At 37.4% G+C, this 288,358-nt stretch overlaps 1 protein-coding gene and 1 long non-coding RNA gene across 2 annotated transcripts; both read right to left on the bottom strand.

Annotated features, from left to right (window-relative positions):
• Positions 1 to 54,658: 54,658 nt before the first annotated feature.
• CCDC192 (coiled-coil domain containing 192) lies at positions 54,659 to 266,135 on the bottom strand (the record flags this gene model as incomplete). The annotated part of the gene is made up of 7 exons (XM_079143783.1): positions 266,120 to 266,135; positions 262,067 to 262,115; positions 239,428 to 239,535; positions 202,020 to 202,151; positions 201,158 to 201,214; positions 122,173 to 122,305; positions 54,659 to 54,945 (listed from the first exon to the last, which is right to left on the bottom strand). The coding sequence occupies exons 2-7, from the start codon at positions 262,112 to 262,114 to the stop codon at positions 54,659 to 54,661; spliced, it is 765 nt and encodes a 254-aa protein (XP_078999909.1). The 5' UTR covers position 262,115; positions 266,120 to 266,135.
• On the bottom strand, positions 71,152 to 78,131 carry LOC306663093. The gene is made up of 3 exons (XR_013764347.1): positions 78,076 to 78,131; positions 72,822 to 72,925; positions 71,152 to 71,228 (listed from the first exon to the last, which is right to left on the bottom strand). It is a non-coding gene; the product is annotated as an uncharacterized lncRNA (long non-coding RNA).
• Positions 266,136 to 288,358: the final 22,223 nt, after the last annotated feature.

Genomic DNA, 288,358 nt, shown 5'->3' with positions numbered 1-288,358 from the left:
ATTAAATCTGTGGTAGGCTTTCTGTGACAATGGACCAGAATCTACTACCTTTCAAACTTCAAAAGAAAATCAAACTTTGCCCTAAAAGTGGATATTATACTAATCACTCAAAGTCCCATAACTAAGCTTTATTATTTTCATAATAAACATTATTGAACATCAACTATATACCAGGTCATACCAACCTTGGAGAATGAACATATGAAAAGACAGTTCTTCTCTGCTGTTTTAAATAAAAAACTATTTCAACTTCTATATCTGTGGTTTCCTCATCTAATATCCTCATATTAGATGAGGTTAGAATTGAAATTGTTTGAAGTCAGAATTAAGATTGGTGAATTCCTTTGTAATTATTTTAAATTTCCTTTTATACAAACAGCATTCAAATTAAATGGTTTGGGCTAAAAATGTGCCTATATTTTATCCTCTTAAAATTGGAGAATCTGATGAATCGGAAAAATGCATAGCATTAACATCAATCACTGGTTATTGTAGCTGTACTCAGTGTAAACTCACCTAATCTTCCAGATCAGAAGACGAAATGCTCTCAATTATACTTGATGGGATCTGAAGGCTTATGTTGCGCTTCAGTTGGTTCAGAATAATTTGTGGGCAGGTACTCTGTTCACGTGGCATAATTTAATTCAACAGAGTATTAAAATATCTGGATTCATAATAAGAAGTCTTGGGAACTTTAATGAGTGGTGGAGGCCATTTTGTTTGCTTTACACAGAGGATGACCTGTTTGTAAAGCTTGCTGTGCATGGTAGATTTTTGGGTCCTCTTCCAAGATGACTCAGCTCCTGTTGACTGTTCTATGAATTGGTTGCTTGGAAAATAATGCAAATAGCAATTGCGATGATAAGTTACAAGTAGGGACAACTGGCATGCAGGATGTCTAACATTCAGAAAAGTCCTGCCTAGTAAAGTAGGCATTTAGATCAATGGGTGATGGTGTGGAGGCAGAGGTGATGGGATCATTATAGTGTGCATGAGTAGGAGTATATCATGCTCACAGGAATCAGATACCCATTCTGTTGCCTTGTGTATAGCCATGTCCACCTCCCTGGCTCTGCCAGATTTTCAGAGAGGGTAGAATAAGAGTGGTATGAATGTATCATCAATTCTGGAAAAAACATTCAAATTTCCCCAAATTCTGGAATGTACATGTAGCTAAACAATCAATTACATGTTGCCTTATGTTTTCCTTGAATTGTTTCACATATAGTCTTGGCTTTCCACACAGTGCCCAGCAGAGCACAGAAGTGTGAGGAAGTAGTGTTGGAAGTCCTCTCACTTCCCCTCTCCTGTTGTTCTCCACCAGTGCCTTCAGCCTCCAGTGGTGCTCTTTTATCCCCTTTCTCCTAGTAGGAAACTACGCTCCAGCCTACCCAGTCAGCCTTTCCAGTTAAGCAAAGGGGTCAGAATTCCAGCTCAGTACTTATCCACCATGTGACCTATGGCGAGCTCCTTATCTCCTGGTTTTTTCATCTGTATCCAACTAAAAATACAGGGTGTTGTGAGGGATTAAACAAAGTAAGCTATTAAAGTGGCTTATGGAGTACCTCCCACATGTTGACAGTGTAATAAATGCTACTCTTTTCTGCTTCTGCCTCCCCATGTCTGTCAGCCAAATTCTTACTACACTTTTTACACTCACTGGGGCCTTCGTTTGGCCAACACTCATAAACTACATCTGTAAATGAGGATTGTGTACTTTCAGAGTAGAAAAAGCTTTAGAAATGAGCTAGACTGGAATTTTTTAAGGAGTGTTCTGCATGGCTTCAGGTTCCCTGGGGTATCCTGAGGAAGGCTGCAGAGTTGCTCAATCATTGGAATGGGTAGGACTCTGACCCTTGACTTCCTTTGACCAAAGAAATGCTACTTTTATCAGTTATGTGATATTTTCATATAGTTTTATTTTGGGAACACAAAACTGTTCCATTCCCCTCTCAACTCTTAAAAAAAGAAGTTTGGAATGCAGCTCTGGCCAATACTTCATTGTATGGATAAGGAAAACAAGACCCAGGGAAGTTCGAGATGAAGGCTTGTACCCTTCACCCTGCCAAGTTGCTGGACTTTCCCCCTTCTTCTATTTTAAAATGTTCTTTTTTCATATTTTTTATTGGTGCATTATAGTTGTACATGATGGGATTTTTTGTTATATATTTATACATGCACACAATGTAACAGTATAATTTGATCAATATCACTCTCTGTCTCCCACCTGCTTGTCCTTTTCCTCTTCTCATCCCTCTTTGATTTTCATGAGATTCACCCCAACTTTCTTTTCCTTTTTCCTCTCTAGCTTCCATATATGAGAGAAAGCATATGATTCTTGTCCTTCTACATTTGGCTTATTTCACCTAACCTGATGTTCTCTAGTTTCATCCATTTTCCTACAAATGACATAATTTCATTTTTCTTTATGGTTGAATAAAACTCCGTTGTGTATATACATACCATAGTTTCTTTATCCATTCATCCATTGATGGACACTGAGGCTAGTTACACAGGTTAGTTATTGCAAATTGTGGTGCTATAAACATGAGTATATATATATATTGCTGTAGTATGATGACTTTAATTCTTTAGAATAAATACTGAGAAGCGGTATAGCTGGTCATATGTTAGTTCCCTGCCTTGTCTTTTGAGGCACCTCTATAATGATTTTCATGGTGATATACTAATTTATAATCTGACTAACAGTATAAAAGTGTTCCTTTTTCTCAACATCCTCTACAGCGTTTATTATTATTTGTAATCTTGATGACTGACATTCTGACTGGTATAAGATAAAATCTGTGTCATTTTGATTTGCATTTCCTTAATTGCTAATGGTATTGAACATGTTTTAATATATTTGTTGGACATTATATATATTAGTTGTAGGTGGACACAATACCTTTATTTTATTTTTATGTGGTGCTGAGGATCAAACCCAAGGCCTCACGCATGCTAGGCAGCACTCTCCCACTGAGCCACAACCCCAGCCCTGACCATTTGTATTTCTTCTTTTGAGAAGTGTCTGTTTAATTCATTTGCACATTTATTAGTTGAGCTATTTGATTTTTTGGTGTAAAGTTTTTTTGAGTTCTTTATATATTCTAGATATTCATCTTCTGCTAGAAAAGTAGCTAAGAAAGATTTTATCCCATTTTGTAGGTCCTTTCTTCACATTCTGAATTGTTTACTTTGCAGTACTTTTTAAGAAGCTTTTTAATTTGATGCCATCCCATTGATTGACTCTTGACATTATTTCCTGAGCTTTGGGGTTGCATTTTTGTCTTTCTTGAAGCATATCCTTTGGACTTCTTTAAAACTATCTGATTGTACTCCATGTTAGACTGTACTATTAGGAGCTTTGTTCAGTAAAGACTTATAAAGTTTAAATTTTCCCAGAAGTTTCCCAACTGCTTAGCTTTAAAGTCTTTCTAGAAGTGTTGACATAATTATTCCTAAGGTATTGGTAATTGCCAATGCATTACCTAATGTATTTAAATTTCAAAAGTAAACAAATCCTTTAAAAAATATCTTCAGACAATTACTCAAGTTATACAAAGCTCTGTGGTACTAGACTTTCAAACAGTGTAGACAAATAGAGAGTAAATCCATAAGTGCTTCTTCACATATTAACCTTACCCTGAGCAAGACCAACTTCATACATCCCTACTGAGCCACTTTAAAATTTTAACATATAGGTTTACAGTATTATTCTGTGTATCTGCAAACATTCACATACAGTCTTAGTTTGCTACATATAAATGAAACCAAATTCTTCACAGTTTTGTGATTTGACTTTTTTTCTTCAAAAAACATCACAGAGATTTTTCCAAGTAAGTACATACATATCAATGTCACTCTTTTAAAAATTCTCATCTCATTTTTACATTAGATGATTCAAATATCACTAAAAATGAGCAAATAGCTGTTTTCCTTTTCATTATTACATATACATATGTGCATATATATTATTATGTATCCTTGCATATACATATATACACATATGCACATTTGAAAGTGTAACTTTTGAATAAATACCTGGAGAATTCTATAGTCATTTAAAATCATGACAGATGTAGACAAACTGTCCTCCAATTTCTATATTAATTATATTCATACTAGTAGTCTTGAACCAATACACAATTCTTAACCTTGTATTTTTTCTTTTTTATATTTTAAATTTTGCATCTATATAATTTTTCCAATCCAAAAGATTAAAGTAATTTATTATTATTTTATTTTGTAAGTCTTTATTTATTGATTGATGGTATTGAATAATTTTACACATATTATTTCTATTTGTTTCCCTGTAAATGATCTGCTTATATTATTACACAGTTTTTCTAGTGAATTGCCTTTTTTCTTATTTATTTATAGATTCTTATTTATATGTTCTAATGAGTTATACATGACAGTAGAATGCATTTTGATGCATCACACATAAATGGAGTATAACTTTTAATTTATAGATTCTTTATGTATTTTATTTTATTTTGTTGCTGGGGATTAAGCCAGGGCCTCACATTCACTAAGCACACAATGTCCCACCAAGCTGCAGCCCCTATATATTTTAGATATTAATTTTTTATATATGCTACATATATTTAATTTTATTTAATTCTTTGTTATGTATATTACCTATATATTCTCTTCACTTGCTCTTTAACTTTTAACTTTATTGTCCTTTTGTATATAAGATATCACATAGCCACACAGCCACATTTGTCAATCTTCCTTTATGACTTCTGCGAGTCCTTCCTTCCTAACACAAATAATTCTTTCCATGTTTCTTTCTATTATTCTTGGTTAAGACACTATCCTTCTTGCTAGGACCACCACAGTAGTGTCATATCTGACCCGCCAAGTTCTACTCTTCCTTCTTCACAACTCATTCTTCATATCTCCCTCTTTTAAAAATATTTATTAGTACTTATTTGCTTAAAATTCTTTGTTTCACAGTAGAGTTAGGTTAAAATTTAAACTTCTAACTCTAGTTTACAAAGACAAATAGTCTGACCTATCTCTTAGACTGCATCTAATGTGGGTACAAACTTCAGCTACATAAGCATTTAAGTTACTCAGAAAAGCTAAATTTAGTCTTAGTGTATGACCTTTGCAGTAGTTAGTCTTCCTAAACACAAATCATTTCTTTCACTTTTTTGAATGGCTTACTTCTTTTTGCCATTCAAATCTCAAATTTAATGTTGTCAGGAAAGATTTTCCTTCAAAAGTAGCCAAAGTCACTCTAGCTCATCACAACTAATGTTGATTCTCAACACAACACACACCACTACGTGGTTTTTTTTCTTGGTTGATTGTTGGTTGAATGATTAATCTACTTCTCTGTGTGTGTTTAAAACCAGCCGTCTACTTATCCATACACACATCCACACACACACATCCACCTATTAATTCACCTACCTATGTTCTATTCATCATTCATCCATTGTCTTGAACCTTGTGACTAGTATTTCAAAAACATACTTATTGCTATTTAAGTAGGATTTGTATCAGAAATACTGTGCATTTGTACTTATGGTTTGCATTTTTCAAAGATGTTAGCAAGAGTATCTCCCATCCCACTTGCTCTTCTGAATGTAACATTGCTTTTTCTCCACTAAGAGTCTCCTTCCATTAAATCTGGGCTTGGTTTCTCACTTGCAGTCAATAATAGAATACAGAATCAGGGATGCTGTGTGACAGCTGAAAACAGTTATCAGATGTTGCGTTCTCTTAAAATATGCCCCTTCCAAATTCTCCCTCTGGGGATACTCCTCAGATGCCATGCTGTGAAGAACCTAGGCCGTACAGAGAAGCCACATGTTGGTGTTCTGGTTTATAGTCCCAGTTGAACATTCTGGTCACCTTGCAGTCATCAGATATCTTTAAGCCTCCAGATGATTCCAACCTCAATCATTTTAGTCACCCCCAGCCACTCTTCTTAACTGAAGCCTCAGACATTGAGGAGCAGAGATGCCCCACTATGTCCCTTCCAAATTACAAATGATCTAAATCCATGGGTGTTAGGTGTGGGCTTATTTGTTACACAGCAATAAGTAATCAGAACACTTGTGAATCAGCGGATAGACTAAGTAGTCAATACTTCTACTATTGGTTAGCCTTAAGACCTTCATCATATCAGTTAAGTTTTCTTGGTCTGAAGTTCTCTTATCTGTAATAGGAGGACAGTGTTATCTGACTTTCTAAAGGAAAGTGAGAAGCCGATGAGAAAGTCTGCTTCTTTGTGAAAATGAATCTGAAATAAGTATGAAGAACTATATAAACACAAAGGTAACATTTGACTCATATTATATATTTTTTTTCCTAAGACAAAATAGGCTTAATGACTACCCTGATCAGAGTTGGTTCCACACTGCAGGAAGGATGATCCTGGCCCCATGGTACATACGCTACGTCTCCAACACATGAAAAGAACTCTTTACTCTTGATAAATAACACATCATTCTTTCTGAGAAAGGCAAGATTTGTGTGGTTCCACTCAGAAATGAGGGAATACAGATATCTCAGATGGGACTGAGGTAAAACTAAAATTGCTACAAAGTATTTCACCCTTATTGAGATTTTTGTTTATAACCCAAGGTAACCACATTAAAAATAGTTGAAACTGAGTGTGGAGAGGTGCTGTATTACTCCAAGGCAAACCAAGGTGTCAGCCAAGATGGCTTAGATCTCCATTGCGAAGTGCCAAAGCCATCAACCATTAAGCCAAGTTCACTGATTTCCATGCAACCCAAGTAAATCAGAGAGAGATAAAGAAGTCTTTGACCTTAGGAAGAGTACTGGGAGAGGGGCTCTCTCTCTTTCTCAGTATTTCCACCCTATTTTTTTTTCAAATCTAAGAAAAAAAGTGTTCATACAAAAATTATAAAATTTGAAATTCCTGATTTTTGATGCCTAGTGATTGGTTGATGCAAAACCAGTCTCTGCTCAACCTCTTTTTGACTATTAATTCTGCTGTATCTAAGATAATCTGAGCATCTTTTTCAGTTATCTGTCTGTTTTTTTATTTCTTTAAGTATTTCACAACTGTAAATAGGCAAATGACCAGGATTTAATGCCTAAAGGAAGTATGATCTACTGGAAAGAATATTCACCTTTTTGTAAGACCTTGGTTCAAAGCTTATTACACACAGTTAATAACATTGACATCATCTACCTACCTAAACTTTCTGAAGCTCAGAAGTAAACAGGAATAATAATATTTACCTCCTTATGCTGCTATGAGGAGTAAATGACCTCTCATGTTTGGGCAAATCAAAGTCATGTTGACATTTTTATCCCAATACCTCTGTGTTAAGGTCCTCAAAAAACATTCATTGCTATTGAACATCCCAGCATTCCATCTTGCCCAATTTTCTCCAGATATTTGTGGAACTTCCCATGTATTTTCACATTTGCTCATGTATGTGACTCAGGCTAAATAAAATTTGGAGTAAAATGGTCCTTTTGACTTTTGCTTCTGTCCCCCTGCCTCATGGGATTCAAGCTAGAGATTAGATATAATTTCCTTTTCCTGTTTTCCTTCTCCCTTCCCATCTACCTTTCTGCTTAAGTTCATAACTTCACCACCTCTTCATAGTATGCAAATAAATTCACAAAACAGACTTGGGAATCATGATGCCTCTGGTTCCTAGGCACAGCTGGACCCTGGATTCTGATTCACAAGAATTTCTCACATTATGTGAAATAAATTTACCCTAAGAGATCTAAGTGACATATTCAAGATCACAGATCGGGATTCAAACTGAGGCTCTGTGACATCAGAGAGCCTCAATTATGACACAGTTGGAACTAAGATCTGGAGCTCGACTGCCTGGCCTCACAGCCGAAACCAGCTGCTTTCCCTTCAGTGACTTTGGACAAGTCTACTCTGGAATAAAAGAATCAAAGGCTATTTTATGACTTAGCCCGGTAGCTGTCCTCCATGATACTGACCCTCTGAAGGTTACCCTGCAACACTAGCAATGCCTTTTTTCAGGACAGGAAAGGCTACATCTTTATTTTTCATCCTTGGCAAATATGTGAATGTTTTTTGTGTTTAATTTCTAACTTGTATTGGGCAGAATTCATGGCCTACCTCATAGAATTTCAGATTCAATATCTTCCCTTTCCTTTTATATTTTGTTTAAGTCCTTGAGTATTTCCTGGGTGAATTAGCAGAGACAGCTAGGTAGTGCTGTCATATACACACCTGTACAGAAAAATCCAGTGATTTAAAAATTTTCTTTATCAAGGAACCAGCCACCTGGCATCCAGATCCATGTACAAGTGATGTAGTTAGTGTTGATGGGAGTCAGCCTAGAAAGCTTGCTAATGACTCCTATAGCAATCCCTAAGTAACCTAGAAAACTGAGAAGTTACAAATCAATTCAACATTGATTTTTAGTCAAGGAACTAATAACTGCACTTGCATGGTTGAGAGAGATGTATAGTCTGTTAAGATGGTCCTTTAGAGCCCAAGAGCAAGGGCTGCAAGTGTCCCCAAGACTCAACCAAATATTTTCTACCTCTTTCAGGGACTGACCTGCAGACTCAGAAAACTGGCTGAAGCGCTTGCCTCTGTTGTGGGGTCTCTTGAGCAGATATAGGCAAGTTATTGTTCTATTATTAAGGTTAAAGGGAATTCCTTATGCCATGAATGGAAACGTTATGTAACTGTTAAATTATAGCCAGGATTGGATTTTGTTTTTTCATGGTGCTGGGGATTGAACTTGGAGCCTTACACATGATAGGCAAGTGCTCTACCACTGAGCTATACCCCCTCAGTTCCCAGGATTTTTATTATCAGTTGTTTGCTAGAAAAACTTCTCCCAAATAATTCTTTTCCTTTCTCCCTCATTATCCTTATTTAATTTTCACTTCATTTCTATGTCTTTTTATACCTTTGGGGAAGGCATTTCAAGCTAATTGAGATGTGTATCAAAAACCATAACTGCCAGGCAAGCTTGCTACTCCTGAACTAAAGATAAATCAACAAATAAATATTTATTAAAAGCACAGGCTAAATGAAAAGATTTTTCCCTTTATTTTCAAAATTCCAGTGAGTAGATTTGAAATAAATCAATTTTTTAAAAAATCAAACTGTTCTCAGAAATTAATGAGAAAAACCTTATTATTATTATTTTTAATTCCAAGGTCTGCAAAGGAAGGGAGAAATTGGGATCACTGCATTTATTACCTGAGATGATGAGCAAATTATTAAGCTTTTTATGACTGTGGCTCATTTCTTGCCACTTTCATCCCTCTTTTCTCCCTTAACTTGAGGAAGAAGTTTAAAATTTGATTTAAAATTTGGACTGACACCTGTACTCTCCTGTGCTATCTGTATGGGATTCAATGACTGGTAGGGTCTGGAAAGTCCTTGGATTGGCTAGAAAACCATCAGCCAGTCAAGTCATTGTTCTATGTACTCCCATTAGCTTTTGAAGTTTATAAATAGGTAGATGCAGCTCCGGCTTTCAGAAAGAGAGAGAGGAAGGGGAAAAAAGTCTCTGACTTTCAAAAGGTATTGTAGAAAAACTCTCTCTCTTATGCTTGGGTTATTTTAAGTAGTTACTGTAACTCTGCACTTTGCTTTCTTCAAGGAGAACTTAATTGTCTGTAGTAGGCAAAAATAAGCTCCAGGACCATTGCACACTTTGAAATTTTCAGGGAAATAAGACTTTCAATTCAGCTTGACATTTCCATTAGAGTTCAAATAAACAATAGCAAAGTGGCTCACTTTAGAACCCTCCAGGCTCAGCTAAGTGTGATAGAAAATTACTTCTGACACTTCAGGGGATAGCTGTTCTCCATCCCTACCCCATCTCTACATACCCTAAATCCTGCTCTTGTCACCTATATTGATTTTTAGCTCAATTTGTTCCCAGAGAGAAGGGTTTTCATTTTAAAATAACATGGATAACTGACTTTTATTGAGTGCTTACTACCTGCCTGATATTAAGGTAAGCAATGTGTATTTTAAGTGACTTAATTTCTTGGCACACCCCCATGAAAGAGACACTTTTATTTCCACTTCACATAGGAAGAAAGTAGAGGTATAGTGTTTTTCGTTCTCTGAGTATATAGACTCTGTGATGGTCTGACTTGCTTCTCAAAATCTAGAAGAATGTTTGTCACATTGTAGGCGCTCAATAATTTCATGTACAGTGACCATTCACAGGTACGTATCAATGAATGAATGCACAAATGATCCTTAAATCACACAGCAAGCTGGGACCCAGACAGCTGTCTAACCCGACACCTGTGCCCCTCCTGGTTACAGTACACTAGTGATTCAGGTGATACGCTTGCACTGGTAACATTGCTCTGCTCAAAAAGGAAAGGCATGGCTACCTTCTCATTGTCATAGTCTTTGTGAAACCACTGACTACAGCAAGACAAGATTTAGGTACTCGTAGGTGGTCATTTCTACTTGTTTGGTTTAAGGTTAACCGTCTGGGGAACTAAAGGGGTAACTCTGCCATGGAATCTGACAGAACCTTAACTGCTTGACAGTTAACCTTTCTACGCTCCAGTTTCATAGTCTGTAAAGACTTTCCTTCTCCCATTGAATGTGACACAGTGTCACCCACTTTTGGATAAGCAACAAAATTCCTCTCTCATTTTGGTGCTTTCAAGTACAATATGGAAAGGAAAAACCTGAACCAAGGATGTTCACCCCAGGGCATAGACAATAAAAATGTACTCAATTTGTACTGACTGTTCCCCTCTAGGTAGAATGTTCCCTTGCAGATATTTTAGCACATGTGTTAATACTCTGAGATAATTCTGGCATTGGTTGATGTGGAAAAAAAGCCAAACTGACTAAGGGGTTGTGGATGCTGGAACCGAGCCTAATTAAATATGTTATGAAATGCTGTAGGTAGTGGGTAGATATTTCGAGGATAGGGAAGCCTGCCTTTTCAGAATTTTTATTAAAAGGAGGGATTAGAAGAATGAAGCTATACAAAGTATTCAAATTTTAAGAAAATACTGGACTTAAAAAAATTTATATAGAGAGCTAAAAAATGCTTAAATGAAAATATACCTTACTAAAAAAAGAAAAAAAGAAAAAAGAAAAAGTAGACTCCTAAATGTAATTCAAACACCTCTGAACTTTTTACTTGAATACAACATCAAATCCTTTGTTGGCCTGAAGAGGAAGGGAGACTGCTGGGGAAGAAGAAGGTAAGTGGGGAGCAGGGAGGCAGCCCCCCAAACTGGGAGCTCACCTGGAGGGTGGAGTCACCTGTGTTGACAATCCTGAGTCTGATGCTCACCCCAGCTAGACCTTGCAACAAGATTTTTTTGGGGAAAAGAGAAAGAGAGGGAAGGAGGAGGTACTGGGGATTGAAATGGAACCAACTATATTCCATTCATGTGAGATTGTGTCAAAATGAATACCACTATTATGTATAGGTATAATGCACTAATAAAAAAAGAGAGGGATATAAATATTATTTATAAATATAGCAGTAATGCTAACATTAAACACTTTAATGTTTGATTAAAATTTTAAAATAAAGATTAAAAAAGAAAAAAATTTTGAAATAAAACTATGTTAAAAACCGAACAAATAAATATAAAGAAAAGAAAAAGGGAAGGATGTGTGTTAAAGTGCATGCACCTCCACAAACAGAAGTCCCGAGTGCCTTGAGTTTAAGATCCAATGCTTATGCTACTTGTGCCTGTAGTGGGTTACTCTGAGCTACGGTGTGTTGAAGTTTTAATTCAGAAGGACACTCAGTCAGAGCTGAGCAAAGTCCCTAGTCGGGGAAACAAGCTGTACCGCATTCTGCTGTTTCCTAGACTACTGGTGACTTCATTTCTGTAAAATATCTTAGTGATTTGAACAACTGAAAGAAGGTCTTTCGTGGAATGTTTTCCCCTTGAAAGAAAGGATAATAAAAGCAGATGGAGGCGTGAGAGTTTAAAGATAAAGCAAATATGAAGTCCCATTTTTCTTCTCTTTCCTGACTCCTGCAGGGCCATGCTGGGAACCATGTGAGGAGGGCTGCTGGCCATGTTTGTATTTCATTTCCATGGCAACTTTACATAGCTCTATTTTGCCTGTCATCTTTTCTTTTGCCTTTATCTTTTTTCCTATTACTGCTGTTGTAATTTGTGTTCTGTTCAATTCTTCTCCTGTCTGCTCTCCTTCTTTCTTTTTGACTAGTATATCCCTGTGAGACTTTTTGAGGTCAATAGGTTTCCGGACACACCTCCTTCTCCATCTCTGATCTTCAGTGTTAAATGCAAGACATTTTTATTTAGGAGTTAAATTAAAAAGCTATTTCCCTGAAAACTTTTCTTAAAACTAGAATATCCTTGGAGATAATTTGAAAGAGATTGGAGCATAACGAAATGAGGGCTGAGCATCTCATCACTGGAGATCTTTGTAGAGCCATAGTTCAAGGTCAGAGGGGGGGCTGATGAAGCTCCTGAAAGCAAATGTGGTAATTGATGTTACAATCATCTGATTATGGGCAACCATATAACTTGAAGCTTGTGAACATTCTAATTTTCATGAGGATAAGAAATGCATTTTGAAATCATACCAGAAAAGCGTTCTAGGGTCCTATGGATCTCAAGTTTCTCTCTATTCTATCATATATAGGTCTAATGGTTTTGTAAGAATTCTATCAATATGCCTTAAGAAAGTGATTCTTTCCTATTAGTCATCTAGCTCTGCTCTTTTAGAAAAATTATTCTGTGGTAATACTGGTGTTATACTTAATATTGCTGAACCTGCGTATTAAATTTACTTTTACCTTTAAGTAAAAGACATATTCCACAACTCTAAATGTCTTACAGAAAATGAGAAACTGGCTGGGCATGTTGGTGTATGCCTATCATCCCAGATGTGGGGAGCTGAGGCAGGAAAATTGCAAGTTGAAGACTAACCTCAGCAACACAGCAAGACCTGGTCTCAAAATAAAAAATAAAGAGATAGGAATGTAACTCTGTGGTAGACCATTTGTGGGTTCGACCCTCCTCCCAATAAAGAAAGTGATATACCAAAAATGCAAGGAGAAAGAGTGGGAGATAGAGAGCAAGACATGTGGGACCTTTGTGAGGATCTGGATTAGTAACACATCTCCATGAAGCTTTTGTTTTGTTTTTGCAGTGCTGGGAACGGAACCTAGGTAGAGCCTGCCAGTGCTCTACCATGGACTCACATCCCCAACCCTCAGTAACGTATCTCATAAGGAGCCCCTGCCAGGGAGCTGAGAAGGTTCATTCCCAAACTTTTGATCTCTTTTATATCCTTCATGACTTCATGTCTTAACTAAAATGTGCCAATAATCCTTGAGCAAATTTCATCATCTGCTTGCAGATTCTAATTTCCCCTCAAGTTTGCAATAAACATACTAAATTATTCTGCCAAAACCCCGTCTCTTGTGAGGATAAATTAAATAAGAGAAAAGTGAAAGGGGAAAATGAACTTACTCTGGCTTTGGCTTGGTTTGAAAGTAGGCCCCCTCAATCTGATTAGCCTTCAAGTCAGTGGTTATTGCCACATTTTCTATTCTAATTTCTACTTGGCCTAGGGTGAGTGGATTGTCAATTGTACCTAATTTTAGAAACTTTTTTGAGTCTATTGTTATCTATTATTTATTATTATCCCCTAGAGTCTATTACTATCCCTTCAGCTTTGGTCATTCTTTCTTCAAATTGTTTCAGGCTATGTTGAAAGAACAAAATGTCTTTCTTCTGCTCTCATACAACCACAATAATCAAACCAGATTTCGATGACCTCCCAAAAGTATGGGGATTTCTCCCCACCAGCAAGCAAACAATCAGTTCTGCAAGGGACACTAGCTGGGTTCCCACGACCCCCTCCTTGGGTTTGATTAATTTGCTTAAGCAACTCACAGAACCCAGGAAAATACTTCTTTACATTTACTAGTTTCTTATAAAGGGTATTATAAAGAATATCAACGAAGAGGTCAAGGTATGCAGAAAGGGCACTCTTTAGGCACGCAACCTTCCAGGAACTTACATGTGTTTAACTGTTTCAAAGTCCTCCAAACTCTGTCCTTTTGAGTGTTTGTGGAGAATCCATTGCACAGGTATGCTAGAAGCATGGAAAACCATGTAGACATGTGATTGGACCAAAAGGGTATGATCTAATACTAATAGACTGAGTGGGAAAACCCAGTGAGGCCTGTCTGTTCAGATTCTTCAGCATTCATTCCTTATATGTAGAGGCCAGGACACTTTCTGAAATGGAGGTCTGACATCTAGTATCAGGTAAGGTAGACCCGAGAATTTCTTTATGGCAAACTCCAAGACAGAAAGGGGCAGGGGTGGGGAGATTAGTATTTCTATGACCTGCCTTATGGAGGGAGTTATGAACCAGAAACCATGGACAAAATCCAAAAGACACATTTATAACATCACTCATATCAATAGACAAACTCTTAATCTCCAGGGAGTCATGCTCTTGTGATCTAATCCAGGACTAAGTAAATGGAATTGCTCAATTTAATAATAGTGAAGGGAAATGTGAGGTATAAGTTACTGCCTTCAAGACCGTAAGAATCCAGTTGGGGAGGTAAGACGTGTGTATAAAAGCAGCTAAGATAGTAGGTTAAGTGTCTAATAGAACCTCTTAACAATGTGTGCTGTAAGAATTCAAAAGCAGGAAAAATCAGTGTGGGTTGGAGATCTCAGGAAAGATTTGTGAAAGGATAAATAATGGCATTAAAATGGGATTTTAAGAGGAAGGCAGAAGTAGACAGGGCAACCCAACTGGAAGGCACTTTATAAGTGAAGCACAGAGGTAGAAAGGCTCTTGGGTACATGGGAAATGCCGGATAGAAGAGAGTGGTTAGAGAGGAAGCATGGAGCTCAGAAATTGGAGACTGGAAATCTTGGGTGGGATAAATTGTGGTGGATCTTGATATTGCCAGTCTAAGGGGTATATTGTGTGGCATGTTGGAAGCTATGTTTAAGCAGGAGAGAAATGTAAGTTTACATCTGCTACTTTTTCCCACATTTTTTATAGGTACATTATGGTTGTACCTAATGATGGAATCTGTTGTTAAACCCACTTTGTGTTTGATTCTCTGTAGACAAAAGATTGCAGTTATCTTATATCTTCCCTGTATTAAAATTTTAATTTATTAAATGCTAATTATTAAATTATATCCTTATCCTGGAGCTGGATGCATCCCTAAATCCATTTCCCATTCTTTTAAGGTGACATCCACCATTCAGTACATTTTAACCACAATTCAGTCTCCAGAAGACATGCTAAGCCTTTCTTTTGCTGTTGGAGAAATTCAGATAAGAACTTCTGAATCAATGGTAGTTCTTAAACTGGCTCAACAGCTTAGGATCCTAATGCCCAATATTTTGTTTTCTTTTATTGTATTTCTTTCTTTCTTTTTTTTTTTAATATCTTTGTTTTGTTTGTTTATTTTTCTGTGTAGTACAGGAGATTGAACCCAGTGCCTCACATGTGCTAGGCAAGTCCTTTACCTCTGAGCTATAACCCCAGCCCCCCTTTATTGTATTTCTATAGAGAACACTTTTAGCTGCATGCAGTGGTGCATGTAATCCCATCATCTCTGGAGGCTGAGGGAGGAGGATCAAAGTTTGAGGCCAGGCTCAGCAATTTAGCTAGGCCTTGCCTCAAAATAAAAAGCAAAAAAGGGCTAAGGATGTAACTCAGTGTGTAACTCAGCGCCCCTGAGTTCAATCCTTAGTACCAAAACAAGTAAAACAATAACCACAAATTTTTAGATTTGACAAACTCTTGTTGGCATTTTTTTCGTGCTGTAAAATGCCTCTCAGAGAGATGATACTAGTAAAACTCAGATGGCCCTACTAAAAACTGCTCGAGTCTCAGAAAAATGGAATTGTCTGAAGGCGATTGTTCATGGAAACAGAGGAAAAGCAAAAATAACCACATACAGTCTTTGGATCTTCTCTCTTTCCAAGTGACTCGATAGTGGGAGTCACAGAGATAAGCAACCTCTTGGTCTCAGCGAGAGAAAGCTTCCCTTTTATTTTGACCAGCCCTATACAAACCAGGTCACTGCACGTTGTATTCACAGCTTTACAAAGCCCTGCTTTCATTCCAATTGGAGACTGATCTCTATTCAGGACCTTTGTTGTTCATGGCCACCGAATAAAAGAAAAGGGATCTGATGTTGGCTGGGCCAGGGTTGCAGAACTGCGAAGTGGAAGCCTCTTATTTTCAAAATGGGAGACTCTTCTGGGCCTTGCTTCTGTATCTCCAAGTCTGTACCAGCTTTAGGTCCCTGAAAATGTGTTAGTGAGGGTAGGATCCACTTGGGCAACTCGTGGGATTGAACCTTGGGTTTTAAACACTATGCTTCATAGAAGTTAATATTCCTGTGCCCTAGGCATGTAATAAAATTTGCATGTTCTTTTCCCTGCTTAAAAAAATAAAATAAAAGATATTGTTATAAAACAGGCAGTATATCTGAATTGGTCTTTTATTACAGCACAAATTGTGTAAGTGATCTCTCTCTAGAATTTTAGAGCTGACTGAGATTTTACTGATCATCTACTGCAGGCATTCCATTTATCAATGAGGAAATAAGGGTCAGGAATAGCAGCCAACAAGGTGACAAACCAGCTATCTGAGGAGGTTTTCTGGTATGCAGTGTTTTCACTATTAAAACTGAGAAAGTCACAGGCAAATGGAGATAAGATGGTCACTTGAAGAACCAACTGACTAACTCAGTTTCATAGCAGCGATTGAAATGAGGCAGACTTTCAATTCAAGGCCTTTTCCACAACAGAACACAATCAAAATATTTCCTTGTTCATAAGCCACATGTTAAGAACCTAGAATATTATAATGGTCAGTTTGACATATGCTCTAGATGTTTATGAAAGCTTTTTCTGCACTTTTGGATTTATGCCATCTTATCTCTAAAAACTCAGCATTAGTACATAAATTTTTAAATGTATTTTAAGTTGAATAAATGTGGTAGGCTATTTCTTACTTTATTGGATGAGGGGATAGAAATCAATGAAGTATACTGAGAGTAGCCAAAGAAAGCATTTGTTCTGGAAATTAGTTTAGGTCCATAGTTAATGTGTCTAAAATTCATGAGGCTTGGAATAGGGCATAGGTAATGGACAGGAATTCTGTATTAACGAAAATTGAGGGATGGGGCTCAATGGCCACGTGTGCTTATCTAGCATGTGTGAGTCACTGGGTTCAAACCCTTGTGCTGCAAAAAAAACAAAAAAACAAAAACAAAAACCAAAACAATAAACCCAAACACTGTTGTTAACAGTTCTCCCTGTTCAAATTCTGCGGCTATAGCTATAAAATAGTGATCAATTGATACTAGAAGCTTTCAAATTGCCTCGCTACTTTTCAGGCACAATTCAGGCAACTCTGGATTCTTGATGAAAAGCGTGAAATGCTTAAAAACCTAGGTTGATAAAACTTGCTGAATTTATACACTCTGATGTTTTTGCAATCTACTTTTAAAATATATTGGTGATTGATTAGATTCCACTTAATCACTCTTTTCTTATGCTATTTGCTATCTGGGGGCAAAATCATCATCATCCATGACTTAACTGTTTAGAACAGGTCCTCCAATGACCTCCCGCCTGGGACCACCCCTCCAGGTTATGCCGATGGTACTCGTTGCCAATTTGTCCTGGTACTCATTCCTGCTCCACCCTGACTTGGCTTCATAGTACTCCTGAACATGTGCCTTCAATCGAATGCTACACACTGACCCAAATTGGTACCAAAGACAAAATCTATTTTGGCACCCATAATTAATTACTGTGGGACTCAAATCATCACCAAATTCATTCATTTAATCTGGACCTCCTCAAACCGCCTATTGAAATGTTTGATAGCCCACATGCCACCTCCATCTGCGTGCCTTAAGGGTACAATTTCGACATGTCTAAGCCTGAAATCCTCATCTCTACTCTCCAAATCTGTTTCCCCCTGCTATCCTGACTCATGCTATCTAGTTAGTCACTAAAGCCTGTATTTTAGTTGTTCTAAAATCTCTGAAATCCTTCTGCCTTCTGTCCCTGCTGCCACTGCTGTAGTTGGGGTTTTGCAAGCTTGCTGGTATCTCTGACTACTTTCTCTTCTCTTCCACTCTGCTGCAAGAGGGGTTTCTCTCATAACCAATAATCTGACCATGTCATTCTTTTCCTTACAGATCCCTACTCTGGCTCCCCATGACCTTCAGAATACAGTTCCCACCACAAGGTTCAGCTTATGAGAACTTTTCATTTATCTGTGCTTATCATTCCAGAATTGCTGACTTCTTCCCCATATTTACTGAGAGTTTGGCTAACTTGTCTTTCAAAATTTCAGTGTTACACTGTTTAATAAATCTTTTTTTATACTTTCTTTAATTTTTAAATTCTTTTATTCTTAGTAAGTACCCATCAATTTCATTTGGGAACAGTAAAAATGTGAACATTTCAGAGTAATCTTAGACTACCATGTGGTATTGAAAAATTTTTTCATTATCTCTTTTTTGGACAGTGATAAATATTTAAAAAATGTTTTTCATACATGTATATAGGATAAATGTCATTCTACTGTCCTTCACCTTGCAACCCACCCCACCCCTTCCCTTACTCCCCTCTGTACAATCCAAAGTTCTTTTATTCTTCCCTCCCCACTCCCCACTATGGATCAGCATCTGCTTATCAGAGAAAACATTCGGCCTTTGGGTTTTTGGGATTGGATTATTTCACTTAGCATGATATTCTCCAGTTCCATCCATTTACCTGCATATGCCATAATTTCATCCTTTTTTAAGGATGAGTAATATTCCATTACGTGTATGTACCACAATTTCTTTATCCATTCATCTGAGAAAGGCATCTAGGTTGATTCCATAGTTTTGCTATTGTGAATTAAGCTGCTATAAACATTGATGTGACTGTGTCACTGTAGTATTCTGAATTTAAGACCTTTGGTTATAATCCAAGGAGTGGGATAGCTGGGTCAAATGGTGATTCCATTCCAAGTTTTCTGAGGAATCTCCATACTGCTTTCCAAAGTGGTTGCACCAATGTGCAGTCCCACCAACAATGTATGAGTACACCTTTTATCCCACATCTTTGCCAACACTTATTATTGCTCGTGTTCTTGATAATTGCCATTTTGACTATAGTGAGATGAAATCTTAAAGAAGTTTTTGATTTGCTTTTCTCTAATTGCAAGAGATGATGAACATTTTTTCATATGTTTGGTGATCGATTGTATTTCTTCTTTTGGGAAGTGTCTGTTAAGTTCTTTAGCCCATTTATTGATTGGGTTATTTGTTTGGTGTTAAGTTTTTTGAGTTCTTTTCTATATCCTAGAGATTAGTGCTCTGTCTGAGGTGTGTGTTGTGAAGATATTTTCCCATTCTGTAGGCTCTCTCTTCAAATTATTATTTCCTTTGCTGAAAGAAACTTTTTAGTTTGACTCCATTCCATTTATTGATTCTTAATTATGCTTTTGTACTTTAGGAGTCTTGTTAAGGAAGTCAGGTTGTAAGCCCACATGATGAAGAGCTGGGCCTACTTTTTCTTCTATTAGGCACAGGGTCTCTGTCTCAGTGCCCAAGTCCTTGATCCACTTTGAGTTGATTTTTGTGCAGGGTGAGAGACAGAGGTTTAATTTCATTTTGTTACATATGGATTTCCATTTGTTGCATAGGCTATCTTTTCTCCAATGTATATTTTTGGCACCTTTGTTTAGTATGAGATAACTATATTTATTTGACTTTGTCTCTGTGACTTCTATTTTGTACCATTGGTCTACATGTTTATTTTGGTGCCAATACCATGCCATTTTGTTATAATTGCTCTGTAGTATAGTTTAACATCTGGTACTGTGATGCTTCCTGCTTCACTCTTCTTGCTAAGGATTGCCTTGGCTATTCTGGGACTTTTATTTTTCCAAATGAATTTTATGATTGTTTTTTCTATTTCTATGAAGAACATCATTAGGATTTTAATAGGAATTGTACTGAATCTGTATAATATTTTGGTAGTATGGCCATTTTGACAATATTAATTTTGCCTATCCAGGTGCATGGGATGTCTTTCCCTCTAGATCTTCTTCAATTTCTTTCTTTAGTGTTCTGTAGTTTTCATTGTAGAGGTCTTTCACCTCTTTTCTTAGATTGATTCCCTAGTACTTTATTTTTGTTGAGGCAATTGTGAATAGGGTACTTTTCCTAATTTCTCTTGCAGTTTGAACTCATCACTTATATATAGAAATGCATTTGATTTATGGGTATTGATTTTATATCTTGCTGCTTTTTGAATTCATTTATGAGTTCTGAAAATTTTGGTGAAATTTTTTGGGTCTTCTAAATGTAGAATCATGTCATCAGTAAATACTGAAAGTTTGAGTTCTTTTCCTATTCATATCCCTTTAATTTCTTTCATCTGTCTAATTGCTCTGGCTAGAATTTCAAGGATGATGTTGAATAGAAGTGGTGAAAGAGGGCATACCTGCCTTGTTCCAGGTTTTAGGGAATGCTTTCAATTTTTCTCCATTTAGAATGTTGTTGGCCTTGTGCTTAGCATAGATAGCTTTTACAATGTTGAGGTATGTTCCTACTATCCCTAGTTTTTCTATTGTTTTGAACATAAAGAAGTACTGTATTTTGTCAAATGCTTTCTCTGTGTCTTGAGATGATCATATGATTCTTCTCTTTAAGTCTACTGATGTGATGTATTATGTTAATTGATTTCCGTATTTTGAAACAATCTTGCATTTCAGGGATGAACTCCACTTGATCATGGTGCACTATTTTTTAAATATGTTTTTGTTTGCAATTTGCCAGAATTTTGTTAAAAATTTTTGTGTCTGTGTTCATGAGAGATATTTGTCTGAAGTTTTCTTTCCTTGATGTATTTTTGTTTGGCTTTGATATCAGGGTGATACGAGCCTCATAGAATGAGTTTGGAAGGGTTCCTTCCTTTTCTATTTCATGGAATAATTTGAGGAGTGTTGGTGTTAATTCTTCTTTGAAGGTCTTGTAGAACTTGGCTGAGAATCTGTCTGTTCCTGGGCTTTTCTTGGTTGGTAGGTTTTTGATGGCATCTTCTATTTCATTGCTTGAAATTGATGTGTTTAAATTGTGTATGTCCTCCTGCATCAGTTTGGGTAGATCATATGTCTCTAGAAATTTGTCAATGTCTTCAAATTTTTCTATTTTATTTGAGTATAAATTTTCAAAATAGTTTCTAATTACCTTCTGCATTTCAGTAGTATCCATCGTGATATTTCCTTTTTCATCATGAATTTAGTAATTTGAGTTTCCTCTCTTTTTCTCTTCATTAGTGTGGCTAAGGGTTTATCGATTTTATTTATTTTTTCAAAGAACCAGCTTTTTAGTATGTCAAATTTTTTAATTGTTTCTTTTTTTTCAGTTTCATTTATTTCAGTTCTGATTTTAATTATTTCCTGTCTTCTGCTGCTTTTGGTGTTGATTTGTTCTTTTAGTAGGGTTTTGAGATGTAATGTTAGGTCATTTGTTGACTTTGTATTGTTTTAATGTATGAACTCAATGCAATGAACTTTCCTCTTAGCATTGCCTTCATAGCATCCCAGAGATTTTGATATGTTGTATCAGTGTTCTCATTTACCTCTAAGTATTTTTTTTAAATTTCCTCCTTGATTTCTTCTTTTATCCATTCGTCATTCAATACCATGGTATTTAGTCTCCAGGTGTTGGAGTAGCTTCCATTTTTTATTTTATCTTTGATTTCTAGTTTCATTCCATCATGATAGAATGCAGGATAGTATTTCTATTTTTTTATATTCTGAGAATTGCTTTGTGGCATAACATATGGTCTGTTCTAGAGAAGGATTCATGTGCTATTGAGAAGAAAGTGTATTTGCTCGATGCTGGATGAAATACTCTATATATGTCCATTAAGTCTAATCATTGATTGTATCATTTAAATCTATAGTTTCTTTGTTTAGTTTTTGTTTGGAGGATCTATCAGTGGTGAGAGAGATGTGTTAAAATCACCCAATACTATTTTGTTGTGGTCCATTTGATTCTTGAAATTGAGAAGTGTTTGTTTGATTATCGATGCTTCATTGTTTGGGGCACATTTATTTATGAATGTTATGTCTCGGTGTATGATTTCCTTAAGCAGTATAAAATACCCTTTTTGTAATCCCTTCATTCCTTTTTTATTCTATTCAAACTTTGTTTTGAAGTCCACTTTGTCTGATATGAGGATGGAAACCGCTGCTTGTTTACATAGTCCATGTGAGTGATATGTTCTTTCCCAACCTTTCACCTTCGGTCTGTGGACGTCTCTCCCTAGGAGGTGAGTCTCTTGAAGACAGCATATTGTTGGGGCTTTTAAAAAATCCAGTCTGCCAGTCTATGTCTTTTTTTTTTAATTTTTATTTTTACAGACTGCTTTTTGATTCACTGTACACAAATGGGGTATAACTTTTCATTTCTATGGCTGTACACAATGTAGATTCACATCATTCATGCAGTCATACATATACATAGGGTGATACTGTCTGTCTCAGTCTACTTTCTCTATCCTATGTCTTTTGATTGACAAGTTTAGGTCATTAACATTCAGGGTTATTATTGAGATATGATTTGTATTCTGGTCATTTTGGTTTATTTTTGGTTTTTAACTTGACTTAATTTTTCCTTTGATCGACCTTTCCTTTAGTGTAGTTCCTTTGCTGGTTTTCATTTTTTTTTTTTTTCATTTCCTCCTCATGGAATATTTTGCTGAGCATGACTGTAGTGCAGGCTTTCTAGTTGTGAATTCTTTTAGCTTTTGTTTATCATGGAAGGTTTTTATTTCATCTTCAAATCTGAAGCTTAATTTTGCTGGATATAAAATTCTCAGTTGGTATCCATTTTCTTTCAGAGTTTGATATATGTTATTCCTGAGCCTCCTGGAATGGAGGGTCTGGGTTGAGAAATTAGCTAAGGTCTGAATTGGTTTACTTGTATATATAATTCGATTTTTTTCTCTCACAGTCTTTAAAATTCTATCCTTATTTTGAATGTTAGTCATTCTCATTATAATGTGTCTTGATGTGGGTCCTGTAATTTTGTACATTTGGGGTCCTGGAAGCCTCTTGTAGTTGATTTTCCATTTCATTCTTTAGATTTGGGAAGTTTTCTGATATTACATCATTGAAAAGATTGTGCGTTCCTTTGGTTTGTATCTCCACACCTTTGTCTATTCTGATAAATCTTAAATTTGATCTGTTCATGTTATCCCATATTTCTTGGAATTTCTGTTCATGTTTTCTTACCATTCTCTCTGTGCGCTCAACTTTATTTTCAAGAGTCTATATTTTGTCTTCATTTTCTGAGGTTCTGTCTTCCAAGTGGTCTAGTCTGTTGGTGATACTTTCCATTGAATTTTTAATTTGATGTATTGTTTCCTTCATTTTGAGGATTTGTACTCCTTTTTATAATCTCTGCCTCTTTATTGAAGTGACCTTTCACTTCCTCTATTTTCTCTCCAATGAAATCCCTTATTTCAAAGATCATTCTAACTGTATTTTCTAAACTTTTCTGACATTTCTTCTACTGTATTGTCTGAGGATTTTATGTTTGAAACATCTTGGTTTGTTTGAGACACTTTGTTCCCTTTTTTTTTTTTTTCATGTTGTTTTTGTGTCTTCTCATCTAATGATACGAAGCTGAGGTGCTACAGATTCTACTCAGTAGTCTTCTGGTGTCCCTGAAGGCTTTCAGTATCTCACCCTTAAGGGCGAGACCAATATTAACAGCATGTAATGCAAACAATATGCCACCTTAAACCAAATGGCTCCTATTAAGGTGTTTACAGTTTTGTCACAATGGACAGAAATGAAGTGTTCAATTATTATCTATAATATAAACACTAAGTTTGCTAAAAGGGTTTACCATTTCAAATGATGGACAATGAAGGAACAGAAGTAGTGTCAGTTGTGATGTTTACGAAGGAGAAGGAGAGAAGATAAAGGTTAAAATTTATAGTAAGATCAAGGAAGGAATTAATAAAGGTTGACAGTTAGTATGAGAGATGTGAGAAAAAAATCCAGGGAGACAGATAGGTGAGTGAAAAAATATGTACAGATTTTTTTAAAAAGTAAAAATACAAGAATACACTACAAAACTATCATATACTATTTAGCTATCCTATTCCTCAAAAAATTGATGCATGGAAAATATTTGGATTCAAAGATAGTAGAGGTGTGGAGAGAAGGCAAAAAAAAAAAGAGGGAAAAAAAGGGGAGGAAAGTCTCAATGGAAAATTAAATGATTGCTTCCATTGGCTTTCAAATATTTTCTCAGCTTCCCATCTCTGCTCATAGGTGGAGTTGTCTGAAGTTCAATGTTAGCTCCAGTCCAATGGGTGCTGGACTGGTTCGGTGGGTGAGCCTATAGTAAGATGCCCTCAGGCCCTCTTACAGTCTTCCCAGCAGTTGTAGCTGTCCCCTTCTGTCCCTGCACACTTCAGGACTCACTGAGGTGGTGAGAGCCCAGTTTTCTCATTTCTTCAACCTCTCTTCCCCCAGGGAACTTCCCCTAGTCTGGCTTTCCACAGGCTTGCCAAACCCAGACTGGTCCATGGAAACCCAGCTGCAATCTGATGGTCCTGGGCTTCAGCTTCCCCAGATCCTATCTTGCGCAGTCCCAAGATCTCAATTCCCTTTCAACTTGCACAGAAACCATCAGGTTGTGCTCACACAAAGGAGTGACCCTAGAAAGAGGCAGTCAGATGGCAGCCACTATCACACTGAGTAGAAAGACCTCTGGTGCAACCAGACTTGCAGGTACCCTAATATATCTCCAGCTCTTGTCTGAGGCCCCAGACCAAGGTGGCCATGTCCTGAGATGGCAGCAGCTTTGGTGGCTAAGCTGAAAGCCCAGGCTGTTGTCCCCAAGTGGTGGCAGCCACATGTAACCAAACCTGTGGTGACTATGGACTTGCAGGCAACAGTGGGCAGCAGGCGATCTGCTGGTAGTCTGCAGGTGGTCTGCAGGCTAATGGCAGATGATTGAATGGGGTTAGTTGTCGGAGGACGATGGGTAAGTGAAAGGCACTTGATGGGCAGGCAAGAGGCAGGTAATGGGGCAAATGGCAGATGATAAGCGGCAGTGAGTGAACAATCCACACTCAAAAGGCAGGTGATATGCTAGTAGAAGGTGGGTGCTGGTGGTGGAGGAATAGGGTAAACAGCAGGGGATCAGTGCGCAGGGACAACTTTCTTGCAGAGAAAAGTATTTCCTCTGCTTGAATCCCAAGTTATGTAGGGTCAAGGAATGCAGCCTCCCTCTAGTCTGCCATCTTGGATAAATCAATAAATAATAAATCTAATAAATCGTTTTTAAGTTTTTAAATTTTTTTAATAAATGCTTAATTTCTTTGCCTTTATTTTATTTTATTAAGCTAAATAAAATACTTAGATAATTTATTGTAAATTTTCATATTCTTGCTAGGCAGGTGGTAGACACCTATAAAACCAGTGACTTGGGAAGGTGAGGCAGGAGGATTCCAAGTTTGAGGTCAGTCTCAGCAAGGTAGCAAGGCTGTGTCTCCAAAAAAAAAAAAAAAAAGGACTGGGGATATACCTCAGTGGTAAAGTACCCCTGGGTTCAATCCTTGATCCAGAAAAAAAAAAAAAAAATTTCTTATCAATGTTTTTAAAACTGAATTTCCTTGTTGCTTTGATCATATTCTGTAGGTCTTATTCTACTTGTAATTCATCTCTAACTTGTTTACACTTTCAGTTTTTACTTTTGATTTTACTCAAGACTTATTATACAAAGATACTTAACAATTTTCAAGTGAATAAAATAGTTTTTACCCTTCCTTTGTTATCATTTTATGTATTAGAGTTCTAAAAATGTGGCCAAAATAATCTCTGTATTTTGAATTTTTTTGAGAATATGTGTGGTCTAACATATAACCAATTCTTTATAAATATTTCATGGAGTTTAAGAATTTATATTCTCTTAGCTGTTAGGTCTACTGTTCTCTCAATATATATTAAATGAAATGTATTAATCGTGATATGTACGTAGTTTTTTAGAAAGTTTTTTTCATGGTTGATTTTCTGAGTAAGGATGCAAATATATATTGTCCCAGACATAAGTGTATGTTCTTAACTTTTTTGAGATTTTGGTGAGGTAAGTATTCTAGATTCACAATAGTTTTTCTGCAGAATTGTAACAATATCATTTCTTTGTTTGCTAACAACCATATTTGCAAATATGAAGTTCCATGTTAATCTGATTCTCTTTCCTAGTTCACCCTTTGTCTTTCTCAAGTATTTTGAGACAGCTTATAGTTTGGGTTCTGAAATTTCATGAAGATGAACCTAGAGAGTTTGGTTTTTGTGTTTGTTTCTAACTTGGGACTTTTCTTCTGGAAATCTGATAAGGACATTTTATTTTATTGTCATTTATTATTGCTTCCTCAACATCCCCTCACTTCTGTTTTTTTGGAAATGCAACTTAATGAATTTTAATTCTTCCAGATCTCTTCCTCATATTCTTTAGAATTCCCTCCACATTTTCCACCTCTCTGTCCTTCTGAACTCCAGTAGAAGAATCTCTGGGTTCTATCTTCTAACTTTTTGACTCTTTAGCTGTGTGCATTTTGCATTAACAGATGGTGATCGCCATTTTGACTTGAGAGCTCTCCCTGTTGCTTTTCCATTACAATTTGATCACAGAACTCTGTGAAGCTACTTTGAGGAAATCATGCTTATTTTTGCAGTTTATTTAATTTCTTGTGCTTATATTCTTTTGTAGCTTTAGTTGCTGTGAATCCATCATTTCCCTAGGGGTTAATTCTACTTTTTCAGTTTAGAACTATATTGTTATATTTTTGTTACTATATTTAGACATTCTGATTATCTGATCCTAGCTGTAGCTGTGAGTCATACCCCAAATGATCATCAATGCTCATGTAATACCACAACAGGTTCTGATTACAGGGGACCTGGCTCTGTGGCATGTAGGGGCACATTCTGTGGGTGCGTAGGGACTCCTGTGTACCAGTTTCCCATGCCCCAACTCCACTTTAGAGAGCTGTCCTAATGGCTTAAATCTGGAGGTTAAGCTGGAGTTTGTAGCTCTAAGCAGTAGTCGCTCCTTTCATGACAACAGGGACAGGGGTGGACACTGATGTCAATGTTTTGATATGGTGAGTTAATCACCTCATCAACTATCTTCATCCTGCTCTTTCCCCTAGTTCCCACTGTTTTTGTTTTTTGGATTATTTTGGGGCACAATTGGGAAAACAAATTCTGTTTGTCCTACTTCTTTGTGTGAGATTGTAGCTTCCTCAACTCTCTTGGGTTTTACTTTCCAAACTTCTACATGTCCTTGAGAAATATGGTCACATCGCTTTCCAAATTTACCACTCTACTAAAATTTATTTATAATACCTTATGTGCTTTTCTGATATTTTGATGAGATTTTCCCCCCCAATGTAAACCTTTGTATTCAATTAGCCAATGTGAACTAAAAAGCCACCTCTGCATTTAGGACTTTAATATGTAACCAAGACTTTTCCTTTTTACTGTTTCCTCTGTTGAAGAATGTATGTCTCAAATCAAGTCAGAAGTATTCTGAGATATGCCACAAAGTGCTCTTTCCCACTTCGTAACCACCCAGAGCTCCTGGCTAATGAACACATTAGATATCTGGTATCTCAGGGTAAGAACTTGGGGACCACCTTTATCTCACCTCTTAGGAAATATAATTACAAAAGGCCCAACTTTGAACATATTTATCAAAATCCAGTTTAGATTTATCTTGGGAAGTTTGGGGACTTTTATACACAGGGACTCCTGGTTATACAGATGCGTTTCCCTTGAATTCTCTCATGTTTGTGTAACACTTTTTCATTTAGACTTTCACACTGATATTTCATTTGAGTCTCTTGATAATTTTCTTCATAGCAGTAGAATACTATTCTCATTTGGCACATGAGGAAATGGACTCAGATTATTTGCCAAAGTATACAAATAAAATTTTGACTGGAGGTGGGGAGCACTAGTCCTCAAGCCCTGACATTCCTTCTCTGAGTACAATGCTTTACTTGTATACCTCACATGGATTTCTTTAATGACTGAGGTGAGAGGAGCGTCCTTAGACCAAAGCGGATTTAAAAATCTAGATAAGTATCTATGAAGCTAGACAAGAATTGAACTAGACTGCAAGGGTTTGATTCGATATATACTGAGAAGAATGTATCTGATTGTGACAGATTAAATTTTTATATTATTTTAAAAATAATAGAACCAATTGCTCCTTAAAGAAGCTTCTCTGAGAAAAAAACAATTCCAAAGTGTCATTGTAGGAATGACAATACTTGGAATGCAGATACTTGGTGACCTGCATTAAAGCCATACTTTCATCTAGGTTCCTTTTTTGGGGTGTATCAATTATCTTTTAATTATTTATTTAATGAATGTGCTCCCTACTCCAAGCTTAGTGACTTAATACAGTTAACATTTATTATTGCTCCCAGGTCTATCAGTCAGCTGGATAGTTCTGCTGAGCCAGCCAGGCTTAGCTGATCTCAGTTGGGCTCACTCATGTGTCTGTGGTCAGCCTGAGGATTCACTGGGAGCTGGCTGCTCTATTCATGTGTCTGGTGGTCGGCTGGCTGACTGTTGGTTGTCTGTCATCATTGAGCAGGCCAACCTAGCCTGATTCATGTGCTGGCATCAGAGTTCCAAGAGAGCAAGTGGAAGCTCTCCAGGCCAATCGAGCTCTAGGATTAGAACTGGCACAATGTCATTTCCACTGACACATTGTTGGTCAAAATAATTCAAAAAGCCCGCCCAGATACACAGAATAGAGAAGAAGTTAGTAAGTTATTTTGAAAAGGTCATGAATACAGAGAAGAGAATAACTGGCATCATTTTTGCAGAGTCTACCACACTTGGCACAAGTTGCTGTGTTGACTGCAAAAGAATCATAGATGCCTCCCAGTATGGATTGAACTATTTCTCCCCCAATTTCCTATGCTGAAGCCCTCGTCCTCTATGTGACTTTATCAGGATATAGAGTCTTAGGAGGTCTTCAATGAGGTCATAAATGTGGGGCCCTAATCTAGTTGTGACCTTATAAGATAAGAAAGAGAGAGAAATCTTTGTTTCTTTCTTTTTGAAGGCTCAGTGAGAAGGCAGCCATGAAAACCAGGAAATGGACCCTCAACAGAACTAACCCTGCTTGTTCATGACTTGGGCCTTCCATCCTCCAGAATTATGAGGAAATAATTTCTGTTGTATAAGTCAGGTAGTCCATGGTGTTTTATTATGGCAGCCCAGGCTGATAAATACACTTCCTCTTTTCTGGAGAATGGCCTAAGTGTAAGAAGACTGCCTTGCCCCAGATATTATGCCCTCAGCTTTCATGTGACAGGGAAGGAGGTGTAGCTTACAGCAAAAGGCCAGTGGATTTGACAGAACAAAAGGCCCTTAACTCAAAGGACAACTACTCTTGTCATATAGTTTAAGCTTCATGGTCTTTATGGATAGACTCAGTCAGAGACCACATCCTGTACCCCTTCCCTATCTTCCTTTCCTCTTCTTTTAACAGGTTCTTCCTGAAGATCACTCCTTCAGTAATTTACAGGCACTCAGTTCTGTTATTCAGGCCCTACTTATAGGATCTCTACCCAAACAGATGTTATAGGATGATAAGATATTAAAAGCGGACACTTGCCATTAGCACATATTTATAAGCATGGTTTCATATTTTTAGCTTAGTTGTAATCTCTGTGAAATTTCAAAATGCCATTTTACACTTTGTTAAAAATAACAATGGTTAACATTTGCTAAGTGCTTGGGAGGCTGTGCACTGAGTGTGTAGCAAATATGATCTCATTTAATCCTCGTCATGACCATCGGATAGCTGCTGTTACTATCAGTTTTTAACTCCAAGTGTTTTCTAAATCATTTTATATCTGGGATTTTGATCTACTATCCTTTGCCCTAGTAACAAAAGACTTCTGGGGGGGAGTGGTGCATAAAAATAGCCTTTGACACATGGCATTCAGGAAACACCTGAGTGTCACAGACAAGACAACTTGACCTTCCTTTGACTTGGGAGATCAGGCCTCTTTGGATGCATCATTGAACAGTCTTGATAGGGAAACCTAATGGCCAGGGGAGCAATCCTATTCAAAACACTGGCACACTTTAGGGAAGTCATCTGGTCATTGTGCTGTGCCTGTCTGTGTTTCAAAGTGCTCAGCTGAATAATGTACATGGATTCCAGGCATATTCTTCTTAGTTTTCTTAGTTTTATCCTCTCACCTTTCTATTAAATTGCGTTAATTCATATAACAAAGCTTTGAGTTTTCATTACTGCTTTTTAAATACTTCTTTCTTATTCTCTCTAATAAGTATGTGAGTGTCATAGGAAAAGGAGAAATGAGTCAATAGCAGCTGTTTAAGACAGTGAACCCCTAACTTCAGCAGCTGCAGCAGGAAATAGGAAATCTTATAGAGGGAGGGTCAAGGAACACCATCGACTCTTTGTTAGTTGCATGGGGATGCTTTGTCTTTCTCAGTTTAGGTGGAAATGGCCTCTGACTCCAAGGGAAAATCCAGAAAGGAAGACCAGATAAGACTGTGTTTGGCATGGTACTAAGCCAGAAACCAAGGCTTAGAGAAGTGAAAAGAACTATCCCTGAGGTCACACAGCCAGGAAGTAGCACAATCAGAATTTGAACATGGGTGCTCCTCTCCCTGCTGAAATAGCAGGAAATGAGAGTGGGCAACATGATGGCGGTGCTTCCTGGAGAGACTTCCATATGATGCAATTTCTTCTATAGTGAGAGCAAAGAAAATTCTGATGGGTGGCAGTTTCATGATTCCACCTACCTGAGTTAAATTCCTGCAAGTTTATTTTAAGAAGATTTTAGCTGAGTTTATAAAATGTGTTAGTTACCAGGAAGTGGAACAGGCATTCGAAGAGAGGAGGGCTTAAGAGACAGACTGAATAATGAATGTGTTTCTCTGAGTTTGGCTGATTTGAAACCTCTCCTAAGACTGATGAGTAACTGCTAAGAGTTGGAAATGTTGGAGCTTTTATAAAGGAAGTTCCTCTGAAAAGTGAATAATTAAGGCACAATTCTTTCAATGAAAGAAAAAGAGGTCTAATTTACCAGGAGATTGGATACCTTGTTCGGCAAGGGACCAGAGATTGGAGGCTGCCATTGGTCATTCTACAAATTTCCTTTGGTGGGGACTCCCTGGCATAAAGCCCATGTGTTACCCACCTGTTTGTACAACACACAGGAAGGATCCACAGGAATAGCTCAAGTTCTCAAAGACCATCTGTTTCATCTGAGAGAAACACAATCCCCATGAATACAGTTGAGTCTCAGCTTTAGTGGATTATTATGTGTCCCTGCGTTCTAAAGACAAAGCCAACTGATTTCTACATCTGCTCGAGCTGTTCTTTCCCTGCTTTAAGCAGGCAGCCAGGGAATGCAGGTTGCCTGTATGACCTAAAGTGCAGGAGGTACATTAAAGACAGAGATGAGGAAAGAAGAAGTGAGAGCGTAAGGCAAAAGGTTTGGGTGAGATGAAAAAAAAAAAGTGGGGGGTGTGTGGAGTAGGGGCCTGGTGAGTGATTCTTGGCAGGGTGCCCAGAGCAGCTATAGGAGAGGGAGAGAGCCCAGCAAGGGCATTTCCTGCTTTGGGTTAAAAAAATAAATCCCACTCTCCTCTAAGAGGTGGTCTATTCATCCTGTGCAGCATTAGGTCATTAATTTGAAAATTGCAGGTAGTAATAAAAACAGCAGTCATTTTCTTAACACCTAGATGAATGGGCCTCTCCCTGCTACACCCACTGCACACCTGGGTTATATTCTTATTATCTTATGTGTGGGAAGTTTCCCAGAAAGTTTCAGCCTGGATGAAAGTTTGAAGCTTGTTACTGCTTTTCTAAAACTTCTCCTACATTTCCTATCTACTTGTTTCTCTCAGCCCATAATCTTTGACAGAAAGTTAAATATAATTACCAAAAAGACTGGGAAGCAACCTTTTTTTGAAACTATATTTAGCCAAGTCCTTAGCTGCTATCACAGAATTCCAAAGGGACCGCATGCTTTCCTCACCTTTGATGGGTCATCAGTTCCAGACCTCCATAGGACTGGAGACGTTTCCACAACACTCCAGGCTAGTTGGCCTTCCTTGGGAAAGTAGGCGAGTCTGGTTTTCTTTTCTCACTTTAAGAGCTCAAGAAACCCTGGACTTGGTGGGATTTGCCTTGGACATCCAGGTTTGTTACTATGAACCATTTGTCATGTGAAACTTTCCTAATGCTTATACGACCTGTAATAAGACCATAGTCTTTTGAACTCCCGGCAGGTGTATGGTTTTACAACACAATATTTTAAGATAGAATTTGTCTTAATCTTCCAGTTAAGTCTCTTTATACAAACAGAGCTGCCAAGAGAACAACTGCAATTCACTTACAAGTTGTTTGTCTAGTTAACAGTAAGTACGCAAATCAGTTTCCTGTTCACACAAAGGATTTTCTTGTGTTTGAAATCTTTGACCAAGGGTACGTTGGCTTGGATTTTTATAGAGAATTTACAGTGTTGATTATCTATAGTACTCCGTGCACCAGGATGTGAGGAGACTTGGTAGGCAGCTGGTAATGGTCCCTTTCTGGAAAGAACCTTTGGATCTACATCAGGGAGGCATCACAGAGGGTTCATGTGGAAGTATATTCAGGCAGTGACAGGCATTAGGAAGTGGGAGGACAGCACAGAGGAAGGGAAAAGGAAAGCTATTGTTGTTGAGATAAAATTAAGAAGAGGGATTTTAAATGGCGGTTTCCTCCGGGTTTCTGTTCAAGGTTTTCCTCTTCACTTTCTTTTCTTCTTGTATGTGTGTATTTCTCTTACTTGAAGAAATATGAAAACATTCATGTGATTAGGTATTTTCAAAGAGATTCTTGTGCCTTAAGATCCATGTTTCGTATTGATTGACAGTTCCACTGTATGCAACATGGATGGCTGAAGGCCAACAGCCAAAGCCCTGCATGCCATGGGAGGGGTGGTGTCACCAGAGCATTGTTAGTGTGCACACTGCGTACACACTGAGATGCTTCACAGGAGTGCTGTGATTACCCTGAGTTCCAATGTACTAATTTTGATGATTTGTCCTTTTTGCCAGGCTCTTTAAGTCTTTTCTCTTCACTAAGATATGACCCTTCAGCCCAGATAAGACCAGACAGGATGAATGTAAATTGCACTTTGCCCTGGGGGAAAGAAAGATGCTATGAAAGCAGAATAACAAAAAGTAGCATGGTCTGGGCTCTTAAGTTCAAAACTGATAGCTCAGGTGGAAGACAGAAAAATTCAAAACATCCCTGTAAATATAGTTTCTCTTGTGGTCAAATCTAGGGTAATGTGAGTATGTCAGAACACTTTCTGAGTGTGCATTTTGGAAAACATGAATTTATAATCTGGTTTGTAGAAGAGAACATCAGTATTCAGGGAAATGACTCATTCCCCCTGTCATCACCAAGTGGCACCCAGCAATTGTAGAAGAAAACTGGTGGCACAGTGGATTGAAGCTGGAGAGGGCCAGAGAAAATCAGTTTGACATGCATTTGAAGCTGTGGGCAAAGGCATACCAAGTTTCCACAAGTGTCTAGAGTAAGTCGCTGATGTAAGCTGAGGACAGCCATGGACTATGTAGGTATCATGACAGGAGAAGGATTATATCATTGGCAGGGGTTGGGGCCACTGTTAGCAAATGGGTGCCAGGACGCTACGTGGGAGCTAGGCCAAGATCTGTAGCCCACTATGCACATGGAGATAAGCACCATATTTTGTCTCTGTCTAAGACCAGATAGAATGAATCACAACTGGAACAGGAAGCCAGTGTGAGTGGCACAGAAATGGACACCTGCTGCCCCACTGTTACAGGAGTGCCATCTGCTTACATCCCATGACAGCTTATTAGCATCACCAACCTCAAGATAGAGAAGGAACAATTGCCATGGGTTGAATTCCTAGCACTATCACCACCACCACCACCACACACACACACACACACACACACACACACACAAAAGAAAAAGAAAGGAAGAAAGAAAAGATAAAAAGGAGAAGGAGATGCTGAAGACGAAGGAGAAGGAGAAAGAGAAGGAGGAGGAGGAGGAAGAAGAGGAAAAGAAATAATCCTGAATGCACTGGACTGGATTGTTTATTTTTTCTGTTGAACTTTGTATTTCAGATAATTGTAGAAGATTCACTTGCAGTTTTAAGAAATAGTGCAGATATCTTGTATATTCAATCTCACCCAATGATAATAGCTTACAAAACTACAGAATAACAACCAGGATATTTTCAAGGTGCAGAACATTTCCATCACAAGGAACTTCATATTGTTCCTTCATCTCTGTGTCCCTCGTCTTCCCAGCCCTTGTACCTGACAATCAGACCTGTCTTCCATTTCCACGGTTTTGCTTCTCTGAGGAAGTTTACTTCTCACTCACCATTGAAGAATAACTTTGCTGATATAGATCCTAGGTATGCTTTCATTTGTTTGTTTGACACAGGATCTTGCTATGTTGCATGAGGTGGCTTCTAACTCCAAACCCTGCCCTAGCCCCCCAGGTAGCTGTGATTACAGATTTGGTCCTGCCCTCCACCCCCAAATCAACACTTTAGATAGTCCACTCTACTGTCTTCTTCCTTGTATTCTTTCTGGGAAGTCCAATGCAATTCTTATCCTTCCTTTTCTATAGATAAGATGTTTTTGTCTTCCAGCTTCATTCAAGAATTTCACCTTGTGTCTGTTTTATTTTTCATTTTGAGTATGATATATATATATATATATTATATATATATATATAAGCATATGAGAGATTTTTATGGATTTATTTTGGCATTATTCTACTAGGTATACTTTGAGTTTCCTGGATCTGTGAGTTGGTGCTTAATTCTGGAAAGTTGTTATTTATTACTAAATTATTTCCAAATTATTTAGCCATTCTGGTTACTTTGTCTTTACATATGTATTTTAGAATGATCTTGTCAATATATATATCAAAATCTTGCTGGGATTTTATAGGAATAGTGTTAAACATCTGAATTAACTTAGAAGAGTTGACACTCTCTTGGTGGAATCTTCTAATTCATGAGTATAAGTTTCTCCATTTATTTAGATCTTCTTTGATATCTTTTATGAGCATTTTGTAATTTTCAGCAGTCTCGTATATATTTTGTTAGATTTATACCTAAGAATAATTTTTTTAAAAGAGATGGTAATATAGTACATTTTAAAAAAATGATATTTATATTACAGATTCATTTTTACTTTATAGAAATATAATTAGCTTTTTAATTTCTATCTTGTATCCTAAGAATATGCTGAATTCACTTATTAGTCCTAGGATTTTTTTCTGGTGCATGCTGGGATTTTTTACAAATTTTCTTTCTTTTTTTTTTTTCGTTGATGCTGAATCTTTTTTTTTTATTATAAATCATAAATTTACATAGGGCAATGTTGTTTGATTCATTCTGTTATTTTTTCCCTTTCCCCCCACCCGTCCCACTCCACTTTTCCCTCCATTCTTACCACTCTCCTTATCCCTAACCCTAAACCTAACCCTAACCCTAACGCTAACCCCTCCTACCCCCCATTTTATGTCTTCATCCGCTTATCACCAAGATCATTCGTCCTTTAATTTTTTGAGATTGTCTTATCTCACTTGGCATGATATCCTCCAATTTCATCCATTTGCATGCAAATGCCATAATTTTATCATTCTTCATGGCTGAGTAATATTCCATTGTATATATATACCACTGTTTCTTTATCCATTCATCAATTGAAGGGCATCAAGGTTGGTTCCACAATCTGGCTATGGTGAATTGAGCAGCTATGAACATTGATGTGGCTGTATCTCTGTAGTATGCTGATTTTAAGTCCTTTGGGTATAGGCCAAGGAGTGGGATAGCTGGGTCAAATGGTGGTTCCATTCCAAGCTTTCTGAGGAATCTCCATTTGCTTTCCAGAGTGGCTGCACTAATTTGCATCCCCACCAGCAATGTATGAGTGTACCTTTTTCCCCACATCCTCGCCAACACCTATTGTTCCTTGTGTTCTTGATAATCGCCATTCTAATTGGGGTAAGATGAAATCTTAGGGTAGTTTTGACTTGCGTTTCTCTTATTACTAGAGATGTTGAACATTTTTTCATATATCTGTTGATTGCTTATACATCTTCTTCTGTGAAGTGTCTGTTCATTTCCTTAGCCCATTTGTTGATTGGATTATTTGTATTCTTGGTGTAGAGTTTTTTGAGTTCTTTATAGATTCTGGAAATTAGCGCTCTATCTGAAGTATGAGTGGCAAAGATATTCTCCCACTCTGTAGGCTCTCTCTTCACATTGCTGATAGTTTCCTTTGCTGAGAGAAAGCTTTTTAGTTTGAATCTATCCCAGTGGTTGATTCTTGCTTTTATTTGTTATGCTATGGGAATCCTGTTAAGGAAGTCTGAGCCTAAGCCAACAAGTTGAAGGTTTGGACCTACTTTTTCTTCTATAAGATGCAGGGTCTCTGGTCTGATTCCGAGTTCCTTGATCCATTGTGAGTTGAATTTTGTGCAGGGTGAGAGATAGGGGTTTAATTTCATTCTGTTGCATATGGTTTTCCAGTTTTCCCAGCACCATTTGTTGAAGAGGCTATCTTTTCTCCATTGCATATTTTTGGCACGTTTGTCTAGTATGAGAAAATTGTATTTATTTGGGTTTGTGTCCATGTCCTCTATTCTGTACCACTGATCTACCTTTCTATTTTGGTACCAATACCATGCCGTTTGTGTTACGATTGCTTTGTAGTAGAGTTGAAGATCTGGTATTGCGATACCCCCTGCTTCGCTCTTTCTACTGAGGATTGCTTTAGCTATTCTGAGATTCTTCTTCTTCCAGATGAATTTCATAATTCCTTGCTCTATTTCTGTAAGGTACATCAGTGGGATTTTAATTGGAATTGCATTGAATCTGTATAGCACTTTTGGTAGTATGGTCATTTTGACAATATTAATTCTGCCTATCCAAGAACATGGAAGATCTTTCCATCTTCTAAGGTTTTCTTTAATTTCTTTCTTTAGTGTTCTGTAGTTCTCATTGTAGAGGTCTTTCACCTGTTTTGTGAGATAGATTCCCAAGTATTTTATTTTTTTCGAGGCTATTGTGAATGGGGTAGTTTTCCTAACTCGTCTTTCTGAAGATTCATCACTTATGTATAAAAATGCATTGGATTTATGAGCATTGATCTTGTAACCTGCTACTTTACTGAATTCACTTATGAGTTCTAAGAGTTTTCTGGTGGAATTTCCAGGTTCCTCTAAAAATATAATCATGTCATCAGCGAACAAGGATAGTTTGAGTTCTTCTTTTCCAATTCGTATCCCTTTAATTTCTGTGGTTTGTCTAATTGGTCTGGCTAGAGTCTCAAGAATGATATTGAATAGAAGTGGTGAAAGAGGGCATCCCTGCCTTGTTCCAGTTTTTAGGGGGAATGCTTTTAGTTTTTCACCATTTAGAATGATATTAGCCATGGGCTTAGCATAAATGGCCTTTACAATGTTAAGGAATGTTCCCACTACCCCGATTTTTTCTAGTGTTTTAAACATGAAGGGATGCTGTATTTTATTGAATGCTTTTTCTGCATCTATTGAAATAATCATGTGATTCTTAACTTTTAGTCTGTTGATATGGTGAATGACATTTATTGATTTCTAGATGTTGAGCCAACCTTGCATCCCTGGGAGAAAACCCACTTGATCGTGGTGCACTATCTTTTTAATATATTTTTGTATGTGATTTGCTAAAATTTTGTTGAGAAGTTTTGCGACAATGTTCATTAAGGATATTGGTCTGAAATTTTCTTTCCTCGATGTGTCTCTGTCTGGTTTAGGTATCAGAGTGATATTGGCTTCATAGAATGAGTTTGGGAGGGTTCCCTCCTCTTCTATTTTATGGAATACTTTGAGAAGTATTGGAATGAGCTCTTCTTTAAAGGTTTTATAGAACTCGGCTGAGAACCCATCTGGTCCCGGACTTTTCTTTGTTGGTAGGCTTTTGATGACCTCTTCTATTTCATTTCTTGAAATTGATTTATTTAAGTTGTGTATGTCCTCCTCGTTCAGTTTAGGTAATTCATATATCTCTAGAAACTTGTTGATGTCTTTGAGGTTTTCTGTTTTGTTGGGGGTATAGATTTTCAAAATAGCTTCTAATTATGTTTTGTATTTCATTCATGTCTGTTGTGATATTTCCTTGTTCATTCCGAATTTTAGTAATTTGAGTTTTCTCCCTCTTTCTCTTTGTTAGTGTGGCTAAGGGTTTATCAATTTTGTTTATTTTTTCAAAGAACCAACTATTTATTTTGTTAATTTTTCCGCTTGTTCCTTTTGTTTCAATTTCATTGATTTCGGCTCTGATTTTAACTATTTCCTGTCTTCTACTACTTTTGGTGTTGGTCTGCTCTTCTTTTTCTAGGCTTTGAGCTGTAGTGTTAAGTCGTTTATTTGTTGATTTCTACTTCTTTTGTTGAATGCGCCCCATGAAATAAATCTTCCTCTAAGTACTGCTTTCATAATGTCCCAGAGGTTTTGATATGATGTGTCTTTGTTCTCGTTTACTTCTAAGAATTTTTAAATTTCCCTCCTGATGTCTTCTGTTATCCATTCATCATATAATAGTGTATTATTTAATCTCCAAGTATTGGAGAAGTTTCTGTTTTTTATTCTGTCATTTATTTCTTATTTCAATCCATTATGATCTGATAGAGTACAAGGTAGTATCTCTATCTTCTTGTATTTGCTAACAGTAGCTTTGTGGCATAAGACATGGTCTATTTTAGAGAAGGATCCATGTGCTGCTGAGAAGAAAGTGTATTCGTTCTTTGTTGGATGGTATATTCTATATAAGTCGGTTAAGTCTAAATTGTTGATTGTGTTATTGAGATCTATGGTTTCTTTATTCAATTTTTGTTTGGAAGATCTATCCAGTGGTGAGAGAGGTATGTTAAAATCGCCTAGTATTATTGTGTTGTGGTCTATATGATTTCTGGACTTGAGAAGGATTTGTTTGACGTACATGGATGAGCCAATGTTCGGGGCATAGATATTTATGATTATTATGTCTTGCTGATTTATGCTTCCCTTAAGCAGTATGTAATGTCCTTCTTTATCCCTTCTGACTAGTTTTGGCTTGAAGTCCACATTGTCTGAAATGAGGATGGATACTCCAGCTTTTTTGCTGTGTCCTTGTGCGTGGTATGTTTTTTTCCATCCTTTCACCTTTAGTCTATGGGTATCTCTTTCTATGAGATGAGTCTCTTGCAGGCAGCATATTGTTGGATTTTTCTTTTTAATCCAACCTGCCAGTCTATGACTTTTGATTGATGAGTTCAGGCCATTAACATTCAGGGTTATTATTGTGATATGATTTGTATTCCCAGTCACTTGACTCATTTTTGTTTTTTGACATGATTTGGTTTCTCCTTTATTTGGCTATTCCTTTAGGCTAGTTCCTCCCTTTGCTGATTTGCATTGTTGTTTTTCATCTCTTCCTCATGGAATATTTTTCTGAGAATGTTCTGTAATGCTGGCTTTCTTTTTGTAAATTCCTTTAGCTTTTGTTTATCATGGAAGGATCTTATTTCATCGTCAAATCTGAAAGTAAGTTTTTCTGGGTATAAGAGTCTTGATTGGCATCCATTTTCTTTCAGGGCTTGAAAAATGTTGGTCCAGGCCCTTCTAGCTTTTAGGGTCTGGATTGAAAAATCTGCTGATATTCTTATTGGTTTCCCCCTGAATGTAATTTGATTCTTTTCTCTCGCAGCCTTTAAAATTCTGTCTTTATTTTGTGTGTTAGGTATTTTCATAATAATGTGCCTTGGTGTGGGTCTGTTGTAATTTTGTATATTTGGAGTCCTATAAGCCTCTTGTACTTGGTTTTCCATTTCATTCTTCAGATTTGGGAAATTTTCTGATATTATTCCATTGAATAGATTGTTCATTCCTTTGGTTTGTTTCTCTAAGCCTTCCTCAATCCCAATAATTCTTAAATTTGGCCTTTTCATGATATCCCATACTTCTTATAGATTCTGTTCATGATTTCTTACCATCTTTTCTGTTTGGTCAACTTTGTTTTCAAGATTAAATATTTTGTCTTCAACATCTGAGGTTCTGTCTTCCAGTGTATCACCTCCCAGCTTTCAGTAGCCTGATGTCTTGGAATAACTTGATAATGCAGTACTTCCGAAGAAAACTGTCCCTAGCCCGCTACTGGTTCCAGGGCTTGGAAAGCCCTGTGTGGAAAGGCTCTCACTGGGGGGCCTGCTCCAAGAAGCTGTCCGTGTGGGAGGAGTCCACCGCTGGAGTGCCCAGGGCTGCCTGGAGAAGACTCTAGCTGCCCTGCCCTACTCTAATAAGCTGCCTGAATCTGGGCCTGCCGCCCAAGCCGAGCTTCACCGGGTGAGGGATACTCACCCCGTGGTTCTATTTTAGTCCGAGTTTCTCGATTCCTCCCCTTCTTGAATCCTGGGTTCTGGAGCGACTGGAGATGCAGTCACCCTCTAGTCCGCCATGTTGGATCACCCCGTGGAAAAAGCCTGTGGCTGGAGGGGGGCAGGGCCGCCTGGAGAGGTCTCTGGCTGCCCTGCCCTGGTCCCAGAGGCTGCTTGCTGGTCGGAGGTCTCTGCCGGCTCGGGGACTTGGGGCTGGCTTTGTGTAGAAAGGCTCTCACTGGGCAGTCTGCTCCGAGAAGCTGGCCTGGAAAGGCACTTCCCACCGGAGGGAGCCCGGCTGCTTGGGGAAGTCCCTGGCTGCCCTGTCCTGGTCTCTGAAGCATCCTGTGGGCGGGCCAGAGCTCACTGCGTGCTGGATCAGGGACTTGGAGCTGGTTGTGTGCAGAAAGGCTCTCACTGGGGAGCTTGCTCCGAGAAGCTTGAGTATCTGGCCCTGTGGGAGGAGCCCACCGCTGGAGTGCTCAGGGCTGCCTGGGGGAGACTCTAGCTGCCCTGCCCTCCTCTAATAAGCCGCCCGAATCGGGGCCTGCCACCAGGGCCGAGGTTCACCAGGTGGGGGAGACTCATCCTGTGGTTCTATTTTAGTCCGAGTCTTTCAATGCCTCCCCTTCTTGAATCCTGGGTTCTGGAGCGACTGGAGATGCAGTCACCCTCTAGTCCACCATCTTGGATCCCAAATTTTCAAATAAGGACAGTTTTATTCTTTTCCAATCTCCATGCCTTTTATTTCCTTTTCTTGCCTTAGTGCACTGGCTTTAACTTCTGACACTATATTGAGTAAGAATAATGAAACTGGGACTGGGGAGATAGCTCAGCTGGTAGAGTGCTTGCCTTGCAAGCACAGGGCCCTGAGTTTAATCCCCAGTACCGCAAAAAAAAAAAAAAAAAGAATAATGAAACTGAACAACCTTGACTTGTTCACAATGTTAGGGGGAAGGCATTCAGTCTTTTGTCACGGAGTATAATGTTACCTATAAATTTTCTTTATAGTTATTAAGAGAATAAGTTTTATTGTTGTTTGTTTGTTTGTTTTGTAGTGCTAGGGATTCAACTGAAACCTCATGAATGCTAGGCAAATGCTCTACTATTGAACTCTATCCCCAGTCTGAGAATAAGTTCTTCAGAAGAGAATAAGTTTAATTAAGTTTCCCTTTATCGCTATTTCTCTGAGAGTTTTTAATCATGAAAGGATATTGAATTTGGTCATATATTTATTCTGCATCAATTGATATGGCTGTTTGATTTTTCTTTTTTGCCTTATTAATATGGTAGATTATTTTGAATGAATTTTGATTATTGCACCAGTCTTGCATCCCTGGAATAAAAATCAGTTGGCCAAGATACATAACTAATCTTCATTATTGCTGAATAATAATGCTGATATTTTTGCTTGGGAATTTTTGAGTTCATGTGGTATATTTGCCTTCGTTTTGTCTGATTCTGATATTGGGTAGTACTTGCTTTATAAAATGAATTACAATGTATTCTCTCCTTGTAGTTAATTTCATATTTAGCCCTGTCAACTTGTCTAAACCATGGAAACGAGAGTCAAACATTATTTTAGATGCTTTCTTGGAAAGTATTTTCTAGATGAGATTAACATATAAATCAGTAGACAATGAGTAAACCAGATTTAATGATCTGCTTTCATAAATGGGCATACCTTGAAGGAGAAGAAAATTCTGTCATCAGACTCTTTTGGGATATGAACTGTAACTGCATTTCTTCCCTGGGTATCTAGCCTGCTGGCCTACTTTGCAGATTTTGGACTTGTCAGTTCACATAAACCAACTCCTTAAAATAAAATCCTTCACTCCTCTATGTAACATATGCATTTTATATGTATAGTTGGATACTTGCATGTGTGTATATATTTTTTGTTGTTCTACTTCTCCATCTTCCCTTATTGGGTAGAATATTCTAAAAATGTTGATTAAATAATCTATATGTATATACATTTTTTCCTACTTGTTCTGTTTCTCTGCAGAACTCTAACACACTCTTATGTTTTAAAAGATATATATAGAAATGGTCTTAATTCTTTTAAAAATGTTTTGTAGAATTAACTGTGAAACTCTTGAGCCTGATTTATTTTTCTGAGATTTAAAATAATTCAGTTTTTTAAAAAATTTACAGAGTTATTCAAATGATTTGTTTCATTACTGATTGAGTTGTGATAGTTTGTGGTTTTTGAAGAATTGGTCTAATTTATTTCTAAATTATTAAATTTAATTTTTTGTAGTTGTTCCCAGTATTCTCTTATTATCACTTGATATCTGTGCTTATATCCCTGATTTTTTTTTTATTTTAGTTGGTCTTTTTAGATATACATGACAGTAGAGTATATTTTAACATATTTATACAAACATGGAGTACATCTTTATACTAATTAGGATCTCAGTCTTGTGGTTGTACATGATGTGGAGATTCACTGTGGTGTATTCATATATGTGCAAGGGAAAGTTGGCTGATATTCCTAATTTGTTTCTTATACATTGTGCTGTGGCTTCTTTTATTTTTGCATGTCAGTGTTAATGAAAGTTGCCAATTATGTCCTTTATTTTTTAAAAAAATCAACTCTTTGTTTCATTTTCTCTATTGTTTTTCTGTTTTCAATTTCATTGACTTAAAAAAAATTTTTTTTTGGTACTATGGATTGAACCCAAAGTCATTTTACCACTGAGTTACATCCCCAGTCCTTTCTATTTTTTATTTTAAGATAGGGTCTCACTAAATTGCTTAGGTCCTCTCTAAATTGCATACCTCCTGCTGAGGAGGATTGGGATTATAAGCAAGTGTCTCCACACCCAGCTTCAGTTTCATTGATTTTGTTCTTATCATTATCATTTCATTCCTGCTTTCAGTTCATTTTGCTCCTCTGTTTCTAAGTTCTTCAGATGGAAATTTAATTATTGATTTGTGATTTTGGACTTTTCCTTTTATATAATGCATGTGTTTGATGCTATAGATTTCTCTCAAGTGCTCTGCCAATTTTGAGAGTTGAATTTTTATTTTCGTTCGGTTCATAGTATTTGGAAAATTCTCTTGGGACCTGTTGATTCCATTGATTACTTAGAAGTCTGGTTAATTTCTAAGTGGAATTATTTTTTTACTATTGCTACTGATTTCTATTTTGATTCCATTGTGCTCAGGGAACACTTTATATGATTTCAATTCTTTTTAAATTGTTGAGATTTGCTTTGTGGCCCAGGACATGGTCTATCTTGGTATATGTTCCAAAGGCACTTATGGAGAGGATGTGTCCTTCCTTTATTGGATGGAGAATTCTATAAACATTGATTAAATCTTATTTATTAATGGTGTTGATGAGTTCTATCCTGGCTGATTTTCTTTCTAGTTGTTCTATGAATTGTTGAGAGAGAGTTGTTGAAATCTTCATCTGTAATTGAAGACATTTCTATTTCGCCTTTCAATTTTGTCTGGTTTTGCTTTGCATATTTTGCATTTCTATTGTTTGGTGTGTGTAGTTTCAACATTGCTATGTCTTTTGGTGGATTGATTCTTTTATCATATATTATGACCTTCTCTAGCTCTGGTAATTTCCCCTACTTTGAAGTCTGCTTTATCTGATATTAATAGACATGCTTGCTTTCCTTTGATCAGTGTTTGTTAAATATTTCTTCTTACATTTTTAAATTATCAACCTGCCTATTTTGTTATATTTGAAATGAGTTCCTTTTAGGCAGCATATGTGGTAATAGTTTCATATCTATTCTATCACTTATATTTATATGTAATTACTGCTATGATGGGATTTAACTCTGTCATTTTATTTCTTAAGTTGTTTGTCCTCTCTGGGTTTCTCCCACTTCTCTGTTTTCTTTTTCTTGCCTCTATTTGGGCCTAACATTTTTATAATTCAGTTTGGGTGTATCTATATTACATTTAGTATATTTCTTTATATGACTCTTCTAGTGGTTACTCCAGGTATGATATCATATATGCCTCTGTGTGTGTGTGTGTGTGTGTATAATTTACCAAAATCTACTATTAGAAATGAGAAAGTATTGCACATTTTCAAATGTATTTTCAAATGTATTTTTAGTGATAGTTCTCCTAATCAAGTGTGAGTTATTTTCAAGGTGAAATGTATATTATTATCATTTTATCATCCAACTCACGGTGATTCTGTAGAACTCTGTTGAAGAAACAGAATGTAGAGTTTTATAAAGTGCTCTCTGACAGGGAGGAAAATTAAGTTATTTATTTTATAAAGCTCCCACTCTACTCCCTTACTCTAAGTGCTAGAACATTTGCTTGCCTAGCATGCACAAGGCCCTGGGTCTAATCCCAGCACTTTGAATAAGGAGAAGATGAAGGAGGAGGAGGAGGACGAAGAGGAGGGGGAGGGGGCAACATCTATTCTGTGAACATCTGATGTGCTTTCCTAAATTACTTCATTTTAGGGAAAATTCTAATCAATCTCATCACTGTGGGAAAAATTCCACCAAACTTATAACAAATCTATCATTAGTGCTGACTGGAAATAATACAGATGTTTGGTTCTCTCTTTTCCTTTACTTAAGTGAATGACAAAAAAAAAGTTCAGATTGGCATTCCCTGTTTAATCTTTGTCATTGTTAATTGTGCCTACTTAAGACACATCTGGAAAATACCATAATTTATTCAAACTAGAAGGCTGACTAGAGAAGTACCAAGTAGGGAGGAAAAAACTACAAATCTTGTGTCTGTTTCTTGCTTAGTAACATAATATTTCTCATTTCATCCAAAGACTTACTCCTATAGAGAGTTCACTAAAATAATAGAATGTTTGCTGGAACTTTGATTTACTATATCTTTCCCTGGATATGTGCGTGGGAGGGGGATCACAAATATTCCAGGCCTTGAGAGGTTAACACAAGTACTAATGAGAACAGATGTTTCCTGGGGTTCATTCCCTGGAAGAGATTTTCCATGTGTTTGATTTGAAATGCAAATATTTTATTTTCTGATTTTAATTACTAAAGAAAAGAAATTTAAGCAGAGACAGCTCTCTTTTTAAATCTAGTTCCTTTATTTCAGTAAGCATTGAGTTCTTCAGTTGTTACTGAAAAAGTGGCAGATGCTTTCTCAAATTATACATCACTCCAGAGGCCTATCCAGTTTCAGTGTTTGCTTAGGATTGCCAGTGTGGTCTGATGCTTGAGACAACTCCCTCCATTTCAGATGGCCCTTGCACAGCCTTAGGTTGACTCACACACATTCTGACATTTCAGGAGATAATTACTGTGTATCAAAATTGTGGAAAAAACACCAAAAAGGAAGAAAAAAATTTCTCTTTGGAATCTCAATTTATTAAGGATTGCAATGACAAGTCATTTAGAGAAGAACCTCATGAAATGGGTCCAAGTTTCTATGGTAAAATAGTAGGATTGAAAAACTCCCAGGGGATAATCAGAATTATTTACATTTTTGGCATCTTTGCTATTTTGGGGGTTAGGTGGAGAAGAATGGAACCCACAGCCCTCTTCTCCATCTGTAGACCTTACTCTAGACAACTGAAACAAAAATCCTGCTAATTCCAAATATATTTATAAAAGAAAAACCTCTCTGTCCTGGTTCTTCGTAAATCTACTATTTAACTAGTGTAAAAATTATAATAGGGCTGGGGATGTAGCTTAGCTCAGTGGCAGAATGCTTGCCTGGCATGCCAGAGGCCCTGGTTTGAATCCATAGCACCAGAAAATAACAAAGTTATAATAAACATCTCTGAAGCAATAATAAGAAACTCTATTTTTTATATACAAAACTGGTATAAATCTAGACATCTGACATGGGGACAGAGCACATAATGTGTACAATCCCATATTAAGGACTCAGTAAATATTTGTGAAGTAAATGAGGGTACCTATATTCTATCAACTTATTTTTAAAAAATAGAAAATTTCACCCAAAATGATCCTGCAACTGGATTTCTAAAGTTATCACTTTAATTCATCTTTGAAGAAGTCTTACTTCTCCAAAAGATAATCATTTAATAATGGGAATGCAAAACACCTACTTCTTAAGGATGAAGTCACCATTTATCTGAATGCACATGCACAGACCGAGATTAAGACTATAAAGCAGTGCATATTGAGAACATTTGCTCCTAAATAGGGATATTTATAGGGTTGTTGGTATGCCACAGAAAGTGTTATTTAAGCCTGAATAACTCAGGTTCTAGGACATACAGTTGGAGTCCATGAGGTCAGACCACACCCTGTGGACAGGGTGCAATTTCCTCCAGAAGGAGAATATTGTCACCATTAATCATCCTGGAATTCAACATCAACAGTTTTGGACTAGGGGAAGAGGAGACCTGCTTTTCTTTCTGGGGAAGGAACGTGGTATTTGTAGTGAAATGTCAAAGGTAGTAGCTGAGCTGGTACCTGCCACATGGAAATTTCCTGAGAACAGAGCAAGAATTTGAGATCTTAAATATAGGCCTGTGAGTAACTTGAACTAACTGTGAGTTTTTGCACCCTATCTTGATGATAAAAGCATTTAATAAAGTCTTACTAATACCATGGTGTGAGGTGGCTGTGCTTATAGGAGTTAGAAGGGAGGCTTTTGTTGAGGTCTGAACACATCAGAGTAGGAGGGTAGAGGTGTTGGGGGAGGAGGTGGGCAGTCACAACATAATAGGAGGTGACCGTCATTCTCTGAGCGCAGTGATTCAGGGTGAGAAGGATGGGCTGAGGTGTTGGCTCACCAACATGGTGGATTTGTGAAATAAAACAATATTACCTCACTGGAAGGGAAGAAAACAGAAACAGCATGGGATAAATACAAGGAGAAGAATGCATTTTATAACTTGAAAAAGCATTGTTATAGAATTATAAAAGATCTCTGAACTTAGTTTTTTGTTTTTGTTTCTTTATTTTGGTACCAGGGATTGAACTCAGGGGCATTCAACCACTGAACCACATCCCCAGCTCTATTTTGCATTTTATTTAGAGACAGGGTCTCACTCAGTTGCTTGCTTAGTGTCTCAACATTGATGAGGCTGGCTTCAAACTTGAGATCCTCCTGTCAGCCTCATGAGCCGCAGGAACTTAGTTTTTTAGTTAAAATTTGGTGAGATTTGGAGACTTCTGGGTACCTATATTTTTCTTATGATTTCATGTCAAGTATTAATCTGTATAAAAGGGTCTGTACTCAGATCATAGGGAATATCCAAGATAGAATAAGAATATCTGCTCAAGTCTTCATCTGAAACTTACTAGCTATATGACTTTCACCTCATTGCTATGGACCAGGGGTCAACAATTTTTTTTTTTTAATTTTTTTTTTATTTGTAAAGGGCCAGAGGGCTGGGAAGATAGCTCAGTTGGTAGAGTGCTCGCCTTGCAAGGACATACCCTGGGTTCAATCCCTAGCACTACCAAAAAGAAAAAAAAAAGGGCCAGATAACAAATATGTTTGACTTGTTGGCTGTAGGTTTCTGTCATAACTACTCAAATAACCATAAATAGCTCAGAGACAATACCATAAAAAATGGATATGGTTGTCTTCCATAAAACTTAGTTTATAGACAATGAATTTTGAATTTCATACAATGGTTGGGTCACAAAAATTTTTCTTTGAATTTTTTTTTTTTTTTTTTTTTTTTTTTTTTTTTGGTACAACCATTTAAAAGCACAGAAAGTATTTTAAGCTCTCAGGCCATGAAAAAATAAGTGTTAGCCAGATTGGCCTGTAACTGAAGTTTGCTGAAACTTGTTCTGGTCTCTAGTTCTAGAAGTTAGTTTTCCCACATGTAAATGGGAAGCACATAAATCATGGAATTGTAGAACAAACTGAGGCAGGATGTTTTAATTTGCTTTTTAAATTTAAAGCATTAATGATAAAAGTGCCAAATTAAGAAGACCCAGTTGCCTACATTTTTATCTCAATTGAGGACAACTTAACTGGAGCTAGAACCAACAATCTTTGCAGATGCACTTAACTGATTATTTTCGCTTCTTTTCAAAGGGAGGTCTGCAGATAAGTGAGTAGTATGTCGATGTGTTGGGTTCCTTCCGTCAGAAAATGCCAGATCTGGTAGTGTACACTACCTGTTCGCTTATGCTTGCAGTGTGAATAAAGTTTCATTTTATTATCAGAATCCCTTCTGCAGAGCACTCTTACTAAAAAAGACCTAGCAACTCTCCTGAACTAATGAGAAATATGTAGTGGACTCTTGATTAGTGACTTAGTGGGCCTGGGGATATGTATTAACATTGAACTGGCATATAATGTACTCATTTTGAAACTGTATATTTTAGACTAAGAATGGAACGCTAAAAACACTGCAATTTGTGATGATACCTACAACATAGTATACAACTGTAATTAAAGCAGGGGTTACAAAGCCATTTACCTAAAGGGTGGGGCAGGTAAGATGAATGTCTTAAGCAGTCAGAGATTAGTCAATAGGAAATGGAGGTGGGAGCTGTGCAAATTGTAGAGTGCAATTCTATCCTTCTTAAAAACATTTGCTCTAGACACAAAATAAAATGAAATACAATTAGTAAACAAAACCAAAAATACTGTTCTGACCAGATCAAACGAGTTGGTCAGTAGAATCTGGACATTTTTTTTTTTTGACCCATATTGTGGATTAAGTTTGAGAAAGAAGGTGCCGGGCATGGTGGCACATACCTATAACCCAGCGGTTCAGGGGGCCAGGTCAAGGCAGGAGGATTTCAAGTTCAAAGTCAGCCTCAGCAACTTAGGGAAGCCCTAAGCAACTTATCTAGACCAGTCTCAAAATAAAATATAAAAAGGGCTGGGAATGTGGCCAAGTGGTTAAGCACCTCTGGGTTCAATCCCCAGTGCCAGAAAAAAAAAAAAAAAAAAAAAAAAAAAAACAGAGAGAGAGAGAGAGCGAGAGAGAGAGAGAGAGAGAGAGAGAGAGAGAGAGAGAGAGAGAGAGAGAGGGAGAGAGAGAGGGAGAGAGAAAGTTACCTGTGGAAAACCATTTTCCTATAAATGGAATGGAGACTGGTTTGAGAAAAGAGACACAGACAAAGATGATCTTTGTTGTATAGCTCACATGGTGGTAAGAGATGAGCAGGGTATTTGCCTGGCAGCAGTAGGCCCTGGTTCTGGAGTTTCCTGGTTAGAAATTTGGAATTTGTTGTATAGCTGAAACCTCCTTTATGAGGATTGGATAAAATAACCAACTTGAAATTATTTTCATTAAATTGCTATGAAAATATTAGTTACATTTGTATATACATAGCTGATGCTTAGTAAATGCAGGTCCCTGACAAGACAGTGGGCATTCACTAAAGGCTATTTTTTGTTTTCTTCACCATCACCAAACCCATTTCATTTCAATAGCAGTGACGCAATAAGACACCCCTTTTTATTACGAGGCTGGAGATTATATCATCAGCCTCTTTCTTTTAATTGTAACTCATTGTTACCGATACCCGGATCACACGTGACGTGGACTAGTTCTTTTCCATTCTGTTTTCATTCATTGTCTATGATAGCAACATTCTATGAAGAAGGTGATAGCAGATAACAAATTGTATGTGAAATCTATTGTGACATTTCAGGAAAATAGATTCAAGAGTTATTAGACCAGATATTATGTGATTTTCCATCCCAGAATGGATAGATTGCATACTATTGGAATTAAGCACTAAGGGTCATTCTTTGATAAATAAACATACAAACAAAAAAAGTAAATTGGTGATATATTTTTTTTCTTCTGTGGTACTAGGGATCAAACCTTGCACATGCTGGTCCAGCACCCTGCCACTGAGCTGCATCCCCTGCCCTGCAAATATAGCTCCAACAGATGGAAATGGCCAAACAATTAAAGTCATCCTGCCACAGGTTCATGCTATTGAAAAAGTATTGAGTATCTGGCTTTGGAAATGAGTTATCTTGGATGCTGGGAATAAGAACTGTATTTATTTTGTTTTACCATAAAAATCCTGATTTCATTAGATATGGGAAACTTTATAGCCAACCCTGGATTTTGCTATAATTTTGTCCTTGTGTACTTGTTTTTTTTTTTTTTTTTGTTTTTTGTTTTTTTTTGTTTTTTAAGGTTATTTCCTGCTAGAACTTGTTTTTCCTTTCTTATGAGGAATACTGTCCTGCATCTGGGAATTCTTAAGTCTAAGACCAGGGAAAGTTATAATAATTATTATTTATTATTTATAATTTTTCTTTTCTTTTTATCTAAGTATTCTCCCTCCCTCCCTCCCTCCCTCCCTCCCTCCCTTCCTTCCTTCCTTCCTTCCTTCCTTCCTTCCTTCCTTCCTTCCTTCCTTCCTTCCTTCCTCCCTCTCTCTCTTTTTCTCTTTCTTTTGGTGCTGGGTATTGAACCCAAGGTCTCATACATGCTAAGCATGTGCTCGACCACTGAGTTACACCCCCAGCCCTATTTTTCTTCAAATTATTAGAATCAGGCTTTTTGAATTTCAAGAATGTGATTTTACAAGTCTTTTAAACTTTTTTTTCTTATATCTGTTGGAATAGTTTTGTCTTATACTTGATAATTGCCAAATAAATATTATTTCAACTTAGGTCTGCAACATTTATCAGTACTTCTCTATATGTTTAATTAAAGCAAAATTTCTTTACTTCAGCATAGTATAGAAGAAAGTGATTGGATTTTGGAGTGAGCATAGAAGATAATTATAATGTAATTAGATTTATTCTTTTGTAGAAATGCATTCAGGCAGAATGTATTATGTTGAAGTTTCTTTGCTTTTGTTTAATTGAATCCTAAAGGACTCCAATCACTTTTCTGGGCCAGTTCCTCCAGTGACTGGCTTTCTGCTCAGCTAATGTCTATTGCTGGCCCAGCATTGTGGTGCATACCTGTAATCCCAGTGGTTTGGGAGGCTGAGGCAGGAGGATCGTTGAGTTCAATGCCAGCCTCAGCAACTTAGGAGGCCCTAAGCAACTCAGTGAAACTCTGTCTCTAAATAAAATACGAAAAGGGCTGGAATGTGGCTCAGTTGATAAGCACACCTGGGTTCAATCTCTGGTACCAAAAAATAAAAAAATAAGTAAATAAATAAAGTCAATTGCTATAATTTTAGCTTGCTGCAAAAGTATTTGCAGGTACACAAACATGATGATGAAATGATTATTAAATTCGACATTTATTTAAACTGGTGAGACACATCACATATTCAACTTGAAAAAAATGGTGAAAAAGTGGAATTAAAACTGCATATATTTCTATAAGAGATTTTAGAAAATTAGAGAATGTGTTTTCATTCAATATTTCATTTCCTGGACTTCTAGTTATTTTTAAATCAGATATGTTACCTGATGATTTGTTAAATTTCCATTAAGAACCAAGGACATCAGCATGTTAATTGCCTCATGATGTTTATACAAGATATTTTAAAGGTCAGTGGATTTCTTTGTGATTCCAACTTGCTCCTAAGAAAGTGAACTTTTGGCTTACAGTGTGTACCATAAACTGATTTTTAGTTTGTCTGAACCAGGTATTTAGCACAATTTACAGCTTATTACTCAATTTCCTGGAGGAATGGCAGAACATGGAAATGAACTTTGGGAACATGCATTTACAAATATTCAACTGCAAATGTGAATTTTATTCCTTAGAACCTGATCAGAGGCCAGCATCTCCTTCTCTGGATGCTTAAAGAATTCTTGTTACCAAAATGTCACCAGCAGAGATTAGTCTGTTTGCCATTGGGCCAAATCTCTTCCCAACTTCTAATTTGGAGATAACCTAGACCTGAATCAAGATAATTTTTTTAAAGATGGCTTTACAGAGTAATGTGACCCTTGATTCTTTCTTCTTCAGTAGCTGGTCTGCCGACATGTACAGGTGACAGGTTCAATTAATTATTAATAGCAGATCTGCTTTGCCTGTTACTTTATCCCCACTGTAAAAAAAATAAGTAAATAAATAAAGTCAAAGCTTTCATGATGAGGGCTAGCCAGGGCATTGGCCAGGGAAATTATCTAGAAGTTAGTTTCTGGGTGCCTATCTGGGATGTGATGGAATTTTCTCTTTTTTGTCAACCTTCCCTTTGTACCATCCCCCAATGTCCTACAGAATTAAGACAATATTTGATAAAATAAAGAGATTGAAACTTGGTGAGCATAATAACACATCAGAATTGTGAGGTGCTGATAGTTGGTCTTAGAAATGGTCCGCTCTTAAAAAAAAAGAAAAAATTAACACTTCCTCTCAGAAATACATCATAAGGAAGTGTCAAACCTAAGTATCATTATAGTGTCAGGAGCAGTGGTCAGGACATTGACAATGAGTTAGGACATCTAGTTGGGGCCACAGGAGGTAATGAATTTTGACCAAGTAGATCATGGGGTTTAGAGAGGTAAGAAAAAAAAGGACCAGAGAGGAGGGATTTCTGAAGTGGATTGAGGAGCTGAGGTCAACTCCATGGAAAAAGTATAGAACCATTTTCTGGGATAGGTGCATATTTGTGATCAGTGAGGTGAAAATTAGTTTCATTTCTGAATCTGTAGGCATTTGCAGTTATTACAGGCAAAAGGGAGGTTCTACACAAATATGGGAAGAGTCTAGCTCAGTATGAAAATAGAAACTACTGGTAGCACCCATGTTTTGTTTTGTTTGTTTGTTGTACTGAATCTCATAGCCATCATCTAGCAATACTTCCTTTTAAAAAATCAAGTTTGTACTCTCTGCCTTGTAGTAGGTAGTCAGGATCCATAAACAGATTATGTACTAGTTAAACGGTATAGAAGACTCACCCCAGTTTGCAAAGAGCAATTCTCCTTCTGAGCACTGTCCATTAGTCTGGAAGCAAAAGTGTAATAGCTTTGTGTGAAGCCAGCCCCAACCTATGCATCTTAAAATGTAGTTCCTGGAACATGGTCACCAGAATACCACCTGTGTTTCTTAAAATGCATATCCCTGAATCCTGTGCCATAAGCAGGAGTGTACTCTGGTACTGATCATGCTTGCTTGGTAAGCATGAGGACCTCTACAAAAGCAATGCTCACTAGGTTGACCCCATGCTCACTCACTTTCTTTCTTCAATTTCCCAATTCTTATTATAATCAGCCTTACATTTAAGGAGACACTCATGTGTCTATGAACTCCTAGCTTATAAAAGTTGGGATTCTCACGTTCCTTCTATTTTTAACATCTGTGATTGTTCCTTAGAAGATAGAAGGGTTTACATTGATATTTATTTAATAGATAAATTGAAGAAGCAACAATACAGTTCTCCTCATGAGAGAGCTAGATCTGTTTGCTTGAGTAAGATTATACCAGGATGGTAAGAATTAAGTATTAAAATCTTTCTCACGGTTGGTGCCTAGCTGCTCCCTTTGGGAAGGAAATAGTTCATTTGGATGGAATGGGTGGAAAAGGACTATGATATGATCCCTTCTAGTCCATTAGTTTCAGAGTAGCTTTCCTTTGCCCATGTTCCATTTTTCCTGCCATTATTTTGTGCTGCTCACAGCTACGTGGTACAATCGTAATAGAAGAGTATATTTTGCTTTGGTCTTAATCCTTCTTCCTAAGGGAAAAATTAGTATTGTGTGTTTTTCTAGGGAGATACTGGCCCAGAACGCTTTCCCCAAAGGACTACAGCTCTGATTCATTCATTTTTTTAAACTGCTTTAATTTTATTTCATTTCTACCCTTGCTCATGTTAGTAAAATGTGTACCACAAGGAAATAAACTCCAGAGGACATAAAGGACAAATCTCATGGCTATTGACTCTGTTAGCAAAGATTCTACTCTTTAGTAGTCTAACACCCCCAGCTGAAGTTGGCCCTGCATGACAGGACAGGAAGGGTGCCACCCTTCCCTGCAGTGTAACAAACGTTTGGTAAGAAGATAATGCTAAGTTCTTTTACCATTTTTATCTAGTTTTGTTACTAGGAATGTCTAAAAGCATAGTATTCTACAGCTGTGTGGATTATGTGAGTACTACTGTCTAAAGTCTTTGATTTTCTTTTAATATAAACTTTCTAGGAAACATTCAAAACCTCGAACTTGAACTTGAGTTTGTCAGTGAGGAGACTACTTGGGTTCTGGACTTTACCTTGACACTTAATAAACTTTTATTTTTATTTATTTATTTATTTTGTTTTGTTTTGTTTTTACAAATCCTTATCAGAGACCATAGGAGGGATGCTATTATTAAAGTAAATTGGGGTTTCTTCTAAACATTCTGTTGAGTCCTCATCCTTTTGGGAAAAACGGGGCTCCCACTTGTCTTCCAGCTGCTGAATCATTTTTTCCTTCTCCTCCAACTCTTCTTCCAACTCAGTTATCTTCTCCGTCTGAAAGGAAAGCTGGGTCGACAGTTCCATAATCAGGCTAACTTTCCTATCAATCTCTTCCACAGGAGGGAGACCACCACAGAATTCTTCTGGCGAGTCGTCTTCTAAAGCAAACAAGAAAAGGAAAGTCTGAGCAGTTTTAACTGGAGCTCCCAGAACTCAAAGAGATGAAACATGAAAAAACTTCATTTCTCACGTTCTCAAAAGAGAACACAGATGTTGTGTCATCTGGTCAGAGAGATTGAGGACAGAATACAGACCCAGTGAAGGGACCAATTCTGGGTGCTCACGAAAGAACTTGGAAGCCTCTTGAGAATAAGGAGATCAGCCTTGCCAACTCTTTAAAAATTTTTATACGCATTTAATTTTCAATTAACCATGGGAATGAGCCATCCTTGAAAATCCAGTCTCCAAATAACAGACATCACGAGTTTCATGTTATCCTTTCCCTAGGAACCTTTCACAAGAGCTATAATCAAGTAGAAATATGCTTCAAATTAAAGTTTTATTTAATTGAAAACAAAAACAAAAACAAAAAAAACTTGCCATTGTTCCTTCCGGGGTAAATGATAATGAGGAAAGACTAGTCTCTCAACCCATGTCAGCTTTAGAGTTGGCAGGGGTGCAGTTTGAGATAATCCAGGAAACTCTCTTTGCATGGTATGTCCCATAGATATTTAATTCTTTCAGGTCTGAAGGCTTTTTGGCATTTAAAATTAAATTGAAAATTCCTCCTGGACATAAAATCCTCCCTGTTAACAATTTCTATCAGCTAACCCCTCAAGTAAAGATCTAATAATAATAAAGATAATAAAGATAAAGATCTGAATGAGAAGTGAGAGAGAGGCCCCAAGAAAGAGATGAAATAGTGATTCATGCAGGGAGTCCCGCAAAACAAATCTCACTAACCCTTCCCAAAAATTTGTGCCTTAAAATGAACCCCATATTATTAGACCTAATCAGTATCACCCTCTTGATCATACTTCTCTTGAATTTCCACTATCAAATTCCCCTGGGAAGAATCAGGAATAGGTCGTAAGGGATATTATGGGCTTAGGTATCATTTTAGGAATAATAGAACCCTAGCATACGAATGGACCTGACATAAGACCTTGACATTTGATTGCTATAATTGAAGGTCTAATATTTACTCCAGCCTATTGAAAACAATCCCCAAAGCTGCACCTGGGAGAAACATTACTGTCAGTCCCAAATACAGAAGCCTGCTACTGTCAAATAGCCATGCACCTGCTCAAAATGGGGCAGCTTTGCTGGGTGATGTATGCTTCTCATCTAATAAAACTAATGAGCTGTCATCACTTTCTCAGGGATTCACTGAAAGAAGTTTAAACACTATATGACACAGTCTGCAGAATCCTTTTGGTTGCCCAAAAGTGGTAAGAGGTGAGATCAGGCCATTCTCTGCTCTTAGAAATTATTAGCAATTTCTAAATTTTAAGATGACTTGACAGAAATTTTTGCTCTGAGTATTTGAAATTATAATACTAATATTGAAGGAGATAGTGATTTGAATAACTTTCTTAAAGAGCAATGAAAAGTAAAATGTCAAAGGAGTGTTTCGTTCCTTGCCTCTGCAATAGGCATGTGCTTTCCAGGCTGGGAGAAGGAATCTACATGGTGGAGGACTTTCCTCATCTGCTGAAATGCCAGGGTCTCACCTTTTCTTTCATTTTGGCCAGAGTTGTGCTGTCAGTACAGTAGCCACATTAAGTCACTGAATGCGACTAGTCTGAGTAAAGATGTACTGTAAATGCAAAATTCATGTTTGATTTGGAAGATCTAGTTTGAAAGAAAAACACTGAGAATTGTCTTATTAGATTTTTTGTATTGTTTGTGTATTAAAATGATAATGTTTTAGCCTGGTGCGGTGGCACATGCCTGTAATCCCAGTGGCTTGGGAGGCTGAGACCAGAGGATCGCAAGTTCAAAGTCAGTCTCAGCAACTTAGTGAGGCACTTAGAAACTCAGTGAACCCCGTCTCTAATAAAATATAAAAAAGGGCTGAGTTGTGGCTCAGTAATGAGCACCCCTGGGTTCAATCTTCAGTACTCAAAAAAGAATAAGATAATGTTTTAGATATATTGTGTTAAATGAGGTAGATTATTGAAACTTATTTCATTCACATGTTCTAACTTTTAAAAAATGTGGCTATTAGGAAATTTAAAATATGTGGTTTGCTTTGTAGCACTTACTGTATTCCTATTTGATAGTGCTGGGTTTGCATTTTCTTTTGAAGGAGCACTCCCTTAAACCCAGAGGGACATGTTACCTGTAGACACACGGATCTAGTTAACCCACACGGGTGTTATCTGGGAGGGAGGGCTGCTGGATCTCAACCACAGATCACTTTTCTGTGACCCAGAGGTTGGAGGCATGCAAATCTAGGCTTGAGAAAATGGGGTTTCATGAACTGAAATAAGTTGTATCCAGAGAAGAAAGAAAAAATGAGAAGTGCAGCAGGGTGATGGTGGGGAGATGCTGTGGAGAGGAATGGTAGGCAGGTGGGGAGGCTGGACCTGGAGAGGCTCAGAGATGGAGAGAGGGTGCAGAAGGAGCCACTCTCCTTGAATGTGCCTGTCTGCGTCGCTTCTGCCATCTCTTTGCACTCTCCTTCAATTTTTTTTCTTTCTCCCTTTTTTTGTCTCCTTTCGGGAGAAGTTATCATTAATTTACATGTGTAATGATATTTGGCCTTTCTTCCTTTTCTTTTTTCTTTTTTTTAAATAAGGCAACAGAGGAAGAACATTTTGTTCATCTTTTTCTAATGATAAAGGGGCAGAACACAGCAGGGAGGTCTTAAGATTAACCTTTAAGATTAGGCAATGTAGACACTAGGTCTACATTTTCTGTTGAAGAGAGTGGCAAAAGGTGAAGGTAGCGAAAAAACAAGAGGAGAGGCAGGGCATGTGGGTCAGCCTGGTATGCTGTAGCAAAATATCACACACTGGGTGGCTTAAACAAGAGAAATTTATTATCCACAGTTTTGGGGGCAGAAAGTCCCAGATCAGACTGTAAGGATAATTGGGTTTTGGTGCAAACTCTTTGGTTTGCAGACAGCTGCCTTCTCTCTGTGTCTTTATGTGGCAGAAAGAGAGAAACTGAAAGCTCACTAATGTCTTTTCTAGTAAGAGCACTATTTCCATCTTGAAGGCCCTGCCCTCATGACCTTAGCAGATCCTTTTTACCTTCCACAGGTCCCATCTCCAAATGCTATCACATTGGGAGTCAGGGCTTCAAAGTATGCATTTGGGTGAGGCCATAATTCAGTCCATGGCATAGGAGAAAAACAATTGGAAAACAAGTTGGAAAAAGGAGAGATGACCTGGGGTCTTAGATTCACACTGTGTGTGTTTTCATGTCTTCAATGAAAATGCTGTTAGGAGACAAGCTAAGGAGTATGTATGCCAGAAAGAAAATTTCTTATCCAAGAACATTTTACTCTTAAACAATCTCTTTACACATGTAACACAAACACTTTTGTTCTATTTCTAAATACATCACAAATACCAAAGTTTCTTTAACAAAGTGGAAGACTCCAAGAGTGTCGCATCCTATATATATTGGAAATTCTCCCATCTCAGTAAGATTTTGGATCAGCTGTCATGCTGCTCTTCCCTCATCAAGCCCCTCTCCTTTGTAACAAGATGGAACTTATGTCCCTAAAGCCCTGAAAGCTCACAGGGCCCAAATCTCAAGGGCCCACAGTCTTTCCTGGACTTTCTTGGCAACTCAGATAGTCTTGCCATGGTCACAGCGACCTGAACACGGAGGTTCTGCTATCTGACCAGGTACACTTAGATTTAACTCCACACCTGGAGGCTTCAGAAGACCAGACTCAAGAAAGGCACTCAACCTGTGAGAGAACTGATTAGACAGCATCAGAGCATGAACTCGTCACATGTGCAGAGTTTTTTTTTATATGCATACACGATTTTTCATTATTTCCCTTCTATCCACCTGTACATAAAACAGATGTTGAAGTCGAGGATGTAGCTTAGTGGTAAAGCACTTGCCTAGCATGCACAAAGCCCTACATTCAACCCCAAGCACCACAGGGGGGAAAAAAGAAAGGCTTACAATGGGAGTGAGAAAGAGGAGAATGAGGGTTTAGGGTCATAGCAAAGGGGAGACAAGAAACAGGTAGTAGAAATTGAGCAGTTTATAAAGATTTAGAAAAAGGACAGACAATAGGAGCAGTCGGCTTGCAGATGGGTCAGGACATGCTCACTTTTCTATAACAGCCTTGAAAGACCAAAGGCCCAGAAGAAATTGTGGCATTTGCCTTTGGCCATTTCCAGCTTCCCATTCTCTATAAGCTCAAAACTTTATGTTCTTAGCAAAGTGCCACATGAGAACTAGATGAAGTATTACTAATAATAACTCACAGCAGAGATCATTGTAACAGCAGAGGTAATTGTAGTTTAAGGTGTAGCTTAGAACCTGAGAGATGGAATGCATTTTGGGGACAATCTGGTCCAGTACAGGAATTATTTCTGGAACATCTCTACGATGCTTTTCTGAACAGGTTACTCCTGGACACTGGAGTCCCTCGTGCTCTTTATGTATTGGCTGCCAAGTTGTAATCAGTGGACAAAATCTGCATTTTTGTCATCATTGCAGGGGCCAGCTGTTATAGAAATAACTAACAGGTAGAAAGCTGATGGACAGATGTGAAGGAGAGTAGGGAAGCCACCTGTTGCTAATCAGAAAAAGAACATATGGCATCATATTAGGTCAAAAGACCCAGAACACATGAAAACACATTACTTTGTGAGTTGAGGAAGTTAATAGCTTTAACAGACAGTGATAGAGTGTTGGAAGGTGACCCAGGGAATGATAGGGAAGGAAATTTTTAGATTTTCTAAATACTCCTTTGTAAAGATCCCTTTACCAGTGCCATCCAAAAGTGTGCAAGGAGCAGACAAATGCTGAGAGCCACTGGTCTAGTTTCTGAATTGAATACCTCAAGGAATTGGAAGCCCACTTGTGCACAGTTGGATTGTGGGTAACCTCTAAGTCATCTTTTGTTCCTTCATTCATCCAGGGACTAATGAACAGGCGCCTGGACACAGAGGATAAGCTGCAATGTTGGCCCCTGCAGTGGCAGCTCCACCATGGGGCGTGGGAGAGGCTGCTCTAACTGAGGCCCTAAAGGACACAATTAGCCTACATAAACACCTCCCCTGGGTACTCACTCGTGAAAGTTTACTTTTCTCTCTGCCTTTCAAGCGGATGACCAAGGCTGCCAAGTGTTTACTCAATAAGAAAGACACTTACCGGTGAGGTGATTACATACCTCATTCCACCAGAGCCACCCAGGATTACTATTTGGCCTAAGACTCTGTCAGCCTCCTCTGTACAAATGCCCATCACTATGACTCACTTCACACTGCTTTTGAAAGCTGTGTATATTATCAACAACCACCAGGAAGTTCAGCTTCATCTCTTGTCACACTTGGGCTTGCAGATTGGCACATCCTTATTAATACATCCCTCCCCGCTTGAATAAGAAATAAAACAACACAAACCTTCCTGGTTTTCTATCCTTCTCAATGGACATTTGCTAAAGGCAATTCTCTGAATCAGATGATTCACTTATTTGTTTTGTATGCTTGTAGTACCAATATTTTGCCTCTTGAAACTAAAACTAGTATTATGTCTTGAAGTTTTTTCCAACCTCCCTCTTCAATGTTTTTATTTGTACAATAAGACCAGTCTCCACAATGCCAAGTGACTGACTTCAACAATGTTTCAATTTCCTTCCACTAATGTTGTGAATATTTAGAATACATCTGAAGTTGGCATGTGTTAATTGGCTTGGAAAAAAACCAGCACCATAAGAATAGATTTGGTTGATAATAAATAAGCTCAGTCATTTAAAAAATATAGTATGACATTTGTTAGAAATTTTTGATAGCATAATGATGATCAGTTTTATAATGGGATTATATTTTAGAGGAATGATGTGAGATGCAGTTGCAGACTAGATAGAATTTATGTTCTAGCTTAAAATATCAAACCTATGAGCTTAAAACTATGTTTTCATAAATGCCTTGGAATGGCATTTATGAAATGTATTTGCTTGGAAGCAAATACTTAGTCCACATCATAAGGGAAAGGCTGAAGACCTGAGGACATGATGGTTAGTGCTCCTGAAAGCAGCAGATCAGAGAACCTCTAGAACACCCGAAGAAGAGAAAACACTTAGGAGAAGTCAGGGGCAAGAGAGATTGTGTAGGAAGTAGTGTTCCTTAACATTCTTTGGACCTCAAGCAGATGCAGTGTCCGCGTGCCTCAGGCTGCTCTAACAGAACATTATGGTCTGGGTAATCTATAAACAACAGAAACGTTTTCTCCCAGTTCCTGAGTCTGAGAAGTCCAAAATCATGGTGCCAGCAGGCTGAATGTCTGGTGAGGACCCATCCCTCTTAGATGGCACCTTCTAGCTGTCCTTACCTGGGGAAGGGCCAATAGGCTCCCTCAAACCTTTTTTAGAAAGGCAGTGATCACATCGAGGATTAGATTTGAGATGAGTTTTAGAGGAACAGAAATATTCAGACCCCAGCAGCATAACAGTCTCCAGAACCAGAGTGAGAGGTCTCATTGATGTGTGGACACTTTGATGACTTGGTTAGTGGTGAGGGACCACATAGGATGAAAAGCACTCATCTCTAACGGCAAGTATCACTCAAGTTCAAGTGGCAGTTAGATGCTCTCCCTGCGAGGTGTTTGGGAGCTAAACAGACCAAGGGAACTGTGGATGATTATGATTATGATTATATTTTATTTTTTTGGCACTAGGGATTAAACTAGGATACTTTACCACTGAGCTATATCCCTCAGTCCTTATTTTTTATTTTGAGACAAGCTCTTGCTAAGTTGCTTAGGACTTCAACCTCAGCTAAGTTGCTGAGGCTGGCCTTGAACTTGAGATCCTCCTCAGCTTCCTGAGTCACACTGGGATTTCAGGCATGCAGATTTCAGGAATTGCAGATTCTTATCTTCCTTCTTATGCATATTCTGAGGCATATAATCAACTCATTTATTAAATACTAATTCCCAAATATAGATTTGAAGTATTGCAATGGCTTCATATCTGTTCATCTTGCTTCTGCTACTTTGGTCTGGTTTCGGTTCTTACACAGACAGTTCCCATTATGATATAAGTTGGGCCTTAATACTCTAATGCCCTTCATTGATTTTTCATCTCAAGCAGGCTAAAAACCCAAATACTTACAATGAACTTCAAGACCCTGTTTGGTCTGGGCCCTGCCTTACCTTTCTCCTAGGAATAGGACTGTCTCCTATTCCTCCTCTCAGAATAAATCTAGTATTTACTCTGCTACATTTCCACCATCCTTATTGCTATATTCCTAAAAGACAGAGCATGTTCCTATCCCAGAGCTTTGCATTTACTATTTCCTCTGCCTGGACAATTGTACCTCTGTTGCATATATGATTAGCTTCCTCAATTCTTTCAGGTTGTCACTGTCCAAACCCACCTTCATACAATGGAATCTTCCCTGGCCATCCCACTTAAAATTTCAACCCAATCTCCATTGCTGAACACTTTAAATCCCTGTTGCCTGCTTTAAGTTTATGGGGATACTGTATTCGGTCACTTTTTATTTTGTTTTTTATCTTTTTTATATCTTACCCCCTAGAGCAAAAGTTCTATGAAGGCAAGCTACTTGAATGTTTTGTTTGCTACTGTAGTAAAAGTAGTGCTTGGAGTATAGTAGTACTTATTTGTCAAGTGAATAAATGAATGAAAATTAAGTACATGTGTGATACAAAATCACCTTAGAAATAGCCAGTCGATTGGTGTACCATTAGGACAATACCTAGGTTTCCTTCTGGGAGTGTTTTTTCTTCAAACGAAGCTTTTCACTACCACATTAAAATAACAATAACAATAATAATGAACACCTTTGTGATTGTATAACAGTGCATGTAACATCTGTGAATTTACTTTCTTTGGATAAAGAAATATAAAAGTTCGAGTAGTTGATCCCCTAGACCTCTTCCAGATCTATGTTTTAGGTTTATAAGCTATAAACATGGTTCTTCAAATCTGGAATCTGGTAGGCATTGACAATATGGAGACTCCAAGGCCTTGCCTCCAACTGAATAAATGTAGAAGAATGTGCAGGAATTTTCAGAAGAATCCCCAGATAATTCTGTTGTTGTTGTTGCAGTAGTAGGATTGAACCTAGGGTCTCATACGTGCTCCCCCACCTTTTTTTTTTTTTTTTTTTTTTACTTTGGAGACAAGTCCTCCCTAAATTGCTCAAGTTGGCCTCAAACTTGCAATCCTCCTGCCTCAGCCTCCTGAATATCGGGGATTATGCAGATGTGTGTGGGCACCACCTTGCTGGAGTTCTGGAAATTCTGATAATCAGTTCTGGAAATTCAGATAATCTTGTACAGTTGAATTTCTGCTGACTTACAAGAGGCATAGTAAACCAACCTTTGGCTAAATCCTAAAGGGTAGGCCAGAAATTCAGGCAAGCCTCTTCTTGACAAGGCTATAGTACCAAGTTTGAGGAGAGAGATCACATCTGTTCTACTCTGTGTGCCTCTCTGGCTATTTGACAAGGCTCTGCCTGTAAATGTTAATAATTGACTAAACACCCATGGTCCTCACAACCCCTCCCCTTGTTTAATTAGCTTACATCCCAGAAACATCTTGCCAGTTCTAACTTGGCTAAATTATCTCCAGAGCATCCAGAGCAAATGAGTGTTTGAGGGTTTGTTTTGGTTTTGCTTCCGTTTCTATTTTAGTGGAGGAATGGATCCGTTTCCTTTTAAGCTGGTCTGCAGAGAAGTCTCTTCTTTCCATGAGAAATGGATGGAAAAGAGAGGATGAATGGAAGGAGAGGCAGGAAGGTCGCACCTCAGGTGGAGGCATAGCCACTCCTCCGTATCCACACAGGTTGAAGAACTACCTCCGCCACATGGGGAGTAAGTGAATCCCTTCTGAAGTTCTGAACCCTGGGCTTTCTGCTTGGGGTTTGCTGGATTCAGCTGACACACTCATGCTCCAGAATACTGATAAAAACATGCATGAACGAGAGAAGCATGACTGCCTCGGCGCCAGCATGGGAAGGGTGGTGGGTGATGCCCATGAGGAATAGCAAGTGACGATGCTGCAAAATGATGCCACAAAACTAAAATTGGCTGCAGTGGGGCCCCAGAACATGCCCACTAGAAATAAGTTTCTTTGGTATATTTCTATATGGCTGTTCAGAGAAACAGGATTAACTCGGAAAGGCTGTCCTTTTGTAAAAGAAATTTTCATCCAGGAAGGAAATACATATTGGTGAAGTAAACATCCAATGAATGTAAACAGGCTTTTCTATTTGTTATCCTCCTTTCTGCTTCGAAAAGATCTTTCCGGAGGAAGAAGATTGGAAGTCAGACGCTTGGCCCAGACAGAGACTCCCACAGGTGGCTTTTACTTGGAAGACTCAGTTTTCATAACTTGTTGCCATTCCCTTTCCCTGCAAAGCCTAAGCCTGGGTTTATTTAGTTCTATATATGCTCCAACTCCCTAACCCTCCCTTGAGCCTCATGCTTTGTGTATGGCTTGCATGTTCTGCACATTAATAAATTTGATATTTTTTCTGTTAATCTGTCTATTGTTAGTCTATTTCATAGGCTAAAAATTATCAAAATCAGAGGGAAAAGAGTTAATTTGATACATCACCATGCTTTTCCATGGTGGAAGGTGGGGAGTGTTAGTCAGCTCTCTATTATTATAACAAAATACCTGAGATAATCAACTTATAATAAGGACAGGTTTACAGAGCTGACATGATGATACATGTTTGTAACCTCAGCTGCTTGGAGGCTGAGGCAGGAGTATTGCTAATTCAAGTCCAGCCTCAGCAATTTAGCAAGACCACGTCTCAAAAAAAAAAGAAAAAAAAAATTGAAGTTAAAAAGGGTTGGGGATGTACCTCAGTGGTAAAGTTCTCCTTTGTTCAATCCCTAGTACTGAAGGTAGGAAGGAAGGCAGGGAGAAGAAAAGAAAGAAAAAGAAAGAAAGAAAGAGGAAAGGCGGGGGTTGTGGTTCAGTGGTATAGCTTGTACTTAGAATACATGAAGCACCAGGGTTTACTCCCTACAACCAAAACACAAAAACAAAAGTAAAAACCAACAAACAACAACACAAAACAAAAAATCCTCAAAGGTTTTGGCTCACAGTTTTAGAGGTTCTAGTCCATGATTGGTCAGCCTGCTTCTTCAAGGTGTCTAGTGGAGGAAGGGGGAGCATGTCTTGGTGGCAGCATGTGGCAGAGAGAACTACTCACCTTAAGACCAGGAAGCAAAAGAGAAAGAGTAGGGGTCTGGCTTCCACAATTCCCTGTGAGGCCCCCAATTACCTAAGGACCTCCCAGTAGACAGTTTCCACTGTCTCCCCATATCACAAGCTGGAGACTATGTCTTTACCATGTGGGCCTTCAGGGGAACATTAAGATCCAAACTAGAGTCTTCAGAGGAAAAAGAGTGTCCCTAAGCTGGTCCATGGTGGAAGGTTGGGGGAAAACCTCTTGATCAGACATTACTGGTGGGCAGAGGTCAGTGCTATATTCCATCTTCCATCTGCTCACCAGATGGATTCCACTAGGGTGAGGGTAGGACAACAGATAGATTGACTTCATCACACCCTTTCTGGGGTAGGGTTCCTTCCCTGCCACTTCAGGATATTTTATAGAAGGGTTTCTTAACAAGGTTCAGAGGAAACAAACACTGTTAGTATAACATTCCTAAGTTATGTCAAGAGGAAGTCAATCTAGGCAGAAGAAAGGCTTTCTGGAACCTCTCTTGCTTCTTCCAATGAGCAGGACCTGAAATACCCTGCTATAATATGACTCTCTTGCTTGTGCATAGAGAATAAAGGGCAAATTGCACTGACCCGCAAGTTGGCCAGAAGTCAAGAGGTAAAAATGGACCCTGGCAGGAGGGTCAGGAAATTCAAGGGAGGGAGAGACCTAGGAGATTGTGTGAAAGGACAAAAGAGAGGAGATAATGGACGAAGGCCTGTTTCTATACTTATTGAAAAGGCATCAGTAGGGACTCAAGTCAATTGAAGGAATAAAAGTCAAATGAGTTTATGTCTTTTGGACTGCACATTGAACTAGAGGATCAAATGTGAGGATTTCCCCTGCTTTTCTTCCTGGTGCACAGGAGTTTTATAGGCTACATTATTATGAAATGAAGAAGGACTATTTATTTAATGTGTTTGCATTTATTTTCAAAAGACATTATAGATTCTGAAGATATATAGCATTGAGAAATAAAATCATGCCACAGTAGTAATAGCATTGGTGATAAAGACAACAGAAAGTAGTACCCACCCCCGCCCTCCGCAAGAATTTTGGGATAAAGTATCTAACTACTACTTCTTCTTCTTCTTTTTTTAAATCAGGAGTCTGGACAGGTGCTGTGACTCACATCTCTAATCCCAGCATCTCAGGAGGCTGAGGCAAGAAGACTGCATATTCAAAGCCAGCCTCAGTAATTTAGCAAGGCCCTAAGCAACTTAATAAGACTTTGTCTTCAATCCCTAGAACCAAAAAAAAAAAAAAAAAAAAAATGTGTGTGTGTGTGTGTGTGTGTGTGTGTGTGTGTGTGTGTAAATTCAGGATTTTGCTTCCTTAAACTATGCAAAGAGGAGAGACAGGATAGGGGAGGTACTGGGGGATAAGTGATCAAATTATGATACATGTATGTATCATAATCTATGGAAAAATGAATCCCACCATGAGGTATAATTATAATGAACCAATAAAAAATTTTTAAAAATAAACTATGCAGGGGAATGAACTTGTGGAGGAATTCAAGTCATTTTGATTTAGCAGGCTTGACTCTATCAGACATTCCTGATGATGGGATGAAGTCACCTTTGCTTGCACAAGTCTGAGCGAAGTGTGCAACTATTCTTCACAGCACATGGTCCTTCTCTTCCTTGAATCTTACCCCATCTTTCATGTCTCTTTGTTTGATTAGCCCTGGGAAGATAAGGATGTGCCACTGAACTTTACTAGCCCCCTAGATATGGTATGAGATCTGGAGCTAGCACCTCTTGGCTAGGTTAAAAAAAAATGTACATAAAACAGAATAAACTGCAAAAAATAATAGAGCAGCAGAAGGATCACACAGAATTTATTTGGGTTGTTCATTTGTTTTGACCTGAACACTAAAAATGATGAAACCAACTGCTACTAACATCAGCCAAGTGGGACCTTCACATAACTCTCAGGACAGATTCTCTAAGTGGTGAATACTCTATCACCCGAGAATGACATTCATGAAATTTGCTTTTGAGATTTTAACTTATACAAAATATTAAGCAGAAGAAGCTCTGAAGCTGAGAATCCATAATTCTCAACAAGCTTTTCAAAGTACTTTGTTACTAGAAAGATGGTTGGAAGAATAATGACCTCCTAAAGATGTCAACAAAGATGTCTCAAATGATACCCCCAAAGATGCTCCACAAACATGAGGATATGTGACCTCAAATGACAAAAGTGACGCTGCAGATGTAATTAAATTGGGGAAGTTGAGATAGAAACAATTGTGCTGGATTACCCAGAACTCAATGTAATCACAAGGGTGATAAGAGGATCATTAGGGGTCAGAGTCAGAGAAATATCTAAAGATGCTGCACGATTGACTTGGAAAATAGAGAAAAGAACCGTAAGTCAAGGAATACAAGTGGCCAATAGTAGCTGGGAAAACGCAAAGAAGCATTTCCCCCTAGAACTGCTGGAAGGAGCACGCCTTGTTGATACCTTGATTTCAAGCCAGTGGCACTTGTTTTGGACTTTTGACCCCCAGAACTATACAGTAATAAACCTGTGCTGTTTTAAGTTACTAAACTTGTGACAACTTGTCACAACTGCAATAGGAAATTGATAGAGGGAAAATGAATGAACTCCTGAGTAATGAGAAAAAGCTATCCATTATGGGAGACCCAGAGGGACCATTTAGGCGCAATGTTACTTGTGGACTTGGATTTTAACTAAGGGCAACTGAAGGTTTTCACACATCCGGAAGAGTCTGCCTTCTAGACTCCCTTCTGCCTTGTAAATGTTAACCTTTCTAATGGGTCCAAGCAATTACCATGCAAACAGACTTAACTGCTGCTCTTATCTTTAAAAGAATATAGAATCCTTTCACTCTTTAATGCCTCTTCAGTTCTATCACCCTTTACCCCTGAACCGGAAAATCTCTTCTGTGAGTTGTATATACTCTCAGACTTTCTTCCTTTTCTCATGTTAACCGGTTGCAGTCTAAATTTTGTTTTTAATTACCCTACTAAACTTCTTTCGAGGTTATCAATGTCACAAAATCCAATGGACTTACTTCAAGTTCATTTTACTTGACCTCTAAACCTTTGTGCCTGTTAAACAATCTCTTCAGAACACTTTCCCCTTGACTTCTGCAACATAACTTTTTCCTTCAGACTTTCTGGTTACTCCTTTGGTCTTATTATGTAGGCTTCTTAGAGCAATAAGCACATGGACATTCTTACACTTCTGGTCTTAAACTCTCCTTTTCCGCTCTGTAGGTAATTTCTCTCATGTCTGTGGCCTTGGTTGCAATCTCTTGGTATGAAAGATGCCCAGATTTACAACACTAGATCCGACCTGAGCTCTTGACCCCGGACCCCGTTCTGATATCTTGTAAGCACCTCACGTACACTATGTCCTAAACTGAACTCATTATTTAACCTCCACAATTGATTCCCTACCAATGTTCCCCAGCGGAGTAAAACAGTATTGCTATATATCTACTTGCTAAAAACTCAGAAACCTGGGAGTTACTTTAGACTGTTTTTCTTTTTTCTTTTCTTTTTTTTTTAAACTCTGCACTTTACCATACATATTTAAACAAAACAAAACAGAAACAAAAACAAATATTTTGTGGTACTGGGGATCAAACCTAGGGCCTTGCGCATGCTAAACATACATTCTACCACTGAGCTATAATCCCCAAACCAATTTTCATTCATCTTATCACTAAATCCTACTGATTCAAACTTCAAGAATTTTCTTAACTTGGTTTAACTGTATCCATCCCAGTTAGGTCATGCAGTATGCTCCTGCAACTTCCTTCACTTCATGACCTTATAATTCTTATTCAAAAATTATGTTTTCAAGGGTTGGGGGTGGAACTCAGAGGTAGAGTACTTGCCTAGCATGTGTGAGATCCTGGTTTGATCACAAAAAAAAAAAACAAAAAAAAAAAAAAAACAAAAAATTATGTTATTAATTTCTTTGGAATACTGTTTTATCAAGATGTTTCCTAAGCTCTATGCTTCCTCCTCAGTTTTCACCATTTTGTGGAACTATATAGATGGCATAAGGAACTAACAGTCTGGTGGAGGTCACTTAGACAAATCAAGTGGGCTTCACAGTGGCACACCTGAGCCCTTGGAGTTGATTCCAAGTGGAATCTACAGGGATCAATTTGGAGGAGACCAGAAGAAAAGTCAGTCTTAGGGAAGGAGTTGTGAAAGTAGTTTTAGTGAGTGAGAAGTAATAGAGCTGAAGTGGGTAAAGATGTCAAAGTGGAGGATCCTTGCGCTCCTGAGAGGAATGGCTCACAAAGACTGCTTATCAATCTTACCCTCCAGACAAGCGATTGTATCTAACTTTATTTTTATCAACTTTTTTTCCACTTTCATTTTGTGCAACTTGCTGTTAGTTTAAGTTTCACCTGATAGGACAATAGTAAAAAACAGATTCAGTGAGAAGGTGGGGGCCAAGGATGTCCATGATGATTTAAATTCCCTGTTCCTGAAGACATCCCGTGGAAAGTGGTTCTTTCAACTTCTCCTCCCTGTGGAATGCCACTCCAGTTTTATCAGCTTTATTTTATTTTACTTTTTTTGCAATTTCAGGATGTAATTTCATCTTGAAATTATAAAAGATAATTCAAAAGTGATAGAGAAGTTCCCCAAGAGGGAGCTCAAACAAATGTTTCTTTCTTTAGGGAAACTTCTGATATTCAGCACAAATGTTAATTTTCATAGATGTTTTTCCTATTAGTTACCTACTTTATCAGGTAAATATATTTCTTGAGAACATTATCAGAGCTAATGGTAAAGGAGTTATTTTCAGGTTGGGATCAGATCCGAGGTAGAGAAATACAAAATAATTGTACAAGGGACTGATGAAATACTTAGAAGAATACTTTGGTCCTGATACTGGAAAGTTTTGGTGTATATTTTTTACATATGTTGTACATAAATAATACCATAAATTTATATCTACATATATAATTTATATATATATATATATATCTCAAAGAACTTCCATAACGGTGATCTCATTTTTTAAAATAATTTTCTACAGACACTTCCCCCCACATACTTGTGAGACAGAAGAAAAGGAGAGGGGAAAAAGGACAAGTGATGAAAAAGTTAAACATAAGAGCACCTATGCTATGTCATTTTACTAAGAACTTGTTCAAAAAAATCATGCCAAAGCAGAGTAAATACATACATTTTATTTCTACTATTATGACTGATATGCCCAAGAATCCTTGTATTAGAGTATGTCTGGAATATGTTGACAACTTCACACATCATCCCACCTCACCTCTACTGTCTGGTGTCCATGTAGGTCCACATAATCTTTGCCCCATTAGCACCTTTGGCTGATGTGGGGGTCACAACATACCACGTGAGTCATTTGCTGAACACTTCTCAATTGCTTATGGAACATTCCTGGCTTTAAAGAATGAAACAATAGGCCAGGTGTCTCACTCTTTTTGTTTCCATCTATTACTAATTTCTGATCTAGCAAATGCTAAGAATCTCAGGAATTGGCAGCAGGGTTACCTCTAAGACTTGTGGGCATTTGTTCTGGCTACTTTCCAAGATGACCCTCCCAATGTCTTCTGACTCTAGCCACCTGGATAAACAAAGACTTAGCACACACATTAATTTTCAGCAGGCCAACTTCCCCTTTTGTCTCTGACTCAAGATATAGGAATTACTTTTAATCCACATATGGATAATCATTTTCATCAATTCTTTGTCTTCAGATGACAAAGAATGCCTCAAAATGAGAAAGTCTCTGTTGCTCTTTAGCATGCAGGTTGGCTTTAATCAATTGAGTTGATTTTTCACTTGGGATTAGCCTCAAACAATCAATACTGTTTGTGGATAAATTAGTCAAGGTGATTCAGCTCCACATAACAGGGTACAGGATTCTCAGCAATTTAGACAATGAGAGTTTATTGCACAGAAGGTAAAGTCTGGGGAATTTCAGGGTTAGTTCATTTTGCGGCTTTTCTTCTTGTTTCTCCCTCTGATTTGCAAGGTGACTACATTCTTCATCATCATTATCTAAAAGTTGGAAGAGAGAAAGTCTTCTCTTATTTCCACTTTTCAAGAGTTAGGAAACCTCCCATGATGCTTGTAACAGAATTGACTCTGCATGGTGATATCGTACTCCAGAAGCAGTCTTGAATAGGAAATAATAACCATTATGGTTAGTTAAGATTAATGAACATTAGCATTCTCAGTAGGTGGGGAGGATCCCTGAAACACAATTATTTCCCAAATCATGAATAAAATTAGGATTGTGTTAACAAGGAAGAATAGTGTCTTTTGTGTAGGTGACTAATAGTGTCTGCCACAGCGAACAAAACTGTTTTTTTATACCAAGTGCCAATAAAAGTATATCATTCAGTGCTATTTTTGTTCAATCTAAAAGCCCAAGTCTAACTGGTCTAAGTAACAGAGAATGCACTGACTCCAGAGATAGTGCTAGCTTCAGGCAAGTGGCCTCAATAATGGTAACTGAAGATCTGGCTTCTTTTGGTCCCTGGGTTTTTTCTTTACCATGTCAACTTCTTCCAAAGCTTGGTATTGTTCTGGGAGCCAAATGGTTGCTACTATCTTCTAAGGATAATCCTTCTCTTTCAGGATGTCAAAGAGAATCTCTACCTTCATTTACTACAGAAAATTAGGCAACTTATCTTTCCCATAAACTGCAACAAACATCTATTATGTCTCATTTGCTCATTTAGATCATAAGAACATCTCTGAATCAATGAACAAGTATTACAAATGCTACTTAAGCTTACAACACTGTAATGTATTGAAGGGATGCAATTCATATTTCATTTCATTTCTGACAGAAATAATGAATAAAGATCCTTCTTAATTATTGTGAGTCTCATATTGGAACCACTTTCCTAGTAAGAATTTCAATGAATAATTTTTGTTCAGAAGATAGCTTAAAGTAGGGCAAGTAATGGAAATCAAATTTTTAGGAAACAGCTAGTGAAAGCCACATCATTATCAAAATGCTAGCAGAGTAGGAGGCAATTTCAAGAAGATAAAGTTGGAATAGATATGCTGAAGGAGCAGGTCACTATTTTTGAGACTATATACAGTCTGTGGACATGGTTACTTTTAAAAAATCTAAAACTCCATCCCAGATCATTGTACTCAAAAGCTTGAAAGAGGACTGGGTTGTGACTCAGTGGTAGAGCACTTGCCTAGCTTGTGTGGGGCATTGGGTTTAATTCTTAGTACCGCATATAAATAAATAAAATAAAGATCCATTGACAACTAAAAAATATTTTTTTAAAAAAAGCTTGCAAGATTTAAACAATAAAAGTAAGCAATTTCAAATGTATTAGTTTTAGACAAAGATTAAGAAGGTGTTCATTGTGTCATATTGATATTAGGAAAATTCAATTAATTATTTCTTGAATGAAGAACTAACACAGGATCCAATGAGTTTAGTTCAAATTGGGCTTTGATATTCATAATTTGAAGAAATTTAAAAAACCAAAATATATAAGAAGAAATGTGGTTAGTAGCATGTAGATTTTAGTGTACCATAATGTTTAATACCAAAAGGTCAGCATTTTTAGAATGTTTACCATGTTCATTATGATATAAAAAGTTATATAGTATAAAATAAACCTTTGAGCTGGGTATGGTGGTGCACATTTGTAATCCCAGTGACTCTGGAGGCTGAGGCAGAAAGATTACAAGTTCAAGGCCAGCCTTAGCACCTTAGTGAGGACCTAAGTAATTTAGCAAATTTAAAAATAAAAATAAAAAGGTCAGGGCTATGAATTAATGGTAAAGTGCCTCTGGGTTAAATTGTTAAATCCCTGGTACCCTCCATATATATATATATATATATATATATATATATATCCCAATATATTATACACACACACACACCTCTTTGGGAAAATTAATATTGTGTAAAAGCCAGGAAGGGAATTATACAATCCATTATGGGGGTGGAAAGCAGCACCCCAAAAAAGCTAGGGGAGTAGTCATAGTCTCACTCACATGGATGGCCACTACAACAATTTCCTAACACCTTGGACAAATCTGACTCTGTATATCAGCCTCTTCATTTATAAAATAAAGATTTTGAGTTGGGAGTAGAGCACTTATTCAGCATGCTTAATGTCCTGGCTTTAATCCCCAGCACTTAAAAAAAAAAAAAAAAAAAAAAAAAAGTCGCCAATTCTAGAGTTCCATGATTGTTTTAGAAACTTTGAATTTCTGAACTTGTATTCTAAACTATTTTGGTACTTAATGTATTGTGCTGTTGATTCATGCGTTGACATTTAAGCTCCTTGCGTACACACTGCATCTATATGGCTCAATAGCGGATATGTTATATGCATGATTCTTGTTGAATATAGGCCAAAAGGATCAAAGGTAGGCAGAAATTACTAAGTTGATACCTTCTTTTAGCATTTTTAGCTTCCTTAAAATTATGAACTCTATTGATGATAAATCATAAAAAAGTTACATACTTAGAAATGAGCATGAATCTTTGTGACATTATAATATTTAATTTTTTATTTTTTGTCTATAATTTCTGGCTCATAATTCTCTTCCATATACAGACCAGAGAAATTAAAGTTTCTTTTCTCCAGGCAGGCCACAGAAACTCTAAATCCACCTTGGAGTTGTGGGGTATGAAAAATCCCTTATCAGATACTAGATGATAAGACCCCCATATCAGAATGGGTCCTACCCTATATCAACAAGGAAGGAATGCTGAAGAAGCTGAACAGACAGGCCTTGCTGGGTTTCCCCTTAGATCATGCTCTTTTGTCCAATCAGACACAGGGTTCAGAGAGCTTCTGGATAACTGGCCCTGGGGAGGTTCCTGAAGGGTGGTATATCTGGAGAGGGTAGGAAGTTCTGTGCTCCTTCCCCCATACCTGGCCTAATGTGTCTCTTCATCTGTATCCTTTGTAACATTCTTTATAATAAACTATAAATATAAATGTTTTCCTAAGTTCTCTGAGCTACTAAAGGAAATCAATTGCACCCAAGGAGGGGATTGTGAGAACCCCCTGCTTTATGACCTGTCAGTCTGAAGCACAGGTCCTTACCACTAGCATCTGATGGAAGGAAGGCCAGTTTTTAGGCATTGAGCCTCCAACTGTGGAATCTGACACTATCTCCAGGTAGATAGTGTCAGAACTGAATTGAGTGGACTTGAATTAGAGGACAACCAATTGGTGTCCACTGCAGAATTAATTGATTTCTTGCTCCATGGTGGGAAGAAATTTCCACACCTTTTTGGGGTCCCAGAAATCTGTATTGATGGTTATGATGTGAGAGTCAAGGAAAAACACTGTTTTTCATACACAATCTCTCAAATGCAGAAAACAAGAACATCAGCAAATAATTTCAATTAAAACTGAAAATTTTTTTTTTCTAAAACTGATTTTGCATTAACAGCTGGTATAAGAAATGTACTAAAAGCAAATAGGACTTTCTTTTCATATTCGAGGTAAGCATTGATCTATATCCCCAGGCCTGTTTTTTTTTTTTTTTTTTTTTTAATTTGAGGCAGTGTCTTGCTGAGTTGCTCAGGCTGGCCTGGAGCTTGTGATCCTCTTGCCTCAGCCTCCCTGGTCTCTGGATTACAGGTGTGCATCACCTCATCCTGCTGCAAATAGGATGGACATCTTACGGTTTTCCCCCATGCAATCTTTGCACCCTGTTTTTTCAGCCCCCAAATTGGTTTTTAAACTTTCATCAAAATTGTTGCATGGTATAATTCTGTCCCTCATTCCACTTTAAAGATAAACAGAGCAGCATTGTATTCACCAGTGGCTTATGGATGGACATTTGTCTTCTCACACATGGGAGCTATGAGCCTAGAATTCTTAGCACATGTGCATTGACAGTATATTTCTGAAAGCCAATTTGTGTGATTTGTTTAGAGAATTGCAGTGCCAGTACTGATTCTCAACCCAGTGAAGAGCTGTAGATGCAAGGGGAGTCAGTGGGAAGGCAAAGCCGCCATGAGTAAGTCACATGCTGAGACTTGCATTTTCCTGGTAGCTAAACTGTACAGTTCATCTGCCAGCAATACATTAAAGCGGGCAGCATTTCTTTCTGATTATGGGTACATATAAAAACTATTCTGTGACCTCAAGATGAAAGTGATTATGTTCCCTGAACAGCATGGAAACAGAATTGCAGAAAGAGTTTTGAGTGAGTGAAGTTTATTTTTTACTTTTAAGCTTCAGATAATGGTAGCACCCCATTTTTTTTTTTTTTTTGCAAAAAAAAAGACATAAAATCTGTGATGACTATGTGGTAGAATACAGTATATCTTCAAGTGATCATCTTTCTGCCTTTATAGGAGTGCAGATGTGTGTATATCTCCACATGTGGTACAAGACTATCCAGAGAGGAAATACTATAATGTGACAAAGGAAGTAACAGAGGGTAAGTGGCTTCTAGTCAATGGGGTGTCTTATTATATATTTCACTCTGTCATAGTCTGTCTTGTCACTTAGTACAGAATAGAAAGAAGTACAGAGGAATATACAGAGAGAATACAGAAAGGAAGAGAGAGAGAGAGAGAGAGAGAGAGAGAGGTCTAGTGAGCTGTATAGTAGAGGAAAGAGCTACAGAAAATGAGCAACCATCTGACCATTTTGCAGAGGATCCTTTGGGAAGGAGAGATGTTCTAAAGTCCCAACACTCTCCTATACAGCAGCAAAGCTGAATGAGTTATAGATGCTCTGTGAGAAAGATCTTGTACTTGAGAGAGAAGTTTGAGCAACTGTAAGTAGGAAAATTGAGAATTTGCTTTGAGTACAGAAACCATGATACAAGAGAGCCTCCCAACCACCTTTAGTCTGAGCCTGGGAAAGGACAGAATACAGGACAGAACCATGAATCCTGCACAGCCCTGGCTGTGATGCAAAATATGTACAGGACCAGGGAGGAGTTTTTCCTTAGCCATCAATTCCTTAATGAGTAAATATTGGGAATTTACATTAGAACTACCTATTTTGCTCAAGGTAACTTTTAGAAAGCTATATCTAGTTTTTCCTGTAGTATGGTTTCAGGCATTATCAATCTTTTCATCTTTACAACGTTCTGAGTCAAGGAGCCCTTCAGATGTTAATGATAAGCATGAGAACCAAGTAGAATCAGGTGCTTCCACCTGATTCTGGCAGTCAAGTGTCTAGAGCGGTAAAACTGGATAAGCAGCATCCATTTTCCAATTGCTACTAGAATAAGTCCTGATCCAATATGGATGTGTTACACATTAAATGTGCATATATGTATATGCATACATTGTATATATATGTATATGGAAGCATGACCGGGAGTCAGAAGAGTCCAGTTCACATAACACATTTAATAATGCAAAGCTATGAAACTTCCCTCTTCCCATCAATCCTATGATTTTATATAAAAACAAACCAACATAAAAGTTTGATTTCATGAATAATTCTAATGGATTAGCATCAACCAAAATAAAAGTGTAAGTAAATAAATAAAATTATACAAGTTAGCATTTCTGAATGAGAGTTATTAATTCTGGAAGATTTTGGAGATTTGAACTTATTCATTCATCCCATATAACGCACATCAGGCAAAACTTCTAAGTTAGGTCTTGGGAATAAAATAATGACTGAAAACCAGCCCCTAGGTTCAAAGAAAAATTTAAATGCTCAATATATCCTATAGTATTCAAAATAAGCTTCTCTATGTCAATAATCTGTTAATTGACTCTGTTTCAAGATAAAGATTTTCAGATGTTCTCAGATACAAAAGGACACTCCATGGTGAAAGCAAGAGTCCTGAGAAGTATTACAGTAGCTTTATGGTATAAAATGAATCCCTTAATTTTCTATTGTCAGGAGGAGTGTTGCTAGATTGATACATAAGTGCCATTTTTCCTTGTGTAGAAATAAAATTCCAATAATAATATTCAAGGGAGGAATCAATTTGTGTTTGGTCTTGGGCCTTTTCAATCATTTGCTGTATGAACTTGATAGGGCAGTTTCTTCATTTGTCCATAGGTCTATCAATACTTTAGTATCTCTTAATATTGTAAGAGAGTTAAGAGAGTTAATTCAAGTTAAAATCTTAGACAAGTGCCTGGCACATACTAATTGCTTAAGAAATGTTCAGTATTATCTGTGTCCTACTGTAAGCACATTCCCCAATTCGAAGTTCCCCATTTTCCCCATGTATCAACTAATGTTTCTGTTTTATAGAATGGTCAAATAGAAGTTTCCTTTTGTACACATTCACAATTTCATTGTTTTATTTCCAAAATCCTAAACACTCTGAAAAACCAAAGTTTTTCATAGCTCACCTGGTGGCAAAACCTGACCTGAACTGATTTGAATTCATTTGGCAGCAAAGCCTGATCTGGATGGATGGGAGGCATTTATAGCATTTCTCCAACCCCTTCAGCGTAAGTATAAATATATTTGATGATACATTTGGTCCCTAAGTTTCAGACAAGAGATTTTAGACTTGTACTAGACAAGGTAGATGGTATAGAAATTTCCATCTCTGATTGAGACAAGATTTATTAAGCAAGGATGAAAGTCTCTTCAACTACATACATGCTGAACCAATCATTGCTCCAGATTGAAAGCCTGTGAAATCTGCTTTCTCCACAACATTTTTTATCACTAGATTAATCTTCCCTCCTACTTGTTCTTTCTCTCTGCTGTAATTTCCAAGGAACAGTTACTTTGGTTTTGGAAAATTTGTCAAGTCCTGATAGTTCTACCCTTCCCCCAGTTCTCTTAACCTCTGTGTCCTGAATCTCCACTCTCAGTCATACAAACACACCATAAAGTACAGGTCTAAATGCTCCAATAGTTGGGCATAGCTATTCTTCAGTCCTACTTTGGAAGCTTTTTCCACCTACTTCCACCTGGGATAAGTCAAGGAATCAATAAGTTTGGGTTTTGTCAAGCATTCCAGCTCTTCTCTGCCCTCCAGCACACGTCCTATTCTGTGTGAACCACTAGTTGAAAGGACTGTCTACTCTTTAGGCAGTTCATCTGGTTTTATTTCAGGAAGTGGACAGCAGATTCCAATCTAAAAGGCTGTTTTTGTTAACTATGCTTCAGATCTCCAGAGATGTCTAAGAGAAAATTCTTCTAAATCTCCTTCCTCTTTATCTTCAGGAAGTCTAAAGTCTTTTCATGTGTTTAAAAATTCTCCAAATAGACCTAATCTTGACACCAGATTTAACCACACTAACTACAGCTGGATTTATAAATCCGATCTCACTTCCATTTCTAATAGAAAGCAGCAGTCTAGGTAGAACTGAATCTGAAAATCTCTTTTCCAGGACACACAGAACATTTTCTTTCTGTTGTGGTCAGGGAGGCCTCAAGATGTAGAAGTATTTAGTTCCCAAGGTGGAGAACAGTGAAGAGGAAAACATTGGTTTATAACAGATGTTAACATGAACAAGTGGAACATTCAAGACCCTGGAAGGTAAAGACCCAGTTTTTAGGGAAATAAAATAAAATGTCATCTGCATTTGAATTCTCCCCAGACCTTTCACTCATTTGGGTATCCCAGAGCTTCTCCGGACTTCAGTTTCTTGGTGGGTCAAATAGGCATCATAATACCTGCAGAATGACCCTAGGTCACATGTCAAAAATGACTGAACTAGAATTCAGATTCATATCTGTCTCACTCCAAAACTACTGATCTTGTCCTTGAATCATGCTGCCTCTAGAAAATTCATATGTAAAACAGAACAGTCCTTTGCTGGTAAACAATATCAGTTAGCCATTAATATGAAGCACAAGAGCATTTGGATAGTTTTACTTTTGATGATGGGACTAAAACAGACTGAATTTGCCAGAGTGCAGGGGTTGTTCAAATTAAGAGTGACTTCTTATATTAACATGGAGGCTGAAGGGCTGCAACCTCCCCAATCTGACAGGTGCCCAGGAAGCTGAGAGTGGAGATTGCCCCCTCCCTAGGCCTGTGCAGCACAGTCTAACTAAATCTACATTATGTACATTTCCTGACTTTTGTTTCAGTTGGCTGCCCCTTTTTAAAAAGCTTTGTTTGCTTTCAGAGATTTGGATGATGGAACTTTTTTGAAACAATTATTTATTTATTTATTTTTATTTTTTACAGACTGCATTTTGATTCATTGTGCACAAATGGGGTACAACATTTCGTTTCTATGGTTGTACACGATGTAGATTTATACCATTCATGTAATCATGCTTGTACATGAAGTCTGGAACTTCTGAAACAATAAATTTCTTCTATCTCCCTTTAAAGCTGGCTTTGAATGAAACCTATCTTCCTATTAATTTAACTCTGAATATATCTGGAGCAGGGATTCATGGACTCATTGTGGCCTAGCCTCTTCCCCTGGGCAGTACTGGTGCCTTCAGGTAAAAGGACCGGGTGTCTCGGGGCTGCACATGGAATCCAGATGCAGTGTTAGATTTAAAGCAGCACTGTCCTAATTAACATGGTGAGGGCAAGGCAATTGAACTAGCTGTGGTTGCACAATGGTTAGCTGTACATCTGGTAATGTGGTCCATGAACAAACCTTAGGAAGTCTCATTGGAACATCATGGGGCTCATTAAGAGCTGAGCAAAAGAGAAAAAAAACTATAGCAGAAATATCTGTTAGTTAAAAAATCTAAAGAGAGAAATTCCAGATGTCCTGGACATGATACTTTCCACACCTCCTAATTATCATTGAAAACAATCTACTCAAGACATACATTACTTGCTGAGAGGATTCCCACTATCAAAGGGCCCCACTGTTTTGTGATTTCTGCAAATGCAAAATCCTTGACTTCCTAGAAGACTAAGTTCCAAATCCCTTTGGTATAGACTCTAAACACCATACTTAAATAAAAAAAAAAAAAAAAAAAAAAAAAAAGGTTAAGTTCAACTACTTTTTTTTCCTAAACCCAAGACCTTGTTCTCCATGGAAATAAGAGAAAAGCAGCTATTGGACAAATTGTTGTATGCTGTTAATGAGAACCCATAATTTATGTCTTTAAGGGAGACTACCAAAAGAACAGCCTGAAGATACTGTCTCAGGCCAGTAGGCTTTCTTTGTTGTTTCCTGACAACAATTTTTATTTTGAGGAGAGGCGGAGGAGACAAGGAAGATAGGGTTTTAAATAAGTGGGTAGAGGACTCTTAAGAGAAAAAAGTGGCAAAAAGCTAAAAATAAGGGGAAGAGAATTACAGTATTAACTCTTCCCCCTCTGAGTCTGTAAGTTGTCATCCCCTCTATACCTACCAAAAATACATAAAAATTATACTGTATCAGCATGTGGGACTGGCAGGAATAAAACGTGTTCTTTAAACTTCCAGTGGTCAATTTTTTTGGATGGGATGTAGAGAAGGTTAATTTGGATTATAGGTGAGTGGGAACCTTTGTAATAGGTTATACAGCAGCAGCAACTGCAACAGATTTTCTCCCAGCTTCTCTTCAGCCATCAGAACACCCTGGATTATGTCAGTATTTGCCTCTCTGGGTCTTTGTCCCTTACCCTGAGATGTAAACCCGTGGAGATAGAGACAGTGTGTTCCCTGGCTCCATATCTTTGGGGCCTTGAACACTTCCATGGGCCACAGTGGGTGTTCTACCAATGTCTGCAGACATCCACCGATATTGTGAGACTTAATGTATGCCTGGGAAATGGAAGAAAGTCATTTCTGTTGCAGGATTAGACTGATTGGGATAGGGCATTTGGGGAACTGTTTTAAAAGTGTTCATATTGGATGCAGTTCTATATATAGCTTGAAGGTCATATCTTACATAAAAATAAATATCTTAGTTGACTAATATAAGTGATTCAGAGCAAGTTTGTTTATATCTAATAAAATTACACAATACACAAAGCTACAGGAAACTCGCATTCTGCCTATCTTCTTTTTCCAGCTAAATTAGGCTCCAAGAGAGGAAATATGCTTCTCTCTCACAGCCTGCCACTTTTAAACAACCTCAAAGGCCTATTCCCCATGGGTTATACTTTGGCAGAACACTGCTGTTAGCTTGTGAACAGGGTCATGTGAAATGCTGTGATCTGGACAGTCAGTGGTCCACCACTTACTAATAGATACCCCCTTTCTTATGGCTCCTGCATGGAAAAAGAAATTCCCGTGGTTATTGCAGAGAGGAAACAATGGGAATATTTGGGGGAACTGTGCTACATACAACTATTTCAACCCATGTATGTTTATTCAGTTCTGAACAATGCCTAGTTTAACACCGGGAGTTTACTGTTGTATGGACTTCCCTATTACACACCCAACCATTGACAAGCACAGCTGGACGTTTCCTTTCATGTCACATCACTCCACACCAATCATGTGCTAAAGATGGCTAACTCTCAGTAAATCTGAGAAAGGCAGAGCACTGGTTTCATCTGGGCATAAATTCTTAGGAAACCAGTATCAAGAGCAATTTGTCATCCTTCTGTTTAAGTTGTTGCATTTTCTATTAGTGAGGATTTCAAAATCTTCTAGTGATTCACTGAATAATGACCTGGTTTAAAGGAAGATAAACAGATTTAATATTTCACCTTGAAAGCCATAAAGGCATATATCATTTTGCAGATGTTTAAACAAGACCAGGAAGGTCTACCTCTACCTTTAGGCTGAAGATGCAGATCTGAGACCACTTCCCACTTTAGAGGCTCAGAAGGATCAGCCTTTCTTTGCAATACATTTGATTCTCTCCATCTTCTTAGAGGCCCTCCACTCTTCTGTCTGCTTAACATAAGCCTTTTTTAACATAAGTCTTTGGCAGATACAAGGGAAGTGCCAAATTAAAATAAAATTAAACTGTTCAAATTAAAATGAACATGTTTTGAAAATACTAAAATTTGATCCTACTATTGATGATCTTTCATGGGAGAGACAGTAAAAATCAGAAGTTTATGTACCTTCTGCTATGGTTTCACAGAAAGATGTCTGCTACTTGTATAGTGTGGCTCCTGCTCTGTCAATCTTATCCAGTGCCCTCCAGTGTCCTTTGCTGGTTGGGTTTCCACCAGGCTATGGATGATTTCACCTTCTTTTCAGATGTTGTACTGAAGGTCATGATTTCTGATATATCCATTTTAGTTGTTTGCCATCTGTCCCCTTGCCCCACCTCCCTACCCTGTTGGGGCTCATGAGAAAGTCCATCTCTCCTTGCTATACACATGAGACTGGGGAAATCAGAAGCCATCTGACTTCCAGCCAATCAGTGGGAGGTGTCTTACAGGCTTGCATACTCCTCAGACTCTGTGTGGTAAAGCTCCAAACCTAACTTTTTAAAAAATATTTTTAGTTGTAGATGGACACAATACTTTTATTTGTTTGTTTTCATGTGGTGCCGAGGACTGAACCCAGTTCCTCACATGTCTAGGTAAGTGCTCTACCACTGAGTCATAACCTCAGCCCCTCTAACTGGGCTTTAACCACTGCCCACAGCCTTCTCCTAGGTGATTGATCTTGTGCCTGTCTTCATAGACCTTCTTCTCTCTCTTCCCTTAGGCTGCTTCTCTTAGCAACAGAAAGGTAAGAATATTCTTTATATTACAGCACATGACCTCCCTTTTTCTCTGTGGTATGATCCAGGGCCAACTTTCTAAGCTGGTATTCTTGATATACATGATAGGTTGAAAATAACAAATTTGCATTTTCATAGGTCAAAAATTATCAAATATTAGCAGTTTCAAGTGAGCTAACCTATGAAATCATGATTTTGAGAGTCTAAGAAAATACCTTTTTCTCCTCAAAGCAGGTTTTTCAAAACTGTCCTCACCTATAGTGCCTAAAACATCTCAATTTGAATGTCAAAATCACCCAGCTATTCTTTGTGCTGCACAGCTTCTACTCTCCTTACCCTGAGAAGTAAACTTTAGCCTCAAGGTCTATGCTTAATGGAAAAAGGAAATTTGGGGCAGGAAGAGTAAAAAATAAAACTAAATGACTAAGACTGGAAATTGTATTGGAGAACATTGCAAACTTTATTTTTTTATCACTATAAAAATTCAGATCATAACCCAAGGTAATAGTTTTCCTTGAGGATGTCATATGAAGTATAATAGTCCTTTAAACACACTTTGGCCTATTTGGAACTGGTTTTTCAGAGTAACTGCAGACACAGGAGTAGCCCTTCTTTTGTTTTTTGGTTAAACTGACATCTATGAAGCAACCCACACTAGGAAGAGCATCAGAAAGAGTGTTGCTCAGAGACGACCTTTGTTACCTGAGACTAACTGTGAAACAAGACAACTTTTATTCACCTTACTGTGTTGCCCTCTTCCCCCCACTCCCACAACTCAAGTTTTCACCTCCCAGAAGCCTGAGCCTTTTCCTTTCTATGGCTCAGGAGGCTAGGTAAGCTTCAGTCATCTAACCTGTCAAGTCTCATATTTTGTGGGACTCCATGGGTTTGTACAATGGCTTTTGCCCATCAATTGGCCTTAAATCCATCTAATTTCTAACCAGCTAAAGAACCTAGAAGGATAGAAGGAAGTCATTTTTCTTCTCCTTTACATACTTCTGTAAAAAATTAGATTAAAATAAATCTTCTCATATAATGTTATTTAATTTAGTCCCAAGGAAAAACCTGCAGACCTTTAAGTTTTCAAGGGAGAAACTGATCTGCCCCAAATCAAAGAGCTGTTAAATTACACAACCAGAGGCAATAACCAGGTTTAGACTATGAATATATTTTGAGTCTTTCTCTCTTAAAAATAATCATCTGTGTTAGAAAGAACCATAGAGTTGGGAGTCCCAGGACCAAACAAGTTGTGAGATGTAAATCTTCAGAGTGTGCACAAGGAACGTAGCAGATGAGGTGGCTTCTGTACAGGTGAGCAAAAGGACTACCTGAACTACTCTGAATTGTGGCTATGTTTTAGAAAGCACCAGACCTGAGTAGACAATAATCTACTTTTCTTCACAAACGCTCTGCCCGTTTATTATAACCTAATTACACTAGCTGCAGTTCACACACCATCCTGTTCTGCCAATATAGACAGAATATTCTGGGTTACTGAATCAAATAGCTGGATTATCAGTTCTAGTAATTTAACTGACTACAAAGTACTAAGATTTCTTAACGGGTTTCCTTGACTGTACCCTTTTAGAGACAAGTCATCAGCATGCTAAAGATTTTTCCCCCACATTTTTTATAGGTATATTGTAGTTGTATATAATAAAGATTTTTTAATAACTTAATTTTTGATAAATTTTAAATCTTCTGTGAGCTGAATTGCTTCTATTAGTTTTAGCTGCTGGTAATATACTTAATGAAAATATAAACCCTCTTGAAGTAAAATTGAGGTAAAAATTTTATTTACCCATAATGACTAATTAAGATAAAAACACTTCAAAATAAAAATTTGAAATAAATGCCAGACTTTAGCATCTATTTATATTAGTCTCTCTTTAAAGAAAAAAAATTAAAATATTTGTTTTGTCTAAAAATATTGTAATTGATGCTGATACTGATCTGCAACAGCTAAAAAGTTGTAATATACTGAAGAAATCTTCAACATAAATTACTTGAGATAAATTTGAGGTTTTAAGTTAGGAGAAGCAGTTCGATTTCTTCTAAAAGAGTAGCATTTGAAAATAAATTGCTCCTACATAAATGAAATTTTTATTTATTTGTTACTTTAAAAGGATTAAAATGATGCTAGCTTGCGTGTCATTGTTCATTGTTATGCTTATCTTCTAAGTGGCAAGTCAGACATTTTCATATTCAAAAGATGTGGCAATTAAGAAGAAAAGCAATGGAAGGTTAAGGATGCAGCTTGGTGCTAGCATGTGGGCTTATCGTGGAAAAGTTCTGGGTTCATTCCCTGGCACCAAAAAAAGACAATAGTAGAACTTCTCAGTAGAAAAGAGATGCGATTTTTTAAATTAACTTCAGTGAGATTATAATTCATATCCACAAAAGGTAATAAAATACAAAAAGCAAAACCCTGGAAAATACCAAGTGTTGGTGATGATGCAGAGAAATGGAGAAATTAGAACCCTTGTGCATTGCTAGTGAAGCTGAAAATGGATCTGTTTCTGTGGAAAACAGTGTAGTGCTTCCTCAAAAAATTAAACAGAATTATCATATAACCCAGGAATTTCTTTTCTAGATATATGCCCAAAAGAAATGAAACAAACTTGAACAGATATTTGTGTATCAATATTCATAGCACCACTACTGACAATAGCCAAAGGTAGAAATAATCCTAATACCCATTAACAGATGAAGGGCTAAACAAAATATGGTAATATTTACAATGGAAACTTATTCAGTCTTTTAAAATTTAATCCTGATATGCCCTACAAGGGAATGAACCTCTACAACATTATGTAAAGTGAAATAGACACAAAAGTACAAATGTGTGATTCCATTCAAAGAAGGTACCTAGAAAAGTCAAATTCACAGAGATAGAAAGTACAATGGTGGTTACCTACAGGCGGAAAGAGAGTAGCGACTGACTGTTCTTCAGATAGAGGAGAATTTGAGTTTGGAATGAGGGGAAAGCAGTGATGACAGCTGTATACCTTGTACTTAAGGCCTCCTAATTTACCCTTGAAAATGTCTAACATGGTAAAATATTCATAATTTGTTATGTATATTTTACCACAACAGAGACGTTTTTAGAAGGTGTGAATTTTGATCATGTAAGTCTAGCATCCTCTGAACAAAATAACAGCTTTCTACCTGTACTTAGGTTTACCCTTAGGAATTATCTTTCTTTTCCTATTGGCAGGAATTACTTAACTTCTCTAGTTCCCAATTTCTCTTCTGTCACATAAAGAAGTGGATTTGGGTAATCTCTGACTTTTCTTGACCAGTTATTATCACCTTGGATGATTAAATGGAAAATGTTAAGCCATTACTCTATTAAAAGTGGACTATACTTTTGGTTTACTTTTTCTGCATTCCAATTATCTTAGGAAAGGGACATGAACTATGAGTTTACTTTTCCTTGTCAATTGCACCTTCTGATGGTCATAAAATTGCTATTTTGGTAAAGTTCATTAAGATCTTGGCAAACGTCTTAAATGTAAAATATTTTGAGAAAAAAAGCAATTTTTATCCCATAAATTGTAAACCTGACATAACATAGTATTTGCATTAGCATTACCAGTCAATGACAGAAAACCAAAAATATTTTCTTAAAAAAAGCAAAAGCTTTTTTATGTCTTCTAGATTAAAATTTATTATTACATGATGTAAACACCCAAGATAAAATATTATATAACATTTAGTATTTTTCCAAGTACTATTATATATATCCCTATTGTATGAAATTGAAGCCTGCAAGAAGCAACTTTATAGGTTAAGAAGAGTAATAGAATTATTTTATTTATTTATGTTGAGATGATGGGGATCAAACTCAGGGTCTGTGCAGGCTAAGCAGATGCTCCACAACTGAACACCCCCAGCCCCAAGAGTGATAGAATTAGAAATTAGTTTCCTTGTTATTTTGTAATAAGGATTGAACCCAGGACCCTCCATCACTAAGTTACATCCCAGCCTTTTTTATTTTTTTTTTAATTTTGAGACAGAGTCCAAGTTGCTGAGACTGGTCTCAATCTTGTGATCCTCCTGTCTCAGCCTCTTGAATTGCTAGGATAAAAGACATGGGCCACTGTGCACAACAGTTTCCATGTTCTTGAGAGGTTGGATCTTTTGTCTCCTGGAATTGTTTTAGTCTGAAAAAGAGCACTGGTCAGAATGGATGAGGTTAGCCTATAGAAACAAATAAATCTGGAAACTTCAGTGAGTTGAAACTGAATAACTTCTTTTTCGCTCATGCAAAACCTCCAGCACATGCAGGGGTCCTCCAGGCAGCTCCTTTTCAGCGGAGACTGGGAAGCCAGAATGTTTGCGTATTGTGGCATCAAGCATCTCAACATGAGTCTTCCAATTTGCCCAGGGAAAGAGAGAGCTGTTTGTATTGGAGGATTTTCATTTCCTCAGCCTGGAGCATGAGATGTTCTGAAGCTCACAATTCATTGGTCGCAGAAAACCCTATGACCCTAAAGAACTGTCCAGAGGCTAGGAAAGCTGTGTGTCATGTGTATTCAGTGAGCATTTAGTCTTTACCAAAATGAGCTTTAGTCCAAGCAGTTCCAAGTGGTCTGAACTGACCATATCCTGAAAGCTTATGCCACAGGATATATGAAGGTTTCAGAATAAGTACTGTATTATTTTTCTGTTGCTGCTCTAATAAATTCCTATAAATAGAAACTTAAAGAACAAACCCATTATCTTACAGTCATCTATCATATATAAATATAACATACATATTATATATAACATTGTATATACAACTATATGTACACATATAATATATAATAAGGATATGTGTAATATATATATGTGTGTGTGTGTATGTGTGTGTGTGTTGCTAGGGGTATATCCTAGGTTCTCAAGCATGCTAGGCAAGTGCTTTACTATTGAGCTACTACTATTGAGCCCATATCCTTTTTAAAAATAATTTTATTCTGAGACAGCATCTTGCTAAATTATCCAGACTAGCTTTGAATTTGTGATTCTCTTGCCTCTCCTGAGTCTCTAGTACAGGCAAGCATCACTGCACCTGGCTTATTTTACAGTTCGGTAAGTCAGAAGTCCAACTTGGATCTCCCTGGGTTAAAATTAAGTTTCTGGCAGGGCTGTGTTCATTTTGGAAACTTTGGAGAGAATCCAAGTCTCTCCTTTTCCATCTCCCAGGGGTTACCCACATCCCTTGACTTGTGGCTCCCTTGCTCTAACTTCAGAGGCAGTAACATTTCATCTCTATGACCCTTGTTTATAATCATATCTCCCTCAGACCACAGCTAGGAAAGGTTTTGTTCTTTTAAGGACTCATGTGATTACATTGAGCCCTCACAGAATAATCCAGTACAATCTCCCTATCTCAAGATCCTTAACCTTAGCCACATCTGCATGTAAGTAACATATTTGCAGATTCCAGGGTTTATGATAAGAAAAACTTGGTTTTGGGGCTGAGGGAACTGTCCTTATTCTGTCTATAATAGCCACTTTTTGTCAGGATGAAATTTATTCCTTTTTAAATTTCATGTTAATAACTGCCACCTGCAGAACAATACAGCAGCAATCTTGGTGGACATTTTCTTCAATCAGACTTTATAGTCATGCAAGTAATGCTTGGCTGAAAAGAAGTCCAACATGAGCTATATCACTGGACTTTCACTGCCAACTTAGGTGTATGTCTCACGAATGCATGCAGATGGGAGTTATGTGAAAACCGGGGGTGATGTTCAAGTAAGGAATGTTTTTAAAAGTAAAATGAAGAGCACTTGATAAACTGTTTGAATTAGGGCAGGAAGTTTTTTCTTTTTTTAACAAGCATGTTGTGAATGTCAAAACCCAGATCCAAGAATGGAAAAAAAAAAAAAATAAGTTTTACAGCTTCCGGCTGTTATGTTCTCTCTAAATTATTTGGTTATTATTGTTAAAAGAAAGATTTGCATTCCTCAACAATTACTCTCTTACGTATACAACTTATTCATCATATTTGGGATTTCCACACACTGAATTTAAAAGATCTTGTTAAAATAGCAGAATCCAAAACACAGTGTTTTGATTTTAAAAAGGTATGCACTTATAAATATGTTTATATGGAGAGAGTGCTAATATGCAAAACCAACATTTTTTTTGGACAATAAGATTAAAGGTAATTTTTTTTTTTGCTTAACATATTTTTAAATTTGTTTATGAAATACTTGTTAAATATATTTTTGGTAGAGATAAGAATAATCAGTTTATATGTAAGAATGTCTATCAAAACATGTTCTGATGATGCAAATATACATTTTTTTCTCTGACCTCTGTTTCCCGAGGGTCAGAGTCAACATAGTCCTGAAAAACTGAAGAAACTGAACCTCTTAAATTCCTTCATGGCTATAGACGAGGTGACAAGGAGACATTTGGTATTGATCCCCTTGTTCCAGCCAGACAAAGACAAGGCTTTGGGAATCAGTCCTGCACAGCTTGCTGACAGCCTTTTGGTGTACTTAGAAGGGCTATAAGCTTTTCCAACTTCCATGAAGCTGAAAATAACTGTCACATTAGAGTCACCACATTTCTAACTTACATTTTGTTCTAAGCTGAGGTAATTAGGTAGAGGAGGTTTCCAGAAATGTTTGTCAGCAAGTCTAATTTTTCAGAGACCTCTGGTCCTCCTTCACACAGTGCCCTGAAGGTTCTCAGCAAGAGGCTTACAATGCACATTTCTGCACAGCATGAAGCAGTGAAGGGCTTTGTGAAGACTGTGGTCAATTCTGTTGCTCAGACCCTGTCTCAAGGAGGTTGCCACACAACTCTGGTCTTTCCTCACCACACATGAAAACAGCCCTGTCAGGCCAGATCCATTGACTTGTCAAAGAAACCAAAAATCAAAATTGCTAATTTTTTTTTTTTCATAAACTTTGATGAACTCATTTCATTAGAACTACAGTTCAAAAGCCTTAACAGGATAGACTCAAACATTGAAATATCCCAACTGGTTTTTATACTCCATTTGCACACAGGAATTCATTGGAAGCTTGTGAATTCCTGGGGTTCACCCTGATATTTCAATTTAGCTCTCTTACCCAAGGTTATTTTCATGATGGTCTCAAGATTATACTTTGAAAATACTGTCTTAAAAGATAATGAATGAACGCTTGCACATAAAATTTCCCATTTGCACTAGTTTCCAGTACTCATCTAATAGGGGAGTAAAATGTCAGCTCCTGGACCACCAGGCTTAAACTGTTCCAGACTGTTCTCTGTGACCTAGCACCTGGCCTCCAGCTCCCTAAGCAAGAGGCATGTGGGCAGGGTGCTCAAAGAAGACTGGTTGGAGAAGACTGGAATTGGGGAGTTGTTTTGACAATGTTTACAAATCTGACAATTAGAAAATGATACAAAATCATATGTCATCAAGGGCCAAAATAGGAAGCACAGATGATCTGGGCTATGGTGGTCTGAAAGGGGCCAAGTCAAATAGAACTAGAATGGTTGCAATTGCTTCAGGGTGCTGAGGTTTGAGTGCAACCATCAAAAATGTGTGGAATGGGAAGAGATGGATGAATAGTAAGAGGGCCCAATTGAGCTGGAGCATGAAGGAAGCGTCTTAGATGCCAGGTTCTTCCCCTAAGCCTTCTCCGATGCCGGTGCAGAAACAGCCTCCATCTCTTTTCTCACTCCTTCTGGAATTATTTCATCTTGGTTTTATTTTTAATTTAGTTGTGTTTGTTTTTCACATCTGAATTAGTGACTTTCATTTTCTCTATTTTCAGACTAATTTATATTTGTTTATTTTCTGAATCAGTCTAATTTAGAACAAACTTGAAAATAGTTTTCAAGGTGCCCATCACCTCACATATACTTTTTCAGCAGCAAAATCACTAATAAAATATGAGTGAGAAGAGGCAGAAATTTGCTAATTCCCTCCTTAGCATTCCTTCTTTGGCTACCATCTACCCAAAATAATTGCAAGCTTTTGATGATAATTTCTCCCTCCCTCCTTCTCTCCCTCCCTCCCTCCCTCCCTCCCTCCCTTCTTTCTTTCTTTCTTTCTTTCTTTCTCTCTTTCTTTCTTTCTTTCTTTCTCTCTTTCTCTCTTTCTTTCTTTCTTTCTTTCTTTCTTTCTTTCTCTCTTTCTTTCTCTCTCTCTCTCTCTCTCTCTCTCTCTCTCTCTCTCTCTCTCTCTCTCTCTCTCTCCCTCCCTCCCTCCCTCCCTCCCTCTCTCTCTCTCTCTCTCTCTTTCTTTCTTTCTTTTTCTTTTTCTTTCTTTCTTTTCCCTGAGACAGAGCCTTGCTGTGTTGCCAAGGCTGAACTAGAACTTGTGATCCTCCTGCCTCATCCCAGGTAGCTGGGATGATGATTATTCTTTAGGAATGACATTACCTATGCCTAGCAATGTTGTGATTTGACAAAACAGTTTAATTTTCAAGAAACATTTTAGTGAGGCATGGAATGAATTTTATTACAGGAGCTCCATGAAAACAAAGAATTTGTCCTTTTTGTTAATCATAAATAGGTGCTTAAATTTATTACATGAAATAAAGTTGATTGTAATTTGTCATGTCCTACTGTTTGGGCTAATTTATATTTCTGCTTAAAAAGTGACTTAAACAGACTTTAACATTTTTTTTTTAAACCAAACTCTGTGTTTTTGGGGAAAAACGTTTTAATAGGAACTTGGTAGTATTTTTTCTCACATCAGTTTTGTTTTGTTTTTGCTGAAGGGGGACTCTTCAGTAAGAAATGAGGCATAAAGATATTGACTTTTATAAAATACCTCTTTAAAAACTAATTTTTAAGAAAATTAATTAAATATAAGACTTTGCTATATTCCCCTTATTTGTTAGCTAAGCCTATAGTACACTAGCCCATTCTACTATGCAGAACATGACTGAGAAACTGTGGCAATTTCTGTCAATTATAGGTGCATTTGTGATAGGGCTTTATAATGCTTAACGTACTTTCCTGGTTTGACTTTGTGAATACAAAACCATTTGCATTAGTCTGTTCTAAGCATCCATCTGCCCAAGTACAAATGGAATTTATTACAAAGAAAACACAAACAAGCTATGCTCAGCTTTTGACCTTCAAAATTGGGTTATGCAGCAAACCATGTGCGACAGATGGTATTTTCCAAACATGGCCACAGCAACATGTCCCATCCCACATGTTCTTCCGAAACGTGAATATTGTCAAGAGATGGAATCTACTCCTCTCCCTTTGAATCTGCATTGGCTTTACTTAATGCTCTTGTAACTAATAGAATAAACACATTTCCATTTCACATGTGCATCCATAGGAGGAGTTGAAATTCTCAGCCCTGTTTTATAGGTGTAGCATTGCTAAGGGGAGGAGACATCTGTAGGAATACTCATGATGCTGGGAGTTTCCGTATATTTTTTCCAATAAAATATTCCAGGGTTGTTCCAATTTGAGAGCAATGTAGACATTGAGGCACTGCTAAATACTAGGATTGATGGAACTTGGATTCAGATTCCTGTTTTTCTGATTCTTTTCTGTACTCTTTCCCTTGAGAACTAAATATTCACAGTAAATGTTAAAATGTCTCTGATAAATGAAGGTTAAATCTGCACGTGATGCTTAACTCCTCTGAGTGTGGGTAAGTTTTGAAGCCATCTGGGCAGTTTTCTCTGGGTCTCTGAAGCCACTACTTAAGCATCCATGGAAACATAAGCTTTTGGGTAAACACAAAAGGGACCTGAGGTCCCATACAGAATTTGGAGCCTGTGTTCCTCTTTATGCCCATTATCATTCTTAAGGAACATCTACACATTCAGGGCAAATATTCAAAGATAAATGTAGGTTGTTCTGAGAACTTATTATATATATATATATATTTTTTTTTTAACACTACAAATTTTGAGTCTGGTCCTTCAAGATCAGGTCTGGGTCTTTAAAATAAGTTTCTGGAAACCCATAGTAGAGTTTTGCATCAGTAGATTCTCTGCTGGGCAATTGGGTTTGGATAGGCAGCTGTTTTTCTCATTGAGTCTTTTTTCTTCATGATGCTCAGGATAACATTTTACATTTATGGCTGACCATTGAGAGGTAGTGTTTATGTTCCTTAAGTTCAGGAGCAGGCCCTCTGGCTTGTTGACATTGTAGCTTTATGACTAAGTCAGTCCCCTGGTGTCCTAGAGGCTCTCCCAGCAGTTCTTCTGCAAGCATTGCTTGCATTGTCTTTGCTGCTGGGAGCTTGGTCTGCAGCCTGGGAGCAGGGATTTTGTTCCTCTCTGAAAGGTGCCTTCCACCACTTTTCTTAAACATGTTTGTCTCTTCAGGAAAATGTCTGTTTATTTATTTAAGTATTTTGAACTTAGGGGCACTTTATCACCTAGCCATATCCCCAGCCCTTTTTTATTTTTTTATTATGAGACAGGGTCTCTGTAAATTGCTTAGCACCCCACTAAATAGCTAAGGCTGGCCTCAAACTTGCAATCCTCCTGCACTCAACCTTCGGAGCCATTAGGATTACAGGTATGCACCACTACACCTAGCTAGCAAGTCTGTTTAGAAAGGTTGCTTTTGTGGTCCTCTTTTCACCTTTGGATTAAAATATTTCCTCTACTCTACAGGTCCATCTCCACCCATCCTCCCCCTGGGAAGTGGTGACACACGCTGGGCAAAACAGAGAAATAAAGACATAATTCTTAACTTTTACTCCAGGGGTGAAAATTAGCAGCATTCTATAACATTTGAAACTGAATTTCCAAATGTCTTTGTGACTCCCTTAGCATTTTAAAAACTTTTATTTTCTTCTGAACAGCTAGATGACTCCAAGAAACTCATACTCTAATTGTTATCACTGCCTTGGTATCCAGAAGAGGCTCCACAAAGAAAGTATAACTGAGGTCAGGGACCCTTGCTCACTGAGATATCTATCCTCAGTAGCTATGGCCCATGCACCTCAGAGGCACAAGGTCTATTTGGGAAAAGATAAGTCCATCCCACGTACAGAATTGTTGCAGATTTCCCCTGGAACCATTTTATTCAAATGACCTCTGACTGACTGCTCACCCTCCCTAGACGCATCACTATGGGAAAAACTGAGGCTGGACTCTTGAGGTTTGAGTGGGCTCCCAGCACTCTGCTTCTATATCTCAGTACTTCATTGAGTCAGATAACTTCTTGCAGCTGAGCTATGGTCCTGCTCAGCTCCGTCCTTTCTACCTCTCCCTTTCTGCTCTCTCCCTCTTCATACCTGCAAAACAGGACCACTTGCTACTGATCAAAGTAGGCAGGATTTTAACCTCCCCCCACCTTTCTTTAATTACTGTATCTACAAACAAGATTTCTTTTAAACAGGGAACTCTGGGGGGGGGGGGGTCAAGATGGCGGACTAGAGGATGGCTGCATTTCATGTTGCTCCAGGACTCAGGATTCAAGAAGAGGAGATATTGAGAGACTTGGGACCAACTCAAAGCCACTGAGTGAGTCTCTCCCGTTGGGGAGGCCTCCTGGATGTGGAGGTAGTCCCGGAACACAGGGAACTTTGTGAAGTAGAGTTGCCCAATGAGACACCCCTCCCCCCGCTGGAGCAGTGAACTCAGACAACTGGGAGCATCGTGGAGGAGGCCGCTCAGCACAATGCTTGGACTCAGAGCAACCCACCGGGGCTCCGGCTCCTGAACACCAGGGGGCTGCCCACAGGAGGAGGAGTGCAGTGGGTCGCTTGGACTCAGAGAGATGCACCAGGGCTACGGGCAGCGGCCCAGAGGAGCAGGTGTGCAGTGGGTTGCTTGGACTCAGAACGACCGCTCCTGAACACCCGGGGGCTGCCAGGAGAAGGAGGAGGAGTGCGGTGGGTCACTTGGACTCGGAGTGACTGTACCAGGGCTACGGGCGGTTGTCAGGAGGAGGAGGTGTGCAGTGAGTTGCTTGGACTCCTAGAGACTACACTGGAACACTGGGTGGCTGCCCAGAGGAAGAGGAGTGCAGCGGGTTGCTGGGACTCGGAGCAACTGTATGGGGCTCCAGGTGGCTGCTCAGAGGAGGGGCCACATAGCCAGGCAATTAGGTGCAGAGCAGGGTCCCAGGACCTAGGCGGCTTCTTGGTGGAAGAGCCACACAGAGACAAGCTAAGGGGTGGAGCGAAGGTTCCAGGACTGCGGGCAGATTCTCTGAGGAGAGGCAGCCTGAAGAGACTCATCTGCAAAGGGTGAAGCTCCCAGAACCAGGAGGTAGGTCCGGGCTCATGGGAACGTTGCAGAGGAAGGCAGCCCAGCCCAGGTGGTAGTTGTAGATTGAGGGGAACCTCTAGGATGGAAACTGACCAGTGAGACCTCCCCACCGGGTGAGTCTTTCCTGCTGGATGAGTTTTCCCACAAGGACGGTAAAACCAGAGACACTGGCCCAAACAGGCCTTGCCTCAACCCGCAGCCTAGTTCCCCTTTGTATGACCATTGGTCAACAAGTGGAGGCACCTCTGCCCACTAGCAGGGAATATACACCACCTGAAGACCACCACTCCTAGAGAGGCAGCTTCCTTGTGGAGCACCGCACTATCAACTTTCTCCAAGACTTTATCCTACTGAAGGCTAAGAGGGGATATATTAGAAATCTTCAGGGACATTGTAAGTCAATAGAGGTTATCTGCAATATCTTAGCGATCCACTGATACTTGAACAATATGAGAAAACAAGGGAAGAAAATGCCCCAAACAAATCTAGATATTACATCAATAAAATCCAATGACAGCATGGCAGAAGAAATGACAGAAAGGGAGTTCAGAATGTACATAATTAAAATGATCAGGGAAGTAAACGATGATATGAAAGAGCAAATGCAGGCATTGAATGATGAGATGAAAGAGCAAATGCAGGCATTGAATGATCGCACCAATCGACAGTTAAAAGAGCAAATGCAGGAAGCAAAAGATCATTTCAATAAAGAGTTAGAGATATTGAAAAAACAAACAAACATAAATCCTTGAAATGAAGGAAACAATAAACCAAATTAAGAACTCCATAGAAAGCACAACCAATAGGATAGAACACCTGGAAGAAAGAACCTCAGATATCGAAGACAAAATATTTAACCTTGAAAACAAAATTGACCAAAGAGAGAAGATGGTAAGAAATCATAAACAGAATCTACAAGAACTATGGGATATCATGGAAAGGCCAAATTTAAGAATTATTGGGATTGAGGAAGGCTTAGAGAAACAAACCAAAGGAATGAACAATCCATTCAATGAAATAATACCAGAAAATTTCCCAAATCTGAAGAATGAAATGGAAAATCAACTTCAAGAGGCCTATAGGATTCCAAATACACAAAATTACAACAGACCCACACCAAGGCACATTATAATGAAAATACCTAACATACAAAATAAAGACAGAATTTTAAAGGCTGTGAGAGAAAACATCAAAATTACATTCAGGGGGAAACCAATACAGACATCAGCGGATTTTTCAATCCAGACCCTAAAAGCTGGAAGGGCCTAGAACAACATTATTCAAGCCCTGAAATAAAAGGATGCCAACCAAGAATCTTATACCCAGCAAAACTTACCTTCAAATTTGATGATGAAATAAAATCCTTCCATGATAAACAAAAGCTAAAAGAATTTACAAAAAGAAAGCCAGCATTACAGAACATTCTCAGCAAAATATTCCATGAGGAAGAGATGAAAAACAAAGAAGCAAATCAGCAAAGGGAGGAATTATCCTAAAGGAATTGTTAAATAAAAGAGGAACCAAGTCGTGTCAAATAAATAAATAAATAAATAAAATTAAAAAAATGAACCAAATGACCAGGAATACAAATCATATCTCAGTAATAACTCTGAATGTTAATGGCCTGAATTCATCAATCAAAAGACATAGACTGGCAGATTGGATTAAAAAGAAAGATCCAATAATATGTTGCCTGCAAGAAACTCACCTCACAGAAAAAGATACCCAGACTAAAGGTGAAAGATGGGGAAAAACATACCATGCACATGGACTCAGCAAAAAAGCTGGGGTATCCATCCTCATTTCAGATAATGTGGACTTCAAGCCAAAGTTAGTCAGATGGGATAAAGAAGGACATTTCATACTGCTTAAGGGAAGCATAAATCAGCAAGACATAACAATCATAAACATCTATGCCCCAAACAGTGGCTCATCCATGGATGTCAAACAAATCCTTCTCAATTTCAGAAACCAAATAGACCATAACACAATAATACTAGGTGATTTTAACACACCTTTCTCACCACTGGACAGATCTTCCAAACAAAAATTCAACAAAGAAACCATAGATCTCAATAACACAATCAATAATTTAGACTTAATAGACATTTATAGAATATACCATCTAACCAAGAGCGAATACACTTTCTTCTCAGCAGCACATGGATCATTCTCTAAAATAGACCATATATTATGCCACAAAGCTAATGTTAGCAAATACAAGAAGATAGAGACACTACCTTGTACTCTATCAGATCATAATGGATTGAAATTAGAAATAAATGAAAGAGTAAAAAACAGAAACTACTCCAACACCTGGAGATTAAACAATATGCTATTATATGATGAATGGAGAACAGAAGATATTAGGAAGGAAATTAAAAAATTCTTAGAGGTCAATGAGAACAAAGAAACATCATATCAAAACCTCTGGGACACTATGAAAGCAGTACTTAGAGGAAAATTTATTTCATGGAGCGCATTCAATAAAAGAAGTAAAACTCAACAAATAAACGACCTAACACTATAGCTCAAAGCCCTAGAAAAAGAAGAACAGACCAACACCAAAAGTAGTAGAAGACAGGAAATAGTTAAACTCAGAGCTGAAATCAATGAAATTGAAACAAAAGAAACAATACAAAAAATTGACAAAATAAATAGTTGGTTCTTTGAAAAAATAAACAAAATTGATAAACCCTTAGCTACACTAACAAAGAGAAGACAAGAGAAAACCCAAATCACTAAAATTCGGAATGAACAAGGAAATATCACAACAGACATGATTGAAATACAAAACCTAATTAGAAGCTATTTTGAAAATCTATACTCCAACAAAATAGAAAATTTGAAGACATCAACAGGTTTCTAGAGACATATGAATTGCCTAAACTGAACGAGGAGGACATACACAATTTATTTATTTATTTTTAAATTTATTTTTATTGTAAACAAATGGGATACATGTTGTTTCTGTTTGTACATGGAGTAACAGCATACCATTTGCATATTCATACATTTATATAGGGTAATGATGTTTGATTTATTCCGTTATTTTTTTCCTTCCCCCCACCCCTCCCACCTCTCTTTTCCCTCTGTACAGTCCCTCCTTCCTCCATTCTTGCCCCCCTCCCACTCCCCATTATGTGTCATCATCCGCTTATCAGTGAGATCATTCATCTTTTGGATTTTTGAGATTGGCTTATCTCACTTAACATGATATTCATCCATTTGCCTGCAAATGCCATAATTTTATTATTGTTTATAGCCGAGTAGTATTCCATTGTATATATATACCACAGTTTCTTTATCCATTCATCAACTGAATGGCATTTAGGTTGGTTCCACAGTCTGGCTATTGTGAATTGAGCAGCTATAAACATTGATGTGGCTGTATCTCTGTAGTATGCTGATTTTAAGTCCTTTGGGTATAGGCCAAGGAGTGGGATAGCTGGGTCAAATGGTAAGTCCATTCCAAGTTTTCTAAGGAATCTCCACACTGCTTTCCAGAGTGGCTGCACTAATTTGCAGCCCCACCAGCAATGTATGAGTGTACCTTTCTCCCCACATCCTCGCCAACACCTGTTGTTGCTCGTATTCTTGATAATCGCCATTCTAATTGGGGTGAGATGGAATCTTAGGGTGGTTTTGATTTGCATTTCTCTTATTACTAGAGATGTTGAACATTTTTCCATATGTTTGTTGATTGCTTGTAGATCTTCTTCTGTGAAGTGTCTATTCATTTCCTTGGCCCATTTGTCAACTGGATTATTTGAATTCTTGGAGTAGAGTTTTTTGAGTTCTTTATAGATTCTGGAGATTAGTGCTCTATATGAAGTATGATTGGCAAAGATATTCTCCCACTCTGTAGGCTCTTTCTTTGCATTGCTGATAGTTTCCTTTGCTGAGAGAAAGCTTTTTAGTTTGAATCTATCCCAATTATTGATTCTTCCTTTTATTTCTTGTGCTATGGGAGTCCCGTTAAGGAAGTCTGATCCTAAGCCAACAAGGTGAAGATTTAGACCTACTTTTTCTTCTATAAGATTCGGGGTCTCTGGTCTGATTTCAAGGTCCTTAATCCATTGTGAGTTGAGTTTTGTGCAGGGTGAGAGATAGGGGTTTAGTTTCATTCTGTTGCATATGGATTTCCAGTTTTCCCAGCACCATTTGTTGAAGAGGCTATCTTTTCTCCATTGCATATTTTTGGCACCTTTGTCTAGCATGAGAAAATTTTATTTATTTGGGTTTGTGTCCGTGTCCTCTATATTGTACCATTGATCTTCCTGTCTATTTTGGGGCCAACATCATGATGTTTTTGTTATTGTTGCTTTATAGTATAGTTGAAGATCTGGTATTGTGATACCCCCTGTTTCATTCTTCCTGCTAGGAATTGCTTTAGCTATTCTGGGTTTCTTATTCTTCCAGATGAATTTCATGATTGCTTGCTCTATTTCTGTGAGGTACATCATTGGGATTTTAATTGGAATTGCATTGAATCTGTATAGCACTTTTGGTAGTATGGCCATTTTGACAATATTAATTCTGCCTATCCAAGAACATGGGAGATCTTTCCATCTTCTAAGGTCTTCCTCAGTTTCTTTCTTCAATGTTTTGTAGTTTTCATTGTAGAGATCTTTTACCTCTTTGGTTAGATTGATGCTCAAGTATTTTATTTTTTTTGAGGCTATTGCAAATGGAGTTGTTTTCCTCATTTCCCTTTCAGCTGTTTCGTCGCTTGCGTATAAAAATGCTATAGATTTATGTGTGTTGATTTTAGCCTGCTATTTTGCTGAATTCATTGATGAGGTCTAGAAGTTTTCTGGAGTAGTTTTTTGGATCCTCTAAATATAGAATCATGTCATCCGCAAATAGTGACAGCTTAAGTTCCTCTTTTCCTATTCCTATCCCTTTAATTTCTTTGGTCTGCCTAATTGTTCTGGCTAGAGTTTCGAGGACAATGTTGAATAGAAGTGGTGAAAGAGGACATCTCTGTCTTGTTCCCTTTTTTTTTTTAAATATATTTTTAGTTGCCAATGGACCTTTATTTTACTTATTTGTATGTGGTGCTGAGGCTCGAACTCAGTGCCTCACACATGCGAGGCAAGTGCTCTACCACTGAGCTACAACCCAAGCCCCCTTGTTCCCATTTTTAAAGGGAATGGTTTCAGTTTTTCTCGACATACACAATTTAAATAGACCAATTTCTAGTAATGAAATAGAAGAGGTCATCAAAAGCCTACCAACAAAGAAAAGTCCAGGACCAGATGGGTTCTCAGCTGAGTTCTACAAAACCTTTAAAGAAGAGCTCATTCCAATACTTCTCAAAGTATTCCATGAAATAGAAGAGGAGGGAACCCTCCCAAACTCATTCGATGAAGCCAATATCACCCTGATACCTAAACCAGACAGAGACACATCGAGGAAAGAAAATTGCAGACCAATATCCTTAATGAACATCGACACAAAAATTCTCAACAAAATTTTAGCAAATCGCATACAAAAATATATTAAAAAGATAGTGCACCATGATCAAGAGGGTTTCATCCCAGGGTTGCAAGGTTGGTTCAACATCTGGAAATCAATAAATGTCATTCACCATATCAACAGACTAAAAGTTAAGAATCACATGATTATTTCAATAGATGCAGAAAAAGCATTCAATAAAATACAGCATCCCTTCATGCTCAAAACACTAGAAAAAATTGGGGTAGTGGGAACATTCCTTAACATTGTAAAGGCCATTTATGCTAAGCCCATGGCTAATATTATTCTAAATGGTGAAAAACTAAAAGCATTTCCCCTAAAAACTGGAACAAGGCAGGGATGCCCTCTTTCACCACTTCTATTCAATATCGTCCTTGAAACTCTAGCCAGAGCAATTAGACAGACCAAAGAAATTAAAGGGATACAAATTGGAAAAGAAGAACTCAAACTATCCCTATTTGCTGATGATATGATTATATACTTAGAGGAACCAGGAAATTCCACCAGAAAACTTTTAGAACTCATAAGTGAATTCAGTAAGGTAGCAGGTTGCAAGATCAATGCTCATAAATCCAATGCATTTTTATACATAAGTGATGAATCTTCAGAAAGACAAGTTAGGAAAACTACCCCATTCACAATAGCCTCGAAAAAAATAAAATACTTGGGAATCAATCTCACAAAAGAGGTGAAAGACCTCTACAATGAGAACTACAGAACACTAAAGAAAGAAATTAAAGAACACCTTAGAAGATGGAAAGATCTCCCATGTTCTTGGATAGGCAGAATTAATATTGTCAAAATGACCATACTACCAAAAGTGCTATACAGATTCAATGCAATTCCAATTAAAATCCCAATGACGTACATTACAGAAATAGAGCAAGCAATTATGAAATTCATCTGAAAGAATAAGAAACTCAGGATAGCTAAAGCAATCCTTAGTAGAAAGAGCGAAGCAGGGGGTATCGCAATACCAGATCTTCAACTCTACTACAAAGCAATCGTAACACAAACGGCATGGTATTGGTACCAAAATAGAAAGGTAGATCAGTGGTACAGAATAGAGGACATGGACACAAACCCAAATAAATACAATTTTCTCATACTAGACAAAGGTACCAAAAATATGCAATGGAGAAAAGATAGCCTCTTCAACAAATGGTGCTGGGAAAACTGGAAATCCACATGCAACAGAATGAAACTAAACCCCTATCTCTCACCATGCATGAAACTAAACTCAAAATGGATTAAGGACCTCGGAATCAGACCAGAGACCCTGCAGATTATGGAAGAATAAGTAGGTCCAGATCTTCAACATGTCGGTTTAGGACCAGACTTCCTCAGCGGGACTCCCATAGCACAAGAAATAAAAGGAAGAATCAATAACTGGGATAGATTCAAACTAAAAAGCTTTCTCTCAGCAAAGGAAACTCAGCAATGCGAAGAAAGAGCCTATAGAGTGGGAGAAAATCTTTGCCAATCATATTTCAGATAGAGAACTAATTTCCAGAATCTATAAAGAACTCAAAAAACTCTACACCAAGAATGCAAATAACCCAGTCGACAAATGGGCTAAGGAAATGAACAGTCACTTCACAGAAGAAGATCTATAAGCAATCAACAACATATGAAAAAATGTTCAACATCTCTAGTAATAAGAGAAATGCAAATTAAAACCACCCTAAGATTCCATCTCACCCCAATTAGAATGGCGATTATCAAGAATACGAGCAACAACAGGTGTTGACGAGGATGTGGGGAGAAAGGTACACTCATACATTGCTGGTGGGACTGTAAATTAGTGCAGCCACTCTGGAAAGCAGTGTGGAGATTCCTCATAGAATGGAACTACCATTTGACCCAGCTATCCCACTCCTTGGCCTATACCCAAAGGACTTAAAATCAGCATACTACAGAGATACAGCCACATCAATGTTCATAGCTGCTCAATTCACAATAGCCAAACTGTGGAACCAACCTAGATGTCCTTTAGTTGATGAATGGATAAAGAAATTGTGGTATATATATATACCACATATATATATATGTGGTATATATATATATGTATATACACACACACAATGGAATATTACTCAGCCATAAAGAATAATAAAATTATGGCATTTGGATGCAAATGGATGAAATTGGAGAATATCATGCTAAGTGAATAAGCCAATCTCAAAAAATCAAAGGATGAATGATCTCGCTGATAAGTGGATGATGACACATAATGGGGGGAGGGAGGGGTTAGTGTTAGGGTTAGAGTTAGGGTTAGGGAGGGGGGCAAGAATGGAGGAAGGACTGTATAGAGGGAAAAGAGGTGTGGAGGGGTGGGGGGAAGGGAAAAAATAACAGAATGAATCAAACAACATTACGCTATGTAAATTTATGATTACACAAATGGTACGCCTTTACTCCATGTACAAACAGAGAAACAACATGTATCCCATTTGTTTACAATAAAAAAAGAATGAGAATATAAGACAAAAAATAGAAATAAAAATAAAATAAATAGGGAACTCTGAATCAAGTAACTAAACCAGCCCTTCTCCTCTATTAGCTAATATTTGGACCACATTAGGGTCTCTTTCAGGTCATTAAAGTATACTATAGCATGTTTTTAAAGTATCCAGTTCCTCAATTTCTATATTAATCATAAAGCTGAATTTTACTTTTCCCAAGCCTTTACTGTTCTACTTTCCAGGACTTTAAGTCCCTCATTTAATACTAGAGAGAGACTTATTTATTGGATAGGACCTTTTCCATTAATTACTTCTGTAGCACATTAGCTTATGTTCTATTATTATTATTATTATTATTATTATTATTATTATTTGAGGGGTACCAGAGATTGAACTCAAGGGCACTGAACTACAGAGCCACATCCCCAGCCCTATTTTGTATTTTATTTAGAGACAGTGTCTCACTGAGTTGCTTAGTACCTCGCTTTTGCTGAGACTGGCTTTGAACTTGCTCTTCTCCTGCCTCAGCCTCCCGATCTGCTGGGATTTCAGGCATGCGCCACCATGCCCTGCTATATTCTAGTATTATTAAAGTTGATTTTGAAGTGAAATATATTAAAAGTTGAAAGGCTCTTAAATCTTTTCAGTTTCAAATGTTTTTTTTTTTTTTCAAAAGTACAATATTCATTCTAATACAAACTTTTGAAAGAAAAAAGAAATGAGGAAACTCTCTAAAGGCTAATTTGTAAGAGGAAAAATGAAAATACTATATATGCCCTTTTCCTACAGCTATTATTCCTATTATATATATATATAGGCATTTCTATTCATATGCCTAGTTTTCATTGAATAATATTAAAAACTCTCCAAAGCGTTCCCTCTTTTTATAAGATCAGCCTGCTTAGATGTGCCAGCTTTCACATTAAGAATTGCTGTATTATAAGTACTTACACCAGACAGACATTCAAAAGTATCCTACTGGGTCCAACTTGGTGCTTTGAGGAGACTTCTTTTTCTTTTCTTTCCTTTTTTTCTAATATGGCATTACTTTCTCAAAGTTTCAGTATGGATTAGTTGTGAACAGAGATTATACCCCTTTTTGGTGACCTCTTTCCCATAAGAAATTCATCTTTTTTTTTTCTTCTTAAAAAACAGAATATGAAAAATTTCTCTTTAAACTAGCTTTAAGTAGAATAAATTTGAATGGATTTTGATGTACTAGAGCACATGAGATCTAATTCAAATAGATGGAATCAAATATGGCCAAATGTGAGGCATCTACTGTGTAACAACATTTATTTGCCTTGTTTGGTTATAATAAAAGTCTGTTTTAAAAGTATAAAAGAGAAAGTATAAAACCTTTTAAGAACACAAGTTTAAGGGGTAGAAACTCAAAACAAGTTGACCTGAAGTTTTCAAACTATGGTTATAAAAACTTCTAGAATACTTGGTTCAGAAGGGAAATAGTTTTCAATTCAAAGAAAGCAAACTTTAGAGAGAAGTGTGATGTCAGTGGAGTAGGTAGGAACTTCCTGGTCACCATGATGAAAATATTCTGATCGGACAGTTACATCTAGAACCAATTTCTTGAGCTGTGCCACTCACTATACATTTCATTCTATCTCTTTTAGGGTTTTATTTAATAAATCACAATCACAGAACACAGAAAACAAAAGGAAAGAGTCAGGGACCACAAGCAGGAAACTTGTGTTCTCTGAATGAAGAGAAACAGAGTGCCAGAATTAAGGTTTACAGCTCAAGATTAGAACTGAAGAAAAAGTGACCTTGTTTTCTAATTATTAAATATAAAGAATCATCCTCATTAAAAATACAAATTCCTGCTAGACAGGCCAAGGCTTGTAATCCCAGGGACTTGGGAGGCCGAGGCAGGGGGATTATAAATTTGAGGTCAGCCTGGACAGTTTAGTGAGACTCTGTCACAAAATAAAATAAAAAAGGGATGTAGCTCCATCCTAGGCCCCATTACTAGGGTTGGGTGGTAGTGGGAGGAGGATTTTTAAAAATATTATATAATACAGGGTTCGGGGTATAGCTCAATGGTAGAACGCTCGCCTACACCGTGTTTGTGGCCCTGGGTTCTATCCTTAGCCCTGCAAAAAAAGAAAAAGAAAAAAAATCATATGACTAGTCCTTCCTCAAGAATATATCAAGTTAAGTAGCCACTAATAATCTAATATTTTGCTTGAAGTAGCACTTTTGTTGTTTATTTTTGTTACCAGAAATTGAACCCAGGGGGGCACTTTACCACTGAGCTACATCCACAGTTCTTTTTACTTTTTATTTTGAGATAGGGTCTCACTAAATTGCTGAGGCTGGCCTCGAGCTTGCAGTCTTCCTGCCTTATCCTCTCCAGTCACTGGGATTACAGGCGTGAGCTACTATGCCCGGTGGTGGCACTACTTTTTATCCATGGATTTAGTTTCTTATAAATCTTGCTCTAGATTGTATTTTGGTGCTTAATTATTTCAGGAAGTACATAACAAATGAATATTCATTAAGGACTTTCTAAAATGGGAAGGCATGATTCAGAGAGATGAGAGTTCTAGAGCTATCCTCGGTCTTTTGGTAGCTAGGGTTTTTTCCTTCTATAAAAGGTGGGCTGGGACCTGATTTGGAGCTGTACAGGTAAAGTCAGTGCACAGCACTGGCCTGGGCACCATCAGGACTGGTGGGAGATGAGGCAAACATGGAGAACTCATTGCATTTAAGGGGGTCACTGTTCAACTGTACCTGAAGGTTTTCAGGCAAGAATCTGAGCCCAGGATTGCCAGATTATTCAATTTTGAAAGGGAAACTGGGAATTCTGCTTGCAGTATAAAATTTCTCCATTGTTAAGTAGTTGAAGTTATTGTAAAATACCTAAAACTTTGTAGAACAGGCTAATACTTTATTTTTTTCAGTAATAGAGATCAAACCCACAGGCTCTCTACCATTGAGCTATACCTTCAGCTCTTTTTATTTTTTTATTTTCGAGACAAGTTTTCACTAAGTTGCCCAGGTTGACCTTGATCTTGTAATCCTCCTGCCTCAGCCTCCCAAGCAGCTGGAATTACAAGCATGTACCACCATACTCTGATGAGTTAATACTTTGAAGAACACTTAAAATACTTTGGTTGGATGAATTTAATCCATGGGCTAAACTTTGGCCTTGTAAAGATCTTTTTATTTCTAAAATCTTGTATACCTCTTAACCTTTCTCAGCCATCCAGATCCATGACCACACTGGCAACTCTAATTACTACTACTCCTGGGTAGTAACCAGAAGATGCTTTAATAAGACACTCACTGATAGACTTAGATTCATGTTAATTTTCAAAGGGACCATCCTAAGAAAGTGTTCAGTAAAGCAGATGCCTGGATATAGAAACTTAAATTGTTCATCCTTATTTATATGTCATGGCCAATGATTATACTTATATGATTAATTAGAATTAGGACTAAAAGTTTTGAGTAATAAGATTGCCTCTGATTCAGAAGGTATATCTTGTTAGTGGTAAGGCTATATTTCCATGTCATGCACACACACAGTGGAGGTAGCTAACTAGGACAAACAAGTATTTCAGTTTTGCATCTCTTTTACAAACTACAACTGCTTAAACAATCCTGACATCTGTCCTATTAGTCATTTGATCTTTGAAGGTTTGGATTTTTTTTCAGTCTTAAATGTATGATAAATGTAATGCAGTCATGCTGAATTTAAAAAGACAGTACATGGCACAAAATCTAAGTTCGCATACATATATGCAACACTGACACCTATTCTTCACACTTATTCAAGTTTGAAAGATTCAGTTCAGAAAGATTCCTTCAACTGTATTTAGAAGTGTTCTCCCCAAGTTATTAGATTTCTGCCCCTGTATTGAATGGTCCTTTGCTATGTTGATGTTCTGGAAAAATTAGTAAGTTCCCTCTGGTATTTTATACACTCCTGATTCATTTGATATTTCCAGGTTATTAAAGGTCTAAGTATTTATTGAATAGCATAATAATGCTTGCCCCACTTTTTGGAAGTGATCCACTAACTGGGGTTTTCTAAAGGTATATTGAGAACAACCTTGGATTGAAGTGAGTGTCCTTGTTCTGTCCCTGACCCCAGGACTTTGGGCAATCAGAACTAGCATTGATTGATTTTCTACATGCCAGATATTTTATGTACATTGCTCCTAATCTTACAACCACCCCACAGAGTAGCTATTTTGATCCCTATATTACAGTTGAGGAAATTGAGGCTCAGAGATTGTCTGTGTGATTGAGTGGGATCCGAAGCTAATTCTGTACAGTCGCACAGTCCACATTCTGTTCATTACTTCCTGGTGCTTCCCAGTGCAGCAGAGTGGAGAGAGGGTTTTCTGGGCCCCAGTTTTCTCATCTGTAAAACATGGGAGTGGGACAAGGTGATCATGAAGTTCTATTTAACTTCTAACATTCTCTACTGGTATATTAATGGCTTTCTGCTACAAAGAATGTGACTCATTCTTAGGCGAAACCCTCTTTGGATGTTTTCAGATAGTTCTGAGCCTGGCTGAGATTTTCAAACAGGATGTTGACAGATATACTTAATATTAATCTTGTCTGCTGTGGTATTTGGATTTCTGCCAATTCTTTGTCACTTGAAACAATGGGCAGCATTATTTTCTCTCTTCTTTGATTTTCACATAACCTACCGTGCTATTTCTCTTCCTAACCTTGAGTTTTGAGTTTATGTTTTACCAGACTCTTACCTTTTAAAAATAAATGAAAAATTTTATTTGCCCATTTGACCAACTATGATACATATGTCAAGTACTTTATGTTCTTAATTATCTACTTTCTCTTTAGAACCTCATGTAAAATAATGCCACATTTCATAAAATTGAACAAGATCATGATGTCAGAAGACCATTGTCAGTTGCCAATGGAGTTTTTTAGAGCTAGCAATGATAAAATTCAAAATTCTCTCCATATCACTTATATATCTGAAATTTATACAATACTTGCAAACTTCTATTTTTTGGAGTGATGGATTGAATCCAGGGCCTTCTACATGCTTAAAACAAGTACTGCTGCTGAGCTGTACCCCCCAGTCCTACAAGTACTTCTGACTGTAATGGGAATACATTCCGAGTTCATAGATTGTTTTAAGGCATTTGGATATCTCATCTACATCTGAACTAATGTCAGCATCTTAGATACTAAACCAATTTTTATATAAATTTAGCAATGACTTCATCTGTATTTTCCTGTCCTGCTAGATCCATCCAAGAATTCATCTTTCTGATATAGTAATAATTACCTGGTAACAACAACAAACAACAGTCCTATAGTTATCACAGGGTTTTCTACCTTTTCTTTAGAGATAATATTTCTCTACGATGTTCATATCTAATTTGGGGATTTTCTCTGCTGCCTCAAAAATGTAACGCCATCAGATAATTGTGCAGCTTAGTTTTTATATAAAGAACCTGAACTTAAAATCTTCAGATAATTATTGTAATCAACATTCTTTATAGCCTCTTGGCTTGTTCAGCCTTAGTGACTTGCACATCTTTAATTCCCACTCCTGATAAGAATGCTCTGTTGAAAGCCCAACATTTGTCGATAGTCTTCTTAATGCGAGGCAATATAATACTGGGTTCTGTAAGAGGGTACAAATATGCTAAAGATATAATTCATGCCCTGAAGGAGTTTATGGCCCAATATGGACAAAGTGGAAAAAGACAATTAATGGTAAGATAAACTCAAAGATAATAAATGCATACATAAGAGCCTCAGGGGGTCTGAAGAGCTGGCATTTCACCTGAAACTTGAAGATCAGGGAAATTTTAGACAGGGACACAAGGAATTTGGGGAGAATGTTCTAGACAAAAGAAACTAAGTTCTACTCCAAAACTTTTATAATTTTGTCCATTGATTTTGAATTTTCCTCTGTATCTAACCCCTTTCTATATCTATCTGTCAACATATTGACTCATATTCATCATTTAAGAATTATTTAAGAGTTGGGTGCAGTGACCCAGGCCTGAAATCCTAGTTACTTGGGAGACTGAGGCAGGAGGATCAAAAGTTTGAGGCTAGCATCAGTAACTTAGCAAGACCCTGTCTCAAAATAAAAAAAAATTTAAAGAAAAATGAACAAGGGTTGGGGATGTAGCTCAGTGGTAGAGCACTTATCTAGCATGGCTGGGGTTCAGTCCCCAATACTGAAAAAAAAAAACTTATTTAGGGGCCACATCCTTCAGGAATTCTCCATTCAGTATGTAGTGACATCTAATCCAGTTTGATTGGGGTTGTTGATTGGGATTGATTGTTACTTATTTTTACATGTGAGAAGCCTAAGAATCATCCTGGTTACTTTCATCTCTTTATCCTCAAATTTTTCTGAAATAAAGATGAAATTCATTAAGATAAGCAAAATATGGTTTGGGAATGGAAAATTGTACAGTCATAAAAATGAAATTTTAACACATACCACAACTGAATGGACCTTGAAAACATGATGAGCAAAAGAAGTCAGAGACAAAAAAACAAAGATTGTATAATTCCACTTATATGAAACATATGACTAGAAACCTTTACAGAGAGAAAGTAGAATAGTAACTACCTGGGCTGGGAAGAAGAGGAAAGAATTGTTTAATGGATAAAATGTTGGAGATGATGAAAAACTCTGTCTACCCATAGAAGTAAATGGTTACACAACATTGTGAAATGTATTTAATGCCACTGAATTGGATACCTACATATGGTTAGAGTGATAAATATTATGTATATTTCTCTACATTAAAAAGATTTTTAAATTAAAAAAAGGTTAAATGCTATAATTCAATTTATTCCCTATTCCAAGCCACTGGACTGATGAAATACTCACATTTAATCTACTCTCCACCTATCTTTACCTCTCCATACCCTGATACTTTTCCCCTTATTTATTTTGCTCCAGGGATATTAGATTTCTGAGTATTGCTGGAATGTACCAAACTATTGCCCTAAATAGTTTTATACTTGATATTTCCTTGAGCATGCTCTTCCCTTCCTCACATGCGACTCCTTAAAATGTGTTTCAGCTAAAACATCATCTCCATCTTAAAAGGGCTTTGCAGACCTAACTCATCAATGTGTTCTCCACTTCTATTCCAGTTTATTATTTTGTGTCATAGAACTGCATTTATTTTACATACTGCACTTATTCCGCTTTGTAATTTTCTTTTCTTTCCTTTCTTTTAAACCAATTGATTTATCTTGAGTAACAAGTGGTTGATGATGTCATTGCTTAAAATGAGACCAGTTAGGGAAAGATCATCTTTGAAACCAAGATGGGGTGAAAGTTTAGAGAAATAAGAGGAAATCTAAGTTCACCTACAAATATATGAATCTAGAAATCAGGAGGGGAGACAGGTTCTAGAAATACAGATGTAGGAATGATTTGATGATGGGTGATTTTTAAAGCTACAAGAATCAATCATACAATCCAGGGAAAATCTGGAGATGGAGAAGAAGAAGGTTCTGAACTAGGTCCTAAGGACCTTTTGAAGTTCTATAGAGTAGGACTCGGTGAGTTAGATAGAAAGAGTAAATAATAGGGAAGAAGAAAAGCTAGGACTGTTATTTGACATAGGCCAGGAGTGGAGATATGTCAAAAAGAAAGGGCCATCTATGCTGTGTGATTCTATGAATTCAAGTAAGATGAACACAGAAAAATTTACACTGGGTTTGACATCATGAAGATTATTGGGACCCTAGATTAAATCACTTTCAATTGAATACTGTCATCTAAAGGAGGTGGAAAAAAATCAGTCTGTGGTAGATTATATGAAGGAGACAAGTGAAAAATCACTCTATTGCAATACAGTGTAGAAGAATCAGTAATATTTCAAACCAATCCAGGATTTGATAATCTTACACTAGAGGGCCAGTAACTGTGTCTAGTGATCCCGTGGATATCACTGGCAATCTGAAAGTACAATCTGTTCCCTGGTAAGGCAGCTACTTGGGTGGCTTTAAATTTTCGAATTTCATAAGCAAATTCCCTTCATCACCTCATAATTAATAAACATATTAGGCAACAGTACACCAGAAAGGATCCCATTAAGTTTTATTCAATGTCCATCTATCCAATATTTCATCACCATCAAGCATCAGTCACTGTGCTAGGCTGCAGGTGACAAAGAAAGATAAGACATCATCTCTGTTTGTCTTCAAGAAATCTACAGTCTTCTGGTAAAGACAGATAAGGAAAGAGAATACATGTGACTGTGGTGTGCACAAGTTTATGGACACATGATGCAGGAGAAGGCCAGGAAAAGGGTGAGAAGGTGCTAAGGTGATGGAGGAAGTCACAAAAACTTCCTTGAAGATGGCCCTGAAGGCAAAGGAATAGGGATGGAGTTAGGGGTAAAGGATGAGGGCACCTAAGAGGGAATACCTGACAGGGAGCCTTCAGGCACCAAGCGACAGGCACCTTGGAGGAAATTCCTATTGCATATGACAACAGCAACTAACATCACATTTCGATTTTACACATTTCATGTGGATTTCATTTCTTTAGTATTATCTTTACTAATTTTGTTTTTTTTCCCCCAGATTTCTTGAATTTCAATCAAGATTTTTTCCTCTTGTTCAACCTTCAATAAACACTAAATAGTGTTTAGGCAATGGATGTTTGCAATAAATCTTGGAATAATACAAATTAAATTTCACCAGGACAAAAATGAATGTGAAATTGGTCATTTAAAAAGGTCAAGAGTATTTACTTATGCCTTAGATTAAATCAGCCAAAAGGAAAGCTGATGTTACTGAAGCAATAAATGATTGGCAGGCCTGTCGATTTTCTTCAGGGATGTTTTCAAAGATCTCGGGCCATTTTATATGATGTAAATATGTTCATCAGCATGTGTTCAGAGGAAAGGAGAGAAACAAAACCTCAAACCAATTTCCATTTCCTAAAGATTTTTTTTTTTTGGTGGTGGTGATGGTGGTGGTACAGGGGCTGGTATATGTCCTTGCACCTTGCTACCCACCCCCGCCCACAGTCCCTTTTATTTTATCTTGAGACAGGGTCTTGTTTAGGCTAGTTTCAAACTTGTGATTCTCCTGCTTCATTCTCCTGAGCAACTGGATTACAGGAGTGTGCCACCATAAATTCTTAGCATCTTGATATTGCTTTATTGACAAACGAATTAAGGTACTTTATTTTGTTTGCTAACGTTTTCACATACATTTCTTTATTTAGAACCCACAGCATCTGCTAAATAAATTACTTCCCTTTGGCTTTAGATCAAAAGCAACCTCCAAAGAAATGCATCCTTTCTCAGATTCAATTATTGACTCTTGGGATTCATGTGGAAAAGTTATGGCTATTAAAAAGAAAAGATTATTCACTTGTTTCAGAAATTTTGCTTATAGCATCAAGATAGAAGAATTATACAAGTTCCAGTACTGATATTTTTCTTTTCTGATTCAATTTATAAAAGATAAGTACTGACTTTCACATTCAGAGCAGTCAGCTCTGTATTTCCCTTAACTCTTTTGACCTTCTTCTGGATTTGTGGAGTTGATTACATTCTACTAACCTTTGCTTCTAAGACCCCAAGACACTTAGCAGCTAACACATGAGATCAGTTAAATAAATTCAGCATTTCCATTCTCTTGTGCAATTCTATTTGAACTACAAGCACAGTGATAACATACCTAGACTTCTGGAACATGGTTATCATTTCAAATATTTTTGAGATGAATGTAAATTTATATGTCAGAACTTAGCATCAGCTAGTGTTCTGACTTAGTTCTAATAATATGATCACTAAAGATATGTGATACATTAAAGCTTGGAAATAAAAAAGATATTTAATATCTTTATATTTTTATTAATATCTTTATTTTTTATTTTATAATATTTTAAAATTTAATAATTTTTGAGGCAGTATTCTCATTATGTTGCCTAGGCTGGCCTTGAACTTCTCATCTGAAGGAATCCCCCTGTCTTAGCTTTCCAAGTAGCTGGGACTACAGTTATATGTCACTCTGTCTGGCTGAAAAAAAGATATTTTAAAAGAGTTCTCATTTAAAAGCTACAGTTAATCTTTTAAAAATAGTAAATATGAATTGTGTGTGAACTAACTAACATTAAATATAATTTAAAATGAATAGTGTCTGGTTGTGGCATGTCCTACACAAATAAAATAAAAGCATATTGAAAATTAACTACCTTTTTGGAGAAGTTTACTTAGCAACCTGGGATAAGGCCAAAGGTTTTGGCATTCATCCAGATTCAGAAAGACCTATTTGTCTTGAAGAATCATCAAAGTTATTTATCTGATCAGCTGGGAGAAACAGACGGAAGGGGCATTTGTCACATAGGTCAATGTACTGTGTGGACTTAAGGGTAAGACTTTTACTTGAAGTCTGAACCCTGTTATAGATGCTACATGTGATAAAAAAAAAAAAAAAAAAAAAAAAAAAAAAAAAAAAAAAGCCACCCTATTCCCTTATGTATTTAGGAAATTTTCTAAGAGTTAAGGTAATGCAGGGATTTGAAGAACTAAGTTAATAATAAGTTTTACCCTATCGACCTGTCTTACAAGAACTTTTTCTGGTTTTAAGGACTCAAGAATTCTTATTTTCTTCCATTCACAGAGCATATATGCATCTCTTGTATCCTCCTTCCTTGGCTTCAGAAATTTACCTTTTGAGTTATAACTGATCATTTTATAATGTATAAGTTCAGTGTGTGGCTAGGGACCCCTCCCTCTTTTGTTTACCAGCTTCTGTTTATAATTCTCTAGAGGATGAAGAGGGAGGTCTCCTTCCTTCCACCACAGGAAACAGTGGTGGTGGAACCGGTCTGACCACATGGAGCAGGTACTCCAATGGTGTGCCCGGATGGGGATGATGGCAGTGTGGACCTCTCAGCCACTGTTTCTGAGATCAGTGACATCAACGAAAGCCTCCTTCAGTATAATGGAAACATTTTCAGTCTTGTAGGCCCCATTTCTCATGTTAGCACGAGGTAACACACTTCTCTGGGGTTCAACTGCATACTAAAAAACTGAGGAAACTGCTGTCCTACTTTTCTTCTCCTTTTCCTTTCCTTCCTTGAGGTGCAGGGGATGGAACCCAGGGCCTCCGTGTGTTAGGCAAGTGCTTACCATGGAGCTATATCCCCCAGCCCTACATTTTTTCTTTCTTTCTTCTTAGTTTTATGTTCTTTTACAAATGTCAAATTGTGACTTTATTTGATTGACAAAGTTAGAGACACAGGAAGGTAATCTGGTCCAAGCCCATGTATCTTAAAAAACAAAAACACAAAAGCAAAAAATAACAAAACAACAACCAAAATGTCTCTTCCAGACCACTACAGTATACATAAGGACATATATCTAGTATATATTTAAGAGTATATAACTAACATTCTCCTATAGTCCAGGAATAAGTCTTGTGCCTTCAGAGGGCTCCAATTTGTCCCCCAGAAATTATGCATCCTTTTAAAATTTGATTTGATGAGCTCAGGTCCCACAAAAATATCCACTCTTTCCTCCAAATTTATCCATATGACCAGTGAGCTAATCTCTAACATCAACTTCCTATCAGTCACCTCCTATAGAGTCACTAAATAAAATGTAGAGACGTTCCTGGGGAGCTGCAGGAGAGAATACCATTCACTTTTTCCACTTTGTCAACAAGAGATTTATACCAAAGACAGCTGGCTGACAGTTGTTTGCAACCCCAAAGTCTTCAATTCAGCTTATGTTGACAAATAAATGTCCATCTGCTGATGTTTAACAAAGGAGTGCACAAGACTGCTCTGCAAATATCCTTGAAGGAAGCCTCTTCCTCCTGGGCTCACTTGGGATGTTTAGCAGCATTCCCAAGCAGTACACTCTTCTGGTGATCATAGCAGTCTCTACGGTTAAATAGGAAACCTTTGAAATTGATCAAATTCCCGTTCCCATGTGCCTTGTCTGACATTTAGCTGGTGCTTGCCCTTTCATCCAACCTCTCTGGATACAGAAGCCAAAAGATTTTTTCTCTCTCTCTTTTTAAAAACCATTCCTAAGGGATGAACAGAAGGAAGGGAACACCATTTCCTGATAATGGTTTAATTCCAAAATTAGTATTACAAACAAAGGAGGGAGGGGACCTTGACATCACTGAATTCCCACAGCTGCTGTAGCTGGAAAATACTGGACCCCAACCAAAAATTGCAAAATGGGTCTTCTTACCTTTTGTTAATTAGAAAATAACTAGATTTCCAGAACTTTTGTAAGGGAAGGGCCTAGATAGTCAGTATGATAGAACAGTGATTGGTTTCTCCCTGTTAATGAGGTTTAAATAAAGCAGATCTCAGGAGACAGTGAAAGATATAGAAAGCTTTTCCATCTTCTTTTATCTGATCATATGCCCTGACCCTTGACCTCTGGCAGATGGTGGTCCATGATAAACCCCACTGCCTTGGCCACAGTAGTTCATCCAAGGGTAAGAATGTGATGCAAGTAGTGTCAATCAAATTTCTTCTCTGAGATTTGAGTATGGAGTATAAGAAAAAAGTTCTGTCTCCAGACTTGGATATGAATTAAGACTTTTTGGTTGCAAATATTATAAACCAATGCTGACTACATTAAAGGGGGAAATAATTTATGAGAAGAGTATAAGTTGGTCCTTAGTATTGAAGGAAAATATTAAAGGAAACTTTTCAAAAGCTTTAAGGATACAGGTATCCCAGACCAGCAGTTTCCTCCAGGGGCCAACCTCCAGGACAAATCAGCCCTAGACTTTTTCTGCCCTTCTTCGTTCAACTCAGCTCAAGATTCAAGTTCCTGGCAAAGGAGAAATGTGATTGGCTCAGCTAGTCACAAGCCTTCCCCTGAGTTAAGGGGGACCAGGTCTTGATCAACAGTCCCTAAAGACTGTGAGAATGGGAGAGGAGTTTTTTTCCAAAGGAAAATCATGCTTCTGTTTCTAATAGAAGGGTGAACTGATTCTGTACAGGCAGAAACAACATATGGTCACTGTAGATTGAGAGCCAGGGCACCCTGGGGACACTGTCCTGATCTGTGGCTGTGGTAGACCAGATGGGGCCAAGAGGCAGAGAAGAGCCAAGTGAGCTGTCTGGAAACCCTGGGGCTCAGCCTCCTCGCCAGCCTCAACCTTCTTGCCAGCCTCAGTCACATATAAATTCCTTCTTATCAAAACTAGTTTCATTTTGATTTCTGTCACTTGCAATCAACAAAGTCCTGATCAATGCCTCCTTTTTAGAAGGATGCTTTTTAGACCTACATATCTCTAAAATATCTTTTTGAAAAGTAGAAGCAGACTAAGTTTTTGCATAAAGAATGAATTAGAATGGGATCTTTCGTGCAACAAATCTCTAAATTTTGCAGGGACTCCTGGAACAGTTCCTCAACCTTGAAGGAATTTCTGAAATCAGTGAGAAGACTTTGGTTTGGGATATGCTGGCTTTGTTTCAGGGAGACTGTCAGTGGACAAAGAAAGAAACAACCTGACGAGCAATCTCTGAATGTGACCCAAAGATTAAAATGCTAATTAAATTTAGAAAGCTCACCTTGAAGTTATCACACCCACGTGCTCATTTTTCCTGTTGTTAATTAGTAGTGCTTATAGGTTGAAATGCAAATTATTCTACTCTGGAGTAGCTTCTGCATCTGAAGACTCTGTGATAGTACTAGCTTTCAAAAAAATGTCGTCTGCAAATGGCAGGATAAGGATTCCTCTGGAGAGAAAAATCTTCACCTTTAGTTTTCCTAAAGTCTTATCATTTTCTGTCATCCTGGTAACAGGGGACACAGGCTACCTGTTTGTGATTTTGACTACATACACACTGAGTCCTGTGCAATCTGATGGGGTAATGAACATACTTTTTGTCGAGGTCCCAGCAATTGAAACAGTGAGATCCCAAGACTGGTCTTGTTACTTCTTAGGAAACACTAGGTAAACTGGTAAAAGAAGTATCTGTGTTCAGCAGCAAAGAAGGTTATATTAAGACTATTGGTCAAGTAATTGTTTCCTAGTCTGGGGAATAAGAGCCTTTGCAGAAACTGTGCTGAGAGAGGGTGGCATTGTTCAAAAACCTACACACGATTGGACAAATATTCAAGGATGCCTTACTCCAATAAATATAAAAACGACCCCTTTCTATCTGCTTGGAATTCTACCAAGTCAAGATTTTATTTAAGTCCAATGTATTTTCTTTAAAATACATTTGACAGAGCTGGATGTAGTGACACATGCCTGTAAATCCCAGCAGCTTGGGAGGTTGAGGCAAGAAGATCTCAAGTTCAAAACCAGCCTCAGCAACTTAGCGAGGCCCTAAGGAACTTAGTGAGAACCTGTCTCTAAATAAAAAATAAAGGTGTTGGGGATGTGGCTCAGTGGTTAAGCACCCCTGGGTTCAATCCCTGGTACACACACACACACACACACACACACACACAAGCCATTACTTAAAAAAAAAAAAAATACACTTCTTAGTCATTAAAATACACAAACGACAGGGTTGTTAGTCATTACATCTTATAATTTGTTTTAATCACTGTTGGTTTGTTTATAATTGAGATTAAAATTCACATCACAGAGTTCACCATTTTAATTATTTAAAAGTGGTTTTCTGTATTAACAATGTTGTGCAACCATTCAACCATTACCGTATCTAATTCCAGGACATTTTCATCACCCCCAAATTTCCATTTCCTTAACACCTAGTTGCAACAGAAACTTTGATCTGGAAGAAGTTTTCAGGAGGAGAGGTAAAAAGAATACTTAAAGAAGAAAAGGTTTGGGCTGAGTGCCTAGGAGTGAGCATTATAGCACAAAATATCTTTTCAAATATTGTTTAGCATTGGCTCTGGGTTGGTGACAAAAAGATATCACCTGACTTTCTGAAGGATCTAGAGAGTAATAGATTCTTAAAATTAATGGGATAAGTTGTCACTAGCTGTCTAGTGTCTAGTGTCATAGCACTCTATGTCACTGAAAATCACTGAAATGTTAATCCTATTACAAGCCCTCCCTCCCCAGTCCATAGTATGGTTGGCTGTATTTGGACATCCAGTCGTACATGCATTTGCCCTGGGATGTAACAGGACTACCTGGGGAGTGTCTCCTTAATGGGAGTAAAACCAAGAGATGACTTAAGAATTGACGTGACTTTCATTAGGACAATGGAAACAAGCAAGTGGGGGCTAGATATCTTATTTGGGGACTATGCATATTAAGATAAAAGAATTAAAAAGTTAAAAGAGAACAAAATCCAGAAGAGTGCATTACCTTAAGTATTCTAACTTGAAATCTATATTCTGACCAAAGATAGGAGATTGCATCAGATCAAGTGACTACCCATGCACTAGCAGCAGGATAGTAAAACCTTTTGCTAAGCCACTTTGTTCTCCTAACCTAAAGGAAGCAGAATCAGTTCTGAAACTTAACATTAGTTTCCTGCGTATTGAGATATATCAAAATGCAGATTCGGATTTCAAAAAGGAGTGCAAGCTGAGCATAGTGGCCTACGCTTGTAATCCCAGTGGCTAGGGAGGTTGAGACACGAGGATCACAAGTTCAAAGTCAGTCTCAGCAATTTAGTGAGACCCTAAGCAACTTACTTTGAATTTTATAAAAAATAAAAGGAGCTGGGGATATGGTCCAGTGATCAAGTGCCCCTGGGTTCAATCCCTAAACCCCAAACCCCAAATAAAGCAGTGCAGTAGGTATTTCACTGATTTCTGCTAGTAAATAAAGCTGTAAGCACTTCAGGTGCAGACTTTGGAAATGACAGAAGGAATCTGCCTGGGATTGTGATTATTAGCACAAAGTAAAATCAACAAACAACATTCAGGCTGTAAGTTTCCTGTTGTTTTAATTCTATAATAAAGGTGTTTTTCTTCTCAGCTGAATTTTCCATGGACTTAAATCATTTATTTTCTTGGAAGTAATTTAAGCACATAACTAATAAAATAGTTTACTGTGTTTATGTTTAAAAAAAATCTGGGTAGCTGCTTTATCAGTTTGAATATGAATATGCTTAAAAATAGTCCTGATATTCTGAAACATTCCTCTGATCAAAAGAGCTGAAAGGCAACCTATAAACTGTTTAGAAAATGAACCAAACGTGGAAAAATTGCACATTTGGGTAAAAGGGGATTCTAATTTATTTGGAAATATTTCATAAATTTGCTTGTTAGAATTGAAAACATTGGTCCATAACTATAATAGAGAAGTAACTATTAATCCAGATTAACATGACATATCACATAAATCAATGTTTATTTTTCCCTTCTTGTAATTTGTTACAATAAGACAGACCTTCAAAACAGGTGAACATGATATCACTTGAGGGAGGCTGGAAGGGAACCCCAAATGGCTCACTGTCTCTATTATGGGGTCTGAAATTATACCACTGGAGATCTATTTCTTGGATGCTAAAGGCCTTTTGCTTGTTGATTAGAAATTTACTTTTAAAGTGCCAGTTCCCTTGGGATAGGTGACTCATTACATATTACTTTAAATTTTAACTTGTTGGTTAACTGAGAGTGCATTAAAGACATGGCTTTTGTTTTTCTTCTTTTCAGTTATGGGATTTTTCTTCCTTTAAGAATGGTTTTCTGCCAGTTCATCTCTCTGTGCTTCTGGTGTGAGCTGCCACTCAGAACATTCTCTCTCCCCACACTTCTTTCTCTCCACCCTGCCACCCAGTGGGGGATGCATGACCAAAGCTTGTCCAACCCAAATTCCCCATCCCTGATCACAGTTTGGTTCCTATCCCAGGGATGAGTACTCAACCCTAGGCAGACAGAGTTCTTTTGTGTACTTTTCGAACTGGAGCTGGTGGAAAAATGCTTTCTTTCTTCTCTGGAGAGAAGGTGATAAGAAGTGCAGCCCACAGCTGTTTATAGTCATCTTTCTATTCTCTTCCTATATCTGGCTTAACAGAAGGAAGTCTCAATGCAGAGACAAGCAGAGATTAGTAACACACAGTGTCCTGATGGTATCCGAGACCCCAAATCTGCTGGACTCTAAAGCTAATGGCATGCCCTTTCTTGGTTGCTTACATGTGCCAATAAATCATCCTTTCTTCATAAGCTATTATGACTGGGGCATCTGACCTTTGCAAACAAAGCCTGAGAACCCACAACAAACATTTTATGAAAGGACACTAAATAACTAGGGGAGGGATGGTGTTTTAGGTCCAGAAATATTTGTGGGTGGGTGGGTTGGCCTGTATTGTTCTATGGTAAATAAGGGTCATTGTGTGTTAAAGACTTTATTTTGAAGTGAATTGAGAGGAAGAACAAGGTGACCAAGGTCTCTGAGATGTCCAGTTAATATCTCTGGGGCCATAATGACCTTGACAATCTTTTGGACTATTGAATTCAGGGTGAGGCTGCACAGGGCTGACAGGAGAGTAAGAATTTAAAAATATTTGATTTAAGACATTAGTACTCCCTGTTGGTCCAGTGTCTCAGTTTCTCCATCAGTAAGAGAAGCAGCATGTAGGTCCAAAAGGAAGGCCACTGTTTTGATCCAATGGACCTTAGAATAACTGTTTAGATTTAATTTCATTTATATCCATTTATAAGTATGTCAGAAACCCCACCCCCTTATTAGTAGTTTTTTTTTTAAATAAAAATACTGAGAAAAAAATGAACAAAGGAGGAATATGGGATTTATTATTTTCTGCCTCCCCCAAACCACTTGCATTTTAGTACCATTTAAATTTTGACTTATCCAAATATCTAAGAGACTAACTTGGCACTAGACAGTGAATGATGGTTTGTCTAAATAAATGTAATTAGAATTAGATGCCCTGCAATAATATTTTTTTTGCACTAAGTTTAACATTGAATTGAGAAATAAAAGCTTCTCCCAAGTGAGCTGGAGAATTACCTCCAATGTGTCCCATGCTCATCAGCTTCTTCCTGAGCAACCAATGGAAAATCTAGCATGTGGATTCCTTGGAGTATGGAACTTTAAGTGGGTAATACTCGATAATGGAGTATTTTTATTTGTTTAAGTTTCATGGTAAAAGGAAATTTATAAACTGCTTTATATTATTTTGTTGAACGAAAAAAAAGTTGACCTTTGGCAGATGTTTCAAGGTGACACTATTGTATGACATTTGAACCCTGGGAAAATGCAATTGGAAATTGAAAATAAAAACTAAGTTTGCATGTAAAGTTTCGCCATGTGGTCAGGATGCTGGGAGTGTCCCCCTTTCTGAAGCAACCACATCGCCTACTTCTTCCTCCTCCACTTATTTCCAAGTTGCTCCTCTTTTTCCAGAATTACTTATGAGTAATAAAGGAAGCTAGAGTAAGAACAATGGCATGTTCCTGGCTTTGCAAGAGTGGCACGCTTCAAAGGAAGACATTTATTTTAGGGAACCACGTCTTTGCAGGACATCAGCAGGCAGAAGGGAAGTTTGGTTTTGCTGCTACATAGCAGAGAAAACAGTCTCAGCCTATCAAAGCTGGGAACCTCCCCTGGTGTTGGGTAAGTTGCTGCCTTGGTGTTGACTACCCAAGTATTGCTTGTCCCGGTCTAACCTGGGTAAGTTAATGAATATATCTGAACCCTGGCTTATTCTGGTGGAATCCATAAGTGCACTTAGCTCAGAGGTTATTCTGAGAATTAAGTAGACACTTGTACATCTTGCTTAGCAAAATGCCTGGTGAATAGTATAAAATATTAACTCGTATTGTTGGTAATGACAATCTGAGTTTTTTCCCCCTAAAGTGTATTTATAGCCTCTTAGTAGAAGTCTTTTTTTTTTTTTTTAATTGAAACTAATGTTGCTATTAAATTTTTTTAAAAAACTATCCTGCTTTCACCCCCAACCAGCCTTCCCTGCTGGTTTTCTGCTTCATTTGTCTGCTGTTAAGAAAGACTCTCCTCCCTTCCTTGTGCTGCGTTAGCCTGCCAGCCTGTACACTCAGAGAAACTCCTGGCCCCACTCCAGAGCCCTGTTCCTCAAGGCGTCAGGCCTTCCTTCTTAGGCACTGCCCTTCCCTCACTGCCACCCAGCTTGTCCAATGACACTTCACAGATCTATTTCAGGCCAGCTCTTCATCTTTAGAGACTTCCCCTTAACGAGCAGCTTATTCATTCTCTGCCTCTCTAAGGTGAAAGCACACCCAGCCCAGAGTTAGTAGCTCACGTGCTTTCTCTGTTCATTCCTAACGGAGGTCAGGCCAGGCCAGTATGCTGCTGGGCCAGGATGCTGCCAGGCACAGTGGCCTTACTTTTTGCTTTGTTGCCAATGAAACCATAGGTATCGCCCAGGATGAGGGGCCAGGGTGCAATTGTCACGTGGTAATACTGACCTCTAGGGGCTGGCTTTCCTTCACAGAGCATCTTTATCTTCTCATTGAGTTCGAAGACTGTGAAGGCAGCCTCTTGCTTAGCTGTTGCCAAATCAGTTTTTAGCCTTTTCATTTTCTTTTTGTGCTTTAGTTTCTTTAAAAAAAACAAAAAAGAGTTTCCATCACTAGAGACAGATGCATCAAAGGAAAAAAGGAACTAATGGTATATGAGCAAACATTGCCTTTGAAGCCCTGCTTAGATAAAATGCTCCCTATTTATGTAGATTGAGTCCTGCTTGAGGTCTGTGACACAAGGCCCATGTGGTCCCTTCAGTCTTTGCATTCCCAGCAATAAAAAAAAAAGTCTACTCTCTACATCATAGGACCTTTTACCCTCTGGAAAGAGTTTTAATCTGGATCTGAGGATAGGTTGCTGATAATAGAGGCAATTAGAGAAGAATTTTAGTTGCCAGTTAACCTTTACCACTGAGGTACTAATACCTAAAAGTATCAGGTCCCCTCCCACCTCAATCTGTCAGTAGACTCTAGTGAAATAATCCGAGCCTTGTTCTAGGTCATGTTTTCAGCAACATTTGAATGTTTATTTTCAAATAAACTCTAAAGCGTCTGGTGCTACTAGCATTGATGACATTTCCTATAGTATCTGTACATGGAATGTGGTCAAGGGTAAGAATTGTTTTTAAGCAATAGAGGATAGGAAAGCCTTGCTGTAAAACATTTCTAAGTCTAAACCTTTGGGAGAACTATATTAGGAAGTTGACATGTAACCAAAGGATTCACCTTGAGACTTTATGATGAGGAAGCTCCTTTCATGGACTTCACAGTGGGTTTGATTTGTCAAAATTGAATTCATCTGCAATATTGGAGAAGCTCTCTATTGTGACAAGTGTTGCGCTTGTACATTTGTGTTGCTTTTGGGCAGCTGCCTTTTCATCAGGGAACTCACCTTGCCAAGTTTTTGTGGGCTGTTAATTAGGAAGCCCAGAAAATGAACAATGAAACTTGCTTGTCAGACATAAATCTTGAGATAGAGAAAAGAATGGTTTTTCTCACTATGGACAAGCCCATTCTTCTCTGGCCTCTGAACAGAGTGCTCAGAAGGCAAATAATCGCTCTCTTCTTTGAGAATAAAGCAAGTAAAATTTGCAAAGGTGGAATTAGATAGACACAGACTTCCCATTTTAAGGACAGGTTGTTGAGCTGGGGATGTAGCTGAGTGGTAGAGCGCTCATCTGGCATGCGTGAGGCTCTGGGTTCCTCTTCAGCACCACACAAACAGACAAATGCACAAACCCAAAAGTCAAACCAAAACAAAAGGACACATTGTCTTCCAGATCCAACACAGGATGATCAGGACTTCACTAAATCTTAAGTAATGCCATAAACAGGTCTAAAAGATAATGTATTACTCAAGGAACGGTGGTCAGTGAACATCATTCAAGAAAGTTGGAAGGGTAGAATTTGACAGGGCTCACCCATATACATTCCAGGTTGGAAGTACACTATCCTTGACCTAGGTGGTTGGTCTTCCCAGAAGTTCTATAGTGGTAGTTAGTGTCACCATCATCATTTCATCATGAAGCCAGCTGTTGGAATATCAACTGATAAGGTCTTTTCTTCCAGACCACCAGGACCTTTGAGTTTCCCTCCTCTGAGACTCTGGTTACTAAAAACCTTCATAATTGGCCTGCCATGGCCATTAGTTCAAAGAGAGACTAGGCTGATAAGGAAATATGTTGACAGCTGTGTTTCTCATGGTAAATTATTAAATTGTCATGCTAATCCCTCTCTGGTGAGCTGGCTTGGGCCAGCTTGTTCCTGAGGTCCTCATCCATCCCAGGCCTGCAACTATAAAAGCCATGAGGCCCTAGCTGGTCATCAGTGACTTTCCCTGATGTGATTCTAAGAATATTCCACATTCAAGAATTTTACACCTTCCTTTTGTCTCTTATATCTTGGGGACAGAAAGTGGAAGAAAAATAGAGAAGTGAAAATTGAGAAAGGGGAGGGAATAAAACAAAGTATGGTAAAGAGGATTCAGAAGGGAGCATAAAATTAAAGTATCAAAAAAGAACTGATAACAATGTGCATGTTGGTGTGGAGATGATTAAGAATGCTACTGCAAACAAGTTACACTGAAATGTATAAAAACGTAGAGTAGATTGGTGTAAAGATAGAGAAAGGTACAGATTTAAGATACATTGAAGACAGTGCAATGTTCATTATAGACTCTACTTGTTGAATACATGGTGTTCACTATAAAACATTTCTGCATGCTTAAAATTTTTCATAAGAAGATATGGGAGGAGGGGAGAATTAAATATTTTCCTTTCATTGCCCCTTCCTTAGTTCTTAATAGATGATATTCGTTTTCAAAACTTGTCACAAGTATTTACATGCAGGTAAAGTAGGCGTTAATAGTAAATTTTTTAAAAATGCAACTTGGTGAAAATTGGTGGGATGTCACTAGAAGTTGGCCTGATGTCTATAACTAAGAAAAAGTCTCCATGTTCATTTTGATAGATGACTTGACAGAATGCAAGAACCCAGAGTATAGGTACAGTGCTTTTCAATATCAGTTGAGAATTTCAACTCTTTTTTGTTGTCATTTTTGTTTTTTTGGTGCTTACAATTGAACTCAGAGCCTCATGTATGCTAACCATGCATTCTACCATTCAACTATACCTCCAGTTCTTCAACTTTTCATTTCAGAATTCTTAAAACTTAAAAAAAAATCAAATTTTCAGACTACCTTTTTGTCTTTCTCTTATGATAATTATGGTTCTGACTCTTCAAATTATATTTGTACGCTTGCCTTATGATCTAATAGGGAAACTTCTTTTTGGAGAAAAGAGTACATCAGGCAGTCATGACAGTTGACTTTGGTTATCTAAGGGACTATTTAAGAGGAGAGGAAGTTGAGTCAAACAGTGTTGTTCTAGAGATACCACAGAGAACAATGAGTAGAAAACAGGAGGAGAAAGGTTTTGGCTCAACCAAAGAAAACAGACTCCAACAATCAGAGCTATGGCCAACAAGACAGGATGGATCCTGGAAAAGACCTGCTGCTCTGAGAATAGTCAATCTGAGGACACTGGATGAACATCTTCAGGCAGGCCAGAGTAGCCTCTGGACCTGGAGTGAAGAGGTAGTTGAAAGATTGGCTCACCCCCAATTTTTCCACTTCAGGCTTCCACCAGCCCCTCAAGGGGCTCAGCACACAGGTGAATGGAAACTTCTGCCCTCAAGGTCTTGATGGTTGGTACAGTTGTTGGGGCACTTTAAAGATAATTCTGGTATTTGTGAGAAATTGGATAAGAAGGCCTGTGGGTCTCTAACAATTCAAGGATAATGTGACTCAAAATACACAAACTTTATTATTTAGCTATAGGGGAAGGAGAATAGAAACTTAAATTTAAATTAAAAAATTGAATAGAAGAACTAGATTGGTTGCTAATGTTTCTATGAGGACCCTTTTGACTGTTCAGTTATATTTTTAAATGGTTTAACATTTTTGCTTTTTTAAAAATTTCTTTTTCTTCTCTAGACAGAATGCTGTGTGCTATTAATTCATAGCTTTAACCAAGCCCTTTGGGCAGTTCAAAAAATTCAATTTGCCAACATGTTTTTTATTAGTCATAGACATCAAATGATTTCAGCAATGATAATATTTTCCTTTGCTATTTTGGCATTCACCAGCCAGGCAACCCAAGTGTACTGGAACCTAATGGATTCTGTTATGGTCTCCTTAGTAACTAGGGACTCTCTTCAGTGATTACCGGGAGGAGAGGAAGGTATTGTAGCTTGGAGGCAAATTCCTATTATCTTGTTTTTTTTCCTACTTCTACAGGGCAGAAAGAGGGAGGAAATCATGTATTTGTGTAATGTTTTGAAAAGGAAATATTTATCTATCATATTGCTGAATGGCTTGCATTATACTAAGTCAAAGAGAATCAGAAATAATCAGAGAGCTATTTATAGAAGATTTCAATGCAGAGTTGCCAGCACTGTCTAACATTTCTGTGTATTTCCACATACTCTGAATCATGGCTTTGGATTATGGGGTTGAGCTTTGTCACTTACTGGCCATGAGAAAATGGACCAGGCTGACATCTCCAACTTTAGATCCCATTTCACAGGGTGCTTTGGGGCATTTTCAAATGACACAACATATAAATGATAGTACTCAGCACTCTACTTGCATAATATTAATATCTTTCTTTTTTTGTTGTTATTACTTGAAACACATAATGGAGAACTTCAACCCTTCATCAAAACACTAAAATATCTTTTCTAAAGATGTTTTTATCACACTTTACAGAAAATAGAATTTGTTCTTATTGAAAGCAAAACTTTGGTCTTTTTTTTTTTTTTTTTTCCCCAAGATAAGTTTTCTGCATGATTGCGTTGATCTCCTTCCCATTTCGTATAGGAAGACGAAAGTTAATGTCCTGAAAACAGACATGCAAATAGCCTTGATCCAATCTCCTGCCAGAGCTGGCCTGATGCCTAGGTGAAGTAGGTGGCTGGCTACATGGAAAGATGTGAAGAGCACTCCAAGGCCCTAGCTCCTGTTCCCCATGGCAGCTTTCTTGTGTCTGCAAGAATAGAGTTGTTTTCAGCCTTGGAACCAGCTGACCATGGACTGAAATTCTGAAACCATAAGCCAAAATCAATTTTCTTCTTATAAGTTGATCTTATCAGGTATTTTGGTCACAGTGATGAAAGTATAACTACTATAACCATATTGTCTGAAACATCCCCTGGGAGAGGACCTCTGATAAAATGCTCAATACCAAGGATGTATGAGAGAATTTGGTTTGACAACAGAAGATAAAATTAGGTTCCTCTTTTCATTTCTCTTCTAACAGTCATCATAACAAAATTAATAAAAGTATAGTAGTATTTGTATACAATTCAGCTTAAAAAATCAATTTTACAATTCCTACTTTTTTTTTTTTTTACTTATAGTGCCCTCACAAAATATTTTAGAGTCTGGAGATGTCAAACATGTGGTATTTATGTTCCTTTCCAGTCCCTTCCAGGTCCTTGATTTAGGGACTCTTCCATCCTGTATTGCATACCTGGCTTCACATTCCTTAAGCTACATTTCCAGTAGGCACTGTTCATTGATGAAACCTAACTACAATTCAAGTTGTATCTTTCCATACAGATGAAAAAGTTGAGCCACTAAGAGTTCAAGTGGACCCAATCCTGGTCACACAGTATTATCAATTGAACTTGAACTAAGGACTTTGCTTACTTTTTTTTTTTTCAACAGCCACATGAAGCCTCACTAACTAAAAGCATCATTAACTTTCTAAGTTACTTAAAAGTAACCTAGAAAGGCAATAGAACAACCTCAGTTATAAAGATGTAGCTTTGAAGTGCAATGGTGTGGCATTTATATCATGGGTTGCTATGGTAGCTCTAAAGAACCTAGGAAATAAAGACTTGATACACCCAGATAAGGGCAAGCTGGGCTAGGTGTTGTTCATTTCCTCAGAAAATCCTGAGCTGATTCTAGCAACTGTTACCTTCTTTTGAATCATCTGAAGTGACAAAGAACGGATCAGATGGGACTTTCCTACAGAATGCCTTGAATGAAAAATGATCACAGATGCAAAATGTAGCTTAGCATTATCTCATCTGATAAGGTCTTGGGGAACTAGGTTGATGCAAAAACTCTCAGGGCTCATCATAACCTTGACAGAGTGCCTGGCCATATGACCAACTGATAGACAGATGCTTAATGGACACAAAAATCAGACCTTGGAAATCAGAGCTGGCATTTTTAAATTCTTGGCTGTAGTCCTCCCATCTGAGTATCAACTCACCTTATTTTGTGTTACAAAATGCTATAGAAATGCATTTTATTTATACCCCACATTCAAGAGATTTCTATTAAGAAGAAAATAAAACTCCAGTAATTAAACACCTCATTACAGAAAAAGAATTTGCCTATAGTCAGAACCAAATCTCAGTTTCTTTCCTCTGTTGGATAAATGATTATTAGAGATAGAAATGAAATTTGCCAGTAAATATCCTAGCTTCCAGAATGCTTAATAGAAAATTACGAATTATTTCAAAATAAATGAAATCACATATTTGGAGTGAATTTCAGTGATAAGGTAGAAATTTCTAATAATACACTTGTCCTAAAAATGGGATGTTTTGTCCTAAAGACAGTGAGCTCCACTTCCCTTAATGTAGCATACAGCCCATTACTGGGGTATTCCAGAGAGAAATTAACATCTGTTGACCATCTATAGTGTTCCAGGCGTAAGTCTGTGAACTTCATGTGTACTGGCTCATTTCAGTTTTGTAGCAAACCAATGAATTAGGACTCTCATAATCCCCTTTTTAGATGCAAATACTAAGACACAGAAATATTTGAGTACTTTGCCCAGAGCGAAATGGTGAGCCATGATTCAAATGCATGCAACCTGTCTCCTGATGGTGATGTCCATCACTGTGGATAATTGTCTTAATGTCATACCTGGTGTTCACATTGTGGGGAGGTGGCTAAAAAGACACCTCAGACTCTATAAAGCCATTTCTAATGCAAGTGGAATGGTGTGTAACTTAAAACAGTGATATCTTGAAACCATGGACTTCACTGCTCAGTAAGAATTGTTAAATCAGATGGAATCATCAATCAGATGATACAGAATTGGATGCACTCTTAGAGGCCAATCTGTCCGGAACTAGTATTTTAGAAATGCAGAAGAAAGCAGAGAAAAAATGATTTGTCACAGCAAATAAAGCTGTCGGAAGCAGAACTCCGAGCCAGGTTTTCTGACTCCTCCTCTCATTTGGAAAAGGGACTGACCAGTGATTTGATCACTATGAAGAAAAAAAAGGCAAATTATTCCTAGTACTTTACCCCAGATCCTCTCCAGTTTGATTGGTTTTATCCCCAGGATGAGAGAAATGGAAGAACACCCCTCATGTTATGTTGTTCTATGGCCATAAGAGCTGAAGGTGGGCAGATGTCATCAGAGTATATTTTATGCATGCACAAATATGCTACAATGAAACCCATTATTCTGTATAATTAAAATACAAAAAAGGTGAAAAGCAATGGAATGGGTCTGTGACGAACCCAGAATACTGCCTAAGATCCCTCAAGTCTAAGACCCCAGGATTAAAAACAGGATTTTAGGCAGGCAAGCTTCCCTGAAAGTCCTCTTTACAGACAGATAGGACAGGACTCTGTCACTATAATGCATACTGGGGTTACACATGATAAAAGAAAAGTCTGGCTAACTTGAATGAAATAAGCTGGGGACTGGGAATAAAACTCAGTGGTAGAGCACATGCCTACCATGGGGAGGTTCTGGGTTTGATCCTCAGGACTTGGGGATAAAAGAAAAAGAAGAAAAAAAAAAGAAAAGAAATAAACTGGATCATTGTCTATCAGCAAGCTTGCTTTCATAGAGCATTATGGTACATGCTGTATTCTAATGTCAAAACATACCTCAGTTCTGAGATTAAGGGGACTCCTTTGTTCCTTTCTTTGTGTAACACGCATTTTTCTTACCCAGCAGGCTGATAATTGGGATTTTTGAGAAAGAAAGAAGATATGATGCAATAAATAAATTTTTATATTACTGAGTCCATCTAAGAACAAAACTGAGTGCTCAAGGAGTTCATGGGAACAGACATCGTAGGCAGTGCCAGCTCAAGCCAAGTCCACTTCTTGGTCTTACATCTCAAATCATACCCTGAGAACAGAGATAAGTGCATTTTCACACCTAACAGAGTCTGGTAGGAAACTGTTTTCCAGTCCAATTCTCCCCGGGGACAGAGAGTGCCCAAAGGGCCAAAGCTGTATATGAAGCAATTTTAGTTTCTCAGCCCCACCTCTACAGGTGCCGGTATCATTAGCAAACAGCCATAAGAGGTGACAGGTGATGTGGGTGGAAAAGAACAGAAACTAAAGAGGGTAGATATGCAAATAGTGAGAAGAATTCCCATAACTGCTTCGTGAAAGTGATGCTAAGCCCCTCTAACAAGATTACAAAAATAACAAAGAGCTTTTCTTGGCAATGATTTTATAATTGGGCAGATATTGTTTTTTTTCTGTGTGTCCAGTGCTCCCTTTGAACTTGAACAAAGCTGCCTTCAGGATGGAAATCAGTAACTATTGGCCATCTGTGACTTATCTTGAATCATAAAGCAAAGGCATGTGTTCAAGGACTGGAAAATAGAGATCCTAAGTGCCAAGGTGCTTAAAATACCTTTAGGCATTTTTCTGGTGTAGTAAAGACAACCTAATTAAATGAATCTTTTCAATGAATATTCTTCTCCTTCGAAAACTCCATTCTGCCCTGAGAGCGGTGAAATAACAGGGGGTACAAGCTCAGTGAGTACAAGAGTAAAACAATCACAATGATAAAGAAACCCAAGTAGACAAAGGAAAATTATCATAAGAGGAGAAATGATGCTCATGAAGCATGAAATAGCTTTGCAGGTTGTATAAGAGAAATTAGAGAGAGCAACAAAGTGGCAAGTTTTCTGTGATATGTATTATTTTCCAATGAAGTGCAAAGTTTAAAAATTTGCTTTTTTTAAAATTGCAGAGTTGAAATAATTTTAAAGTAGAACTTTGAAGTTCAATAGACCAGGTCTCATGTAAAAACAAATTTCCTATGTTAAGAGTGTGTTTGAGTGTTTTGAAAATGGTCGAGTGGCATGATATTAGTCGCGTTACTGATATTATTTTAGAATTTAGGTTCTTTATTTGTTTTTGTTTTTTTTAATTATTATTACTTTATTTGTTTTAATTGTTTATACATGACAGAATGCATTTTGACACACTGTACACAAATGGAGTAGAATTTAGATTCTTTATATATTGTACTTCTGAGATAGTAATTGATTAGTGGCAATGGATAGTCTGAGCATGGCATGACTTTATAGTAATATCTGAATACTGTATAGCTGCAATTAAATGAGTAGTTTATCAATCATTTAATTTTTCAATTGCTTTATCTGGTGTAGGTCTAGAAACAAAAGTAGTTTCGCAGTGGGTAAGAATCTCAAGTTCTCCATGAAGAAAATTTAAACTTTCCCTTCAGTTTCATTACAAGCAATGTTTGACATTTAATTTGACTATGGACACTTAAATGCATATGGAGAAATTACTAGAGATTAAAGCATCAAACTTGGCTCCTAGCTCAAGATACAGATTTCCTTTTTGACTCTTAATTGAAAGGGAATATTAGCTCGAATGGCAAACTAACAAAGTAGTTAGAATAAGTTGGTAAAGCAGGAATTCTCTTCCTTGGTTAAGTCACAACCATGAAGCACTACTGAGGAACAGGGCTAATGAGACAGTCTGAGTGTACTGAGACCAATGGATTTTATTAAGAACATTAGGTGGTATTCCACAATTCAGTTATGATTGCTACCCTGAAGGTACTCATTTCTTGATTTTCCTCTTCTCAGTTCCATTTCATTTGTCCACTGTAATAAAGGGAATGCCAAACTATAAAAAAGACTCAGGGCAAAGCAAATGTCACTAAAACTCTGTCTTGTCCTTTAGTTAGAGAAACCAAATTCTTTAGAGTTTTAGAGGACAAAGCAAAGAAAGGAGTATATTTTCAAATAAATTACAAACATATAGTGTTGGCAAACAGAAAAAACCCAATGTTTAATGTTGAACCACCTTAAAGTTCACTTGCCCAAGAGATGCACAACAAAGTCGCTTTGGGGGTCTCCTTGCAAAATGTTCCCCTTTCTCTGATAGTGACACTATTTATGAATGTGTATTGAAAGTGAATTATGTGTTAGATGACATTTTATCTATTATCGTGACAGTGTCATCTGTGTTTATTCAATAAGAAAATCATGTTCCCAATACTGAAACAAAATCACCCCTCACTTCTGTTGGCTAAAACCTTACTATTAGACAATCATTAACTTAATCTTTTCCTTCAGTTTTTCTGAAGCTCTTGTCTTTGACCACTGCTGATATCTATATCCTTTAAAGGTGATGGAAAAACTGATGCAGTGGTGCATACCTGTAGTCCCAGCTGCTTAGAAGGCTGAGGTAGAAGAATTGCTGAAGTCCAGAGTTCAGGGCCAACCTGGTTAACATAATGTGATTCATTCTCTTAAAAAAAAAAAAAAATCTTAAAAAGGTGATGGAAGAAATAATAGTGGTTTGCCACATCTGAAAATGTCTTTACTGAAATGTTTCTGTCCTGCTTTGTGAACATAGGTTAGCATTTGTGGAAAAGGTCCAAATATTAAGCAATATTGGCAACCGAATTTTTGTTCCTCATATTGATCATTACAGCTGTGACTTTAGTCACATTATTATGTTTTATTTTTTGCTTTTATTTTTTCCCACTATTTTAAGAAGCTCATTTGTTCATGCCATGAAGCCAAATTTCACAGTGGGGAGACAAGAATATTGGGATTTATATATAGCCATTTTTTTAATAGTGCTTAGAACCGAAGTTACTTTCAGCTCTGATGCTGATTGTGAATGAGTTACACGCATGCCAGGTGGGTTGCAAAGCATAACCCAATAAAAGAAGCACTTGGCATTTGTGAATAGCATGTGAAGAGTCAGAGGGGGAGGGACAGGTGTGGTGGTTGTGTGACTTTTGCTTTGGAGATATTAGCAAGTTTCAGGTTGCATATTTTAACAAGTCTTAACAAATATCCTTGTCAGAAAACAAGTCATCAAAGACAGATTATTCCTTGTATTTATTGGACTCGGAGGGTCTGCCTCTTCTGCTAATTCTCTCTCTAGAAGGTGCCTTCTCTAATTACATTACAAATGTAGCACTGAAAAGATAGCACATGAATCTGAACTCCAAACAGAGATCTTCGAGGAGATCTTGAAGTCCTGACTGGTAGACATCTGTGCCTGTTTACAACAACACACCCTCATTTCAGATATGCAAGGATTACAGGTAGGGAGTGGAACATGTGACCTTGGCTAAAAAACACTTGCCTCATCTCTCGTTAGTGACTTGTGTCACAATTTCCCAGACTCTGAGATGGTAAGATTTAGGGATAATCATATGAATTGAATTAATAAGAGGTTGAGGATTTCCCAACTTAGACAAATGATGACCCAAGAAACCCACAGGAGCCATATTCAATGAGTTCTGATTTGGACTTGAACTTCCAAGTCATCCTTTGTAATAGCAGGAGCAACACTAACTTGCAGGAGACCATTCAGATATGGAAATGTTCCATTGACAAAAATACACTCTTGGAACACCCAGGACTGAATCTGATCCTTTCTAGATATGAGTAAGACTAACCCAGGGCTAACCAAGCTTCTATGAAGCTAAATCTCAGGAGATTCACAATAAATAAACATTTTTGATTTTTGTAAGAAAATGTATAGATTTCTCAGCTACTTAGGAGTCTGAGGCAGGAGGATCATGAGTTTGAGGTCAGTCTTGGCAATTTAGTGAGACCCTGTCTCAAAGTAAAAATTAAAAGGGATGGGGGTATAGATCAATGGTGTTGTATTTGCCTAGAATGCTCAAGGCCCTGTGTTCAACCCCAGTTCTGGAAAATAGATAAATAAATACATACATAAAAATATGCCTCTGAATTTTGCTCAAGTACGTGACTTCTGCTTCATCTAATTAAATTTTATAGTGCTTTATATAAACTGGCAATGTTAGTTACTTTGACTCACAAAGGTATTTGGCTTTTCAACCTAAAGGCATAACAAAAAATTTACAGTCTTAACTGTTTCTAAGTGTACCGTTTAGTGGCGCTAAATATAGGTACTTTTCGCCACTAATTTCTATAATTCTTTCATCTTGGAAAACTGAGACTCTATACCCGTGAATTAACGACTTTCTTTTCTGTCCTCCTTTAGTTCCTGGCAACTATAATTCTGCTTTCTGTTTCTACAGTGAATTTGACTACTGTAGGTACTTACATGTAAGTGGAAGCATACAGTATTTGTATTTTATGATTACTTATTTCACTCAACATAATGTCCTCAAAGTTCATCCATGTTTCAGCATGTGTTAGAATTTCCTTTCTTTTGAATGCTAAATAATACTACATGGTAGGTATAGACTGCATTTTGCTTATACATTTATTCACTGATGGGCATTTGAGTTGGTTCCATTTCTTGACTACTATTGTGTGGAAGATTATTTCTGGTTTTGATGGTGCTGGGGATTGAACCTAGGGCCTCATGCATGTTAGGCAAATACTCACCATTGAGTTGCACCACCATTTCCAAAGGTATTTCTTGAAATGGTGATCATGGTAGTACATTGATTACAATAGTTGCCCTTTCTAAGGGAAGTGAAATTTTCATCTTTTAGTTATACATTTTACTCCCATTTCCCCCCAATATTTATTTATTTATTTATTTATTTTTGATGTCAACCAAACACATTGGTCCCAAAGTGGGAAGTCATTTAGAAGCTATCTCAAATCTTATTACATGATTCTAGTAAAATATTTTTTTCATTGACATATAATAGTTGCACATATTTATGGGGTACGGTGTGAAGAATTGATATATTTATATAATCCATAGGATCAAGTTCAGGTAATTAGCATTTCTGTTTCCTTAATATCACTTCTTCATGTTAGGAACTTTTAAATTTCTCTCTTCTAATTCTTTATTAATTATATAAGTTGCTTTGAACTATAGTCAAACCTACTGTGCTATAGAACATTAGAAACTATTTCTCCTACAGTATTTTGATACCCATTATACAACCTCCCTCTGTCTCCTCTCCCCTTCCTAACATCTAGTGACCTTTATTCTACTCTCTCCTTTTTTGAAATCAACATTTTTAGCTTCCACATAAACATGAGAACATGTGGTGTCTATCTTTGTGCCTGGTTTATTTCACTTAATGTCCTCCAGGATTTTCCATGTTGCCATAAATGACAGGATTCATTCTTTTTAATAACTAAATAATATTTCGTTGTGTATATTTACCACATTTTCTTTATCCTTTCACCTGTTTGTAGACACTTTGGTTGATTGCACATTTTGACTACTGTGAATAATGCTGCAATAATCTTGAAAAATGCAGATATCTCTGATATACTGATATCATTTCTTTTGGATAAATACCCAACAGTATAATTGCTATACCATACAGTAATTCTATTTCTAGGTTTTTTTGTTTGTTTGTTTTGTTTTGTTTTGTTTTGTTTTTGTGGGGCTGGGGAGTGAACCTTTATACTATTTTCCATAGTGGCTATACTAACTTACATTCCCACCAACAGTATGCAAGAATTTCCCTTCCTCTGCTTCCTCACCAGCATTTGTTATATTTTTCATTATAGCTATTCTAACTCAGGTGAGGTGTTACCTTATTATGATTTTGATTTGCATTTCCCTGATGATTAGTGACATTGAACATTTTTTCATATGGTTTTAGCCATTTGTTTATCTTCTCTGAGAATCATGTATTAAGATCACTTGCCTATTTTTAAAATTGAATTATTTTTTTCCTTTGTTTTGTTTTTGCTGTTGAGTTTTGAGTTCCTTGTATGTTCTGACAAACCAACTCAACCTGAATTTGGAGTATATGGGGTATGGGACTTTAATCCGTTTTTTAGGCTTTCCAGTTGGTGTATAGAGGTTCACTAGAGCAGTATCTAGAGACAAGACCCAAATAATGCCCACAAAGGCCGTATGAGTATCCTTGTGGCTATAAGTAGATTGTACACATGATGGCACTTAGGCAAGCCTGATTGTGTGCTTGGAAAATAGGGACAACTCCAGATAGTTGTATGGGGGAGGTTTCCATGGGGACTTGGCCCATGTGACATATCTGTCACTTTTCTGCATATGGACAATTTCAGTTTTAGAGAGAGGGATCATTTGAAACAAATTAATTTCAAATTTTGGAAATCATGAATATGGCAGTGCAATTAAGGAATTCATGGAGTATATGACCTTAGTGTAAAGATGAAGAGATAACAATTGAAGTACCAAACTACATCCAAACACAGTCCTTCTTATTCTTATTTCTCATACACAACTCCCTTGAAAACTCCTTGCAGGTCAAAACAGCTAAGGAAAATTCCCATACCTGTTTTCACACTCAATGCATTGTTCAAAGTTAGTTCAATGACTTTTATAAGCTTCAAAGAAATCTAGCAGGAAAATTCTAAGTCCTTTTACTAACTCCATCAAAACAGAGTAATTTGAGGTGAGTGCCTTCATGTTTACTTTTCTTTAGGTGCCAAATGGAATTTTTAAAACTACCTTAGGGCTGAATGTGGTGGTACATGCCTATAATCCCAGGGACTCAGAAAGTTGAGGCACGTTTGAGGCTAGTCTATTATTTTTCTTAACAACGCTTTATTTTTCATTGGATTTTTATTGCTATCTTCTATGATAGACTGGGGAAAAGCCTATAAATTAGATAAGGAAAATTCTACCAGTAGTGTTATTTAACACAGGAGAGATAACTGGACTTTTAACAATCAGTTTAGAAACAATCAGTTTCTAAAGAACTGATTCCCTTTTAGCAAGCACACAACCTACTGAAAACTTTTTATCCTAAGATTTGCATGTTTTTCTCACCCAGTTAAACTTTACAAAGCAGATAAAATTTCAAGATAGAAAATACAGCTCATTGGAAAGGCTTAGATTTTCTAAGATTCTTAATAATTTATTTCTATTCAACAAATATTTATTCAGTATGTACTGTATGCCAAACTCTAAGACAGATGCTGAATTCAAAGGAAAAAAAAAAAACTTTCCTTTGGAAACTTTTGTCTTGTGAGACATGTAATGTTTTATGACAGCATCTGTATATGATATTCTGGGAGGAGAGAGGTGAGACACTTTGCCCTGCCCAAGATTCAAGGAAGAACCCCACTTCCCTTTGAACACTCAAGGCTCAAAGAATTTAAAAATCATGAGTTAATTCATCCATATGCAAATCTTAATGTGGTTTAAAAAATACCATTTGGCATCTGGAGAAAAGTGAACATCAAGTCTCTCACCTCAGATTACTATTTTGATGGAGTTAGGAAAAGGACTTAGAATTTCATTGCTCAATTTCTTTGAAGCTTATGAGAGTCATTGAACTAACTTTGAACAATACATTTGAACGTGAAAACAGGTATGGAACTTTTCCTTAGTTGTTTTGACCTGCAAAAAGTTTCAAGAAAGTTGTAGATGGGAAATAAGAACCTCAGAAGGACTGAGGTGTTTTCTCTAATGAACTGAGTTTGAAACATGAATTGTCAGGTTAGGAAGAAAGGGGTATGAGGAGGAAGTAATTTTAATATGGGAGAGATAGGTAAATAGAATTTTGTAGGTAAGAAACCACATGAGGTACAGGTATACAGATAAAAAGCAAGAGGTAAGACATAGGCCAGGTAATCAATGGTTCTGTGTGGAGTTCTACGAAGTTTGGATTTATCTTGTAGGGAATGGAAGAATGTTGGGCTTAGATAGATTCATGCCATAAATAGATCACTCTGGTGATATAAGATGGGTAGAATTTTAAGGGAGAAGATCTAACTGTAGGAATTTCAGTCATGAAAGCATTTTAATGCTTAGTCCAGGTATATTAGACGGTAGTGGGGGGACAAGAATACTTAAGGAAAATTGAAATAAGTAATTGTTTTGTCTAGGTAGAGTGATGGATGAGTGGGAGGAATGACTCAAAGATGTAAGTATTGGATTCTATAATGCACTGAATCTTAAACTTTCATGTGTGATTTCAAACTTTTGTGTACAAAAGAATTACCCAGTGTATTTGCTAACAATATCAAACCAGACCATTGGTTAAGATTCCAGATTGAATTGATTTGGGAAAATACCCTTTTCATTACTAATCATGTGGGAAAGCAGAAAAATACAAACCTAAAAACACACCAAAAAAGCATACTCCAAAGCACAAACATGAAATATCTGTATTATAAACATGCAATGGAACTCAAAGTATGTAGTCTTGAATAGGGTTGGAAAAACTGTAGCCTGATGGTCTTCATAAGTAGACATAGACCTTAAGATGAAGTTGTAATGATCAGTCAGGAATAGGAGGCAAACTATCTAGACCTTGTTCATGTTGAAGAGTTGAAACAAGGATAGCAGCTAATTCTTATTCAGTGCTTTTCCTGTGTGTAAGCTTGACCTAGGAAGAAGAGTTAATACTCAGTCTACGAACTCAGAGATATTGTAAAAAAGTAAGAAATAGGAGGTAAAGGAGAAATCTTGGGAAATCTGAATGCCAAGTCTATGGCATTTTTGTTGTGTGTTTCTGATTCTCATTTATATTGTGGTACAGAACCCATGAGTCCCAAAATAAGAATTGGTACAGAAGCAATGGGACATGAAGAGTTCCAAGAGGCAAACTTAGAACTGAGTACTAGAAATTTTCATGGAAAACAATTCCTGCTGGAGATAAACTCACAATCTGAAATTACAAAGCAAAAGTTCATTCACTGCTGAGGGGGATGGGATGGAGAGAGAGAAATTGATTCAACCTACACAACAAGTAGAATTCATATTAAAAAATTATGTAATAGGTGAATTTGAAAGAATTTGTTCAAATATATTTCCAAAAGGAATTATGGAAAAAAAAGAGCCAGGTAAAACTGTGAAAGTGAAAAAACTATGAGAATCAACAAATGTACATGTAGAACCATTTAGATAGAGTAGGTAAGAGACTTAGTAAACTGTTGGATGATCTGGGGGGGTGGGAATCATGAGAAGTCACAGAAATGAATAGATGGAAAGTATGGAAGAATATTTAAGAAAAAATGAAGTAGGAAGAAGAATCTCAGTACAGGTGCAAACCATGGACTTTATTTTGCTGCTTCTAGTTTTTCTATCCATAAAATGATCATTGGGAGTTTAAACAAGGGATAAGGGCTTCTCTTGTTTTCTGTGTCTTTTGTAGATTGGTACCAAGAGTGGGCAACTGCTTCATATTTGAACATTTATTTTTTTTTTGCTACAGATATACAGATCAACTCAAAGAACATGGACATGAAACAATCACAGTCCCTTCCATCATGGTGTTCAGATTTTAGTTATGGAAGCTTAAACAACTACACACACACATGAACACACACACATTCAGTTACAAACTGTGAAAACTCTTATGAAGGAGTGACATTCTGAGAGCCTATAATAAGAGGAGGGACCTCACTGAGGAAGCTAGAACAGACTTCTAAAATTGAAGTATATCTGAAGGGCAAATATATTAATTAAGTAAAATAAGGAGAGAAGAATATCAAGGAGTAGTGTGTGTAAAGGTTTGCAAAGAAGGAGAAATTATGAGCACAGGGACTGGAAGAAATCCAGTAGTGCTCCAGTAGAGAGAGCAAGAAGCTATAGAGATAGATAGCAGTGATTTAAAAGCAATAGAAGGCATGCTTAGTCAGCTTTATTTTGCTATGACAAAATACCTGAGATAATCAACCTAAAAAGGAGAAAGACTTGTTTTAATTCATGGTTTCAAAGGTTTCAATCCATGAGAGCTTAACTTCATTGTTTATGGACCTGTGGCAAAGCAGACATTATGGTGAGAAGCATACAGTAGGGCAAATTTGCTCACCTCATGGCAGGTAGGAAGCAGAGAGAGAAGAAGTGTCCAGAGCACCAATATCCTTTTCAAGGGGCACAACCCCAATGACCTAGCTTTCTTTCACTAAGCCATACATCCTAAGGGTTCCACCCCCTCAATAGCACAATAGCCCGGCAACCAAGCCTATGGTGCATGGGTCTTTGAAGGACTTCTAAGATCCAAACCATTACAAAGTTATTGAAATGATGCAAGTGGCTATCATGACCAGATTTGTAATTTAATGCTACTAATGATAATATATAACATCTATTCTGTGCATGCTATGTGCTTCAGTATTTTGCCAGTATTGTATATTTATTAACTCATTTTACATGTACAAATGCCTCATGAGATAGATACTCTTGCTATTCTTATATGTAAGGAAACAAGCTTAGATGGTTAACTTTAATGTGCAACTTGGCTGGGCCATGGTGCCCAGTTGTTTGGTCAAACACTGATCTAAATGTTGATGTGAAGGTATTTGTGGGTATGATTAACATTTACAATCACTGATTTTAAGTAAAGCAGATTACCCTCCATAATGTGGGTGGGCCCCAAGCAATCATTCGAAGGCCATAAGAGCAAACACTGAAGTTTCCTGAAGAAGAAGCAATTCTGCCTCAAGACTGCAACATAGAAACCCTGCCTGAGTGTCCAGCCTGATGGCCTGTCCTGCACATTTAGAACTGAAAACTACAGCATCAGCATTTACCTGAATTTCCAGGCTTGAAGGCCAGCTCTGCAGATCTACACATTTCAAAATTATTAGCTTCTGTAATCATGTGAGCCAATCCTCTCTCTCTCTCTCTCTCTGTGTGTGTGTGTGTGTGTGTGTGTGTGTGTGTGTGTGTGTGCGCGTGTCTCTCTCTCTCTCTCTCTCTCTCTCTCTCTCTCTTTCTCCAATATTGGTTCTGTTTCTCTGGAAAATACTGACCAATACACTGTGGTTTCAGTGACTAGATTCAGGTAAGCCACAAAGGATTCTCATACACCAGGAATCAGGTAGGAAAAGAATTCAGTAAATTAGGTATGTTATGATGGAACCAGGGTAATGAAGACAGAAGCTGAAAGAGAGAATGGATTCTAGATATATTTAGGAGTTACTATCAATAGAATTTTGTGATGGTTTGAATAGGGAAAGTAGGGGTGAAGGAGATATGAAAGATAAGTCCTAGTTTTTAGCTTGGATGACTAGGAGGAGTGCTGTGGTATTCAGATGAGTAACACTCTAAGGAGATCAATGATGTGGGTGGGTGAATGTTGTGCTGGGGTTGTGGTGGTGGAGTCAGGGAGATGTAACTCTAATTAGAAGAGTGTTAAATTTATTTTCGATGCCTTTGAGATTTCCGTGAGAGGATAGGAATGTGGCTTTGTGGAAGTGCTCAGTCAAGGAGGTCTAGGTTAGATATATAAATTAGAAAGTCAGCTACAGATAGTGGTAAACAAGGGCATTTTGTCGAAGAGATTGCCAATGGATATATCACAGAATGAAAAGGGGCAACTGTGTAGTATTGAGCTTTGAAGCTATCAAGTTTTAATGAAGGACTCAAGGAGGATGAACCTTCTGTGAGAGAATGAATGGAATGAGGAGGGCATTTGGGGGAGGGAATCAGGAGAGTGTTCATGGAACCCAAAGAAGAGAGTTTCTAGCGGTATGTGAACTACAGTGCTGTGTGTTATGGAGTAATGCAATGGAGGCTAATGTACTTACAGGATTTAGCGCTTAAAGACATCAGCAGACTTATTTCTGGAAGTGCACACACCTGGGAATGCTTATGTCTGAGTAGGACTGTGAGACTCAGGGAGAAGGTTGGAAGACAGAATTGTCCATATGCTTTTGATGCTTTGATTATTATTCACTGGGAATATACAGCCTATTAAAATTGTGAAATTGAAACAATTGAGAATTTAACAAATGAAGACAGGAAGCATAGACAACTTTTAAGCGTAACTGATAAAGGAGTAAGTATTTGAGAAAGGGAAGAATGTTAACATTTTTCACATCATTGCATATATAGAAAATAAACCCAGGGCTTTGTGCATGCTAGGCAAGTGCTATACCACTGAGCAACCACTCCAATCCTGAAAATTTTATATATATATATATACACACACACACACACACACACACACACATATATATATATGTTATATATATAATTATATATATAATTTATTTATTAAATATATATACCAGGAATTGAACCCAGGGGTTCACTCAGCCAGTCCTTTTTTATTTTAAGAAAGGGTCTTGCTAAATTGCTTAGGGCCTCCCTAAATTGCTGAGGTTGGTTTTGAACTTGCAATCTTCCTACCTCAGCCTCCAAATCTGCTGGGAATACAGGTGTGTGCCACTTCACCCAGTTGAAAATAATATCTTTAAGGGATACTGAGGATGTCATTTTAGATAGGATATGGAGCATATATAGTCCGTGGGATTAGGTGGGAGTCTAATTGCTGAAACTTTCCCTGGCAGTGACCAGCAGAATATTCCAGTGAAAGTTCAACACCTCGGCTGGTGCCATGACTCAGACTTTTGTAAGCTATGGGAATATCAACACCTGCAAAGACAATGGAATCAGCTTTCTGTGGTTAAGTCTACAGAAAAACGATGGGAAACCAATGTGGTTAACAAACAGTTAAAAGCTAAATGTGAGGGCCACCAGCAATCTTTAGTAGTTGACAAAGTGTCGCCCTCTCCCCCACAATGGTAGAACAGTCACAGTGAGGAACAACATCAGAATTTCATGGTTAGGGTTGCTGAGTGTCAGAGACAACTGAAAATCCAGCTGAGGCTGTCAGGTCTCTTTTGATACAAACTGAGACCCTGAAACATGGGATGGAGACATCAGGGTGGGTGCCACAGAAGACTGTGACTCTGGAGATACCTTGAGCCCTTAAGGTATATAGAAGTGACTAGTCTTCCCTGTTTTACCTGGCACATGAGAAAACACTTCAGAGGCTTCTCCTCCACATGACTGAACAAGTACCCCTCTCAAGAGCTACTCCTGCCTTCTATCAGTCATGATAGAAACCAAGGAAATAATCAAACATATTCTAAATGTGCAAAGGAGAAAAAAGGCAAAAATTAGAGTAGGTTAAATCAAGTGCAAAATCAAGTACTACTTTATATGCATCTGCAAAAGGAAGATAAACAAACCTTAACTAAATCAGACTAACTGAAATAATTGGAGAGGAAAGAGAAGAGGAGGAGGAACTCATGTTTGCACTCTGGGGCTGGGTGTCACACAAAACATTTTGAGCACAAAGTAATGATCACTGACTTCAGAACTTGGAAAGAGAACCATAAAATGAGTATTCAAATATAATTTCAACTGTTTAGTTTTGAACGGTTGTAAAACTGGTTTAACTTTTTATTGCCATAAATATTTACAACCCTCAAAATATCACGGCACATCTAGAACCCACTCTTGGAACACCCCGTACACTGGCACACCAGTTGGTAAGCCCTGGGGTAGGGCAACAGCTAGACAGATATGTGGGCTCAAGGAAAATCATTTTCCTTTACTGGATGTAATCATGTTGAAATAGTGACAGGACGGATCTAGATGAAAAGGAAGTTTAAATAGATAAAAGTAATGGATAGTTGATAATCTAAGATTCCTGAGTGGGTGGAAGAGGACTGGATCCAAAGACAGGTGAATGTTAGCCCAGAACCAGTAAGTATACCTGTCTTTATGGTGGCAGGAGGATGCACAGTCCTGTCTGGTAATAATTCTAGCAAAATATTCTAAAGGGTCTTAGTTGTAAATCACAAGGCCAATTTAACAAAAATAATTTCCTGCTGAAGAAAGTTAGAGAATGAGATTCGAACCCTAAGCCAAGAGAGATTCGTAGCAGCGAGGACAAGCAGCAAACCCTTTGACAGAATTAGTCTTGAATCTCAGCAGCCCAGTTTGTGAAGCCTTCATGGCAGCACCAAGGATGGATCAGGCTTCCTGCAGCTCTGCTACTGCTGCTCTGAAAAGTAGAATTTGTTGATGCCCCCCAAAATTCTCCTGGCTCTTTTCTGTGCATCTCAAACTTCCAACTCACAGCCTAGGAAGTGTGCATCTGACTGGTCTATTCTGTTGCCTTGACATCAAGGGAAGCTGGCAAGTTATCAGTCTTGCTTGGTTTACAAGGTGGGCTCTGTTTTCACTGAAGACCTATCTAACAGAGGATTTCCTCATCATAGCTAAGGGGTTCAGAATTCTGAGCAGCTCTTGCTTCCTATGGACCAACTCTGTGGGAATTGGTAAGAGTGGTTCCATTGATGTGTCCTTGTCCATTAGCCGTGGGAGAATATCTGAGAGATATTTAAAAGGTGGCCTTTTCCAGTCTAGGGAGATGCTTTCCTGAGTCAAGGTGCTCAGTTAGGCAAGCAGATTGTGACTGGATTTTAGTCCCCACCTGAGCTGGGTGTCCTTGTTCAACTCAACACAACATTCCTTATGACTCTACACCTGCCAGAAATGAGGATTAAATGTGATCATGAAACCACACGAGAAGAAATGGCAGATTCAGGCGGCAGCTCTGATCTCAAACTCTATAGTCCCAAAGGCCTTTATTTTACAACCAGCCTTAAAGCCATAAACTATTGCTTTATAGTCAATTGGCAGATGTTATCAGAAAAGGTAGCAAAACCCTCTTTTACTCTTTCATTGATATCTTTCTCTGGATAGGGATCTGAGTAAGTAAGAAATCTGGCAAGTGTGATAAATGTAGGTGATACTATTTTCACTCAAGACTTGAAAGGTCTTTGGGTTTTCTGAGTCCTGTCTTGAGAGATTCTTCCTCAGGAAGAATTTTTCTTATCTGGAAAGTCCCGAGCTGTCAGTCCTGAGTCACAAGAGCTGGCTGTAGGAAAAGGGGCAGCTTAGAGTTGTCTATTTGTTTCCATGCTGTTCAACTTATGTCTCCCCCACCTCTTCCTGGATCTCTAACCCCAGTCACATACAAATTACTCAGTTGGCAAAATTTTTATTTTGATAAGCTGGAGAAGCCTAAGGCCAAGGGAATGAATCTAATTATGGTATTTAGCTACTTGTAGGCAGCACCGGAAGTTTTTCTCCGGGTGAATAAAATCACTCTCATACCAGGAAAATCAGTTCTTTCTACATGCTGGGATTCCTAAGACTCTTCCAGAAAGCCTGTTGAACAGAAGTGAGCCATTCTGGCCAGACCTCTTGATACCACCCTGAATGGGAGTGGTCAGATGGAGTCAGCATGTAGCCCCTGGGGGACATGGATTGTAGTTACAGCTGGGCATGCTGTAGAGATGGAATAGGGAATCCTGGCTATAGAACTGGGGCAGAATGAAACAATCTACACTTACTTGTTTCAACTAAACCTCAAGGTAAGTCGTAGATCAGAATTTTCTATATTTACATAGAAGATTATATCTCAGAGTAGGAGGTAAACAGTTTCTATTATATGATCTGTCTTCCATGTAAAATTTACATAACTATAGTTATTCAAATGTAAATAATGGATACTGCCCTTTCTTTGACGAATGAACCACTTATTGTTGAAATTATTAGAACTAACACTACCTCAGTACTTTCTGAATGCAGATATTGTTCTCAGCACTTTACATACATGAACTCATGAAGACATCGTAACTTCTGGGTAATAGAGACTCTCATCAGCATCCTTATTTTGTAGTTGAAGAATCCAAGGCAGAATATTGATCCTGGGTGCTGCAGAGTTTAGGTAAGAGGTCATACCTAGAAAGGGGCAGAGATGGATTTTGAACTTCAGAGGTTGGCTTCAGGTCTGATGCTGGGCCAGACTGGCTTCAGAAAGGAAAGCAACCTGGCTCTCCAGGAAGAAATTATGAAAGCTAGAAGAAGTAAGGTCAGGAACTGGATAGCCAAAGCATGTGAGGTAAATGTAGATGAAGTCAAGGAAAGTACAGAAGTGGAAACAGACTCAGGGAAGTAGGCAGTTCAGAGTTCAGTCTCGAGTTGAGCAATGGCTAGACTCCTATAGATTCCATCTGTTGTTGTGAGGTAGTTTTTACGACTCTCAGGAAAAAAAAAATGAGAATGTGTGACCATATTACAGATTTATCATAGACTAACTCTAGGAGGATGTGGAAATACTTCCTACAGTGTAAATACAGAAAGAACCAGGTTTATGCTTAGGAGCAGCAGATAAAAGAAAATGGTAGCAGCTTAACAGTTTGCCCATAAGGAAGATCAGCTTAAAATGAAAAACAATAAAAGAAATTTGTTCTTTGATGGTAGAGTTATTAAAGGAAAGTCAGTTACAGTAGATATTTATATTCCTTCTAAGAAAAAGTTGGCAATTATAAATGAAACACAACCAAATAGGTCAGACTTCCCTCAATCTCTTTTTGCTATCACCTATAATTTGATCCATGGGTGATACTGTTAGAAGGTCAAGTTCAGGGCTTAATGAGCATTAGTAATGGCTCCAGAATTTCCAGACAAGAGGTTTTTGGAGCACAAATGGTCCAGATGGAAGAGTGCAGCAGGGCATGGGTCCAGGGCTGTGTTTGCATAGGAAGTACACTGTTTGAATTAAGTTAGATCATGTTTTTATTGGAGGTGGTTTAGGGGATGAGGGAATTTCATTCTCCAAGCTACCCTTTGGTGCTACCACTGATTAGCATACCACAAAAGGAATGCCTTCGACTTCCCAACCACTTCCTCCAATCTCAAAGATGGGTAGCACATATGCATCAGGGCATGTTTCCTAAAGACAACACACTGGCCACGTTCCCTCAGCAACCATTCCAAATTCTCTGGCTGTGCATAATTTGTTCACTTCAACCCTTAATGGGCCTTTTTTTTTTTTTTTTCAGGAACACAAGCCACATTGTCCAGAAGAAACAAATTCATGGCCCACAACCAAAGTGGACAAGATTTATTTGCTGAAGTGCATATCCATTCCTATTTGGATCCCACTCCTGTCTGAATCTCAATTTCTAATGAGAGAGAAAAAGGGAGGGTGGATGCAGCTGAGGAGTCAGAAACAAACAGGCCCACAGAAGAAACAATTTTATAATCACTAATTTATGCATCTAAAAGTTTGATGATTGTTGATTAATTTCCTCTTCACAAATGGTATAGCAACTTACATTCTACTGAGCAGGTATTTATAAGTACTTATATCCTAACCTGTGTTTTGTTTTTTAAAATAATATTATGTATTGAACCCAGGGCCTCCTTGATGCGAGGCAAGAGTTCTACCATTGAGCTACATTCCCAGTCCACCTATCTTGTTCTTTAAGTAAAACGCTTATATTTTAATGGTGCATAACAGCATGTAAATCACTAATTGATGACCCATTTTATGATTTACTTCATTTTTATAATGAATGAACTCCTTTATATGATCAAAGTTTGATTTGTTTTTTCACTTCTATTTCATGAAGAAAGTATTTGGTTCACCTGAACTAACAATGTGCTCTTATTTTCTGAAAAATCATATATATTACTTGAAATTAAACAAGTAAAAAAAATCTTTAAAAACTTTACATTTTGTCAATCAGAAATCTGCAAAAATGGTTTCTCACAGTCATTTTGTTTTAATTTAATTATGAGGAGAGTCAAATATCTTATCTATTTCTATTTTATGTCCATTACTATATGGTATTTGAATATTAATTTCAGTGTGCTGTTTTCTTTTGACCTTATCTCACAAATATCCCGTATCTTTTGGAAATAGAATTTAATTTTTTTAGAAATATTTTCAGTAGCAAAAATGTAACTGAGTATTCACTATTTGAATTTCAAAGAAGGAAGCTCTTTGGAAGATGAGTTAATTATAAATAAAAACTGTTGAGTGATCTAGGAAGTGCATGCTAAACAGAGGAAGTAGCATGAGAAAAGACATGAAATTATGAAAGTAAAGATCCATCCTAGATGGCAGAAGTGACAGGTGGAAGGTGGTGAAACCCCAAACATAGGAAGGAGTTAGATTATGCAAATTGCTAAAAGGAACCTGCACCAAGGAATGTATTCTGTAGAGAATGATGGGTCATATTTTCAGGCAGTGGGTGGATGTTTGGGAATAACACTGGATCAATGAAGAAAAGGAAGCTAAATATGGGCCCAATGCAGTAATCTTGTGGGAGACGTGAGGAAGGCCTGCATGGAGTGGCAGGTGGGGCAGGGAAACTATTGATCGACTTTTTCCAAGATGGAGTTGAGAAGACATGGGACCAACTAGTTCTAGAAATGGGGAGGAAGGAGGAATCATTGATATTTCCCTACTTTTCCATTTTTATCCTAGTTGGATAAAAACATTGTTACTGAAATAAGTAATACAAGGAAAGATAAGGTTCTTTTGGAGGTGTGTAGTTACAAAATAAGTTTAATTTTAACTCTTAGGTATCTATAAGAGGCCAAGGGAAAGATTCAGTCTTGCTTCATGTATTCATTCATTCAACAAATATTATATTATTGAATACCTACTTATTTAGGCCCTGTTCTAAGTTCTCAGAATATCCTAGTCTTTATAATGGTTACATTCTACTGAAAGTAGCTAAAATATTATTATTATTTTACTTATTTGTTTGTTTATTTATTTAGTGGTGCTGGGGATAGAACCCAGGGCCTTATACATTCGAGGCAGGCACTCTACCAACTGAGCTATATCCTCAGCCCTAAAATACTATTTTTAGAACAAATTCATGAGGTACAAGTATGAGAGTTTACTCCCTGAGTACACTAAGGCACATGGAAATCTTTTATACAGTTAACATGCATAGCTCATTTATGTCCCTCTTGACTATCATTTCGTAAATAAGATTCATAGCTTTATTTCCTTTTCTTATATACTGTTTTTTCTGTCTATGATCCAGGGCCTCGCTTAACCATGAAATCTCCATTTATTACAAGGTTCACATGGGAAACTAGCAGTCATGTTATAATGACATGCTGGGTAACACTCATCAGGAAAAAAAAAAAAAAAAAAAAACACCAGTAGCTAAATGTAAACTCACTGAGCCCCTGTTTCCTCATTTGTTAACAGAGGGGGCTATCCAACTGATCTCAGATGCCACCTTCCCACGCTCAGTCAAGCCTATCCAGTGTGGTTTACTTGTCCTGTCACTTCAACCCTCTTATTATCATCCATCATTTTCCTCCATCATCCTTCTTTTGTCCCTCACCCCAATCCACTTCCCTTGATCCTTGCCTCACCCCAGCCAGGGCCAGCATTGATGCTGCTGAGTTCTGTGACAGAAAAACCTCACAACCTTGCATGTGATGACACTATTCAGTCTTGGTCTCAAATCTCAGCCGAGTCTTCCAAATGGCCCCTCAATCCTCTGAGCCTCTCTTACAGCTTGCTCTCATTTTCCACAGTGACCACAGGTCAAGCCCTCACTACAATTCATAATCCCCCTTCACCCTCCACACATTACCTCATCACCTACCACACAGAGAAAGTGCTCACTCTGGTAAAGAGCTCAGACAAGGGCTCCCTCAAAGTCACAGCCCTGTGTCCACAGAGTCACTTACTTTGGTGTCTCTCCCTCCCTTTTTCCTTTGCTGTTCCCATGGAAGAGGTGCTCCCTGTCTTATTATGGCTCACCCCTTCCTTGGCCCTGCTCTGCCCTGGATCCCGTGTTCTCTCACCTTTCCCTTCTCATCATCCCTCTGTCATCATCAACTGTCCCTCTCTGAGTTTATTAACAACAGTGAATATGCTTAAGAATTCCCTCTCTTAAAAAGGAGCCACAAAGGAATCACCTTCATCCTCCATCTCTCTCTGGCTATTGCTATTTTGTTCATAGTCAAACTCCTTTGCAAAAGTGACTACTTTCACTATTTCCATTTGCCGTCTCCCACTCACTGTTCAACCCTTTGAAGAACAGATTCTGTCTCAACTGATTCGAACGTGTTGAGTAAATGAAAATACCTTTGACTGATTGAATGAAATTAAATGTTCTAGGTCACTTACAGATTTTAAATAATTTGTAATATTCTAAGTTAATAAGGGTTTTCCATGTGACATATGGAAGGGCAATATAATTTCTTAAGGACAGTTTCTAATGAACAAGTTATTTTTTATGTAAAACATTTCTTCTCTCAGATATGATCATTTAATGAAAGATAGTAGAGAAAAAGTACTACCCTTTGATAGACCAGGTTTTGACTGAAAGATGACGGCATTCCACAGACCCAGTGTTTGGAAGTAAATGTGGAAATTGAGTTGAACAATAGGTGAGTAAAATTGCTTTGGACCTGAAGTCATTACCACCAGAGTAGAAGTAATTCATTATCTCAGATATGCCTGCAAGGCACTCTTATTTTGGAGAATGGTACAACCAGGCTGAAGCATGAGTAAATACAAAGAATTTGCTGGTCCTGTAAATAATGATTCAGGTCTGCTTAATGTGGCTGAATCTAGAATGCATCTTTCTTATGATCTGCATGTGAATATCATATGTCCTTGGGGAAGAACTCACGGGATATACCCCAAAATTCTTACACATTTTGCGTGGTTTGGTTGGGTGTTGGAAGGGGTTTGTGTGTGTGTGTGTGTGTGTGTGTGTGTGTGTGTGTGTGTGTGGTGCTGGGGATTGAACCCAGGACCTCAAGGACCTCAAGCATGCCAGGCAAACACTCCACCACTGAGCCACATGCCCAGTCCTGGAAATCAATTTTTGATATGAAAACTTCGCCTTCCTTGCTTTGCTTGGATAGTAGTATTGACTTATTTTATTCCAAATGTGGCCTTTTCAAGTCAGTCCAACTCCCTCTTGTTATCTCAGGGTTATGCTTTCTCTCACACATGACCCTTCTTAAGAACAGAGAATAGCAGTGGAATCTTGCTGTCTTCAAAGGGCCACCAAGAGAAGGGTGGCACCCTTTGGTTTAAAAAATAATAAATAACAAAAGCCAATGTCCTGTGAAATGGTAGCACAAGGCCCTAGGTGGCCACAAACATTATTTCCTCCTCCTGTCTTCCCAGGGTTGCTTGGCATTTTTAGGGGCACCTGCTGATGGTGTCAGCTGCCAGAATATCACTGGCACCACATGGTATGAAACAATAAAAGAGCAAACAGAGGGCACTGTTGGCCAGGCCACCCGGCAAGCTGCCACCATGAATGCACAAAGAGCAGCCACACCATCCACATCCTGCTGTGTCCCCAAAACATCTTGTTCATCTGCCACACAGTCCTTCCTCCTCAACCTTTGTCTCCAGTCTAGCACTGGACATGATCCATTGGGTTGCACAGTTACCTGGGTGGGTACAGACCCCTTCACAAGGCAGAGTAAGAATTCCAAAGGAAAACTGTTTAAATAAAACCTTTAACCTGGCTGCAAACTAGGGCTGTATTCTATTTAAGGAACAAGTTGGTTGTTTTTGTCACTTCCCTTTTTCTCTGTCACATCTATTCCTAAAAACACTTGTCTTCCCTATTATAATGTTTTTCAACTAAATCATCTCTGAATCCTATTGCCCCATTAAAGAGTTTAATCTACTTGAAAATGAGACTGTGAGGCACCCAGGGATGAAATGATTAAGTTAGTGTCTTCAGGTGTAGAATTTCACGATTAGGACTATAACCATTCCCTCACCCAGGATTTGTCAAAGCACATATTCAATTGCTAATGGCTCACCAGAGTTCTCTCAGTTCACAGAATCTCATGCAAAGGGACAGAGAGAAGGGTGCAGAAATACAGGCATAAAGGCAAAGAATTATATACTGGGCAGCTCTTGAAAAGAGATCATATTGTTTGTTTCACACTTTTTTATATGACAAGGTGCATAAAAATAGACAGTCCTTATAATGTCTGGTGATCCAGGAATGGACACTTTTACAACATGCTAATAATAAAGGACATTAAAATAGTCGTAATGGAATATGATTGTACATTTGCTTATGCTATTTTCTTCCTCTTACATCACATAGAGTATTTGTAAAGTTGCATGAAGTAAGTGGAGAAAAGAAAAATCACACAAAAGCCTGCAGCCCTCAAGTAAGATCTGGTAATACACTTCTGCAGCAGACCTAGTCCTACAACCCACTAAGCCTTGGCTAAGTCACAAGATATTACTTGGATAATTACCGTGTAAATGATAATAAGATCAACAGCAGCTTAAATTCCCTGGGAACAAAACATGTCAGCAAAAGATAAAAGACACTTTCTTGGCTAAAACACAGCCCAAGAAATTGAAGTAATGAAGCAGAAAGTGCACACTATCACAGATGCCATAAAACTCAGATTCCTCACATTTGTTGCTGTGAGCATGATGTTCGGGAAAACCTGCTCCCAACAGGCCCCATATATTGGGAGTCACAGATGACAGCCTCTATTTCTATTTTCATTTCTTTTGACTGTTTCTTCATCTAGAGCATAAGGGGATCAATCAGGTTGCATCTAAGATACAAAGTTCTAAGTTTTGAGAATTATCACCAATCTGTTGGTCACTCTTTAATCAGTTAACCTACAGATGTAAAGCATTCAATGTTAAAAATTTTAATTAACCTATTCCAGTATTTAAAAATTGGAATATTTTACAGAAAAATATGGATGTAGAGTTGCTCTAAGAAATAGGATGAATTCCATAATTTTGGGTATTCTGTACAAAATAAAAAGTCCACCCATCCTTTGTTCAAAAATTATTAGGAATTTCAAGACAGTGATAGCAGGGCATCAAGTCAAATGTGAACCCTCTAAGTGCAGCCCCTGTGCGGCTGGGCTCTATGGGTCCTATTCCCAGGAAGCCAGCCTCACCTGAAAATTTAGAGGAACTGACAATTAGGTCCACACTCCTCAGACAAAAATCAATAGGCCCTGGTTGACAACTGCCCCTTTAAAACAAGACTGCCTGCCTTCATTCCCTTTTCTCTCCTCACTGAGGTCAAATGTCAGTCAACATTCATCATTGCACTTGCTCAATTGATTTTTCACCCCAGCTTTGCTGAGCTCATTTACACAACCTGCCTGGCCTGTGTAGAAATAAGAGTTGTGCCTTCTGGCGCAAAGGTTACAACTGCCCATATAAGGCAAGCTTACTGATTATCCACGGGGACGGTGACCAGACTACCAGTCTTTATTGCCAATTAAAAGTGGTGGTCACCCACACACAGATCAGACAACTGCTTTTATTCTAAGACAGTACAATTCAGGGTGGGCACATATTAGGAAGTAGCACAAAAGACCCACAGAGGGCTCCCTTCTCCATGACCTCAACATACCTTTCCTCCTCCAGGGGGATTACGAGGAATCACCTAAGACCAGAAGATGGTTGAAGCCCCTTTCCCTCTAGGATTCAAAAAAATTCTATCATTTAACAAAAAACTGAAACAGTCTATTCCAAAAACCAAGACAACATTTTAAAATTGGCAAGCACTCATAAAAAAAAAAATTCACTTTTTGCACATTAATTCCACGTAAAGTGGTAAAAATCTGTTCTTCCTTCTGACCTTATTTGATGCACTTTGATGAATCTTTGTCCTGAGAGAAAGAAACCATGCTCTTTCGGTATTTCTAGGATGGATCTGAGGGGCCCAGATCACTCTGAATATTCTATACTCCAAAATGATGTACTATATTCTCTTGAGCCTCAAAATTCAGTGTAACCTTGAAGTTTATTCCAGACCCCACTGTGGCTATTGCTCTACACTCTAAAAGAGATTTGCCTGCTAGAAGCACATTAAAAACAGAAGGTATATCTTTCTGGCACCAGTTCCTTTTCCCCTTTGTTTGATTTGATGTGGTTCCTGGCATCACGGAACATTTCATTTTTCTGGACCATTTCCAGGTCAGGTCTTGTTTCTGCACAAAACCTGAGAAGGTTCAATAGTCAGGGTTCGGGCCCATTCATTCTGCCAGATTTCTCCCACTTGGTCAACATTCTTTGCCTGGTTTCCTAGCTATATATAGCCTTTGCCAGGGCTTTTGCATTCATTTAACTTAAGAATATATACAGCAAATATTTGGTAGATATTTTATACTTCAGTAAATAAAAACATAATAATTTATGTCTTACATGAACAAATATGATGAAACATTTTGCTTTTTAATGCTTTTAACCTTTTTTCTTTAACCTTTCACTATCCCTGTGCCAAGATCATTCTGAGTACAGTCACAATAATAGGTTTTCTAAAAAGTGCTTGAAGAACATCATTAACTTCCTACAGCCATGTTATTGTTCAGAAAAAGTGAAATGATTTAATAAAAATACTTTTAAGCATGTCTCTGTTTTTGGATTTATCTTTATTCTGTTCTATTGAAATGTGTGCATATTATTAGAGGCCTGAAAAATCATACCTCTTCCTACATGTATGTCTATATTTGTTCATGAAAAGAGATTGAAGTTTTCTTTTTCTTTACAGTTCCAACTCCATTTCCCCCTTCAATGGCAGGGTACTCTGTGATCTGTGGTTACTTGATAGATACTAGGAACAAATGAGATAATATGATGACTATAATATTAAGCCACTCAAGCTCAAACTTCCTCTTTTTCTCTCTTAACCATCCTACACATTTAACTTCTTACCCAAGTGTTTGAGAATTGTTAGTGTAATATTACTTTCTGAAACTTTTCTGTGTTTTCTGTTTATGGCTCCATATGTAGCTGGCAAGGGTGGGCTCCCTGGCATTAAGTCTTCATGGCTACAGTCACTCTTCCTTAGCATTCAGCCACTTTTACCCACATACCCGTGCCAGTCTCTGTGCTCTCCTCAGACCTCTAGAACTGAAATCCCCACCTTAACCCTCAGGGTTTTTCTTAGCCATTTTGAATCTATAGTAATGATTCACATTTGTTAAGCATTTATTTTTATATTCTCTTCTAAAAATTTTACATAGGTTATTTTTATTTAATCCTACAAACCCTTATACAGTAAGTATAAATATTACTACATTTCATCAATTTTCTGACTCTTTTTACATCTCTGAAATGGGAATGTACTTTAGACTATTGGTAGCATTTTTTAAAAACTGTATTTGCACAGTAAATAAAGTGGTAATGAATATATCTTATAAGCCATAGAACCTTAGTTTGATGTAACACCATTCAATCAACAAGGTCACAGAGCTCAGAGAAGTTAGCCCAAGGTTAAGAGACCACATGGTCTAATTTCAGAGCCCATCACCTGATGACCACCCTGCAATAGGGTGTGGCAACCCTTGTAATTTCTCCTCTCCATAATTTCCTTTTCATGATCATATTCAGGTGTATTATTTTAAAAAATGAATGATCATTTTCTTTTTGTGATTTGAAAGCTTACAAATTCATTGTAAGAATTTTGAAAACAGCAAATTTAAGGAAAAAAATCACTTTGAATCCTATTAAGATACTACTATTGCCAACATGTGCCATATTTTCTTCCTTTTATCCCTTATGCATATGAAGACTGCAATGCTTCAGTCACTTAACATCAAACTTTCTTCCTATTCTTCTTTATGTCTCTCAACCCCAAACATTTAACTTCTTACCCAATTATTTGACTATTTCACAGTTAAGGACCCCATGTGATACTCCATATTTTTGAAGTGTCACCCACACTCTGACACATTTCTAGCACAATTTCTAGCACGCTGGGTATTGGCTTTGCATCCCTCTTCTTTTATTCGGCACTGTGTAGTGAGCATTTCCCACATGGCTGCATGTTCTGGGAGAACATGACTTTGAATACCCATCTGCACTGTGGAACTGTACTGTAATACTCAGATTTTTCCCAGGTTTTCAAGTACATGTGATGGACAGTCTTATTAATATCTTAGGATTCTTAAGTTATCAGGCTCAGCTCATTAGGAGAATTAAGAATAAGTGCTCCCCAGACAGAACTGTAATTCCGAAGTGTCCCCCAAATCCAGGGTTCAGATGGGAAGCATGTACCTGAAGGGAATGGCAGCTCCCTGGGGAACTGCTCCTTGGCATTGTTCATTCAGCCTGGTTGGGAGGGAATTTATCCTCACTAGCAAAGACTCAGGCTGTCCCTGTGTTTGAGGTTGAGTCAGTTTAGCAATAGGGCCTGATCACCTCACTGAGGCAGAGGCTACAAACGGCCCTGCCTTCACAGTGTTGGGGTACAGAAGGCAGGATAACCAGAAATGGAGGCTGTGTGGATGGGAGACTAGGGAATCTGAGGCAAACACTTTTAGGGCTCTTGCTCTTAGTCTCATTTTCTTTTTGCCTCTTAGTACTGTTAGCAGGTAAGGAAAATCAACATGTAGCCAACCATAGCAGAACTCGGTCATGAGAAAGGTCATAGTGGACTAAAGAAGAGCAAGTTTAAGAAGCCTGTGGGTAGCCTGTACACATTCCTGATAGCCCAACTACTAATCTCCAGAAAGATATTTTGTACATAGTCCACCTTCTGAAAGTAGTCACCGTCAATTGTGGTTTTTATTTCCTGGGTACATTCATGTTTACTATTATGATGAACATATGTCTTGGAAGTTTATGTCTCAAAGACAAAAGGGTATTTTCTCCATATAGCCACTGAAAAGTCTCCACAACATCTTTTAGTTTTCAACTTGACAAGAACTCTCTAAGTAACCATAACTACAACTTTCTTTTTGTGAAACAAGCACTCCATCGTCTCAAATGTCCTTGCCAATACTTGCTACCCATCAACTGGTTGTGTGATACTAAGGTAGATACTGGAGGGACTACCAGAGGTACCTAAGGCCTCCTGCTTTCCTGGGGGCTAGTCACTGGGGTCAAGTTTGAGGGTATAGTAGGGGACAAGAAGATGAAACAGAAGAGTGAATAAAACTGTGCGGCAGCGAGAGTCAGATAGATAACAGATATTTGTATGACCAATACTTATTAAAGAATTCACATTTCAGAAACTTCAGTACAAAATCTGGCCTAATTCTTATTATTCAGTATGAAATAATGGATGTTTGTTCTGTGAGTAATCACTGCCATTTTCCAGGGTGGCTCTCATGCATCACTAAAGCATAATCCCTGTGCACATAGCATTTACATTCTAATAAAAGATGAGGGATTTCTCCACAATCGCCATAACCCACCAAGTCATTTGAGAAGGGTCAGCAGTGAGATTCAGTATCCAAGACAAGAAAAAACTGTGATCAGTCTCAGGGGAGACTTCACTGTAATTGTAGATTAGGAATTCAGTCCTAAGGTTGGGCGAAAGGAAAACACTGAGAAAAAAGACTCCAGAGGAGGAAATAGACTGAATTTGGGAAACTTTGCAGTCCTGGTTAACTGATGAACTATATGGAATATTTCCTAATGCGTAAGTCAGACTAATTTTCTCCTTAACATTTCCATTTCAACAAATATACAGCCTACTTGAGAATCCCTCTAAACTTTTTGTGGAAAGAGATGCGGTATATGCATATCTAAGGCACACCATAGAACCAAACAGAATAAAACAAAAAAAAAAAATTTTTTTTAAATCATGACTACTAACTTAAATAGGAATTTAGGGCATGGTCTTTCTTTCTTTTATTTTTATAAACAAATACGTCTCATAGTTCTAGAGTCTGGGAGGTGCAAGATTAAGGCACCAACAGATTTGGTGTCAGGCAAGGGCTTCCTCTCTCCTTCAAAGATGACACCTTGCCAATGCATCTACTATGGCAGAAGGGGCAGAGGGCAAGGCAGATCCCTTCAACATCTTTTATTATTTTTTCCTTAGTTTTTGGGCATTATAATTGTACATAAAGGTGGGATTCAGTGTTACATATTCATACATGCACACAATAATTTAACCAATATCATCTTGAGTGTTCCCTTTTCTCTTCTCTCCTCCCATCCCCTAGTCTCTTTCCTGTACTCTACTGATCTTTTTTCCATTTTCATGAGAAGCATGATCATTATTTCTCTCAAGTTGCAGAAGCTTTCTGAAACATTTAGTAGGCCTTGCCTGAAGAGAAAACAAAATTCTTTGGAACTAAGTAAAGTTTTAACTTTTTTAATAGCAAGTTTACCAAGAGTATATCCATTGGCCTCTTGTGTTCCTGCTGCACTTAACAATACAATTGCCCCTTTCTTATTATTTGTGCAATTACATTTTCTTCACTCATTAGATGATAATGTTTTTACAGGACCAAGATGCTCACAGCTGTTTTTCCTTCTTTGGAGAATGGAGCAATTAGCAACTGACCCTCAGGGATGATGTTGTCTGGCTCTTCCCAGGAGACTACTTGTTTGCTCACAACACTTACTCCCTTTAAAAGAGTCTCCTGGTGAGAATTTTGGATTGTTTTTTTTTTAATTTGAAATCCTTGCCTGCAAAGCTACTATGATGACAACATATTGTATAAAAGAAATTGGTTTGCTTTGTAAAGTTTGCTTAAGCACTATAATAATTGATATTACAGTTTTGCTTTTTGTTGTAGGGGAGGAAAACTTTTCATTTTCTTTTTACCCAGCTTAGGTTCATTGGCCACGGTCCTGCAAATTAGACTGACAAAGATCAGATCAACTCAAGAAAAACAGAATTTTATTTACAAGTGCTTTGTACATGCATGTGGGAGTACTCTGTGAGGGGGATCCTCAAAGAGATGTGTAGAACTTGAGCTTACATAGTTTCTTAACGAAAGAACAATACATTTTTTTAAGAAGTGACAAGACAAAGGAAAAGGAACTTGAATTTCTAGGGCAGCCAATTGTGGGAAAGTTAATATAGTCATTTCTCTGGATGTGTGGGTTTTGCCTCAATGGATTCAGCCAACCTCAGATCAAAATTCCTCAGGGAAAAAAAAATCACAAGTGTGCTAAGATACAGTTTTTTTCCTTGTCATTACTCTCTGAACAATACAGACAATAAGTGTTTACATAGCATTTTCCTTATTAGCTATTAGAAGCAATCTAGAGGTGATCAAAGTTTACAGGAAGATGTGCATACATAGTGGGTAAATACTAAACCATTTTATAAAGGGACTGAATGTGCATGGAGTTAGGTATCCACTGAAGGTACTGGATCCTATCTTCCAAAGATACTGAGGGATAACTGTGCATGGGAGAAATAATGGAAGTTAAAGACCAGTCAGTAGATTCTGCAGTTTCCTCTGGTGCCATTTCTGGATTGACAGGGTACTAGAGTCATCTTCAGGAATTGACGTCCATCTTTCCTGGCAGAAGTGGGAGGAATGACACTTATACAATTTACATCCTGGTTTTAGACAAATAGGGGAAGAGCAAAGAGATTTTTTTGCTCTCTGCTTTTTCTTAATTGCCTTCCGCTCAAAATAATCCCTATGTCAGAGTATCATATTTGGAGGTGGCAGATTCTGTTTCCCTATTGTGATTTCCATTTTCCTATTATGATTTCCATTTTCTTAACCTGATCACTAATTAATTGTCTCTTAATTCTGGGTGCATTGTCAAAATCCTGCACAGTTTTAGTGTGTGATAGAAGAGAAATTTTCAAGTTTTCTTTGTTGGTTGGTAATTGAGAAATTTCCTAAGAGAATTTGACTTTTTTTTATATATATAGCTTATCACTATTACTGCTAACTATAGTGATTTGGTCTTGTACAGATAGAGAGCTTTTTAATTGATAAGTTTGTTAATTACAGAAGCACAAACAATAGGTCAACTGCATAAAAATACTGATCTCAAGCACTGGGACTCTGAAGTATTATAGAGAGTTTTGGTGAAGGGAAAAATTAAAGATTTATCATTTTACCTAAATAATTATTCAAGCATAATGGAGCAACTGCTGTATACGTGTAGTATAAGGAAAGTACACAGAGGACAATACTCCTGCCATTAGGAAGTCTGTAAGTTCATGTTGATAATATAGTAGAAAAAAAAAAAAACTAGAGGAAATAATTCTAAGCAGTTGAAATCAGAATGTTATGTATTGAGAACTTCACGTGATGTTGGATACTGACTGAATTAGAAGACTAAATAATTTTGAAAGTGATGAACACATAAAATAATTCTAATGAAGTAAAATTTTAATAAAATAATTTGAATAACAAAAGTGCTCAAGTAGAGGTATAAATTATATTCTATGGCAGAATTAATTAGCTGATAATCTGCTATTAACACATCAGTAATAGAGAACAAGGCAGGGCTGTGACTTGAGAAGGAAAGAGGGGCCTACAGGAATGCTAAGGATTGAGTTTTTGCATTTTCTGAATAAGAGTTCCACATAGGGAAACCAAAGAATAAGGTCCTCTATGGAGAAGAGGGTTGAGTCTTTTAATGTGGCCACAGTTTAATTCTTTTCCTCAAATTCTAATAGTCTGCAAAATAACTCCTTTTTTTGTGGCTTAGTTGAGAATAGATGTTTGAAAAGTTAGCTATCTTGGCAACAATTTCTACAATTAGGAGGTTCAATTTCCATCATGACCAACAACTCAAGGCTGAGATGGGACCTCCTGACCCATTTAAGACAGTCAAGGGTTGGGGATATAGCCCAGTTGGTAGAGTGCTTGCCTTGCTAAGCCCAAGGCCCTGGGTTCAAATCCTCAGCACAGCAAAAAAAAAAAAAGAAAAAAAAGAAAAAAAAAAAGTCAAAGGTACTCAGGCTCCAAGGTATTTTTGTTTTGTTCAATTTGTTTTTTTGCTAGATATGAACAAGATATAAATATGCAGTTTGGGTGTCAGCAATTTGATTCAGAGGTTGTATAAATTACTATATGTAATATATAATATGTAATATATGTATGCATGCATGTGCATATATTATATATATATGTTTACTAATAAATTTAAAATTTATCTTGTTTCAATTACCAGGTTCATTGTTTTAATTTATTTTTTCCCTAGAGGCAACTTCTGTTTTGAATTCTTTTGCCATTTGCTCAAAATTTTTTTCAAATATTGTTATACTATTCTAATATCAATACCTTTCCATGTTCTTTTGCTATAGATATCTGGTATGCCTTTACTGCTTCATGCACTTTCTAAAAATTTCACATTAATGTTATTGTACTGTCTCCATCATTCTGGAGGGATTCTCCTGCATAGAAATGTCTTTGTCTCCCTTATCTAAGATTTTACTTTCCTCCATTTCAGTTGCCTAGAGTTACCTGTGGTCAACAACTGTCAATGGAAAATTCCAGAAATAATTCATAAGTTTTAAACTGTAACCCATTCTGAGTAGTGTGAAGATATCGTTCATTGTCCTTCTCCACCCTGCTTTGAATGTGAATTGTCCCTCTGACCAGTGTAGTGTATTCATGTTGTTTATGCCACCTGACCCTTAGTAACCTAGTAACTGTCTTGGTTATCAGATGGATTATCGTGGTATCATAGTGCTCCTATTCAAGTAACCTTTATTTTACTTAATAATGGCCCCCAAGCGCAAGAGTAGTGATGCTGGCTATTTTATTATATTATTATAATGGTTCTATTTTATTATTAATCATTGTCATTAATTGCTTAATTTACTAGCTAAAAAATTAATAAATTAATGTGCTTAATTTACTAGCTAAACCTCATTGTAGGTATATGTACAAAGGAAAAGACAGCAGACACTGTTTGGTTTCAGAAATCTGTGGGGTGTCTTGGAATGTGTTCCCTGAAGATAAAAGGGGCTACTGTACCTAGAAGCAGAATTGTAAGAACAAGTGTGTTTTCACCCATGTTGGGTTTTTCCTGCTGGCTCTGGAGTGACTGTTGTATAAGCTCTGAATAGCATTTTGTGGGATTTCCTATTTTTCACATAATCCCCAGTGTTTGTGCCTTTTCTAATTTATTTAGTCAGATATGTGTGAAATTGTGCCTGATGACATTAATTTTGATCTTCTTGATTACTCGTGAGATTAAAGATATTTACATATTTTGATTGATTATTCACTTTTACATGTAAAATTTGCTTTTTTGCATTTTTGATTATTTTCTTATTGAGTTGTTTTTTTAAATTTTGATTTATAGAAGCAGCTCATTTTTATTCCTTTTGTCTTTTACTTATTTGAATTTGTTATGTCATTTTGTATGTAGCATTTTAAAATAAGCAATTTAGCTGGGGGTGGTGGCACCCGCCTGTGATCCCAGTGACTCAGGAGGCTAAGGCAGAGGATCTCAAATTCAAGGCCAACCTCCACAGTTTATCAAGACCCTGACTAAATATAAAATAAAAAGAGCAGAAGATGTAGCTGAGTAGTAAAAGGTCCCTGGGTTCAATCCCTAGTACTGAAAAATAAATACATAAATTAATTAATTAAAATAAAATTAGCAATTTATTTCCAGTTTAAAAAATATAGTCAAAGTTATGATTTTTCTTCTAAGTACTGATTTAAGTTTCATTCCACAAGGTTTTTTAATGTAATATTCTTTTTTTTTTTTCAGTGCTGGAGATCAAACCTAGGACCTCATGCGTGCTAACTACACACTCTACCTCCAAGTTAGAGCCCCACCAGTCCATAATAAAATATTCTTACTATATACTTCTTCTTAGTGTTTCATAATGTGGATTATAATTTTTAAACTCATGTTAATCAGAAGTGTGTGTATTTTGTTTTCAAATGTATTTTAATCTTTTTATTAATGAATTAGAGAATAATTCCATTTTGCTGAGAGATTGTGGTTCCTATAATGCTGAATTATAGAAATGTGTCAAAACATTTCTTTGAAGTTGAGCAATAGCCAGTTTTTGACAATGTTTTAATGTATGCTTGAAAAGATTATATTTTTGCTAATTAATGGAATGGAAAAGTCTACACATTAACGAAGTACTTGATTGTATTTTAAAAAATACTCTATTCTTTTCCTAACACATTTTTGTTGGTTTATCTATTACTGGTTTTTAAAGGAGTGAATTGAAATATTCAGCTGTAATAGTGCATTTATCTCTTTCTCCTTGTAATTCTATTAGGACACCCTCCCCCCCAACACATTTTTGGTCAAAGTAAAATAGTATTCATGAATATTAAGATCTTCTTGATTTCTTTATGCAGTGTTTCTTTATGTCATTTTTTTTTTTTTTTTTTTGGTTGGGGGGAATATCAGAGATTGAACTCAGGGCTATTTAACCATTGAGCCACATCCCCAGCTCTTTTTAAACTTTTAAATTTTGAAACAGAGTCTCACTAAGTTGCTTTAGTGCCTTGCTAAACTGTTGAGGCTGGTTTTGAACTTGAGATCCTCCTGTCTCAGCCTCCTTAGCTGCTGGGATTATAGGCATGCGCCACTGTACCTGGCTCTTTATGTCATTATTAAAATGTTTTGCTGTAAGTTCTATTTTGCTTCATATTCTTATGCTAATTCTGGTTTTACCTTCACCCAGTGTTTCCTTATACTTTATTTTACTTGTTCTATGCTATTTTGCTGTAAGTGTGTATCAGATAGGTAGTACAGAGCAAGGTTTTAGATTTCTTCATTCAGTACTAGGGATTGGACCCAGGACCTCTTGAATATTAGGCAAGTGCTCTACCCCTGAGCTACATCCCCAGTCCTGGCTTTTAGAGTTTTAATCCATTCTGATTTTCTCTGACTTTTAGTAGTGAGGTTAATATGTTTAAACTTATTGTGATTCATATTTGGATTTATTATTATCATCCTATTTTATATTTTTTAATATCTTTATTTTTCTTTTTTCCTTTTTATTCCCTGTGCTAGATTAATCAAGTTTATTTTTCTTTCTCTGGATTCTCCTGTGTTTTTTTTTTTTTTTTTTTTTCTCTCATTACTAATTTGGAAGTTATATCCTCTATTTCCTGTATTTTTATGTTAAACCTTACATTTTTAAACATGTTTACCTGAGCAAAGTCTAAAATTAATCAGTATCTTTACATCCTAAGCCAAATGTTTCAAGGACACTAGAATTCTTTAACTCAAATCTGCCTCTAATGCCTACAACCGCTCACATTCAGATTGTCTAAACTGATAATTCTATCTTGTTTTAATCTATAACCATTTTTAAATTTTGACAAATTTTGAAAGAACAGCATCACGAATACCTGTGTATCCTTTGCTGAGATTCAGCAATTGTTAACATTTTGTGACTTTGGCTTTCCTGTCTCTCAGGTATGTGGCAGACATCACCACATCCTAAGCCGAAGCACCTCGGCAAACACTTCCCATGAATGATGACCTTCCATACGGCCTCAGTGATATCAGCACATCCGAGGCATGTGTCTCAATACAAGAACATTATCCGACATCCAGTCACCGCCTAATTTATTCAGTGCCTCTGAAAATAGCTCTTAGAGCTTTCTTTTTTTGAATCCATCATCGTGTCAAGGATGGTACGCTGCTATATTTCATTGTCGTACTTCTTAGTTTCCTTTCATCCAGGGCAGACTCAACCTTTTATTTTCTTTCATAACCTTGACATTTTAAAAAGTTCAAGATAGATGTCTTATAGAACTGCAGATATGCTTTTTTTTTTTTTTTTTTTTGGGGCGTTTCATCCTATTACTGTGGGCCTTTTAAAATTTTTTTTGTTAATTCCTCAGCTTTGGGGGATGTAATATCTTGTGTACCATGAACTCAGATCTTATATTCTTAAACAGGGCAGGTCTAGATTTTCAATTTCTTGTGGTTATGTTTCAACACACGCTCGCAGGATGGCAGCTTCCTTCTAGTTATCCCAAGTATCTATAGTTCGCATTTCATTTGTGGCACAGTCTCTCCTGAAGCCCATCCTGTGTGTGAAGCTCGGTTCTGGATCTCTGCTCCCAGGGTCCTGAGGTCTAGTTTCTTTTCTCCACATAGTCCAAACCTCCAGCTGTTAATCAATAATTTCCCTTGAGTCTCTAGGCATCAACTCTGACTCCACAGTCTCATTTTGAGTTGCTCTTCATGTCTGGAGTCTGAGAATGTCCTTTTTCTGGTTTCAATCTGAAATATGTATTTATATTGTTTTATGGGGCAAGAGGGTTGCTACATATTACCCAATATTTCAATATCTATAAAGCATTTCAGGAGATTTCCTATATGGAATAGTCTTCTAAATCTGTGTCATTACTGTTTCTATGCCACTTCTTTACTTTGGGGTAAACTAAGGGAACCACCATTAAGATGGAAGAATCAGTTTCTACATATTTCATAATATGACTATTTGACTAATTGAATACCTTTCATTTTTTGTTGTTATTGTTTTGCTATTGGAGCATAACCCAAGGGTGCTTTGCTTCTGAGCTACATCCCCAGTCCTTTTTTTACTTTTTATTTTGAGATAGGTTCTTGCTAGGTTGCTGAGGATCTGGCTAAGTTGCTGAACTGGCCTCAAACAGATGGTCCTGCCTCAGCCTCCCAAGTCACTGGGATTACATGTGTGTGACTCTGTGCCTGGATAATTGAGTATCCTTTTGTAGTGAAAATAAAGCTACAGAAAAATAGGAAACTTAAAATTTGACAAGTGTTACTGCCAGGGAAGAATGTCAAAGACATGGTTTCTACCATTATGCCATGATAATTGAAATTCTACTATTAGGAATTACTTTGATCCATTTATTTCTTTTTCATTTCCAAGATTCTTAAAGAGAAGTTTGTCAGAATCAATAAATAAAGCCTAAATAAATCATTTCCTTTTTGGCATTATCTGATTGTTTCCTAATGACAAATAGCTAGGGAAAAAAACCCACAAAATAATTTTGATGGGAAGAAAGTTAAGTGAGAGGGGCTGAGATCATGGCTTAGTGGTAGAGCACTTGCTTAGCATGTGTGAGGCACTGAGTTCGATTCTCAGCACTGCATACAAGTAAAAAAATAAAGGTTCATTGAGACAGTTCAGACTATAAAAATGTCTAATATGTAACACAGAATGCTAAAGTGATGATTAGACACACACAATATTTTGAAGCATAATTATTCTTAATGATAATTGCAGATTTGATTTTAAATTTATGAAATATTTTACTACAGTTAATGCTAAAATTTATGAATTTTAAAAATATTGTATTTCTTAAAACGTCTTCTTTTTTTTGGGTACTGAAGATTGAATCCAGGGGTGCTGTACCACTGAGCTATATCCCCAACCCTTTTAAGTTTTTTTAAATTTTGAGGCAGGGTCTCATTAAGTTGCTGAGGTTGGCCTCAAACTTGTGATCCTCCTGCCTTAGCATCTTTAAGTCTCTGGAATTACATGTATGTACCACAGCACTTGGTGAATCATTTTAAAGTTTTTGACAACGTGAGAAAGACAAGATTGTAGGAACGAAGAAATAATTGATCTTTTGGGGGAAAGAAATTTTATTTTTCTTTTAGTGCTTATTCTCCAAAGTGTCAATTGGATTTAGAAAGCTCCTACCACTTACTTACAAAAAGTATGAGCTATATAGCTTTTACAAATTTAGAAGTGGCATCCCTCAGAATTAACTGTAAATAGCTCACGAGGCCTGGAGGTTTTGCCTCTTTGCCAAACTTGCTAGGTAAGTCTGATGAAAATAGTGCACTAACAGATGCTCAATTATGATTTCCATGGGTTGCCAAAATATGTCCTTAAGGTATTGTTGACCATTCTGTATTTAGATAAGTTTAAATTTCTACTTTTCCATGAAGAAGTATAGGTGGTGTTTCTATTATTTCATTTGTCAATTATAAAGTCATGGGGGTTGGAAGAAAGAGTTCCTTTTTGCTTCCAATACCTCAAGAGTTGTTTTTACTCCCAGACTGCCCGCTAATCCGAAAACAGAGTGTTAGGAGCCATATTGTGTCCCCCTAAATTCATACCTTGTCATCCTAATCCTCTGTACTCTAGAATGTAACCATAATTGGACATAAAGTCTTTAAAGAGGTAATTCAGTTAAAGTGAGTAGACCTAATCCAATTGACTTGTGTCCTTATAAGAAGAGAAAATTCAGACACCAGACGTGCATGTGAACGGAGGGAAGACCATGTGGGCACACAGCAGAAGTCTGCAAGCCAAGGAGAGAGGCCTCAGGGGAAACCAAACCTGCTGAACCTTGTTCTTGGATTTGAAGCCTCCATTACCTTGAGGAAATGAATTTTGTTGTTTAAGCCACCCAGCCTGTGGCATTTTGTTATGGCAGCCCTAGTAGACTGACACCCAGGGAAATCACTCCTTCTCTTCCATATCTATGGGAATAAAGGGAAACCACTAGCAGAGTTCACCTTCTTTACTGGCCTCAGAGGCCTGGTCAGGACAAGAATGCCCACTGAACTCTTGTCTAAAAATTAACAAGAAAGAAACTTCGAATCACTGATTTTCTTGAAAATGCAAGAGGCATCTGTTTATTTTTTGTATGTGAACCTTGCCCTATTTTTTCCTCTTGACTATGTAGGATGTATTAGGACTGTCTAAGAAAAGTATTAAGTCTTAAAAATAAATTTGGAGTGAATAAAGGGTAGGTAAGAAATAGGAGTTTGCATTTTATTTTTCATTCCATTTCATAATGCACATTTTCAGGAAAGTGAATAATCAAAAGAAAAATACACTCTTTTGGTTTATGAATTTAGTCAGGCCACCACCATTTTCACTTGTCAAAATCCTTGTCTTGTGTCTGTTGTTGTTAGTAGACCAGCTGCAGGGTTATAGCTGGGGAAAGGATACGGCTGTGCCATTGTCCAACAACACAACAACAAAACAAAAGCTCTGATTCTGGAAATAACTAACCTTTGAAAAGCTAAAAAGTAGAAACCCAATATAATATTGTACTTCTTCTTGTATCTCATATTTACTACAAATATTTTATGACATTGGAAGTATTTCATGTATTAAAAATACATTTCATGGTGTGGCTGTTCTTTACCTGACTCCTCCTATAGCAATTTCTTTTGTTCTCTGCTATCTTTTCCCTTTGGTTACCAGCAACAATGTTAAAAATAAGCACATAAACTCATTAGAAATTATAGTGCTGTCACAGCTATCTGAAAGACAAAGGTGGGAGATTGTGTTTTCTCCTTTGCAGATTCCAAAAGAAATTTATAAAGTTAACTATTACAAAACAATTCTGGAAAAAAAATGTAAAAGAGCTTCTAAATTTCCCCTTTGTTACCTTGACTTGTATTTAAACCCTTGACAAGCCTCTTCTCACTTTTCAACATCAGATCTGCATTTTCAATTTATTCTGAGCAATATCCCACAGGCAAATCAAAGGCCTTGTGCTCCAAATCAAAATAATCCTGCTCCTCCACCTGCTGCTCCCCATTTTCCCTTCTTCAGCCAGTGGTACCACCTCCCACACCCTGCCTGTGTTCTTGCAGTATCCAGGGTCATCTAGAGCTTTCCCACCTTACACCTCCTGTCCTCATGGTCCTACCTGTACCCCTTCCTTTCTCTAATCCCCTGGCTTTTGTCCAAGGGAAGCCATCATCACCTTCCACCCAAATTGTTGCTGTATATATTCTTGGCCCCTCTTCCCCAGGCCACTCCCCATGGCCCACAGCTTGACATTTCTAAAATACAAATACAGTTGAGGCACATGTTTGTAATCCCAGTGACTCAAAAGGCTGAGGCAGGAGGACAGAGAGTTGAAGGCCAGCTTGGGCAACTTAGCCAGACCCTGTCTCAAAATAAAAAGTAAAAAGGGCCAGATGTAACTCAGCGGTAGAGAGCATCCCTGGTTTCAAACCCCAATACCACCATATATGTATGTATATATTCAATTCATCAGCTACCAGTTGCTCTTGGCTCTGCCTACTTCTAAAGCACTGTTTCTGGATGTCTTTCTGTTCCAAGAAATGTCCATGCTCCTTTTTGAGAAACTTAAAACGAAAGCTCTCTAATTGACACTGTCTCACACCAGTACCCCTATACACATTTCATATTTCAACTTATCTGTGATTTTCTCTGAGAAACCGTTGCACCTGCTCTCCTCCGCAATTAGCAGCTATTCCCAGGTGTTGTCACAAAGATGTGTATTGACCCTGTCTTAGCACCCCTCAGACTGGATTGCAAATATCTATTAACCTGATCAGATCCTTCTTCAGTCTGAAGGTGCCAGAAGGCAGAGACAATCTCTGTGTTGTTCACTGTTTTAAAAGCCCAAAGCCTGACACGTTATAGATGATCACTGTGCATTAAATAGACAAAAGTAATTGGAAAACAAAGGCCATGTTATTTCTGATAGATCTCTTCTTTTGTCTTTATTTTAAATAGTCTCATAATTTGGCTCAAATGTGCTTGAAAAATCCAGAAGTTCCCTTAGGTGGACCTTTACCTTATTCCTCATAGAACTCTCAAGGGCATTTTGCTAGCAGGGAGGGAAAGTTAAGTGGTACTGATCCCAAGTAGACCAAAACACTGACTCATTAGGTCAATCCTGTTACTTAATAATAAAGCAAATACATAAGCAGCATGACTCATTGCCCTTCTCAAGTGTAAAGCCTTTCCCTAAGTATCCAAGAGAAGTCTAGCTTTTACTCTAGATTACATAGAAAGTGGAGCATGCTTTATTTAACCTGAAAACAAAAATCATAAATTGAAAAATGAATTGATGAGCCATGTCTGTAAATTCTTAGCCAATAAATGGATAGGAAATTGTTGACCTTGGTCAAGGATTTTACGTGGGGAGAGTCCAGGAATACGCCTCTCACTTTTCTGTTCAGGAACTGTTGGGACTACTCCAAATGAGTAGGAAGTTACTACCTGACAGCAGCAAGTCACATTAGAGGAGAGAGTTCCTTTAGTGTTTTGACATTTATACCTTGGTGCAGTATTCCAGGGCAGGCTGTGCATGCCAAGCAGCTGTTGTCTGGGCAGGGAGACCGTTAATGACAATCAGCAGCACAAAGAGTCCTTCTGCAGACCGCACCTAATTTTTTTTAATGCTGATTAAATATTTAAGAAGAACAAGGTTCTGTATTTAAAGACACTGTACACTGTAAACCATGCCAAACTAAATCAAAAGGTCTTTAAAATGTCAGGCATCTCTAAGACTTTAGTCTAATCATTCACCATTAGAATGATAAAAAATAAACTGATCTTCTCAACTGAAATCAATTCTTTTTCTTCAGAGCTCTAGTTCCCTAGGATTTAGTGAATGACATGTGGGGTCCCCCAAAATCAGATGCTATAAGCCACTAAAATCTGCTACCAGGATCTACCATCTCGACAGGTCAAAGGGATATTTGGTGTCATCAGAGAAACCTGTAGGCCTTTTACTCTTATAAGAAGAAAGGAAGGACAAGTAGTCTTGTCTGAAAAAGGTTCTGCACTTTGGGAATCTTTACTCCTTTGTGGAATTACCTATTTTGTAGAGCCTACTCAGCCTTCTGGTCTGCATCTTGGAACACAGGCCCTAGAGAGAGCTAATTATAATTAATCCACAACACCAATCATAATTTATTCATCCTTTCCATATTGTCTTGATTTGTCATATTTTAAAAGTGGGTATAAATGTTTTAATATTTTATTTCAAATGATCCATAGAAAAGCACATGCTTTTGAAACATGGCTCTTTTTTAAAAAAAAAATATTTAATTAAAATTATCACCAGGGTATTGTCAGGACATTGGAGGTGGAGAAATTTGAGAGACAGTTTTTATTTTTGTTCCCCAGCAAAAGGGACTTATTTTATTTATTTTTGTTGGTGCATTGTAATTATACATAATAATGGGACTCATTATGTCATATCCACACATGCACATAATATGATTGATCAGTCTCACTTCCCAGTACCTCCCCTTTCCACCCATCCTATTCTCGATTCATTTGCTCTACTCTAATCATTCCCTTCCGTAATTGTTACTATTATTAATTAGTGATTATAATTATATATACAAGCAAGATTTATTATAGTGTATTGGTATATGGACATTGCATAATTTGGTAGATTTCATTCCCCAGTACTTCCCATGCCCTCCCCTCCTCTCTTCCTCTCCATCCACTTCCTCTCCTCTATTGGTCAAAGAGATTTATTTCTAAGGTCACTGCAAAACTGAATTCAAGATTCCTTTGATCCTAACCTCGGCCAGGAGAAGAATGATTGAGTTTAGACATCAGAATAACTAGAGATAGTCGTTTGTAGAAAACAAAAATTTACATTTACTTGAAGTTAAATCCTTACTAGAATCTTGACAATTTTATAAAATAAATGACCAGTAAATTTTATCTGTGGTTCACAAAATGCAGGGTTTGTGTGTATGACAGCCAAACTTCTTATCAGAAGTTCTTTCCTCAGGGAGACCAGTAAAGGATGGAGACCAGAGAAGGAGGGAGGAGGGAAGGAGAGGGAAGCTATGAAATTAACCTAATTATAGTTTATATTGTGTGAATATGTAACAATAAATTCCACCATTATGTAAGATTATAATGAACCAATAAAAAGTTTAGAAACAGAAGTTCTTCACTCGTTTAGTTTCCCTTTTGCTAAAATGGCTTCTTTGGCAGTCCTACTATTTCCCCTGGTAAAAGCTTTTGTGCACACCTCTCTAACTTTAACACATTGTAGGGCATGTTGTGTATTAAAGCAATGGTTCTTTTTTTTTTTTTTTTCTTTCTTTTTATTGTGGTTCACTCCAATGATGGGAAGTAGAGGGAAAACAAAGGTTCTAATTCATCTACCTGATCCATTTCTTTTTCCCAATTGAAAAGTAATCCAGTAACAATAAAGAAGAAGAAGAAAAAACAAAACACTTGGAGTTTGAGCTTATAAACATATTATACTATAAAATAATGTCCTATAAACAAAAAATTAAAACACTAATTTTATCATGTTTCTATTGATAGTATGTTGGTTCTTCATCTGTGCAGATTCAGTTAGTACACTTCACTAGTGAAGATTCATGCTGTCAGCCCTTTGGTAGAGGTTGGGGTGGTATGGGTTGTATACATCTTCTTTCCCATTAGTGACATGAATGATTCCTATTTAAACCTGAATATATACTTATCTTAATAATTAGCTATTTGGAAGATATAATCCAAAAATATCATAATGCTAAAATTTGTCAACCAAATATCCAAATAATTGTTAACTTACCAACCCTCAATAACTAACTGATTAAATTGAAAATAAGTCTAAATTAATAGATACCTACAAAGGTAAAAAAGGACAACAATTGAAACCCAAGGTTAACTCATGACGTTGACAAGGTCCTGAGAACAAAGCATATGGGTTGCTTACTTTCATATAAAAGCTGCCCAGTATTGCCAAGCATTACATTAGGCTGAGTACATATATGATATATTGTATAAAATATATTATATGATAAAATATGATATATTGTATAAAATTATTATCAATTTTAACAATGTGTTGAGTTTAGTTTATAAATATTAGATATTAATAATGCATGATAGTTCATCTTCTTTTCAGCTGGTAAAAACTCTTCAATCTTCCTTAAAAGTGAAGGATGGAAAAATACATTATTGGTTATAAATGGAAGAAGTATCGTGTACTTTTGGGACAGCTAGAACACCTGTGAGTTTGACCATTCCTCAGGAAACCCAAGTGTCACATCCAAAGTGCAGCTGCAGCCTCTTGGTCCCTTAATGAAGGGATTTGAGCCTTTAGAACAATTCACATTCCTGACAGAGCACAGCTGGTCATCCTTCAAATATTGGGAAGTTGCTGAGAGGTTTCATTTTTTTATGAACTTTGAACCAGAAAGTCTCTAAGGTTCCTCTTGACCTTGAGAGTCACTGTTCATGCCTGATGATATTATTGTAGATGTTTTTGCTCAGTTTTCCCTGTAGGTTTTGTGTCAATAGTTGTACTCTTGATGTTCCAGAAACAATACCACTAACATGGTATTGTTAATCAGCACTAACATGACTTATTAGCTTCTGGATTATGTCCCTGAACTGTTAATCTGTTGCTATTTTGGGTGACTTGTTTTTATAATAATTGTAAACTTGGATTGGATTTCAATAGATAAAAAATATAAGCAAATACTATTATTGATGCCTTTCCAAGTGACTATTCTTAGTCAATCCTCTATAAGAGTCAAGGAAAGACTTGATGAAGGTACCTTAAATTTTAGTTTTGTATGGGTACCAAAATCTGGTCAAACAGCTTGAAGCTCTGCTGCAGTATTGCCATCAAGGTATCCAGACAATCTTAAAGATCAGCTTGTGTGCTTGAACAACTACCAAAATGTCTTCTCCCATACTGAAAACCTTTAATAAAAACTTTTATTGTTTTTCTAGAGAAAAGTTTGTTTGGGTTCAAAGATTCAGCACCAATACAATCTCATTTACCTTAACATAGATGGTGAAAAATAACCACCTTCATGAGGAGTTTTGTTACTTCCTGAATATTCTTTTCTGAGGTGACCCACAGGAGGGGAAAGGGTGGAGTTGTAACATGGTGGCCCTGAATCGTAGAGAGGTCACAGGACTCCCATAAGCTTTGATTTCATTTTGTTCTGTGATGCAATGTCCAAATTATATAAGGCCCCAAATTGGTCAAGCTATATCTTTGTTCTTGGGTCTGTGGAATTCCATGAGAAAAGTGCTCAGAAAGAACTCCATTAAGTGAAAGATTTGGGGAATTTTGGAAATAGTCAAATAAAACGTGTTTAATTTATAAGAACCCCTGTGAGGAGAGCATTAAGAATGGGAGTTCTGAAATAAAAATTTTCCACGTTATTTCAGAGGTTCTACTTTCTCACTGAATGTTGCCTGTTGCTTCTATAAATAATATTTCCTCCAGCTGGCACACTTCAACAGGATCCATTCAAATGGATTTCATGGGACATTGAGCAATTCCGGCACCTTTCTCAATCAAAACTAAAGGTTATATTATTCCCTCTATCATTTCTCTTTCCTTTCTAGTTGCTAGGAAAGAGGTTGTTGATATTATGTTAATGTTTCAAGGAAAAGCACAGCTGCTGATTTTTTTCTTAAGTGAAGCACATCTTTGAACCTTGGTCATGTCCTTGAAGATAGGTTCTTTTAGGTTAACAACCATTACCCAAAGAGTGAGGGGTGGGAATGAAAGTCTTTTTTGATCTTCCCTTAGTTTATTCTCATTTTTTTCTGCGTATGCTTCCTGGTTAGAAATCTTGCTGTTGGGTGGAAGTACACACATAGCCAAAGGCAACGTGGTTGACCTGTTGTGCTGGGTGGCATGAGGACTGGACATTTTGGAAATGCCCATTATTTCCATCAGCAGAGAAAAATTTGGTCTATTGGCAAAAAAAAAAAAAAAAAGAAACTGATAATGACGCTTTTGTGTGTAGGCTAAGTTGGAACAGAACACCTTTCACCAATTTTAATAAAACCTCTGAAACATGATTGTAGAGAGGCACTGGGGGAAAGTAGTGTGACCTCTCTGGAACACATAAAGACTTTCAAGGTGACTCTAGAGGTCAAATAGGGAATGGAGCTTTGGGAATCACTCTTTTCAATGAGAGCAGTCCTACAAGTTCTTGATGGCTTTTTAGAAGTGGCAGAGAACACAACAAGACTTGAGAATAGACGGTTATTGGTTAGCACAGGAATACATTGTTCTAGTACAGTTTACCAGCCTTTAGCCCATACAGTGGAGAAAGTATAGTTCACTAGTAAAATAAACTTCAGGGTGGGGAATTGAATTGGTGAAATCAGTGAAGGGAGGAGGAGAAGAATATGAAAGGACAAAACAAATGTCATGACCAAAAATGTGACATAATGGAGAATTCTGGACTGTCCCAAGGGCAAATGGATCAACCTGACACTCAGCAATCTAAAGCGGAGGGATTCTTTCTGACCAAGGACTGGGCAGATGGCAGAGGAAAGAGTCATGACTGCAAACAGCCCCAGGCTCTGTCAACATCAGCTGTACCCACAGACTTGAAAAGACAGACTCTACCCATACAGAATGTGGGAAAGACACCTGTACAATGGGATTACTGTCACTATATTGCTGTCAATAAGTGCTCAGACAAGCAAAACCAACAAGACGTTGTGGGAAACATCTTTAGGGGAGAGCCAGGTTTGTCTGGATTGCCCTCGCGTAATGCTGACCTGATAGGCAGGGTTCTTATCTTTAGAGTGTACAATGGTACTTGCTAGACCTGGGAAATTTCTTGAGGAGCCTTGAGGGGGCACTGTTTCCTTCTCCCCTTGGACATCTTGCACCAAGGCATGGCACCATGGGAAGGGATCCAGCAGGCAGTACAGACACAGCCTAACCCTGAAGCTAGGTGTGACTTACTGTGCCTCAGGGGTGGCCACAGCCTCTGACTCTGCAGCAACAGCACCTCATGCTTGAATACCATATTTGCTGTGCTTCAGAACTCCATATGCAGAGATCTGTACTCTGAAACCACGCATGTGACCTTTGTCCTTGGAGCCTAGGATGGAATGTCCTTCTGTGGATGTTCCCACAGGTCTCTGCTGATTTCTGCCAATAGTCTTCCACCCTCCTCTAGCATCTGTAGTCTCTCTCATACTCGTTTATCTTTTAAGCCCTTTTCACCATCTGATATTTTATTGACTTTCTTATTCAACCAGAACGTAAGTTCCACAAGAACAGAGATTTTTGTGTATTTTATTTACTGCTATATCCTATCAGACATTTGCATCCCATAAAAGTCAAGAGACAAACACTGAATACTTAAGAAATGAACGAATAAGGTCTTAAGCAAAGTTATACTTTCTAGTCTTTCTCACCTTCCTGAGACCACAAGCAGTTTGGACTCTAATGGGAATGACACACTAGTTAGTGTGCTCAACAGGATGCAAAAGTCACTTTGCTCTGAGAAGAGGGGCAGTTTCTATTTCTGAAGCAGGGCCCTTCTATGTCTGGAATGTCGCCCCTGGAGTCACAAGTTCATGGTGCTCAATCAGGACAATTGATTAAAAAGTGGCCTAGGAAAATCTCAGAGTTCAATAGCTATTGATTTCTCTCTAGATTCTAATTTCTTTAAATCTTTCCTTCACTGTTCCTTGATTTAACTTTCAGAAACCAAAGTAGCCAGTTGAACTTGTGAGATATTTATAGTTCTCATCATAATTAAATTGAATGAAACAATTCATAATTGACTGGGTTTTGTGTTAGCTCTTCTGGTTCACAGTCCCTAGGTACCACCTTGAATCTCAAGGTTTTTGGGGTAGCTACATGGAGGAAATAAATTACCCACCAAACATCAGTGGGCCTAAGGACCACCTGATATGGGTCATAATCTCCCAAGGACACTTTTCTTTATCACTGTGTTACAAATGCCAAGGACATCTGAGCTGGGTTTCAAGACTTCCTGCAAGGAGCCTGGGAAAGCTTAGTTTCAACATTGATGAAATGGAAATCATTTTAGAAAGCCCACGAAGGCCTGGTTTCTCAATCTCAGATTGGGATCCATATCAAAGATCATTAGAGTGCTTAGAAGGAATTCATAGCATTCATAGAAAGATGAGTTCTCTAATCTCTCGCAAATTTGGATTAAGGCAGTGGGCTGAGATGACTTTTTTGAATTCCTGAAAAAGAGGCAGTCCCTTAGGTGTTTTTCCACCAAACCAGGATACCCCGTTAGAGGTCATAGCATCCTCTACTGTTGGCAACATAGACTCAGTCAGTGGCAGCCTGGTGCTAGCTCATACAGGATTGTAAAACCACTTGTTAAAATTTCAGGTAAGTTGGAAGCTGAATGATCTGCATTGGTAGCTTCAAAATGAGTGTGGTGGGAGGGGTATTCAGGCCATTGCAATGGGCAAACGCTGTAAACCAGGGCTCCCCTTTCCCTCATGAACTGGTTTTTAAACATTTACCAGGACATCACTGGGCCCTTAGACATCGCTCAGCATTACTGTGAGCTCTTTGACTACTTAAGCTTCCAAGTGTATATGTGTGCACGCATACAAACTTACATACTAAGTGTGTGTATATTATAGGGATGGGAGGCAAAATGGGATGTTTGAAAAAGGGTTAGTCAGATGCGGATGGGAAGATGGGAAGTGAGGACTAAAAGTTGAGATATTTTTATCTTAAAAATATATTTAAACTGAAACAATTCTTGGTATGAAATTTACTAGTTTAGGAGTCTATCATTTAAAATAATAAGTTATAAACATGTCTATAAATTACAATAAGGGAATAGATGATACATTTATTTAGAAAGTTATGCTTATGGAGATCACATTCTTAAAAAACAAATTAAAAAAATCCCAACCTAAAAGAAAAAAACAAGTACGTATGTATGTATGTGTTTTCCATTATGGATTAGAAATTTCATGCTGTTGCCATAAAGAATGAACAAAATAGAAAATAGGAGAAAGACATTTTTAAATTCATATACCTTTATGTTATTGCCCCTTTTACATTTTGGTGTTGCTGAGCAAAGACAGGGCAAAAGGGTTTTAAAGAATGACTTATTTTGAAATGTAGCATGAATGAAATGTTGTAGGTGTACATGAAAAGTTTTGAGAGAAATTGTCTTCAGTCCTACGCACGAAATTCACAGCATTATTGTCTCCAATTAAGAACATTTTAAAATAACACACTTTGGTAAGAATAGAAGAGGAAGTGCTAAGTTTAAAATATTAGAGGGATGCATGTGTCTTAAAACACTGCACTTTGTGAAAACGAAGAAGGATAAAGTTACCCCAGAACATGGAGACTGAGGCGGTCTGCCCATACACAAGACCTCATAGACAATAGACTATTCATTAGGAGAGAAACAGCCTGAATGTCTTTCTGCCTGTTCCAAGTGTGACAGCAATGGCACTCCAACCTTCAAACAGCCATTGAATCTCCCTGTGAATTATTTTGTAGGGATTGTGATGGGGAAACAAGGAAAGCACAAACTTCTTTGTGAACCATCTTGGAAGCCATGATGCAAAGATACAACAATGTTCAGCAGTCCCCCTTGTCCACAAGGGATGTTCCAAGACCCCCAGGGGAAGACTAAAATGACAAATAGTACCAAAGCCTATGCATTCCATGTTTTCTCCAATACATATATACTATGATAAAATTTAATTGATAAATTGAACATAGTAAGAAATTAATAATAACTAGTAATAAAATAGAAAATGATTTAAAGACTATATAGTAAGTTAAGTGAATAATCTCTCTTTCCCTCTCTCTTAAAATACTTTCTTGTACTGTCCTCGCCCTTCTTGTGAAGATGTAAGATGATACAAGTCCTGTATGATGTGGTGAGGTGAGCTCAGTGACATCGCTGTGTGACATAGCCTCTGCCTAGCACATAAGGGTACTTGAACACAAGCTCTGAGACACTGTGACAGTCCATCTGATAACTAGGATGGCTACTAGAGCCACCAACAGGCAGGAGGCATATATAGTGTGAACATGCTGGATGAAGGATGATTCACAGTCCAGGTAGGATGGAGTGAGATGGTGTGAGAGTTTAACACACACTGCTCAGAGCAGCATGCAATTTAAGATGTATGAGTTGTTATTTCTGTAAATTTCCATTTAATTTTCAGACCATAGTTGATCTCAGGGAACTAAAACCTTAAAAGGGGAAATCACAAATAATGGTATGCATTTTTTAAAAGACACCATTAGAAGGTCTTGTCCCCAGGCTAACTTTCATTGTGGTATTAAATGTTGGCTAAGATATATGTTTCTGTTATTTAAATTTGTATTATTGAAATGACCACTCAGATTCAATAAAAGAGAACATTTATTATCATATCACTGACTCCACTGTGTCAGATAAAGGCAATCTCCCTACAACCTCAAATATTCCTATGGAAATAGCACATGGACTGTTTACCCTAACAGAGAACCACCTGTATTTGTGTGTCAAGCAGCCTATAAAGATAATAAGAGTACAGGGCTAGGAACCTAAAGCAGGATCTGTTGACATAATTAGGTGGTGACTATCCATTCCCCAGAGTTCTTCCAAGGATAGAAGGAAACAGACTTCTCTTGCTCTACAAACAGAGTCAACATTAGTTTGCTTCCTAGCACTCCTACTTCATGCTGTCCCACCTTTCAAGGGTTACTTAGCTTAAGGACAAGAGAAGGATCTTTACAAGGGACCGAGGACTAAGACTGATACAAGAAGACAAGCTTGAAACAGTTTAGAAACAAATAATGAACTAGGATTCATTTCAACTGCTAATAAACTCATTGGAAAATCAGCCCTGCTGTGAATTCACAATAAAGTGCATTAGGGTACTGCCACCCCTCAAGAAAGCAAGAAGATGTCATGACGTCAGAGTCCCAGGATTGTCAATTCAAGCTGGTTTCAGAGGAAACTTCAATATCATGTGTGCTGGGCTTTTGTTTTGCAGTTCTTTCCTCTAGCTAACATTCAGGCTCTGTGCAGGCTGCTTTATCTGCAGGGGTCACTTACCCCCACCACGCCCAGACAATTCCTTCCTATGATTAAATACTGAGTTCCGGTAACACTGAATCTATGAAGATTTCTCTGAGCAGCCTCCACCTCCAACCTGGGCGAGTGATGCTTCCTTCATGTTTCCATGGTAATGACTGCTACCCTTGGCAGAAAGTGCTAGAGCACTTCTGTATGGTTCATCTCTCCCTTGTAACAGTGGCTCCAAACTGCTGTTCCTTATTGAAGTGATCTCACAAAGCTTAGAAGTCCTGGTATTCTATTTTCACTCCAGATCAATGAAATGAAGAGAGCTGGAGGTAGAAACTCAGTATTCAGTATTTCTTAAAGATTTTCAGTTGATCTCAGTGTAGCCAAGGTGAAGAACCATTGCATTAGATGGCAAAGTATCAGAGTGAGAGGCTGGGTCTTCAATGCACAAGGCTTATGTCATAATTTTGCTAAACTAATGAATAAATACAATTCAAATTAGAGTATTTTAGACTCTTATGAAGTAACATTAAGAAGTAGTGATTTATTTATTTCAGATTGTAAGCAGTTTAGCACTAAAAAAATGTGGGCTGGAATTGTGGCTCAGTGGTAGAGCACTTGCCTGGCATGTGTGAGGAAATGGGTTCAATTCTCAGTACCACATATAAATACATAAATAAAAATAAAGGTCCATTGACAACTAAAAATATATATTTAAAAAAATCATTAAGTCCATTGATTTTGTAGCAACATTTTGGGAGAAATCCATTGTGCATTTTTTTCATATACCATATTCTGAAGACTCTTCTCGATAGTATTTTGTACTATTTTTATGGTTATTTTCTAAGATAGGATGATGAACTTTGAAGAATTTTAGATTTGGAAGAATACTTCTCCTTAGGAGATTTATCCACAGAGGGACCAGATGCAATGTTTCTCAAAGTGTGGTTCACAGCCCAGCTGCATCCAAATAAAAATACATGCTTCCAACCCCATCCAAGATTTGCATTTAGACTCTTTGGGGGAAAAATTCAGGAATCTATTTGTATTCTTCTCTTCTATACCAAAATATAATTCTCACACTTTAAGAGTAAGTGTACAATCCAACAATTTTTAGTATACTCACAAAGTTGTGTAATTATCACTGTTATGTAATTCCAGAACATTTTTACCAATTTAAAAAGAAGCCGATACTCATTAGCAGTCGCTGTCCATCTATCACACCCCTGCAGGCCAATGGCAACAAGTGATCTACTTTCTATCTGTACGGATTTACCTATAATCCAGACACTTATGTAAATGGAATCATATAATATGTGGAGCTTTGTTTTCAGCTTCTTTTCCTTAACAAATGGGTTCTAATGTTATCCGTGTCACAGCAGGAACCAGAATTTTTTCTTTTAAGAGACTATTTCACTATGTTGCCCAGGCTGATCTCAAACTCCTGGTTTCATCCTTCAGTCTCAGTATCTCAAGTAGTTGAAACTATAGGTGTGATCACCACAACTAACTTAAGAGCCAGGATTCCTTTTTATCGCTGAATAATATTTTATAATTGGATATCCTACATTTTGTTTATCCATTCTCAGTTGATGTATGTTTGAGTTGTTACTGGGTTTTGGCTATTGTAAATGATGCTACTGTGAACATGTTTGTAAAAGTTTTTGGGTAGCTATGTATCAATTCTCTGGGGGATATATCCAGATGTGAAATTGCTAGGTCACATTTTAACTCATCTACATGTATTTCAAACAATTTTTCAAGTGATTCTAAGACTCACTAAAGTTGAGCACCACTTTCTTGGGATGTCACTCTGTCCTCTCAGGCACTGAACTGGCAAACCAACAACTGCTGACAGTTGTGATATTGTACTTAGTAATGAGTGAAAAAGAAAGGTTACCTAGCACCCAATCAATTCTGATTCATAACAAAAAAAGGTAACTACCGAGTTAACATTGTGTAATAATGTTGCATTATCACCTTTGTTTGACAAAGTTAAATTTAGATATATTACAGGAAAAGGTTTGGAAAAAAAATCAAATATCTTAGAACAAGCAGATGATTAAGAGCTCTGATATTTTCCCAGGCTACAGTTGAACTTGCTTTGATTCCCTTTTGCCTGAGAACCAGCATCTTACTGGGTTAGGTTAGCCCTGGGGACCAGAATATGGATTTGATAGCTGCAACAATCATCCTTTTTGCCCACCAAGCATCTTTGAACACTTTCCCTAAGCTTAGGCATTTCCCCCACCTCATGAGATTGCACCATCTCAAAGTAGAAGACTAATTTCACTTGCCGCCCCCCTTGCATCCTCAGTGTAGGCATCTTGAGCCTGCACTGAACCTCCCACCAGTCAGAAGCATTCACGCCAAAATTCAGATCAGAATAGTTGCTCACACTAGAAACACCCTGTTTGGAAGCAGAGGATCAAGTGATGGTTCCAAGGCCCTGAACAGAGGTATCAGCTGGTACAGTGGAAAGCTAAATGGTGCTGTGATTTGACCTTCGTTCCCAGCTTTGATGTTCAGGTCTGATCCTTGGCTCTCCTGGAGCATTTGGGTGTTATCCATGACCTTCAGCCAATGCCTATTCTGCCCAAGTTGTGAGAATATTTTTCTGTTAAACACAAACATAACTGATACTACAAAAACTCTACCTTCAAAGCCTATGTTTGCTGATCTTTAGGTATAAGCTTGCCCCACATTTGCGAATTAGCTTAAGGACCCAGGAAAATCTCTGCCTGTCTCTTTTACAGAAAAATTCCCCTCTTAAGGGTTTAATGGGGCAAATTCTATCACTTCAAGTCTAAAATGTTTCACTAATGCAACTTGAACCCTTTGTGATATTAACACTGATAATAAAAATATTTATCCACGCAACTGCGTGCTGATTTCTAAGGTACTGTCTCCAGAACACTAACCTGAATTACCATTTCTTTGCCATGTCCATCAGGCTGTAAGTTTAGATGGTCCTATTTCTTAGCTGCCCTGTCCTCTGTACTAATTTTCTCGAACACATATACATATACTACAGCAACTTTAAAACACATTGTCTTATAGTTTCATCTCAACATCAATGATGGATGGAAAATTTTAGAGACAAAGTATGGATCTGTGATGTTTGCACTTTGTATATATACATGATATATAGTTAATAACATCTGATCAAGAATGTATTCAGTTATTGATTTTGACAAATTCTTTCTTATACTTTCCTACTTAAAGAAACTCCTTAAGAATATCATACTAAGTGAAATAAACCAGTCCCCCAAAACCAAAACCCAAATGTTTTCTCTGATATGTGGATGCTAATTCTAGATGGGGTCTAGGGAAGAATAGAGGTTCTTTGGACTAGGCAGAGGGGAGTAAAGGGAGGGGAGGGAGTATGGGGGTAGGAAGGACAGTAGAATTAATTGTACATTATTACTGTATGTGCATATATGACTACATGACTGGTATGTTTCTACATCATGTGCAACCAGAAGAATGAGAAGTTGTACTCCATTTATGTATGATGTGTCAGAATGCATTCTACTGTCATGTATAACTAAATAGAACAATCAAAAAAAATTTTTAAAACAGAAACTCCTTAAACTCCAATGGGCAATCTGAAAGTTCCTAAGAGGAGATTATTCTGTGATACAGAAAGCAAATTCCATGCAAGAACGTGTGAATTAATAGATGTCATGTTAAGTCTGATTATCCCCCATGCCAACCTATCCCCTCATCAAAAGGCCACAGCACAGACCCTGCCTCAAGACACAAGGCTTTGAATCTCTTCCATCACTTGTTCCTAAATGAAATCTGGCAGGAAAAAGGAAGGGTTTCCCTTGATATGCACCCATTTTACCTTTATCTACCTCACATTTGGTTAACTCTGATATGTGTGAGTCCACAGAAAATGGCATAAATATCAAGTGATTCTAAAGCATCCTAAAGTTGGTGCATAAAATTCTTCTCAGGTACACAGAGTGTGTATGCACCATTTGACGGGAGACTATGTAATGGACCTATGGGTTCATACTAAGAAATGAAACCTGGAGTTTTACTCCTGAACATTTTAAGGGATACACATGGTTATTGCTAAAAGAGAGAATTTCTGTTGTCATAATATTTATTCATGAGGGGTGCAGAGAATTACATTTTGAGGCTAGAAATTTCCCCCAAATATATAGTCTTAACAATAAAAGTAAAACAAAAACCCATCCATGAACACTTGAAAAAAACAAATTGCTATTCTTAAAGATTCTGAAAACAACTATTTACCCTCAACAATGTTTAAGCCAGCATAGGTACATGAACCATGCATGGGAGAGTAGTGGGAGCCAAGTAGCATCATAGTTTTATTGGCATGAATCCCCAAAGGTGTCCAATATGAGACCGATCAGTAAGGAATAATTTTGGGGGAACAAATTCTGAAGTCTAACTTCCTATACTAAAGGTCATGACTGAAAGGCAAAGCAAACTCCCCAGGCAACACAGTTCTGGAGACGTCATAGAACAATCCTCCAAAACTTCACTGAGTCTCTTTCCAGCTGAACTTGGAGCTACTCCAGTGCACTCAAGACTACGAATCATGATCATGGAAACGCTGGTTGTTCAAGCTGAAATCCACCTTGCTCCTAGGTTTCCATCCACTAAAACTTTTATCTACAACAATGGCTGTAATGGAACACTGCCTCCCTTCAAGGGTTACTGTGGTAGCGCTCCTTAATTACATCGGTTACCTCCTGAGCCCTATCTCTGGGGATGGGTGTGTTCCATGTGTGTTGAGGGGGAAACACTCCCATGAGAACCAACTGGACACAACTTGTTTTTAATGCTTCATGTAAACATCTAGCTGTGTGCTCGTTAGTAATTCCACAAAGCAGAAAAATGCCTCCTATTCTCATTTCTGCCCATTGCCTCCTCCGAACTTCCACTGTGACTGTTCGCATTGTTCCCGCGCCCACTCCCACCCCGGGTGCTCTGCCTGCAGCAGCCTCCCTGTTTGATCCTGCAAGCCTTCTCCTGCTCCTCCTCTTAATCCTTCCTCTTAACCGGTTCTTCCATGAGGACAGACAATAACAATTTGCAACCAAAGCTCCCCGCACCCATTCCCATTAAGCCCGAAGGGTAAGAGACTGGCTTGTTAGGATCAGCAAAAATTGTTGAAGAATGAACAGTTAATAGCCACTTCTTTTGGTTTTACATTCCTTTGCCTCTCCCTGGAATTTTGGGACTGACTTGTACCCCTTCCAGGAGAAGCTCAAGTCCTCCTTAGCTCTTACAACGCTATTGCCGTAGTTTTAAATTAAAAATCATTAAAAGGTGTGGAGTTATTTTAGTTTTATTTTATTTTTAAGATGACTCATACACGAACCATTTGTTGACTCTCTGACCTGGTTATCCTCTTTTGAGAAACCACACTCGTTTAAACAAGCCTGTCTAAATCATTTATTTATACGGTTGCTGATTTTTGTTACAGATTCCAAGGCTATGGTAAGCTCTTTTCATTTATAAAGGCTCAAGAGAACTCTCTCAGACTCCTTTTGCCTCCCTATAGTCTCCTGATGGGTTTATTTCAGCCCATAATAAATGGCACCTAAAAGGAAAAAGACTGGGTAAAAGATAGGATTATTTATATTTGAAACACTAAAAATGATAAACATCTGCACATAAGCAGTTGCTCAAATTAACATTTAAAATTAGAAGCAACTTCCCTTTTTTTATTTGGCAAGAAAGATTGACATCCTCAATGATCTCTAGGAAATAAGTATTAAAATGTACTTGTTTAAAAGTAAATTTTCAACAATTCTGTTTTCTCATTCATTTTGATTAAAAGTGCTTCCAATCTAAAGGAATTCCTGACAGAGAATTTGAGAGTTGGAAGAAAAAACAGAAAAAGAACTGAAGAATAAGACAGGGGTAATTGAAGTCCCACATTGGGCTCTAGAATGAGGGAGGTGAAGAGTAACATCAAAAGGTCTCATGACCCTTTTGTGTCATTGCTCTCTGCCATCGTGCGCTGGCTTCCACGCTAAAGAGACACGAAATGTCTCCAGAGATGCATGTCAAAGGAACTTTGGCAAAGTCAGCCACACTCATTTAGCATTAGGCACAGGGGATATATGTCATAAAAGTTCCCTGTTGGGACGTTTGTTTATGGGGTGAAGCAAGAACTGGAGAGGAACAGGTAGGACGACATTCTCAGGGGCCTGAGAAGGTAAAGGTTAGGAAACAAAGCTAAAAGGACAGGCATGTGGTCAGAAGCACCTCTAAGTATCAAAGACGATCTTTCCAGTTGCAAAACTCCTCAGCAGTAATTTTCCATTCCCCAGAGCACTGGCATCTGCCTATGCAGTTACCATGATCTTACTCAAGGCAAAGTGAGCTTACTGAGGCAGACAAAGAATGGCCTTCCACTGATTCCCTCATGTGCCCAAATCATGAGCTAGCAATTCCTTGGTCTCAACAAGGTTGTGAATTTATTCTGGAGATGGTGAAGTAATTAAGAGTTAAACTCCATACAAAAGAATCTGGTACTGAAAAATAATATACTTTTAAGCTGCTAGATAAATGCCAAAGCTTATTTTGCAAACTAGGATTAGGGCAAGGCATAATAGTAGTGGTAGCAGTAATATTAATATTTATCAATATCAATGATTAATCAATATTGGCTGTGTCCTACTACTTTAAGCCCTTATCTGCATCATCTCATTTAATCCTCACAATAACCCTACTGAAGTAGGCATTGTAATTATTCCATTCCACAGATATTTATAATAATGAGCACTCAGCTTTCTCTCACAAAGAATTTTGTGAAAGCTTATCACTGAATAAACTATGAAAATGTTTACTGGATTTTGGTGTTTTATTTTATTTTATTCTTTACTGTTTATTTGTATAAGATGTATACATGTGTCAGTGGTACTGATCTGAGAATTTCATAAATATTAATCATTTGATCATCACAACTCTGTAAACAAGAAACATTTAGTATCCTCACTTTGCAGTTGTGGAAGGAAATTAAGCCTCCAAGAGATGAAGAAATCTACTCCAAGACACAGCTAGTACATGGTAGAGCTGGGCTTAAACCCCAGCAGTCTGTTTTGAAGGTTCTGAGGGGGAAATGTTTTATATTGCAGTTGTTGCTCAAGAATTTAGAAAATACTTAGTTAACTCATCCAAAGTATTGGGGTCAGAAAAGGAGTGTAGGGAACATGGGCAGGGTGAGGAGAGGCTGGGGAGGGGAGGAACAGCCATTGATTGTGTCTCTTTCTTTGCTTTTCCTCAGACCTTGTCAATGACTTTACCAGATTATCATGATTAATCTTTCCTCTTATGAATACTAGGGAACCTAGTAATGATGACAGACAGATAACTGACAATCAGCAAATCATCTAATATATATCCAATATGTGAATGAATAGTCAAAGTGAATTTCAGTACTAGCATCTAAAGCTGACAGATCAGATTTCATTTTCCTTAAAAATATCTATATTTCTTCATATTCAGCAACAAAATAAACTACAAAACAGCTGGGTGCAGTGGTGCATGCCTGTAATCCCAGTGACTCAGGAAGTCGAGGAAGTAGGATTGCAAGTTCAAGACCAACCTTAGCAACTTAGCGAGGCCTTTAGGATTTAATAGGACCCTATCTCAAAATAAAACATTAAAAAAAGGATTAGGAATGTGGCTCAGTGGCTAAGTGACTCTGGATTCAATCCCCAGCACCAAAAACAAACAAGCAAACAAAACCCCCACAAAACAAATTTCTACTCAACTATCTAGGTATACATCTCTATTTAAGTCTACCTTCTAAGTATATGATTTTTGAGAAATCTAAGTTTCAAACCAGCCCAATCTGAAAACATCTTCTGCATGAGGAATTCCAGCTACTCTAAGCCTGATGCCACCTCCAACGCCTGTGCAAGAGAGGAAGTTAACCTTTGCTGGTGGAGTTTGAGCATCTGGAAATCCTTTGGTTGGGAGCCTGGCCTTGCTAATAAAAGAACTTGATAATGCCCTAAGTAGGAAAAGGATGGGAGCTGTGCTTTGAGGAGGAAAAGGAAGTAGAAAAACCTAGGGGGAGGAAGTCCATTCATCCATAATAGAGAGGATTAAATTTGGGATGTTCTTGAGAGACTGGGGACCATGTGCCACCAGGTCCTCTGAGTAATAAGACTGTATCAGAAGGTGTATAGGAAGATTGCTTAGCTATGTATAGACCAGGAGCATCTACAGGTCCTCTGCTAAATCTTGGCTCTGAACAAAAGAGACCATAAGTCTTTGAATGGGCCCATGAGCACGGCCATGGAACAGAGGTCATATTAGCAGACGTGATGACTAGAAGCTAGTAGCCCTCAACTTTTGCATAATAAAATTTCTGGGGATGAGAGAGGACCATCCTTCCTATTAACCAAATTAACCAAGAGGAAATTTTCTGCTAAGTGTAACATTGGGTCAGACTTGATTTTGTCTTAAAAAATAAGGAATGAGACATTTCATCCCTTGAATAGTATGAAGCAAGACGGAGAGGTATATTGCATTCTCTTTCCCAGTTTTTGAACATCTGGTTTTTATTGAATGAATTTAAATCTTAAGTTTTACTTAACAACAAACCAATTTTTAATATACTTCACTCTGGAGTCAAACTATGAAGACCTATAGATTCAACATCTGATAAATGACATGGACACTGGTGTAGCAGAATCTGAGAGCTACTCAGAAAAATCCATGCTTTCTTCTTCTCTGTGCACAGCTAGACCCTTTCCCAGGACTCTTTGCAATGAACAGGGCCTCATGACTGAGTTCTGACCACTGAAGTGTGAGCAGAGATGAGGCACACCATTTCCCAGATGGCCCATTAGAAACTTCTGAGCACACACCTCGTGATCTCTTCCCTTCTGGACTACCAGAATAGAGATGATCCCAAAGTGGCCTTGTTTCCTAAATCTTGAAGATGTCAAGGTTCCTTCAGTCTTGATATCTGAATGATACTGATTAACAGTGTCTGTCCACAGACAAGAACACGCACAATAAACTATTTCTTGAAGGAACAGGAGATAAAAACTTCTATTGTGTTCAGCAGCTGAAATTCTGGGATCTCTTTGTTGCAACAGCTAGCATTATCCTAACAACGAAGTCAAAGTGGCTGAAGCAACCACCACAAAACAAATCAAACCCACTCTTACCTATAATCACCAGGTATGTATTCCTTTCCTTTCTAAAGAACAACTTTCAAATTGTAGAACTTCTAGTTAGGTTTCACTTGTTCCACAAAACATTCTATTTTATTTAATAAGTTGCCAACATTTATAAAGGAAAAAAATCTTTACACAGAGATCTGGATTTTCATCTTCTGAAAAACTGGATAATCTGGCCTCCTGGAACTTTATTCTCCTCTCTCTGTGACTCAGGAACTGTCCAGACTAACATGACTATTCTGGCCTTCTTCCCTCTTCAACATTATTTGCTTGGCTTTTGACTGCAGTTAAACTTGCCTGCTGGATTATCATCAATAGCTGGGGATTAAAAAAATATGCAATACCAGCTAGACTATAATTGCAATGAGTAAAGATTTTTTTTAACTATTTACATGTTATGCCCTGGGCTTCTTTTGTTGGAAACTAAAGAAACAGTCATCTATACTCTATTACTATATTTGTTGCTCTGAGATTGTTGATGGTCCCCCACCCCAGTTTGTCTCTCAGTATTCCCTATATGAGGTACAAGATAAAATCTCATTTCACAATTAACTCACTAGAAAGATAGCATCATCTTCTCCCCAATACAATAAGAGTTGTTCATCAAATCACTTTCCCCATTGACTCTGGCAATTAGGAAGATCCAAGCTCTATTTCTGTTTCAACTATATCATATGGAAGTTATAATTCACACATGCATATTTTATTCTTCCCTGATATTGCTATTTTATTTCAATATATATGTTCTCAATTAGTGTTATTTATGTACTTATAAAAAATCAACTATATAATACTTGCATTTCTTATAAGCTATCTCAAGTCTTTTGTGAAATTAGACTATAAATAAATAAATATGGTTAAATTAAACATTATACTTAATATTTCATAACAATATAAATTACACCAAGAGAACTGTTAAAGTTTACTAAAGTTTCATAAAGTATAAGGCTGGATACAATTGAAATTCAAATTTGTATTTGATTTTGTTTTTTCCCTTTTGAAAATAGGATAAAATTATATGTAAAACAGTATCTTTTCTGAATAATTTGCTATAAACTAGAGAAACGTGTTTAATTATAGTGTTCTTGATTTTCAAAATTAGCATTAAATGTCAGCTGTAGCATTTACATGTTTTCCCATTTATTTGTTCATTCATTCAATAAGTTTGCTGGACTTCTTCCTTGTAAAAGAAAAAGGTATGAATAAAGCCAAGTTCCAGAACTTGGGTGACTCAGTTGATGGAGTACAATAAAGGCTAACATAGAGATGCAGAGCATCTGCACTAGAGGAAGAGGCAGCTTCTCCCCCCGGTAAGGAGAGGCTTGTCACCTGGAGAACATGAGCACCAGGTGTTGAAATGTGAGTAGTGGAGGAAACAGAAGGAAAAGCCCTCTCGGAACCTGGAGGTATCCTTAGTGACTTTCAAGTCCTCATGTCAGCACCACCACTGGGTACCAGTTGTTAGTAGAGGGCAGGGGAGAGGGTTAGGAAATGATGACATGTCAGAGAGCAATAAGACACTAACAAAACTGAAGGTATAGTCCATGGAAGTAACTCTGGAAAAACTGCAGGGTCATATAGGAACTTAGTCTGATTCATTCCCTTATGAAACATTGATTTAGTTTTGTACTGCACATTTCATAAAAGGTTTTAGTGTAACTTGAAAAGGTAAATATGTTAAACGAGGAGCCATTAAAATAAGAACCTGGAAGATGTGGTAAGGGGATTTAGGGGCAGAGAAGTAAGATGGGGCAAGTCGGAAGATTAGTTCACACAAACTGTGCCCCAACTTAATATAATCACTTATTAGAGGTAAGGTGCAAACTTGCCATAGCCTTTTTGGCAGTCAAAATATCATTTATAAAACCAAAAATGGTATCCATGAAGTAAAATCAAGTCTGGTGCTCCATGGAATCACCAACATTGCTGGTTCAGAGAGACATACCATCTGATAAAATAGTAAATGACCTCATAATATTCTGATGGTAAACATGGTACCAAGTTTCCCAGGACATAGACATCCTATCCTAACACACTAAATCATTAGCATGGCCCCTTGCCATTCAATAAAAGCAAACCTACGATACCTTCATGGAGTTCAGGAATGTAGCTCTTTGCTGATCTCACTTAATTCATGAAGGATTTTAGGCTGGCTGTCTGAAAGAAAATGGTCTTTACTGGAGAGTTCTCCACCCATGTTTCCTTTTACCTAAACTTTGAAAAGTTAAGTAGTGAGCCCAAATCTTGACTCCTGGTCAGCAGGTGGAGTGAAGTGAAGCATAGAATCCTCTGTTGCAAATGGCCAGCTGGGTTAGGGCTAGAATTGATTTCTTCTTTTAGAAATGTGGGGCCAGAACTGATATTCTTAAATCGAAAGATGGCCTACTTTTATTAATCTATTCACCTGATGATTAACTGACTGGTCTATTGATTGATTGGTTCAATAAATACTTATTGAAAATTCTACTTGGGAGATACAGTGAACAACTAGACCCCAACTCTACCCTCAAGAAGTTCAAAATCTAATGAGGGACAAATATGAATAAACAGACATTTAAATCACAGCCAGTGCACACTTGTAATCCCAGTGACTCAGGAGGCTGAGGCAGGAGGATCACAAGTTCAAGGCCAGCCTGAGTAACTTCTGCAAGACTGCCTCAAAATAAAAAGTAAAAAGGGCTGCAGATGTAGTTCAATGGTGAAGAATCCCTGGGTTCAATCCCCAGTGCCCTTCCCCCAAAAAAGGTATTAATTAGGGAAAGAAACAAGCAGAGGAAGTTTTGATAGGATATGACAAAATTTCCCTAAGAAAAATAATCTTGAGTCTTTTATTAATAAACTTCCTCATATCTCCTATAAAATAAACTGGTCACTAAAATGAGGTAACTTATTCTGTAAGAGTATTAATTAATCTCATAAAAATTGTGAAATAGTTACCAAAAAATAATTTCATTCTAGAAAGGCCTGCTAATCTGTTAATAGTTTAATTGAACAATTAGTATGTGCCTGGCAAGTTGCTAAATGCTGCATGTGCATTTTCTCAGAACATAATTCCAGAAAATATCCTTTTAGGCTATGTAATTTTGTTAGCTTCTTTCTACAGATAAGAAGACCAGAAATTCAATGCCTTTCAGAAGGTCATGCAGCCGGAGTAGCAGAACTGAGGGCTGAGCCCAGGACCAGTTCCCCTTCACCATCCTCCTTTCCATCAGAACTGGGTAGTAGGACCTTCGGCCTTTTAAAGCCCCCTCATGGTTCATATCAACAGTTATCCTATTGAAGGGTGTGCCTCTTACTCATTCTAAAGGGATTAAATTATTAAGAAAACCCAAAATATGATATCTATTTGGTTTTTATAGTAATAACAGAAGGTAAGTACTGTATAAATACTTGTGGCTAGAGGTTTATATAGATTAATGCAGCTCAAGATCAAAGAAGAAGAAAAATGATGACAGACCTACATTATTTCACCCAATATTTTGATAAGTGGCTAGAGATTATGACAATAAGATCTAAAATCTGCATATTCCTTGGGTAGATGTTAGTATGAGAAGTTCAAACTCATCAAGTATGTAGTCTTGTTCAAAATTATCAGGTATGAAATATTTGGAGAAATGCATAGTTAGCTAATAGGTACTAAAATGAGCTTAAATATTGCACCGTGTCCAACAAAGTGGCTAGACAAAGGTCAGACACATGCAATGGTAGTGGGTGTGGCAGGAATTGGCATTGGGTGCTTGTTCAGCTTAAACTTACCCATTACCTATAGAAAGTGAGGAAAACAGACTCAAACTTGGTCAGAAAAGAGAAACTGAGCCTCCTTGTGTTTAGCAAAATCCAGGCTTGAGTGATGTAACTGACTCACCTCATTCCTTTCTTCTCTGGCCTTCAACTTGCGGTCACTAATATATCCAGCCACTCAGATTAGAGGTTCCCAGAGCAATTTACCGTGCTTTGCCCTTTTTTGTTTGCTTTTGTTGTGGAGAGGGGGTTGGAGATAATATGATCCTGGTGGGGCTCCAAGGTTTTATTTTGAATTTTACCTCATCAAGGTGCTGTAGATTAGTTATTGAGTGGAACAGGAACTGTTTTAGGTATCATGTTCAGAAAGTAATTGGTTCTAGGTTATGAGTGACCTGTTGACATGAAGTGACAGCTCAGACCCCACACCCTTTCAAGCTCACAGAAAAATTAGGCAGTAACATTCACCAATGGAATTCGAAAGTCTCTGTTATTCTTCTACAATTTTTAACTTCTCCAGATCAAGCGTGTGGAAGATAAGCCATGAAATAACCACACAGAAGATTAAAATGAGAGGATGAATAGTCATCCAGTTCAGGAAATACAACCAAAGAAAGTAGAATTTAGAAAGGAGTTAACTATAGTATAATGAATACATGCAACAAAAATATTTCCTGAATTTCTCATACATGCAACCACTCAGTCCCACTTCTGTTCTAATCACTGAGAAATTTTCCATTTAGATTAAATATATGTGGTTCTTAAAAAACGGTTCATAGAAAGGAAGTTCCCCATTCCTCAATGGCTCCAGGTAGAACTCTGTTAAGATCACACTGCATGCAAAGGTCCCTCAGGTTGATAAACTCTTCCACAGGGTCTGAACAATGCATAAGAGTGAAAGATCATACAAATGAATTTACCATCACAGCCAGCATATGTGATTTGGCATATATGTGTATCAAAAATTCTGAATGGAAAGTGAAATCAAGCTCAGAAATCTGGAATCTAGTGTCAGAGTAAGTGTACTGGAGTCTTGGTTTGTGCTGTGGTGGTATTTTGCTGTGAGAAGGGATCCTAGTGTCTTTGACTCTCACTTCCTCATCTGATAGAAGAAGAGTAAATACTTACCTCACCAGATTGGTGTGAAAAATAAATGACATGATGTGGGTGAGAGCATGTAGGAAACTGTATTGTTAGGTGACTCCAAGGTATTAATCACTGTCACATTAGAGTAGACTTAGTCATGACAAGCTTCAGGAATGAAGTGATGCCTCTAGAGCACACAGAAGTGTGGGATTTAGAGAGAAAGGGCAGGATGATCATTTTGTTTTTAGTTTATCAGTTGAACAAACAAGTATCTTGTGTTGAGATGTGCTATGACCTCCGCTCTGTGTTAAGAATCAGACCTGGAGGTGTTTCCCAGGAGCAGAAGCAGGAGTCTCCAAAGGCAGGTCCCATCAGTCGGATGCTCGTTAGCGACAATGTTCTGGTCAGAAAGGAGGGTCCAGGCTGAGAGCCGTAGGGGCTTTATTGAACAGGGCAGTGCTTTTCAGGTGTTACCCAGCATCAGAACCACCTGGAGGACTTTAAACTCATGAGTTGCTAGATTCCTGCCCCCAGAGTTTCTGATGCAGGGCATATGGAATGGAGGCCTCAAAATGTGCAGCACAAACAAGTCCCAGGTGATAGTAATGATTCCGGCCCAGGGGACATACTTTGAAAACCACCGAAATAATAAAAGAGTTACAGATTCTCAGTTAAAAGAATCAAATCTGGTTCTGACTAGCTTAAACAAAAAGGGAATTTGGGGAGAGTTGTTGGGTGGCTCTCAAGAGCAATAGGAACCTGGTTCAGAAATGAAAGGAGGACTGTTTTGGTCAAGTAACACAAACTCCTTTGCCATCATACCTGGGCATCACTGGCAGAATATATCTACTCCAACTGTTACTCTTGTATCACCCAAATTAATGGCAGTTTCCCTGCAGAAAGTGCCTAATTGACTTAGGGCATGTGCCCACTCCCCAGTTAGTAGCCGATAGGGTACTTTGAATTACAGATCCCTGTTTCAGTCAACTTTGCATCATTATGATTAAAGACCTGACCAACAATGTAGAGGGGGAAATATTTGATGGCTCATGGTTTCAGAGGTTCAGTCCATGGTTGACCAACTTCACAGCTCTGGGCCTGAGGTGAGGTGGGGGAAGGGTGTGTCAAAGGAATGCTGCCCGAGACAAAGCAACCAGGAAGCAGGGAGTGCTCAGGGACAAAATATAAACCCCAAAGACACACCCCCAGTGACCTTTTCCTCAAGTCACACTCTATACATCTGTAGTTAAGTCAGTGAATCTACATGAGTGGATTAATTCACCGATTAGATTAAATCTCTCATAATCTAATTTTTTTCTCTTCTGAAAATTCTTGCATTGTCTCAACATGAGCTTTCTGGGGATATCACATATCTAAACCATAACATCCTCCATGGCTGCACACAATGAGAAAGACACAATTGAAAAGGAAATCTGGGCACTGTTGCTAAGGTGTATTGATGGATGTGAACATAGATAGCAAAACAAAACAAAACAAAACCTAAGAATATAAGACCATGCGGGAAAGATCAATTAGTAGAGGGTCTGGCATTTTAGGACAGGGAGTATCTCCACATGCTCTATTCTGGGACTTCTGTAATTTCCTAATTTAGAAAGTTAAATGGTAGTTTATAGCTTCTTTAGAGAAACAGAGGAGGATGTTTTTGAAACCAACTCTTTGGGAAAATTCTCATGGGGACCAATGCTGGTCCCTCCTATGACCAGTGTTCCTCACCCTGAGCTTTCAAGTCTAAGAGTGTCCTCTGAAACTATGACTCGAGAGCTTCTGCCTTTAAAGACATATTCATACATCCTGCAGAGTGAAGCATGCTATGCAATTCATTTGAAGGAAATCTTTATATAGATATTTTTAACTTTTTAAGCTCATTTTGAAATACCTCAAACATACAGAGCAGTATAAAGAAGAACAAACTTTGAGTGCCTACTACTCAGTTATTTGGATTTTCATTTTTGAGAAATAATACCATTGCATATTACTGAACTCTGGGTCTTGGTCAGGTCTTATGGGTAGCTAGACACCCAGAGATGGGATGACCACTGGGATAGATGAGTGTTGGGAAGACAGACCTGTGGACTATTGCAGATAATAAGATTATTAATACAAAGCAGAGAGACCAAGATCTATACTAAAAATGAACAAGGGATGGATTCAGCCATTGGAAGGCATTAATTTTAAAGGATTTTTACCTTAAGGTAACCTAGTCTTTATTCAAATTACCTGAACACAAACAATTATCTTCAAGTGATTACAAACATTTTCTTGAAATATTTGTTTTATCCTGCATAAGTCTCTTAAGTGGATAAGTAATCTTGTGGGAGGGAGTGACAAATGCCTGGGGCAGCTTAACCCTGTGGGTGGTTCAGTCTGGGTACTCCCGTGTGCACTAGGAGGGGCTACTTTAAAATATTTCAAAAAGTGTAAGTTGTGACTAGGTGCAGTAAAGTTAATGGGATCAGATTTTAATCTTCAAAATATTAGCAAGTGAAAACTGAAATGTTAAGGCCTGTATCTTCTCTCCATTTAATAGGTATCAAATTAATTATACAATAATATGATTCAGCTACTGGGTTCTAGATGACTGAACTAAATAAAAGCAAGACTAGACAATAGGCTGTTAATTTTCATGTTAAGACCATGTTTCCTTCAGATACTTTTCTTACTTCACCTACAACAGGGATTACCCAGAACTGTGTTTACTTTCTCTCTCCTTTTTTTTCTTGTATTTCCACTCCAAGAAATTATCTTGTGTCCCTTGCATGTTATACCTTGAGAATATCGCCTCAGATTAAAGTGATGCCTTATGTAACTGGCATCTTTAAGGAATACGATTCTTTTCATAAACTTTTTTAGATATGTTATGTATGCATCTACAGATGTCACTGCAATTTTATTTTTAATTGGGTCATTTTAACAATTCTTTTCTTTTTTCTTTATTCTTTTTTTGGGGGGGGGAGGGGCATACAGGGATTGAACCAGGAGTGCTTAACCACCAAGCCACATACCCAGTCCTTTTTAAATTTTTATTTTTTTTTGAGACAGGGTCTTGCTAAGTTGCTTAGGGCCTTGCTAAGTTGCCGAGGCTGGCTTTGAACTTGCAATCCTCCTCCTGCCTCAGTTCCTGAGTCTCTGGGATTACAGGTGTGCATCACTGCGCCCAGCTAAATGGTTCATTTCAATGAAATCTGTACAAGCATTGAATAGACACTGTGAGACACATAAAGGTAGACTTGCCCTCTGTTCTCCAGAACTCCGACTTGCAGAAGAGAGAGATCACACCATGTTATTCTACTGTGGATCACAGTGCAACGAGTAACTGAAAACAGGTGCAGAGAAATGCCATGAAAATATCGAGGAAGAAGAGATGACTTCTTGGTTGATGGCAGGGGAAGCTTTCTGGAAGGAATGATATTGACCAAGAATAGGGAAAATGTGGCAAACTGGATGCAGGAAAAGGCATTCTAAGTGGAAAGGAAGTACAAAGCTTCCAAGAAGAAGGATGCTTGACTCACTTGGGGGCAACAGATATATAATGGAGATGAGGTGAGGAAAGGGGTCAAACTGAGATTACATGTGGCCTGAGCAGTTCTTCCAGAGTTTTTTTCAGGGTCTATACATTCAGTTATTTTAGTGTCCTACTACTCTTTGGTCACAGCGTCATCTCCTGACACTCTCCCTCTGCCCTCTACTGACAGTTGGTACCCAGTGATGGTGCTGACATGAGGACTTGAAATTCACTACGGTACCTCCAGGTTCAGAGGGGGCCTTTCCCTCTGTTCCCCCCACTCCTCACATTTCAACACCAGGTGCTCATCTTCCCCAGGTGACAAGCCTTTCCTGACCCCTGGGAAGAAGCTGGCTATCTCTTCCTCTAATGCAGATCCTCTGGATCTCTATTTTAGCCTTTATTGTACTGCATCAGCTGAGTTGCCCACGTTCTGGGACTTGGCTTTATTCATACTATTCCTTGTCACAAAGATGTTTAATAGATTGCGTGTTGAATGAATGGACAAATAAGAATGTATAAATGCCACAGCTGCCATTGAGAGGCCACAATGTACCGGGCACTGAACTTGGTGTAGTAGATACAAACACACATTCTTGGCACTGCCCTCAAAGACCTTCAAGTCTAGCGAGGACAGATGTATGAACAGATATTGTCAACAAAATGGAGTATATTGAGCTTTATTAAACAAGGAGATGGCCACAGACCTGAGGCTATCTCCCTTCTTTGGGTTTCTACACAACAAACTGCAACCTGGCTTAGTAGGCCAACAAAATGAAACCTAACTTAGGAGTATATATATTTAGTAGTACATTTTAATTACACAGAACAATGAGCTTTACTGTGGCATAATCTTATACGTAAATAACTTGTATGTTATTTATCCTATCCACTCCCCACACCCTGTTGCCTTCCCTGACTTCTCCTCCCACTTCCCGCTGAGCCCCTTCCTCTTCCTTAGGACCATAGTTTTTGCATAACAAATAGCTGGGTTGCAATCACAGGCATGAAATACACCAGATCACGCCCAGATAAGGCAAATGCCTCATCATTCCATGCTCGGATAACATAACAGTCAAGCTGCAGTTAATCAAGTGATTTTTCTACTTTGCTACTATGTTTGGCTTATAAAAGTTTGCTGTTCATACTGCTGCTGGTTGGAGCTCTCTGGACCTCTTCTGGTTTTGAGAGTTGCCCAAATCTTGACTTGTCCTTTGTTCAGTTTAATTCATCTAAAGTATTTCTTTTAATAGCTCAAATAGATTTATATCCCAGAGTGTATAAGAACTCAGAGAAAGCAATCCAGGTATTCAAGTTGACCCAGCATGGTGTTCTTGCAAAGAGAATAAGAGTTATTTAGTTGAGTAGGAAAGAGGAAGCTATTCTGAGCAAAAAACAATGCAAGCAAAGTCACAGAGCATCAGATGATACTCCAATGGACAGCAACTCCATTTTACTAGAGGGCTTAGTCTGAGGTGGAGCAAGGGGATGGAAGGAGAGGAGATGAGAAGTAGAGGCTGTGGTTTGAATACTTCATCCATAGTGGAAACCAGAATGGTCAAGTCCTACAGGTGTTACATTTAAGAAAGTACAGTTCAAATAGAAATTCCAAACTTTAACATGGCACTCAAATGCTTAAGGGAGTTCAGGTACATACCACCAATTGACTCTTATTAATTCTTCTCATTATTTCCTAGTCTTCAACACCTCCAGAACTTCCAAGAGCCTTTTAATCTCACCCTAATCTACAACGTTCCTTTCCAACCGCCTTGATTCCTTAATACCTTTTCTCTTTTTGGTCATTCCAGTAGGTCACATTCTTCCTGTGCTTATCATCCCTTGGCTATGTCTGGTTTTCTGTACCCACTTGATTTTTTTATTTTAATGCTCTGGATTGAACCTTACGGCCTCATACATGTCAAGCAAATACTCTGCAACTGAGCTACACCCCAAACCCTCACTTCAAATCTTTATACATGGATTTTTATCCTTTATCTTCTTAGCAAACAGGACCTAGTAGTATCAGAACAAGTGAGATACTTGTTCTTGGAGGGCAACCAATAAGAGGTTGTGAATTCACATACACTTATTATTTGGGGCAAGTCAAAATAAGATGATTAGAAAGAACTAGGAAAGTAGCAGTATAATGGAATAAAAGACAGAAGTAAGATGACTTGCAGAAATACACTGAAGGATTAGCAACTAAATGTGGGACAGAGGCATGCAGAGGTGGGATTTTATAGCTCTTTTGTAGGTGGAACATAGAATAAATAATAGTAATGTGATAATAGTCTCCATGGCTGGGAAATATAAGCAAAGGGACATGCCAGAGTTGAGAATAGAAGATCATAAAGTTGACTTTATGTATACTGCACTGAGGTGTTAGCAAGATACTTAAGTCATATTTAGGAAGCACAGTGCTTCAAGTTGATGCACTTCATCAGCAGTCTCCAAATTTGTGTATTGTGAAATATCTATCATGATCAAACACCTCTGAGGATCAGTTAAACATGGATAAGTCCTGTAGGAAATAAACCCATATGACTTAACTTTGTTTCTGGCCCCCCTCCCCTGTTTTAGAATACTGATTAATAGCCTATGGAATGTTTTCTCCATGGACAATGTTCTGAAAAATGCTCATTAAACACTTAGGAGCTGTGTTCAGGGGATGATTAAGATAGAAAGAACTTGGTGGGGGTGGAGGTGGTTGTTTGTTTACATGGAGGTGAGAGTTGAAGCATTATGAACTGATGAATCACCAATAGTGAACAGAAAGTAAAAAGGAGGTTGGGTATAGAACTTTTAAAAACTCTATTTGAAACTTCAAGTGACATGTAGAGAATATTACTTGAAGAGTTGAGATCATAAAATCATGGGTTTCATAGTGAGACAAGAAATCTAACTTTTTTTTTTTCTTGGTACTGGGGATTGAACGTAGAGGTACTTAACCACTGAGCCACATCCCCAGCCCTTTTTTATATTTCATCTGGAGACATCTAGAGACAGAGTCTTGCTGAATTGCTGGGGGCCTCACTAAATTGCTGAGGCTGGCTTTGAACTCCAATCCTCCTGTTTTAGCCTCCCGAGCTGCTGGGATTACAGGCATGTGCTCACTTGGCCTAATCTTATCTGAAAAATGATGTTTACCTTGTTGGGTTGTAGTGAGATTTAAAATAGATAACATAGGAAACATTTCCATAATAGAGGAAGACATAGTCTACTTTTAATAGATACCATTAATATGGTTTTCATTTAAACTTTTCTTGATGAATAAAAGCATAACCTTTATGACTATACTGCTATCTCAAAACCTGAAAGTTGGACAGTTATATATGCGAAATCTCAATACACCATGCAAGGAAGCAATCCCAGTTCAGACAAGCCTTGGATAGCAGCTGCTTGACAGAAAAGAGAAATCCAAAGAAACCAGGTGATGGAGGAAGATACCACAGGAATTCCCCTAAGGCACCGGTGACAACATTTTTTTCCTGTTTTTCATGATGCTGGAAGATAATATCAGAACCTTAGTGAATACATCTGCTCTACTTTAAAAGTTCTGAACTCAAACTTCCATTCCTATGGCTATAGGTAACATTCTGTCAGGAGGGGACTTCCTCTGACAACAGTCATTATCTGACACCCTCAGGGTTCAGCCAAGGGAGAGGCATTTGCAACAGAAGTTTGGGCTAATGAGGCATACTTCTCTTAGAATGTGTCACAATGCTACAGATGCAGGCACAAGTCATTTTCAACATTGGTCAAATGAGCATAGAGGCCACAGACAATTCTGAATTTAGAGTTAAATTTCTGCTAACTGCCACAACAGATTAGTTTTTCTCTTCTCCAGCACAAAAATAGGGCCAGCTCATTTCAAACCTTAAAGGGTGTTCATCAGAGTTTATTATTTTTCAGTCTTTTCTGCACGTTTTCTGTATTGCAGCCTCTTAGGTCACAATTGTGTGAAGAATGTAGTCATGTTAAGATTGGCCATTTAACATGGCTGGCCAGTGTCTTTAATCAAGAGGACATCCACAGTGGCCAAGATAGTTGGAGGATATGACTAAAAGGATGGCAAGCAAGTCTTTGAAGACATGCTTAAGACACTAGATTGTTTACAGCCTTAGGTGGTGGCTGGGCCACTGGCCTGTGAGCATGAACACACGGGAGATACTCACTCATTGTCCTCTTAGCAAATATAGGCTAAAGTATAAATGAAATTTTCCCTAGAAATTCATGAGGTCTCACTCGGGGAGTATTTGCAGGAGAAAAAGGACAGTTCTGTACTCCGACTGGTTTATGGAATCACTTGCCTAATAAAAGTCACAAGACTAGGGAAGAATGAGTATTATGGAGGACATGCTGCTCAAAGTGTGATCCAAAGACCGGAAGCATTGGCGCCCCTTCGATCTAGAATCACAGAGATGCGCAAAATCCTCAGGTCCCACCCTAGGCATCCAGGAAACACAATCTGTGGGCAACTTGCTGTAAGAAGCTTTCTGGGTAAATTTGACATTCAAGAAAGCTTCAAAAACACTGCTCTAGACCTATATTCAGTGTGTCAATAATTACCATACTATCTGCTTCCATCTGCTCACTAACCTAACCTGGGCATCCTTTTTTTACCATTAGTTTCCAGTTCTGGTATTCCTCAGAGGCTATCGGGATAGACCTTATTACACCATTTGACTACATGCAAGAGCTCAGTTTTTCCTTTTTATTGTCAGCAAAAATGAGAACGTTAGGGAGAGCACTCTGTAGAGGCAGTGTAAGTACTGATTTCTTAGCCTTGTGATTGGTTTGAAGTGGGCAAACCTTATTTATAGCTTCTGGAAAATTTCTGATCACTTTCAGGATGACAATGATGTAAGTAAAGGGATGGAAAAAAGGAGAAAAACACTTACATAGGCTATGAATTGCTCTTGGGAAGCTTTTAATTCAGCTTGCAGGTTCTCGATGCACTGCAAGGGAGAAAAGTTTAGAAAACAATACATATATTCAAAGTATTCCAGATATAAACATGTGCCAGTTCTCAAATCTTGTGAATAATAGTGGTGGCACTATTATCTCAGGTAGCTGTTTTAGAAATCAGCATTGGAGAGATGGTCCCTCCCACCCTGCACCTCTTCTATTCATTCTATGGAAGAACCCCATGCCAGAGCATGCAAAAATGTTAAGAACTAGGAAAAGTTGGGGAAAATATTAGCTTAATGTGCTAAAACTCATGCCAACACAAAACTTATCTCCTACGTACATATATACACCTTTACATAAAAACATGTCCATATATTTCAAAAGCAGATACAAACCCTTTGGGTTAAAAAAGTACAAATTTTACAATTATATATATGTCCAGAGATCCAGAGATTAGTCATTTCTTATAATATAACTGATTAAAAACATGCCAAATTTTTTAATTAACTTGTTTTGCTACATAGAAACTATTTCTTGCTTAGGTTCAACCTTGAAAACTTAAGAAACATCTATACAGTTAATATCATTTAATAATAAATAGAGTTCATTTGGAATAGAATTCATAACATATTCAAAGAATACAAACCAAACAAACTTTAAGATGTAGCTAACAATTAATTTTTTAGGTCAGTATTCACTGAGGAATATTATAGCAAATACAAATGTGGTTATTTATCATCATGAATTTAAATATGGACTTTCAATTGCCAAAAGTGGCTTTGCAGAATTGTTTGTTTGTACAAGGTTAGGTAACTTTTAAAATAAAGATGATTTTTTTCCTCCACAGCATACCTGGTTTTTTAAAAGAACCATCTTTTCATACTGTTCCCAATTGGCTTCAATATGGTCCAGAGCCTTTAGTTTTTCCTCCAGCCAAGAAACTTGTTTGAGCAGTTTTGATTGTGTTTCTTCAGAGACTGCAAGCTGAAGATATTTTCTTATAAGAATATGTAAGTACAGTGATATTTTCAAAATCCCTTTTAAAGATTAACTTATAAATGAACTGTCTTTCACTGATAATTATGAAATCTGAAAATAGTTTCTGGAACATTCCTCAGAGATGACAAATGATTTAAGAATGAAGAAAAATAATGTTTTAATTTCTTTCTAGTGAGGAAGACCTTTCTGGGTAAAAGATGGGACCACATTGTTAGGATGGGCAGAGAAACTTCCAGTTCAGGGATCTCAATACTCATCATTGTGTCTTGAGGTTGCACTTATAACAGCTGAATCTGAACCCTGCATTGTGGTTTACATGTGGTTCTTGAAACGTAACTCTTGGGGGTCTACAGCCCTCTAGAAAGCATGGGAGTTCTCATTCCCTTGAACATTCACCACAGAGGCAGCAGGATGGTTGGAGCTAAAGGGAAATGCTAGAATTTCCAGTTAAAATCTGATCAAAGGCAGATCTATGCAAACCAAAACCAAAAACTCCTCCTGGAGTCTTTGTCTTTGTTTTACTGTTTAAAGATTCCTCCTAAGGAAAGGGTAGTTTGATAGTCACTCCTCCTCCCTCAGTTTCCTTGGAGAGTCCCTTACTAGATTTTCCTTTTTCTCCCAACATCGTATCGTGCTTTCCTCTGCCTTTGGCAACTCTTCTGAAAGTCCCTGGAAAGGGACACCCAATTTTGTATTCACCGCATCCCACCATGCATCCCCTGCATACGGAGAACCTCTCAGTGTCTCTTTTCATTACTCTGAATGTCATTGCAAACCAGAGTTTTTCATCTTAAAAAACCTAGCAGGTTTTTAGAAGACAGTTTACCAAATGAAGAAGTCAGTTTGTTGTGGAAATAGGTGAGCACATCATCTATACTGGCATCTGTCCCTCCAGTTACACAATCATTCACTTAACGAGTGTTTCTTCAGTTGGCACTCTCCACAGGCTTTGTCATGTGCTGGGAATTATGAAAGAACAATCTGAGCTCCAGAGGAAACTCAGGTGCTGTGCATGCTTGCACCTTTTGCACCTTTTGGCTTTCAGTGATCTGGAAGACCTGCTGTGGTCCTCATAGTCACGAGCATGGTTAGCTGTGGGGTGCATGGTGGTTCAGGAATGTAGTCTGGCTTCTCTGAGCATCCTTCTATTTTATTAGAGACACAGAGTAGCATAGTGTTTAAACATTTAGACTCTTGAGTCAGACTCTTTGAATATAAACCTCAGTTTTGTTAATACTTTTGGGATATGGGCAAGTTGCTAAGACTCTGGGCTTGATTTTCTTATGTGCAAATGGCAAGGGGGATGAAAAGAATATTTCTTAACCCATGAGTTGGTTTTGAGGATTAAATAAGTTTATAAAAGAGGCAACATTTAGAACAATGCCTGGAACATATCAAATACCTAGTGGTTATTTTAATTATTATTCTCTTTCCTCTAATCATAGTAAGTATTCATCTGAGTTTTATTTAAATATTATTTATCAAATTGCATCATAGCCTCCATAAACTGAGCAAACTGAGTGCCCTCAACTCACACTGCATCTGATTTGCTTACTTCCTACCACCACAAGTCTTCAGAGAACAGCTCCTTGTCTAGAAGTATTTTCTCTCGAATATATTCTCTCTCAGTCAAGCCCCTTTTGTCCCCATATCCTGTCTGACTTGTACTCCATCCAGTAACTATATGGTTGTCTTTCTTTGAAATCTACCTTCTCTTGTTTTCAAGTCTTTATTCACTCAACATTTATTTATTCATTTGTTAAAGAACTAATTTGGACATTTCTAATATGTAAGAATTTGAAGATGAAACAATGAAAATATTCATGTCTAAAAAAACTCACTTTAGGCAGAAAGGCAAGACATTTTAAAAGTACCTATCATATAATATGAAACTATATGGATAAAGTACAATATTAGTGATTATTAACATTTGTTGAGCATATCCTACATACCAGACACTCTGTAAGCCTTTTGTTTTCAAATTTATTTCAGTATGGAGATTTTTCTTCAAATTGTCTGAGAGGTTCATGCTGTTATTGTCCCATTTTACAGATAAGAAATTTGAATTTGAACAAGACTTTACAGCTTGCCCAAGGATATAGCCAGAAAGTGCTATAATTATAGTTTAGCAGTAGAGCATAATCTTTTATGTAGTGCTTAAAATTTAAAAAGCCTTCAGTTATAGTGGACAGTGGATTTGACTCTGTATGCCCAAATTTGGACCCTGCTTCAACTGGGCATGATAATCATGTCATCTTCTCCTCTTTGCTGATGATTGTCTCAAAAATCAAGCTTGACAGGGGTTTCCATCCTCACATCAGACAAAACAGATTTCAAACCAAAGTTACTCAGAAGGGATAAAGAAAGACATTTCATACTGCTTAAGGGAATCATACACCAACAAGATATAACAATCATAAATATATATGCCCCAAACAATGGAGCATCCACATACATCAAACAAACCCTTCTCAATTTCAAGAATCAAATAGACCACAACACAATAATACTGTGAGACTTTAACACACCCATCTCATCACTGGATAGATCTTCCAAACAAAAACAAAACAAAGAAACTATAGAATTAAATAATACAATCAATGATTTAGACTTCACAGATATATAGAGTATTTCATCCATCATTGAGCAAATACACTTCCTTCTCAGCAGCACATGGATCCTTCTCTAAAATAGACTATATGTTATGCTACAAAGCAACTCTCAGCAAATACAAAAAACATAGAAATACTCCCTCACATTCTATCAGATCAAAACAGAATGAAACTCGAAATCAATGATAAAATAAAAAGCAGAAGCTACTTCAACACCTGGAGACTTAATAGCATGCTATTGAATGATGAATGGATAAAAGGATAAATCAAGAAGGAAATAAAAGAATACTTAGAGGTAAATGAAAACACTGATACAACATATCAAAATCTCCTGGATGCTATGAAGGCAGTGCTAAGAAGAAAGTTCATTGCATTGAGCTCATACATTAGAATAATAAAATGTTAACAAATAAATGACCTAACATTACATCTCAAAGCCTTAGAAAAAGAAGAACAAATCACAACTCAAAGAAGCAGAAAACGGGAAATAATTAAAATCAGAGCGGAAATCAATAAAATCGAAACAAAAGAAACAATTCAAAAAATAGACAAAACAAAAAGTTGGTTCTGTGAAAAAATAAATAAAATTGATAAACCCTAGGCCACAGTAATGAAGAGAGAGAGAAAACTCAAATTACTAAAATTTATGGTGAGAAAGGAAATATCATGATGGATATTACTGAAATACAGAAGATAATTAGAAACTATTTTGAAAATTTATACTCAAATAAATAGAAAACCTCAAAGACATCAACAAATTTCTAGAGACATATGATCTACCCAAACTGATGTAGGAGGACATACATAATTTAAACAGATTAATTTCAAGCAATGAAATATAGGATGTCATCAAAAGTCTGCCAACCAAGAAAAACCCAGGACCAGACAGATTCTCACCTGAGCTCTACAAGACCTTCAAAGAATTGACACCAATACTTCTTAAATTATTCCATGAAATAGAAAAGGAGGGAACCCTTCCAAACTCATTCTATGAGGCTACTATCACCCTCATACCAAAACCAGGCTAAGATGAATCTAGAAAAGAAAATTTTAGACCAATATCCCTTATGAACATAGATGCAAAAATTCTCAGTGAAATTCTGGCAAATTGCATACAAAAACATACTAAAAAGATAGTGTACCACAATCAAGAGAGATTCATCCCTGGAATGCAAGTTATTTTAACATGCAGAAATCAATAAACGTAATATGTTACATCAATAGACTTAAAAGCAAGAATCATATGATTATTTCAATAGATGCAGAAAAAGCATTTGACAAAATATAGCACCTCTTCATGTTCAAAACACTAGAAAAATGAGGGAGAGTAGGAACATACCTCAACATTGTAAAAGTTATCTATGCTAAACCCAAGGCCAACATCATTCTAAATGGAGAAAAATTGAAAGCATTTCCTCTAAAAGCTGGAACAAGATAGGGATAACTTCTTTCATCATCACTTCTATTCAACATAGTCCTTGAAACTCTAGCCAGCACAATCAGACAAAAGAAATTAAATAGGAAATTAAATAGGAAAAGAAGAACTCCAACTATCACTATTTGCTGAGGACATGATTCTATATTTAGAAGATTCAAAAAATTCCACCAGAAAACTTCTAGAACTCATAAATTAATTCAGCACAGCAAAGTAGCAGGATATAAAATCAATACCCATAAATCAAATGCATTTCTATATGTAAGTGATGAGTCCACTGAAAGAGAAATTAGGAAAACTACCCCAGACACAATAGCCTCAAAAAAAAAAAAAAAAAAAAAAAAAAAACTTGGGAATCAACCTAACAAAAAAGGGGAAAGACCTCTACAATTAAAACTACAGAACACTAAAGAGAGAAATTGAAGAAGACCTTAGAAGATGGAAAGATCTCCCATGTTCTTGGATAGGCAGAATTAATATTGTCAAAATGACCATTCTACCTAAAGTGTTACACAGATTCAATGCAATTCCTATTAAAATCCCAAAGACATTCTTCATAGAAATAGAAAAGGCAATCATGAAATTCATTTAGAAAAATAAGAGAACCAGAATAGCCAAGACAATCCTTAGCAAGAAGAGTGAAGCAGGAGGCATCACATTACCAGACCTTAAATTATATTATGGAGTAATAGTAACAAAAATGGGATGGTATTGGCACCAAAATAGACATGTAGACCAATGGTACAAAATAGAAGACACAGAGAGAAACCCACATAAATACGGTTATCTCATACTAGACAAAGGTGTCAAAATGTACATTGGAACAAAGATAGTGTATTCAACAAATGGTACTGGGAAAACTGGAAATCTACATGTACATGTAACAAAGTGAAATTAAACCTGTCTCTCACCCTGCACAAAAATCAACTCAAAGTGGATCAAAGACTTAGGCACCTAATAGAAGAAAAAGTAGGTTCAAATCTTCATCATGTGGGCTTAGGACCTGACTTCCTTCACAAGACTCCTAAAGCAGAAGAAGTAAAATTGAGAATCAATAAATGGAATGAATTCAAACAAAAAGCTTCTTCTCTGCAAAAGAAACAATCAATAATGTGAAGAGAGAGTCTACAGAATGGGAAAAAAATCTTTACCACACTCACTGCAGATACAGCACTAATCTCCAGGATATATAAAGAACTCAAAAATCTTAACAACAAAAAAACAAATAACCCAATCAATAAATGGTCTAAGGAACTGAGCACACACTTCACAGAAGAAATATAATCGATCAACAAATGTATTTCATCATCTCTTGCAGTTAGATAAATGCAAATCAAAACTGCTCTAAGATTTCATCTCACTCCAGTCAGAATGGAAATTATCAAGAATATAAACAATAATAAGTGTTGGAAAGGATGCAGGGAAAAAGGTATACTCATACATTATTGGCGGGACTGCAGATTGGTGCAGTCACTTTGGAAAGCAGTATGGAGATTCCTAGAAAACTTGAAATGGAACCACCATTTGACCCACCTCTCCCACTCCTGAGTTTATACACAAAGGACTTAAAATCAGTGTACTATAATGACACAGCCACATCAATGTTTATAATAGCTCAATTCACAATAGCTAAACTATGGTACCAACCTAGATACCCTTCAACAGATGAATGGATATGTGGTACACATACACAATGGAATATTACTCAATCTTAAAGAAGAATGAAATTATGTTATTTGGAAAATATGATAAGTGAAATAATCCAATTCCAAAAAACAAAGGCTGAATGTTTTCTGATAAGTGGATGCGGAGCCATAGTGGGGAATGGGTAGGGAAGAGTAAAGGAACTTCGGATTGTACAGAGGGGAGGGGTGGCGGGGTGAGGAGGGGAAGGACAGTAGAATGAGACAGACATTATTATCTTATAAGGTATTGTCTTACATGTATGAAAAAAAAAATTTAATTGTATATAAAAAGAAATCAAGCTCGAGTTAATCTGATTCTGGCTTTCCTCTGGCAACTGTAATTCTATAAGGAAAGTAACCTAATTTGGATTACTCACACTGGACAAAGGAATTCTGATGAGTTGGAGAAGCATTCTCTTTTACCCACCAGATGTGAATGCTATTGTAGCCATTGTATAAACACTGGGGGAAACCAGGCATTTGGTGAAGTCACACTCATACAGGAAGAGTGAACTGGAGAAACTTGGGTTCCTGAGAGCATTCTTGAAGTACTTTATCCACTGACCTTAAAGTATACCCTGCCTTGTGACTAACACATGTGAGCCAAGTTTCCTACTCTCCTGCTGTAAGGATTCTACTGATCACTGTCTGATTCCAAAATTCTATGTGCTTGACCACAGTGAGAAAGAACACAGAAAACAACTGCAACTAACACCTATTTGGTAGTTATGCCATATCAGGCATCCTGCTGCGTGAGATCTGTAAATGTTACCCTATTTCATTGCTCAAAACCCTGTAGGTATACTCATTTATATTTTTTGTTATTGCAGTTTTAAAGATTGAAGGTGGATTTTAAAGATTCAGTGGTAAATTAATTTGCATAAGATCCTGTCACTAATCAGATGGGTTTGATTTGGACCTACATTGGTCTGCCTCCAATCACTGGGTTCCATATCATATCCAAACCCTAACTCTGAGGCTCCCTGCCAGGATGAGGCCTGTGATGTTTTTGGCCTTACTTAGACGGACTTCAGCATGTTAACTTTTTTAGCTGAAGGAATTTCTTTTTTTTTTCCAAGACTGAGAACTCACTTTGTTCTACCATCTTGCTTCCTTTTTTTTTTTTTTTTCTTTTTTTGTACCAGGGATTGAACTCAGGGGGACTTTACCACTGAGCCACATTTCAGCCCTGTTTTCCTGTTTTGTATTTTGAGACAACGTCTCACTGAGTTGCTTACAGCCTCACTAATTTTCTGAGGCTGGCTTTGAACTCAGATCCTCCAGCCTCAGCCTCCCAATCTGCTGGGACTATAGGCATGCACCACTATACCTGGCCTTGCTTCCTTTTTTATATAGTCACCAACCTCATCTCTTTCTTCTCCTCTTAGAACAGTTTCCAACAGAATATTTCTTTGACTCAGAAAAGTTTAACTCAGGTTCAAATTAAATATAAGAAAACTTGACTTGGAATCAGAAAATTTATATTTTAGTTTTAACCCTATGATTCACTGACTTTATGCTGTTGGTACCCATTGAGGAGATTACTATGCTACCTTGATGTATTGTCATAGGTTAGTTCTCTAGTTACATACATTCAGACTAGATTGTAAATTCCCAGGAAGAATGGATAGAGAATTCTGTCAGAAATTACAATAACACAGATGGTATGAATCTACATTGTGCACAACCATAGAAACGAAATGATGTACCCCATTTGTGTGCAATGAATCAAAATGCAGTTTGTAAAAAATTAAAAGCTAAATTAAAAAATTACAAGAAGACAATCAAATTGTACAGAAGCAACCTTTGCTATAATTTTTCCATTTATTAACTTTTTTAACTGTAATTCTTAATTCTCATATGTATCATCACTTCACAAAGGCAAGATAAAGGGATTTGATTGTTCCTTCCTCATGTAGACATGTTGTGGCAAGGACTGGTAATTTACTGTTGGATTCCACTATACAATTATAAAACTGTTTAGGGGCACAGGATGATTGTATTTCCCCACGCCCTTTGCAAATGACCCATTCCAAAGGGAAAAAAGGCTGGTTAATCCAAAAGGAAGAAAAGAGAAAGAAATGAGATAAAATAAAATAAAATTATACATCTGAGAAATTTTTTTTTAATTTAAGCACTACGTAACAGATTATGATTTGCAACTAAATTATAAGATGTTAGATGCCATCTTGAATTCACGTCAGTATCTTGATGGGTCTCCTAGAGCTCTCCAAAGTCTAATTCTCAATTCAGGAAGCACTAAGGAATTCTGCCTAAATTAGCATTCAGTTATGGGATAGGACACAAGGCATCAAAGTAAGAGGAAATCCAAGTTAGGTGCTGGAAGATATCATAGTTGAATCTTTAAACTCTGGGGATGTTGGACCCTTTTTTTTTTTTTTGGTAGGAGCTGCTTAGTTTACAAAGTATCTGTATTGAAGGAAAGCTCATTCTAACTTAGTATTGGGTATCTGTTTACAAAAAAAGAGGTAGAAATGCATTTATTCTTTATCCTAATTAGCCACTTTTGGTGGTTACACATTGGTTTGCATGATGTTGGGAGACTAATGTTCTCACTGACTCTTTTTGAAGTTAAGACCTCTGTTTCTTCTTCTCATAGTCCTAACAGTTTGGAAGAAGATTATTTAAAAAGCACTAACAACATTCATCTTAAGAATTATGTAAAGCAAAGTAAAATCTTCTAAATTATATCTTTGAGGCTATATAAATTCACTTAGAAAATTCAATTTTCAATATGTATGGAAATATTTAATACATGATCATTTTAAAGAATTATATTAAAAGTTAAAGAAAGGTAAACTATATCCATTATACCATATTAGTCAAGAAAGGATATCAATGTATTTTAGAATCACATTTAAGTAATGGTTAAAATAAAATGAACTTAGCATCACAAAAAATGACAGAGCAGGGGGTGGTAGGAATTGATCCTAATGCAAAAATAGCTATTGATTTGGCAAGAACTGTCAGAATGAACATTTAAGAACTCTAGGGTCTAGTAGAAAACCTTCCCCTTCCAGAGAAGTTTCTTGATGAAGAAAGAAACTGATATTCAGGGAAGTCTCTGTCAGGTCACTGGATGACTGCAAAAATAATGAAACTGAGATTTTAGTGACCGTACATAACAATGAAAGTTGTCATTGCAAGAGTAGTTACGAAAAGTCACTAAACAAATGGGTGACAGCAATATTGGACAACAATGATTCTTGGGGAGGTAGAGTTAGAACCTGATTTTCGGAGTTTCCACATTACAATGTCTAAAAAGGAGGTGCTCAATTAAGAATTAAAAGCCTTGAAAGTAAAGTAAGTCACATTCACCAGAAAAAAATGGACATAAATCATATCTGAGAAAGTCTAGAAAGTGAAGTACATGCTTACTGGATGGAGACTTAACTATTGTTTTAAATTCACTGTCTTAAATATGCTCAGAGTTGAAAGAACCTTGGCCAAGAAGTCAAAGAAATCAGAATGATGTATAAGTAAGAAGGAAATATCAATAAAGAGAGATTACAAAAAGGAGTCAAGAAGACATTCTGGAATTGAAAAGCATGACAGCTGAAGTGAAATTTGTCTAAGGCTGTACCCTCAATCCCATGACTTCAGTTAGACTGTATATCCTAATGAAACTGGGGCGGAGGCCCTGATGATTTCTGAATTGCCTTTGGGACTGTTTTCCTTTCTTGACCAGTAAGTACTCATTTACACCCAAATAGGTTTATCATCTGTCCTGTAAAATCTAAGAAATCTGAGAGCCCTCCTTCACTCCATCCCATCTCCATCTACTCCAGTTCAAGTTAGCAGTGTTCCTGCTGAGCATGCTCAGTATGTCTGTGGTTCACACCCACACCAATCTCCTTAACACACAGTTGTTGGACACGTCGATATTCCTTGAAATATAGATAGACTGAGAAGTTTCTAAATCTTTAAGTTCTTTTTGCTCAAACAGTCCTTTTTTATTTCTCTCTTCTAATATTTTTACTATAAGCCATGAAAAGGAGACAGGCTTCTCCTTCAACACTTTGTTTAGAAATCTCTTCAGCTAAATATCCAATTTCTTCACTGACAAGTTGTACCTTCCACAAAACATCAGAAGACAGACACAATTCAGCCAAATTTTTGCCACCTAAAAATGGAAATTGCCTTTCCTTCAAATTCCAATATCATGTTCCCCTTTCCCATCTGAGCCTTCATCAGAATAGTCTTTACCCTTCATGTTTCTACCAATATTCTTGTCATGATTCTGTGATTTCTCTAAGAAGACAGAGGCTTTCTTTCCAGTTCTCTTCTTTTCTTTCTCAGTCCTCAGCAGATCACCCTTAGGAGTCCCTTCATGTAATGTCTGCTTTTCAAGCATCTACCCTAAAACCTCTCTCCATCACCCAGTTCCAAAGCTGTCTACATTTTTTAGGTATTTACTATGATAACACCCAACTTCTGGGTACCAGGTTTGATCTTTATCAGTTTAGACTATATAGTAGATATTATAGACTGAGTTGTTTACATAACAAGCCTTGATTTTTTACAGTTCTGAAGGTGAAAAGTCTGAGATGAAAGTTCCAATTAATTCCATGGTGAAGGACCTCTTCCTCTTTTGCAGACAGCCATCTTTTTGTTATATCTTCACATGGTCAAGAAGGGGACCTCTTATCTCCTCTTCCTATAAGGGCCTCCCCCTCATAACCTCATCTAAACTTAATTACTTTACAAAGATCATACCTCCAAATACTATCACATAGGAGATTAGGGATTCAACATTTGGCATAAGCAGTCCATGAAAATTGCAATAGGGCAAACAGAATTACCAGGTCTGAGAAGCAGAAAAAAAAGTAATGAAGAGAAATGAACAGAGTCTAAAAGACCTATGGGCACTATCCAGTGTGTCAACAAACATGTGATAGGAAAAAATAACTAAAAAAGTCATATAAAAATAAGAGGGAATCACATAGGTACACCAGAAAAAAATTAATCAAACACAAAAGGAGGTAGCATTAAAAGAATCAGACACAGCGATCGGAGGCCAATAGCCGAGTCTTGCCCGCCTGACCCCCTACTGCTGAGAGACACTGTGCCTGTCTCTGTGCTTACTCAGTGCACCCTCGCTGGGGTTCCCCAGCTTCTTTGGAGGCTGGTGCAGGCATTTCGAATTATTTCTGAGGGTGTGGCCACCGTCATTGGAAGGGCAGCTCCCTTCCTGAGACACCTACAGGAGACTAGAGATCCTCTGACAGGTACCTCTTTACTCACTTATATCCACACACTTCCTCATCCTTTTGTTCACAACTAGAAATACTATAAATAGTAATTGAACTGATCCTGTTTATTTTAAAAATGTTAAAGTCTTTATAGGGGCCATCTGGTTCAGGGCTACGTTTTCTCTGTATTGGGTGCTATTGGTATTGATCACCCCTTCAAAGGAGAGGTAGTGGAAAACTGCAGTGTCATAATAAGCCTGCAGGGGGGGAACTTCAATATCTCTGATCTTCACTGCTAGAGGGGAATATACAGAAACAATATGAAAAAACAGGGGAGGAAGGTGTCCCTAACAAACCAAGATGCTATTGTGATAGAATCCAATGACAGCATGGCAGTAGAAATGACAGAAAAAGAGTTTAGAATCTGCATAATTAAAATGATCTGTGAAGCAAAAGATGAGATAAGAGAGCAAATGCAGGCGATGCATGACCATTCCAGTAGACAATTAAAAGAGCAAATGCAAGAAGCAAAAGAACACTTCAATAAAAAGATAGAGAGTTTGGAAAAAAAAAAAGAAAGAAAGAAAGAAAACCAAACAAATACTTTAGATGAAAGAAATGATAAACCAAATTAAAAACTCAATAGACAGCATCACCAACAGAATAGACCTTGTGGAAGACAGAATCTCAGACAATGAAGACACAATATTTAATCTTGAAAATAAAGTTGAACAAAATGAGAAGATGTTAAGAAGTCATGAATGGAACCTCCAAGAATTATAGGATATCATGAAAACCAAATTTAAGAATTATTGGAATTGAGGAAGGCACAGAGATAAAAACCAAAGGCATGAACAACCTGTTCAACGAAATAATATCAGAAAATTTCCCAAACCTGAAAAATGAAATGGAAAATCAAATACAAGATGCTTACAGAACACCAGGTGCACAAAACTACAACAGATCCACACCAACACACATTATAATGAAAATACCTCACATACAAAATAAAGATAGGATTTTAAAGGCTGCGAGAGAAAAGCGTCAGATTACATATAAGGGGAAACCAATACGGATATCAGCAGATTTCTCAGCCCAAAATCTAAAAGCAAGATGGCCTGAAACAATATATTTCAAGCTCTGAAAGAACATGGATGCCAATCAAGAATCCTATATCCAGCAAAACTAACCTTCAGATTTGACAATGAAATAAAATCTTTCCATGATAAACAAAAGTTAAACCAACTTACAAATAGAAAACCTACCCTACAGAACATTCTCAGCAAAATATCTCATGAGGAGGAAGGGAAAAGCAACAATACAAGTCAGCAAAGGGAGGAACTACCTTAAAGGAAAAGTCAATCAAAGGACAAGTAAAAAAAAACAAAAATAAGCCAAAATTACCAGGAATACAAATCATATTTCAATAATAACCCTGAATGTCAATGGCCTAAATTCAATAATCAAAAGACACAGACTAGCAGATTGGATTGAAAAGAAAGACCCAACAATATGCTGCCTTCAAGAGACTCATCTCATAGAAAAAGGCATCCGCAGACTAAAGGTGAAAGGATGGGGAAAAACATTCCATGCACATGGACCCAGTAAAAAAGCAGGGGTCTCCATCCTCATATCAGATAAAGTGGACTTCAAACCAAAGTAATTCAGAAGGGATAAAGAAGGACATTTCATACTGCTTATGGGAAGCATAAAACAGCAAGATATAACAATTTTAAATATTTATGCCCCAAACAATGGAGCATCTATGTATATCAAACAAACCCTTCTCAATTTTAAGAATCAAATAGACCAAAACGCATTAATAGTGAGGGACTTTAACATACCACTCTCACCACTGGATAGATCCTCCAAACAAAAACTGAACAAAGAAACTATAGAACTAAATAATACAATCAATGATATAAACTTAATGGATATTTACAGAGTATTTCATCCATCATCAAGTGAATATACTTTCTTCTAGCAGCTCATGGATCTTTCTCCAAAATAGACCATATGCTATGCCACAAAAAAGCCATTAGTAAATACAAAAAAATAGAGATCCTACCCTGTATCCTATCAAACCATAATGGAATGCAATTAGAAATGAATGATAAAATAACAAACGAAAACTACTCATACACCTGGAGACTAAATAATATGCTATTGAATGATGCAATGATAACAGAAGATATCAGGGAAGAAATAAAAAAAAAATTCTTAGAGGTAAATGAAAACAAAGACACAACATATCAAAATCTCTGGGACACTATGAAAGCAGAACTAAGAGGAAAGTTCATTGCACTGAGCTCATACATTAAAAAAATTAAAAGTCAACAAATAAGTGACCTAACATTACATCTCAAAGCCCTAGAAAAAGAAGAACAGATCAACACCAAAAATAGTAGAAGACAAGAAATAATTAAAATCAGGGCTGAAATCAATGAAATTGAAACAAGAGAAACAATTCAAAAATTTGACAAAACAAAATGTTGGTTCTTTGAAAAAGTAAACAAAATTGATAAACCCCTAGTCACACTAACAAAGAGAAGGAGAGAGGAAACTCAAATTACTAGAATTTGTGATGAAAAAGGAAAGATCATGAGAGACACCATTGAAATACATAACATAATTAGAAGCTACTTTGAAAATCTATACTCCAACAAAATAGAAAATATCAAAGACATTGACAAATTTTTAGAGACATATGATCCTCCCAAACTGAATCAGGAAGACGTACACAATCTAAACAGATCAATTTCAAGCAGCAAAATAGAAGAAGCCATCAAAAGTTTACCAACAAAGAAAAGCCCAGGACCAGATGGATTCTCATCAAATTCTACAAGACCTTTAAAGAAGAACTGATACCAATACTACTCAAAGTATTTCAGGAAATAGAAAAGGAGGGAACCTTTCAAATTCATTCTATATTGAGGCTAGTATCACTCTGATATCAAAGCCAGACAAAGACATGTCAAGGAAAGAAAACTTTAGACCAATATCCCTGATGAACATAGATGCAAAAATCCTTAACAAAATACTGGCAAATCACATACAAAAATATATTAAAAAGATAGTGCACCATGATCAAGTGGGGTTTATCCCAGGGATGCAAGGTTGGTTCAACATCTGGAAATCAATAAGTGTATTTCACTACATCAATAGACTTAAAGTTAAGAATCACATGATTACTTCAATAGATGCTGAGAAAGCATTTGATAAAATACAGCACCCCTTCATGCTTAAAACACTAGAAAAAATAGGAATAGTAGGAACATACCTCAACATTGTAAAGACTATTTATGTTAAGCCCACAGCCAACATCATTCTTAATGGAGAAAAACTGAAAGCATTCCCTCTAAAAACTGGAACAAGACAGGGGATGCCTTCTTTCACCTCTTCTATTCAACATCGTCCTTGAAACACTTGCCAGAGCAATTATATTGAAGAAATTAAAGGGATATAAATTGGAAAAGAAGAACTAAAGCTGTCACTATTTGCTGATGACATGATCCTATATTTAGAAGATCCAAAAAACTCCACTAGAAAACTTCTAGAACTAATAAATGAATTCAGCAAAGGAGCAGATATAAAATCAATATGCATAAATCTAATGCATTTCTATTCATAAGTGATGAATCCTCTGAAAGAGAAATTAGGAAAACCACTCCATTCACAGTAGCATCAAAAAATATAAAATACTTGGGAATTAATTTTCAAAAGAGGTGAAAGACCTCTACAATGAAAACATTAAAGAAAGAAATTGAAGAAAACCTTCAAAGATGGAAATATCTCCCATGTTCTTGGATAGGCAATATTAACATTGTCAAAATGGCCATTCTACCAAAGGCGCTATACAGATTCAATGCAATTTCAATTAAAATCCCAATGACATTCCTCATAGAAATAGAGAAAGCAATCATGAACTTCATCTGGAAGAATAAGAGACCTTGAACAGCCAAAACAATCTTGAATAGAAAAAGTGAAACATGAGGTATCACAATACCAGACATTAAACTATACCACAGAGCAATAGTAACAAAAAAAAGCATGGTATTGGCACCAAAATAGACAGGCAGACCAATGGTACAGAATAGAAGACACAAGGAAAAAAACACATAAATACAGTCACCTCATACTAGATAAAGGAGCCAAAAACATACAATGGAGAAAAGATAGCCTCTTCAACAAATGGTGCTGGAAAAACTGGAAATCCATATGCAGTAAAATGAAATTAAACCTCTATCTCTCACCCTGCACAAAACTCAACTCAAAATGGTTCAAAGACATAGGAATTAGACCAGAGACCCTGCACCTACTAGAAGACAAAGTAGGCCCGAATCTTCATCATGTTGGCTTAGAATCAGACTTTCTCAACAAGACTCCCAAAGCACAAGAAATCAAAGCAAGAATCAATAAATGGGATGGACTCAAACTAAAAAGCTTTTTCTCAGCAAAAGATACAATCAAGAATGTGAAGAGAGAGCCTACAGTGTGGGAGAAAATCTTTTCCACACACATTTCAGATAGAGTACTTATCCCCAAAATTTATAAAGAACTTACAAAACTTTACACCAAAAACACAAAGAACCCAATCAATAAATGGGCCAAGGAACTGGACAGACACTTTACAGAAAAAGACACACAGGCAATTAATAAATATATGAAAAAGTGTTCAACATCTCTAGTAATTAGAGAAATGCAAATTAAAACAACTCTAAGATTTCATCCTACTCCAATTAGAATGGCTTTTATCAAGAACACAAGCAATAATAGATGTTTGCATGGATGTGGGGGAAAAGGCACACTTTTACATTGCTGGTGGAGTTGCACATTGGTGCAGCCACTCTGGAAAGCAGTGTGGAGAATCCTCAGAAAACTTGGAATGGACCCACCTTTTGACCCAGTTATCCCACTCCTCTGTTTATACCCAAAGGACCTAAAATCAGCAAACTACAGTAACACAGCCACATCAATGTTTATAGCAGCTCAGTTCACAATAGCTAATTGTGGAACCAACCTAGATGCCCTTCAACAGATGAATGGATAAAGAAACTGTGGTATATATACACAATGGAATACTATTCAGTCATAAAGAAGAATAATATTATGGCATTTGCAAATAAATGGATGGAATTGGAGAATATCATGCTAAGTGAAATAAGCCAAGCCCAAAAAACCAAAGGCTGAATGTTTTCCCTGATAAGTGGAGAATGATGTATAATTGGGGTTGGGGTGTGGGGAATAAGAGAAGAATAGGGGAACTTTAGAATATGTAGAAGGAAATGAGAGGGAGGGTGTATGAAAAATGGCGGAATGAGACAGACATCATTGCCCTATGTACTTGTATGATTACATGAATGGTATGAATCTACATCATGTAGAACCATAGAAACAAAATGATGTACCCCATTTGTGTACAATGAATCAAAATGCAGTCTGTAAAAAGTTAAAAGCAAAATAAAATAATAATAATAATAAAGAATCAAAGAAGAAAAGTTTATAAAATATGTAGAAAACAAATAGCAAAGTCACAGAAACACATCTTTTATTATGAGTAAATATTTATTTATTTGATTATTTAGGTCTTGGGGATCAAACCCAGGACCTTATGCATGATAACAATTTTAGTGATACTATACTTGTAAATGGATTAGACCCACCAATTAAAAGACAGAGACTAAAGGTAAAAAAAAAAACATTGATCAAACTATACATTGCTTACAACAGACTCGCTTGAGACTCAAAGGTACAAATAGTTTGAAAGTAAAAGAGAAAAGATACTATATGAAAATAGCAGCCAAGAGAAATTAGTGGCTATACTGAAATCAGACAAAATGAACATTATATGAAAAAAATTTTTTAGACAAAGATTATTGTTTATGAATAAAAATATCATCACATCAAGAAGTTAAGAAATTAAAAAGGAATCAAATGACAGGGTCTCAAAATATATAAAGCAACCACTGATAAAATTTAAGGGAAAAATAGTTCAGCAAGAGTAGTTGGAGACTTTAATACCTCCCTTTTAACAATGAATACAATATCTAAACAGAAAATAAACAAGGAAATGTACTTCAACCACACCATTAACCAATTAACCCTAATGGACATAATATACAGAACAAAACAGCAGGGTATACATTCTTCTAAAGAATGCCTGAAACATTATCCAAGATAGATTATATATTTGTTCACAAAGTAATTCTCAATAAATTTAGTTTGCATATAAAAGGGATGCTTAAAAGGGGTAGTATCTTCAGGATCAGTAAGATTGAGGATATCAAGTCATCAGAAATCAAGGGAGAAAAGAGGGATAATGGACACAGGCAGCAATAAGCAACTCAAAAAGGAAAACTTCTTTAAAAATTCATTCATAATAGCATCACAATGGCCAGAAAAAACACACAAAAAGATGTTCGCCATCATTGGTCATTAAATAAATACTAATTAAACCATAATGAGATTCCACTTCACACCTACTATGATGGCTATAACTTTAAAAATAGAAATTAAAAAGTGTTGGTGAGGCTACAAATAGCAATCCTTATATTACTGCTGATAGGAGTGTACAATGGTGCAGCCACTGTGGAAAAAATAATGTTGGCTCATTAAAAAGTTAAATTTGGAGCTACCATATGATCTGAGAATTCCACTCCTAGATATATACCAAAGAGAAATGAAAGCACATATCCAGAGAAATCTGTATACAAATATCAATAGCAGGGTTATTCATAATAGCTAAAAGGCAAAAAATGAATGTCCATCAACAGATGGATAAACAAAGTTCATTATATAGGATAGAATATTACTCAAACATAAAAAAGAATGAATTACTGATACTTGTTAAAATTTGAATGAACCTCAAAAACACATCAAGTGAAAGAAATCACATAAAAGGACATATGTTATGATTCCTTTTGCGTGAAATATTCAGAATAGGAAAATCTGCAGAAGAAGAGAGCAGATTAGTGATTATCTGAGAATTGAAGGAAAAGAACATGAAGAATACTTAATAGGTAAAAGTATTTGGGATTGTTGAAAAAATGTTGGAATTTGAGAGTATTTGGTGGTTGTACAAAATTGAGAATGCATGTCACTGGGGTATAAGTTTTAAAATAGCTAATTGAATTATTGTGACTTTCATCTCCATTAAAAAATAAAGATTAAATAAAATGATTCTCAAGGCAGCCTTCAGGTACAGAAAATTGTTAGCAGTACATCTACTGAGTGAGTGTTCTTAGGGGGAAAAAATCACAGAAATGGATTGACTGGTTTCATCTTAAATTCATGTATGTAAATCTCAAACAAGTACTTAATTCTGCCCTGAAATCTAAATACCATTATCTTTTTCTCCTAGTAAGATGACTTTCCTCCTCTCTGAGATGACCATTTCTCCTGACTCCTCCTCAATATTATTTCATACTTCTTCCTCGTTAAAATTCTACCCCCAACCCATATCCCAAATAAGGAACTCATGAATAATTCACATTATTATACATAATAATGTATAAAGGAATGTATACATCCCTTGATATAGCAGGTACCTGTTCCCAGTAGGTGCTTCTCTGTTTACTCCTTGCTAACAGAAACCCAATTTGCACTTGCCACAGTCATGCCTTGAAAGGAGCCTGGCTTTTTCTAGCCCTAGTGCTTGAATCATGATTGAACTGACATGCCTTGTTCATCTCATCCCCAGGTCAAGAGATTGCTTTAGGAATGGACACACAGTGCAGGAGAGACTCCTGAGGCTCATGAAGGATTTGCCAGATTTTTAAAAAGACACCAAGGAGGAAGCATATGTCTTTTCATCAAATGGTATCTGCACTGCATGTACTGCTTAAAATTGTTGCAGATCTTACATGTATGACCCAGCTGACATATTGAGGATGATAGAGCAAAGGATGGATTGCACTTGTGTTCTAGGTGATATTGTTGAACCACTGAATTAACCGACTCTGAATCTTCCCTCTGTTGGCATCAGATCTGTTATTTTGCTCCCTTTCCCACACCATTTTACAACCTAGGTTGCCAGCCCTCAAACTTCCAAGTCAAGTCATTGGTCCATTGCTATTAGCCCATGAAATTCCACCACTTAAGAATAACTCCCCTCCATTCTCTCTCTCTATCCCTCTCCTCTCTCTCTCTCTCTCTCTCTCCCTCTCTCTCTCTCTCTCTCTCTCTCTCTCTTTCTCTCTCTCTCTCTCTCATTCTCTCTCTCTCTTATTCTGTGGGCAGACACTCTACCTGTCCACTTAATAAAACCTCTTGCGTAAGTTCCCGCCTCCGAAGTGGTTTCTGGGTGCTTTCACCCTCCTGTAGGTTTATTATTTTGTGAGATGACAGATGACCCTATTACATTTATTTAATTGATTTTCTGTTGCTTGAAGAGAAAGTATCCCTACTGAACAAATGAAGAAGATATTCTGATTATCAATGGCCCGTCCTTTCATTAGGCTTTGAACCCCTCATCTCTTCCTCTGAACAAAACCTTTGCTTCAGTAACTTCTGCACCCCACCACCATCTGATCTGTGTGTTCTATATCCACTCCCTCTGGCCAGGAATACTGTGATACACAGTCACAGGGTTGTTACAAGATTGGCATCAGGAAGAGTTCTCCAGATAAGGCAGATAGAAAAATGAGCCATTTGCAGCATATCTTGTGTATGTTCAAAACAATTATACCCTTATGTGTGCGTGGTGTGGGAGTTGTGTGTGTGTGTGTGTAAGGAGAGAGGATTGATAGATATATGGATGGATGGATGGATGGATAGATAGATAGATAGATATTCCTATGGAAAGAGAGCAGCCAGCAGCCTCAATTATATTTCTCTTTCTATCTGACTTCTTCCCTTCACTCCACTGAAACTGATTTTGTCAAGGTTACTTTTGATTTTCATTTCAGCAAAGGCAATGGACAATTTTCTGACCATCTTATTCAAACAAGTGAAATAGTATGCATTTGAGCATTCTGTGTCTCTTAAAACACTTCTCTTTCTGGTTTCAGGACAAAATTTTTTTTTATTTCCTCCTAATTCTCAGTTTCCTTGACTGGAGTTTCCTCTTCTTCTATCTTCCTAATACTGAAATCTGAGGGTTCAGCTCTGGTTCCTCCTCTCTGCTTTACGTACAAGGCCATATAGTGGTCTCATTAGGTCCCCTGTTTTAAAAACTAGCAATGTGTAGTGACTCTCAAGTTTTTATGGACAACTCCTCAGGTTTTATATATACACACACACACACACACACACACACACACACATATATATATGTGAGATATACAGGAGATAGAACATATATAGGAGATATACATATATATATGATATAGGATACACATCTCTCTATAGGATATATATATATGTAAGTATGTATACACACACACACATATAACCTATATCTCCTACATATATAAAACTCTGAAGGATATTTATATATGTTGTTATACATAACAAGCTACTTAATATTGTCACTTTAATGCATACCACACATCTCAGAATTAATGTGTTCAAAACTCATACCTTATTCCTTTCCCAGATTTCCTTTTCTCAAATGGCACTACCCATTCAAATGTTTAAGCCACAAAACTTAATACTTTCTTTCCCTGATCATTCACAGAGTAAAATTATGAAAACCATCCCATAATGTAACATGCCTTTTCATAGTCACTTGTCTCCTCTCATTATCTGTGCTTTTAGATTTTCTGTTCCACGACCTACACACATATATATGCAGCAAGTAATACTGTAGAATAGATTTCCAATGTTGCTAAAAACACACACACACACACACACACACAAAAATAGTGTTGCCAAACCTTGCAGAGCTCATGCTACAGAAAAAAAGTTCTTTACTTCAAAAAAGAAAAGCTTCCCTTGTGCTAAATGCTTTGCAAGCTGACTTGAACTAGTACTACAAATTATAAAACTCCCTGGCAATAAATAACAGAGGCAAACATTTTAAAAATTACCTACGCTACCTGTGGAATGGACAGGAACCTCTAGGTCTGAAGATGCATTTAGCTCATGACACTGGTTTGGTCTCATTTCAATTTTACAGTTAAAACAAACAACAAATTCCTCATCCTATCCCTATCCTCATCCTAGACAAAGCAGACTTTTACATTTGTTAATATTTCTGCTTAAAACAGGTTATTTCCAGTTACTTCTATGTTCATGTACATCTTAAAATAGGTCTCAAATAGGCCTCCAAAGGCCCATAATTCAGAAGCATCGTTACCCTGAATTAGGCTGCTAAGGCTTCTATAAAAGAATACCACACACTGGGTGGTGTAAACAACAGGAATTCATTGTCTCACAGGTCTGGAGGCTACGAGGGAGGTCAAGGTGTCAACCCTCCCGAGGGTTGTGAGGAAACTGTTCAGGACCTCTCCCCTGGCTTCCGGTGGTTTGCAGTAGTCTTGGGCATTCCTTGACTTGTTGAGGCAACTCTTGGTCTCTGCTTTTATCCTCACAGGGGGTTCTCTCTGTGCCCAAATTCTCACCCCTTACATGGATGTCAGTTATCTTGGATTAGGAGCCCACCTACTCTGGCGTGGCCTCAACTGAACTAATATGTCTAAAATGACCCTATTTCCAAAGACATGTTCTCAGTTACTGGAAGTTAGAACATCAACAATAAATTTTATCAGGATACAATTAAACCCATAACATCTCCAAATTATTTTGAAGAAAAACCCTGAATAATAAAGAAACATGTAAGCTCTGAGTGAAAATAGAAATATTTACCCAAAGGTCAGTCAATAATTGAAATATGAAGTAAGAAGTCAAGGCCAGAGATTCCTAAGATTCCTTTAATCTCCAAAGTTCCCTCAGTAGATAAGAGTACTAGAGAGAAATTAAGAGACATGGGAAAAGGTGAAGCAATTCATCACTGTCTTGGAGGTAAAGGCCAATGCTTGGATATAAAAGTCCAAAAAGCTATCATGTCAGGTTCTGAGAAATTAAAGTCAACTTGATATTGGACACAAAGTAATTATAAAGAAGCAAAACTACTGTTGCCAGGTACAATGGGGATTGCTCTCAAAATATACCCTTGAGTGTACAAGAAATACCACATTTTACATTTTCTGTAAATCCTATTTATTTCAACTTAAAGTCCCTATCGCTAGGCATTCTTGAGGATACCCCATCCTGAGGTCACTCGTCCATCTCGAAGACTTGTATATCCTCAGGGTGCTCTTGTGTCCCACTGGTCCTCCCTCAGAACCCTTTGTCCCCAGGCATAGATCCTGCAGGTGTGCTTACTGTGCGGCTTCATTGCTGGGACCTAGGGACCCATTCCTAGAACATAACCAGTCACGCTGGGCTCGGCACACTTGCAGAGCAATTTCATGGGACAGGAACAGGCTTCCCCTGCTGGTGAGATGCACAGAGTGGGCTCCCCACTCACCAGCTTGGGACAAATACTTTTAGCTTTCTGTGAGTTTCTCTCAATCATCTCCCTTTTCTGCAAAGTCCCTTTAAATATATTTGATGAGTTTAGGTTTTTTGAAAACAAAAATTAGGAAACTTCTGAAAAAAATCCTCTGGAATTAGGAAATACAGAGTCCCCTGCTCCCTTCCAATGAGGAAGGCAACTGATTCCAAATGATTTTTAACAGGCAGTGATTGTTCCCATTAGAACAGAATTAAAATTCCACTTATTGCTTCTTTACAGTGTGTGCATGGCAGCGGGGTAGCAAAGAAAACACAAAACATCCAAGACAAGCTCAGAGGGATCAAATATGGGGAAGGGGTGTGGGAAGGAGACCGCACACTCCAAACCTCAGGATGGTGCACTCGTCGTATTACAAAGGGAAGCCATTCAGAGGAACTTTTTGAGGCTAACCAAAGGGGTGAAACTAAAGAGTTTGTACTTTTCTTTTTAAATATAGAACAAAAGCACAAACAGAAACTAAGGGAACTTGAAGCAAGAAGTAGACATCCCAACTTGGATGAGGTAGAACAAAGACAGCATGGGATCCACAGAACTCCCAGGAACTGAAGTAAAAATTCAGACTAGATCAATACTCTCCATTAGTCAGACAAGTGAGTTTTTTGTTGTTGTTGCTATTATTAACCAATTTTTTAGAGAGAAAGAAATGAAAATTGACTTTATAAATCACTGTAATCCTCTCTGGAGTTTTTACCATGTGCATTTGCATATTGCACTCTGAGTAATCAGATGTTTTCAACAAATGCCTCTCTGGTGTTCACCAGGTTAAGGAACCCTCCCCAGAGGTGTTTTTCCTTGACTAAGTAGATGGAAACCCATCCACTGAAACCAAGACTGGAAGCCATATCAGGCACAGCCAGAGATCAGCCTCTGCCTTCACCTCCCTTATGCATTTCTGAGGGAGACATAATTCTGCCCCATATGCTGTGAATTTAGAATATCATGCTAAATGAAATAAGCCAAACTGAGAAACTCAAAGGACAGAAACCCTCATATGCAGAAGCTAGAACAAAATAAAGGAAAAAGGAGGAGGGAAGGATAGGATAACATAAAGAACCAATCAAATATAAATTAATAGGTGTGTGAAAGGAAGTCAAATAGAGTAGAGGAAGGAGAATGAGAGAGGGAAGGGAGGATGGAAGGAAAAGAGGGGGATCATGAATTGAAATCGATTTCCACCCAACTACTATGCATAACTATAAAGTGCTATTAAAAATAAATAAAAATAAAATATCCTCCTTCAAAAAAATGATACCATCAGAGATCAGAAATGCAATAGCAACACAGGGCATATGTCAGTGGGCTGAGGTTGTGAAATGGGCTTAAGAAGATGAAGACAGGACATAGGGAGGAAAGTTCAATGAGAAGGAAGGACAAAACAGCCTCTGGTCACAAGTACCCGGGGGAGGGGCCGAGGATGACAGAAGAGGCTCTCAGCATGGGCAACTTCCTTTCATGCACAGTCGTGTGGGTATGAATTAGGAGCATTTTTATTTCACTGATTACCTTCCACTCACTGAGGGACGCTTTCTGCTCAATGATATAGTGTCCAAATGTCCAGGTTTCCCAGCAACTGTGGGGGTTCCCCTCCTTAAGGGTTCTGTTTAGCACCCATTATTTAGTTTTATTAACCAAGCATTTTAAATTACTGCTCATTTATGTGATGGTGGTTTCCATCATGGTTCATGTTCCCAAATAGCTTGGTCCTTAAAGCATGTGCTACAGAGTCACTGGATCAAAAGCTTGTAGACTTTTCATTTTCAGGACATCTTTATATTAATTGTTGAGGACCTTAAAGAGCTTTCATTCATGATGTTATTTACTATATTAGAAATTGAAACTTAGAAATTTAAAAAGTACTCCTATTAATCCACTTAAAAACAATAAACTCGTATGTTAACATAAAAGCAAATTTTAATTAGAAACCACTCCTTTCTAAAACAAAACAAAAAGAAAATTAGAAGAGTGCTCTTGTTTTACATTTGCATATTACATTAAGGTCTGGCTCAGTAAAGAGGAGCTGGATTCTCATATCTGTTTCTGTATCAAAGTGTCATGTAGAATCTGAAGAACATGAGTCTGAGACCAGAATGCATTTTAAAAATGTGAATAAGCACTCTACTGTCATGTATATCTAAAAAGAACAAATAATAAAAAATGTCAATAACTTGTGGATATTGTTGTTTAAAGTTTTAACTTTAATGCTCACAGCCTCCAGGGGTCCCAAGACCTGTTTTGCAAACCTCTGCCCTGAACAGCAGTCACTAATCGTACACTTAAATAACACTGAGAGAATTGCGTTTGTCTAACTCTGAATTTAAACTTCAAACTGCTCCCATGGCTAATAAATGAGATCTTTATTCACACAACACGGGGTCATCCAAATTTTTCTCTCTGAAGTTCCCAGAACTGAAAAATGGCTAGAAAAATACTCATTTTGAGAAATGAGTTTAAGGATCTGTGGAGAGCAGACTATGTGCTCTCTGAGTTATTCCACGAACAGCAGTTTTCAGGCTGTGCCCAAACCTGAGTTACTCCATTTTTGTAAAGCATGTGTTTGCCATAAACCACTCCATTTTGAGTTTAAGTACTGAGATGGAATGATTACACACCTTGTTTATACAAGTAAGCAATCACCACATGCCTGGTACAACTTTAAGGCATAAACTGATAAATTAATTGTGCTAATAAGAAAAATCACCCATGAACTTATCAAATTAATCATAAGTATACCAATGCATGGGTGCATCAAACTCATATGGGAAAAACCAGCTCCACGAGCTTATTGAACACATCAAACACCAAATGATGCAGTTCCCTCACTCAAGAACCACAAGAGGAGGAGCACTATGAGAGTGGACATGGCAGCACGCTGGCCCCATCACCCGGTCACTTATCAGAAGCCTTGCCCAGGAAGATTGCTATAGCCATGAACCTCCAAATCTCTATTCCTGGGCTTTAGCAGACTGCAGTTTCTCCTGCTCATGACAACCGTGCACGTCACTCCAAGATGACATCTCAAGCTGACACTCCAAACTGCCACCATCAGAACCTTGGTCTAGAATAAGCTGCTGAACTTTGACAGCTCTGCACCCCCAGTGAATTCTTTGGCTGGTTCCTAACTTTATCTGACCACCTACAGTGACCCTGCATTATCTCTGCCCTCCTCTTTGCTCTCAGTTTAGCCTCCTAAACCCCTGTGGCTGCCTTAACCCTTTCCTAGCCTTTCTGTAACCTGCATAGACATGTGAACCTGTATGTATGAAGTTTGATGAGTGTTACAGATATCAGAAATTAAGATTGGCATGAAAGAACCTGTGATTGCCTGGTTTATAACTACCAGGTGACCCACACGTACTCAGTGAACTACTACTGATGGAAGTGTTGTAGTCTGTGAATTTATTGTTATTCAATAAATTTTGACATTGTGGAAAGACACAAATGTTTGGTCTATGTTAATGACATACCATTCTCACAACAGGATCTGTGTAATAGCAAAGGATTACAGGATTCAGAAGACCTAAATGAAGAAATCTAAATGATAAAACTTCAATGGAGATTCCAAAACTAAGTGGTAAATTGAGCCTAAGTGGAGTCTCCCTTAGGAAATGAATCATCTTTAACATCCAGTGACTCAAATAATAGATAGCTGGGATGATCACAGATCACATAGTCCCTTGAAACTTAAGATCAATCTCTAATCCTACTTTCCCTGCAGCCCTTACACTTAATCACCAAATCCAGCTCTTATGTATTTCTTATCTCTGTCCTCTTCTACCTCTGATTTAGGTCCTTCCCTTTCTGAACCAAATTTTTGCAAGAGCCCACACATTGATATGTCTGGCTCTGATCTCTCAAATCTGTTCTCAGTATCCTGAGAGTTTTCTCTCTTGCATACAAATCTGCATATGTTTCCTTTAAACCCTTCCATAGCTCCTCATTGCCAACAGGTCAACTCCAAGTGTGACAATGGAAAGGACATGGGCTTTGACATTGGAGAGACAAGTGGATGAACTCTAACTTGATTTGGAACCACAGGGGCATTGGTATCTGAACTTCCACCTTGAGGTGTATGGTGTACTAGGAGATGCACACAATTTCAATTGGTGGAGAATGGGAGATGGGATAGTTCATGAGGGCACCTAGCAAGGATATCTCAGCCTAACTTGAAGGAAGAAGAAAAGGAAGAAAAGCATTTTGGGAACAGTGTTGTCTAACTAAAGATCTTGGGAGTGTTTTGCTTTTTTTTTTTTTTTTTTTTTTGGATAATGAGAAAGGGGGTGAGAGGAGGGGTAGAGCAGAGCAGAGAAATTCTAGGCAGAAGCAGAGGGAAAACTATGTTATTTAAAATTTGACTCCAAGGAACAATGCCTTTGTTTATTTCTTAATAGAAAGAAGTAGCATATTCAAGGACTGAAAATGATGTGAGACAGTGCTTGGTATAAGACAGAGCTAGAGAAATAAATAAAATAGGTGGTCAGATAAAAAGGGCATTGTAAGAGCACAGATTTGAGTTGGACAATAAAAGGGGCTAAGTTAAAATTTTAAGCTGTGAAAAAACATGGAATATGTACTACATAATTTTCACCCTGACTACTGCTGAGGAGTCATAATTAGGGTCAAGTTAGAATCAGTTTCTGGGGATGGTGGCCTGGATAAGGGTGATGATAGTGAAGACAGAAAACAAAAACCAAAAATCAATGAACTTGAGAACTTTTGGGGAGGCACCCTTCATCTTTGTACTCAGCAACTGATGGGATATGGAGAAAGGAAGGGCAAAGAATCAAAGCAGCACTGATTTCTGATTTTAACCATAAGGTAGCTCATGACCTCTTACTGGCCTAGCAGATATGAGAGAAGAAAGAGGTTTGGGACAGAAAGCTGATGAGTTGAATTTGGGGGTAGATCTTGAGGTGACTGTGAGAACCCAGGTGAAACTGCTCAGGGGGCAGTTAGATCATCAGGTCGAGGGACAGGAGGAAGACCTGGACTAACAAGGAAGACTTGGTCATCTTCAGCAGGTCATGTGCCCTAAAGCCAGTGTGCAGAGAAGGAGCAGGCAAATATGTAAGTCCACAGGGGAATTTTCATCATTTGCAAAATGGCAAATATGATTTTCAAGAACTGGAGGAGAATTAATGAGTTAAATATATGGGACTAGCAGGAGGCCTAGCTCACAAAAAGGCTCAATAAATATTTACAGAAAGAATAAATGAATAATTAAATGAGAGCCTATACCTAACTGCTGTAGTTTGGATATGGCCTGTTTGTGTGCTGGAAGTTTGCTCCCCAGTGTTGCAGTGTTGAGGTGGGAAAACCTTCGAGAGGTAGAGCCCAGCAGAATGTACTTAGGTCATGGGGACTCTCCTCATGCCCCTCTCATAAATGGAGTAATATTGCCTCACAGGAGTGAATTAGGTTGTTGAGTGGATAGTTCTCTCCTGAATGGCTTACCAAGGGAGTTGAGAAACTCCCTTGAATATCTATTCTGCACATGCTACCCATCAATCACCTATACACTCTTGCTTTTGTGGTGCCACCTACCATGAGGCCCTCACCATGGCCAAGCAGATTCTGGTACCACGCTCTTGAACCTCCAAAACTGTGAGCTAAAGAAACTACTTTTCTTTATGAAGTATCTACCCTCAGGTATTTTGTTATAGCAACACGAAATGGGCAAAGATAGTACTTCCTATTTTACTTTTAAACACTAAGAAAAGTGAAAGTGAGTTCACCATCTCAGAGAAAACCTGAAATGCAGGTTGAGCCCATACAGAGACATCTGCTCATATCAGCAGAGCGATGACTCTTAGGGAACAAGGCCTTTTGCTTTTTCTTATATTGGAAAATCACATTAATTAGCACCCGGTCAGCTATTTAAACTGACCTCTGTTTGATCTTGACATTTACAAGCAAAAGGAAGTCTTTAGTTATGTAACAGGCCAGCAGTCCACACATCCAGCCTGTGACAACTGTAATAACAGAAGCTGATTTGTCATTGTGCCTAACTCTGAATCAACACATCATTTCAGCAGCTTGTATTTTTTCCCTTGCATTCTCCAATTTATGCCCAACAAACCAGTAACGGGGAAGATTAACATCTGCTTAGATAGGAAGTTGTTGGATTTTTTAATTAAAACTCCTGCTATAAAATCAACTGGAACTCTAACAAAATTGTTTCACGAAGTTCCTGATAACTAAGTTTCATTGTGACAAGGAAATCCATTCCAGGTCAAACAGACCGCTTGTGATTTTATGGCATTAAAGTAGACTTCAAAATAGATGAGAAAACAAAAACTCATTCACAAAACCTCATGATTTCAGATTGGCATATCAAGCATAATTTCTGAGCATTTGCAGAAATGAATACTCCTACCAAGGGCACATTACTTACTTCAAACGAACTTGGCATCAAGGGATCCACTGTTGCATTGGAACAATAAAGAGGAACCAGAACATTTTTGGGCAATCTCAGAATGCATCAAATCATTTTTTGCTACTCCATACACATTTCCAATATCTAAACATTTATTCCTTCTATTTCTAGACTTAAAAGATAGATCCCCCACTAAAATGTCCTAAAAGAAAAATAATGAGAGTTTATCCCCATTATTTGAAATGATTAATAATTTCTTGGTTACCAAACAATATATAGGCTTTGTTGTTGTTGTTGTTTGTTGCAGGGTGTGAAAAGTCTTTTGTTTCTAGTTCAGTTTTATAATAACATACACAAATATGTCTGGAGAATAGAGGGTGACTATTAACCAAGTTGTCAAAACTCCCAGGAGAAAGTCAGCTGTCAGAATTCTCCCTTTTCTGTTGCTGTGATCTGTTTCCTTCTGCCCCAGCAGCTGCTACTTGGGCTCTATTTCTTTGCTTATAGCATTCTCTTGTTACTTTTTTTTTTTTTTTTTTTTTTTTTTTTGTGGCATTGGGGATTGAACCCAGGGCCTTGTGCATGCTAGGCAGGCACTCGACCAACTGAGCTGTGTATCCAGTCCTCTTGTTACCTTAAGTCCAAAGAAATTCTAAAGAGAAACATCTCAACTTCTTTAAAAGTCCCATCTTGAAGGAAAAGCCTGAGTCCCAAGAACCTGGAGCTAACTTAGGGCAACAGATTAGCCTAGGATTTCATTGCTTACTTTGAGAAACAAAAGGAATAAACACACACATACACACACACACACACACACACACACACACACACACACACCGACAAGCACTATTTCCTCAAAGTCGAGATCCCAATGGTTATTCTCCATAACTAGACTTCCCCGTGGGATTTAAGAGCCAGCATTGTCCTCAATAAATTATTGTTAAAGGAATGAGCACTATTCAAAACAAAATAAAAACCTAAATAAAACCCCTAGCTAAATGTGGCTTGGTCTTGGCTATGAGCAGTCACTGGGGCCCCAAACTGGGTTCTTGTAATAAGCCAGAATGAGTCTTCAGGGTTGCTGCATGCAGGGGAGCCAGTCAGAATAGACACAAGTGTTTTTCAGAAGTCAACTCTCCTTTCTTTACCTTTTGATCATCCTTTAGGATTTCCTTTAGCTTTGTAGTTCATTCTGACAATATATACATATTTTCTTTCTTCAAATAAAGATTGCACATAATTGGACTTCACTTCTTACACTCCATATGACTCTGACAGGGAGGGATGTCCTAGAATTCAGTTCTTGGCACTGTCAACTGACAGGAGACTTAGTTTTCTGTCCTACTGAGATTTCCTCCACACAGGGTTCCCAGAACAATATTTTTTTTGGTCATACTTCCTACATCTTTTCTATATTCAAAGGGCATCCAGTTGCTAATGGATCTTTATAGGGCATTGTCATTGTGTCAGGCATTGGAGAACTGAGAAATCAAACGAAGAAGACCTTATTTCATTTGCCTCAGTTTGGGATGCTGAAACAAATACACCCTGTATTTTTTCCGTTCTGTATGTGGCACCGAAAAAACATAAACATCTTTTGAGGTACAAACCTGATGACTCAGGCTACCAACCAACAGTACCTGCCAAATGTCACACTAGACCAGTAGAATGGAATTAAGAGTTCAGGGATAAACCAAGGCATCTGACAAACTGACTTTTTTTTTTTTTTTTCTGTCAACGGTGTCAGGATAACGAATGAATTCTTTCATCAACAAGTGCTTCTGAGAATACTGCATATCTATATCCAAAACATCGAGTTTACCAGGAAAAAGCACTATATATTGTAACATGGTCACAGGATTGGATAAGATAAGAAAGGCAACCCTTTCTTGTATAAGGATAAGGGAGTCTTTTTGCAAATAAAAGGGTTCGGCGGTATTTAAGAATTGAGGTTTCCAGAAAACCCTTTGAAAGGGGCTACAATTGCCCATCCTGGTCTTGCCTTGCCTCTTCTTCCCCATGCTGCCTGAAATGTATCTAAGAAGCCTGTAGCTTCAGAGCCTTCTGGGACTTTGAGGATGGATGGAAGCTGTGAATGAAAAGAAGCAGAGCCCTGGTCTCCGAAGATTGTGAAGCCACCACTCCTATCCCGGGAAGCCTGTGTCCAAACTGACTCTATTAGAATGGAAATTTAATGCCTATCTCTTTAGGTCAATTTTATTTGGTTTGTCTGTTTTATGCACCCAAACCTTATGCTCACTGATTATCACTCCTTGCAGCTATAAGCACAAAACAAAGGTGACAAAGAGCCTCTGCCTAAAGGTCTGGGTTAGCTCTGGTGCTTAAACTAAAATCTTGCTAGAATTACAAATTCTTCACCCCCCTACCCCAGATCCTCTGTATCAGAAACCTGGGGCCGGAATTGGGGGGAGGCCCTGCCATCTACCTGACAAGGACTCTACATTCCAGTCTGGGAACCAAAGGAAATTCCCCTGTTCAGTTTTACAGTGTAGGAAACATCTTGAGTTTCTGTGGCCTATGACTACATAAAATTAAGAACTGGGTCTTTGAATTTTAAAAATACTTGGGCACTCATATCAGGTTCACCATTTACTGACTATATGACCTTGGGGAAAATGACAGTGTTTTTGTTTCTCTGTCTTCAACAGTAAATAATCCCTTCCATAGGGTTATTTTGTGGATCAAATAAAATACAGTGCCTAGAATACTGTAAGTGCTTAATAAATGTTAATTCCTCCAATCGCTGTCCACCATTTATAATGCATTACAGGGCTCCATTCCTAGGGACACATTCCTGTAGGATGTGAGCTAGACACCACCCCCACCCCATTCTCTTTCTATTTGGTCTCCCTTATTGCTTCTGTTATTATTTAAGTCAGGGGAGAAGATTAAGCAGGAAGATTCCAAGGGAAAAGAGCAAGGGAGAGAAATTTTCTTTGCATATTACATAAGTGATCATGTAAGTCACAGAGTGAGGACACAGGAATGCCCTGTCGCTAGTTTTATTTTGGGTCTTAGGAAATGTCTCATCAGGTAAAGGAAAAATTGTGTCCAGTTGGGACATAAGCTATTACTAAAAAGTAAGAAAAAAATGCTATATGTACTTTTTCCAAAAATTAGGAAATACAACTACCATTTCTTCTCCCCTGAAATTTCTCTATAATCTGAGAAATTTTAAAGGTTCAAAAAACCTTTCTTTATGAAATCCATAGAACTAAAACTATTTTTATGCCCCACCAAAACCACAAAGAGCCCCCTTGCTGTGACGTGTCTATGCCTCATTTCTACCTAGGAGAAACAACAGTTGGAGAAAAGAGTGTTTCCCACCTATTCCTTTCATGAAATCTCTTTCCCAGCTAGAGTTTATAGCACACTTAATATATATTAACTAATAGTTTGCTAGCTGTAGTACTCAAAAGACATCCCAAACTAATTCTATTTGTTGTTACTGGATTCAACTCCTCAGTGGGAGAATGATCACAGACCTCCACTCCAGCTTGTCAAAGAAAAACCTGACATGACCAGACACCAGTGCCTCTCATCCAACTCCCAGTCTGGGCAAAATCAGACAGAAATCCCAAGTGATGAAGCAGAAGGAAAAATCAAGGTCAAAGAATGAAGAGCTGGGAAATGGTAGAAGAGAAATCTGGGTGGTGGAAAAGTTCACCAAGTTAAGAGAAGGAAGACGGGCAGGGTTAGGGGCTGCTTCACCTAGTTGAGAGCCCAAGACTTGAGAGTTAGAGAACTGCAGTGGGATGATTTATACCATCTTGCCAATGTTCTAAGAGAACCAATGAGCAAAGCAATTTCTTAAACACCCATGTAAACACACACATACGTGCACAGAGCATGTGTTCATGACAGAGGCTTTCCTAGTTGGTTGAGAATATGATTAATTATCTTCAAAGCATGAAGAGAATCAAACAGTTTTGTTATGTAAGGGTCAAGATAAACTGATATTATTGAGAACCAACAGTATTTTTAGTCCTTTAGGGCAAATGTAACAAAATACTACATACCAAGTAGCTTATAAATAAACAACAGGAATTTATTTTCTTTCTTGCAGTTTCAGAAGGAGAGAAGTTCAAGATCAAGGAATCAACAGATTTGGTGTCTGGTGAGGGCCCACTTCCTGGCTTACAGATGGTGCCTTCCTGCTGTGTCCTCACATGGTGGGAGAGGCAAGGGCATTCCAGTGGGCCTCTTTATAAGCACGCTAAACGTAACCCACTAACCTCATTCAAGAGGGTTCTACCCTCATGATCTGAGAACCTCCCAAATACCTAGAATGCCGTCATATTGGAAGTTGGATCGCAGCACAGATTTGGGGTTGAAGCGAACGGTCAGGCCATGGTACCAACTAAGAGGCAGATACCTATCTCATCACAATCCTCACAGCAGTTCTATGAAACCAGCACGTTGACCCGCTTCTAGATAAGACAACTGTGGCTGCGGAGGTGAAGTAAATTGCCAAGGTCATAAAGCTAGCAAACAGGAGAGCAGAAACAACACCTGAACTCTCCGTGGTCTGATGCCTGAGGCTGGGAACAGAAGCCCCGAATGAACACCAGAGACCCCCTGGCCGACTTTGCTAACAGCAAGTGTAGGCGCAGGAACGCTTCCTAGGGGCATGTTTGGATTCTGGCTTTGTTGTGAAACTCCAGGTTTTCTTGACATTTTCTTAGAACCCATCTTAGTACAAAAGTCAGAGGCTCAACTTTCTTATATATGGTCACAAACAGTAACCCACTATATCTTTTTTCTTTGTCCTCTCAAATGCACTGCATGCATGCAGGAATGCTTTTGATGGATAGCTCCAGAAAACTTTTTTCTCTCACATTTTTAACTGTTTTCTTCCCTTTGTTATCCCCCCATCTTTTCCTTTATCTACTGACCAATTTCCAGGCATCTGGCTTTCATTCCACTGATCTAAACCTTCCGGAAATATAACCAAGTATTTTCTTATGCAAAACTTGGAGCTGTTTGGAGTTATCATCATAACCCAGGGTAAAAGTTGGAGTCTACTGACTCCTTCTCACCCCAGTCCTCTGAATTGTTAGTTTTTTCTCACAGTCTTGACTAGCCCAGATTTTAAATCTTAATTGCAAATTGTTCTGATCTTATATTTCTTGCATTTTGACAATTATGACATGACTGCAGAGAAATAAAGAATAATTGCTAAATAGAGTAAAGCCCCCAAAAGTTGTTTAATGTGTCATATCACCAGAGGAAAGAGCACAATCTCCTTATTTCTTCATTATTTCTATATAGTTTTTAAATTCCTTTTCATAGTAAGCTGTTATGGTTTGAACATGAGCTGTCCCCTAAAAGCTCTTGTGTAAGACAATGCAAGAAGGTTCAGAGAAGAAATGATTAGGTTGTGAGAGCCTTAACCAAATCAGTGAATTAATCACCTAAGGGATTAATTGAGTGGAAACTAAAGGCTGGTAGGGTGTGACTGGAGGAGGTGGGAATTGCGAGCGTGGCTTTTTGGTAGATATTTGTATCTGACAAGTACAGACCTCTATCTCTTTCTGCTTCCTGAGCATCACGTGAGCTGCTTCCTTCTGACACACTCTTCTGTCATGATGTCCTCACCTGGAGCCCTGAATAATGGAGTCTGCTGTCTATGATTGAGATCTCTGAAACTCTGTACCCTTAAATAAATCTTTCCTTCTCTACAATCGTTTTGGCCGGATCTTTTAGTCACAGCCATGAAAAAGCTGACTAAAACATAAGCCAAGAGAGACCTTGAATACTGAGGCCCAGGATCTAAAGGTGCTTAGTGTGGATGACTCCCAGCTGTCTCTACTTCCCATTCTGAGTTAATTCTAGTTCTTCTCTAATAGGCAAAGCCAGGAGGTAGGGATTTGGCCATCAATGAAATTTATCCTTTCCTCAAAGGCAAGATCTACTGGCTGACGATACTGTGAGCTTCCACCCCTTTGTTCCCACACAAACCTTTGTTCTTGTTATTTCTTCTGCTCTCCCACCCCTTCCAGCCCACCAAGCCAGCCCATCTGCCCAGCATTCAGTCTCACGACTAACAGTGAAAGCCAGCCAGCAGTCTCAACATCCTTGTAACAAATCTTAAATGACACTTAAAAAAGCCTCAACATATAAAGTAGGTAAAGTTATTCCTTTACACACACACACACACACACACACACACACACACACACACACACAGAGTAATCTTTGTCTTTAATGATAAAGACAGTCTCTCTTCTGCAATTGTTCAGTGGCACAGCCTGGTAGGAACACAGTGGCACCCAGTGGACAAATGTTTGATTGAGACAGATGTCCATTCTGAAAAATTCTGAAAAATTCTGAAGAACATCCTTGAGAAAGGTCACTTGCACCCCCTGTCCTTGTCCTTCTCTCACCCAATTTAAAAAATATATCAATTTAAATTTTAAAATAGGGCACATAGGGTTTGTTATTACAATTTTTATCTTTTTAAGGCTGAGACACTGGAGAGAGCAAAAAAAAAAAAAAAAAAAAAAAAAAAAAAAAAAAAAAAAATCTCAGGATGAAATCCTTTGAGAACAGTGTCTGGTTTAATTGACCTGTTTTGAAACAGCGAAATCTAATAAAATGTTCAACTTAATTAAAAATGTAATATTGAAAATGCTGTAATGTACTTTTACACATCATACTCTACTTTTCCTCAAACCATTGCCAAATTCCAATTAAATTTACTTGGCTATGCAAATCTGGCAACTTCAAGAACCATGCTTTAGGACATTAATATACATGGACCCTGCAACTTAATGTTATTGTGCAGTTCATCTTGGAATCATAAAAGCAACTCGTTTTACTCCCCATCTCCTCCAATGATTCTGTTGTCTGTGAGCTGCTTGGGCAGAGAAGTGATGTTTTACGTCTTTCTTCCCAAAACACCTAACCATCATCTCACTTATGGTAGAAACAAAGAAGCTGAGTGAAATCCAGTGTTATATATTTAATCTGCTAAACTGAAAAAATGAATACATCTAATTATTTGGTGTTACATTAAGAGATCATCCAGTGAAGAATCTTAAATATTAGGGGCTATTTGTATTTGATAAAAATATTTTTTAAAGAACAAAGTGAAAGTGTTCTTTTATAAGTGAATTGAATCTTATTTAAATGAGAAATCACAATAGCCATTCGACTATTAAAAAAACATATATCTTAGGTCAGGAATAATCTCTTTTAGTTACCTAAAATTCTTCCTTGTTTGCAGACTCTGAAATTCTTAGGTTATTTGGGAGGAGGGCGTTTTGAAGTGGTACCTCATATTCATCATTATTTTCTTTGTAATTCATAATTTTGTCACATTTTGAGGTTTCTTTTTATTTGTTTTAGAGGAAAACCCAAATCTCTTGGTTACGACTTGCATCACTTGCATTGAGTCAGTAAATAATCAACATAAAACAAAGTAAGGGATATACTTTTTTTTTATGTCAGAAAAAAATGGAGGGCATTTGTGTGTTGATACATAAACACTATATTACATATTAATTATACTTTTTTCTCATAATGCAAGTGCTTCTTCCAAGTTTCTGCAAAAAAAAAACTTTATGAAATTCTGATACAGTAAAATTTTACTATATAAATATAATACCTTTGTTACTTAAGAAAACCTCTCATAAAATATTTTTTTTCAAATTTCTAAAAGAGATTCTCATCTAAATGTCAATCCATGAGAAATTAATACATATTTCTAACAATTCATCTCTTCTGTCCTTGATCCTCACTGACTTGAAACTAAGAGTAAGCATTGGACCCTGTTCCTCAGGAGTGACCCATCTTCAGGAGGATTTGCTCCCTGGGGCCAAGACTCTCTGCTGGGCAAAAAGGCAACAACAACAGTAATAAATGTACTGTACTGCTTGCAAAGTGTAATCTTATTGGAACACAATCCAGTCCCTGGTCGGAACTCTTTTGATACCCAATCACTGTCTGTGAAGTCAAGGACTTGACATGAAGACCACCGCCTATGGAGTGTCCACATCACCTGCACAGGTCGGGCTCCACTTGTGACCTGGTTTGGCCTCTGTGAATTTCAAAAACTCAAGAGGAAAATCAATATTTGAAAAACTCTCTTCCAAGTAAACTGTCTTCAAATAATTCAAGAAAATTATTCTGTGTGACTTCCATAGGTTTTATTTCATCTTGGGTCTTATCTGTTTATAATGCAAATATGCCTTGCTTATTCAAGAAAACCACATGCTTAAGGAAGTCTTGCCCAACTCATGGCCTGTGGTGAATCAAAATCAAATAATAAATAAATGTGAAAAAAGTGTTAAAGACTGAAAAGTAAAAGGTCAAAGTAAGTACTGAATGAAATGCTGTGCATATGCTCATGTGGTGTACTTGTGGGGAGGTCAACCCGGCAGTGGTTACAATGTGTCAGATTTCCAATTGCTATACTGCACACTGAGGAACATATATTTCCAGTTCCCATGACAGGTATTACCTGTTCAGATAAACTTTTAGTCTTTTCTTCTGCTTCCTTTAGGCAAAGCTCCAAGTTCGCAAGTTGGGCCAAAGTAAACGCCATCTGTCCAGTGTCCAGCGACTCTTTCTTCAAAACAAAAATTGAGTATTACTTTTGACAGGAATAGTTCCTGAGCACACCTCAAACTGTTTTATGGATTAAGGAGAGGCTTAACAAACTCATGCAGATCCTCCTCTTAACAAAGTGTTAAAATGGCAAAACCTTATGCAAAACAATAGTCTTCTATATCAATTTACAGTCAAAAGGGGGAATAAAAGTTAAATAATGACAATGAACAGTTTCAGAAAGTTAGAATAAAATGACTTGTGATGGAATTTAGCTAATCCACAACTTTTGTTCTAACTTCAAGAGGTTAAGGTTAGAGTTTCACATTCAATGGGAGATGTCACAAAATGCCTATGTGTTTAACTTTCACCTGTCAGAGGCAAAGGATCATTGGAACTCAGAGAAGCCCTTGTTTCCTCTGATCTTCACCTTCTTTTCACAATTTATGAAAGCAAAGACACCACATTTTAGAATCATGTCATCCTTCCTCAGAGCATGACTCATACAACTCAAATCAGCAGATGTTTAAACCTTGCCTCTCAAAATTATTCCAAAGTTACTTTCACTGAGCTACAGGCTGAGGATGTAAAATTGGTATAGAAACAGTTACAGCCTCCATTGAGATGAGAGCACTTCTAAGTACTCTTGGCTGATGTGACAATATTTACAGAGCCATATGAAAACTTGGAAAACCTCATACGCATCAGCATTGTGACTTTCTCATAGCCTCTTTGGGTGTGTTCTCCTTCCTGGTGACTGCTCCTGCTTTGTAACCCTACAAAGAATGAACAGTTCTCCTACCTATTTTAAAGATCTCACTGTTGCTTTGTTTTTCCCTTTGGTTTATGACACCACCGATTTTACACATGTGTGCATTTCCTGGTGATACAATAGAGCCATCTGGTGGTACACGGAACCATCTATAAAAATAAAGCATTCATTTGGTTCCTTTAATTGTCATGTTGTATGCCGAATCTTGGGGCTCTGCCACTGTCCTGTGAAATAAATGGAACTCCATGGGATGAGGGGCTGAGATAGTTGCTAAGTCCAACAACCCACCCAGCTCCTAAGTCAAGCTCTGCCATCCAAGGCTGCATCATCACCCCAAAGGTTTGCCTTTATGGGATGAGCATCTTGGATAGAAATGGTGATACTAGGGATGAAGTGAACCATGATCTTCCTTGTCCCAGAATGATTCCAGTAAGCAAGTCTTAAAGTGAAGTTTTGTTTATTTATAGTTGGAAAGAAATATATGCCATAAAACATTTTATGCAGGAAGGGGAAATTGTCAAAAGATTAATCCACTTCAGAAGATTGGGACTGCCTGAGCTGGACTGCCATTTCCAGGGAGAATCTATTTGTCTCATGTTTAAGCTCAAGAGAAAACTTTTAAAATCAGTATGAACGAAACCTGGCAAGAAATTTCTAGGCCTATTTCTTCAAACACCCAAAATTTCCCCAGCCAAGAAAGACAACCATTTCCAGTAAAACAAAAGCATTGTAAATGCAAAGCCAAATGAAACAAGTTTAATAGAAGAGACTGTTGTTAAATAACATAGAACTTTTCATATAGGTAAATTTAGGAAATTGTCCTGTGTTATACACCTGAGCAAATTGTGAATACAGCCTGTCTTCTGCATCTTTACTGCAGTTGCAAGCTCTCCTTCCCAGCTCTAAGGCTATCCCTCCTCCCTGCTGTCTAGAGCTATCCTGCCCTGCTCTCTGACTTTCTTCTGGCTTCCCCACTCTCTTAAGAGAAAGATATTATACAAGGACAAGCCTCCTTTTCAATAGGAGGCAACCCCACTAAGCCAAGAAATAAAAATTAAGTCAAGAAGAACTTTAGGAATAAGAAAAACATGAAGTGAAATGTGTGGTTTCAAAATTCCTAAAATAGTTAGGTGTAGTTAGGCATGTGAAGAACATCTGTAATCCCAGTGATTTGGGAGGCTGAGGCAGGAGGATCACAAGTTTGAGGACAGCCTAAGCAACTTAGTGACACCCTGTCTCTAAATGAAAATGGAAAGGGCTGAAGATGTGACTCAGTGGTAAAGCACCCGGAGGTTAAACCCACAGCACCAAAAACAAACCCCCCACCAGGCAAAAAAAAGTTAAGTGTATTTAGTCATCGTCCCATTTTGGAGGCTAAAAGTGTCAGAAGAACATAGAGATAGGATTTACACCATTAATTTGATCCTGCTTCCAGGTATATGTAGATACATGCAATTTGTGTTAGTGATAAAAGTGAACATTCTCTTAGTGGTAAAGCAATTTATGAGTGAATTATATTAATCAATAGTCTTACATAATATCAAAATGCTAAAAATATAGGAGATGTCAAAGTTTGAGAATTGAGCAATTTAACAATTCCTAATTCTAATGCCTTTTTTTCCCACCTTTTTTATGGGTGCATGTGGTTGTACATATTGAAGGGATTTGTTGTTATGCACACAATATAACAAATACTTAATTCCTATTTTTTGTCTTAAAATTTTCTATGTGTCACACCAATAATTTAAATGCATGTAACTAACATGATGAAATTAACTCTGAATAATATAAAAAATGTAACAAACTAAAGACTCTAGATGCTATAATGTGTGTTTGGGTTAATAACTTACTAACTGAACAAATCTTATATAAAGTTATAAGAGTAGCCTTCCTTTTGGCTACAGAGGTTTCTCACTTGAGAATTTAGAGGAAAATTTACATTTTCTCAAACCTATCCTAGTACTTCTCAATATCCCCTTCCTTGCTTTTAAGCCTTCCTTTCTTTGTCCTCAAATGACCTCATCCTTCTCCCTATCCTTGAGAACTGTTCAAGGTCTCTATGATCCAACTGCATTTTCCACACCTAGAATGTCTCCTGTGGGCAGAGGCCAAATAGGCCCTTACAGAGCATTTTATAGGAACCCAATAAATAATTGTTGATTGATTGAAAGGGTCAACAGTCAAGGAAGGTGGTTGCACCAGAGGGAACTGTCCTTCATGCTGAGAAACTGAAACAGTGACTTCATTGAGCAAAACTTTCCATGTATCCAGCCTGGGACACTGACAGAGATCAGAGCCCCAGGGAAGTTCTGCTTTGCCAGGAACAGGAGCCAGACAGTGCAGCAGAGGGTTTGGAGATGGCCACAAACTTGGGTGCTAATAGGATTGTTATAACAACTGAATGTTAATCAATCAAGTAGAGCAGAAAAATACTTTAACAGATGAAGTGTTCAGTAAATGTTAATAATTCCATTATGCCAACTCCTTTAAAGAGAATTAGATATTAAAAACTTTCTGGCTTATTTAAAAACCCTAGTGAAAGAGAATATCCATAGGGATACTTTTGTGTGACACCAAATGATCAAAACACACTGGGAAATTCAGTCAAGTATGTAATTAAGAACAAAGTAAATGTAGTAAATATGTGCATGTGCAATTATTTAAGAGCAAGACTGCAAAATAAAAGTATGGTTACAACAAATTCCACCTTTGTAGAGGAACATTTCAACAGAGGTCAGTTTTAGAGATCTAAATGTCTCAAACAATCTGAGGCCTCTAACATGACAGGGTCCCAGAAGCAGCCCCTCCTCCGAGGTGCAGTGACTTCCTGCCAGATAAAATGGGCTTTCAACACAATTTTCAGTGCTTGAGCTTCCAGCTTGATATCCCATCTGCTCATCACCGCTTCTGTTTCTCATTCTGCCTGCTTGAGAGACACTCCTGTGCCTAGACTTCCTTACCCTTCTGCAACCCACTCATATCTCTCATGGAGATTCAAGTCTTTCCCCAGTTGATCATCGTCTCCCCTACCTGCCCCTCGTGCCTCAATCCCTTATGTCGGGCAGACTTATGTCATCCCTCCCCTTTCATCTTTCATGATAAGAATTCACCGCACAGGGGAAATTTCATCACTCTCATCTCCTTTCATGCCTAGCTTTTTCAATAGTTTCCTGGACTCTTTCTTTGTGGGTCAAAACTTATAAATTCAATTTTCCTGGTGAAAAAAGTGCTCCTCTGTGTTAACAGCCACCCCTAAAAGATGTTTAAGTTCAGAATGCCAACAAACTACAACTAGAGGTTGTAGAAAATGGCCGTCAATGTGACTGAGCAGGAGGTGGCCATGGGAGGATGCCAGCGGAGCAGGTGAGCACTAAAGAGCACTCTGCTTGTTGTGTGGAGGACTATGTACTGGATCCAACTTGATTCTAAGTAACCAGGTGACTTTGGGCCAGCTACTTCACTAGTCTGGGTCTCAGTGTTTTCACTTCTCAATGAAGAATATATTTTCTCATCGGAATCAGAGGGCTATTTCAAAGGAGAACTGAGGAGAGTTAAATGAGGGACTGTTTCCAAAGGTAGTTAAGGATCCACAAAGGATGGTGAAGCACCTTCTGGAAATGCAGGTGCCCATTGCCTTACCTTGACAGGAAGAGGTAGGGGGATAGGGAAGTTGGGGAAGCAGGAATATCACTGGTGTACCTAAAGGGAGACCCAGAGGAGGGGAATACAGCCAGTGCCAGCTGTGCCCATCCAGTGGAATAAATAGCCCAACCTTCTCTTCTCTCACCCTCCATTCTCCTGCCTGTGTGACTTGGGCTGAACCCAGTGAGAAGCCAAAGGGCAAGAGAACCTGAGTGACAGGTGCAGAGACCAGCTTTCCCTGAGAAGGGCAGAGTGCAGGAAGGGTGGAGAGTGGATAGGTGGGTGGGGGAAAAAGAAACCTCAGCTCAAAGGGGTTTAATCTACTGATGGTTCCCAAATGCCAGCCTAGAGAGCAGGGTTGGTTTTATGATAACATTTTCACCAGACAGGACAAAAGCAAGATTTAGAAGACAATATTGCAAATTCTTCCCAAAGCTAAACTTATTCCATTTAGAAGACAGTCCTTTATTCTGATGTTATGATCAGTCTACATTTTTTTTTTCTTTTTTGGTGTTAATAAGAATATTTCTTTATCAAATGATGATGGTAGTATATGGAATCCCCCATGTTTTGTTGGTTTTTGTGGGGAGAGGGAATGAAAAGTTGGCAGTCCCATGAGAACTAACCCTAATAATTTTGGGGTGAAAAGTACACAAAATCTAAAGCACAGTCCCCACCTGGATTTAAGTAAACCTGTTAATTATAAAATGATTATCAGGTGTCATTTCCTGAACTGTGGCCCCTGAATTCCCCTGTAGTCCAAAGTGGATCTATACTGTCTATCAAGTTTGCCTTAGCAAGAGTCCAGGCTACTATTTTTCTAGGAAAAAAAAAGAGTACATTCCTAAAGGCCAACCCTTCATCCTGCAAAAGAGTTAACTATTTTTTTCATTTTGTTGCATCATAGATAGATGAAAGTAGTTTTGGAAAGGAATTGTTGGCTCAGATTTTAATTTATAAAAAGATTGTTGCTATGGAAGTTGACATGACTGTGTGATATTTGATCACTTCTGAAATGCCTTCAAGTAATGGACTAACCCAAACTCTTAACATGCCAATTCTTATTTTAATTCAGTTCAAAGCAATTCAATTCACTTAAGTCCAAAAAATATTATTGAGTACTCATTATTGGTCAAGTGCTATGCTAAACAATGGAGAAATAAATGATAAGAAGACAGATATGATTAATTCTCTTACTAGAATTCTCGGCTTAGAAGGTCTGTCAAAGACAAAAATCCTGGGATTTGGTTTTATGTAAAAATCAGAAGAATGTCAAATTTTAGTGGTTAATATAAGACTTTTACACTCACTTATAATATATTGCTCTGTGCTTTGGGGCCTTGTTCTGTTCTTTTTTCTTTGATGAGGATTCTGGTGGATGTTAGAAAGTAGCAAGAGACTATCCTAACTTGCTTTCAACTATTTCAGTTCTATCTCCAATGAAATCACTTTATAGGTTCTCAGAAATTTTATAAAAACAGAATCTGAAGTGTCCTTATAAACCATATGTATCTTCCATGGTTTTGTTAAGGTTAACAGGTCTGACTGCAAAGAGACCTGAGTTTGAGTTCACATTATGCTATATCTGCTACAGGATTTGTGACCTAAAATAGCCCTACTTGTGATTCATGAGCTTTGCAAATTCTTTTCAGTACTTGATGAAATCTGAATTCTCTTATCCACAGATTCACACATCCTAGGCACATATGCACATAGTTTTACATATGCTTTCAGGATGGGGAAGCACTCTTGTTGGTCCTATCCATGTAGCCCAAATTAAGAATTCCTTATTCAGAAAGACTCTTACAGTTACAGTTGCCTCTAACTTTTATCCTAAAATAAAATATGAAATCTTGATGAATAAGATCACGGATAAGCTCTTGTTGCCTCTATTATAAATTATGCAGATGAACAAATGAGTAATCTTTTCTTCTTTAGAAAATGCCCAGAACTCAAAAGACACAAACTTCTTTCTTTCTCTGAACAGCAGAGCAAGCGGAGGCCCTTCTCAGGGAAGCCTGATTTGAGAGACTGACACTTCACAGCAAATGGTATTAACCATCTTGTTCATGAAATGAAGATTTTTCTAATGAGAACTTTCTTCATGAGAGAAAAGAAAAAGAGAAAGCAGGGCAATCTCATCATTAGAAAACATTTTTCTTTTTAAAATAAAGAAGAGAGAAATGGGGATTTCTTTGTTGAGTGTAGAGTTTCAATTCTGCAAGATAAAAGTTCAGGATATGAGTTGCACAACAATGTGAGCATACTTAGCCCTATGAAACAAAATAACTTAAAAATAGTTGAAATCATAAATTTATATGTATTCATATAAATTCAAGATATGAAAATTAAAAATTTATTATAAATACATACCACAGTGATGCAGCTACTTCAATGTTTATAGCAGCTCAATTCACAATAGCTAGATTGTGGAACCAACTTAGACGCCCTTCAAAAGATAAATGGATAAAGAAACTGTGGCATATATACACAATGGAATATTGCTCAGTCATAAAGGAGAATAAAATTATGGCATTTGCAGGTAAATGGATGGAGTTAGAGAGTATCATGCTAAGTGGAATAAGTCAATCCCCAAAAAAACAAAGACCGAATGTTTTCTCTAAGTGAATGTTGATACACAACAGGGGTATGAAAGAACATTGGTTGTGTAGAGGGAAATAAGAGGAGGGGATGTGGGAGGAGGGAAGAAAAGATGGTGGAATGAGACAAACATCATTACCCTATGTATATGTATGATTACACCAATGGTGTGAATCTACATTGTGTATAACCAGAGAAATGAAAAGTTGTACTCCATTTTGTGTACAATGAATCAAAATGCATTCTGCTGTCATGTATAACTAAATAGAACAAACAATAAAAAATAAAAAAGAAGAACAAAAATGTTTAAGTCAGAAAATGTATATGTATGCATATAAATTCAAGATGTAAAATTTAAAAATTTATTATAAACACAAATATTTGAATCAGATACATTATGAAGAGAAGAAATTATATTAAAACAAATTCAGCTTTTTTTAACCTACTTAAAGAATTGTGAGAATAAAGTAGAGAAAAAGATTGAACAGAATAAAAACTGTTAAATAAAGACAGGAAAAAACACAAGGTAATCTTGCCGAAAGAAAGGAATTTTATCTGCTTATATCCCAAAAGTATCATTTGTTTTTAAACAAAAATTCCGGTTAAGCAGGGCATAAAGTACTGCAAATACTTTTCCCACTTGTAAAGATGATGCTTTGAATAGTTAAGATTTTTTGTGACAGGATTACTTCTTTCCTTACAGATCTTACTCGTTTAAATTTTGAGTGCTTGGGCATGTTGACCAGCAATGTTTTCGTTCTCACAATGAATCCCAATGTCTTAGGAAATACACATGCGTGCAGGAAGGAGGATTTTCAAGTCAGCTCATGAATGAGGTGATGGAATTTTATTGTTCAAGATGACTGTGTTTTTTCAGTTAGTTTTGTTAAATAAATTATTGCTATGCTATGAATAATCAACAGCAAATGTTTTATTAATGACAGTATTCAGAATGATGGCAATATTTTTGCCGGTGATCTTTAGATTCTAAATCGATAATCTGAAAAAAAAACAAGATATTTTATTTCAGTGATAAGAATGTCCATATTCCAATGATGTTCCCAAAACTTAGGAAGGAAATTCTTAGTTGAACTTGATGTACCATGAGAACTCACCCCCGCCGCCTGGCATTTATTCAGACTCTCCTTTTTACCAAGATCCGAAGGAGAAATGTGTTATGCATCCTTTTGTATCAGATAAAAATTCAGCAACAATTTCCATAGTACATTCCAGAATGATAAGGCAAGCAGAGGACAGATGGGAGAACTCACTTTTGCTGTAAATTTCCACTTCTTTTAAGGTCTTCCCATCAAATGTTTTTAAGAGGCATGGCCAGAATACCAAAGAAGAAGGTACAGCACATCCAACAGAAGCTATTCAGTGAGCCTCAGTTTTTCATCTGTGAAATGAAATCATTACACCTGATCCACCTTGAGCTCTGAGGTAGCTGTTTGTCAGGCCATTTTGACTGCCCAGTATCTTTCCTTATTTGGAGAATTTCCCATTTCATGAATCTTAGCTCTCCAAATTAGAACCCAGGAATTCCTTCTCAAACATCTTGTGCAGCCAAGGTACAGACAGGTGACTTAAGGCTCCACCTACCTGTCAGACATATCAGCATGAGATTCCAATAGGGATTAGAAGGATATGAAAAAGATGCCAAATGGAATGTAATCTGTCCAAGTGGACAGGTCATCCTGTGTTCAGAGGGGCAGTAATGTAAGATTTGGAAGTATATCTCATGCTCAGGGAAAAATGACAGGTGATTCAGGGTCTGCTCAGTAGCATCAGTCACAGGCTCTTGAATCTGCAGGGTAATTGGGTGCAGTCTTCAGACCAGATTCCTTGGCTCTCCTAAGGAATCCATGAAATACCTAAGATCTTTTCAGCAGTCATTTCTCCCTCAGAGTAACTAGAATGGGGATTCCCTTGATCTCAAACAAGAATCCAACTGATGTGAGGTCCTTGAAGTAATAATTACTTATTGTTTGTGTGACTTTAAGCAAGTCATTTAATTATCCTGAGCCTTCCTTTCCTTGTTCTTAAAATTGGAGGAAATAACTTCAGGGACTGTTGTGATGCTTTTAAATGTGGTAATGCAGGAAAATGCTTAAGATAATGCCTCATGTGTAGTACTAAGTAAAATAATAATCTTTTTAGGCTTTACATTTCTGTGAGTTCCCAGTCTAGAGAAGTCCTGGGAGTTGATTACAAGGGTCAGAAATTCTAGGGAAGTGAGGATCTTGGATTGTGCAACTATACCTAGCCTGGTTATTCCTTATTGCAATATTTCTTATTTCAAAAAAACATTATGCATAATTTACCAGCAAAAATTTAAAAATGCAGTCAGGGAGGACACAAGCCTACATCCACCTCTGCTGATAATGAGAATTTTTACTTGATCTCTTTCATTTCTTCCCTTCTATCCTTTTGGACATGTTCATTGGGGCTTCTAAGATAAGAAAGAGGAGACTGAAGAACAGAAGGAGGAGACACAGGGCCAAAAGGGAAAGGTTTTCAAGAAACTTTTGCAGAGAAAACTTGGGAAAAGTTTGTTCCATGTGAGATGGAACCATATGGGAAAGGAAACTAAGATTTTTAAAAAAGTGTCTCTGAAATTTCCCCCACATATTGTTAATATGATTTAACCCTTCATATGCCATTGCAGCTCATGGAACCCAATGATAGCTCTGTTTCTTTTTAAAGTAATTCCATTTGTAAAAATTGATATTTTATAACTTTTACCCTTTCTTGGCACTCTTATGAAGAACAAAGATTGCGTGTATTTATTTTCAAAAAATAGAATCAATTCTATCTTGAAATTATCATGTAGGTCCATTGTTGTCTTTTATAAATCTAAGATACACTGTGGAATCTTAGTGGTCTTATTTTTCCTATTTTGGAAACATCTTACTGTTTATTCATTCTAGAAATTATTTTATGTCATTATTAGTCAACCATGACTTTAATAAAGATTAAAAATAAAACCAAAACATGGTAGAAATGCCTAAAAAGGGCAATACAATAATGAAAATACTAATCATGACTTAAATTTCTTACTGTTGTCAAAAGTATTGCAGCTTTTTTCAAGAGGGGACACCATTTTTATAGTCTGCTTTTAACTTTCATTGAACATGTGAGAATACTTCCCCTTTTCATTCATAATACCCAAAAGATAAGAAAATTGATAGAGAAAATAATTCATAATTCTTACATCAGAAGATGAATGAAAGAAGCAGAAAGAGGCACCCCAGAACAGTTATCTGACACAAATGAATTGCTTTTGATATGTACTTAGTATGAATTGAGATGTGTTGTAAGTAGAAAATACATGCCATATTTGATAATTTACAACAATAAATGAGAATGTAAGATCTCATTAGCACACTTATATATTGATGACAGAGTTTGGATAATATTTAACTAAATAAAATGTTATTAAAATTTAATTTCACCCCTTTGTTAAAAATATTTCAAGGTGATTACAAAATTTAAAGTTACATACAGAAGTTACAGTGTATTTGTATTGAACAGTGCTGTTTTACATACTAATGCTGACAGTGAATTAATCATGTACGTGAAAGAGACCACTTCTTTAGATCACAATATCTTATAGACTTAGATGAACATCCTCAAACTCATGAATCAATGAGTGAATAACTTGTCTCTAAGGGTATGCTCATACTGGACAAACTATATCACATAGTATTTTGTGATAAGAACTTGGACCTTATGCTCTGCTAAGAAGATATGTAACTATATTCTTCCATCTTTTATAAGGTTGTGTGTTAAAATTTTTCACTTAATTCAAAGAAATTTGCTATGTTTAAAATTTATTAAAGCATCTAATGAGGGTTTTTGGTTTTGCTATGCCTTTATTCCTCTGTAAATTATTTGAAAAATAAAAAAAAAAAAATAGAGAAGGGTTTATTTGATTCAGAGTAGATACAATGATGACTATTTCCCCAGCATTCTAAGGACTAAGAACTTGGACTGGGGATATAGCTCAGTGTTAGAATGCTTGCCTAGCATGCAAGAGACTCTGAGTTTGATTCCTAGTGTGGAAAAAGAGAGAGGGAGGGGTGGGGTGAGGGAGAGAGAGATTGTTCAAAAGTTATATTGTGAGTACTAGACTGTGATTTCATTTTTTTTGAATCACCCTCTAGTTATGACCATTTTAATTTCAGAATTACATGATGAACTGTCAAAAAGGTAGTTATCATGGGAGACTTTTCTAGGTTTTCAATAACATGATTATCTGAAAAGAATGTAAGAACATACTTGAGGCAAAAACTCCTGATGCAGCTATATGTAGAATGGGAAAGATTAATGGTATTCAGAATATATTCTCCAGGGACATAGACAATTCTATTGTAAAGAACATCCCAAGTAGTAATAACCCCTAGGGAAAGCAGGTGGTTCTAGACTTTAGGGCATATTCCTTAGGCATTTGAGGCAAGCAAAGCAGGACTTAGACATTTCCAAAGACTATTTTCTAGCCATGTTTAAGTTTTAAAAAATCCTACAATTTACTTATCCATTGCATTAAGTGTATTCAAGAGATTTACTTCCCTAAGAACACAATGTGTCTAGCTATTTAATAACAATTGCATGAGAACCATTCACATATTTATCAAACACCTTTTATATGTAAGGCTCAGAGCTAAGCCTGGAGAATAAAAATGAATTGAATTCTCCACCTTTTGGGAGCACAGTACCATGAAAGTTAAGGAAGGGAGTAGATGTTGAGAAAGTAGACCTTGATATTCTAAGGATGGGAGAAACAAACAAACAATACAACATTGTCTAGCATCATCTCTGTGTCATAGACTTTCTGTATATTATATCACAGAGTTTTAGATAATAAAAATATATGAAAATGGAAGTGAAAATAATCTAAAATCCTTCCATCTATAGATCACTACTTTTTGAGTACATTACTTTCTAAATTTGTACATGTTCCTGTAGATATATAACATATAAAATGCAGATTCATAGTATATGGGTTAACTGTGATCATTTTCAGTTAACAATGTTATAAGCACAATGTATATTTGACTAACAGACGTCACTTCTTATAATATTTAATTTTTTAAAAATTGCCATAATTTTAATGGTCATAATAATTTCTTCTACATGCCTGTGCAGTTTTCTCTACTGTTAGACAATCCTACAATATATGTTATATGTGTATAATTATTCTATATATTATATATAGTATGCTTTGAAAAAGGTATATATATACATATGTGTGTATCTTTGTGAATGCATCATTATTTTCTTAAGATAAACTGGAAAAAGATGGTTAATGAATTTTAAAAAATACACTTGGTACATATTAAAGATTATATCTCTAAATTAAATATGCTTGCCAACAGTATATGAGAATCTTGTTTTTCTTACACCTTTGCCAGTATGACATTTTTAATACTTTTAGTTTCTATTGAACTTCTCGGTAAATATGATACATAGGTTGTTAAAATTTTTGTCTTCTATTGAGTTCTAACATTTTAATTAACTCTTGCGAATTTGAACATCTCATTGGCTATTTGTATATCTTCTTATGTAGGTTGGGGTTTGTGCCCTTTATCCATCTTCTCGTTTAGTGCTAGTCTTTACCTCGTTGATATATATAAGAACTTAATGTATTAGGATATTTATTGTAATAGGTGTTAAATATTTATCTATTATTTTCAATATTTCTAACTGCTCCTTAAATGGGTGGAAATAGAGTGATAAGTTTTCTCATGAGATACAGAATTTTCAGAGACTAAGTTATCTTGTCATCTTTGTGCGTCATGCATAACTTTGAGAAGAAAGTTAACTTTTTGAAGAAACAAATTAATCAAATCTTGGAGAAACTCTTAATTTATATGAACCTTGCTAAGTACAAATAACAGAGACGTTAGCTGACATTATCAAACATTTCAAAATAACCAATTGACTTTGATACCTGATCTAACATAAATAGTTTAGTTATTGGTAAGACAACCTAAGGCTCTCATTCCCAGCAGTTAGTTTCAGTTTAACAAAACTATCAAAATAAATTAAGTGATCCAAACCTCCTGAGACGGAGGGCAGCCAGAGGCTGTGCCTTAGCCCTGAGAGTCTGCGAGTCCTTATGCTGTCCACACCCAGACTCTCCCAGACTTTCACTAAACATCCAGAGAGAGCTCACAAAAGGCCTCTTACCCTCGGGAAAAGGCTGGACTGGATAACTGTCCTAGCCCTTAGGAGATATTCTCTCTCAAGGAAATTCAGTGGTTTGGAATTTTCTTTAGATAATAGAAGCATTACTGTGCTCTCAAAATTAGACTGATTGTCTAGATGGTCCCCCAAACACACTCGCCCCTTGCCCAGTTCTGCTTTCTGATCTAAACCTCCAGGTTTCAGAAGATGAGCAAACTGCACATGAAATTTGATTTTATCCAAAATAAAAATACAGAACAACCCTCAATCTCTAAGGTTACATATTTAACTTCTGGCTCCTTTTTATATCTCATAATTTCCTCTCTTTTATACCCACAGCCTCCTCAACATTCCCACCCTCACAGAAAATAAACGTGCAATCACTTGACAGCACAAATTACCATGCTTTTCCTGAATATTGCCAGTTGTTTAGAACTTTTTGCCATTTGAAGGAACCAAGTGGAGAAAAATGTCACAGGCACCTGATGGAACAACTTTGCAGACACTCAAATGTTTTAGTTCATAAAGGTCTTTGCGCTGCTGATGCCTCTTGGGGGAATTCTGAGAAACGTTCTATCTGTAAACAATCTGTTCCAGTGCCACATGTTTTCTAAATTTCTTTGCCTGTTGACATTTAAAAAAAAAATAAAGGAACTCATTTGCATGAAGACAGGACCTTTTGTTTCTTACACGTTTAGTTGACTCTCTCATAGATATTAAAATGAAATGGGTCACCTTGTTCCATTGCCGGTGAAGTGTCCTTTTCTAAGGAACACTCCCCAGTTCTTTGGCCAACCTCACTTTAAACTGTTCAGTCTTATTTTATGGGCTGTATTCTCAACTTAAATAGGGCTGTTATGGTTTGGATATGAGGTGTTCCCCAAAAGTTCATGTATTGAGTAATGCAGGAACAGTCAGAGGTGAAGTGATTAGATTATGAGGGCTGTGACCTCAGCAATGGATTAATTGCTGGATTAATTTGATGGATTGATTGATAATTTGAATGCACTATTAGGTGGTAACTGTAGGCAACTAGGATGTAATTGGAGGAGGTTTGTCACTGGGGGTGTGGCCTGGACGGTATCTTGTCACTCTCCCTTCAGTCTTCCTACCTCCTGACTGCCATGAGCTGAACCTTCCTCCACCACACCCTTCTGCCATGATGTTCTGCAACATGTCAGACTCAGAGCAATGGAATTGGTTGACCATGGGCTGAAACCTCTGAAGCCATGAGCCAAAATAAACTTTCCCTCTTCTACATTGTTATTGTCAGGTATTTTGGTCACAGCAATGGAAAAGTTAACACAAGGACTTACTATTAAAAAATGAGAATTTGTGGAGCTTATCTTTTCCTTTATTTTTCATCTCTTTATAATATTTCTTAGGTTTAATTCTTTCTTTGTAATCTAGCTTTATATCCCTGTACCTTTCAGACTATCAAAATATTTCTGAAATTTCTTCCAGGCAAGTGATGTGATCTCATTTTCCCACCCCTTAAAGTTGTTTGGAGCCATGTGATTTCTTTGGTCAATAAAGTGTGATTTGGGGGAGAAGCACTTGCTGGCCACAACTAATCCCCCCATTGTAGAAGTACGTGCCCAGGCAAGCATCCATCCAGAGGGTTGCTTAGAGTCTCTGCCTAATGCCTTTGGTGGGTTTTGTGATGGAGAAATAAATTATTCAAATAAATAAAATATTAAGACTTTAATTATAACTCATAACTTCCAAAATTTTGAAAATAATCATACTAATTTGAAATCAATTGAAGTTTTTATCTTTCTTGATATTAATCAAAGGGAGAAAATATTTCTCACCAATCACATGATACCACTGCTACTTTTCTATACACTGCTTGACTTACAATCTCTGTAGAAGTTTGTTCTGCATAGAATTGAAGCTACACGATTTAAAATGGATAAAGATTGAGATGGCCATACAGGGGCAGGGGTAAAAATGGAGGCAGGAAGGAGGTATGATACAGATCAACCACTTGTGAATTGCAAGATCTCAACATAAAAGTAGCTACATAAGATTGAACAATGGATAGAAATTTCAAGATCTGGGGAGAACACATAACTTCTCTTTTGCAGGTGTCCCTAGAAGTGAAGTCTCAATTTATACATTATTTGTGTTTTTTCTATGGGAAAAAATTAAAATGTTATATTGAATATATGGACATTATCGTGACTTGTTAAATGGAATAGTTTACTTCCCTAAAGTTGACAGATGTTCACAAAACCCTTACAAAGAAATATTTCTCTATAGGGCAGTCAAAATTATAAGTCTATTCATATTTTTTGCCTTGCCCTTAGTGCCAGCACAATGATTGTTTAGTTTTTCTTATGAATTTTCATTCATTAATCTTCATTCTTTAGATTATGACCTATGCTGATTTTGTGATTGTATTAGGCTAGAGTCCCAGGAAACAGTCTGTAAAGGGCTTATTGGAGATGATAACCATGAAGGAAGAAGGAGCAAAAATTCAAAGGGCCATGGCTTATCAAGAGCTGGGCTACCTCTACAAAATTGTCTCCAATTACTGTGTAGGGGCCAGGTTTATGACCCTGCACCAAACCATCATTGAGTGTAGGCTAATTTTATGAAAAGGGCAGGTAATCTTGGAGCAATGGACCTCCTTCAGCTGAAGAGAATTCCTGGAGAGAGTCTTAGCTGTGAGTCAAGACAACTCAAAATGGATCTTTGACCTAAATATGAAAACTGAGAGAGGAAATTTATGTGACTCAGGCAAAGACTTAAATAAGATACCAAAAGCATAGGCCATGAAAGTACAAAATGACACATTAGATTTCATCAAAATTAAAACCTCTGGTCTTCTAAAGATACTAGTAAAAAAATGAAACGACTAAACTCAATCTGGAAAAACTACTTTAAAATATATCTGAAAAATTATTATATGCAAAATACATTTACTTTAATTTTTATTGATGCATTATAATCATACATAATAGTGGATTCATTGTGATATATTCACACATGCACATGATGTAACTTTCAGTCAATTTCAGTCTGCATTGTCTCCCATTTCCCCTCCTATTTCCCCTCCCCACTCCCCTGTTCCCCTTCCTCTACTTTACTGGCCTGTCTTCTAGTTTTTATTTCATCTCTTGTTTCCTCAATGGGAGAAAACATACAACCCTTGACTTTCTGAATCTGGCTTATTGCAATTAATATATTGAAAGTTCCAGCCATTTTCCTGCAAACAACATAATTTTGTTCTTCTTTGTGATTGAATAAAACTCTATAATTTTTATTCACTCATCTGTTGATGGACACATAGGCTGGCTCCATAACTTGGCCATTGTGAATTGTGCTGCTGTAATCATAGCTATGCATATATCACTATATTATGCCAACTCTAATTCCTTTGGATAAGTACTGAGGAGTGCTATACCTCATATGGTGGTTCCATTTCTAGTCTTTTGAAGAACCTACATTCAGCTCTCCCTACTAATTGTAATAACTTGTAATCCCACCAAAAGTGTATAATGGCTTCTTTTACCCCACATCCTCAACAGCCTTTTTTATTATTTGTATTCTTGATGATAGACATTTTAATTGGAGTGAGATACATTTCCCTGATTGCTAAAGATGAGGAACATTTTTTTCCTATGTTTGTTAGTCATTTGTATTTCTTCTTTTAAGGAGTGTCTGTTTAGTTCATTTGTCAATTTATTAACTAGTTTATTTGCTTTTCAGGTAGAAAGTTTTTTTTTAGTTCTTTGTATATTCTAGATATTAATCCTCTTTTGGATGAGTATCTGGTAAAGATTGTCTCCTATTCTGGAGGTTCTCTCTTCAGACTCAATCATTTCCTTTGCTGTGAATAAGCTTTTTTAATTTGAAGCCATTCCACTTGCTGTTTCTTGGTTTTATTTCTTGAGCTTTAGGGGTTTTGCTAAGGAAGTTGGTACTGCACCAATATGATGGAATGTTGACCCAATATTTCTTCTAGCAGTTGCAATGCCTCTGGTATAATCCCTAGGTCTTTGATTCATTTTGAGTTGACTTTTTTTTGTATGTGTGGGGTGACAGCAATTTAGTTTCATTCTTCGATGTATGGATATTCAGTTTCTCCAGCACCATTTGTTTAATAGGTTGTCTCTTCTCCAACATACGTTTTTGGCACGTCTGCCAAGAATCAGATGACTGTATCTGTGTGGGTTTGTCTATGTGCTTTCTATTCTGTCCGTCGGTTTATGTATCTATTTTTATGCCAGTACCATGGTGTTGTTTTTTTTTTTTTTTTACTATAGCTCTACAGTGTAATTTAAAATTGGGTATTATGATGCCTCTAGCATCACTCTTTTTGTTTAGAATTGCTTTGGCAATTCTGTGTCTTTTATTCTTCCATATACATTTTAATACTATTTTTTGAAATTCTATGAAGAATGTCATTAGCATTGAATCTGTAGATTGCTTTTGGTAGTAGTCATTTAACAATATTAATTCTGCCTATCCACAAACATGGAAGGTCTTTCCATCTTCTAGAATATTCCTCATTTTTGTTCTTCAATGTTCTATAGCTTTCATTGTAGAGCTCTTTTACCTCTCTAGTTAGATTTATTATTTTATTTTAGTTCAAAATACATTAAAAAACTTTCAATACCAAATAAGATACAAACAACACAACTCAAAAATGGACAAAATATTACAATAGCTACTTAGCAAAATAAGATAGAAAGATGGTAAATAAACACATGAAAAGATGGTATACATTATTTGTTATTTAAGGAAATGCAAATTAAGGCTACAATGAGATACAATTGTACCTATCAGAAAGGCTGAAATTAAAAAGGCTGATTCTCCCAGGGTTAGGAGGAATGTGCATAAATGGAACTTTCATACATTGCTAGTGAGAATGTAAAATGATATAACCATTTTGAAAAATAGTTTAGCAAAATTTTTTGTTAAATTTACAAGAACATTTACTACACAACTCAACCATTCTACTCCTATGTATTTACCCAAGATAAAAGGAAGCATATGTCCATATGAAGATTTGTACACAAACGTCCACAGGTGCCCAAAACTGGAAGTGACCTAAATGTCAGTCAATAGGCAAAGGGATAAACAATTTGGTACATGTTATACAGAGGAATAACCTTCCACAGTAAAAATGAACTGCTGACATGAATTACAACATAAGTGAATCTCAAAATGACTTTGTTGAATACAAGAAGTCAGAAAAAATGATGATGGGGGTATATATTGTATGGCTCCATTTATTTCAAGATAAAGCTTGAGTAATATGTGTAGCAGGGCAGGATTCCTGTTTGGTCTGAGAAAGCTTTGAGACTGATGGATAGGTTCATTATTCTGATTGTGATGATAGTTTCATGTGAGTAAATGCATGTCAAGACTTAGTTCATGTATTTTAAACTTGTGGATTATGACTCAGTAAAGGTGGGATGAAGAATGGGAAAGAAGGAAGGCAAATGTTCTGGAGTTCATGCATCCATCATTCCTTTCTTATCCACCCATTCTTTGTTTCTTGTTATGGTTTGATGTGAGGTGTTCCCCAAAAGCTTATATGTGAGATAATGCAAGGCAGCTTGGAGGTGAAATTATTGAGTTATGGGAACCTTAACCCAATTAGTGAATTAATCCCAGATGGGGATTAACTGAGTGATAACTGAAGGCAGGTAGTGTGTGGCTAGAAGAGATGGGTCCTTGGGGGTGTGCCTTTGGCATATATATTTTGTATCTGATGAGTGGAAGCTCTCTCTCTCTCTCTCTGCTTCCTGATTATCATGTGAGCTGCTTCCCTCCACCACACACTTCTACCATGATGTTCAGCCTCATCTCGAGCTCTGAGGAATGGATCCAGCTGTCTATGGACTGAACTCTGAAACCATGAGCCCTAAATAAGCTTTTCCTTCTTAAAATTGTTCTTGTCAGGTCTTTCAGTCACAGCAGCAAAGAAATTCTGACTGAAAACATTAATTTATTCCCGACTCATGGAGTTACTGTTTCTTATTAAAGTCACAAAATAAAAAATACATATTTTCTAGAACAGCAACAAATATTTACATTTAAGTATACAGAAAAATTCAGTTCAATATTACTCTCATTTTAAGAATCTAAAGTATTTGAAATAGTCATTTAAAGCACAATGATATTGATAACCTTGATTCAGTAAAGATGTGAAACTTTGCTCATTAAAGAGAAGAATCTTCTAAAAGCCATCTTAAAATATTAAAATTTAGAGATATCAGAAATATGACCAAATAAATGTTTCCTGCAAAACTAACAGTATATTATGCCAAGTGCTAAAGAAAGAGCAGAATTTATGTGATTTGACACAAGGCCTAGCTTCCCTTCCTGGATTTATAAAATGTAGTCTTTTTAGCTACTTTAAAGGTCATTTTGTAAAGCTGCATTCCTATATAGTATGCTATGAATTTGACCTTGCAAATTATAAACCAAAAATTGCTTTTGTATCTTTAGCACTTAAAATAATGATTCTTTAATGAAGTTATTACTAGACAACAACTTGAAAGCTAAATGGTTTATGAGGTTTTATAATAGGCCTAGTTTTTATGCACAATGAAAGACCTACTTCATACATATTCTAGCTGACAGATTCATACCCATGTTTCTCACTTTTGGATGTGCCATGCCACATAACCAATGTCATCACGTGTTTTACATTGCTCATTTGTATGTGCCAGGATTCTCAGGTGCAGTTCTCTGAGAACAAGCCTGATCCTGTTCAGGTCAAGTTTCCTTGTAAGAGAATTTTTATTTTCTAAACAATTTCAAATGAGATGATTTATATGCACTAGCTGTTTTCTGTCAGAAGATGTTAAAATGGAGCAAAGATAACAGTTTACATAGCATTCTAATTGATCAACAAGCCCAAAGGAATAGGGCTAAAAGAGATGGGAACCTCATGGCACCTGAGAAATGGATCTGGGTTACATTAGTTCCTAGGTATAGAGTGAACATATACTCTTGGATCACTCAACATCTGGAAGCTCCTTAAGCATCCCTCAGCCTCAACTTCTTAATTTCTAAATTGGTAATAGTAATAATAAGAAAATTTTCCACATGATAGTGATGTCTCTGGACAGTACGCTCACATGCTACTATAAGGATCCAGGGGCAGATCTCAGTCACCTGGCAGTGAGAAAATAAAGAACCAACCTAACTGTTCAGTGGTGACTCAGGTAGAATGTGTTTAAATGCACATGGGTGGTCAAGAGGTCTCCAAACAACCGAAACGATTTTGTCCTTCATCCCAATCTTAACCATCAAAACGCAAAATAATTATTTAAGAGACAATCATGACCTTCCTGCAATTGGGTGTCTTGTGGTACCCAGCAAATCAATCTTTGAGCTCTATGTTCTACAAGTTCCATGACTTTAAAGAGTCTGTGAGATAGAAGGAGGCTGCAGTCACTGTGGATGTGCTCTGGCCTTGAGGTCTCTAATCCTAACTCCCTCCAGCTAATGTATTCTTTTAGAAATGTAAAAAGATGGAATATAAAGCAGAACCAGCCCCAGGGCTCTAAACCATGTCAACCATAAATTGGAAAGAGATGGGTTCTGAACTTCAGGAAGCTAATTGGGAGCCCTGGGCGAAAATCCTGAATGTGGTAATTGGCACCTTGTCCTTTTCATGCTGGCTGTGAGAAGGTTACCTGTAGGTGCTGACCGATAAGCATCACGGTAGTGTTCATATGATATGGGTGAGGATCACTCTTTGGGCAACAGAATCATAAATAGCTGTACTAAATTTTTAAAAATCCATTATTAGATTTTCCTTTCGTAGCATATATATATATATATATATATATATATATATATGATTATAATCATATATAAAGGATTAAATTATCCCCAGAGTTAGAATACAAAATTTTAATTAAAACCACTTACCAGTCTAATTTGGTTTCCCTAGAACCTATATTCCTTCAACAAAAGCTCTCTTTCTGAAAATTGTTATGGATTTGGGAGCCATATCGTTTTTCTGGGGCCACATTAATTGAAATAACACTGAAGAATAGAGATGTTCGTATTTTATGAACTATAATAACTTTAAATATGAGGTTCTTAATATGCATGAGAGAATCGATTACTTTGAGATAGTGATGCTGGGGCAGGAAGGGAGTGATAGATCAGAACCACCAAATCCCAAAGAAACAGAAATTAAAGGGGTTGAAGATATAGCTCAGTTGGTAGAGTGCTTGCCTCGCATGCATAAGGCCTTGGGTTCAATCCTCAGTTCTACCAAAAAAAAAAAAAAAAAAAAAAATTAAGGAGCCCAGTCTCCTGGCCCACAATGGAGCCCTTTTGACTGCTATCAATTCCAAATAACTGTACTTTTGTATACATCTAGGTACTTTACCAGCCATTTTCACCTTCTAAATATCTTATTTGAGGCAGACTAAGTTGTGTTATCCTTATTCTATAGATGAAAAATAAGGCTCAGAGAGTTTAAAGGACTTGCTTATCATCACAAGGCTTGCAGGTGGCAACTTTGGGTCTGATCCCAAGTCTTTTGAATCCTAGTCCCCTGACCTTTCTTTTTTACCACATCCCCTCTACTCTAGAGCTGAAAGAATTGCTCCAGAAATGTCTCTGGTTGGAGTTTTGAGGGTTCTCAAACTGAATCAAGGGAGCCTAAGGGAGATATAGATAACCTGCTTTTTATTTTAAAAAAAGGGAAATTCTCAAACATAAAAGTAGAAAACTAGTATAATAAACCTCTGTGTACCCATCACTCAGCTTCAACACTTCTCAACAAACCCCTCAGTGTCACCAAAGTCAGGGGAGGGACAGAGTGGGGCTCAGGTAGGAAGGATCCAGCTTTCCCAGGGAACCACTGAGCTCACTGAAGAAGGGCCTCAAATGTCAACGCTGGGCCTACTGTCAGTGACTCAAAAGACAAAGAAACCAGATATTTCTGGAGTAGGCTGTGATTTAAACCCAAGGTTAGCTAAACCAATGAATGATGTGCATGATCCATATTATACCTGCATTCCAAGATGACATCACACATAAACAAATATTTCAGAATAGCACAGGATGCCTATAATATCATAGGGCCACAGAGAGCAGCTTGGTTTATTTCATGTTAAAATAAAAAAGGCCACAGCACATCCGTCAACTTTCCTAGGGCCCCAGTGGCATCCCTGAGTTGCCACTTTTCCCCGTTTTACTTGTCTTCTTGGGAAAGAACATTCCATGTTTTATGTAAAAATGTTTCCTAGTAAAATGTGAAAACGACTATATCCATAAAACCTCAATAGTAATTAAATTACACTTTCACTAGCCATACTGATTTTTTTAAGAAAAAAGAAATCATACAAAATTTATTCCTTACCATTAATCTTTTTGGTTGTCTATCTGACAATGAACTTCCAGATATCATGCTGAAATAAAGAATTTGAATTCCAAAATTATATTTCAGGCAGGTATACACCCACCCACCCACACACCCCTCACATTGAATAGACCTTTAAACTCTAACATGTGAGATAAAATTTTTTAAAGTATTTCCTCCAAATGTCAATTTCTGGACATCTCAAGAGGAAATAAAAATAATGGAATGTAAACTTTACTTGCAGAAGATAAAATAGCCTTTAAAGGCTCTCTTGAGAATAAGCAGTCTGAACAGAACAATCTGTTCTGAAAACCTGCAGAATCTCTTATTTCAACTTAAAAAAAAAAAGTAAGGGAGAAAAACTTATACTTCTATTAAATAGCAGATTTAGGGAATTCTTGTTCTCCTATGCTGTTTCCCTCTGTCTCTGTCTCTCTGTCTCTCTCCTTCCCTCTCCCTCTCCTCTCTTTCCCATCTCCCCCTCCTGAATCATTTGCATACCAACATATTATTTATTGAAGCTTGGGTTCCCTTGCTCCTTTAGTTTCTCTTGATTACTCTGACCCCCTTCTGGCAAAACTACTTCTCACTGCTTCCAAATCCTTTCCTTCTGTGTTTTTGCTAAAGCCACTCAATCAGATGCTCACTTGTACCACTCCACAGAAACTGCTCTTAGCAAATTCACCAAAGAGTTCTGCTCTACCATCTCCACTGGATGTTTATCACAATACAATTTACTTAACAAACTTTGAGAAGATTAATTTTTCCTCTTTGAAATGATGTCTTGGTTTCCAGAGCATCCTGATGTCCTAGGAATACTTTCTTCACATCTATCCAGTTCACTTATTCCCACTTCCTTCCTTTCTCTGCTCAAAATCACCTTTGTGGGACCTACCATATGCATCTTATTTCAAATTTAACCATTTATCTCATCATCTCACTTGATTTTTCTCTGCTTGTTACCATTTTCTAACATACTACAGAGGTTGCTTATTTATTATATTTATTGTGTCTCCTCCCAACTGACAAGGTCAAAACTCCTTGAATAACAGTGTATTTTCCTCTTGTTTTTGTTACTCTATCCTCGGCATCTTGAAGAAGGATGAGATGGTCAATAAATATTTGTTGAATGATTTAATAAACCTCATATATTTAGCAAATTCCACTCCATTGTTACCTACCAATAAGCCGTGATTTGGCATTCCTAGGTATTTCTATATCAGAGTTTTCTTAATGAATATATTGTTTTATTTCCATATTTCTGTGCATTTTTTTTTCACTTTACCCACTTTTTAAAAACATTTAAAACCACTTAAAATGTTCAGGTAGTCAATGACTACTGAGCAAAATTAAATTCTCAGTGGAGGGAGACACTTGGTTTTGAGAGGCATAATAACTTTTCTTGCATCATATCAAAATCAGCAAAAAAACAGTATTTTGTTGCTTTCTACTTAACAGTACCTCTCTATCACAAAATGGAAAACAACTTTTGGGTCATCATAATTGCTTTGAATACAAACAAAACAGCTTTGAAATACCTTAATAAACCAGACCCTCTTACCTTTGAATTAATTTTGTTTTCTATCAGTGCACCTCACAAAACTGACATTTCCTCCAAGCTGTGCTAACTCATGGACCCAGAGGACATATTTGTCCTTTTCTGAAGTTATTTCCTCTGAATAGAATGTGCATGCTCTCTTCTCTGCTTGTTACCCATTTTTTTATATCATAGCTCAATGCTTCCTCCTCCTGAAGCTTCTTGGACTCTGATGGTCAAAAGTGCTACTTGCCTCTGTATTGTACAAACCATTTTTGGACATCTTCTCTTCTAGCTCTTTTTATGTTTTGTGATGTCCATAACAATTTGTCTACTACATTTTTGCATTTCTCAGTGACTCCCTCATATAAACAACAACTATGCTTCGTTTGTTTTTAACCCATCCAATGACATTCCAAGCAAGACATGAATATTCAGTCATTAAATGAAGTCAAACAAAACAAAACATTGTGAGTATAACAGTCTTAGGTGCATTTTACATGGACCACAAATGCACCCCAGAAAGTACTATTTGAAATTACCCTTGTGTTAATAATGCTTGAAACAAAACTACCGATTTAAAACCAAGGCAGCTTTGGCTGCCTGACAACAATATTTAAAGGTCATGAGTCATGGCCTCAGAGTAACCATAGTAACTCAGCATACACAGAGAAATCATGTTGAACAATAATTAAGAAAAGCTTCAGAAAGCCTATTAGCCCTGAGATAAAGCAAATTAGAATTAACCAATGTATTTATGAAGCTTGTTTTTATTGCATCTTTTTTTTACTTCTGGGTTCATGGAGGAAACTGGGAAAAATTCTTTAATCCTCTTCTGACAGGTAGTAACAATATGATATATCAACCTTATGGTAGTTTTTTGTTGTTTTCTTTCCTTCTCAGTTCTTTAAAAGATCATAAATTTTTTTTTCTTTTAATGAAATTCTGTTATCTGATTTCTGACCTTTTAAATCCATGCTTTCTGTGTCAAACTGGAGTAATAGTCACTAATTAGTCCATGTGAATAGATGATTTTATTAAAATTGGTTTGGAAATACTGCTACTGAGCACCCAGTTCTTATAGCAGAAGATTTCCTGGGAAAATGCTTTCTGTTCCCTAGGTTAATTGCATCTGGGCCTAACCCTCCCTTGCTTAGGAAATTTAGAAGCAAGATCTCATTCAGTTTATGTAAACTGTGGAGAAGGTCTGTGTCAAGGGCATGAGAAGAAAAGAGGAGGCAGAAGAAGGGCAGGAAAAGTCATACGAGACTAGTCTATTCCTGCTCAGAAGGGAAAGAACCAAAGTGAACCCACCTAAGGATCAAGAGGGTAGCATAGTGTTCCCCTGTCTCCCACCTCAAAAGCCCAGCCTCCATCTGCACAGAGCACAAGCTCCACATGCCAGGAGAACATAGGAACTAAGGATAATGTACAGCGAGAGTACTGTCCCACTTTTCACTTGGCTACCCTGTGTACTGTAGGCTGGGCTATTCATTTTAAAGTTGTTCACAGCAGGGCTTCTCCCCCGTTTGGTAAAGTTGCATTTGCCTCTCTAATTGTCTGTGTATTCCCTTAGGTGTTTTGTGAGGGAAATTAGAAGAAAATGAGTATTTCTAAATTTCATTTGCAAACAAAAGCACCTTCTCCCTCCCAGAGATTGAACATCTTTTGAAGATCATAGACTCTTTTGATTATAGTAACTAACAAGTTTACTTAAAATCTTGGGAAATTTATGAATTTCCCAGATCACACATGAACCGCAGACCCAAGGTTAAAAGCAAGGTTCCCACATCCACATAAATAGAATATGTCTTAAGACTGAGCAAGCAGAACCATGCTTGCATATGAACATCCCACCCAGGATGCTGCCCTCCAGGAGACAGCTCCTTCTACAGAGCAGACATGGTTGTCTCTCATTGAAGGTTTGAAAGAAAATTCTAAATGGAAGTTATTTCCACTTTGGAAGGGGAAACCGGTATAGAGCCAACATCCAAGTTTTCTAGTGATTGACTTTGGATCAGTAAAGAGGTGAACTACACTTTCGTACTTGTAGCCAGGTTTGGGTTTTTTGGGGGGAACTAAGAGAGAAAGAATGATCAGTATTTTGGGTGTGTGTATGTCCTGCCAGGAGAGTGTGTCAGTGACATTTCATTTCAGTAGTTTGGAAAGAAGCCTGGCTCAGCATCTTCACCCTTCCCACCTGGGTAAGAGGGTTGGGGTGGGTGAATGATTTCTAGAAGTGCACATGAGGGACATTTTATTCATCCAACAAATATTTATTAAAACCTATTGTGTGTCAGGCTCTGCCCCATGATTTGAAAGACAGCAACATCCAGACTCCCCCCCCCCCCCCCAAAAAAAAAAAAACCTCTTCAGGAAAGGAAAAAAGAGTCTGTTTGATGTTTTCCCACAGACTTTAAAGGAAGGTTATGTTTGAAGTCCTGAGTGAGGGTTGCTTTATCTATCCAGATAGTCAAATGAATTTTTTTTTAAGGCAGGAGGAGCAGAGAACTCACCTGCATGTCTCCAGGACTTCAGAGCCTGGGACTACAGATGTCTTGCTGTAACATTCTCCCATCTCAAGCCAGGTCCACCGGGATCCCCCATCCATGGGACAGACATCAACTATCCCCATTCCTTAGAGTTTTGGAATCCCTGTCACTGCTCTGCTGTCCCTTGTTGCTAGGCAACCACAATGGCCACGGTAAGGACAGTTAATTTTCTAAAGCAAAAATCAGTTATAAAGCCATAGTAAGGCCTTGAAACATCTCACAAATCAGATCCAGGCATGAGAACAGATGAAGAATCATCACACAATCATCATTTCTGGAAAACCCATTCAAAGCGGAACAGAGGCAGTGGCTCAGACCAGAACATGTTTACATCCAGAACCAGTGCTAAGGAAACGGTCACACCACTGTCTGAAAGGAGTGCACACCCAGAAATGGGTTGGTCTGCAGGCAAGCAGTGGTTTCCCCACAGGCCTCTCAATGTGAAGCCCTTTCCTGGAGATGCTCGGACCCCAAGCAGAAGACCCCAGGCAGCCATCCTCCTATTCAAGCTTCTTTTCGCAGGATTTGTAGAGGTGATACGCTGTGCTGGTCGGGGGGTATTCTGTCCATGGTCATCATTCACTGTGGCACTGCTCCTTCTCCCCTGTTACTTAAGTCACTGACCACTTTCTCTGAGCCAGTTGTTTGACTCTCTGGAGGCCTTTGTGGACCTGATGAGCCTTATCCACTCTACTTTCTGCTTCTGGCAGGAAGTACACATAGGCGTTCTTCAGGGTGCAGATCAGAACCACTCCTGTGCCCTGAGTTCACCCAACCGACTCACACGACCTATATCAAAACAAACTGGGTAGGTTTGACAGCAATGTCTAATCATAGAATTTTTTTTTTCTAAGACTGGAGCATATAGATCAAACAACTACCACAGCAGTAGGAATTAATAGCTGAGCTGTCTCCATTAAAGAGTGTAATTAGCATTTGCTTCCTCAATATAACTGCAAGTCACACAGCCTCTTGGTAAAATAACCCTATGAGTAAATTAAGAACATTTAGCCATTGGTGTTCTGGATGAAAAAGTCAACACTTAACTGGGTAGGTGTAGAAAAAAAAAAAGATTGGGCTACTGGCCTTTCATCTAGATAACAGCCTATAATAGATAAGAAAATCATCTGATCTCTCCATGTTTTAGTCTTCTTATTTTTAAAAGAATTACTTGAACTGTTCCTTACTTCTAGATTTAAAATTCAATTCTGTTTCCTTAACCCATCTTATTAAAAATCTAGAGTAGGTTATACTTTACTGCATTTTAGAGTAATGTTGGTTTGAAATATTTTATGAAAAGAAGGTCATTCCGCAGTGGCTGGTGAAAGGCACTGTAGGCACTGATTATTTATAATGATTATTAATCTTATCGTGCATCTCACTGATGAAAAAGAAAGGACGAGAGATATAGCTGGTACAAAAACAGACTTTTAAAAAGTCCTTGAAAAAATGAAGTGACTTTTCCATTCTCACTTCTACATAAAGGAATGCTGCATGGGAAGGTTTTCTGGAGATACTTAAGAAATTATCAGGCTTATTGAAAAATATATTGGTCTACAGAACTCTAGAATAAACAGGCTAAATAATGAGATGAATGGTATTGCTCTTTTATGATAGTAAAGAAAAGTACTTATAAATGACAATCATTCAAACTATTTTATTTTTATTTATTTTTATTTATTTATTTTTTTTAAAGTATACTTTTTTTTTTCTCTTTTGTTTTTTTTTTTTTTTTGTGGTGCTGGGGATTGAACCCAGGGCCTTGTGCATGTGAGGCAGGCACTCTACCAACTGAGTTATATTCCCAGCCCCCATTTTATTTTTAAATGCTGAGCTGAAATTTAAGAAAATTATTCTTAAAATAGTCTAAAGGAAAAAACTTCAAGGAATATATGTAAATCATTAGAACTGTCATCATTAATATTATTTTAAACTGGAAAAACACCATAAGTTCACTTTGGCTGTCATAAACAAGTACTTATCTTACTTTGTAGCCTCTCCAATATGTATCTTTTCTTAGGATCAGAAATTACATATGTAGGCCGGGCACAGTGGCACTTGCCTGTAATCCCAGAAGCTCCGGAGGCTGAAGTAGGAGAATCTAGAGTTCAAAGCCAGCCTTGGCCAAAGCAAGGCACTAAACAACTCAGTGAGACCCTATCTCTAAATAAATTACAAAATATGGATGGGAATGTGCCTCAGTGGTGGAGTCCCCCCGAGTTCAATCCCTGGTACACCGCCCCCCAAAAAGGAAATCACATATGTACAGTTGGGTGCATACCTTTAATCCCAGCAACTCAAGAGGCTGAGGCAGGAGGATCACAAGTCAAGGTCAGCTTTTGCAACTTAGGTAGGCCCTAACCCTATCTCAAGATAAAAAATGAATAAAAAGGACTGGGTGTGTGGCTCAGTGATTAAGGTTCCCTGGATGGTTCAATCTACCACACCAAAAAAATAAATAAATTAAAAAAGGAAAGAAATCACATATGTACATGTAACAAGGAAGGGGTTAAAGGGTTTAAGAAGTATGCATTTTTTTGTATGCTCTACTGCTAATGCTTATTGGTATGTCTTTTCAAACTCAGATAAATCAGTATTAATAGAGCCACAAAGGACAATAGAAACCAAAAATAGAGCAAAAAAAAAAAAAAAAAAAGAAAAAAGGAGCAAAACAGAACAAATCTTCTATGAACTGGTGTCACCATCTGCAGACACTGTATATGAGGAGAGGAGAGAAAGCTGCAGTGGAGACCTCTGCTTGGTTCATCTGTCCAGTCATCTTCCATTTGTTTGCTTATATTATTCTCCCAAATATGAACTGAAATACCAGCTTGTGCTGGGCATGATGGTAGGTGTGAGAATACCACTACTGTCCCAGCCCCATGGAGCTGTTCTATCAAGGTTATCATTCTAGAAGCCGTAATTGTTAGAAAAATAAATAAATAAATGAAGCGGGTCTTGAATTCACAAAAGGCTCTTCTAACTTAGCAGATTCTAAGCATGGAAAAATAAATACATAAAGCAAACAGATCCACCCTCTAGGTGCTTGTCTATGGAGGTAGGGTCCCACAGAGATCATGGCTGCTACAGCGGTTCACTACGCCTTCCTTGTGATGAATGCAAGGCAACTGTTCCCATGTCTGAGACCCTGGGGAAGTGTGTTTGTGTGAGGGGAGGACAAGAGGAGAGGGAAAGATGATAGGGAAATCAAAGCAATGTTGCACAGACAGGCACAGCAGGGTCCAGGAAGCACAACCACCACAACATCTTCCAACTGATTGCAAAGGCTGCCCTTCTGCGTCCTTAAGAATGGTCTAGCCCCTTGACATTATCTTTTCATCTCTTCCCTGTGTTGCTGATTTCTGGACACAATTGGCCTAATTATCTCCAGGCTTCTAACCTGTTTTAATGAAGAGGGATGTTTATCTACGTGAGCAGAGAGTCTTATCCTCCTCCTTGGTCCTAAAGTCTTTCCTTGGGAATCATAGGGATGAAATTAAAAGCCCTTAATTAATGAGAAGGAACATAAACTCTGTATTTGTGGCTTGTTTATGGCAGGAAATGAATATTCCTTCTCCATTCTTACCATTCTTCCCTGCAGTAAGCATTTGTCACTGGGACTCCGTAGTAGTATTTGATTGCCCTGTGAGGAAGGCCTCTCTCCCCTCTATGTAAATCCGGGTACCTAACCCTATCACATAAGCTAAGGGACAATAAAGCCTGTCCAGATAAAGGACTAAATGGCATCAGAACTTGGTTATTCAGCAAACTGGATCCTGGGACTCTGAATCTCAATCCATGGAAACAGTTGAAGTTCTAGGCATCCCTGTGTTTATTTATCCTACAAATACTGAGTTCCTGCTATGTGACAGGCACTTTTCTGGATGCTAGAGTTGCAGAGATAAGTAAGACAAAGGTGCTGCTCTCATGACTTCCATACTTCAGTTGGAAGACAAACAAATACCGAGAGTCATTAGATACAGGAACAAGCACTGTACAAAAATAAAACAACATAATGAGATTAGGGCCAGTAGGTGACAGTGCTGGAGCATAAAGAATGGGAAGGATCCAGCCATGGGACGCTTGGGGAAGTGTGCCAGCCAGTGACTCAGTTCCATCATCATAAAAGCATGCCAAACCTCCCCTGACCTCGCCTCTTCCCAGGCTCCCCTTCACAGAAAAAGTTCTTCAAGAAGAGTGACTTCTTTTTTCAATTTTTTCTTCAATTTTCTATGATCAAATATTCATAGACTCCACTGAAATATAGATGTTATTATCTATATGCCTTTATTCTGGTCTCCACCAGTCTCGGTCTCATCGCCTCCCTTGAACAGCTGCATTCTGACCCAACTTCTCCTACTTCAGGTCCTGCTTCCTAGTCTCCAGAGTCATTCTGGTTTTGACACATTTCCTAACCCTAACTTAACTTTCTGTTGATCCCATATGTTGCCGAATAACTCCTTCTTTCCTCCTTAGCTAGTATTGTTTGTGATTGATTTCAAATAAACGTCTGAAAAAGCATACTTGAGTATTAAATATTATTGTAGATCTTTATCCAGGTAACAATTATCAATTTATAGCAAAATCTTCATTCATTCTTTTGCTTACATTCATTGTTTTCCTTCAAATGTGACTACCGTATAGGTGAGTACATATTTATGATTGATTAACTTGTAGTTTTCACTTCTTGAGAATGGATCACACATTCTTTTGGGAATGTAAACTATTATCTATATGCCTCTCACAGTGCAAGATATTACAGATAAGCACAATTTAACTTGAGAATCAATCTTAGACAAAACTATGAAATTGACAAAAAGTGTTAATGAGTGGTTAGTACACAATTTATCTTAGAATATAATAATTATGTCACAGAACTTTGTGATCATTTATCTTATTCATAAACAGCTAATCACCTTGAGATTATAGTTTGGGAATTATTTTGAAATGCTTATGTCTATTGGTGTATTTATTTATTTAACTTTGAAAGGACATTCATGTTAATTTCTCTATCCCCCAAAATGCTAAATCTTCATCTGACTTTGATAGAAGCAGCAACAAGACAAAGCATCTTGATCCAGCTCCAAAAGTCACTGAAGTCTTCCTTCATATTTCAAAGTAGTCCATTTCATGTGTTGTTCTTTATATCTTCATCTGTTTATTCACATTTCATTAATTCTTACTGTGTGCTACTAAGCATTTCTAATAAGCATTAGATATATGTGTGCATGTGTTTGGTGCTTGCACAAGAAATTTGACAGGTTTCTACAACCCTTCCTGAAGCACAAAGAACAAAGAGAAATGCTTGAAGATTCAGAGTTGGGGGGGAGAAAAAAAAAAAAACAAGAGAGAACAGGAATGTGATATAGGTACAGGTGTTTTATTTCCCTTACGAAAGTTCTAATAGCAAGCCACTGAGTAGCAGGGAAAGGGTTCTCAACTCTGAACACCAAAGTCCGAACATGAACAAAAAGTCACATCTTCAACCTGGAGAGGTCACATCCCCATTTTTATCCTTCTCCAAGACAACAACACTTCAAGACTCAACGTGCATCTGAGTTAAAAGAAAATGACAAGTAAAAAAGACAATTAACACCATCTGAACCACTCAGAGGTTGGACTGTTTCACCATTCTAGAAGTGTAAATCAACAACAGTTAACTTTGAGCTTAATGCCATATGTGTTAGTTAGTTTTCATTGATGCGAACAAAATACCCTGCAGGAACAAGTTAGAGAAGGAAAAGTTTATTTTGGCTCATGATTTCAGAGGTTCAGTCCATGGTTGGCCAACTCCATCATTCTAGGCCCAAAGTGAGACAGAATATCATGGCAGAAGGGAATGGTGGAGGAAAGCTGCTGAGCTTATTGCAGCCCAGTCCTTCCAGGGCACACCTCTTCCAACATGATCTGCCTGCATTTGGTTACCACTCAAGTCAGTTCATTCAAACTAGGAAGGACTGATTAGCTATAGCTCTAATAATTTGATCATTTCACCTCTGAATATTCCTGCATTAAACAGAGGAGCTTTAGGGGGACATCTCATATCCAAACCATAATATCATACAATGTGAAGAAACAATTCGTCTTAGAATCTGCTCATTTTAGCACCTAGCATTGTTTGCCTCATAAACATATGGAAAATATTTAAAAATAAGGTCATCTTAAACAACTTTAAAACTGTTGAGAAATGTCTTCGTAGTTTTAATTTGGATGAGGAAATGAATTAGTAACTGCAATTTAATGGAAAAAAGAAAAGAAAATTTGATTTTGGAGAATTTAATGTGAGGTTAAAAGACAAAAGATGAGGAGATCCAATATGGCGGACTAGAGGGAGGCTGTGTTCCTTGTTGCTCTGTAACTCCGGTTTCAAGCAGAGGATATCTGTTTCTTAGTGAGGCAGTTTTTGCTGCTTATTGATCCCTGTTTTTTACCCCATTTGTCTGCTGTGACCACCTGCAGTCTGCCAGCATATCGACGCCTTTTTTGAGTGCAGATTGCTCACTGTCCTATCATCTGCCATATGCCTGCCTCTCGCCTGTCCATCCCCTGCATTACACCTATCCATCACCCAATGCATGAGATTCACCTCCCAATCGTCCGACAACAATCAGCAAACTGATCGCCAACTGCCAATGGAGCACCAGCTTTCTGCTGTTGCCTGGATGTTCACTGTTACAGTACCTGCAGGTTTGATTACATGTGGCTGCCGCCATTCTGAGACAACAGCCAGGCCCCATAGGACCCCTGGCCAGACTGACTGAGCCCTGTCTCCAGGAGCCCTCAGCCCGACCGATCGCTCCATGCTTCTGGGACCCTCACATCGACTGACTGCTCCCTGCCACCAGGACCCCCAGACCAACTGACTGTGCCCTATCACCGGGACCCCAGACTGACTGATTGCACTCAGCCTCCAGAATCCCCCAGCCACACAGGGCTCACCCGAACTCCAGGACCCCTGCCTGACCGACTGCACCCCACCTCCAGGACCTCCAGCTGACCACATCCACACCCTGAGCTGTGGCTCCCCATTTGCCAACACATTTGGAAGCCAGAGTGGCCATCTTGGATAATCTGGAAGCCATAGCTCCGATCGTTAGGTGGGGCAAATCCCATCCTGAGATGCCTGCTGGAGACTGTTATACAGTAACATATACTGGATGACTGTTATACAGTAGATTTTCTTTTTTCTCCTTATTGAAAAATTTTAAGTTTTTATATCTTTACTTTTCTTGCTCTCTTTTCCTTTTGTTTACCTGTTCCCTCAGAGTCTCTTTCTCCCTTTTTTGCATACTAACATCCAATTTCTTTTGATTACACTCTCACCCTTTCTATTATCTAGAACTTCTGTATATTCATTTCTTATCACATTAACAACCACATTCTACATCCCTCTGCATCTTCTTTGTCCTCCATTAGAAACTGCAGACCTTATTGCAAATCTGTTTGTTTTACTGAAGATAATATTTGAACTCATTCTGTTTATTATGACAATTTTGTTATTGTCCTCATAGGAGCTACTTGGTCTAGGATTGCATAGTATCTGAATTGGGCACTGCTAATATTGATCTCCCCTTAAAGAAAAGGTTTTGGAAACCTATAGGGTCACTATAAGCCTATAGGGAGAAATCTGCAATACCCCAGATCTGCACTGCTAGAGGAAAAGATACATGAACAACATGAAAAAACAAGAGAAGAAAAATGATCCAAACAAATCTAGATTCTATATTAATAGAATCCAATGACAGTATGTTAGAAAAAATGTCAGAAAAGGACTTCAGATTACACATGATTAAGATGATTCGCGAAGCAAAGGATGAGATAAGAGAGCAAATGCAGGCAATGAATGATAATACCAATAAGCTGAAAGAGCAACTGCCAGAAGCAAAAGATCATTTCAACAAAGAGATAGAGATTCTCAAAAAAAATCCAAACAGAAATCCTTGAAATGAAGGAAACAATAAACCAAATAAAAAACTCAATGGAAAGCATCACCCAAAGACTAGACCACTTGGAAGACAGAACCTCAGACAATGAAGACAAAATATTTAATCTTGAAAATAAAGTTGCCCAAACAGAGAAGATGGTAAGAAATCATGAACAGAATCTCCAAGAACTATGGGACATCATGAAAAGACCAAATTTAAGAATTATTGGGATTGAGGAAGACACAGAGATACAAACCAAAGAAATGAACAACCTATTCAATGAAATAATATCAGATAATTTCCCAAACCTGAAGAATGAAATGGAAAATCAAATACAAGAGGCTTACACAACCCCAAATGCACAAAATCACAACAGGTCCACACCAAGGCACATTATAATGAAAATGCCTAACATTCAAAATAAAGATAGGATTTTGAAGGCCGCAAGAGAAAAGCATCAGATTACATATAGGGGGAGACCAATACGGATAGCAACCAACTTCTCAACCCAGACTCTAAAAGCTAGAAGGGCCTGGACCAACATATTTCAAGCTCTGAAAGAACATGGTTGCCAATCAAGAATCCTATACCCAGCAAAACTAACCTTCAGATTTGAAGATGAAATAAAATCCTTCCATGATAAACAAAAGTTAAAAGAATTTACAAATAGAAAGCCTGCACTACAGAATGTTCTCAACAAAATATTCCATAAGGAGTAAATGAAAAACAACAATGGAGGTCAGCAAAGGGAGGAACTACCTTATAGAAAAACCACATGAAGGAGAAACCAAGCCAAGTCAAAAACCAAAAATAAGCCCAAATGACTGGGAATATGAATCTTATCTCAATAATAACCCTGAACTTTCATGGCCTAAACTCATCAATCAAAAGACATAGACTAGCAGAATGGATTAAAAAGAAAGACCCAAAAATATGCTGCCTGCAAGAGACTCATCTCATAGAAAAAGACATTCACACTAAAGGTGAAAGGATGGGAAAAAACCTACCACGCATATGGACTCAGTAAAAAAGTGGGGATTTCCATCCTTATATCAGATAAAGTGGACTTCAAGCCAAAGTTAGTAAGAAGGAATAAAGAAGGACATTTCATACTGCTTAAGGGAACCATAAATCAGGAAGACATAACGATAGTAAATATTTATGCCCCAAACAATGGTGCATCCCTGTACATCAAACAAATTCTTCTCAATTTCAGGAATCACATAGACCACAACACCATAATTCTGGGTGACTTTGACACACCGCTGTCACCACTAGATAGATCTTCCAAACAAAAACCAACCAAAGAAACCATAGAACCCAATAACACAATCAATAACCTAGACTTAATAGACTTATATAGAATATTCCATCCATCAATGAGCGGATTCACTTTCTTCTCAGCAGCACATGGAACCTTCTCGATAATAGACCATATGTTATGCCAAAAAGCAGCCCTTAGGAAATGCAAAAAAAATAGAGATACTGCCTTGTGTTCTATCAGATCATAATGGACTGAGAGTAGAAATCAATGACAAAATAAAAAAGAGAAATTACTCCAACACCTGGAGACTAAATAATATGCTATTGAATGAAACATGGATAACAGAAAACATCAGGGAGGAGATAAAAAAAAATTCTTAGAGGTCAATGAGAATGATGATACAACATATCAAAATCTCTGGGACACTATGAAAGCAGCACTAAGAGGAAAATTCATTGCATGGAGCACATTCCAGAAAAGAATGAAAAGTCAACAACAAAATGACCTAACATTACAGCTCAAAGCCCTAGAAAAAGAAGAACAGAAGAAAAGCAAAAGTAGTAGAAGACAGAAAATAATTAAAATCAGAGCTGAAATCAATGACATTGAAACAAAAGAAACAATTCAAAAAATTGACAAAACTAAAAGTTGGTTCTTTGAGAAAGTAAACAAAATAGAAAAACCCTTAGCCACACTAAAAAAGAGGAGAGAGAAGACTCAAATTACTAAAATTCATGATGAAAAAGGAAATATCACAACAGACAACACTGAGATACATAACATAATGAGAAGCTACTTCTAAAATCTGTATTCCAACAAAATAAAAACTACCGAAGACATTGACAAATTTCTAGAGACATATGCTCCTCCCAAACTGAACCAGGAGGACATACACAATTTAAACAGATCAATATCAAGCAATGAAATAGAAGAAGCCATTAAAAACCTACCATCCAAGAAAAGCCCAGGACCAGACAGATTCTCAGCTGAGTTCTACAAGACCTTCAAAGAAGAACTCATTCCAATACATCTCAAAGTATTCCAGGAAATAGAAAAGGAGGGTACCCTACCGAACTCATTCTATGAAGCTAAGATCACCCTCATACCCAAACCAGGAAAAGACATATCAAGGAAAGAAAATTTTAGACCAATATTCTTGATGAATAAAGATGCAAAGAACCTTAACAAAATATTGGCAAACTGTATCCAAAAACATATTAAGAAAATCGTGCACCACAATCAAGTTGGGTTCATCCCTGGAATGCAAGGATGGTTTAACATCCGTAAATCAATAAACGTAATCCATCATGTCAATAGACTTAAGGATAAGAATCATATGTTTATCTCAATTGACGCAGAAAAAGCGTTCGACAAAATACAATACCCCTTCATGCTCAAAACAGTAGAAAGAAATAGGGATAGTAGGAACATACCTGAACATTGCAAAGGCTATTTATGCTAAGCCCATGGCCAACATCATTCTTAATGGAGAAAAACTGAAAGCATTCCCTTTAAAAATGGGAACAAGACAGGGATGTCCTCTTTCACCACTTCTATTCAACATTGTCCTCGAAACTCTAGCCAGAGCAATTAGGCAAACTAAAGAAATTAAAGGGATACAAATAGGAAAAGAGGAATTTAAGCTGTCACTATTTGCTGATGACATGATTTTATATTTAGAGGATCCAAAAACCTCCTCCAGAAAACTTCTAGACCTCATCAATGAATTCAGCAAAATAGCAGGCTATAAAATCAACATGCATAAATCTAAAGCTTTTTTATACGCAAGCGATGAAACAGTTGAAAGGGAAATGAGGAAAACAACTCCATTTGCAATAGCTTCAAAAAAATAAAATAAAATACTTGGAAATCAATCTAACCAAAGAAGTAAAAGATCTCTACAATGAAAACTACAAAACATTGAAGAAAGAAATTGAGGAAGACCTTAGAAGATGGAAAGATCTCCCATGTTCTTGGATAGGCAGAATTAATATTGTCAAAATGCCATACTACCAAAAGTGCTATACAGATTCAATGCAATTCCAATCAAAATCCCAATGATGTACCTTACAGAAATAGAGCAAGCAATCATGAAATTTATCTGGAAGAATAAGAAACCCAGAATAGCTAAAGCAATCCTTAGCAAGAAGAATGAACCAGGGGGCATAGCAATACCAGAACTTCAACTATACTACAAAGCAACAGTAACAAAAATGGCATGTTATTGGCACCAAAATAGACAGGTAGATCAATGTACAGAATAGAGGACATGGACACAACCCCAAATAAATACAATTTTCTCATGCTAGACAAACGTGCCAAAAATATGCAATGGAGAAAAGATAGCCTCTTCAACAAATGGTGCTGGGAAAACTGGAAATCCATACACAACAGAATGAAAAACCCCTATCTCTCACCCTGCACAAAAATCAACTCACAGGGGCTGGGGAGATATCTCAGTCAGTAGAGTGCTTGCCTTGTAAGCACAAGGCCCTGGGTTCGATCCCCAGCACCCCCCCCAAAGAAAAGTCAACTCACAATGGATCAAGGACCTTGAAATCAGACCAGAGACCCTGCATCTTATAGAAGAAAAAGTAGGTCTAAATCTTCAACTTGTTGGCTTAGGATCAGACTTCTTTAACGGGACTCCCATAGCACAAGAAATAAAAGCAAGAATCAATATCTAGGATAGATTCAAACTAAATAGCTTTTTCTCAGCAAAGGAAACTATCAGCAATGTGAAGAGAGAGCCTACAGAGTGAGAGAATATATTTGCCACTCATACTTCAGATAGAGCACTAATTTCCAGAATATATAAAGAACTCAAAAAACTCTACACCAAGAATACAAATAACCCAATCAACACAAGGGCTAAGGATATGAACAGATTCTTCACAGAAGAAGATCTGCGAGCAATCAACAAACATATGAAAAAATGTTCAAAATCTTTAGTAATAAGAGAAATGCAAATCAAAACTACACTAAGATTCCATCTCACCCCAATTAGAATGGTGATTATCAAGAATACAAGCAGCAATAGGTGTTGGAGAGGATGTGGGGAAAAAGGTACACTCATACATTGCTGGCGGGGCTGCAAATTAGTGCAGCCACTCTGGAAAGCAGTGTGGAGATTCCTTAGAAAACTTGGAATGGACCCACCATTTGACCCAGCTATCCCCTCCTCAGCCTATACCTAAAGGACTTAAAATCAGCATACTACAGAGATACAGCCACATCAATGTTCATAGCTGCTCAATTCACAATATCCAGATTGTGGAACCAACCTAGATGTTCTTCGATGGATGAATGGATAAAGAAATTGTGGTATATATATACAATGGAATATTACTCAGCTATATAGAGTAATAAAATTATGGCATTTGCAGGCAAATGAATGAAATTGGAGAATATCATGCTAAGTGAGATAAGCCAATCTCAAAAAACCAAAGGTCAAATGATCTCCCTGATAAGTGGATGATGACACATAATGGGGGTGGGGGGGCAAGAATGGAGGAAGGAGGGACTGTATAGAGGGAAAAGAGGGGTGGGAGGGGTGCGGGGGGAAGGAAAAAATAACAGAATGAATCAAACATAATTACCCTATGTAAATGTATGATTGCACAAATGGTATGCTGTTACTCCATGTACAAACAGAAACATGTATCCCATTTGTTTACAAAAAAATAAATTAAAAAAAAATACAAAAGATTTTCAGAACAGATCAACTCAAAAAAGGCAGCTTCATCAGAATTCTTAGCACTAATTAGGAACATCCTACCTACATCACATGGGGAAATAATACTCATTACCTACCTGACACATTTCAACCTGTGAATCATTGCTTGCCCTTAGAAGATGTTGATGATTATTTCACTTTTGTATAAGAAGGTTTGTGAGATACTTACTGAATCCAAAAGCAACTTGGTTAGTGTTAAGTTCCAGAAAATGGTAAGATATAGCTATCCACCTATTTCCAATGCATTATGCTTGGCATTTATCATTTTCAAAGATATAGTTCGGTCATTCTGACTCACATTAGCAAAAGAAGTCACATAAGCAAAAGAAGGAGCATAGCAATCCCAAGATTGAGAAGAAATTATAGGTAAAGGAGGGAAAACATTTCAAGAGAACAAAAGAGAAAATACATGATAAAGTTCCCTAACAAATGTCATTCTAATTTTTAATCACAATTAATATGCCATGATTTGTTTTCATCCAAATGTTTTGGTAAAAACACAATAACATTTGAATTTAACTTTTAAATTTTAATTGCTAAATAATTTTTGGTAAACTATACTGCTCGTATAAAGATTACAAATTTAAAACTGTACAGATATAATAGTAATATTGACAGGTCTCCTTAAGGAGCTATTGTTTATATGGTAAAAGTGACATATGAATTATTATAAAGATTTACAATTTGCAAGTTATAGGATGACTGTGCTCAGCCTTCAGGAACCATTTTTCATTCTGCACTGCTAGAGAGACAATGGACAGATATTTAGCAATGAAGGACATTCCTTGTAATAAGAAAAATATTGACAATAGTAAGACAACTTTATCAAGAGCAAAACATTCTCTATGTAACAAACATCAGCTGTGCCTTTAATCAAGAGAGTTCACTAAAAGGGTTGTTTTCTGAGGCTACTCCAAGAACAAACACATCCTCATGATAGAATGGCTCCTAAAATAAGCTGTCATCTTTAGTTTCTCTCTGTGAGTATATTGAATTTCCTGAATGATTCTGCTGTCACTTTACACATGGCAGATGCACCAGTTCAGCAATCCAACAAAACTGCCAGGGAAAGTTGTTTCTCCTCAACACTCTGTGAACAGCTTTCCTTTGCCTCTTGATTTACCTAGTGACATTGAAAGCAACAGCAAACATAAATCTCACATTGAAGTGTCATGGATAATAGATTATTAAAATCCCATAGTTCAAGAAAAAAAAATGAAGAAAACGATCAGGTTTCATTATTTGAATTTTGGAGGCACACAGGAGATCAAAAATTTCAAGTAAAATAGTTGCTTGGTTTCTTCCAGATTGTTGGCTTCTCCTTGAATCAAGTTATTTTCCTGTTTAGTTTACACTTTAGAAATTAAATTTTAAGTTTCCTAAACTACATCTCCCCAAGGCCTTTCAAATCTTTTGAAATCGAGCTTTAAACATATATTCAGAAGGTATCATGATTTATTTTTATTAGCATAAATATCAGTTTTTGCAGGAAGGGCAGTCGTTAGTGTATTAATCATTTGTTATTTTTTAAATATACCTATTATATTATGTTAACTTTAATAAATTATTGAGTACAGGAGTGAAGCTCAGTATTTACTGATTCATCTAGAGATTCAAATATCCTTTCATTTTCATTAGATCTTGATTTGCTGATAAAATAATTACTTTATAGAAATTTCTAGAAGAAGATTTTTGAAAATATAGAGGTTCAAAAGAAGTGTTCCAGAAAAAAAATCCTCATGTATGCTTTTTGGTACAGGAAAAGTACATGAGAAAATTAATCAGACTGAGTAATTAGATATTACCACTTGACACTAATATTAATGGTATTTCAGTACCATTAATAATACATTTAGTCACTGGATACAAAACTACTAGGTATGCATAGTTAATAAGCCTTGGTTAAAAATAATTTTACTAGCAAACATTGTGGCATATGAATACATTTCAGAAAGCATTAAACACAATTTTATATAAGGTACTTCATTAAAAGTCATTATGTAAATTTAAATTTATATAATAGGTAAATTAAGGATGGTGTTACCTTGTAATATCAAATGTTTATTCACATCATTGGAACAGTTCTAAACATTTTTATGAGACATCCATGTGTCCCTTTAATTGTGCATGAAGTTTGGTGCAAAAAGGATTTGTACATTTAGCCAAAAAAATAAATAATTTTCATCAGATTTTCCAAAGAATAATAAGTTGCAATAAAGATTAAAAGTTATTCCATTAAATATTATCATTTTAGTGTAATGTCCACCCCTAGTTATCAAATATACTTTGATGTACAAAATATTGACTTAGTTTGTCAGGTAAACACCTGTTTTGCCAAAGAGAGTATAAGAAAAATGATGCTGTGAAATAAGAAGTATCTATGTGTGTGTTGAGTGTGAGGATGAATGGGCTCAGAGTCCTAGGAATAGCATTAAGATATAGCACTGCATCTGCTTTTTTATACATAATATAAGAGTACATGGAAGCCAGCAGTATGAGCAGAGCTACCATTTATTGAGCTCTAACATGGTGCAGAACTTAGTGTTCTATTTATTTCATTTAACACTTATAACTCTGGTGGCACTTGTGATCATCACTTCCTTCTATGAAGAACTTACAAAAATTAAATAACTGTCCCCAAGATCTCCTCTAGCTAGTAACTAGAGGCACTGAGGTTAAAATACATGAGTTTTTTTGTTTTTTTTTGGGGGGGCGGTGGGGGAACTCAGGGGCACTACACCACTGAGGCACATCCCCAGCCCTATTTTGTATTTTATTTAGAGACAGGGTCTCACAGAGCTGCTTAGTGCCTCACCGTTCCTGAGGCTGACCTTGAACTCTCAATCCTCATGCCTCAGACTCCCGACAAATACATGTACTTTTGAAAGTAAAATCCATCTGCTTCCTACTCTATGTATTTCTTATATCACACCACCAATCAGAATGGTATCTTAGCTATTTCAGGTCATAATGTGGAGTACTAGGTTCATCCAATGGACATGCTACCAGAAGCCTGATATTCACAGTATACTCTTCTGGAAACTGTGATGCCCCTTTTCTCCCACCCCATGGACTCATGTCTTTTCAAGAATAACTATTGGTAGTATCACCTCAAATTTCACTTTTATTTATTTATTTTGCATTCACTTTCTGCTGGATGTAAAAGTCATAGAAACTTAATTTGATAGTAATAATCAAAGCTTGGTTTCTCTTAAAACTCTTGTTATTAAAAAGAGTTGTCATTTATGTAACAAGACTGACCAGATGTGTGTGGGGGGGGCATACAATGAAAGAAAATGTATTTTTCAAAAAATCATTTTATTTGATTTCTTCTGATTTTTAAAATTTACATAACAAACCTCAGAATCTCTGTCTTTTTCTTATCAATTGAAAAAATTTCCAGGGACTCACTGCAGGCATACCTTGCATATCCACTAAAGGAATGGAATGAAGATTCAAAGTCTTCATGCGGCTTATCAGATCAGTGGCAGAGTTACATTTCTGTCACAGCATCTGTGTTTGGACAAGTATGTCATGCTGCTTCTCTTGGAATGTTCTGGAATTTACACACACATGAAGCAATAAAAATCACAAGTGTGATGTGTAAAATAACATCTTACACGCTATCTCAGTGGATTTCAAAACAAGCTGGTGAGATTGTTACTAATGAAGAAATTGAGATTTGAAGAGATTTAATGACTTCCTTACATAGGTGGCAGTTCTGGGTGGAATCCAAGTGTTTTGATTCCAAATGATGCCTCTGTTCTTGTCATACTGCATGGCATATCTGGTCATTCTGAAAGTCCCCAAATGAAGGAGGTAGAAGTGAAACCCACAGTTGTCTGTTCTTAGGTATTAATCACTCCTCAGGGAAAATCCTGGAAGGCAGTTCTCTTAGGTTAACCACTCTACGCACATAGTTAGAGTTCCTGCTCTACCCACCTGGGTATTGCACATACTATCCATGTGCTCTGTGAATAAGGACTGGAGCTGCTCTAACTATGTCAGGCTTCATCTGCTTACTGGGATGTGGATTCAGTTAGTTTGCACTGGAGATAGTTTTTCCCTTGGTCTCTTGGAAGTAGACTAATCTCTAGATTAGCCTGGAAATAGATCAAGCTCTCTTCTCCTCTCTGAGAGGCATTGTATCTTTAAAAACATTTGCATTTTCCAGGCTGGAAATGCTCTTGGCACAGAGCTTTGGACTATTCTTAACTAGTCCGAATATGATGGCAAAAGTGTGTAATAGGAAGAGGCATCATGACTCTGGGCAGGAGAAACAACTATTCTTTTGTTTCAAACAGCACATGTAGTCATCACTCAAAGCAACTCGACCAGAGTACAGTTTTTGTTTGTTTTTTCTTTTCTTCTTCTTTTTTTTTTTTTTCCTGGAAAAAGCTTTATTTTCATTTAGCTCAAGGCGTGGGAGGGCTCCACAGTGGTTAAAAAACTGCCTAGGGTTGGAGGGAGAGGCTCTGGCCAAAGCCCTGATGCCGAGATGCAAAGGAGCCCCATCAAAGGTCACTGTTCTCCAGAGCCTCCTGGTCATGCTTGAGTGTGAGTCTTTCAAAGAGATACTCACCCAGGCCAGACTGGGTGCCCACCAGATGTGGGAGGTTAGTCAAGTGGTCCCCCATCCTCCTGATGAGTTTCACCTCCTCGTTAAGGAAGTGGTTTTCCAGGAAGAGAGATGTGGGTCTGTGAAGGCATATCCAAGATCCAAAATGGCTTGGTTCAAATTCTTCTCCAGGGCCAAGGCAGCTTCCAAAATGTCCAAGCTGTTGCCCCACTCATCTTGAGAAGGTTTTCACACTTCCTGGAAGAGGGTGGGACCACCGAGACCTCGTGCTTCTCAGTCAACTCATGAAAGAAGTGGCCCACGCCCTCCACTACCACATCATCATGGTCGAAATAGTAACCCAGAGAGAAGTAGGTGGAGGAGGTGCACAGATGCAAATTGACCAGATGTTGATGGCAGCCTCCTTCTGGGTGTAATAATTCTGAAGAAATTGGGAGTTCGTGGTTGGCTGTCAATGAGGAACTAACCACAATAAATAGAATTGACTGGTCCTGGAAGCAGAGGATGGGCAAGAAGATAGTCCAGGAGACTACTGCAAATGGAGATCAGTTTGGAAGGCGGTTGGAAGCTGGAAAAAAAGGGAGTCCCTGGGTCTGTTCCATCCAAACACTGTTGAAATAAGAGACAGATCCATGGGACCTCTAGGTGCAGTGGTGGTCCAAAGTACAGTTTTGAATGAGGTTGTCCATTTCCTCTTTACTCATCTAACTCCTTCTGGGTTCTTCCCTAAATGACTTCTATCTTCAGTTCTTATTTTTCAGATTTCTGTATGGTCACCCTACTTTATATGAGAAGAAAATAATTGGTAGGTAAATCCACAAATCTACCTTGTTTACCACTGAATTCATCATTTTGTGAAAACATGGTATGAATAAAATCCCAATAAGATGTTATTAAATTTCCCCAAAATTCCCAAAATAATAGACATCTAAATGAGTAGAAGAAAATAATGCTACCTGCCCCTTCCTAAGGATCTCTTTTTAAAACTTTAAAGAATTTTTTTTATTAACATGTTAATTGTATATGATAATGGAATTCTGGGGTGATATTTCAATACACACATACAGCATGCACTGATCAAATCCAATCTCCCTTTATCTACCTTCCCCCTTTCCCAACCTCTAATAATCACTATTCTGCATTCAGGGTTTTTTTTTTTTTTTTTTTGCACATGCAAGAGAACATCTGGTACATATGTTTCAGCATCTGGCTTGTTACACTTAACATAATGTGCTTCATTTCCATCGATTTTGTTGCAAATGTCAGGATTTCATTCTCCTTTATAAAATAATATTCCATTTTGTATACATACCTCATTTTTCTCTTGAGGAGATATTTAACGTGTGGAGGGTAGAGTCCAGGAGTAAAGGAGGGGGAGGGAATGTGGGAAGGAATATAGGCTTCTTCTTTCCTACCTGAATCACAATTTCTAGATCCCTGAACTCATAAACAGAGAGTCGAATCAGATATTCATTGATGAATTCCTTGTGTTAATAATTGGCTTAAATCCTTACTTTCACACACAGAAATGCTGAAACAAATATTGTCATTCAGAGGAAGAAACAGAGTTGTCCTCAAATCCTCTCCAGGAAGAATGGGGTGCCCTTATACCCAGCCCTCCTCAAGAAACATTCCCCAGGGAATTATGCACAGCAAAATCAAGAAGATATTTATCTTTTATTTTTAACAGAATCAAGATGAGTAAGAACAAACAGCAAGCAGATTCTCCAATCCATGTAAATATGAGGGCATGCAAATTTTTATAACATTTCCAATTTTTATTGCTAAATCAGAAGAAAATAGAGCCTTAATAATCCTAGAGTTTGTTGAAGTGTAAAATATTGAGTGGGTATCCAATAAATTCTTTAACAAAAACAAGGCACAGATATATCAAGCAATTGTAAAGAAAACAAAACCTTATTACAGAAGATGCTAAGTAAATGTCATGTTTCATTCTTGTCCAAAAATCACCTGCCAAACTAAAAACTTACAGCTCATCTACAAGAGTTTCTATTACCTTTCTTCATCAAAGGTCAACAAATATGGGACCAAAAATTTCCTTTTTGACTACCTCTAAAATCACCAAATTGCCATACAATACATGATAACTTGTTACATGGAATTTCAAAATATATATTTATGTGCATTGGAAATTTTACATTGTAACTTTGGAGATGGAATGTGCCACAGAGGGAGTCATTATGAGACATGTACAAAGGAATGGATCTGACTGTGGCTGTAATCAGGGTGTTAGCCAGGCCTAGGTCTTCACCTGAATACCAGATTCATGTGGTAGTTGGTAGGAATCATTTATTTCCTCATGGTTTGTTGGACTGCAGGTCTCAGGCTATCTGCACTTCTTGTCAGGTAAGTCTCTCCAACATACATTTTGCTTCATCAAAACATGCAAACTGAGAAAGAAATAGAAAATCTGCTGAACAAGAGAAGTCATGAAACTTTATAAACTAGTCACAGAAGTGACATCCCATTCCCTTTTTCACACTCTATTGACCATATGAAAAAGGAAGTCACAGTGCCAGCTCACACTTAAGGACAGGAGATTACAGATTTTGAAAACCACAGAACTAGGATCAGTATTGTCTTAAAGAGGCTGCTTATGGAACTAATGCATTTGAAAAGGATTTAGAAAGCGGCAAATATTTAAACAGTCAATGGTAAAAAATATACCTTGCAATAAAATAATAAAAAACAATGTTTAAGAACCATTTTAATAACCTCACCTTAAATATTCTTAAAACTCAAAAGATAACTAAAGATGTATATTACTGTATAAAAATGTAAATTAAAACAAAATATTGTTTTATGTGTCAAATTGGGAAATTTTACAAATTAAAAATTTAACTGATAACACCTATTGGTGGCAAGGGCAAACAGGTACTTTATAATCTAACCTCATGTAATTAAACATTTTGGAAAGCAGTCTGGCAATATAGAGATCTGCATACCCTTTGACATAAGTAGTATTTTCAGGTATTTATTTTACAAAAATAATTAATAAAAAGTTAAGGATTTATGTACCAGGATATTCATTTGCACAATGTGTATGCTGCTAAAAAAATTATTTAGTAATTCATCAGGAAAAATTGGTTAAATAGAAAATATGATAACCACAAAATATAATATCTTATAGTTCTTAAAATGATCATTTATTTAACAATGATTAACTATCAATGTGTCCATGATATATTTTTAAATAAAAAGAAAAGTTATAAAAAAGCTATATGGTATTATCTATATAGAACTGTATGGGTATATATATATACCAATGTGTGGTCCAAGGCTGTGATGGAAACACCTAAAATGTTGCCTTTCTGAATATTAAGTTCTTATCTTTGAGTTGTGGGATCATTTGATAATCTTTATTCTTCATATTCTTCTGCATTTTCAATATTTTACCTTGAATATGTTCACATTTTACAATATTAAAAAAAATAAAACTATTTCTAAAATAATCTTTAAAATGATTTCCTCCTACACTCATATTGGAGTGTTCTAAGCTCTCATCATATCTGTTAATTGGAACAATATAACCTTATAAAATCCTTTCATGCTAAATGTATTAACTGCTTCTATTGATAAATGGAAAATTTCCAAGTCTTCTTGGCAAATTATACTTACTTTGAAAAACAAAACAAACCCTCCAGATTCTCTAAACACACAAATATCATCAATCAAAAGGGAACTGGAAATTAACTGTCAGGTTTCTCCTTAACTTGGCTTATTTTGGAAAAATAACTCACTGAGGAAAGAGCACTGGAGATTTTGATTACTTAAGTAAGAAGATAAATCTTTGGTTGTCATATATAATCGTTTGCACACTATTTTTTCTTCATTCCCTCATTTTTGAGCCTCATCCACAAAGTGCCAGGCACTGAGCGAAGTGCTAGCAATACAACAGTAAGTCAGAAACACACGGTGCCTGATCCTGATTTAAAGACAAATCACTGCTGGAGATGTCTCAAAGATTATCATCCAGAATTCCCCCACACCCAATTCATGACTCAGGGGAACAGAGTTTCATCCTTCCCTTTTCCACCTGTAATGTCTGACAGAGAACTTGGATTCATTTCTCTTCTCTCCCCATTGGTAGGTAGAATTCCTAGATGACACTCACAATCTTTGCCCCTGGGTTTGACTTCTGTGACTATGCCATTTTATAAGGTAAGGGGAGGGAGGAGTACAGATATAGGTAAGGCTAATAATCATTTTACCTTAAGAAAGGGACATTTTATGGGTGGTCTAACTGAATCCCATGAGCCCTCTAAAAGCAGGGAGTTTTCTGCAGATGGTAACGGAGGAGAAAGTCAGAGAGATTCAAAACCCAGGAAGGGTTCCCCGTGAATGAGGTTCTTCATTTCTAAGCCGCAGGTGCCATGGGCAAGGACCTGAGGGATTCTCCAGGAGGTGAGAACAGTCCTCAGATGACAGCCAGCAATAAAGTAGAGCTTCAGTCCTACAACCATAAGGAACTGAATTCTACCCATAAATAGGAATGAGCTTGGAGGAGGACCTTGAGTAACAGAAAAGAATGCCGTGAGCCTACACTGTGGTTTCAGCCCTCATGACACCTTGAACTTCTGGTCTACAAATGATATACTGATATTATTTTAAGTTAATGAGTTTTTAATAATTTTTTATGCAGCAATAGAAAAGTAATATGTATCCTTTTTCATATGTA

The sequence above is a fragment of the Sciurus vulgaris genome (genome assembly GCF_902686455.1).
Source record: "Sciurus vulgaris genome assembly, chromosome: 6".
Lineage (NCBI taxonomy): Eukaryota > Metazoa > Chordata > Mammalia > Rodentia > Sciuridae > Sciurus > Sciurus vulgaris.
This window is presented reverse-complemented; position numbering and strand designations above follow the sequence as displayed.